Source organism: Polypterus senegalus, chromosome 9 (genome assembly GCF_016835505.1).
Source record: "Polypterus senegalus isolate Bchr_013 chromosome 9, ASM1683550v1, whole genome shotgun sequence".
Taxonomy (NCBI): Eukaryota; Metazoa; Chordata; class Cladistia; order Polypteriformes; family Polypteridae; genus Polypterus; species Polypterus senegalus.
In genome coordinates, this window is record NC_053162.1 from 22,819,466 (window position 1) to 23,107,823 (window position 288,358).

The window sequence follows — 288,358 nt, forward strand, 5'->3', positions numbered from 1 at the left end:
TTCGCAGAAGGCTGAGCTTAAGGGCGATTTATATTGATTTGCATATTCAAAGAGGCATAATTCTGGGAGGAGTTGGGGCGTTACATAAAGCGCGTGCACGAGTGTTAGTTTTCATGCTGATCGGGATTTATGTAGCAGAAGAACATGGAAGTTAGAGTACGCACAGATTCCTGCATCTGGATTTTTCTGTGCGTAAGCACATTTCGGCTTTTGTGCTTACGTTATGTTATAGTGCGAGTTCTACGCACGGCGTTATACATGAGGCCCCAGTTCTCTTAACAAAATCGGAGAACTTTAATGTATTCATTTTGCAATAAGAGCACCTAGCGAGAATGAATCTTATTTTGTTAACCATAAGCAGTGACATTCTGTTAATACGCAAGTCATCAGTGATGTTAAGATGAGACTGATGATCATCAGAACTACATAACAAGGCATCTCCAATTACAGATGTCATTCACAGAATGAAATCAGAGAGCACAGATCTGTTTTTTTTCCTCCTGTTAAACGTACACTCTGCCAGTGACTAGCGATACGTTTCGTTATCAGTCATTGGACTCTTTTTTCTTTTATTTCAGTTATGGTGCAGCTGGAATTCAGGGCATTTACAGCAGCAGTTAACATGTTCCCATTCATCATATTTTTGTTGCTAACACCAAATAGAAGTTCTTTGCGTGCCTGTAATTTAGAGACGAGAACTTCTTTCTCACACTGCTGGACGTGTCATGTGTCTGCACTACTAGACAATGAAGGTCTGCAGCATCCTGACTGCATATGTATGAGGTTGATCAGTATGGTCCTTTTATGGTTGTTAAAGGGCAGGTTTTGAGGCATGCTCACGAACGCACATTTACAAGATGATTTTGATTTGTAAAGTGTAAATTACATAGAAATTTACATACATCGTGTTTTATAAAATCAGAATTTATTTTTCTACCTTACACATTTTCCTGTTTCTTGGCGTACGCACAGCTTCACGCCAGAAATCTAACAAAGTTTTTACAAATGAGGCCCTTGCAGTGGCTAAGTCCAGAGTCCAGATCTTAGTACAATTGAGAATTTGTGGCTGGACTTGGCAAGGACCGTTACTCTCTATCGCCATTTAACCTGACACAGCTTGAGCAGTTTCAGAAAGAAATATGGGGGAAAAAAACAGCAGATCTGGATTATGCAAAACTGATAGACAGAAAGAGACAACCCTGTGTACACAGACTCAAGGCAGTCATTGCTGCCAAAGGTGAATCTACCAAATAGTGGCTTGAACAGGATGAATATTTATGCAGTCAATTATTCTGTTTATACTGTATTTGTAATTAATTTGAATTACATTGCAGAGATCTGTTTAAATTTTAAAATTACAACAACATTTATTTATGTAGCACATTTTCATACAAAAATTTAGCTCAAAGTGCTTTACATAATGAAGAATAGAAAAATAAAAGACACAGTAAGAAAATAAAATAAGTCAACATTAAGTAACATAGAATAAGAGTAAGGTCCGATGGCTAGGGAGGACAGAAAAAACAAAAAAAAACTCCAAACGGCTGGAAAAAAAAATAAAATCTGCAGGGATTCCAAACCATGAGACTGCCCAATTAAACAATCTTTTTCTATTTATTAGTAGCAAAAAGGTCAAATGAATTCCTCTGTGATTCAAAGTTGTGTAACAATAAATTGTGAAAAGGCTGTGAATACATATATGTTTATATGTTGTGAAAGACCAGCCCAACTACAGACAGACACAAGGATACACAGAAGTCCAAACACACACTATTATTTTGTTCACACACAGTGCATAAACCACTAGCACATATCTCCTAGTCTTTTCTTTCCTTCTTCTCTGCAGCCCTCAATCCTCCACTTGCAAGCTCCGTCATCTGCCTCCCGACTCCATCTCTCTGAATGGAGTGAGGTGGCCCCTTTTATAATGCACCCAGATGTGGTCCAGGTGCTCCCTGATTACCTGGTGTGGCGGAAGTGCTGCATGGGCACCCAGAAGCACTTCAGGTGTACCTGGTTCCTGTTCTGGCAGCACTTCCTGGTGTGGTAGAAGTGCTGCAGTCCAGCGCTTAGCCAATGTCCATGTGCCCCCTGGCAGTGGCCACGGTCCCCCTCAGGGTTGCGCTTCCAAGCTCTGTTCCCGTGGCCCCAACACCCACCAGGGCAGCTGCCTTCTCATGTTCCAGGGGAGGTACTGCTCCTCTCCCAGTCCTTCCATCCTCCAGGCAACCCGACTGTTCATGAGCCCCAGCCGTCCACCACAACATATATTCTCGTACTTGTAAAATAATTAGTATTCCAGGTGCTACTTCATTCAGCCCCAGAAATCTAATAGCTGCAGTCTTAACCAGTGTCACATATTCATAAACTTAACACCACCCTAACAGGGTGTTATGAAATGAAATTGTGAAGGCACTGATAAGTGAAGAACAAAGTAATCCGAGTTACAGCAGCTCACAGCTTGGTTTGGTATTGCTGCTTTTTTTTTTGGCAGATGGAGAAAGGACTAATTAAAGAGCTGTATTATCCCTCTGTGAGGCATGCTGAGAGAAAAGATAAATGCGAGAGTAAATGTGGTCTCACCACAAGATACCAGTGCTGCTCGTCAGATGTCAAGTAATGTATTGTAAAAGAGACCTGGCACACAGGTTTGTTTTTGCTGGTCTTACTCTTGACATTGCACAATGAGAAACCTCACACATATTAACAGGATTAGAAACTTGTCACAAAGAAATATGTACAATATGAAAGAGATTTATTATTGGATACACAGTTAAAAATAGTTTAAAACCTTTGCTTTAACGGTTAGTTGTTTTTGAAATATTAAAGGCAATTTGTATGTTGTCCTTTAACACTAAAATTACCAGAGCCTACGAAAAAACTTGTAGATCCGTCCCACCTTAAATCACTTCTCACCTCTCCGTCAGTGTCTTTTGTCCTGTAAATGTGTCGATAAGCAGCAAGCAGCCAGCAGCCTGCTATCACATCCCCCCACCCCACACAGTTTTCTCAGCTCAAGTCTGTTTACCTGCGTGTCAGTTGCTTAGAGTTATATAGAGCGAGAAGTCAAGCAAAATGACACCTTTTATAAATACTATATCGTTATTTGGAACACTTGCATTTCATGTGTGTTCTGTGTCTACAACAATCTTTGTAAACACATCGTTAAAACAGAAATGTTTTTCATGTTTTAGTAATAATTGATAAAATGTAGACATGAAGTGTATAATGTGTGAAGCCTATAGTCCAAATATCAAAGAAACACTTTCACAAAAGGTACAAATACAACAGAACAAATGCGCTTTTATTCAAAAATATAACTGCAGAAAAAGAACCCGCGTTAAGGTGCAACATTGACATGCATTTGCTATGACTGCTTTGGTATCACAATGGTATCAACTGTTGACTGGTAATCAAAACTTCACGGGTTTGATCCCAGATGAGTCCGTTTTGAGAAGTGAGCTGCTCGTATTCTTACTATTTTAGAATACAAACATACATTTGATTCCAGTCTGTAACAACTGTTGTAATTTATGATACTTGTAAAGGTTAGCTCTGTTTTTTTTATTCACTTTTATTCTCTCAGATGCATTCACGATCAAACCCACATTTGACACTGCTATTTTCACATAAAGACGCGCTATAACAGAGGTGAACTCTGAGGTGATCATGACGACGCTTCTACATCGGAGCAAGAATGCACTTTTGCCATCGCTGTACTTTTTATATGTACATGGGAAGCCCTACACTCAACTTGTGATTTTACGCTGTAGGAAGTAAGTAAATAAATAAAGGTAAATAGGTAAATAACATTCGATCTGGCTCTTACATACAAAGTACCGTGACAGCAGCTTCCACCTCCAGCTATTGACTCTTCAGTGCGCAAGTGACTCTACACGGTAGTGTTTAGACCTGGACGGTGAATGTGCCCCAAAAAAAAGTCTAACTGCATTCTCGTACCATTGCTTCCATACTAAAGTTTCTGCAGGCTCTTTTCGTGGCATTACACGTATTGTTTGAGCATGCCCTCTGCACTTTACTTGTGACTTTACACTGTAGGAAGTAAGTAAATAACTCAAGATAAATAACATTCGATCTGGCTCTTATATAAGTAACATATAAATGTTAATGTTTTGGGCACATGCTCCATCCTTACATTCACTGTCCTTTGTATGTAAGAGCCAGATCAAATGTTATTTGTGAATAATATCGTATGCAGAAGTGATACCTTCACTGCTTTCACACATAGACGCAAGCATCCTTAAATTCCATAAGTTTAGTCCACCATAATTGAAGTCATGGGCATCATAGTAGTGCAGTGGTTAGTAATGATGGCTCATGGGTCTCCTTAGATCAGATCCAATGCATCGCCTTTACCTCTGTAGAGTGTGCTGTTCTCCCAATGTTCACCGGAAAGTAAGTTCAATTTTGAAACTTGTTTATTCTTTTTCAACTCTGAGGTTGTCTCTAAACAGACAGCATTTGAAAGATGAGAGCAGTCAACTTTTTCTGGGATGCCAGCCCATTGCAGATCACTCTTAGTCACCATAGATCACTTTAAAGGCTCCAGTTAATGAAATACATTGTCACACATGGGCACATGAGTCTAACAGGCTCTATCAAAGTAGGACAATTGACCACAAGGCAGGAGCGAAAGTAATCATTGACCACTTCTTCTCTCTTCCCTGCCGACCATAGGACAGGTCCTCGGATGGACCATAACGTTACTTCAAGTATGACTCTGGAAGGCACTGGAAATCTTTGCCCATTGGTACCGTGCTTGTAAAGCTTAGCAAACTCCACAACAAAGAAGGAACACTCGAGACTGAGACTGGCAAAGGATCAGAGACATCCTTATTTTTGCTTTTGTTTTTCTTCTCATTTAATTGCCTTTATGAAATGGGGTATCCAATTGGTCACCATCCCTTCACAATATTCTGTTTGAACATATTTTTGGGCTATGGGAGGTAGTTATAGTGCTCATTAAAAACCCCAATGAAAGCAGGGAAATTGTACAAAGTGCACCAACAGTGGATGGGTTATAAATCAAACATTGGTCCTTATAACTTTTAGTGATTAGATTAGATAAAATAAACTTTATTAATCCCATGGGAAATTCCAGATGGATACATTTGATATATACTTATGGGACAAATAATACAGCAAATGAATCGATAAATAATATGTGGGACCAACGGGCATCCATGCCGGGATGGGTTCTGCTCCCTTACCTGGCCAGGAGGCCATGGACAAAGAAGGACAACTGGGGAGCAGAGACATTCCCCTGCCGTTGCAGGTTGCGGGCACAAGAAGATGCTGCAGCAACAGCTACACCTGGGGTGACGTCTCTGCAACCCTGGAAGAACACAATGACTGGGCTGGTGGAACGGGGATGCCGGGACAGTGGGTGACTGCCTACTATGTGCCGAGCATTTCTCCATACACCAGGTGGCAGCATTCTGTGTGGAGGGCCCCAGTATGGGCACCCATGGGTCTACCCTGCTGGGTTATGTGGGAGCTACTAGGTGGAGCTGTGGATTACTAACATTGCAAGTACCAGTGGGGTCCTGCCTGACCAGAAATGCTATGCAATAAGGACAATGCAATGAGCACTATAAGTGCTCCCATATCTTGGTTTAAAATCGAGCCCCACGCTCAACTTGGGGTAATTAAGACTCTGTCAGAGTGGGAATTGAATGTGGGCATGCGAGTGGAACAGATACTGCTGTAAGAAGTTATGGTTGCCATTAAACCACTTTGATTGCACTTGTATTGCTGTATGTTTAGTTGTGTCTGGGGTTTCAGGCACTGCAGCTCCACCTAGAGTCCACAATAAATAAAAACAAATAAATGTATATTGTGCAGATATCTTGAAAGGAGCTTAAAAGTACATAGCAGTGGGCAGAAAAGACCCCCAAAGGTGCTTCTAAAAAACACACTGTATTAGAATGAGCCTGTGGCTAAAAGTACTCCAAGAGAGCACCTGCTGGAGGGGATTTTTCATGATGGCAGCCAATTTTGCCACCATCCTTTTTTCTACAGTAGCTTCCAGTGTCCAACGTTCACTACTGTGTAACCACGGGGTTAATTCATCTAACTATTTTTATGCACTTGCCAATTCCACTACTGGGGAGTCAGGGTCTATTTGCGTACTAATGGATTTGAGTCATAAGCACGATCTGGGTGGTATGCCAGCCCATCGCCAGACAAATTTCCTCACTCACCATATGCTGTTTACTGTCGGTAATTATTATAAGCAAGCACATTAGTACAGTGTTAGTAATTAGTCCAGTGGATCGATTTTCTGTTTAAAAATTACTTCATCAAGAACATGGGAGCACAGTTGGAAACTTGCTAAGAGTTGATTTCACACAAACATTAAGGAAGTTTTTCTTCACACAGAGAAACAACATAGACATATGGAATAAGCTACCAAGTAGTGTGATAGACAGTAGGACTTTAGGGACCTTCAAAACTCAGCTTGTTATTTTACAAGATTTATTTGTTGGGCTGAATGGCCTGTTCTTGTCTACATTGTTCTAATGTTTTAAATTTAGGATGTGGTAGAAAGCTAAAGTATCAGAGAAAACTCACATGAACAGAGTTGCTTCAGGCCTTTGGTAATTTAAAGACTAATAAAACCCTTTGTCCTTTTGGTATTTTACCTGAAGTACTGAGGGAAATGAAAGATGTTATTGATGGAGGCGGGACCAAGGAATGCCAGTCTTGTGCCTAGGAGAGACCCGATTTGGCCAGAGGGAGTGGCCCACAGGAGGCAGACGACGAGTGGGGCTGATCGACAGGTAAGCCCACTGCCGTCTGCCTCTCTGTTTCCGCCAGCGGCTCGGCGTAAGCCGGAGTAGTCCCTTCGGAACACCGTCGCATTTATTACAGGTGCTGGGTGATCTTGTGATCCGCTTGGAGCAGCTGAGGGGGAAGGCAGTCGCATCGGGAGAAACGCCGCGTCAGACGGAGAATCGGCGCGACGCTGGAGCCTTCGGGAAACAAGACACCACGGGGAAGGTAGGTTGTACCGTCCCCGTAAAGCATAAAGGGGGATCTGCCGAACACGGCCGCAACTTTATTAAGGAGGACCGACTTCAAGTAAGCGATCCCCCCATAGCGGACGTGGTGGTGCAGACGACCGGCGGGGCGAGGAGAGCGAACACACAGGGACTGGTAGGACAGGGGCTGATGAGTGCCTTGGGTCCTAGCGCCCTGCGCTCAAAGCCCGCGGCAGTCTCCTGTCGCTCTGCAGGGATGCAGACGGGGCTGGATTTGAGCTGTTGCCATACTCAGACCCAGACCGTCAAGGCGTCCAAGAGGAGAAGGAGGAACCGAGGGCTGAATGCCAGTTGCTCCGATAGGAACGGGCGTCTCGCTGGGAGCGAGCATCCGGAGGAAGGCCGGGCATGGAACCTGTGGCGGAGGACTCAAGCAGGCAAGTGGGGGGCTGTCGGAGGGGGGCGAGTGCTTCTGGCCCTCCTTTTTCTCTTTTTACAGGTCCGAAGCCCCGACAAGCGCTGGAGCCGACGTCGTTTGGGACCTGCCCTCCTGGAACGGGCCACCCCGTGCGAGGGCTCCCCACCGGGAGGCCGATGGTGACCCAGCTAGTGGGGATGGCGGGGGCGAGAGCGGCGCCGACCAGAGGGGCGCGTTGGCGTCAAAGTGGGTGCCGAACCGAGATGTCCCAGGGTGCCGTGTTGGACCCTGGGGACATAGTAGGACCCTCTCTGGGGACGTGCTGCCCTTTTGGGGAGTGTCACTCAGACCCACGTGTCTTCGCTAGCGAGGGGGCGTCCGTCCTGGTTATGTTGGGGGCCTCGGGTACAGGGCTTGGAAGCCTAGCCCTGTAGGGACCTGTGGCCTCCGCCAGGCGGCGCCCCGGTGCCGGAATATCCCATGTGGACGCCCAGGAGCACCAGAGGAGGGCTTGTGCCTCCTCCAGACCGCAAGGGGGCGATCGCCCTGGTTGTATTGGGGGCCGCGGGTAGAGGGCTTAGAAGCCCAACCCTGTAGGGGCCCGTGGCCACCGCCAGGCGGCACCCAGGTGCCTGAGGAACCCTGGAACCCAGCACTTCCTCCACACCAGGAAGTGCTGGGGGGAAGAGAACAGGAGACACCCGGATGGCTTCCGGGTGCACAGCCAGCACTTCCGCCACACAGGGGTGTGTCCAAAGGAGAGTGCCGGGAAGCAGCTGGAGCCCATCCGGGTTCCCATTTAAGGGGCCGCCTCCCTCCAGTCATTAGTGGATGTTGGGTGGAAGAGGACAGAGATGGAGAGAGGACGGGAAGCGGCCAAGAGAAAGGCACAGGGATTGTGAGGCCTGGACATTTGGGGGAACGGTGCTGGAGGCACTGGGAAGTGCACTGAGTTAAAATATTGTAAATATTGTAAATAAAAGAGTTTGTGGGTGAACTTACGATGTCCGTCTGCCTGTGTCCAGGTCCCAGTTCACAATATTCAGAAAAAAGTTTTGACTTTATGTATACCGACGCTGACTTTATATATTCAAGTTTTGACTTTATATATTCGGGAATGACTTTATATATTCAAATTTTGACTTTATATATTCTGACGCCGACTTTATATATTCACAAATTCAATTTATTTGCCTGTTTGGCACCCCATAGTATATGTGTGTGTGTATATATGTACACATGTGTATATATACAGTATATATATATATATATATATATATATATATATATATATATATATATAGATATGACAACAACACACATATCAAAGACAAAACAATTACATTAACAATCATGTTATGTTATTTTAAAAATTTTTCCTTTTCTTTTTCATAACTTCTTTAACACACTACTTCTCCACTGCGAAGCGCGGGTATTCTGCTAGTCTTATATATAAACGTCTACGCATGGAAGCACGTCTGTCTGTCTGTCTGTCCGGCCCGGATGGAGTCGGGGTAAGGGCTCCACATCTGAGCAAACAGAAACTCCTTAGCTGCTAATACACTAGCAAGGCCAGCATGTCGGCAAAATGAAACCTCCAAAGAAAGAGTCACTCACTTACACGCTAATACAGGTGCAAGGCGAGCACATCGGTAAAACAGTATCCCTTTTACTTTTCCTTTCGCTGCTAATACACAAGCGAGGCGAGCACATCGGCAAAATGAAACCTCAGAAGAAAGACAAAGTCGCTTTGCCGCTAATGCACAAGCATGTCGGCAAAGAGAGATACCCAGAGAAGTTCCTTTCAATTATCTGACATCGCTACATTTCAATTTTTTTTCTGACAAATTCAATAGTTTATAGGAACCCAGGCTTTTTACAGCATGGGCTTACACAGATAGTCTGAAATAAATTCGACAAATTTTGGTATAAAATTAATCTATCTATATATACTCAGCAAAAAAAGAAACGTCCTCTGACTTTCAACTGTTTTTACTTTCAGTAAACTTAATGTGTAAATATTTGTATGAACACTAAAAGAGTCAACACCATAAGACATAAACTAAAAATGTTTCACAATGTGTCCCTGAATGAAGAGAGGCTCAAAATCAAAAGTACCAGTCAGTATTTGGTGTGGCCACCAGCTGCTTGAAGTACTGCAGTGCATCTCCTCCTCATGGACTGGACCAGATTTGTCAGTTCTTGCTGTGAGATGTTACCCCACTCTTCCACCAAGGCACCTGCAAGTTCCTGGACATTTCTGGGGGGAATGGCCCTAGCCCTCACCCTGCGATCCAACAGGTCCCAGATGTGCTCAATGGGATTGAGATTCGGGCTCTTCCACTGCAAGGATGATCAGCTGTCCTTCCTGTCTCCCTGTGGCGCTGTCTTAGGCATCTCACAGTGCGGACATGGCAATTTATTGCCCTAGCCACATCAGCAGTCCTCATGCCTCCCTGCAGCATGCCTAATGCAGGTTCACGCAGATGAGCAGGGACCCTGGGCATCTTTCTTTGGGTGTTTTTCACAGTCGGTAGACAAGTCTCTTTAGTGTCCTGCGTTTTTAGAACTGTGACCTTAAATGCCTACTTTCTGTAAGCTGTTAAGGTCTTAACGACCATTCCACAGGTGCATGTTAATTAATTGATTATGGTTAATTGAACATGCATGGAAAACATTGTTTAAACTCTTTACAATGAAGATCTGTAAAGTTATTTGGATTTTTAAAACATTATTGTTGAAATACACAGTCCTGCAGGTATATATATAAAAGTCAATGTGTGTGTGTATGTATGTTCCAGCATCACGTCCAAATGGCTGGAGCAATTTTCATGAAACAAATGTTTCTCTGGTTGACTAAAAATACTGTAGGGTGAAATCAGCCTTAACCCACCCCCTTCTGGGTAGAGTGGGGGTGATCTTACGGTCTTGTATGTATGTTATCATTCAGTTGACACTTGGAACAACCACCAGAGGACGAACAAGAGGTGACTGCCAGCATTCTTTATATTTGAGCATCACCGTGCCCCTGTTGCTTTTGAAATTAAATAGAGTTCTACATGTGCAAGTGTGTTTGTCTGTCTGGCCCAGAAGTGAGAGAGTTGGGGTGAGGGCTCCAGGTCTGAAGATACGCAAGCGAGGCCAGCACACCGGCAAAAGGAAACCTTCTAAGAAAAACAGTCACTTAGCTAATAATGAACCAATGATCTGAGCACGTCAGCAACATGAATACTCATAGCAGAGAGATGCCCAGAGTAGTTCTGACGATTTCAGTACTTTGTAGGATCCTGTGCTTTTAACAACATGGGCTTAAACAGTTAGTATATAGTAGGCGACTGCCAGTATTTTTTAAATTTGAGTGCCACCACGCCCCTGTTGCTTTTGAAATTAAATAGAGTTGGCCAGTTCTGAGCATCAACTGGATGAAAACACACATACAAGGCCGCAAGACAAGCAAATTAGTGAGTCTTCATTATTTGTTAATATATTTAGTTGTGTTTTTTTATTTATTATATTTTTTTCAAACAAAAAAAAAACATTTTATTTTCTTCCCGGGCAACGCTGGGTATTTCAGCTAGTATACTAAATAACTGACCAAGGGTTTATGAGAGGAAGATCCTGTCTATTTAAAAGAGCAAGTGTAGATTATAGTTTACTTAGACTTTTAAAAAGGCAGAGATCTGGTCCTTGACTAAATCTGAAAATAGAAGCAGTTGGCATCAGAGGTCATTTAAAAAACTGGATATCATGCTGTTTAATTCGACAGAGACAAAGAGTACAGATCAGAAGAGAACAGGGAGAGATGTTTGGAAGGAGAGCCTTCACAGTCTGTGTTTAGACCATCACTCTTTCTAATTTATATTAATGATTTTGGTTCTGGCATAGTTAATAAAATTGTACATGGCAGCAAATCTTCCGAATCATACCTGCCCACTTTAATTTTCTGATGGTAAGGTTTGTGTTGTCAGAGATAAAACCCACTTTAGTAGATCCTGAGCAGGATTCTTTCATTGGCAAAAAAACTACCCTATAGAGTATCATGGGTTAATTTCATAATTTGTAAAAGAGCTAATTTTTTAAAAGCAAATAACATATGCACACTTGAACTCTTGGCTGAGAATAAAATGGTATAAGAGAACTAAAAACCCTAATTTCATTATATTTGAAAGACAGCCAACTTCTATACCAACAATACTTTGCTAAATAACAGAATTAATATGTCAGGGTAAAGCACAGTGACACATGGTTATATGACAGACTCATTATTCCATCCATACATTTTCCAAATTTAGGTAATCAAAATTCTAGGTGAGATGCAACCAGGGATTAAATGTTCTCTCTATAAAAGGGGTGAATATTTATTTGATCAATTGGTTTTGTGCTATATTATGTTGTATTTGTAACTAATTTATATCTGTGTTTTCTTTCAGGCCACTTTGAGGAGATCTGTTTTCAATTTGAAATTAAAGAGTTTATTTTTTTTATGTTGATCAATGTCAAATGAAATCCAATGTGATTCAATGTAGTATAATAAAAGGAGTGTGAAAACATCCAAAGGGATGAATAGTTTTTTATAGGCACTGTAGTGGCATCATGGTGCTGCAACCTCACAGCCTCAAGAAGCTGAATTTAAAATCACAGTCAATGTCTATGTAGAAGTTCACATTCTCCCTCCACACACATTAAACCTTGTTTGTGTTATCTAAAGCTGATGTCACATTATGCAACTCCTAATTGTTGGGTATTTTTATACTTGCTGACCATATAAATTTACGGTAAATGACTGAAAATCATTGGGAACGTAAAATAATATGACTGCATGCTGTCTTTTCAGCACTGTTGCCCTTGCCCCATTTTCTGACTACTAAAATAAGGCATGCTGCCCGACGGAGCCAGTGTTGTACAAAGGGTTAACAAGTACGGCGTGTTTAGCTGTAATATTTACTTTTTTTTTTTTATTCTATTGTGGCATGTAAAACATGAGCCATAAAACAGACAAGCTTGTCTTTTGTTTGTGAGGTCCAAACAACCATGTTCATTATTCTTCATTGCTGCATTATATGCATTGTAAATCTGGGTGAGTATTCATTGTTTACCAGCTCTCTTGCACACAGAGCCCACACTTACAAGTCAAAGTTGTTTTATTTTGTCTGGAAGAGTCGCAGACTAGTTGAAGTGAGTTACTGGCTATGTCAGACTAGACGATTAGATTAGATTAGATGGAAAAACGCGACCGACTGCCTCCGACTTAAAGTTATGTAAATGAAGGAGGAGGAGATTGGGAGCAGTTGCTGATAGCATGTGGCCACACCCACTCCACGACGAGCCACATGGATTGGGACCCACCTGTTTTTGACAGTGGCTGGACTGCCAATAAGCCATAAGTTTTCCCAGTAAGTTGGAGAATCTGCTTGCAGGGCTGGATGCAGATTAATGTCATACCCAGGATGAAGCAATTGCAAAGGCCCAATGGAGTAGAACAATTTCTGCCATTTACAAGATTTGAACTGGCAACCTTCCGATTCCAATTCCTAGCCTCAGAGCCACCATATGACTAAAAACTGCTGGAAAAATTGCCTAATGTAACATGGCCATAACCTGAAAGTCTTGGCATTGCTCGTTGTCAGCCATCTTGAAAACAGCTGAGCTAAAAAAGAAGATGGTTCAACTTGTCAATCTGTGATTAAAAGCATTTAGAAATACATAAAAAATGAGAAGAGGCCATTTAATCTATCAGTCTCATTTAGTTAATTTTTTTCAGTGTCTCATTTAGAAGTAACATTTTATTTGTTTTTCATTCCTGTGTATTCATTTTTACTTCTGCTTCCCCATGAATGATTTCTCTCTGTTATATAAAAAAATTCTGTGATTGAACAATACTTTTCGGAAGATTTTTTCAAGTCCCGCAAGTTGAGACCTTGATCATGACATTTTTTCAAGTCACACCCTCTTCTCAACCATTTTCAACCATGCACACGGTAATCTCACCTCTCATTTGTGTGAATGCTTTTGTTAGACACTATTCCTGCTCTGTCAGCTCTTAAAAATGTTAACGTTTTCGTCACTTTAAGTTCCCAATTAAAGAAGATGTATTATGTTCAAATCTTATTGAAGAATTTCACCACAAAGGTTTATCAACAGGAAAAATTAGTACACGGGCAATCCTACCACCAAGAAACAATGAAGTCAAATGAATTAATGCCAAAAATGACAATCATTTACACGGCAAATTGGTGAAATGTGTATCAATAGACTGTGCTGAAAACAGTTGGTGGTGATCATGAGGAACATGAAAACATCAATATGTCTTACAATATGCCGAAGAATATCTACAACCATTAAAAACGTCTGGTCTTCCTCCGCACGAATTACTGTAGAAAGAAGGATGTATCCAAGAAAGGTAATGTAGTACATCTTGTTTGGATAACATTACACAACAAAGGAGATCTTGATATGCCATTCATATTAAAACGTTAACAGTTCCCATTAGAATAGCTTTTGCAAAGACAATTAAATCTCAGAGCCAAACATTCGAAAAAGTCGTATTATTTAATAGAGAGAAAGAAATGAAATTTAATCACGGGTAGGTATACGTTGCGTTGTCACGATGAAAGTCCAAACACAGAATCAAAATTCAATGCGATATTGACGAAAATTTAATTAAAAAAATTGTTTTACCTGAACTTTTACAGTAAAAGTGTAAGTTTAAAAAGTATTTACATGTTAATTTCAAAGCCAAACAGAACGAAATTGTATTACACAACGAATAACTCTAACACCACATGAAACATAATTTACTTTCAAATTATTATTTTACTCTTTTTTAATATGGTTAATTACTCGCTAAAATGTAAAATAGTTATATTTTGCATATGTAACAATTCCCGCGAAAATGAAAATCTGTTTAGAATGTACAACCGCATCCCCATACACAAGCAACAGAACCGCAAAGAGGCTAACACGTAGTGCAGCGAGGGGGGTTAGCAAGCGAAGTGTGCAGGGGGCAAAGCCCCCTAATATATCTATAAAATAAATATTTCTTCATAATAAGATCAATAACAAAATTAATGGAACATTTCATTGTTTAGTCATTATCTAACCCGATTAGTGCTGAACAGGATCACTAGGAGAGTGGGAGGTGCACAAGGTAGGAACAAACCCTGGACAGGATGCCAGTTCATCATATGTGAAAACATACACATACACATCCTCAACTACACACTTGGTGCCAATTTAGCATCGCCAATCCATCTCCATGTCTTTGGACTGACGGAGGAAACCCACGCATACACAGGAAGAACATGCAAATTCCATTCAGGGGGGACCCGGGATGCGGACCTTAGTCTCCTTACAGGCACCTGGAGGAAACCCATACAGACTCAGGATGCAAACCCTGGTCTCCTTACTATAAGGCAGCAGCTCTACCTCTGCGCCATCATCATCAAAACAGCAAATGGATAAAAAAAATGTATTCCATTTTAGGTTCTAATTATGTGCTAATTTTCCATCCCAAGATCATGCATGGAGTTAATACTGTAAATTGTTCATACTTTATGCCTCTTTTCCTTTGGATTTCATTACATATGTCAAAGGTTAATTAATCATGGAGTCTAAATTTTTGTGGTATGAATGATTATGGGTGCATGCAGATTTCGCTGTGTCATAGGCCTATTACCCAGTCCAGGGCAGGTTTGATGAGACAGTTCTGAGTTGTGACTTGTAGCAAATTAGTATTAATTAAATTAATTAATCAACTTGTAATAATTATTATTATCACATGTAGTAAAAGACAGTGAGTGATAGTGTGACTTGTTTTTCAGTGATTTTTTAGAACATACGAACATAAGTGAATAGGAAGTTTGACAAACAAGAGGACACCATTCAGCCCATGAAACTCATTTGTTTAGCTAATAGCTAAGCTGACCCGATGTCTAATCCTGATTGTTCCTAAAAGTTGTCAAGGTTTCTGCTTCAACTGCATGTCCTGGCTGCTTGTTCCAGATGTCCAGAACTGTGTGCATAAAGAAGTGCTTCCTGACTTCAGTCCTAAATGAATATCTCATTAATTTCCACTGGTGCTCTTGAGTATGTGGTTTTCTGCTTAGTTGAAAAAGTTCTGTTGAATCTACTTGAGAATTTTGAAGACCTGGATTAAGATTTCAACAAAGTCTGCTTTGCACGAGAATAAACAGGTTTAATTCTTTCAGTTTGCTAGAGTAGGACATGTACTTACGTTCTGGGATACACACCTGGTTTCTGTCATTTTTTCAGCTTCAAGTACTGTTATATCTTTCTTGTAGCATAGTGGCCAGAAATGCACACAGTACTCCAGATGCAGTCTCACTAGTGTGTTAAATAGTCTGAGCAACATTTTAGAGTGGGGGGTGGGCACCATGGGGTAGGTGTTTTATTGGTATATTATAATGTACCTTTCTGTGAGCTGTTGCAATTGTGTAAAAAGTATACCTTGTTAATAAAAATTTGATCACATTTTATTCCATTTTTAATAGCTTCGACACATTACATAGATGATGAAAGCGCTGTGCCAACATAAATCCCTAAATCCTTTACAAAAGTTGCTTCCTGTAGGACAGTGTCTTCCATCTTATATTTATAATTGGGGTTCCTTTTGCCCAAATGTAAAATATTGCGCTTTTCTACATTAAACTACATTTTGCAACTGTTTACCCAGTTCTTTTTAAATTGCTTTAGCTGTCCCCTTTAGTGTCTACAATTTCTGTGAATTTCTTCTGAATCTATGTCATTAGTATAAATCAGAAAAAGTAATGCTATCAGTAAGGGTGCAACAATACATGTATCGATATTGAACCGTTCGATACAGTGCTTTCGGTTCGGTACACATATGTATTGAACGATACAAAATTATATACAGTAATCCCTCCTCAATCGCGGGGGTTGCGTTCCAGAACAGCCCGCGATAGGTGAAAATCCGCGAAGTAGAAACCATATGTTTGTATGATTATTTTTATATATTTTAAGCCCTTAGAAACTCTCCCACACTGTTTATAAATATTCTCCGCACAGTTATACAGTAAACCCTTGTTTATCGTGGTTAATCCGCTCCAGACAGATAAATGAATTTCCACGAAGTAGGATTCTTTATTTATAAATCTAATATTTTCGCAGTTAGAGCATAGAAAACCTGTTTACGACCTTCTAAATACCTTTTTTAACATTATTAGAGCCCTCTAGACATGGAATAACACCCTTTAGTCAAATGTTTAAACTGTGCTCCATGACAAGACAGAGATGACAGTTCTTTCTCACAATTAAAAGAATGCAAACATATCTTCCTCTTCAAAGTGCTGCGTAAGGAGTGGAGAATGTCAGAGAGAGTAAAGTAAACAATGAAAAATCAATAGGGCTGTTGCGCTTTTAAGTATGCAAGCACCGCGATAAAGCAGCGGCAATGAAGGGATCAATGCGAAGGTAGCCTTTCAGCATTTTTACAGGAGCGTCCCTATCTTCTAAGCAAACAGCCTCTGTGCAAAAAGCCCCTCTGCTCACATCTCCTCCGTCAAGCGCAGAGAACGTCAGAGAGAGTGAGAGAGCGCGCAAGATTAAAGCAAACAATCAAAAAATCAATAAGTGAGCTTTTGGACGCACCTCGATAAAGCGGCATTTCTTAGAGGAGCGTCCGTATCCACTAGGCAAAAAGCTTCTGTGCAAACAACACCTCAGCACACACCCTCTCCGTCAGGCGCAGAGAATGTCAGAGAGGGTGAGATAGAGGCAGAGACAAGCAAACAATCGAGCACCGCGCGGAGGCATATCTTATAGCATTGAGGAGTTTTAGTTAATATGTAATACGTGCTCTGATTGGGTAGCTTCTAAGCCATCCGCCAATAGCGTCCCTTGTATGAAATCAACTGGGCAAACAAACTGAGGAAGCATGTACCATTGGGTGTGTTTGTTTTATATTCTACCAAGTATAGAAAATACAGTCAGGGATCCCCAAATAATGCAGAACTGTATGTGGTTGATACCTTAATTTTAGAACATTTCAAATGTTTAAAAATATATTTAGGAAGGAATTTCTGTGCAATACATATTTTTATTTAAGTTGTTTTTGTTGTATATGCAGCTAAGTGCTAGCACACCAGAAGATGAGTGTGAGGGGAGGTCCATCAGAGAGTGGTTCATTTTATGGGGACATGATATGTTCAATATGCTCCTGAGAATATACCCCAGAAGAAGGGTATAGCATAGCTTTTATTTTGGAAAGGGACCTTTCTCTGTAATAAACTCGTTTCCAAACTCTTTTATTTTTTTATTATTTTGTTTTTTCAGCAACATTTAATTTAAAAACTGTATTTTTGAGCTAAAAGAAATATATATAATTTTAATAAATTACAAATTAAAAAAGGCATGAAAATTTTTTTGTATCGAAAAAATATCGAACCGTGACACCAAAGTACCGAACCGAACCGAACCGTAAATTTTGTGTATCGTTGCACCCCTAGCTATCAGGATAGAACCCTGAGAGACTCCACTGATGATGCCACTCCATATGGAACTTTCTCTTCTCTTCTTTTCTGTCGTCTGTTGGATATCCACCTCGAGATTGTGTTTTGCAAGTTACTTCTGCCAAAAGCTTCAAGTTTCAGAATTAATCATTGTTGTGGGACTAAGTTGCTTACAAAAGAGAGAAAGTAATTCACATCTGGGCATCAACATTCAATAACATTGGAGATGACCTTTTAAATGAAAACCTTACCTTTGGGGCGAAATGTTGCAGCGGAAGTAGACAATCAGTGAAGTGAAGCACACATCCAGTCTCGTTTCCAAATGATTGAATCTCATGAAAATGTTTTGCTATTTATTTTTTCTTCCTAAAATTACATAGATATCTGGTGCTTTGCAAAATATGTGTAATCTCAAGACACAGATCAACACCTGATAACTCCATTGGCTTAGAAAAATGGACACGTGATAAATTGTAAGGCTTTTAGTTTCACATTTGCACTCCTGCCCCATGATTTCTATTTTAAAACACAAGGACAGGCTAGGTCCTTTTTAACACTGAAAAAAATGTTTTACTTTAGAGCACAATTAATATACACCATATTAGGAAGAAATAAATTAAAATGCCAAACTTATCCTTTAATCCAGTTTTGAGTTGCTGGACGCTAGGGCCCACACAAGTAGGTGCTGAGTCGGAAGGAGGGACTACAACTGGACAGGACCCACATTAGAATCTCCAGTTACCCTTACACACACACACAGACATAGACACGTTTGGTATTTGGAAGGAAAACTGGAACACCTTAATTAAAAATCATTCAAACATGGGTAGACAGTGCCAACTCCATGATTTTTCTTACACTATAGTATTTTACAATTGTTCTCCCTCTTTCCTAATTTCTCAATGATGTTTACATGATGTGTGTGTCATAACCAGTGTGCTTAAAAACATTACTCAAATAATATGATTCTACAGTATATGGAAACTATTGAAAAAGCTTTAAGCTGAAGAAAAAAAAAAGTTGATTTTCTGCACTATAACAAACTAATGACTAATTTTAGATTTGTATTCAATCAATCTTTTAATCATTTTAAAATCGAGAGAAATTTATCAGAATGAAAAGAACAAGTTCATAACAATGTTGCAACTCGGCCACTTCCTTTGGATTCATATATCATTTTAGATGTATTAGATATTCATAGATATATTACATATGCAACTCTCCATACACATGGTATCAGGGAAAAACACATAAATCTAGAGTTTCATTTTCTCAAAGACATTTTTTAAATGAGCAAGTAGAGGAAAAAGTAGAAATATAAAGTTAATTTATATTTATAATATACATCAGTTTTTAGAAAATGTGATGTTGCTGTATTTATTTCTTTTCTCTTTTCAAAGGTTGTTGACAAGACTATACTGTAGTTTAATTCTGGGCCACATACATGAGTTCTGTTTCCCAAGCAGACTGAAGAGCGGTGCTTTGGACACACGTCCATTCTGAAAACCCTTTCTGTAAGCGTACTGCTTCATTCTCCCTATCTCCAGCCCTTTGGTCATACTCAGATTATCAGATGATTTAAGGCAGGGATTTCCAACTTGAGATGCTCACACACCCAGGGGATGTGAGATGGCATTTTAAGGGGTGCAACAAAGAGGAAGGCTGCATCACGATTTGTCAAAAATAGGTGTGGTATGTTGTTCAACTATATTGGTGTCTTTTGTAAGTTTTATTAGTTAGTGGTCCTGTTCTCTGAAATGAAAAGAATCAAGCATTGCGCACTCAATTGTCACCTGTGAATGAGCTGTAGAAATGCATGTTCTTGTGGGTTCCTTCCAAAGAGCGTAGCATTTGTAAAGACAAATAACTTTTTTTCAGAGAATGAAATTTGGAACTTGAAATGATCCGTAGAGAAGGGTGAGGTCTTGTACTGATTTATGTGCAAGACCTGATCATGAAACATCATTGATTTTGAGATTTGATTAGAATTTTTGCTGGCTATGACAGATGGATGCAACATCCGCTGATTACACTTACCCTTTCTCTCCCGCTGGTGGTCCTAACAGTAGCGTAACAATTTTAACTGTGTGGCACATCTATTTTTGAACTGTAGTGCAATTATTATACTTGGACAAAGCTTGGCTGTGTTTCATTGATTAGCTGCATCACCCATTTCTCCATGGGGGTCTCCATTCCCCTAAACCCCACTATCATCGATCATGTGTCATTTCATTGTGGGCACTTGATGAGAACATCCCGGATCATCAATTGAGTGTCTGAAATTTATGGGGGCCACATTTACAAGATTATTCAGATTTATAAAGATAAAGTGCTCAATATTAAGTACATTTTATGCACTGTGTTAAAAGCTTATTTTGTTGAGTTCAATCTGTTCACCTGTAGTGCTTTATGTGATTTAAAAATTATAAATTTCACTTCTTCATTTCCAAATGTGAAATTACTTGTGTAGGGGGTGCAAATATAAGTAAAACATCTTCTAGGGATGTAGGGCATAGAAAAGATTGGGACCAACAGTTTAAGGCTTTGTTATGCATGCGCACCTGAGGGTCGCCTTGTTGACTCACCTAATGTATGTGGTACCACCCCTTGTCTTCTTTTTCTCTCACAGTCTTGAGGAGCCGCCTCTTGAGGGCAATAAAGCCAAGAAGCCCCGCCTCTTCTAGTCCACTCAGTATATCAGGGAGAAGCTTCCAGAAGGTAACATTTCATTTCAGACTTGACCACAATAGTAAGCACTTCAGAGACACAATTAGAGAAAGTGCAAAGACTCAAGGGAATTGTCCCTAGCAAAGAGCACCTACGACTGTGTGTGTTTCATTATAGCTTTCTTTTTTTTCGTTGTTGGAATTAAACAGGGTTTAGCCTGGTTGGCTCTTCAAGCATTTTGCTTTCGGCCTGCCTCCTCATTTGCCCTGCTACAGCTTCTTTACCCTAAAAGGTTTAAAAAACTAATTAATGTATGGTTTAAAATATCAGTACTGATACACAGTGGGAACGAACCTGTTCCATTTAAGCAAACTGAATTTAACATTTTCAAGGCTGGCTAGACAAAATTGTGCACTAAACTCTATGCAAGATTCTCTTCAGTTTCCATCACTCAGAATTTTTTTGCTTCATTAATTCTTACCTCTACATTGTTGTTTTTCCACCATTACACTATGACCTCAACTAGAAGAACAAGAATTGCAGTAGTTGCACTGCCACACCCCAACCACCAGCTAAAAGCACTCCAAGGATTCAAAGTGTATATCAAGGACGTCATTAGGATTCAGACACCATATCAGAGAAGAAGACTGCAAGGGCAAAGGACGTGTCTGCTAACATGAATGTTTACTGAAAGAACACTGATAATGCCTACAGGGGAAGTAATATAATGGGTTTTTTTTCTTTCTTCATTTAGGTATTTAATTGTTTTCCTTTTCTATTTGCTACCACTTCATATGGCCAAGAATTAATTGTACTTATTTTATTTTGCCTTTTTTTCTGGTTTTCCTCATGCAGTTAGGCTACTTTGCATAAATGCTAACTAGGTAAAATATACAATCAGAAGAAAACTGCTTATTTTATACGCTAGTGAGCCAAAAAGTGGCTTGTATAAAGAAGCAAGAACACACCCCTGACAAACCCCAGAATCAACTGAGAAAAATGCAGAGGTTCTGCCTCCACTCTGCACAGTAATCACAGTACCAGTGGACATGCTGGCCATGATATCCAGCAACTTTGGGGGGATACCACGAAGTCTCAGGCTGTCCCATAAGGTTGCTCGATCAACTGAGTTGAATGCTTTATGAAAATTGACAAAGGCTGAAAAGAAACTCTGTCGATATTCGCATTTATGCATGAGAACCCTCAGTGCCAAGAGGTGGTCGATGGTAGAGCGTAAAACCAAACTGCTTCAGTCAGTGGTAGGCGAGCAAGTGATCACGGATCCTTCTGTGGATGACCCTAGCAAGGACCTTACTTGGCAGAGAGAGCAGTGTTATCTCTCTGTCTTTGCTGCAATCCATGCAATCATCCTTCCCTTTCCAGATAGGAACGACAAGTCTCGTTTTCTAGTCAGTTGAGATGACACCTGTCTCCCAAATTGAAGCAAAGATTGCTTGCAATACAAGGAGAATAGCCTTACCACTAGCCTGGAGAAGTTCACTCTGGATGCCACAGATCTCTGCAGCCTTCCCTACTCTCATCTAGTTCACCACCTGTACTGTACAATCTCAGTGACACTGGGTGGTTCACAGCTAATTGGGGGATCAGCCTCAAGAACTGTGAACCTAGAGATGTCCAACGTTCTAGCCCAAGGATTAGCTTTAAACAGCTGCTCAAGGTAGCCAGCTCAGCGGGACACAATTTCAGGGTCATCTTTAAGGACTGTTCCATCACCTGCCCTAACTGTGACTACAAGGAGCAGATTCAGATGTGCAAAAGTGTGTCACTTTCTCGCAGATTCCTCTAACAAATACCTACTTATTTGCCCCCAGAGCCTTCACAGCTGTCCTCCTCAGTTCCTGATATTGACTGGAGTTGCCATCAAGCTGTGCCCGGTGAAATGAAACACCCCCTTCTGGGAACACCGGCAACACCAACACAACCCTCAGCAAACTTCAGAGTCTTGTCATGGAAGGTCTCCCACATCACATTATGATCAGTAGTCTCACCCAACTCTGCAAGCTCCTCAAACAAATTGCATACAAACCCATTAGAACAGCCTGATCTTGGGATCTAGCCTCATTCTCCTTGTAGGTGGTAACGGACTTGAACTAATCTGAATCTTCAGAGTAGCAACAACATGTTTGTGGTCAGAATTCACAAACTGGGCACTTCTGTGGACCCTGTAGTTCTGTAGGAGTCCACAAATATATGATCAATCTCCTTCACAGCACCAGCAGTCCAACAATGCGTCTCAGGGCGCTGGAACCAGGATCCAGCGATATGCAACGCCTGTCCTTTTGCAAATTTAAGGAACATGGAGCCACTTTCACCACAGTCACCAGACCCATGGGGGCCGAGACAATCCTCATAGCCAGTCCTGTTAGTGCCAGTGGTCACACTGAAGTCACCTATGACCAGATGAGTATCACCTCGCGGTCAACCATCAAGCACCAAGTGAAATTGAGAATAAAATGTCTCCCTCTCTAAGACATCACTCTCTGCAGTTGGAGCATACACTGAGACAACAGACACGGCACCCAGAGAGTGCCTTAACCTGAGCCTCCTAATTCACTCGATGAAAGGAGTGATATCGGAAGGAGCCGATCTGCCACAGTAATAGCTACTCCCTGAGTATGACAGCCATCAGGATGACCAGACCAATAAAAGTTTAATCCACCTACAGAGACCTGGGCCGTCCCAAGTCTGCGCACCTTAGAGACTCCCTCCACTGAAATGCGGAGTTTATGAAGCTCTTCCAACAGCAGAGGAAGATGATCATGTTAAATTTTTTTCTGACGGTTGCAATAGTTTCTAGGAGCCCGGGCTTTTTACAGCACAGGCTTACACAGTTAGTATATATATATACATACATACATACATATATATATATATTGACAGATAGGGGCTCTGTCGTCCCCTTGAACCCTCAGACAGTGCGTAGGACACCAGATAAAAGTCCAATATTTTAATTTATTACGACAATAAAGTACACAAAGCACCCTCCATTCCACAATACTCATATAAATCACCAATACAATAACCAATAATTAATCCTCCACTCTCCCAGACGCGTTGTCACCCTTCCTCCGGTCTGGGATTTCCCAGAGTCCTTTATAGTCCTTGACCCGGAAGTGCTTCTGAACCCTCAGTCCATGTGACTTCCTAGCACTTCCGGGTAGGATCAAAAGTCTTCTTTTTCATCCCGGAAGTATGTCATTTCCTCTGTCGTTGTGTCTAAGACGTACTTCCAGGTTACAGGGAAAATACACATCTCTGAGTCTCCCTGCAGTGTCTCCTGGCGGCCTCGACGTTATCCAGCAGGGTTGTACACTAAAACTACATAGTCCATGATGCCCTGCTAGAATTCAGGGCATCTCCATGTCACAGGGAGGGCTCTCTCTGGTGGTCTGGGGGTATTGGCCGGCCATAGTCCACAATATATAGATATATATATATATACACACACACACACATATATATATATATATATATACAGTGATCCCTCACTATATCGTGCTTCAACTTTTGTGGCTTCGTTTACTTAAAAGCCCAACAGACCTATTGATTTTTGTTTACTTTTCTCTCTCTCTCATTGACATTCTCTGCTCCTGACGGCGCTCCTTTGAAGAGAAGATATGTTTGCATTCCTTTAATTGTGAGAAAGAACTGTCATCTCTGTCTTGTCATGGAGCACAGTTTAAACTTGTGACTAAAGGGTGTTATTTCATGTCTAGAGGGCTTTAACAATATTAAAAAACATATTTAGAAAGTTGTATGATTTTCTATGCTCTAACTGCGAAAATATTTCTAAAGAAAGATTTATAAATAAAGAATCCTACTTCATGGAAATTCATTTATCTGTCTGGAGCCGATTAACCGCGATAAACAAGGGTTTACTGTATAACTGCGGAGAATATTTATAAACAGTGTGGGAGAGTTTCTAAGGGCTTAAAATATATCAAAATAACCATACAAACATATGGTTTCTACTTCGCGGATTTTCACCTTCAACCCCCGCGATCCAGGAGGAATTACTGTATATACAGTGGTGTGCAAAACTATTTGCCCCCTTCCTGATTTCTTATTCTTTTGCATGTTTGTCACACAAAATGTTTCTGATCATCAAACACATTTAACCATTAGTCAAATATAACACAAGTAAACACAAAATGCAGTTTTTTAATGATGGTTTTATTATTTAGGGAGAAAAAAATTCAAACCTACATGGCCCTGTGTGAAAAAGTAATTGCCCCCTGAACCTAATAACTGGTTGGGCCACCCTTAGCAGCAATAACTGCAATCAAGCATTTGCGATAACTTGCAATGAGTCTTTTACAGCGCTCTGGAGGAATTTTGGCCCACTCATCTTTGCAGAATTGTTGTAATTTAGCTTTATTTGAGGGTTTTCTAGCATGAACCGCCTTTTTATGGTCATGCCATAGCATCTCAATTGGATTCAGGTCAGGACTTTGACTAGGCCAGTCCAAAGTCTTAATTTTGTTTTTCTTCAGCCATTCAGAGGTGGATTTGCTGGTGTGTTTTGGGTCATTGTCCTGTTGCAGCACCCAAGATCGCTTCAGCTTGAGTTGACGAACAGATGGCGGACATTCTCCTTCAGGATTTTTGGTAGACAGTAGAATTCATGGTTCCATCTATCACAGCAAGCCTTCCAGGTCCTGAAGCAGCAAAACAACCCCAGACCATCACACTACCACCACCATATTTTATTGTTGGTATGATGTTCTTTTTCTGAAATGCTGTGTTCCTTTTACGCCAGATGTAACAGGACATTTGCCTTCCAAAAAGTTCAACTTTTGTCTCATCAGTCCACAAGGTATTTTCCCAAAAGTCTTGGCAATCATTGAGATGTTTCTTAGCAAAACTGAGACGAGCCCTAATGTTCTTTTTGCTTAACAGTGGTTTGCGTCTTGGAAATTTGCCATGCAGGCCGTTTTTGCCCAGTCTCTTTCTTATGGTGGAGTCGTGAACACTGACCTTAATTGAGGCAAGTAAGGCCTGCAGTTCTTTAGACGTTGTCCTGGGGTCTTTTGTGACCTCTTGGATGAGTCGTCTCTGCGCTCTTGGGGTAATTTTGGTCGGCCGGCCACTCCTGGGAAGGTTCACCACTGTTCCATGTTTTTGCCATTTGTGGATAATGGCTCTCACTGTGGTTCGCTGGAGTCCCAAAGCTTTAGAAATGGCTTTATAACCATTACCAGACTGATAGATCTCAATTACTTCTGTTCTCATTTGTTTCTGAATTTCTTTGGATCTTGGCATGATGTCTAGCTTTTGAGGTGCTTTTGGTCTACTTCTCTGTGTCAGGCAGCTCCTATTTAAGTGATTTCTTGATTGAAACAGGTGTGGCAGTAATCAGGCCAGGGGGTGGCTACGGAAATTGAACTCAGGTGTGATACACCGCAGTTAGGTTATGTTTTAACAAGGGGGCAATTACTTTTTCACACAGGGCCATGTAGGTTTGGATTTTTTCTCCCTAAATAATAAAACCATCATTTAAAACTGCATTTTGTGTTTACTTGTGTTATATTTGACTAATGGTTAAATGTGTTTGATGATCAGAAACATTTTGTGTGACAAACATGCAAAAGAATAAGAAATCAGGAAGGGGGCAAATAGTTTTTCACACCACTGTATATATATATTTACAGGTATGTGGTAGGGGTGGCATGGTGGCGCAGTGGGTAGTGCTGCTGCCTTGCAGTTAGGAGACCCAGGTTTGTTTCCCAAGTCCTCCCTTCGTGGAGTTTGCATGTTCTCCCCCTGTCTGCGTGGGTTTCTACCGGCCACTTTGGTTTCCTCCCAAAGACATGTAGGTTAGGTGCATTGGCGATTCTAAATTGTCTCTAGTGTGTGTGCGCCCTGCATTGGGCTGGTGCCCTGCCTGGGGTTTGTTTCCTGCTTTACACCCGGTTTTGGCTGGGATTTGTTCCGTGACCCTGTAGTTAGGATATAGCGGGTTGGATGATGGATGGTATGTGGTACCACCCTGTGCTAGGAGGGGTCCCTGCTATAAACTGTCTTGTCTTCTTCTTCCCCCACAGTGCATAGAAACTGCCCAATGATGGCAACTGTCTCCACCCCTTCCACCCAACCACTCATAAGGAGGTGCCACTTCTTACCCAAGCTACCAAAGCAAAAGGGCTGCTCACTAACCAGATGGTAGACAAAATAGTCTATTATTGGAGCCATGTTATTCTGGTGGCAGCAGTTTTTGTTTTCAATTTTCATGCCATTGAGCATTTTTTTTTATTAAACTGTTAAGTAAATAGAGACAGCCAGATTGGCTCCCCAAATTTATTCTTGTTTCAGTCTCCCTTTCCCTTGGATGGCCCTGCCTGTGCTAGGTGGAATAGGTTACAGTCATCCTAAGGTCCTGGTCTGGATAAAGCAGGTTAGAAAATGACACTTATGACATAACCCTGTTACATGCCTTGCACCAAGATGTTGCCTAATTGCATCTGATGGAAAAAGTAGCTTCAGAAAATGTATGGCCTTTTGTGTTTGGCTTCCACCATTTGCTTAAGGTCTGGAGCACCTAAACTAGCCTTATGCATAAATATATTTACTGATTTTAATACATCATAGCATTTAAAGTCATACACATAAGCAAATGCGCTGACACTTATTTTGATAAGTATAACATACCTATTATATTCTAAATATGGTTTATCCAGTTTAGGGTTGTGTAGGCTGAGGATTCCCTTGGCAGCATTGACAGCGAAACAGGAAAGAGCCCTGGATAGCATGCCAGTCAATTGCAACATCAATTTATACACACAGTCAAACAGTGCCAATCTGTATTCATCAATGTATCTAACATTCATCTTCAGGAGAGAGCAAGTAAAACTGGAATTTCCAAAGTAAAACCATTGCAGGACCAGGGAGATATTGCAAACCCCAAATGCACAATTGTAGCTCTGCATCTGTGTGCTGCCCTTCTGATAAAATAGTTTTCATTTTTATGGGAGAATATTAAGATATTGATCTTTAGTTAATAGTTTAGTTATTAGGCAATACTTTATAGCAAAATGTAATAAAAAATTATTATTTAGAAGCAAACTCTATCTGTGCTGCTGTATATAACAAAACTGGAGAAGAAAATAATGTACTTAAAAGATTAAGTCTCTGCAACCACCAGGAACCATAATGTTTATTCCAGCCTTATGAAAGTAACACTTAAAATGTCAAGTGCAGCAATGTTGATGCTGTACATACTAAATGTTATAAATCCAAAAATAAAATGTCTATAATGATTTGAAAAGAAAAGCAGGAACTTCAGAAACCTAGCTCAGAACAAATTAATTTCAGATCAAAAGATTTGTCTGGCACACACAGGCAAATGAGCTTTAAACAAATTTACAGTTTGTGGCATTCAATCTTTTATCACAGCTTGTACACAATTCACTTTGAAAAGTGGTCTGGACATACAGTATCATCTTGTCTGTGTTTGATAAGCCCAGATTCAGGCTTACTTTATTAGTCCCTGATGGGAAATGTTATTGCCAGCACAATTAGAAACACCGCAGTCGCAATTCAATAAGCCTTACAAATACAGTATATTAACCAATGTTCATAAATGATTGAAAAGGCTGAATTAATGAAAGGAGGTGGAAAAGAAAAGTGACGTTTCAAAAATATTCCAATCATAACAGTTACACCTAACGCCCAGATCGAGACTTCAGATTCTCAATCCCAAGAATTAAATTTTTTTAATTTTAGTTAGTACATGCAGGTTGACACAGTGGCACAGTAGGTAGAACGATTATCTCATGCATCTAGTGCCCTGTATTGGATATTTGTCACTGAACATTGTCCATGTGTAGTTTGCATCTTTTACCAGTATGTTCTTCCTCCATGTATCCTGATTCCCCCATCCCTAAAAAGACATAATTGAGGCTAACTGATAATTCCAAGGGTGGCATGGTGGCGCAGTGGGTAGCGCTGCTGCCTCGCAGTTAGGAGACTCGGGTTTGCTTCCTGGGTCCTCCCTGCGTGGAGTTTGCATGTTCTCCACGTATCAATCAATCAATCAACATTTATTTATATAGCACATATTCATACAAAAAAAATGTAGCTCAAAGTGCTTTACAAAATGAATAGAGTAATAGAAGACACAATAAAAGATAAACATAAGTCAACATTAATTAACATAGAATAAGAGTAAGGTCCGATGGCCAGGGTGGACAGAAAAACAAAAAAAACTCCAAAAGCTGGAGAAAAAATAAAATCTGTAGGGGTTCCAGACCAAGAGACCGCCCAGTCCCCTCTGGGCATTCTACCTAACATAAATCATCATATTTTCATGGAAGGACCTGATGATGATGGTCACGTAGACTTCTGGCTTTCAGTCCATCATTGTTGGAGCATCATGATGCTTTGAGTAGGTGGTGGTGGCGCAGGCCGCCACCACAAAGAAACCGGAAAAAGAAACAGAAGAGAGAGTAGGGGTCAGTACGGATTTTAGAGCCACCATGAATAGTTATTATGAAGAATTGAACATACAGAGTATCAGGATTATGTTAAAGTGAAGTTATAAAAGGCCATGTTAAAGTAATGTGTTTTCAGCAGTGTTTTAAATTGCTCTACTGTATTTGCCTGGCGAATTCCTATCGGCAGGCTATTCCAGATTTTAGGTGCATAGCAGCAGAAGGCCGCCTCACCACTTCTTTTAAGTTTAGCTTTTGGAATTATAAGGAGACACTCATTTGAAGATCTAAGGTTACGATTTGGAATATAACGTGTCAGGCATTCCGATATATAAGATGGAGCGAGATTATTTAAGGCTTTATAAACCATAAGCAGTATTTTAAAGTCAATCCTGAATGACACAGGCAACCAGTGTAGTGACATCAAAACTGGAGAAATGTGTTCGGATTTTCTTTTCCCAGTTAGGATTCTAGCAGCTGCATTCTGCACTCGTTGCAAATGATTTATGTCTTTTTTGGGTAGTCCTGAGAGGAGTGCGTTACAGTAATCTAGTCTACTGAAAACAAAAGCGTGAATTAATTTCTCAGCATCTTTCAATGATATAAGAGGTCTAACTTTAGCTATGTTTCTTAAATGAAAAATGCTGTCCTAGTGGTCTGATGAATATGCGATTTAAAATTCAGATTACAGTCAACGGTTACCCCTAAATTTTTTACTTCCGTCTTAACTACTAATCCTAGTGCATTAAGTTTATTTCTGATAACCTCGCTGAATCCATTATTGCCAATTACCAAAATTTCAGTTTTCTCTTTATTTAGTTTGAGAAAATTACTATTCATCCATTCAGAAATACCAGTAAGACATTGTGTTAGTGTATCGAAAGAGTCGGAGTCATCAGGTGCTATAGATAAGTACAGCTGTGTGTCATCAGCATAGCTGTGGTAGCTCACGTTGTAACCTGAGATAATCTGACCTAACGGAAGCATATAGATTGAGAATAACAGCGGACCCAGGATAGAGCCTTGTGGAACACCATATCGGATATCATGTGTCTTTGAGATTTGATTACCACAACTCACAAAGAATTTTCTCCCTGCCAGGTAGGATTCAAACCAATTTAAGACACTGCCAGAGAGGCCCACCCATTGACTAAGGCGATTTCTAAGAATATTATGATCAATGGTGTCAAATGCAGCACTCAGATCTAAGAGGATGAGAACAGATAAATGGCCTCTGTCTGCATTTACCCGCAAGTCATTTACTACTTTAACAAGTGCAGTTTCTGTACTGTGATTTGTTCTGAAGCCTGACTGAAAAGTATCAAGAATAGCATGTTTATTTAGGTGGTCATTTAACTGCATAATGACTGCCTTCTCTAAAATTTTACTTAAGAAGGGCAGGTTAGAAATGGGTCTAAAATTTTCAAAGGCAGAGGGGTCAAGATTATGTTTCTTAAGAAGGGGTTTAACTACAGCAGTCTTAAGACAGTCTGGAAAGACCCCCGTATCTAATGACGAATTTACTATGTCCAGAATATTGTCAATTAGAACGCCTGATATTTCTTTGAAAAACCTGGTTGGTATTGGGTCAAGGACGCAGGTGGAGGATTTCAGTTGAGAGATCTGCGTGGGTTTCCTCCCACAGTCCAAAGACATACAGGTTAGGTGCACTGGCGATTCTAAATTGTCCCTAGAGTGCTTTTGGTGTGTGTGTGTGTGTGCCTTGCGGTGGGTTGATGCCCTGCCTAGGGTTTGTTTCCAGCCTTGCACCTTGTGTTGGCTGGGATTGGCTCCAGCAGACCCCCGTGACCCTGTAGTTAGGATCTAGTGGGTTGGATAATGGATGGATGGATGGATGGATGATAATTCCAAATGGTCCCATGTGTGAGTTGGCCCTGTGATGGACTGATCCTTTGTCAAGTGTTGTTTCCTGTCTTACAGCCTATGCTGCTTGGATAAGGCCTGGCCCCCATGCCACCCTGAACTGGATAAAATTGGTTTGAGAATATATTGTTTTATTTAGTAAATGCAAAAGAGGTCCAGAATACATTTTGCTTCACTATCTTACCAACCTTATTTATGTTAAAGTACCTTAACAAAAAAGACCATTTTTGTTTTTCTTATCATAATATACAATATATGGTGGATTCATAAAGCATAAAGTGATCTTAACAATCCCAAGAAAGAAATTACCTACAAATGACAGCATTCTGCAAGACACCAATTGCACCATAATAAAGTCGGACAATGCACCTTACTCAATTTTGGTGAAACTTGATGCAGCCTTCTTCTTTGTCACACCCCATGCAATGCCATCTCGTACCCTCTTGGGTGTGCGGCCATCCCAGGTTACGAACCCGTGCTCTATACTGATGTGGACACTGTGACACTATAGCCTCACTGGGACGCTAATACAATATAGCACAGACAGATACTAGGCCAAGATTCTCAAAAAGCTTTAGGTATGAGCCACAATGAGCAATATGCCAGCAAGTTTGCAATGGGGAAAAAAAATACTTTAACAAGGTTTTTGAACTTACCATCAGGTTATTTGGTTTGTTTTTTTTTTCCTTTCAGATGTTCCTCCATTTGTTTCGGGTGCAATCCTCACACATAATATTCCACATTTACCAACCGATGTTTTAAAGATGGCGCCAAAGCTAAGCACAGTCACAGGTGCCTGGGAAGGTCGAAAGACAGCTATAGGGGAAGTCCATGTTGGATTAGTAGTGTAGGTGTAATGTTTCCATTTGTATCTTATTAGCCTCAATGTTTGGTATAAATACTTTTGTTGTTTTGTTATTTAGTGTTTTATTATGTGTATTTTGTTGTCAGATATTTCGATTTTAACTTGAAGTTTATGATTTCCCCGGCAGGCACGAAATGGTATCTCCCTATGTTTAGTCAAGCTGACCCTGGGAATTGAGAAGTCTTTATAAGTACAGTTGTGGATACAAGAGGGGGCGAGAGATTTGAGATGAAGGGTTGGGTAGAGCGAGGTATGCCAGATTAAGGGCTGCCTGGTGGCTCAGTTGCTGGTTGATGTTAAGGAGTGGGTTTGACTCCTGAGGACCAAAAATGACTCCTGAGATGTTTTTATTTGAGGAGCTGTATTTATGACCTGGGCTGAAACAGAGTCCAGTTTTGTTTTATTTTAAGGTTGCTGATGCTCTTACATGGACTAAAAGTGACTGTATATATATTAGGGTAAGTTTTTTACAATTTCTAATTTTGGTCATAATTAGATTTGTTTTGTCACAGGATTATATATTTTTTGTGCAACCTTTTACATCAGCAACTGTTTTTTCCCCCCTATCGTGGGATAATAAAATTATCTTTTTTTGAACATTGCCTCTCTTGTGCCTTTTTTATTACCCCCTCAGTTCTGGTCGTTCGCAAAATACTAGCCAGCCATCTGCTTTAGTAGACGGCTTGTGACAGACACACACAAGCTGGACTTGCCTTGTTCAAAGGTCAGTGACTTTGAAATGTAAATCTATGGCACAACTGGGCAGATCTGACCACATCTTACTCTCACCTACAAGTATGTTATCAGACAGCAGCTGCTCTCTTTTTATCCCGTCCAGATGTTCTTGTGTGTGTTTGGATGTCTGTGGTTTGTTATGATTATTTGTATTTTTCACAAGCTACTGTAAAGTTTTAATTTCCCCTTAGGGATAAATAAAGTGCTATCCATCTATCCTATGCTGGACCGACCCTAGCTCTCCAAGATGGCACTAAGGTAAAAGACTAAAAAGTGAGCTGATTATATAAAACATATAATAAAATGTATTATTAGTTATTAAATTCCAAGCCACCCAGGTCACAATAATATGCTAGGAAAATGAGTTATGCAAAAAAAAAAAAGTTCCTTAGGGGCATAAGCATGAGCGCAATTAACTGTTTATTCAGCATACATTTGCAGATTTTATGGCAAAAATAATAGTGCATTCCTCCACCCATGACTAAGAAATGGAAATGAATACCTTCAAAATGAGGGTCAAAGACAGGCCAGCTTCTTTAAAGTATGGAGCAACTGCTTAAAACATTGTCCGCCCTTGAGCCAAAAAAAAAGAACAGCAGAAGAGCAAAAAAGCTTGGTTTAGAGAACACACATTATTTTTAAAAGTGGTATTATAACCCTACCATTTAATTAAATGTACACTAATAAAAACCTACTTGTTTGGTTTATTTAGAAATATGTCTTTTTAATAGGACTGTTGTTTTGATTTCTACACTTTTAATCGAATCCTGGAAATCAATTTTCCCAGCAACAGGGCATGTTGTTGAGGGGAAATATATGCAAGGGCTTTAGTTTCTCCAGTTGTAATAGCAGGACTGATATCACACATTACTTGGTATCTTTAAAATCCATAGTTTTCATTCAAGCGTGGAGTGTCCAGTCACCTGTTAAATTTAGATTTTTTGATTCTGCCAGTGGTCTGACAGAATGATAAAAAACCTCAGTTTTTACTAAAGGTTGTAGAAAGCTCACTCACTATGTGTTAATTGCTTTGTGCTACTGAACCATAAAAAGTGCAGTGACAAAATACCTGAACGAACTTCCAATGACATCGAGAAGAACTTGCCCTGGAAAAATCAAGAGCAATTTTTTTTTTTTTTTTATAGCTGTATTCAGATTTGTACTGAGCTGATTAATTACATTTTCTGCCCTACAGTGCAAAGCACCTCAATTTCACTATGCAATATAAATAGGTACTAATTAGTCTGTGGACCCCTCACAAACACTACCGTCTTTTCACAGTACAACATGCTTAATTGAGGGTTTGGCAAGAAATCCGTTACCGCTTTGTCAATGTGTTCTCTTACAGACATCTCACCAAAATCCAGTTGATGGATTTTTGTAAATATCTTATCACAAGATGCAAATTGAATTCAATTGACATTAGTGGCAGTCACAAGTTGCTTCGTCTCTTTTGTTTCCTTTAATTACGGACCTGAACTGCAACAAAGACAAGGCTTATTAACAATAAGGAAACAGTGTATGCAATTATTGTCTATCTTCTTGGCAGCATCATAATCAACAACAGTTAATTAATGTCATTTATTAAAAACTGTTTCAAAGTTTATTGTACTGGGAACTGGAGCAAAGCTGCTACACATTTTAGAAAATTATTGTTTGACCTTGGTAGGTTCACTTTATTTATCTGATTTTGCAAAAAAAGCTTATTAAAAAATTTAAAATTTGTTCTTGTACAGGAAAATGTTTTAGTAACATTGAAATCTACTTAAAATTGTATTTTCGTAATTGAAAGGAAAAAAGTTACTGTTCATTTTCATGTTTTTCACACTTGATGGTACTCTTTACAGCAGGCATTAAAATGTGTTTTGTATTTAGATTATATCTGGTGTGATGGGGCAAGAAAAAATACCAGGCTGGAACGCCAGTGTGATGCAAGGACAGGGGGAGACAACCTGTCAGGACTACATACTCCCCATACATGCTAGATCAGTGGTCTCAAACTCCGGCCCTGGAGGGCCGCAGTGGCTTCAGGTTTTCATTCTAACCCTTTTCTTAAGTAGTGACCTGTTTTTGCTGTTAATTAACTTCTTTTGAATTAATTTTGCTCTTGAATAGTCAGTTCCCTTAATTGTTTAATTAGCTGCCAAACAATAATGAGATATAAAATGAGCCAAAACAGGACCAGCAAACTGTGACAATCATACAATATCTGAAAATAAAAAGGGTCTCAGGAATATTGATCTATTCAGGTCCTCAAAACATTTTAACAGTGCTCTCAGAAAAGAGAAAATCTAACAATTTCGGAAGTTTATGTTATTGCACAATGAGAGCAGCAACAAGCCATAGAATTAAAGAGCGGGTTTAATTAACAACAAGAATTGGCTCCTAATTTAGCAAGTGGTTGGAGTGAAATTGGTTGGAGTTTGAGACCCTGACTTAGTTGGTATTCTCTTGGCTTACTTACTTCACGTTTCATTTCTGTTTGGGTGACATTTAAGGAAAGAGATAAAGCAAATCAGAGGAATGATAATGAAATTCAGGGGAACAAATAAAAGAAAGGGGCAATTAAAATAAAAGGAAAAGGAGTTAATTAGCAGTAAAAAGTGGTCACCAAAAAAGAAAAGAGTTAGAATGAAAACCTGCAGCCACTGTAGCCGTCCAGGACTGGAGTTTAAGACCACTGGGCTAGATGGTAGCATCGCTGGCCTAGGATTTCCACATGGACAACTGCAGGGCATGCTGGGACCTGTAGTCATGTGGGGCAGCCCTGTTGGATAAGAAGCTGCTGAAATTAGTAATCCCTCTACTTTGTGGGGCTTACGTTGCATTACAAAGTGTTTTCTTATTTCATGTAGTACATCTCTTTTATCATAGTTCTTTTTTAGCTCATCTCTCTTCAAACCAGGGGTTTACTGTAAATATCTTTTTTGTGAGAGCATTTTTGTGCAGTGTAGGCCAAAGCCCATCATCGGAGTAGGCAGTCAGGTTGCCTGGACTGAGCCTTATTTTTGGTCTGGTTAGTTGAGTAGGCACTCAGGCTCCAGAAGAGGGAACCTTTTCTGGGTAGCTAGTTTGTCTTCTGACCTGCTTTGCTGTAATATATTGGAGGCCTCAGACAACTTTGGCTATTTTATGTGCTGCAGTCACAGCACTTGCATCCTCTTCATTGTGTTACAGCCAGAGTTTTTTCACCTGGCTTGTATTTATTTTCAGTTTTATTGGGTTGTTTATTTTTTTGTTAAGTTTGCAGTATCATTTATCATGTTTTAATATTTTTTCTGTTATAAACTGTTTCTTTAAGTATACTACCATTTCATGTGCTTTCTGTGAGGCGGGACCACTCTTACGTCACACCTGGTAGGTCTTTCTTCTGTCTAGATATTCTCAGGCAGAAGAGAGGAAAAATGCTTTTCATTAGCTATTCTATGGCTATGAGATTATTTTTGATCAAAGTCATTGGATTCTGCTCTTTGAATTGTGTTTTAGGACTTGTTTGCCTCAGATTTTACTATACCATACCATATTCTAAGGCCGCTTATTTCTGAGCAGGGTCCTGGGGTGCTGGAACATATCCCAGAAACCATAGTACCGTATTTTAGGTGAATCCTATTACTGTTGTGTAATTTTCCTTATTCTTTTATTTTTGGTTAATGAACTAAAGCTTTCTTGTGTTGGGAGAGTTCCTAAAGGCCAAAGTTTTACATTTTCCCTCCCTCGTGAGACATTATTGCAAAGTTTGAGACTTTTCTTTTTGAACTTTAAAAGCAAGTTCCCCACTGACAGGCCTGTTTAGGCTACAATCTGCAGGTATTAATTTGGGGATCTGTTGCCTTGAGTTTATGTTCTTCTGTTTAGGCCAATGAAGCTCTTGGACTGCTTTTATGGGTCTTTTGGAGGCCTCACTCCCTTTTTGCAATATTTGAAATTCCATCTCAGAACACTCATTATTCAAAGTAGATACTATAAAAGTATTATTGTATTTTTTTACTTAATATGGCTCACATAACACTTTATTTATGTACTTTGCTGTATTTTTTCAATTTTTTATCATATATTTACTGTTGTTTTAAGCCCTGTGCTGGACAGTTGTGGCCAAACTTTTCGAGAATGAAGCAACTGTTGGTTTTCACAAAGTTTGCTGCTTCAATGCTTTAAGATCTTTTTGACAGATGTTTCTATGGTATACTGAAGTATAATTACAAGCATTTCATAAGTTTCAAAGAAGAAGAAAAGGTGAGGGCTACCTTCAGTCCTGTGTCATACCAACAGTAAAGCATCCTGAGACCATTCATATGTGAGATTGCTTCTCAGCCAAAGGCTTGGGCTCACGCACAATTTTGCCTAAGAACACAGCCATAAATAAAGAATGGTACCAAAACATCCTCCAAGAGCAACTTCTCCCATCCATCCAAGAACAGTTTGGTGACCAACAATGCCTTTTCCAAAAGTGAGAACTAAGTGTCTCGGGGAACAAAACATTAAAATTTTGGGTCCATGGCCAGGAAACTCCCCAGATCTTAATCCCAGTGAGAACTTGTGATCAATCCTCAAGAGGCAGGTGGACAAACAAAAGCCCACAAATTCTGACAAACTCCAAACATCGATTATGCAAGAATGGGCTGCAATCAGTCAGGATTTGGCCCTTGACAGCACGCCAGGGCGAATTGCAGAGGTCTTAAAAAAAAAAAAAGAAGGGCCAACACTGCAAATATTAACTCTTTGCATAAACTTTATGTAATTTTCAATAAAAGCCTTTGAAACTTATTAAATGGTTATAATTATATTTCAGTATACCATAGAAACATCTGACAAAAAGATCTAAAAACACTGAAGCAGCAAACTTTGTGAAAACCAATACTTGTGTCTTCTCAAAACTTTTGTCTACAACTATAGCTCTTACTCCCGAAGATCTATTGGCTTCTTCCCCAGACTTCATTGATAGACATTCAGATGTACTGTGTTGCAATTTACAACCTCCTTGTTATCATTGATGGGACACTGGAGCTGTCTATATCCATCTCTTATCTCTTACACTTGCATTAGAGTGTATTATTGGCAAAATATTGGACTCTTCCCACTGTTTCTCTTCAGCTGTTTCACAATTTTTATTTTTTTTATTTTCATTTTTTTTTCTCCCTGGATAGAGCTGGATATTTTGAAAATAATTGTGTTTTCCCTCTTTATGTGTGTGTGGTATATTTATTCAGGTTATTGTGATTGTTTATTTGGCTTGGGGCTACAATTTTATTATATGCTCTTTTGGACAGTGTAGTTATTTAAATTTGGTATTTATGGCTATTTATATTTTTGTAGTAATTAGTAATTAAATCAAATCAAATAGTTGATGTATGATATAACATTTTCATTATTGTTTAAACCCAGCCTCCATTTTGGAGCTGATCCCAAGCAAGAATAAATGTAGAGGATTGGCATCAGGAGAGGCATCCGGCCATAAAAATCATGCCAAAATCTCTATTGGAGAAGTCTAGTCAAAAAAAAAAAAAAAATAGTAACTCCATATAAAAATGCGAATGGTTATGGAAGAAGAAGATCATTAGAATTGTTTATATTCACATTTGTAGGAAGCCAGAGCCTCAATGGGCAGATTCATAGTGCCAGTCTAGGGATACTAACTAACCAAACAATCACATCTTTGAAAATGTCGGAGCAGAGAGTTTTAGAAACAAACCCATCTAAACATTCAGACAATGTGCAAACTCCACAAAGACAATGAGCGGATATTTGATTTCAATCTTCAAAATTCAACTTGATGTTGTTCTGGAGAAATCAGGTGGGCAGGATTGTTCTTGTTGAAATGTTTCAAATGTTCCGACATCTGCATACTGTGTAGTTGGTTTATTTTTCAATATTTCTAATTATATTTTGACGTTAAGATACCTTGTATTTACATTCTATAGTTATATTTGCTTTCTCTTTTAAAATGTGCAATTATTACAACAAAAAGATGTACGTACAAGAATGGAAATTATCCATCCATCCATCCATCATCCAACCCGCTATATCCTAACTACAGGGTCACAGGGGGTCTGCTGGAGCCAATCTCAGCCAACACAGGGAGCAAGGCAGGAAACAAACCCTGGGCAGGGCGCCAGCCCACCGCAGTGAAAATGATTTATTTCTTATTATATTATGGGTCAGTTTAGTTACAGTACCTCATTAATTGAAGAAATACAAATTAAAAATACTTGAATAGTAAAAAGAAATTGAGACGTGCACTTCTATTTCTTTTTTTTTTTGTTTACTGTTAATTTGTATGTAACATACACAGCTTGAAACACACGATTATTGTAAACCATCTGCACATTTAGAGCAGCTCATCACACTGGCTTTTAGTTTTCTCTCTGGCTTTGGTAGTTAACCACCCTTTAAATGGGTGCCTATTTGCGATGCTAAGAATTTTATTAATCTTAAAACAGGACAAAAAGAGTTTGGAATGATGGCAAAAGATGTACTCTTAGTTGCAATCAACATGTAGACTAAAGCCTGCTTGATACTTGATGCAGCCTTGTGGAAAAAATTACATCAGATGCAGAGACACAGCACTTAGCTTCACCACGTGCTGCGTACAGAATTTGTCCGGACTATAAATTGATATGCATGTGGTACCAGTATTCAAAATGGTGAATTTCATAGACAGGCTGATGGTAGAATTGAGGCTGAATACAATGCAACAGGTAATAAAAGCACAATAAAGACATGCAGAAATATCTGACGTGCATCTCTTCATCATGTAGATTACACATTTGTTTAAAGAGAACATATACTTGTCCTCTCTCTACTGCTTTTGGTTAATAAAGTTATCTTGGCTAAAGAAGTGTGTGAATCATTGGATGTAAAGTTTCTCTCATCAGATTGTAGAACTAGGGTGTTGTACCATGTTAGCCATCAAGATGTTGAAGCATTTTGAAAAATTATCAAAGAACTTCAGCCAATGCTACACAATGACGAAACGCTAAAAAATTTATTTCCAGAACCTCCCCTCCTGGCATACAGACAACCGCCAAACCTGCAGCAATTAATTGTCCGAAGCTCCCTAAGTGAACCAACACAAGATTTCACCACTCCCTGCCTACAGAAAAGATGTAAAACATGTGCTAACATTTATAATACAGACCATGTAGTTATACCACACTGCTGACTAGAACATTGCATAAAGGGATCATTTCCCTGCAGATCATCTAATTTGGTGTATATAATTCAGTGTATGAAATGCCCTGACACTGCACTCTATGTGGGAGAAACTGGACAAACACTCCGCCAAAAAATGAATTTACTCAGGTTACAAATTAAACATGGCAACACAGATGTTCCTGTAGCGTCTCACTTCAACAGCCGCGGACACTGTGAGAGGGACTTTAAAGTCCCAGTGCTTATGGGTAACTTCAGAACACAGCAAGAGAGAATAGAATGGGAAATTAAACTCATGCTAAAATGTAATACATTACAACATGGTTTGAATAGAGACAAGAGGTTTATGGCCAGATATGAGGATTGTTTGCATCTCTCTGACTGAAATAGACAACCTGCCTACAGACCCATATTGTATTGAAAAACTCATCAGAAACTTCAAAACACTCTGTTGGACAGTTATCTTATCCAAAGATCTTGACTAGACATTGTTCTCCTCTCTTGCTTAATGAATCTTAGCCTGAAGTGGTCTATTAATTTTTTAAGATGTCTCACTTAAAGGTTTCCCAATGTTGTATCTGTCCTGGTGACTATATAAACACAGGGAACTCCAATTTCTGTATTATATCTTGCCTGAAAAAGGGACCTGAGTTGCCTAAAAAGCTTGCATATTATAATCTTTTTAGTTAGTCAATAAAAGGTGTCATTTTGCTTGACTTCTCTTATCATATTGGACATCCAGCACAGACTCTACTATAGAAAACCCAGGAGCGGGCAGACAGCCTGTTGGCTAAGATTTCCAGCACTGAGACTTTGTCTTTAACTTTCTCTTTTACAATATAAATCTCCTCCGCTATCAACTAGCCATAGTTCATCAATGAATTAATGGACAGATATTGTTGGTTTCTCTTTATGTTTAATCAGTCTCTACCTTGTTCTCTCTGTGTTTTAACAAATCTGCATTTATATGTATATCAGTTCTGTGTGTAGTAAGTAGTATAATCTAATCTTGTAATTTAAATTACAGTTGTTCTCAGCACTCTGCGCCTGCACACAGTGAAGAGCACTATACATAAACTAAATTGTATTTGATTGAATTGTACATCTGACACCACACCTTTCTTCTTTTATTCCTCTTAAAGCCAGTAATAACAAGCACAACTCTTCTTCCATTAAACCCCTTATCAAGCGGGGTCATTTTTGCTAAATCGCTTGTAATTCGACCTCTCCAAATTAGAATCATTGCTGTTATTAGACTATCTGGAGTATAAACACGTTTGGTTTCTTTGTAAAGGTAACATTCTCTAGTTTCACTCTTAGTAGTCAGAATCACTGTAGGTGTGACTGATCAAAAGTTATGCACATTAGAACTCACAAAAAAAAACTAATTTTTTTATGAAAATAAAGGAAAATAAAGCTGCAGTAGGTAGGTGGGGACAGAAACACACTATGTACCAACAGAATAACTTGTTGACTACTCACATTTCAAATTTGAAAAGAATACCTGTAAAAATGACATTTTTTACACCAGTTTTTATGTGGGCATGTCCAGGTGCTTTTTAGAGGGACCATTATCCACATTTTGGAACGTATGGAAAAAGTGTAATAACTTTTGAATGCTTCAACCCACATATATCAATGAGGGCTCTACTGAAAGCTTACACCTAAAGGAATCTATATCTACACACAGTGTCACTCTATTAGTTATAAAAATAATAAAAACAATAAAAAATACACATTTCTATGTAAAAATAGTCAATACCAGTCTTATGGGCCAAAAATATATATATATTTTTTACTTTTTTTTTATAAAATGCACACAAACTTTCTTTTACAAACTGTTACAACACAGCTCAGCGTTTTTCCATGTGCCACTTGATGGCAGCAATCACTAGCAAGCAGAAAGCACAAGGGCATGTCACATGTCGCTCTCTGCCATTAGACGTCTCCTGGGCCGATTGATTACTTTCACGCCGCGTACATGCATCTATTATTTAATCAAGCTTGTATTTACGTTTATCGGTACGCTTATTCATATTTTAAATGCGAAAAAACTTGGCGAAATCACAATAAACAACCACGCACCAACTCTGCAGACTGGCACAAATGCCACCTTCGCAGCTCGATCGTTTGTTTACAAGTTAGTATGGCAAGTTACATATCAAAATGCTCGGCTGCTCATTGGCTGTAAGTTTTGAGTGTCAGTCACAGTGTCCAATCAAACTGGTAGATTCTACCAGGGTTTGGAGTTGTACGTCATCGTTCAGCTGTCTGTGACACTCGTTGGCTATCGAGGTGCCAGTCAACCCCAGACCCGTCGTAATTGGCCAACTTAGGTGTCGATCAGAAGCTAACACTTCCGTGTTACATGCGGTAGCATGGTTATCGCCGACAGAAACAAATTACATCTGATATGATCAATAGAAATGAAAAAAAATTACGTAGCTAGTCTCAAGTTATGAAATGTTTTCTGGAGTTTTTGTCCCTTTGAGGATATATCGTGTGTTTTGGACCTAATCGTTTTACTGGATTATATTCGCTGGAGCCTTACGGACAGAATGGGATCAATACTGCTCGGAAATATTGATGTTTGACTTGCAGGGGGTCTTCAAAGGTAGGGAAAGTCAACTCTTAAAAGTATGTACTTCTCTGTAAAAAGGCTTTAGTGTCAGTGCTGTGGTTGTTGTGTGTCAAAATGGTTTATATCATCGGTAAGACGAGACTTTGAAGTTTCATTTGATGGGTAGTATGTCGAGATGCATGACAGATGGGCATGCACACATTACTGTAACGTTTTACCACACGCTGTGTATGAAATGCCCTGACACGGCACTCTATGTGGGAGAAACTGGACAAACACTCCGCCAAAAATGAATTTACTCAGGTTACAAATTAAACAAGGCAACACAGATGTTCCTGTAGCGTCTCACTTCAACAGCCGCGGACACTGTGAGAGGGACTTTAAAGTCCCAGTGCTTATGGGTAACTTCAGAACACAGCAAGAGAGAATAAACTCATGCTAAAATGTAATACATTACAACATGGTTTGAATAGAGACCAAAGTTTTATGGCCAGATATGAGGATTGTTTGCATCTCTCTGACTGAAATAGACAACCTGTCTACAGACCCATATTATATTGAAAACTCATCAGAAACTTCAAAACACACTGTTGGACAGTTATCTTATCCAAAGATCTTGACTAGACATTGTTCTCCTCTCTTGCTTAATGAATCTTAGCCTGAAGTGGTCTATTAATTTTTTAAGATGTCTCACTTAAAGGTTTCCCAATGTTGTATCTGTCCTGGTGACTATATAAACACAGGGAACTCCAATTTCTGTATTATATCTTGCCTGAAGAAGGGACCTGAGTTGCCTAAAAGCTTGCATATTGTAATCTTTTTAGTTAGCCAATAAAAGGTGTCATTTTGCTTGACTTCTCTTATCATATTGGACATCCAGCACAGACTCTACTATAGAAAACCCAGGAGCGGGCAGACAGCCTGTTGGCTAAGATTTCCAGCACTGAGACCTTGTTTTTAACTTTCTCTTTACAATATAAATCTCCTCCGCTATCAACTAGCCATAGTTCATCAATGAATTAATGGACAGATATTGTTGGTTTCTCTTTATGTTTAATCAGTCTCTACCTTGTTCTCTCTGTGTTTTAACAAATCTGCATTTATATATATATATCAGTTCTGTGTGTAGTAAGTAGTATAATCTATTCTTGTATTTTAAATGACAGTTGTTCACAGCACTCTGCCTGCACACAGTCTTCCGTTAACAGTCTCATCAAGTATAGTCATCTTCTTCTGAACAACCACATAAACAATTCTTTCTGTGCTATGAACTGGTTAGGTATGTGACATTGACCAAACATTGACATCTACTAACTACTGAATATTGATGCACAGATCGATCAAGCCTCCACAAGCATACACGCATTTTTGGCATGTGACTGTCCACACATTTCACACCTTGGTTTGTGCACAACTTTAAGATAGTAAGTATGAATAGGGCTTAGCATAGTCCACTGCAGTGTCTAATCTGCAGTAATCCCCTGTAACTCAGTGGAAAGATGGGAAAGACTGAATTCAAAAAGCATCTACAGTATGGTTAGTCCACCTAAAATGGATTAAAAGTTGAGTTTGGGTTCCACTTTTAATGTTCCTTACAAGAATGTTTTTCGTGTTGTGTCTCCTATAATATGTCGATCATACTATCATGCAGATCGTGTTTGTACTATAAAAAATAAAATAGGTTTTTCTTTACAAACATTTTAATGAATTTTGAGTTGGCTGAAAAGATAAGAACGCTGGAAGAAAGTTTTAGGACTCTGCTAGCCTAATTTGATCAGCTTGGTTTGTTTAGTAAATTCCACTGTCTTTCATTTGGTTTCAGTCCAGTCAGTTTAGTCCAGTTTAGTCAGTGTGTGAACAAAATCAGCAGCACATTTTCAGCTATTGTATAATAAGTCAATAGGCGGAGGACTACAAAGTCCAAAAAAAGGTCCTCGGCCCTCGCCAGCAGGTCTGTTGATACTCATAATTAAGCTTTTATTATCAGCAGTTCAGTTGAAGCCTGTCAATAAAATTATACAACAATCAAATATGCCTACTGAAACAAATGTGAAAATCGTCCTCACCCATACATGAATGCTGTGTTCACAATGAATTACGTACACAGATTGGTAGTTAGTTAATGATATGATTGAAGACTAATCATTTGGCATGACTAAAAAATACAGCTGAGCGTAATCAACATAACAATGAGAAATAATATTATGTTTATCAATTATATCTCCCAATGGCAACATATAAAGAGAAAAAACAATTAGTTACAACACTGAATCCAAACAGATGGCATATTTTTAGTGCAGAAAGGAAATGTCTATAGACTTCTGCATATAATGAAACTGGGTTAAGTATGGAGTAAACAATTTAAGAACAGGTCATGACAGTCCAGCAAATATGTCAGTGTCAAATTATGCTGCATTAAATAATGCTGAAATCTGTGCTTAAATATGAAAGTGTAATAATGTTATGATTTCTGGCATTATATCAGAAAGATACTAGCTGTTACGATTTGAGTGACTCTGGATAGCTAAAATGACTCCTGAAAGACCCATAAAACAGGCTAGGGTCCTCTCTAACTTCTACAGAATAATTCTCACCTAAGGCAGCCTAACCCCAATACTCCTCTAGCTGGCTTCAGTCCACACAGGCCTAAAACATATTTTGGTTTCAAAAGTACAAAATATCTTTAATGTCTACAAACATACCCTAGGGAGAGGAACCTTTTAAAACCTCTGGCTAGTAAGGATGAGAAAAAAGCAAAAATATTTAAAAATAAAGATGTGTATTTATATCAATTTACAAAATGGCAAAGAATGCAATCCAATGAACAGAATGCTCAAAAAAGAAGCAATCCTTCCGCTGCCAATAAAAAAAAGCAATGCTCATTAATTGTGACAAGCTGAATTGAAAGGATTAAAGTTTTTCATACAGTGTAATGATGTTAACTGTTTATAGTTTAAACAATTTATAAATAGTTAACTGGTGCATTTACCTTTTCTTTAGATACAGGGTGAGTTCTGAAAGAAGCACTTTCAACAAAGCATCTTCATAACGGTATGCAAAAACGTCAGTAGCAGTATGTCCCTGAACCAACGCTCTATTAGGATGATTACAGCTAGACATATGCCTAATGACACAAGGGCATCATCCTGGCATTCGTCTGCTTTCCTGGAGTAGAGAGCATACGAGTGTACACGAGTGAAGAAAGAACCGTTTATGGAGGACGAGGGAGAGGCAGCAGTGGACAGAAGGCCTCACGCGCATAGGAGGATGTTTGAAACTAATACAGTAATATTCAGTTAAGTTAAGGAGGCCATAGCAAATCTAGCGTCACTAAGTGCAAGACGATTGGAGGGCATCTGAAGCACCACAGGTGACTGAATGTTGGAAACCCTGTGGCGATACAAAATGCAAAACTGTAGAGTATCTGCTGAACAATGAGGATAGCTAAATGTCCTTTTGAACTAGAACTCCATTTAAGAGTGGAGTACAGACAGTCGCTGGGGAGGAGAGGTGGTGAGCTGTGTGCTTTTAAAATTCTTTTTGTAAATATTTGAGTTTTGATTTCTTTGTGACAGAACTTTCTTTGAAGGAAAAAAACTTTGATTTTGCTTATTTTTTCTACAGAGCTCCAGAAGATATAGAGTTTGTAAATAATTGTAAATAATCCTTTATTGCCTCTTTATTGCTTTATCGTTTTGTGTGTAATTGCACACAGTACAATATTGATTTGCATAAAACCGATTTTTGATTATTGTATTTGTGCACTTTGCTGAAATAAAGGACAGTTTATGTTTGCATGGCAAGAAATGCATGTATCTCACCCATTACTGGTTTTATTGGGCTTCATTAACTACTAGATGCCCAGAGTTCAAGAAACAAGGGGATTCACAGTAATACACTCTAGCACATCAAACAATCAATGAACAGCTGATAAATTCTTCCTTATCCGCTCAATTTCAAGGCAAAGAGAGGCAAAGAACTCAGCAGCAGTGAAATCAGGATGGCTCCGACCCCTAGTGTTTCAACTACAGGACACAAAAATAACTGTACATTTGAAGGTATAGAACCCAAATAAAACATGGCAAATAAATACAATAGGAATGATACAGAAACATTAAAAATAATTAGAAAATAACAAAAACAATAATAAAACAGGCAATATATGTAAGCCTGAAACATAAAACTAGCATTGAAATGTAAATAATATTATGATTGCATTTGCAATAAGAGTTGTTTGTATGAAATGAGGATGAAACCATATCAAAATATCTTTGTGTATTTAGAAAAAAAGTTCAAAAATTAGTTGTTTTCTAAAACTTTGCAAAGAAATATATATGAATGATTCAAGTCTTATTTCTTTAATAAAAGTCAGACAATAACAACTATGGGAGCATCACGGGGAAAATAAAATTCAGTTCTGTTTTTTTATTTTCATCACTTGGTGTTCAACTGCTGTGAGTATTTTCAACAAGCAGCTAGAAATTTGGTCTTAAAGGCTTGTATGAGACCATATTGCTTATTCAAACTTTAATTAAATGTACTGAGAGCAAGTTGTGATCCAATAATGGAAAACAACTACACAGTCTGGAATCTTCCTCTTCTTCCTTTTCATCTTTTCCCACTTCTTCGCAGGGTTGATGTGCTTGATCAACCTTCTCCAAACAGATCAGTTCTGGTCCTCGTCACCAGTCAAGCCCTTTTCCTTCAGATCTTCTTTTACTTTATCCATCCACCTCTGCTTTGGCCTCCCTTGCTTTCTCTTACCTGTACTTCCATTCCCATCACTCTTTTGCCCACAAATTAATTTTTTCTCCTCATCACATGTCCATACTTCAAAATACTTTCCCGTGCTGTCTTAGACATCTTTCCCACTTTTGTTGTACCTCTGATTATCTCATTTTTTATTCTGTCCTTTTTTGTAACTCTACACATCCATCTCAACATTCTCATTTCTTACACTATTTTTTTTCTCCAGTGCTCCTTTTAATGCCAATGTCTCATCTCCAAACATCATTGTTGGTTTTACCATTGTCTTAAAAACCTTATCTTTAATCTTTGCATTTATTCTCCGATCACATGATACATGTGATACCTACTTCCAAGTGTTTCATCCACACTTCTTTCTGTGGGTCATCTCTGGATCTAATTTTCCATCTACCACTACTACCACTGATCCTAGATATTTACATGTATTCGCTGTTTTCAGTAGCTCTAATGTCTGAATCCTGATCATCACTAAACCTCACATATTTTGACTTCTTCCTTTTTATCTTCTCCATTCTTCCATCTTCCTGTCCACATCTTCTTTTTTGTTGCTACACAACACAATGTCATCTGCAAAAAGCCTGCAAGAGGGGGTACTGGTTTTTTATTCCAAAAATCAACACATCCATAACTAGATCAAAGAGCTATGGACTTCAAGAAGATCCCTGCTGTAGACTTACTCTAATTGGGATCATGTCTCTTACCCCAAAAATGCTTTGAACCTGTGTCTCTCCCTCATACATATCCTGATCCTCCTTTCTCTTTTATGCAACTCCAGACTTCTTAACGTGGCACTCTAACATAAGCCTTCTCCAAATCAATAAACTCCATATGCAAACATGTCTGTTTTTCTCATTGATTCTCTATGAGGTGTCTCAAATCAAAGACTGCATTAGTTGGTCCTCTCCCTGGCATAAACTGCCCCTCCACTATGGTGGTCTCTTTCCTCTTTAATTGCCTTATCTCTATAGCCCTTTCCAATATTTTATAGTGTGTGACATCAGCTTTATCCGTCTCCCTCCCACAGTCCTGAAAATTACCTTTCCCCTTAAAAATGGGTACAATCACACTGCTCCTCTCTTATTCCTTCCTGTTCATAGATCTTCTACATTAGATCCCACAGCACATCTTCTCCCTCTTCTCCTAAACTCTTCCACAATTCTGCTGGTATTTCATCAAGTCCCATTGCCTTTCCATTCTTCATTCTTTTCCAGGTCTCCTTTACTTCCCCCTTCTTAGTACTATCCTTGGGACTCTATCCCCAAATACTACCCTTGGATTTTCTACATTCAACGGTTTTTCAAAGTACCACTTCCATCAATACTTGATCCCATCATACTCATTTAAGACCGCACCTTTCTCATCTTTTATCTGCTTTAATCAACTAAAATCTTTCCCAGCCGCGTTTCTAGTCTTTGCTATTCTATATATAATTTTCTCCCGCTTCTGTCTCTAATTTTTTATAAACCTCCTACAACTCAATACTACTCAACTTGAATACTGATGTTTTTTTTATTTTTATTATGAAAGAAATCCCTAAATTATTACTACTTACATTAAATGGAATAGAGTTGATAATTTGGATTTCAGATCTGTTCAGGGTTCATGCCTTGCACCTGATACTGTAAGGCCGGGTTTATACTTCACGCGATACATACGCCCCCCGATTTTTTGCTGGTACTGCAACTCGCGCATGCATCACATTCATTTCTGAGGATCTGCTCCGATGACACGTCAAATGAACGCTGGGAACGCGTGGCAACCATGATGCGGGTGCGTACAAGTTCAGAGAGTGAAGTATAAACGAGCCCTTAGATTTTACTTCAGAATATTAGTGAATGAATTAGGATATTTTGAATTGTTAACATTTACAAAATGCACTTCTCCAAAAAATGCCAAAGCAAATGGTTGCATGTGTGTAGGGTTTACAGTGACATTTTCATGGTCAATATCAGTATTCATTCACTCCACTATAATCAAATAAAAAGATAATCATGGAAAATAATACAGAATTCTACATATAAACGAAAAACTAAACCCTTAAATGTAAAAATCAAGCATTAATAAATGAAGAGTTAATCATGGGTCTAAAAATAATTGCCTACATAAATATAGTATAATAGTCAAATAATTGCAGGGTTATCATATGTCTTTTTCTTCATTGTCTACCAATAATTATCTTGTCCCTTTTAGAAATATTTTAAAAGAAAGGCTTTGAAAGTTTTACATTTGTTCAAACACAACAAAACCTTTATTTAGAGAATGATTTTACCTTTTTAATAATGCTTATGAAAACAAACGTTCCTTTTTAGCTAGTCTATGTTTTTTAATAGAATGTAACATTTAAACTTTTGTTTCCAGGTCTCTTTGTACTTAGGACTTCTAACCACTAAAGTCAACTAATGGAATGGATTCAAAAGGGTTCAATTAAATTCCATCTCATCTTAAATATATATTTACATAGTTAGCCTGGGACTTCCACAGAAATGGAGAAAAGCTGCAACAAACTCCACATGTGAGTAGACTCGTGTGTCAGCCAACTTCCTGGAAGTATGAAATTATTTATCATAGGCATTGTGTTGTCTATGTATATAATGTACATTATTAAAGTAAAATTATAATTCTACTGTCCGGACTGCTGGAGAATATTCTGGGTTTCTCTTACACTGCCCTCCATTGGTTTAATTCCTAACTGATAGTTAGGCAAGGGTTTGTTAGTCTTGGCAACAGAAGATCCAGCTCAGTGCCAGTCCCACAAGAGATTCCTCAGGGCTCTGATTTTGGCCCTTTGCTCGTCTGCATCCTTCTTTATCGATATGCTTCCCCTTGGCCACATTATTCGTAGCTATAGACTGGGTTATCATTTTTATGCAGATAATATTCAACTCTCTTTCAATGTTAAAAGTGAAACTTCATCAGAACTTTCTCAGCTCACAGGTTACCTCAGTAAAATTAAAGCCTTGATGGAGCCGATGATCTCATCAGACCTTCTTTTAATGCAAGGAATCTTGGTGTCATTCTGGATTCCACCAACATAAAGCACATTATGAAACTTTCGTACTCGGACCTCTGTAACATATCCCCATGTTTTTTCATTCCTCTCGTTTTCTAAAGCTAAGAAACTTATCTATGCTTTTTTCACATCCAGCATCAATTACAGTGATCCCTCGCTATATCACGCTTCGACTTTCGCGGCTTCACTCCATCGCGTATTTTAAATGTAAGCATATCTAAATATATATCACGGATTTTTCGCTGGTTCGCAGATTTCTGCGGACAATGGGTCTTTTAATTTAAAGCACATGCTTCCTCAGTTTGTTTGCCCAGTTGATTTCATACAAGGGACGCTATTGGCGGAAGGCTTAGAAGCTACCCAATCAGAGCATGTATTACATATTAACTAAAACTCCTCAATGATATACGATGTGCTTCCTGAGCGGATTGTTTGCTTTTCTCGGTCTTTCTCTGACATTCTCTGCGCCTGACGGAGGGGGTGTGAGCAGAGGGGCTGTTTGTACAGAGGCTGTTTGCCTAGAGGATATGGACGCTCCTCTAAGAAATGCCGCTTTATCGCAGTGGCCCAAAAACACGTATTGATTTTTGGATTGTTTGCTTTAATCTCGTGCGCTCTCTCTCTGACGTTCTCTGCTCCTGATGGAGGGGGTGTGAGCAGAGGGGCTGTTTGTTTAGAAGATACGGAGGCTACTCTAAAAAATGCTGAAAGATTACCTTCACATTGCTGCCTTCTTTGCGGCTGCTTTATCTCAGTGCTCATACTTAAAAGCCCAACAGCACGTATTGATTTTTTGATTATTTGTTTTTCTGTCACGCTCTCTCTATCTCTCTGACATTCTCTGCTCCTGATGGCACTCGTTTGAAGAGAAGATATGTTTGCATTCTTTTAATTGTGAGAAAGAACTGTCATCTCTGTCTTGTCATGGAGCACAGTTTAAACTTTTGACTAAAGGGTGTTATTTCATGTCTAGAGGGCTCTAATAATGTTAACAGTGTGGGAGAGTTTATAAGGGCTTAAAATATATAAAAATAACCATACAAACATATGGTTTCTACTTCGTGGATTTTCACCTATCGCGGGGGGTTCTGGAATGCAACCCCCGCAATAGAGGAGGGATTACTGTATTGTAACTCCCTACTGGCAGGTGCCCCTTCAAATCTTATATAACATCTCAAGTTCTGCAAAGTCTTTACACAGATCAGCAACAATGGACACATAACATCAATCCTGCTTCATCTTCACTGGCTCACTTTGTCTTACAGGATTGAATATATATATATATATATATATATATATATATATATATATATATATATATATATATATATATATATATATATATATATATATATATATATATATATATATATATATATATATATATATATATTAATAATTTACAAAGCTTTAAATGGTCTTGCACCAGACTACATCCATGGCCTCCCCCATTACTATGCTTCTGTTAGCCATCTAAGGTCATCTGATTTTGACGTGTTGTACCCCACACTAACCTGCACTCCGTAGGTGACAAGGCCTTCAGCTGTATAGCACCCAGGCTTTGGAATGAGCTCCCTACATTTATTCGATCAGCTGACCCTTTTAAAAATTAACTGAAAACTCATCTGTTCAGGAAGCCTTTTAACTTACCCTAACATTCTCTCACTTCTTTCATTTTAACCCTCTGTCCAGATGCTCAGGATAATTTGTGTGTGTTATATCACAAGTAATGTTATTTGTCTGGGCTTTTCTTCTAGTATTTTATTTAATATTTACTTTGGTTTATGTTCTTTTATACTGTTTAATGCTTTGTATATCCTGTATTTATCCATTCTTAGTTTTCTATGCAGATATTATTTGTAATCAATGTTACATATTCCCTGCTATTCTTTCTGAGACTCTGAGAAGCTTCTTGAGCATGACAACGGCTCTATATAAATAAAATGTATTATTATTATAATTACTTAAATTTGCAGAAGACATAAAGGTAGTTGGATTAATGTGTACCCCAGTGTCAGCAAAATTGCTCTAGCTTGACCTGGGTAGAACTAACATTTCGACAGATTAATTTCAATTCAGGTTTTATGTAAATAAATGCATCATCATGCAAACAACAACATACATACAATTTCCCAATTGGAGATGTGAAGCCAAACAGTTTTAGAAGTAATGTAGTCAGTACATTTGGGATCACCTGTCTGGGGTTTCCATTAATTTTAGTCTAAATGATCCTCTACATGGAACTTCAGAAGGTCACTTCATTGAAGGTGGCTACTAAGAGACCCCTGAGAGCTCTGAAGGAGTTATGGGCTACAGTGGCTGATAATGGAGAGACTGTGCAAACATCAAATGTTGCCCGAATGCTTCACCTATCACAGTTTTATGGAAAGGAGGAAATAAGAAAGTTACTGTTTTAAAAAACACATGAAATATTGGCTAGAGTTGGCAATGGAAGATGGCGGCATGTTTGACTCTGAAGTTAGCTAGAAGAAAATTCTTTGGTGTTCTGAGACCAAATATGTGTTTTTGGCCATCAGATTAAACACCATGTTTGGCATAAGCACACCATGAAAAACTCACCACCCCAACATGAAGCTACTGCTGGCAGGATCATGGTGTGGGGATGCTTTTCTGCAGCACGCTTGTGAGGGTAGAGGGAAAATGAATGCAGTATATTTACTTTGGTAATAAATGTTGTAGCAAAATAAAAGGAAATCCTGGAAGGAAACCTGATGCAGTTTGCAAGAAACCTTTGCCTTGAGAGAACATTTTATTTTCCAGCAAGACAACAACCCCAAGCACAAAGCCAAAGCTATTTGTATCCAATTGAGAATTTGTGGCTGAACTTGACACCTAACAGACCTGCAGAAGTTTTACAAAGAGAACTGGTGAAAGATTGCTACATGTGCAAAACTAAAAGAGAGAGACCTGCTGCACACTGACTGAGGGCTGTCATGGCTGCCAAAGGTACATCTGCTAAATCCAGACTTGAAGGAGATGAACACTTACGTGATCAATTATTTTGTGTTTTATATTTGTAATTAATTTAGAAGATTTTGCAGATATCAGGGCCAATATCAAGCCACATGATGATGTTTTGTAGATTTCTAATACTAATACTAAAGCTTTACAAAAAAAAAATAATAATAATATTCAAAACAGAAGAACATGAAGAAGGAAAACATAATAAGGTAGGATATTGTGCTAAGCTGTACATAACTTGTGACATGTGAGTCACTGTCTTGCACTCCAAAACATGAGGCTGAGTCTCAGTACTTTAGCAAAACCAGCTTTATTTTTCTTGAAACACAAACAGCATGGTTATTTATTGAAGTGGGATCTACCCCTCTCCTATACACAGACGCAGCAAACAGGCAGGGTCAGGGCCAAGTAATCCTGTTCCCTGCATTTATAATGTTCCTTACATCACCCATCGACGACATTCGGTTTGGAGTTGCTTCAACAGCGTTCTGCTGCAGTGCTGGGAGCCTGCAGTTACCCTGGCAATAGACAAGCAATCTTCCACAGATGTGGAACAGACGTGCTTCGGGATGCACTTCGGCTTGTCGTCCCATTGTGGGGGGTCTCAAAAGAGTTCAGAAACCTCACAAACTGTTGTCACTTCACAACATCAGGAACAATACTGCAACAAATACCCAAAATTGAAAGGCCAAGACACACACATCAAATTAGTGTAAAGCCTGATAAATGGGAACATTTATTTAAAAATGAATAATCCACCACCATACTTTTAGAAGAATCACCTTCTCACTGTTATTGCCACAGGATATGCCTCATAAAGTAACAGTTACTAAAAGGGGCCAGTGATTTTATTCTAATCTCCAGATCAGAAGGAAATATATAAAATTATAAAAAAAGAAAAAAACTTTTTAAAAAATCATTTGCACTATTTAAAGCAAACTATACATAAGATGCTCAATCAATCACAGCACATTCTGTATTTAAAAAAAATTGCAAGGTTTCCTCTGTTCTTATAAATCAGGCCTTAAAATGACAATGCATTTCTGATTAGTACATTTGTTTTTGTATTAAGAAGAATTTAAAAAAGTACTTAGGAAGTAATTTGCTTGAAGCCGGTTTTAAAACCCAGCCACAAACTAAGATACAGTTCTGTGTACCTCTTCAGTCTTTTTTGGGCACTACATGAATGAAATTAAACATTGAATTTCATGCTAAACACTTTCATATACTGTGTCTTCTTCCATAATTCAAGTGAAAGTCTGGTTTTGGTGCTTGACTTAGTTTTCAAAGTAAAATTGCTTTCCTTACACTTTATTTAAAGGTCAGCAATGCAGAGTCAAACTATTATATATTTGTGACTAATGACAGACCTTGATATAATTATTACTGCAGATGAGTGTTTCATTGCATAATGCTTGAAAATTTCCATATTATGTGAAACAAAATTATTTGCACTGCAGGTTAAATATTACATGAATGGGCAGTTATTCCATTTTATTGTTATTGTATTTTGAAGTGAAATATATTACAATTATTTTAACGCCTAATGCAGTTAACATTTATGATTATGGATTTGGTACTAAAATGACAAATGTAGGAGGAAAGATACAGCAGATTTAGAAAGTATTCAGGCTCCCAGATATAATCTTAAATGATACATATGACATTTTTATTCATCAATCTACACTCAATAACCCATAATGGCAAACTGAAATGTTTTCAGAAAGGTTTGTTAATTATTTAAAAATAAAAAACTGAATCTCTTACTTGTATAAATAATCAGACCCTTCAGTATTTTGTAGCCACTTTGGCAGCAATTACAGCTATGAGTTTTCTTATGTTAATCGCCACAAGCTTTGCAAACCAGGATTTGGGCAGCTTATCCCATTGTTCTTGGCAGATCCCCTTAAGCTCTGTTTGATTGGATGGGAAGAGGTTGTAAACTGCCATCTTCAGGTCTCTTCACGCATGTTCTATGGAGTTTAAGTCTGGGTCACTCAAGGTCAGTTAGAGGCTTGTCCCAAGACCACTCCAGCATTGTCTTCAGATCAGAATTCTTTTGGGTTTTTTTTGCCTATATGCACATGCTGAGCCCTGTCATCATCAGCCAGCACTGGCAGCACTGCAAAACAACAATAGGGGAGAGCTATAGCTTTGACAGCAGTCGCGGTCCAACCATTGCTGGCTCCTTTCTCATACCCACACATCTCTTGGTGCAGCAGTTCCAGCAATAGCTGTGAAAACAACAAAAGCTTCTTTGACCTAGTCATGTACAAATGATGAACTGTTTGCTGTCTTCCAGCACACAATGTGAGGCATACACAAGCTACTGTTGTGTCAGTTTTAATACCACGAGTTGTCTCACAAATATGACATTTCTTGTGGTTGCTGATTCAGATGACTTGTGCACAGACGTATCAATGTGTACATGCTTTCCATTTTGAAGGACAGATGCATTCACATTACAGTTCTATACACGTCACTTGTGCTTATGAATATGAACTGTCAAGGCAGGCAAATCCGATCTGAACAAAAAAATAGGAATTGAGCAATGAGGCTTGTAATGTAAATATAGCATTAGTCTTCACAGCTTGGCTTTTGTCCTAAAATGGTGCGTGAATTGTGGCCCTTACTGTATATACATAAGTGTGTGCCTTTCTAAACGATGTCCAGTCAATTCAGTTTGCCACAGGTGGACTCCAATCAAGTTCTTGAAACATCTCAAGGAGAATTAAAGCAAACAGGATGCACCCTGAGCACAATTTGGAGTGCCACAGCAAGGGGTCTGAATAGTTACATAAATGAGAGATCAGGTTTTGGTACATTTGCAAACCTTTCTGAAAAAAAGTTTTCACTTTATCATTCTGGATTATTGAGTGTAGATTGAGGAGCAAAAATAGAAATTTTAAATATTGTGGTAAAATAAATAGATGAGACAGATTAAGTGTTAGGGAGACTCCCCGTCATAAGTTTCATTAACTGAAAACAAGGTCAAAATCGGAACAAAAATCAGATAAATTTGACAAGATCTCAATGGAGTCGCTTTTATAGAGGGACAAATACAATTAACAGATGTGACGAAGATTGAAGGAGCCGGGAATGACGATAGAGGGCAAGGGAAAGAACTGAAGTCATTAGGACAGGACAGGAAATGAGGTGATTCCAAGAAGCCGGAAAAGCGCGTTTCTTCATTGTGAGGATGGATGAGGAGATCAGTGTGTTTGTTGAGGTACAGGCTTTTTATTCAGGTGTCTTTCTGTAGAAAAGGAGAGAAGAGCATTAACTCCATGTCTCAGACCCACATCTCTGGTATTTTCGAGCACGATCGAGCCGCTGACTGTCCCCTAATCACGTATGTGTGTGACACCATATAATATTAAATGTACAACACAATTAAGTGTGAAGAAAGTGAAGGGGCCTGAATACCTTCTGGATGCTGTATATCTGCTTCTTCTATGGATTATCCACTTGCTAATACCATTACTGCAGCAAGAACACATTGCAAAATAGATGTTTAATTTGTTTTTATTTAATAAGAGAAAAAAACAGAAGAACAGTAGATATAGATCAACAATCTGAAAAATGCTCAAAGCAACTGGGAAAAGGAATTGTGCTAAGAAAAGATCTGACAGTGAGTTTTTCTCATCACTTCCATGTAATCACTAAGCAAAAATATGTTGAGGCGTAATGAGCTTCTAATTATGGCCAGATGGAAAAGGAGCTCTTTATATTTTATCCCACTTCATTAACACAGCAATGCTAAAAATTTCACCAAAACATAACCCACATCTAGCAGCCCTTTAGGGGTAAAGACTAAGCCATGGAACAAATTAAGTACTGTATGGGTGCTACCATTCTTCCTTCCACCGTGGTATCTTACTCCATAATTGGTTTAGGCTACATGTAGAACAATGGCTAAAATCTACTTTTAAAAAGTTAGGATGTGCACATTAGTTTTCAAGAAGGAGCTGCATTAATTGATATGTTAATTAAAGCTGTCTTTTTGGGGCATATTTAAGTGGAGTGTAATATGAAATAATTGGCAAGTTTCCTTCAGAGTTAATCTACTGCAACATTATTCAGCATTTGAACTTAATTAACAGCCCAAGTTCATCTTTTCTGTCTGAGGGTGTGACGGCCAGTGTCAGAATTAACTGAGTTGGAGCCCATATGCAGAAAAATATCTCTTTCCTCTGTGTCTTATGTAGAAAAGTATTTTTCTGATCTTTTTCTTATTCAGTTAGCTCCCATTGAGTACAGCTTATTATGGGCAACACTTCAGGTCATGGATGTGAATCGCCCCGTCTGGGAATCAGTAAGTGAGGGCTCAAAACCAGGTTGGGGGATAAGGTGTAGTAGACACTAATAATGAACCTCGTCTTGCTTAAACAACAAAAGCTTGTTTGAAAATGACTAGTAAAAGGAGATTATGTTATTCTTTGTAGTTTTCTGGCTTGTGATGATTAAACACACAATGCATACTTTAGTATTGACTTTTATGGTTACATGGTAAACAAGATGAGCTTGACAAACGAAAGGAAAATTAGCTCCTTCAGATATTCTTTTTTTTTGTTGTTGACTCTGTTTTTATATTTCTAAGGAACTTCTTATGAGATTAAAATCAAACACATTTCTTTTTTAGCACCTTTGATGATAAATGATGTGCAGCCTATAAAAGATGAAGCGTCAGTGTGTGACTCTCTGAATTGGTGTTAATGTGGTAGTGCTGAACCTAAATTAGCACAAGAGCAATCAAATTAATGATTCTGCTATGAGGAATGATTAAGTGCATTTAATTGGCAAAAAAATAATCTCAGACATGAAATGAAGTTTAAAAATACTTTATTAGGTGAACTGACTTTATAATCACAAGTCTGCAAGGTTATTAGAACATTAGAACCATCTAAATGATTCCAGGCCATTCAGCTTGAAAAAGCTCACCAGTCATGTCCACTTAATTCTTCCAAAATAACATCATGTCGAGTTTTGAAAGTACCTAAAGTATTACTGTCTACCACACTACTCGGTAGCTTATTCTATGTGTCTATGGTTCTCTGTGTAAACAGAAACTTCTTAATGTTTGTGTGAAATTTACCCTCAACAAGTTTCCAACTGTGTTCCCATGTTCTTGATGAACTCATTTTAAAGTCATAGTCTTGATCAACTGGACTAATTCCCTTCATAATTTTAAACACTTCAATCATGTCTCCTCTAAACTCCTTTTTCTTAAACTGAAAAGGTTGTTATTTTAATCTATAATCATAATTCATCCTCTGTATTCCTGGAATCAACCCTAGTTGCTCTTCTCTGGACTTTTTCTAGTGCTGCTATGTCCTTTTTGTAGAATAGATTACAAAACTACACACACTACTCCAGATGAGGCCTTACCAGTGTGTTATAAAGCTTGAGTAGAACCTCCTTGGACTTGTTCTCTACACATCAGGGCGCTATATAACCTGACATTCTATTAGCCTTTTTATTGACTTCTGAACACTGTCAGGCAGTGACGAGTCTACTGCGACTCCTAAATCCTTCTTAAATTTTAGTTGTTCTGTAAAATGAATATTTGGATTACAGCACACAATACACCAGGTGTAATCTAACCAGTGCAATATAAAGCTTGAGTTGAACCTCCATGGAATTGTACTCAACACCTAAGGGTGATATATAACCTAACCTTCTGTTAACCTTTTAATAGCCTCTGAACACTGACTGGCCGTTGATAGTCCACTGTGACTCCTAAAACCTTCTCATATTCTTGCTTTTCTGAAAAGGGTATGTGCATTTGTTGGAGGTTTTCAAGCTGAATTCTGAGGGACCCCATTGCTGCAAGTTTTTATTCCAACTAGTTTCACAATCAGGCATCATTTCTTACTTTTAGTGAATCTCACTGTTTCAAGTCAAGTGAGGTCATACTGCTTTATTGCCGTATTTTCCGTACACCGTGGCACGAAATAACATCCCCCAAGACTGCAGTGCAAAATACTAGCCCTGTTTACTGGCTTTTCTACATTAACCAGACTGTGCTGCTGCCTCCCATGTTCATGTGTGTGACAAACAATATAAATGCTTTTCACAATTGTCACATATGCTTACTTTATTTAGTTTAATGGTTTAGAGGTTCATTCAATTTAGTGGTTACAAAGAAATAAAAAAAATAAAATGCTGGTTTGATGTCCTGTAAGAATCACATTTCCCAGAATTTAAAACTCATTCACCTTAAATTAAAGATTATTTTATCACTGCTATAGGAAAACATAGAATTTTACATAAAAATGTTTAGTTCAATACTGACTCAGTTGGTTTTATTTACATTTCATGCACGTTACACTTTCTCATCAATGACATTAAATAATTTGTGAATGCATTCAGCTCTTTAACCATAAATGTGATACTCTGTATATTGTACATTTGTATAATTTAAAAATTACATAGACAAAGGACACCTATTTTATGAAAGTGAAGGTCCCAGGGTAGAGGTGTCTAAAAAACACTGTAAGAGAAATATGAAACAGCTAAATGCAGTATATGATGGGAATCTAGACAGCTCATCTCTAGACTGTTTATAAAATTTGTTATCTTACTGAAGACACGCATTTAGCTGATGAAGTATTATTCATCAATCATAACTGTTATTAGTATTATTAAAGCAGATGCAAATTTAGACTTTAATCAACAGGAGTAATTAATCTCACTTGATGTTTTATATGTTGCATTTTATGCTTCTCAGCAAGATATGGATTCAGTTTCTTGCTCAGTCACAGTCATGATGTTTCCATATCACTGTGCCTGCTCTGTATTTTTTTTTCCTACATCCCAAAATGTTCAAAGTAGCTTAACCGTTAGTAAGTGCAGAACATGCTTTAATTTTTTCGTGATACAGTTCATATAACACATACTGTATTTTTGGGATGCATGTATTAATTGAACCACTGTGTGATAATCTGTATAGACAAAGGGAGACCCTCCAAGATCCAAACAGATAGTCACTTTAATTCTAACCTAAGAAATCAGGGCCGTAACGAACAACAACATTTATTTATGTAGCTCAAAGTGCTTTACAAGATGAAGAAAGAAAAAAGAAAAATATAAAAATAAGATTTGGCAATATTAAGTAACAAAGAATACAGTAAGGTCTGATGGCTAGGGAGGACAGAAAAAACAAATGAAAATCTGCAGGGGTTCCAAGTCCACGAGACCACCCAGCCCCCACTGGATTTCTACCTAACATAAATGAACCTGGTGGTGAGTTGGCTTCGGTAGGCCCAAACGTGTTGTGAGGGTCTGCTGAGAACGGCTGGCAGAGTCCCCTGTCAGAAGTAGCTTCAACTCCCACCTTCGGCAGAACTTCAACCACATCCCGAGGGAGGAGGAGGACATTGAGTCCGAATGGGCCATGTTCCGTGCCTCTATTGTTGAGGCAGCTGATCGGAGCTGTGGCCGCAAGGTGGTCGGTGCCTGTCGTGGCGGCAATCCCCAAACCCGTGGTGGACACCGGCGGTGAGGGATGCCGTCAAGCTGAAGAAGGAGTCCTATAGGACTTTTTTGTCCTGTGAGTCTCTGGAGGCAGCTGATAGGTACCGGCAGGCCAAGCGGAACGCGGCTTCGGTTGTTGCTGAGGCAAAAACTCGGGCATGGGAGGAGTTTGGAGAGGCCATGGAGAACGACTTTCGGACGGCTTCGAGGAGATTCTGGTCCACCGTCCGGCGTCTCAGGAGGGGGGAGCAGTGCAGTGTCAACACCGTATATGGTGGGGATGGTGCACTGCTGACCTCGACTCGGGACGTTGTGGGTCGGTGGAGGGAGTATTTCGAAGACCTCCTCAATCCCACTAACATATCTTCCAATGAAGAAGCAGAGCCTGGGGACTCTGAGGTGGGCTCTCCCATCTCTGGGACTGAGGTCACTGAGGTGGTCAAAAAACTCCCAGGGGTGGATGAGATACGCCCGGAGTTCCTCAAGGCTCTGAATGTTGTAGGACTGTCTTGATTGACATGTCTCTGCAACATCGCATGGACATCGGGGACAGTGCCTATGGATTGGCAGACCGGGGTGGTGGTCCCCCTCTTTAAAAAGGGGGACCGGAGGGTGTGTTCCAACTATAGAGGGATCACACTCCTCAGCCACCCTGTAAAAGTCTATTCGGGGGTTCTGGAGAGGAGGGTCCGTCGGATAGTCAAACCTCGGATTCAGGAGGAACAGTGTGGTTTTCGTCCTGGTCGCGGAACAATTGACCAGCTCTACACCCTTAGCAGAATCCTGGAGGATGCATGGGAGTTTTCCCAACCAGTCTCCATGTGTTTTGTGGACTTGGAAAAGGCATTCGACCGTGTCCCTCTGGGAATCCTGTGGGGGGGTGCTCCAGGAGTATGGGGTACCAGACCCCTGATAAGAGCTGTTCAGTCCCTGTACAACCGGTGTCAGAGCTTGGTCCGCATTGCCGGCAGTAAGTCGAGCCCGTTTCCAGTGAGAGTTGGACTCCGCCAGGGCTGCCCTTTGTCACCGATTCTGTTCATAACTTTTATGGACAGAATTTCTAGGCGCAGCCAGTGTGTTGAAGGGGTCCGGTTTGGTGGACTCAGGATTGGGTCACTGCTTTTTGCCGATGATGTTGTCCTGTTAGCTTCATCAGGCCGTGATCTTCAGCTCTCTCTGGAATGGTTCGTAGCTGAGTATGAAGCGGCTGGGATGAGAATCAGCACCTCCAAATCCAAGACCATGGTCCTTGGCCGGAAAAGCGTGGAGTGCCCTCTCAGGGTTGGGGGAGAGATCCTGCCCCAAGTGGAGGAGTTCAAGTATCTCGGGGTCATGTTCACGAGTGAGGGAAGAATGGACCGTGAGATCGAAAAGCGGATCAGAGCGGCATCCGCAGTGATGCGGGCTCTGCATCAGTCTGTCGTGGTGAAAAAAGAGCTGAGCTGTAAAGCAAAACTCTCAATTTACCAGTCAATCTACGTTCCTACCCTCACCTATGGGCATGAGCTATGGGTAGTGACCGAAAGAACAAGATCGCGAATACAAGTGGCTGAAATGAGTTTCCTCCGCAGGGTGTCTGGGCTTTCCCTTAAAGATAGGGTGAGAGGGTCAGTCATCCAGGAGGGGCTCAGAGTAGAGCTGCTACTCCTCCGCATCGAGAAGAGTCAAATGAGGTGGCTTGGGCATCTGATGCATGATCCCTGGCGAGGTGTTCCGGGCACGTCCAACCGGGAGGAGGCCCCGGTGAAGACCCAGGACACGCTGGAGGGACTATGTCTCCCGGCTGGCCTGGGAACGCCTCGGGATTCTCCCAGAAGAGCTGGAAGAAGTGGCCGGGGAGAGGGAAGTCTGGGCCTCTCTGCTTAAGCTGCTGCCCCCGCGACCTGACCCTGGATAAGCGGAAGAGGATGGATGGATGGATGGATAAATTAACTCAATCAGTCCTCATGGTTTTCAGGCTTCATATGGAAGAATTAGACGATGGTGGTCATGTGGACATCTGGCCTTCAATCCATCAATGTAGGGAAAGCACGGTGCTTTAATCAGGTGGTGGTGGCGCAGATAACAACCACAGAAAACGGGAAAGAGAACAGCAAAGAAAGCAGGGGTTAGTATAGATCGTGGAACCACGATAAAAATGATAATCAAATGCATACACAGAATATCAGGGTTACACTAAAATGTAGCTATGAGATAGCCATGTAAAAGTAATTAGTTTTTAGCAGTGCTCCACCGTATTAGCTTTGCGAATTTCTGTAGGTAAGCAATCCAGATTTTAGGTACATAACAGCAGAAGGCTGCCTCACTACATCTTTTAAATTTAGCTCTTGGAAGGTTACAGTAATCTAGTACGCTAAAAATAAAAGTGGGAACTAATTTCTCAGCATCTTGCAATGTTATAAGAGATCTAATTTTTGCTATATTTCTTAAGTGGAAAAATGCTGTCCTGGTAATCTGATTAATATGTGATTTAAAATTTAGACCACAGTAAATAATTACCCCTAAATTCTTTACCTCCATCTTGACTTTTAAGCCTAATGGATCAAGTTTATTTATAGTGAGGGTATTACATTTTTGCCAATCACTAAGATTTTTGTTTTCTCCCTGTTTAGTTTAAGGATATTATTACTCACCCTTTCAGAAACACAAAGAAGACTTTGAGGTCAGTGAACCAAGATAGTCGCGGTCATCAGGCGCTATTGCTAAATGCAGTTGTGTGTCATCAGCATAGCTGTGGTAGCTCACGTTATGCCTTCAGATAATCTTGAGATAAAGCAGAGATACTGCTCTATTGCAGATGCACCTTTCAGATAATTTGTATTTATTACTTAATACATTTTAGTATTATGGTTCAATTTATACTTCGGCATAGTTGTTTTATTTAAGAAGGGAGAAACAAGGGAACTTTACAAAGGTTCCTGTTTCGGAGACTGTTTGGGGTCATTGCATTGTGGAAACAAAGCTATAAATATTAGAATTGTTATGAATACTCTGAAATCACATTTTATTTGTTTATTTATTTATTTTTTGGTCTGGCACTTCCTGTCTCGCTGATTTCAGAAAACTATTATATATAATATACTGCTTGACTTACCTTGATGTCTAGTTATGTAACTAAACATTTAGCTTTCTAGGGTTCTCTGACATTTTTGGCCCTCTAAACCTGAAAATCCCTCATTTTTAGACAATTTTTGGAGAATATTTTGTGCAGGAAATTATACCTTTATGATAAACAGTAAGCCAATAGGGGGTCCTCAGCAAAAATGATTAGAAAGAATTGAAGCTGTGCATGCCACCTAAACCGACCCCAGAGGATCATAATTTAAGTAACTTCTGTTCACAAATGTTCAAACAAAATTAGGAGTTGGTAATAAAGGCATATGGAGTGATGTTTTCTTTTGTGAGGGTTGCAGATCACAAATATGAAAATATTTTTGATATTTTATTCTTAAACGGTGACCTAACTCTTTAAAAGGCTATGGATCTGCTCCGGCAATTGGAAGGTTGCCGGTTTGAATTCCATAAACGCCAGAAGTGACTCTACTTTGTTGGGCCCTTAGCAAGGCCCTTAACCTGCAATTGCTCTGTCCTGGGTATGACGTTAATCTGTATCCAGCCCTACAAGCAGGTCCTCCAACATGCAGGAAAAATTGGGGGTGCTGGTGGCAGGATTAGCGCGCCAGCCACTGTAAAAAAAATAATGCACGGCTGCACTCAGATCTCCGGATGGTTCGCTGTCTGGTGGGTGCGGCAACATGCTGTAATCAGTGCATGCTCCCCACCTATAGCTCTCTAAGAGCTGTGGAGTATAATCTTCAAACCCTGTATGGACCACTATCCATGTGTTATTGTACATATGCCGTGAGAATCCTTTAAAAATTATGATCCATTGATATTTCACAAATCTGTTACCATCTATTCATGGTTATTTACTGTATGGAGCCTTTTCTGAATTTAAATAAATAAGGTTCTTTCTGGAACCTCCATGTGAATGGTTCTTCTGGCCACCAAAAATAGTTCCCCTATGGCATTACCCTGAAGAACCACTCTGGTACCTTTATTTTTAAGAGTGTATAATTCAATCAAGACACTTCAGAAACAGATCCCTCGAGTAGAAAACCCTACAAAACAAATGGTTATTCAGAGAAACTGATTGACTGATGGAAGTACTTCCGGGGCATGTGAAAGTCCATTATAACAGGGAGCGTGTCTTCCTGTAGCTTCCTCTTGCTGCACCCAGTGACCCCAGCAGGGCTGCTCTTCCGAACTACATTTCCTGAAATGCTCTGCACTGATATCCAGGGCCGCTGCCATCTAGCATGCTGGAGGAGTAAAAATCCCCAGTTACATTTCTTTTCAGTGGGCTGTCCGTTCATCCCTTTTTGTCCTTCCTTCTGGGTCTGATCCCTTCTTCCTCCCTGGCCGGCATGCCTATATGCCTGTTAGGAGCCTCCCATCCGGGTAAGGAACCATCCCCTCTTCTGGCCGGGATGCCTCTCCAGCCCATGAGGCATTTACAACTGTTAGTGTTTCGCCTCTTGGCTACAAGTGAGTTTCCTCCTGTAATGTCCTTAAAAACTGTGCCATTTGATTACTAAATTTTGTCCATCTGGGCTTCCCAGTAATCACAATAATTTCTATATCATTCCTAAAATATTATAAAACAAAATACACATACCAGCCATTAAAATCTGTTATGAAAATTACAGTTCTCAGACAAGTATTAAATGGTAATATATAATTACATTACCAAATAAAATTTGATTTTGCAAAATGTTTCCAGACGGGGGTTCGCTTCTCGGGTCCTTCCTGTGTGGAGTTTGCATGTTCTCTCTGTGTCTGCGCGGGTTTCCTCTGGGTACTCCGGTTTCCTCCCACAGTCCAAAGACATGCAGGTTGGGCGCATTGGCGATTCTAAATTGTCCCTAGTGTGTGTGTGTGTGTGGGTGTGTGTGTGTGCCCTGCGGTGGGCTGGTGCCCTGCCTGGTGTTTGTTTCCTGCCTTGCACCCTGTGTTGGCTGGGATAAGTTCCAGCAGACCCCCGTGACACTGTAATTAGGATATAGCGGAAAGGATAATGGATGGATGGAAAATGTTTCTTTCCTTAATTCAAACATTCCAATTAGTTTTCTGGCATGGAGATAAAGATGTGTATTCACAGGTTCCAAACTTTATATCAGAAAAGGGAAAAGGAAATATTATTCAAAAAGTTATTTGTGTGGCAACTTATGTCTAAGGTAAATGCAGTTGTATTTATACTTTTATATATAATTAAGCCGTTTAAGCTTACTGTATTTCTAGAGGTGGTTTGTTCTCCCAAATATCTTTTATGCAAAAATTTCCCAAATTTTAGTGTCTTGGTAAATTATCACAATAACTGTTTTAAAGGCTCAACAGCTTTTAAATTACAGCATGAATTGGCTTTTGAAAAATAAACCTTTGTTCCTTTTAAGATTTTGGCTGCAGCTCATAGTTACTGGCACTGTGCATTCAGGGTTTAAATGGATCCCAAAGCAAATTAGCATTACTAATTGAAAGCCTGCAGAAATGTTTCTTCACAGTAGCACAGAATTATAAACTCTGTTTCCGTACATTAATCATACTTATGTGAATTTTTTTTAATTTACAGGAGACAGAAAATGCGTATAGATTTAGTGTTAAACATATGATACAAATAGCATTTCAAAAAATATGTGGTTATCATGCCAGCCTACTTGGTAATGCAATATGGCAAAATATTTACCTTCACCTGTTTCTTATTTCACATTGTAATGTCTTAACTTGGCTCAATAAAATTCACTCCCAAAAACTGTCTTTATAAAGAAGCAGTTTTTAAAAATACAGATTTAATTTTCTGTTTTTGGAGTAGAAGTCTGCAATCCATACTAACCCCTATTTTTCTCTATCGTTCTTTTTCCAGTTTTCTGGGGTGGCGATCTGAGCCACCACCACCACCTGATCAAAACACCGTGCAGTCTACATTGATGGATGGAAGACCAAAGGTCCACATGACCATCATCATCTAAAGCCTGAAAACCAAGAGGACTGATTGAGATCATTTAAGTTAGGTAGAATGCCAACGGGGGCTTGGTGGTCTTGTGGTCTCGGAACCCTTGCAGATTTTTTTTTCCAGCCTTCTGCATTTTTTTTTTTTTTTTTTTTTTTTGTCCTCCTGGCCATCAGACCTTACTTTATTCTTTGTTACCTAGTATTGCCTAATCTTATTTTTATATTTTTCCTTTGTTCTTTCTTCATCTTGTAAAGCTACTGTACATCATTTGTATGAAAACATGCTATTGAAATAAATGTTCCATTATCCTGAAAAGTCCAGTAATTAAGACCAATTGCTTTAATTAAATTAAAAACAATGTTAAATTCAATAGGAAAAAGTGTATAAACAGTGTGTAAAAGGTCCCACAATTCACACTGCATGTCAGGACAAACCCAAGCCATGAATTCCAAGGACCTCTGTGTAGAATTCAAATTGTGGTTTTGCAGAAGGCAGCTTTGAGTGTTCCCAGGAGCACAGTGGCCTTGATAACTGTGAAATTGAAGAAGTCTGGACTCTTCCTAACATTGGCTCTCTGGCCAAATTGAGCAACTGGAAAGGGACCTTGGTCAGGAAGGTGTCCAAGAGCCTAAGGATCAATCTATCAAAGCTTCAGCTGTCCTCTGGTGGGATGTGAGAGGCTGTTGGAAGGAGAGCTTTTTCAGCAGCACTCCATCAATCAAGCTGTAAGGGTAGAGTTGCTAGATGGAAGCTGCTCTTCAGTAAAAGACATATGACAGTCTGCTTTCGGTTTGCCAAATTGCATTTAAAGGACTCTGTGAGCATAAGAAAAAATATTATCTGGTCTGATATGAGACAAAAATTTAACTCTTTAAGTAGAACTCCAAGCACTCTGTCTGGCAAGAACCAGGCACTGCTCATCAGCTGCCTAATACCATCCCTACGGTGAAGAATGGTGGTGGCAGCATCATGGAGTACTTCTCAGTGGTAGAGACTGGTCAGAACTGAGGGAAGGATGAATGTAGCCAAACATAAAGAGGTCCTTAAAGAAAACCTTCAGCTGAGTGTATGTGACCTTATACTGGAGTGACGGTTCACCTTTCAGCATGACAATGACCCAAAGCATACAAACAAGACAGCGCTGGAGAGACATTCAGGATAAATTTGTGACTGCTGTTGAGTGGCCGTGCCAAAATCCAGACTTAAACCCTATAAAATATCTAGGGATACCTGAAGACGCTCCCCGTCCAGTCTAATTGAGCTTGAGAGGATCTGCCGGGAAGAACTGCCGAATCCAAATGTGTAAAACTTATAGTGGCGTACCCAAGATAACTCAGATCTGTAAGCGCTGCAAAGGGGCTTCTACAGAGTACTGAATTAAGGATGTGAATATTTATATGAATGGTAGATTTTAGTTTCTGTTTTTTTATAAATTGACAAAACTTTCTGAAAATGTGTTTTCACTTTGTCATTATGGGATACTGAATGTAGACTGATGGTCACAAATTGCAAATTTATCAATCCACCTTAATTAATGGATACGTGTCTGTGTGTCTGTCTATGTGTCCACCCTGTTGCTATGTCTTTGTTCTTACAAAAGATGGCACATCACAAACACTTTTATTAATAAAATGAAGTGTACGTGTCATTACAATATAAGTTGCATCACAAACAGTTGTAGTAATGCATTTTATTATTACATGCTTTACAAAATACATTCTTATCGATGGTGCACTGCAAACATTAACCCGGAGGTTGACATTTATTAGTTTCTAACCCATTTTAGACAGGCAGCACAGCTAATTTAAAAAAATTAAATCTACAACACAATGAAGTGTATAGAAAGTGAAGGACTTTGAATATTTTCCGATTTCACTATACATACTGTATATACTTCTTTTTTTTTTTTTTGACAAATTAGGTAAAGTATTTCTGCTATGATCCAATATGTAGTCTTAAAAACAGAAAACATGATGGTTTTGGAAAATGATTTTTCAAGATTTGTGCCTTTTAAAATCAATGTGTATTGGAAGCACACTGTGTGGAAAAAGTGTAATAGTACAGAGACTCAGGTGTGTGTGTGTGTGTGTGTGTGTGTGCGTGTGGAGCCTGTGTGGGGTTGTATGTTTTTTCCAGTTTCTCAGGATATCTCTTAGTCTTGCTGGGCCAGATGTGATTCTCAAATGAGAATATGCATCTGGGGACAACCCGTTAAAAAGTGTGTAATAAACAGTGGCAAAATCCTGGGCTACAAAGGCTGTACCCACAGGGCTTCTCCCTAAAACACCCACCCTCAGTTTCTCCACTCCACGTATTTTAATCCACCACTAGTTTTTCAGGGAGAGAGTAAATGATATTAAACAAAAGACCTGACACTGAGAGAAAATAAAAAGCCAAAATTGCTATTATTCATTCAGGAGCTCAGTAGCACAAGGTAACTGAAGCTCAATAATTAATTGCATGTTGAAATGAGTGCTGCATCAGTAGAGAAAAAAAGACACACCCACACACGTAGACCACCACAGTTACTGGGCTCCACATCTTTGTGAAGTGCTTCTGTCTGCTACGGTATCTTTCTGTCATTCTAACTATTGCATCACTGTATTATAACAATAGCAAATAGATTTTAGATATGCATTGTGGACTATAGATATACAATGTGTTCAAATGCTTCAGCCAATTTGTCATGGTATGTTTTCATTGCAAGTCAGACAGTAATGTTAAGTTTCTTTAGTTATTCGTTTAGACATGCAGTCAGAAGAGTGTGCAGCCTTATCTGTGCATCTACTGGTGTTGTTAGGTAGATCTTTTGATTTGGGTGTTTTGAGTTCTGAAATATGCATTTCCTGTGTTTTTTTTTTTTGTTATTGTGAAAGAAAAATGAACTGTTTGCAAGCTACTAATGGGTTAAAAGCTGACAAAGCTGTTTTGCTGTAACAGCAGGTTATTCATAAAGGCGTCTGTCATAAGACAGGGTGCAGTAAGCTGACTTAGGACAACCTTCTCTTCAGAAACGTGTCTGTTAGACACAGGAAAGAAGACCTTTCCTTATTTAGGGTCCATCTCACATGTACACAAAACAGAAACAAATGGCCAATTGGCATAATAAAATGAAATGCTTAGTTAAATGATATTATGCTTTTTGATACGTAAGGGGAAGGGGGAGGGAGGAAAAAAATATAAAGCTGACCAAAAAGGGGAATCTGCACTCTTCTGCCTTGCAACACATGAATCCATGTACTCACCCAGTGCCTGAATAAAGACTGATTGAACTATTCCTGTCTTCCTCTGGGGTTTCTTCCACATTATCAGCTCTCTTAAAGGAAGTCCTTTTGACGGAGTGTGACACACCATTTAATACAAATGCATATTTTCATGAATATAGCTGCCAATTGTTTCAAGCTTAAATCGACTCTTGCAGTATTGTTGTAACGCTGAACAACAGAGCGCACATACAAAACCTGCAACAAGAAATTGTTCACATTTACTATTAGTCCATTGATGTCTTAGGATGCTAATAAATAATCTGATGCTACAGAAAGGTTTTTCCCTTGCATTGGATTATGTTTATTTTTTAAATTGTGCAATGTTCTCTCTACACACGCAACACACATTCATGAGTCTGATAGTGTTTTTGAAGAGACTTTTTGACTATAGGTGGTTCATCGTAACCAGAAGCTTGTTGTCTGTTGGAGCAGGCTAATGAGAGTACCTCTGATCTTTGCAGTTGAAACTCATCGCCCCCTTCTTTGAGCTCTGCCTTCACGAGGCATTGGATTGGTTTAGAAATGTGACACTCAGTGAGCTGTCTAATTAGTTCCCACCCAGTTTTAAGCAAAACTAACTCATGCTTGTCTCCAGACATATATATTATACATCTGGCTACATATCCAAAAGATGTATGTGCACATTAGGTAAAATCACCCGGTGTTAGAGAATATGTGAGTGCGACAAACCAGTGTCCTTTCTTGGCTGAATCCTTCTCTGTAACAAATTCTGCTTGGGTAGGTTTTGGCTTCTTACAACTCCTTATTGAACTAAGTGATTTAATAAAACAGGACAATGGATAGATAAATGTAACTGAATCTATTCCATCTACTAAAGGTTTTCATTCTGATCATCCAGATTATGTTTGTGAGAGAATTCTAATAAAAAATCACATACAATGTTAAAAAGTACTTCACTTGGTATTAAATGAGTGAAAAGTTCCAAGAATACCTATGCATTCAGTTATTTTGTGTTTTATATTTGTGATTCATTTAGGCCACTTTGCAGAGATCTGTTTTCACTTTGTCATTAAAGAGTCTATTACTGTTAATCATAGTAAAAAAAGGAAAAGTAAATCCATCCATTATCCAACCAACTATATCCTAACACAGAGTCACGGGGGTCTTCTGGAGCCAATCCCGGCCAACATAGGGTGCAAGGCAGGAAACGAACCCCGGGCAGGGCACACACACCTACACACCAAGCACATACTAGGGACAATGTAGGATCGCCAATGCATCTAACCTGCATGTCTTTGTTCTGTGGGAGGAAACTCACGCAGACACGGGGAGAGCATGCAGACTCCACGCAGGGAGGCAACGGCGTTACCCACTGCGCCACCATGCCACCCCACTGTGATTCAGCAAACTAGAAAATGTCCAATACATTTTCCAGTTTATAGGTACAATATGCCTCCTATCTTTAAAAATTGCAAAATCAGTTCACAAATTAATTTGAATTCTTTGTACCACCAGTTAAAGAGTTTCCATCAGTTTATAATGCAGATCAGCATATAATTTTAAGTGCAAAGATAATGTATAATATAAATCAACATGTGATAAATCACAATGAACAAAAACTTTGAACAGCCCATAAAAAGAAGACATGTACTGATAGGTTGTAGGTAGAAATGCCACAATACAATAAAAGCAGAATCAGTGCAAAAGTTATAGATGAGTCAAACTTTAAAAATATACGGTAGGTAGAGGTATATCTGGTTAAAATCCAAAAGAGAAAATGCATGCTTTCAGATCTGATTTGAATGTGGATATTGATGGATTTTAGAGACAGACCAAGCAGGGGGTTTGGAGGAGTTGGAGATCCAAAGTAAAAAAAGCATTCAAGAGTGGTTTAATGAGTCTTCAGAACAGTGAGAAAAATTTCAGATTTCTGGCAGGTGAATATGAGGCAAGTTATAACTGTAGGTTAGGGGTGTTGCATTTGTTAGTTTTATTTATTTATATTATTAAGTTTGTCATACAATGTTCAGTATTACATATTGTTCAAGAAGGTAGTGCAGTCAAGCAGCTGAAAGAGCGTTCGCTATGTGAGGTCAGACTGCTGGCAGTCATGATTACAATATATTGTAACATTTCCCAGAAGGTACTGTATGGTGAACTCAACAACATCAGTGTAGACCAAATAAACACTGGAAGGACCACTAGAGGCATTCACTCAGGGCCTGCTCCATTCCACATAGGCAGCTTGGTACACTTTCTGCCTATTGACCATCATCAAACGAGTCTGTCACTTAGAACAACAATGGGCCCATCAACAAGAAGAGAAGAGAGCAGCAAAACATCTCTAGCAATGCCAGCCTACCATGTCTGGGGGGAAATTCCCCTGCTCATCATGCCACAGGGTCTGCCTTTTCCACCAGCATACACACAAGATGAGAAGTGTCAGAGATGGACAAATTTGATGGTCAATGTTATTGTCGGATCATCAGACTGACAGACTTATTCTGAAGTGTTACTACTTTGTGCTGGAAGTCTACTAAAAAGTTAATGGTAATAATCCTATGAAGAAGTGACAAAATCTTAATACCTCGGTGTAAGACAGTACAGGTCAGGTCTACCAACGATTCACAACTGGCAGAAAGGCATCCTGACTGCTGCTGAAATGTGATTATTTAAAACTCAGAGTGATGTTTAATATATTCCAAGGCTAGATAGAGTGGGTGACAGTTAAAATATGCAGCAACACAGGCTTGATGTAAGAAGTTTAGAATTTATAAATTGAGTTGGAGATGCAGCAAAAACATTTTAGTTTCAGATGTGGGAGGTTAATAGAAATGTATTTTCCAATGTCATTGAGGCAGGCTGTGAGGTTGTTGCACATCCCAGAAAGTCTGGTATACTCATTCAGGGATTTTAAGAGGGTGTTGTAATTTGGATTCCAAAACACAGCAAAATAGATGTGAGGCCTCCTAAAACGAACATAAAGGCAGAGCCACAACCTAACCAGCTTGCCTAAGGAGACTTGCACAAAATCCAGCTAACTTCAGAATTGCTAACTGCAAGCTTCCAGTTTAGCAGCCCTCAGACAAAGCTGGCAAAATAATTTGAAATGTCCAAAACATACAACAAAAGCCCCACAAGATGAAGAATGACCATAAATGCTCAGCTTGTGCACAAAATGGCAACCAAAAAAATCTCTAAATGAAGTGTTTATTAGTAACTAAAATACAAGCAAAATGCCTAAAAGTGCAAAAATAAGCAGAAAAGGAGACAGCCTACAAGGCAAACCTAAGCAAACCAAATTCACAAGCCAGAAGAGAAAACGAGGGAGAGAAACAACATAAATTAAGAAAAAAAGAAAATACAAAGAAACTAGCAAAACTCACAACTTCACAGACTGCAACGTTCTTCTACTGCTGAGCCTTTTCTGCTCTAGTTAAAGACCAAGAGGGAGGGGTCAGGAGTGGTGACGTTAGGGTGGCCCCGTCTACTGGGGCTCCACCCACAAAGCAAAAATGCATATCAGGACATTTCAATGAACAGTACATAATTCAAACCATTGCAGAAAATACATAAAAATAGGAAAAAGAATTCAAAAACAACAAAAAAACTCAAACACGCGTTAATACATTACAGAGGGTGGAAACATTCAGCTGCCAGTTGAACTGAGTTTTTTGCAGGACGATAAATAATAATATTTTTTATTCATAAATACCTTGGTATTATGGGTAGCTTGTCCCAGTCCATTTTAAAGGCTGGGCAACAGTGGGATCACAAAATAAGTAAGACAGACCACAACACTATTGAGCTAACAAGAAGCATTTGTTTAAATAAATTAAAGTTCCTTTTTTGGAAAACTTGTTACTTCCTTTATGTGGCCTTGTCTTTTTATTGAAAATTTTGAGGCACTCCTTTCAGATATTTTTTCCACGGTAATTTCTGTCCATTGGTTTATACTAGTACATTAATCTTCTCCTTAGTTAAGTGCATTACCATTTCCTTTCTATTGTTCATGAATAACAAAGAGTTACATGCCATCCATTGTTTTCCTAGTGCTGGCTCATAATACGTGCCACCAGATCAGTGCATAAAAAGCACAAAAAAAAAATCACCAGCCCATTTCTCCGAGGGGCTAACATGGTTGGTAGAATTAGCAGGCACATCAACAGCTCCTAAACCATAATCTGTGCCTGTACAGTGGAACCTCAGTTCACAACCATAATTCATTTCAAAACTCTAGTCATAAACCGATTTGGCCATGAACTGAAGCAATTTCCACCATAGGATTGCATGTAAATACAATTAATCCGTTCCAGACCGTACGAACTGTATATAAATATATTTTTTTTTATTTTTTAAGCACAAATATAGTTAATTATACCATAGAATGCACAGCATAATAGTAAACTAAATGTAAAAACATTGAATAACACTGAGAAAACCTTGAACAACAGAGAAAACTAACACTGCAAGAGTTCGTGCTATAGTGCTAGGAACCACTCGCTAAAAACACTTTTTTTATGAGTTTTAAGCACAGGGAAAAAAATGAACATTTGAAAAATCCGTAATTTAATAAACCACCAAGAAAAGTAACATTGCCACAATGCACGCTATGAACCGATCACTGTAAACAGAACTGAAAACAAAAACAAGCCTTTTCTACCTTATGCATTCAGCCCTCCCTCTCTCGCTCGCTCTCTCTTTCGTGTGTCTCTCTTTCACGAGCCTGGAGCACCTGTGTGTGTGTGTGTGTGTGTGTGTGTGTGTGTGTGTGTGCCTCTCTCTCGGCCTGCCTGTGTGTGTGCGCGCCTCTCTCTCGCGCGCCTGTGTGTGTGTGTGCCTCTCTCTCACACGCCTGTGTGTGTGTGCCTCTCTCTCGCGCCTGTATGTCTCTCTCTCCCCTGCTTGTGTGTGTGTGTCTCTTTCACGCGTCTGTGTGTGTGTGTGTGTGTCACACTCTCTCTCTCTTGCTCGCTCGCTGCACAGGAAATGCACAGGGAGAGACTGAACAAATACAAACCAAAAGGGAAACTGGCTTGTCCGTATATCGAGTGTGTGTTTGTGAACCAAGGCAAAAGTTTGGCGAACTTTTTGGTCGTAAACCAATTTGTACGTGTACCGAGACTTTGTGAACCGGGTTCCACTGTATTTATCAAGTCTCTGAGAAACACTCCTAAGAATTGTACTAAAAGTCTAAAATACGAATTTGTACAACCTCGGAGTAGGACATGAAAAGTAGTTAAGAAGCATCCTGCACCAAATTCAAGCAAGTAGTAGGAGTTCATATTTCATGAAGGAGTTATATAGTTTCCTTGGAAATTATGATGATATTCTGTAGTTTCCTAATACTAATGCTAAGGCTATACCACAAAGATATTCTAAGAGACATGATTTAGGTTCAAATGAAAGGTTTATGTCATTAAGTATTCTAGTGCTATGCATTAAACCGGGCCACTTCAGAACAATATCAAATCAAAAACAATACTGTAATGAACACCGAATTGAATAGAATGAAACACACACACATCGAATGAGAGATAAGCCTGATTTCTATTTAATGATACATGATCCGCAGCCATACTTCTGTATGCCTCATAAAATAATAGCTATCTGAACTAGCTATGGCTATTCTCGTGCTGTTTCTAAAGAGACATTCACTTTTTCAGTGTTTACAGTTGTCTTCCAGAGTTGCATGCTGTTCCTAACTATCTGTACCTATCTAGGCTGTATTTGTCTAATGCCCCAGGGGTCTCTGCTTGCCTTCTGAAACCTTCCTGGGCTTGTAAAGTGTAATATTTGAAGAGTTTATGGAATGCAAAGCTCAACATACCTGTGTGACATTTCACTGTCAATCACCCATTCAGTTTCACCTATCTTCAGAGTAATAGGCTGGCTACTACTATACTGTTTGTATCCATGCCCACCTGAGTGCTGATACTGTGATTTCATTTGCAATTCATTTATGCATGCTCATCCACACTTGGAGCAATGATCTTTATGTGCATGCCGCCAATCATGCTAACACTCCACGAAACACAGCAATTTGCATGAATGCAACTTGCTTTAACATTACCTCACATGGATGTGGAAATGTATAAATCAGTAACACTAACAGCACTTTAATTTTAGCTGACAGGGCATGGCTTCTTTGTGTAGATGAAGTGATCATGTGATGTACACAATTTGTTATTAATATTATTCTGTGCTCTGTCAAATTGGTTTCCTTTGATGAGTTCATTGTTGCCTAGGATTTTCCAAGCACCTAGGCTTTTCTGGGATGTCTACTTGTAGAAAAAAAAACCTTCTTCCATCATTAAAGAAGCCAGTCATGGAACCCAGATAAGAATGCAGCACATTTCTTTTACTTGCACAGAGTATGCACAAATGTCTCAGTCCATGGATTGAGCAATCATTTAAACAATTCACCTGCTTTAATACCTTTTTCTGATTACATCACCTCATCTGACTCAGAACTTTATTACTTCATCCAATCAATTAAGGCCACCTGTACATTCTGGGTCAAGTTAATTCTCCCATTAATCCGAACTCTGCTTCGTTAAGAGGGGTGTTTTGCAGATTGTCTTATGGATCTTAACACAGCTTCATAAGAGGGGTGAATCGGCTTTCCCATCAGTTTATCCCTGCTTTGTGGAGGGGTGCTTGTTACTCATTTACCTCACTCTAACCTTGGAAAATTACACTGGTCACTTTTCTAAGACAAGGAATAAACTTTATGTGTGTAATAAGGACATGGAAGTGAAGTCATCAATGGTGTCCAGTAATGATATCATCAATAAGGGACCAGAATTCACATCATCAGGACCGGAAGTAATGTTATTGCATGGGGCTTAGGTAAGAAAATTGGATTAATCTTCTGTTGGTCTGTTGGAAAGGGAAGAAAGATGTCAGTGCTCTGTTCTAAGCCTCTATCTCTTGCTATTTCACACCCACTTGGTCACTTTGGTTGCCCACTAAGCACGTGTGTGTGACAATACAGTATCTATACTAATAAAAGGCAAAGCCCTCACTCACTCACTCACTGACTCACTCACTGACTCATCACTAATTCTCCAACTTCCCGTGTAGGTAGAAGGCTGAAATTTGGCAGGCTTATTCCTTACAGCTTACTTACAAAAGTTGGGCAGGTTTCATTTCGAAATTCTATGCATAAGGGTCATAACTGGAAGCTATTTTTCCCCATATAATGTAATGGAGTCTTGAGTTGGAGATGGCCGTGGGGGGCGGAGTTTCGTGTGACATCATCACGCCTCCTACGTAAGTACGTAGAGAACAAGGAAGATTCCAAACAGCGATGAGCACAAAACGCCATTTCACAATTGAGAAGGCAGAAAAACATTATGAAGCAAATGATGCATACAAGCATATTCATAAGTACAGCTACTGCGGAAACAAAGCATGGCGTGAACCGTAAGTTTATATTAAATTAAGTTCATAGACAGGCTGCCACTAGCGTTTGTAATTTAGTGCCTGCCCATATAAGGCCGTCCATCAGCGGCAATCCAATACAAACACTGCGGTAAATGTTCACGGGTGAAGGACTGTGCTTATGCAGAGGAAGATGAGATGGTCAGGGTGGTGTTTGGCACAAACTCATTGAAACTGCGAGAGAAACTTTTAAGTGCCGGGTCTTAGCTGACATTACACGAGATGGCACCAGTACAGCTGGGAACCTTCGATGCAAGAACACCAAGCGGCTCACGTGAACTGGCGCGTGCACAGACAAAAGCAACAGTTCCAAAGAGTGCTGAACAAAACCGAATTACACAATTGAGAAGGCAGCAAAAAAATATGAAGCGTCTTATACATACAATCATATTCATAAGTGCAGCTACTGCGGAAACAAAGCACACGGTGGAAAAAGTGAATGTCCTGCTAAAGGAAGACAGTGTAAAAAAACGTGCATGCAGTTTGTCACATCTCAGATAAAAGGAAGACGAGCTGTTTATTGATGCAGTAAGGAACTAATCGATGAATGAAACCTCTTATCTTTACAACGATTGACAAACACGGAATGTAACTTGAACACATCCTACAAATACGAGCCTGATTGAAAGAAATAATGATAATCAAATCCTTGATGACAGCAACATTCAATAACACTCACAAAACAATTACTGTATATTGACAATCATGTTACGTTATTTTTAAAATGTTCCCTTTTCTTTTTCATAACTTCTACTTCTCCACTGCGATACACGGGTATATATATAAATGTATATATATACCCGATCTACAATACATACTTTAGCATAGACAAGCCACACGCTGTGGCGCAGTTGTAGAGTCTTCGCCTCTAACGCCGACATTCGAGGTTCGATTCCCGAGAGGGGGTGTACTGACTATGTACGCGCGCTACCTGATTCATTTTACCTTCGCATCTCCTTGGTTTGGGACGTATGAAAAAATATTAGGTTAACGCAGAATCATGTTACGTTATTTTTAAAATTTTCCCTTTCTTAGCACAAGCACAGCTGAGAAGCTTCGATGCATGTACTCCATAACGTTAAAAATAACGCATTTAATCACACTTTCAATTCCAAGCAAACGGAACTTTTGTCAATGCATGATTTCCTGGTACATCCATTACACTGATGCACACATCACAGCTACAAAAATGTTAGAGTCGGAATAAAGCGCGTTCCTACGACTGATCATTTCGACTACCCGAGCGAAGCCTTGATAAAAGCATGGTTTTGTGCACACTGAAAAGCAAGCAAAATTAGATGCATTACAGAAAGCGGACTTTGTGGCTCTTACTGGGGATCATTGGACTTCCGTGACCGTTAGTAATTCTAAATACATCTAATTACAAAATGTTCAATGATCACACTGTTTTAGCCTAATGTACAAAATAATTTTGGCTAATGTTACTCAGAGTTTAAAGAGTAAGCTGGTCAAATTACCTTTTATGTTTCTGACTTATTTTTTAAGAAGAAAACTGCACTTTATGTTGAAATTTTGGTTATTATTATTTAAAGACAATACTATTCTGAAAATGTACTTAAAGTACTTAAACTACCACTTTATTTTTAAGTCTGCCCAATTTTAACCAGGGATGATATTTTTGTTTCTGTTTTGAATTCAAATGCAGTTTAAAAGCTTTTTTTCAGAAATTAAAACAGCTTCAGTTTACAATATTCATGTCCATGTCTATTATTTGATTCTGTCGCCCACTAAAACCGTTTTAAATTAAAAAAAAAACATTTGCGATTTGGGGCAAATTTACGTGTCGATTACATACGATTAATCAAGATTAATTCTTACACAGCCTCTAATTAATTGGATTAATTTTTTAATCGAGTCCCACCTAATATATATATGTAGATATATATGTAGATTTGTATATATATGTGTATATACAGTATATATGTAGATATGTATATGTTGTATATACAGTATGTATATATGTGTGTGTGTATATATACAGTATGTGTATATATGTATATGTATATATATATATGTGTGTATGTATATATATATAACTGTATATATGTATGTGTATAGATGTGTGTGTATATATATATATATATATATATATATGCCAGCAACACTCATGACAATGACAAAACAATTACATTGTCAATCATGTTACGTTATTATTAAAATGTTTCCTTTTCTTTTACTTCTCCGCTGCCAATATATATATATATATATTTTGCTATATATATATATATATATATATATATATATATATATAAATAGATAGATATGACAACAACACTCATATCAATGACAAAACAATTACATTAACAATCATCTTACGTTATTTTTAAAATGTTTGCTTTTCTTTTTCATAACTTCTTTAACACACTACTTCTCCGCTGCGAAGCGCGGGTATTCTGCTAGTATATAATAAGTTTTAATAAATTTACTTTCAATAAATTGTAAGATATTATTATATATTAATTATAAACAATCTCTCAATGAACATCTGGCTTTCTGGCAGCTTCTAGGTAGTTAGGATGGCTCACGATCTATTCTAAATCTAGGTGAAGTTAGAAGTAGTTTCTTAAATTAGGAAAGTTGATAAAATGCTGTAATTCCTACTCCTGAGTGTAAGATCAAAGCTGCATCACTCTGATATTTTTGTGTCTGTTTCTTCTCTGAGACACTCGATAAATACAGACACTGGTGATGTACCACCTATAACATTTACCTAGGTAATGTTAACAGTGTCGGAAAGACTGATCAGTTTAGGGTGCTTTCCAAATCGAAAATTAGCAAGCAAAGCTCATCTACATGTTACTAAACGATAAGGAAGAAGACAAAAATTAATGTCACAGGTGGCATTGCACTTTTTCTGTGTACTAAAACAAGTCAAGTCAACTTGGGGAGCATATCAACTCGGGATCCCAGTTGGCAACCCCCCAGGCAGACACGCGATCTAGTCCTACCCCTTGGAAATGACCCTCCATCTGCCGCAGCCAGGTGTTACGTGGGCGACCCCTTGGCCTGGTCCAGCCACTTGGGTCCCCAACAATGAGGATCTTATGAGTCTGATCACTCTCGGGGAAACGCGCCACATGGCCGTAATGCCGTAACTGGCACTCCCTCACAATAATGGTAATGTGCCTCATTCGGGACACAAAGTCAAACCAACGGTACCCAAGGATTTTCCAGAGAGACACAGTACCTAATTAGTGCAGTCTTCATCTCAGGTCACTGGATAGTGTCCACGTCTCGCAACCATATAGCAAGACAGGAAGCACCAGTACTCTAAAGACTTGGACCTTAGTCCTTTTGCATAGATATCGGGAGTGCCACACACCCCTTTCCAGCAGCCTCATGACACCCCATGCTCTCCCAATCCGTCTACTGACTTCACAGGAAGAGTCACCAGAGACATGAATGTCACTGCCAAGGTAAGTAAACCCTCTCAACACGGTCAACACTCTCTCCCCAAACAGACACATTGCTCATGGCTGTGCCCAAGAGGTCATTAAAGGTCTGGATCTTGGTTTTAATCCAGGACATTCGTAAGCCCAGACACTCAGATTCCTCACTCTGTCTCTCAAGCACCCCGATCAGAGCCTCCATTAACTCCGCGAAGATCACAGCATTGTCAGCAAAATCAAGATCTGTGAATCTTTCTTAACCAACAGATGCTTCACAGCCGCTGGACCCCACGACCTTGCCCAACACCCAGTCCATACAAGCATTGAACAGAGTAGGAGCAAGAACACACCCCTGGCAAACCCCAGAATCAACTGGGAAAAACGCAGAGGTCCTGCCTCCACTCTGCACAGCACTCACAGTACCTGTGTACAGACCAGCCATGATATCCAGCAACCTCGAGGGGATACCGCAAACCCTCAGGATGTCCCACAGGGCAGCTTGATCAACTGAGTCAAACACTTTGCAAAAATTGACAAAGGCTGCAAAGAAACTCTGCTGATATTCGCATTTCAGCTGTATTAGAACCCTCAGTGCCAGTATACGGTCGATGGTAGACTTCTTAGGTGTAAAACCAGAATGTTTCAGTCACTGGTAGGTGTGCAAATGATCACCAATCCTACTGAGGATGACCCTAGCAAGAACCTTACCCGGCACAGAAAGCAGTGTTATCCCCCTGTAGTTGCTGCAGTCCAGGGGATCACCCTTCCCTTTCCAGATAGGGATGACAAGTCCCATTTTCCAGTCAGTTGGGATGATGCCAGTCTCCCAAATGGAAGCAAAGATTGCTTGCAGTGCCAAGAGGACAGCCTTACCACCAGCCTGGAGAAGTTCTCCCAGGATACCACAGATCCCTGCAGCCCTTCAACCAGCTGGTTCACCCTCTGTGCAATCTCAGTGAGATTGGGTGCTTCACAGCTAATTGGAGGATCAGCCTCAAGAACTGTGGACCCAGAGATATCCAACACCCTAGCTGGAGGATCAGCTTTGAACAACTGCTCAAAGTAGCCAGACTAGCAGGTCACAACTGCAGTGTCATCCGTAAGGCCCGTTCCATCAGCTGCCCTGACTGCCACTCTCCAAAGAACTGATTCAGATGTGCGTAATGTTTTGATTTCTCTCTAAGCAGGACGTGGGTCGCTAGACCACAGATGGTGTGTCATTTGCTCAGAAGATTCCTCTAACAAACTCCTCTTTATCTGCCCTCAGTGCCCTCACAGCCGTCCTTCTCAGTTCCTGGTACAGACCAGAGTTGCCATTGAGCCATGCGCTGCGACTCCTCTCAATGATATCCAGGTTACCCTGTGAGATGAAACACCTCCTTCTGGGAACACCGGTAACACCAACACAACCCTCAGCAACCTTAAGGGTCTTGTCGCGGATGATCTCCCACATCACATTAGGATCAGCAGTTGTACCCAAATCTGCAAGTTCCTCACACAAACTGCGTGCAAACTCATTAGGAACAGCCTGTTCTTGGAGTCTGGCCAAGTCCAGGCTCATTTTCCTAGTAGGTGGTAACCTACTGGACCGAAGCTGGATCCTAAGAGTAGTAACAACAAGTCTGTGGTCAGAATTCACAAACTGGGCACTTCTGTAGACCGTGCAGTTTTGCAACGGCCTCCAGCGTCTGCCAATGAGGATGTGATCGATCTCCTTCATTGTGCCAATATTAGAGTACCAAGTCCAACGATGTGGTTCAGGGTACTGGAACCAGGATCTAGCGATTCCCCTGACCTTTTGCAAAGTCAAAGAACATGAAGCCACTTTCACCACGTTCACCAGACCCATGGGGACCGAGACAATCCTCATAGCCAGCCCAGTTAGTGCCAGTGGTTGCATTGAAGTCACCCATGACCAGAGGAGTGTCACCTCGTGAGCACCCATCAACCACCGAGTGAAGTTGCGAATAAAATGTCTCCCTCACCGAGACATCACTTACCGTGGTTGGAGCATACACTGAGACAACAGACATGGCACCCAGGGAGAGCCATAATCTGGGTCCCATAATATGCTCGTTGAAAGAAGTGACATTGGACACCATCGGAAGAAGCCAATCCGCTACAGCAACATCTACTCTCTGAGTATGACAGCCATCAGACTGACCAGAACAATAAAAGGTCTGGTACTAATAAAAGGTGTACTAAAACACTTGACAAAAACTGATCTGTAAGATGAAAATCTTAAAAATCTTCAAATAGTCCCTGTTGGTAATAGAGCTAAATACATAGCAACAACATGTATAGTAAAACAAAAAAAAAAGAATTGTCATTTGCAACACCAAAATAGGTACTTTGTATTATGCTTATATTTGAAATATTGAAAAGAGACTATTCAAACATAATACACACTCCAAAAACTTTCACAAATAATCCTTTTGGAAGAGCTTTTGCCTCTTTCAGGTGGGCTAACTGCCCAAGATTACTGTATTTCACACCATGCATCTTTTGTTTTTATGATTTTTTTTTTAAATTACTGAAAGTTATTAGCAGCATAAGAGTGACAATTTGGCTTCTTCAAAACAGGGATCACTTCTATTTCAAACTTGAATGCAGCAGAAGCAGAGCCAGACAAGAAAGAAAGACTAATTGTATGATTCCTAAGTTAAGCAACACTAAGTGACAAGGAGAGTGGGACAGTAGGGCAGTATAGAATTCATAAAACAGGTGATTGGTTTGTAATGAGAGACTGGAGAGATCAAATAGACAAGTAGGTGAAAAATGGTGGGGGACAAGTAGGAAGGAATAAATACAGGTGTCAATTTGAGATGAGACAAGGCTTTGGAAAGACTGGAACATATTGACATTAAACATCTTACCTTACAATCATGGCAATTTAAAAATGATGAAAAAATCTACCACTTTCAAGGGTGAAGGATCTGGTCAATAGTCTTGAATGAGATACTTGTCACTTATTGATCTGCTGAGAAAAGTACTCTTCTCCAGCTGTTGTAAGTGCATGTCAGAAGTGTTAGACGTGGGAAGACCAGAATCTTTCATTGGGCAGACATCCCAGTTTTAGACAAGCAGTTCTGCACTCTTATTAGATCTTTAGCGTGCAGTTTGCATGAAACAGGGTCCACTTACCCACACACCCAAATCCGAGCCAGTTTAGAGTCACCAGCTAACCTGACTTGCAGGAAAACTGATTTCCTGCAAGAAAACATGGGGAGAAGTGACTCATACCCCACATGAACAACAACATGACACATGATTTGAACCATAGATGTTGGACCCACGCAAAAGTGTTGCTCACCATTGCACCACCACACCCTTATAATATGTTCTCATTAAATATAATGTATAAGTATACATTGGTAAATGTTTACAATCATTTGTTCTGTTTTATGTCATGAGTGTTTTCCAGAAGTGACTTGTTTAAAAGGATTTTACTCAATCCATGTTTTTGGGACATGGTGAGGATGGAACTTGGATAGAACGGTGTGTTGGTGGGCGTGAAATGGACAGAGTGGTGCATGTTTCCATTTGACAGGCCCTCAAGTAGAGACGCATTCCTGCGGCCCATCATGCTTCACCCCGGTGTTTTTCAGGTGCGGCCCTTGGGTTTACAGTTAACAGTGTGCATGTCAAATGTGACGTGGTGAAAGGAGTTGGCAACATGTGCACGCATGTGGCATGACACACATAGATAACATCTGTGTTAGGTCCGTGACCAGGGAGAAGGATAGTTTGTTAAACTCAGACCAGATGATGTTTGACCTACAATAAAAGGCAGTCTGTTCACCAGCCTAGCCAGTTCAGTTCAGACCATGTGAAGGTCAGGTTCATTGCTTTCAGTACATTCAGGACTAAAGTGGCTACAGGGTGATTTATAGGCTGATGAACAGTTATTCTTGTTATTTATGTATATATCAATTTTTGATAGAGAGAAAAAGCATGCAAATAAGAGAAGGATTTTTATTTTTTAAAACTTTAAGCATAAAGGATACATTTGGTATTTTTCAAGTTGAAGTTATTTCTTCGCAAACATGGTATATATGCATTTGCCATGCAAAATGGTGATGTAAAGTTAAGTGCTTTCTATAAATTAAAAAATATATATCTTGCCTGCACTGGCACTTTACAATAAAGGGTAAGAGGCACAGAGTAAAAGCTTACCAAATCTGTCCATTTTTCAAGTCAAGCTGTTGAATATTGATTTGTGCCTTCTGTGTTTCCAATGCATGTTTGTGACAACAAAAGAGATCTGGAAATAATCATTTCATCTCATATTCCTGGAACTTTTTCTCTCAAATTAAGGTCACGTCTTCTGTTTGTTTGTGCAAATTCTCGCGTAATTACGGAAGTAGATCAAAACAAAGCCAATCACAAGGTACAAAACATTTACTGTGATTTGGTCTATTGGTAGGAGACCACACCCCCCCTTGAAAGACTGTTGCACATTAAGACTAAGAGCTGCACTCTAGCACATTGGTTTGTCTTCCTGTTCAAAAATGACATGTATTAACTATTTTACTATGTGCATGTATTCAAAAAACATGGAACAAAACTCAACAACTGTTATAGCTTGAAAAAATGGATGTATTTGGTTAAGTTTGTAAGCTTTTCTTCCAACCCTCATAGGCTTTAATATAAATTGCTTTTAAATTTATAAAATGTGAATAACTTTATAACACCATTTTGCATGGAAAATGCATATATAGCATGTTTGTGATGAAATATACTTGACTTGAAAAATACCTTTAATAGCCCATTAGCACAAACTTTGAGGTAGTAAATGGTTTAACTATTAACCAAGGTTAGTCTCGCTGAAGACAGGTGTATAATATATATGCATGGAGACAACCATGAGTGAATTTTGCATTAAACTGGGTAGGGACAATTAGATGGCTCACTGAGTATCACATTTCTAATCCAATCCAGCACTTCAATAAGGCAACACTCAAAGTAGGGAAGTAGGGATGGTGATTTTGACTTGCAAAGGTCTGAGGTGCTACTTTTTTTCTTTTTAATTGTAGACTCTTTTTAAAAATGTATTGATTTTATTAAAGTCAAATAGCATTCCATACACATAACTCAAGTTTCACAGAAAAAAAAAAGGTTCGGAACAAATCAACCCCCGCCCCTGAGAAAGAGGGCTAGGTCAGCAGTGTAAAACATTATGCTAGTAAAGATGAGTGAAAAGATAAATGAATAAAGATAAATGGAGTAAAAGATGGGAGAGAACCTGCTTCCTCAAATTAAATGCTTATTTTAAAATGTTATTGATTAGATCCTGCCAGGTTTGAAAATGTTTTGTACAGATCCTCTAAATGCGAATTTGATTTTTTCCAGTTTCAAATAGTATATAACATCAGTTACCCACTGACTTAGAGTAGGTGAGTTAGGATTATTCCAATTGAGAAAGATAAGTTGATGTGCCAATAGTGTAGTAAAGGCAATTACAGTTTGTTTGTCCTTTTCCACTTTAAGCCCATCTGGAAGTACCCGAAAAACAGCTGTTAGTGGATTAGGAGGAATTGTGACACCTGAGGTACTCCTTAACCAGGTAGGCGCTATATAAATAAAATGTATTATCATTATTATTACGATAGACAGCAAGCTTTTGCTTATGATGAACTGTCTAAAATCTCCTGAAAAAACCCTATTAGGCATATAAATGTGTGTTGTGTGTGCAGAGAGCACATTGCGTGTTTATAAATATGCATAAACTGTTTAAAAATAAACATAACCTGATGCAGGGGGAAAACCTTTCTGTAGCACATTGAATACATTGGTATTCAACGGCATCAATAGACGAATGGTAAACGTGAACAGCACATTGTCGCAGGTTCTGTGTGTACTCTCTGTCAATGTAAGTTTGAAAGAATTGACAGCTATATTCATAAAAATATGAATTGCAAAATATGCATCAGTGTGTCACACTCCATCAAAAGGACTTCCTTTAAGAGAGCTGATCTTGAAGAGCCACAGGAGATGCAGATTTCAGTACTCAAAACACCCAAATCAACAAATCTGCTTAACAACACCAGCAGATGCACAGATGAGGCTGCACAACATCCAACTTCTGACTGTACGTCCAAACAAATAACTACAGAAATTTAATATTACTGTCTAATTGGCAATGCAAACATGCCCTGACAAAATAGCTGCAGTGCCTTAACGCATTGTATTTCCATTGATCACAATGCTTATCTAAACTCAGTGTGCTGCTGTTATGTTACATAGTGAAGCAATTGTTAAAATGACAGACACTTATCGTAGCAGACAGAGACACTTCTCAGATGTGTGCAGCACAGTAGCTGTGGTGGTCTATGTGTGTGTCTGCCTGTCTGTTTCCACTGTTGCAGCACACATTCCAACATGCAAATTAATTGTTACACTTCAGTTACTTTTTGCTGCTCACCTTACATAATGGATAAATGCAATTTTAGCTTTTCATTTTCTCTCAGCATCAAGTCTTTTGTTCAGTTTATTTTGCTTTCTTCCTGACACCTTGATGGTGCTTTAACATGCATGGACTGGAGGTATTAGGGGCAGGGGATTTAGGAGGAATCCCTGTGGGTTTAGCCATTGCAGCACAGGATTTTGCCGCTATTCACTACACACTTTTAATGGGTATTCTTCAAATGTGTATTCACATTTGAGAATCACATCTGCTCCTGTGAGACTAAACTACAGAAAATTAGGAGTCCAGTTAAAAGGCGAAATTCATTGGATGACAACTTGCAGCCACCCGACTAGATTTGAAAACCACTGCTTAAATGTCTTTATGCAGATAATAAAATATTTAGAAATGCAACTACTAATTCCAATTTTGGCAACAATTCCATGATACTTATGAAGTACAGTTCACTCATTTGTATTAAGTGGGTTAAAAAATTATTGCAATCAAAATAATTAACTTTCATTACAGTTGCTGTAAAGTGCATTATGAATAAAGTTTAAGACGGAACACTATTCTATCTATCCATCCATTATCCAACCCGCTGTATCCTAACACAAAGGTCATGGGGGTCTGCTGGAGCCAATCCTAGCCAACGCAGAGGGCGAGGCAGGAAACAAACCCTGGGCAGGGCGTGCACACACTGGGGACTATTATTTTGTTAAACTAGTTGAAAGTGTGGCTTTTTGAGAATGTAACCAAATTTGGCGGACAGTAATATAAAAAATGCATATAAAACATACTTATGTACACTCCTTTTAGTGTTGTCACAGCCTTGTGGTAATTTACAACACTTTGTGCCGTGGGATATAGTCATGCTTTAATGTAAAACCGCGCCCTGAGTCTCTGTGGTCGTTAAAGATCCTTGGGCAGCAATCCCTGAGAAGGGTTTACCCCAATGTCCTGGTTAAAATTGCCCACCACGACCTATCTGTCTCACCCCTGCTCTACCTAATAGCTCATGTGTGGTGAGTGTACTGGCGCAATAATGACTGCTATCACATCATCCGGATGGGTGCTACACATTGGGGGTGGTTGAAGTGGTTCTGTCCATGTTAAGAGCTTTCAATATAAAGATAAGCGCTAAACAAATTTAATATATTACTAGCAAAATACCCGAGGTTCGCAGCGGAGAAGTAGTGTGTTAAAGAAGTAATAAAAAAGAAAAGGAAACATTTTAAAAATAATGTAACATGATTGTCAATGTAATTGTTTTGTCACTGTTATGAGTTTGGCTGTCATATATTATATATATATATTATATATACACACACTCTCGCGCGAACATACACATATACATATACATATACATATATATATATATATATATATATATATATATAGTAGCAGATAGAGGCGTGGTCCACCTCTAACACCCTCAGGTACCACTCTGAACACCAGGTGAAAGTATAATAACTTTATTTTTATTAATATACAGTGCACCAAGCACCCTCCACTCCACACTCATAAATCACCAATAAACTACAAAATACTCTTTCCTCTTCGCCCTCCTACCTCCCAGCTCAGCTCACTGTCTGGGCCTTCCCACAATCCTTTTATACACCCTGACCCGGAGGTGTTCCTGTCCAATCAGTCCACGGTTCTTTATTCCTTCCGGGTCAGGGCAAACAGTCCTTTTCTTCACCCCCGGAGCACGTCGTTTCTTCCCGTCACATGACTATGACGTACTCCCGGGTTATAGGGCACATGTGAGCCTATGAGCCCCCCTACAGTGACGCCTGGTGGCCCCCAAGGTATCCAGCAGGGCTGTGTATAAACACCACAAAGTCCATGATGCCCTGCTGGAACTCGGGGCATGATCATGCTGTCGGGAGGGCTCCTCCTGGCGGCCTGGGGGTGAGGACCGGAGTAACATGCCGGCAATCCACCACACTACATATATACACACATACATATACACACACATATATATATATATATATATATACCTTTTGGGGTGCGAGCAGCTGTTGCTGGGGGTGCCAGAATCCATCAAGGAAGAAAAATGAAAAACATTATTTGTACAAAATCTTTTAAAAATGTATCTATCCATTCCTAAATAATTAAATGGGCAGGCTATTTCATATCAGTGCAATACGCTGATTGTTAAAACGGATGACTTCTGGTCTTACGTGCAGTTAGTGCTGCGTGGGTATTATGAACTATCAAATCTGTTCAAGTTCTATTTAAGTTTTAAATATAAGTAATTTTTATTTAGTCGACAGAAATATGTTTGGTAGGAATGTAAGTTAAATTTAGTCATCATTGCATAATTTTTTCTTCACCATAGAAATTTAAACATTAAATTCAACTTACATTCCTACCAAAGATATTTCTGTCGACTAAATCGAACCTACTTCTATCCAAATAGAACTTGAAAAGATATATTTTTTCAAATCTGATCGCGCATTTTAGATCAACTTGATGCGCACTACATCGAGCCTGCGAGCTACTGAGCTCTCGCCTGCCTTTATTTAGGGAATGGAAGGAGGATTACACTGAGTATGGCTTTACCAAAACAATTGTTGATGGCGAATAAAGTATCCATTATTCATAAAGCTTCAATTGGTGATCTGTTTTTCTGCGGTAACCTCATATTTTTTCATACTTCTTCTCAAACCAAGGGGGTGCGAGGGTAAAATGAATCGGGAAGCACTGATATATACCTGTATATATATTGAATATATTGAAATACTTTTACTGTCAAATAATGCAAACAGTACGCGGCACGTGTTTCGCCCTAATTCTGGGCTCATCGGGCGTACACACTCACTGCACCCCCTCTCAGGAAACGAACCTTGGACGTCAGCGCTAGAGGCGAAGCCTCTCGTGTTGCGCCATGGCGTGTGGTTCATTTACCGACACCAACTCAAAATCTGATTGGTTGAAGCAACAGGTTAATCGACCTTTATTCTATGTTAGAGTGCCTGCACAACGGATTGTGAAAGTCTCTCTGCCTGGCAACAAATGATGGCTGAAATGTGATTGGTTAAATGCTTTAATACGAAACTCCGCCTCCCACGGCTATCGAGCTGCGGTCTATTACAGTATATGGATGAAAATACGTTCCAGTTATGACCATTACGCATAGAATTTCGAAATGAAACCTGCCCAACTTTTGTAAGTAAGCTGCATGGAATGAGCCTGCCAAATTTCAGCCTTCTACCTACATGGGAAGTTGTAGAATTAGTGATGAGTGAGTCAGTGTGTGAGTGAGTGAGTGAGTCAGTCAGTGAGGGCTTTGCCTTTTATTAGTATAGATTATTATTATATGCTTTTTAAAAATCCATGTAGCTTTTTATTTTTTTGTAATTTTCTGGTATTTAAATAAAGGACAATTAATAGAGATTCAGAAAAAAAAAATAGGAATACTAAGACACATTTCAGATAACAGAAAGTTTTATAAATATATTTAGTTTTATGTAATGTAACACGCTTGGAAACTTGAACTGCACTCATGGTAATGTAACTTAATTCTAATGCTTTTAAGAAGATAATTAAAAAATGTAATTAACTTATGTGGATTGAAACAATATTCGAAATTAACCATTTTTTTTTGTTTTAATTATTATTTTGGAAACACAAATGGACTTCTGTTATAGTTTTCATTTATTTGTAAGATATAAATGGATTTGTTTATAATTTTAAACAACATGCATATATGGCAGCTTTATCAACTTTAATTGCTAAGTTCAGTAAAGGACATGTTCTGCAAGCATTTACATTCGGTCCTGTAAGCACTAAATTAAGCATAGCTATGGAATTCCCATAGAGGAACAAGATTTTTTTATGCAATAAAATGTCTTTAAGATGTCACTGTGCTTGATTCTGCATCACTACATACTATTTAAGACTATCTGAAGAATTTACTCCTATTCTTTAATAATGACAGCCTAGTAGCAGAAAACTTTTGAGGATGCTAAGTCGAAGGTCACATTATCTAAGTTCTTTTAAAACAATAATGAATCGTGCCTAGATTTTTATTACAGCATTTATGAAACTTTTTGCATCAACAGCACAACTGTTGGAATCACTCCAATTTGTGCCTAGAAAATGCTTTTGAGTAAAAGCCTTAATATAATGGTCTGTCAGTCAGTCAGTCATTTTCCAACCCATTATATCCTAACACAGGGTCACGGGGGTCTGCAGGAGCCAATCCCAGCCAACACAGGGCACAAGGCTGGAAACAAACCCTGGGCTGGGCACCAGCCCACTGCAGGGCACACACACCCACACACCAAGCACACACTAGGGACAATTTAGGATTACCAATGCATTTAACCTGCATGTCTTTGGACTGTGGGAGGAAACCGGAGCACCCGAAGGAAACCCATGCAGACACGAGGAGAACATGCAAACTCCATGCAGAGAGGACCCGGGAAGCAAACCCAGGTCTCTGTACTGTGAGACAGCAGTGCTACTACTGTGCCACCATGCCACCCATAATGGTCTGTACTTTGCTTCAATTTGAAACTCTATGTACATTGTTGGTTCTGGTGTACTTTGTTTTATACCACTCTGAGTTCTCGTTGAGCTTCTTGAAATGTTCAGTAGTTTTTACGAAAGGGCTATCTATATTGTTGAAGTGCTTATGGTACTATTTCCCCACCTTTTTCCTCCAAATTTTTATATTGTGGGTGTTGGTGAGTTTATATTTCTTCTTTCTAGTCACCTTGCTAAATATATCTGTTTTATTTATTTATTCATTCATTTATTTTTTTGTGTAAAAAAATATTTGTTATCTTTATTCTCATCCGCATGATGTATATCAGAAAATACATTTAAGCTCCTTTGCTTGATGTCCTTATTGTAAGTTTTAGATGCAATTGCTATTTACACTCCTAATGTCACTGATATATTAGTTCATTTTACTCCTAACATTAACATTAGGGCTGAATGCTGTACATGAAGACAGTGTCTTCATAGTCAGTAATTATGTTGTTAGATTTAAGTTTAGAATTTGACACCACTGACAATTCAATTTTATTACATAGGCTGGAAAATTAAATTGGGCTCAGAGACGTCATCCTTGCCTGGTTTAGTTCCTATTTATCAAATTGATTTCAGCACATACAGAAAAGTACTGACAGTGCTCTGTCATTATATTCAGACATTAAATATGGTCTCGCGTTACATAATTGACATGACTGTTATCCAGTCACTTGCTGTTTATGTACGCATGGAAGCCAACTATTCTACAATAATTTAACAAAAAACTATTTGTTTTACATGTTTTGAGAAGGCGATTTGATAAAAAAAATATGTGGATCATGTGACACACAATTAACGTGAGACTTCTCTTTCTTTTTTCCATGGACGTTTTTCACATCATTGCTGTTGTACAGCGTTGGTCACTACCGACTTCTATTATTTCATAAAGTTGTTTCTTTCCATTCTAAAACTGGAGATTAAATATTTTCTTGGCCATCACTACAAAGTATATGGGGTAAGTAACAAATAAAAAGTATAATGTTTAGGTGGAGCATTCCTTTAATAAATTGGCAGTTATCAAAAGCCTACATTTGATTTAGAGAAGACTAGGCACACAAGACAGGAACCATCCCTGGGCAGGCTTCAGTTTACACACACACCGCAACTCATACCCAAATCTGACCAATTTAGATTCATCATTTACCCTAATCTGCAGGTGTGTGGAAATGAAGACGAAAATTCACATTGTGAAAACATGAAACTTCACATTGAGAGTTCAGTGACACAGAATTTGAACATTGGACACTGGATCTATGAGCTAATCATCATTCCTTCACTACCTTAACCTTATTAAGATTAAGCATGGCAACAACTATGTAGAAGAAAGGATAACGTTAGAACAAAATGGAGCTTACATGTTACTGACACTTCACAAAGAACAGAACCACAGACATATGGAACAGATTATCAAATAGTGTCGTAGATGGTATAATTTTAGAGACTTTCCAAGGTCAACTTGATGTTATTTTATAAGAATTAAGTGGATAGGACTGTTATGCTGAATGGCCTGTTCTCGTTGAAATTTTTCAAATGTAAAATTCCTCAACAAAAATGTAAAGAAGTCTGACAGAACATTTCACAAAAAAGACTGAAGGTTTTCTTATTCAGTCCTTCAGGTTGACTATTCGTAATCACTGTTTTTGAGAATTGCAGTTGCTATGCAGAGTTGGTGTGCAGATCTCACTACGGGTGGAGTAGGGTGCTTAATAATGTGTATTAATGTGTTTTATTAATGCGTCTGCTTTTTTATGCACCCTTCTTTGTACTTTTAATTTATCACAATTTTTCCTTAAGTGATTTCTAAAAGGTGTTTACTGAAATCTTATTTGTTATGGTATACATTATATCGCATTCCCAAGCTTCCACTTGTCCTCCTTCTTCATCTCCAGCTTATATATAAATCTTGTATAAATCTTACATTTCCACACAAGTGTTCCATTTCAGTATCATCTCCTTCGTTTCCCCTTTTCATTATCAGTTCAAGAGCTTCCATGAACATCCCTTGAATATCTGCCTCTAGTCACCAGCTTCAGCACTATCATAAATAACAACTGACTCAGCTCTCAGGTGAAGGCCAGCCCTCACTATAAAGTTCATCTTTCTTCACGTGTCATTCCTAGCACTGTTAATGTGTCCTCGGGCACTGACATTACTGCAGACAGTAAGCATTCACTGTGGCATCGATTTACCTCTACTCACATTTCTATAGGACTGCCTAGGAGAGAAGTTCTGAGATGCATGTTGGCCTAAGGAAAAGAGAAATAGGCACACACTGTGTAATTTCCTGTGTAATTAACCGTAATTGAATGGACATCCATTTACTCAGTTGGGCAAAGAACCCTCCGTTTACTAGGATTCGACACCATATGCAAATACAAATCCATTTGGAGCAACCCTAACAAATGTGGGTCCTTTGGCTGAGATAAAAAAAAAATCAACTCTAGTCAGCTTACACACAGAATGTAAAATGGATAAAAACAGAAGATGGACATAAAATGGGCAGGTGTTGACGGTGAATGTTAGGTTTTACCCAGGGTTCCTTCCCTGGCGTGTGTTTGTATTTCTTTTCTTCATCTTTCCAATTCATTTTTCCATATGGGTTGTAGCTGTGTTTACCCAAAATTACCAAAGTTCTGCAGTTTTAGTTTGTTTAATGGGATTCTGGCAATAGCTTGACATGTTGAAATGATTCCGCAGACAAAATATCTTTGTTTTTAAAAGCTTTAGTAAAAATTCAAAGTAAAACATTTCACACAAAAATAGAGAAATAAATGATTTAGCAAAGAAAAGAAAAGTTCTGCTTAATCTCTTATATATATATCTCTTCTGGTTCGTCCTGCTTCCACTACAAAACTGGTCCCACCACACGCAGCCGACACGGCATTTCTCAATTCCTTTTCATCCTCTTTCAAACCCTTCCCTATGCTGCCTGCGGCCTCCCATAAACCCCCACACTGCTTTTCTCAATTCCTATTCCTCCTTCAGACTACCATGTTCCTTCCTTTTCAAAACCGGTCCCACCCACACGCAGCCAACACGGCATTTCTCAATTCCTATTCGTCCTCTTCCAAACCCTTCCCCACGCTGCCTGTGACTTCCCATACACCTTGCTATTTTTGTTATACTGTGACGGTTGTTTCCTAAGCCTTTGTTATAAAATGAACGACAGTATCTTCTCTGTCGGTGGGTTTTTGTACAATATCATCTCTATTCCGGGATCCGGCAACTGCCTGATCCTATCCGTGGGTTATTTCTTGACACAAATGGTTCACAAAGGCAATGCATCGTTTTCCGTTTCTATTCTTACACTGCCGTATGCTACACCGGGCGTCGGCTATCTAGTGCTTATATGTGTGAAGGATAGTCGGGTCACATGCCCGGCAGGGATTCCCCTGCTGCTTATGTTCCGGGGGAGCCACCATGGGCAGTCCAGTACCTCCTTCAGGACGCTTGGTGGCAGCCTGCCTGGCTGACGGTGATTCCCACAGGGCTCCATGGGAGATGGAGTCCTCCACAGCCTGGTTGGGGGTTCAGATGGCCTCTAGGGGGAGCTGCATGGACTCAGCAGCCTGGCTGGACGAATCTTCAGCCCCACCCGGAGGTGCAATTAGGACCAGGTGGTCAAGCACCTGGAACACTTCCGGGTGGGTTATAAAAAGGGCCAGCCACCACCACTCAAGGAGTCAGGGTTGGGAGGAGGAGGACTACGCTTGTGGAAGAGTGGTGGTTAAAGGAAAGGTTGTTGCTGTGTGGTGGAATAGTGCTTGGGACTGTGTATTGCCTGTGGATCACGGGGAAGACGTGCGCCCACAGGTGAAGAAAAATAAAAGTTTGTGTATTGTTAGACGTGCCTCTGTATCTTTCTGTGTCGGGTCAGGCACCTATATAGCACCTTTCGTTACACTTGCTTCATTCTTTAAATTTGCTCATGCAGTTGAACCATTTCTAAACAGTCAGAAATCTATATGCCTATCCCATTTACAAACTGTAAGTGGGTCTTTCAATCCATTAGCAGTGGGACAAATTCTAAACACACATACTGCTTAATTAACACACTTTGTTGCAGATATACAGCTAATAAAGTTTTATCTCATATTAACTTACATTGACTATACCATAATCTGAAGCTATAAAATAAAATTGTATTCTATTCTACTTAAATAAACACTAATATAAGTTTAACTTAAAGCTTTAACTTTCTAAGTTTGGTTCTTACAGGGGTCATCTATCTATCTATCTATCTATCTATCTATCTATCTATCTATCTATCTATCTATCTATCTATCTATCTATCTATCTATCTATCTATCTATCTATCTTATTTAGGCATTATGTTTAATATATTATTGCTTTTATATCTAGAATTATTTATGTACTGTTTCTTTAAATTTTCTGAGACCTGGAGTCAGGACCATAACATTAAAAGGGTGTTAGTCTTCCAAAAGGCTTCATCAAACAGGCCAAAACTCCTTTGCATGCCTGGAAAAAGTCTCACCCCAAGCAGGCTTAACCCTAGCTCCACTGGCCTACCTCAGCCTATGCACCCTTAAATTTCCCAAAAGTCTGAAAGGTGTTTTTCAAAGAACAGAAACCATAAACATCTTTTGGTTGACCTCAAGGAATTCTTAATAAAAAAAGCAATATTTATTCGAAATAGCAAAATTAACAAAATGTTCAAAAAAGAAGCAATGGGGGTTGGCAAAAGGCAATCCTGAGTGAACAAATCCAAATATATAATCAAGAAAGAGAAATCCCAAAAACAGAGCAGAAGAAGATCAAAAGCCAGAAAATCAAATACAAAAACACAACTCTTACTTAAGGCCATGTCACAGTAGCTGAGTTTTGCAGCAATTTTTAGTCTTAGGCTTAATTTATATGTATAAGTGAGTAGGTGGCAGGATCTGTTAACGCTTTGAACAGCATCAGCCCCATCAGGCAGCACGATATTGACTGTGTTTCCACCAGGGGGCACACCAGCTCCCCAAACCTGACACTGACAGACACCAGGCTCAAGTGTTTGCTGCACAACACAGTACAAATGTACAATAAACAGCATAACAATTTCCTTTCTTCTTTCTCTCTCTCTCTTTCTCTCTGTTTTCCACTTTTACTCCTCCTTCAATAAGCTCCTTTCCTTTTCCTCCCAACTTTGGCTCCTGGAGTAGAGTACACTGGTTCCTTTTATGTGATTCCCAGAAATACTTCCAGTGTCCCAAAGGCTTGGCCCAGGAGCACTTCAGGGTAAGCCTGGAGCCCCATGAAGTAGGCCTCCCCAGTACCTGTAACGACACCTGGTGGCACCCAGGGAATCCATCAGGGCTGTGCCAACCTCCAACTCCCATGCAGCCCTATGGGAATCCGAGCCACCGTTGCAACTCAGGGGGGCTGTCATCTAGCACTCCGGGGGAGATAATGGCCGGTGCATGTTCTCTCTCCAGGTCCTTCCAGTCTGAAGGCAACCTGGCCAGGCAAGAACGCAGGACGTCCACCACAATGGTTAGAAAAAGGGGCAAGTAAGACAGTGTTGAAAGAGTGGCATGCAGTCACTACAAGTGACATACCCAGAATGTACAGCAGCAGTAAGCAAATCACACCCAGTGACCAGGAATCACGCAATGTGACATTGACTTTAGACATTGTTGGCCTAAAAAGCCATAGGAAGGCTCAGGATATCAAGGTGGCCCCACCTTTGAGAGACATAGGAGAACATTCAGTACACACATACAAAGCATAAAATTTGAAAATAAAGGAATTAAAGAAAGGTCAAAGAACATTTTTACATGAAAGAAAACAAAGAACAGAAGTAAAGAGACATGGAAGCTTAATAAACTGCCATAAAATTATTAAATATAAGTAAAAATAAATGTAATCCAAGGCAATGACCCTGGTTGAACCATAGCAAAATGTCAAAATTCCTTGTTTTTATGGGTGGAACGTCAAGAGGATGTGCATCTCTGCTACAAGACTACTCAAGGTCTTTAAAAGCAGGCTGGGATGTGAGTCCCGTGTGTTTCTTGAAAAAGTGAGTATTTCTGTGTTTCATTTATCATTTTTCTGTATTTTTGACTTCTTTTATGCTACCTTTTGATTATTCTTATTGGACTGTGTTTTGGGAATCGACTTTTTGCAACTCCTTTCAATTGTTCTGAGCTTTTTGTACATAGATATTTTTCTTTATACAAGTTTTTGTTGCCTTCTATTAATAAGTCAGAGTTTTAAACAGCTTTATGCTCGTTTATTATTATTGACTCACATTGATACTTTTTTGCTATTTTCTTTTAACTGAAAACCCCGTCCACATTTTTCTATGACTGCCTGGATGGATTTGTGGTTAGACTCTTCTGGGTTGCCCAACAAAGTCTTCTGCTTTGCTTTTTCGGGCCGTTTTGGCAGACTCAGCTTCTGACTTGTTCAGAACTTCAGATCCTAACAATAAAGACGGACAGTGTGGTGAAAAGTTTGGTTATCTTTTTTTTTATTTATAAATGTATCCACATGGCCTAAAAATAAGCCAAGTCAAGTGTAATTTGTAACAGTTACTGTTAGCTGTTTTGGTCTCTATTCATTTTTTTTTCTTTTATACTGTATTAGATAATAAACTAACATAATTTATTATGCACTTAAATTGTATTTGTATAAAATATTTACTTCTGGGTGGGAATAAATAGTCTATGACCATTTTTAAATACAGGATTAGAATAATCACTTAAGATGGTTACTAACCTTGAGTACCAGGATTAGACAATGATACACTCTTTGATTCTTGGGTTGATAATAAAAACAGACAGCTGCAGTGAATGTTTCAATTTTACTCTTGGCATTCCCATCAGCAGACACATTATGCAGACATATAAACACTGCAGTAATCCTTTTCTTATATGTTGTAAATAATCATTTCAAACTCATGCATTTTTGTTGTCCCTTTTTCATATGAAATGAGAAAATCTGGAATGCATTCCAAGTTTGAGCTGAGGAAAAGCTATTCAGACTGCAAATGATTTGATTCTCAAAAATATACCTACTAAGAATATGCAATTAATTAGTTTATCATACATTTGTCTAAGAGCAGCTCAGTGGCTGGGGCAGCTGCCTTCCAACTCCAGAGTACAGTACTTGTTTCAAATTCATTCTCCAGCATTGTCTGCATGGAATGAGAACTTTCTCTTTATGTCCAAGCAGATCTCAATTGTCTGTGAGTGTGTGGGTGTGTGTGTGTATGTATGAGTAAGTGTGAGCCCTATGCCCACAGCCAATGGGCACCTCTCCCCAATTGGGCACCTTGTCGTCAGGAACCGAGACCTCCAGTGACGTAATGAGACACTCAGTCTATTGTTTGTTCAGCCAAATGCAAATTAGTAGACTGTTTTTATTTAATTGTATTTCCATAAATAAATAATCTAATAAATAGTGCATTTAAATACTTCACAGTAAAACAGCCCACTCTTAGTGTGACAGAACAGGAATATGTAACTGTAATTTCTAAAATGAAGCCTACTACTTGTGCCTTAGATCCAGTTTCAATAAAACTAGTATAAAGCTCAGTGGATGTTCTGGCAGCACCAGTTCTTAGAATTATCAACAGCTCATTACTGAATGGTGCTTTATCTCTAAGCTGCTGGACACTTGGAAAAGAGCTCTCATTCCAGCAAGAAATCTTTCTCTCTTCATTTTTTGATTAAGGATATAAAATATATAACTAAGGAACTAGAACTTTTGGAAATTGCTATCTGATGGTGAACGAAGACTGCATGAACCCACCCAGGGTTTATAACACTTTGGCCTGCTTATATTTGCTGCTACTGGTTATTATGCAGATAAATATAATTTTGATGTAAAAGCTTAAACTCAGTGTCTCTGTCTGAATGGCTATTAGCATTGCAGAGAAGCTAGATTGATAATTGCTTTTCTAGCTGCAGTCCCTTAAGAGCACAAAGTAAACTTTTATCTTTTTTTGGTGGTAAACTCGGTTAAAGTAAAGGATGGGAAGTAAAGACAGCAGCACTCAGCCAGCAGCCTGCTATTATTTTGAATACGTGGGATACAATAAGAACGGCCAGAGAAGGTAAGAGGTTAAAGGTATGTAGTTGGTTTTGACATTTCTTGCTATCTCCAAATAAGAAAAGAATCTAAGACAATAGTTGGTGCAACGAGTGTTAGGTGCATGTCATAGGTGATCTGATCAAGGCCGTCTTAACAGCATTATAGGCCCCCGGGCAAAGCAACTCTTTGCATTGAGACAGCTGATAGACAAGCATTGAGAAACTCAGAAAGGCTTGCATATGGTGGTTATTGATGTGGAGAAGACCTCTAAAAGAGGACGTCAGGAGGTACATGAGAAAGAAAAGAGGACCAGAGAAGTATGTGAGGATTGTCCAGGATATGTATGAGGGAGTGAGGACTTGGGTTAAAACCAGTGTTGGGGTAACAGACAAGATCCTAGTTAGAGTAGGGATCTTCTTCAAGTCCTGACCTCTTTGATCTGGTTATGGATGTGTAATGGTTGATAAAATTAAAAATATATTAATTAACTAACTAACTAATTAATTAATTAATTAATTAACATAGCAAAGATTAATCAACACAAACGTTTGAACAATATAACATGAAAAATACAAAAATGTCAACATATTAATGATACTCAATTGGTAAACCATACAGACGTAGATGCACAGTATGAAATTACTATGAATTATTTATTATTAATCAAGAGTTCAACACAAACATTTGCAAAATTTCTTTGCAGAAAATTGACTTGAAGTGATGTTAGCATATATGCTTTTACATTATGTAGTGTGTGAGATCTGTACACATACGTGCACTTGAGGTTCCTGAGGTGACCGTGATACTAAATCAGAGGCGAATGCAAATGTTCACTTTTAATACAATAACAAATATTTATAGCTTAGTATAGTATAGTATTTATTTATTGACAGCAAGTCAAAAAAATACATAGATTAGCATGGGGTCCCCCGGCAACTGTCCAGCGTGCACATGCATTAAGACAGCCCTGGATCCGATGACATGACAAAACAGCCACATTTAATTAAAAAATAAATTTACAGAATTTGCAAAACAAACACGTTTATTCAGTTAAGGTGTATTGAAAAACTGATTCTGAAAACCATCAATAAAAAGTAGAACTCTCAATATCTATCCTAAATTAAAAGCCTAACAACAATGTTAGCAATAACAGGTCATTAACCCCAATGGATGGGTGTGCTAGATGTGTTATAAGTCTAAATACAAATACAGCTTCCTTCTGCTTTCACTTTGCATTTGGTTTCCTGTTCTTTCTAAAAATACTCAAATTGAAAGGTTCAAGCTTGATTATATAGTAGTACAGTACAATAAATTGATTTATTCAGAGAACAGCATGAGCAAGAAATAGCTCAAACCGAGGCTCTCTGCAGATGTCTACTTGAGAACCCAACTGAGCTCGTTGTTGGCAGAAGCAGCCTAACTTCCATAAAACACTGAGACATTTGTGGAAAAGAGAACACTGTTACAGATTTAATCTGACACCATAATAGTTTTCAAAGCTGACTTGAAGTTGCTGACCTATTTATTATCTCTTATATTGAGAAGAAGTCAAGCTTCCCATTTCCCCTTATTTTTTATTCATAGACTATTAAGGAAAAAAATATTGTGCAGATCCCTGAAACAAACAAATCATGGCAGCAATTGCTGACCTAGCATCACAGGATACAATTCTGAGCAAACTTTTTGCTAGTATAACTGAGCAGCAAGATGCCTCCTTATTCTTCTGTCCCCACACATTCATCTGTATAATTTAAAAAATATAAAAACATACGTCCACAAAATGAAAGAAAAATGTCCCAGCCCAAATAGAGAAGAGATCATGATACAAAGAAAATTCACAACAGTTGAGTTTAATGAAAAGACAAGAGAAGAGGAAACTGTTGGACTGGCCTTTCAATAATTTCAAGTGAGTTGTCAAGCAGAGTGACACCTTTTATTGACTAAAAAGATTACAGTATGCCAGCTTTCTAGGCAACTCAGGCCCCTTCTTCAGGCAAGATGTAATGTGAAAGACATAAAAGGTGTCATTTTGCTTGACTTCTCACTACATTCATAATGGTTAACAAGGTACAACACCCTAATAATTTCAAGGTAAAATAACACTTAATGCTGCTAAACCAGGGGGTCTCTACAGTCAGTTCTGGTAGGGCCATAGTGGAAACAGTTTTTTTGTTCCAAACTGATTACTTAACTGTTTTAGGGCTGAATATTTTTCCCAAAAAACTCAGTTTTCTGAATGCACACAAAGCAATGGTTTCACACATATGTCTACATAAAACGTCTGCTGCATTGTGCGGTGACTGCTGTAAGCATCTATTTGGCATCTTTGGCAACAGCATCCGTGTGGTGGTGGCTCAATGGCCAGTAGGAATGCATAGCGGGCTGGCTGCCCGGCTGTCTTCATGCTGCAAGTGGATGGCACTGGCATTCGTAGTGCGGTGCATTTTGTTTTGTACCTCTTGTCATCATAAGTGGTGGTCCTCCCAGGTGAACGTTGCTGTAAGAGCATCAGCTACAGCACCACAACCAGCTGGGGACCAATCAGTTCATGCTGGTACCTCACTTTCATTTTCAATCTCCATCTCCAGACCACTTGCATCAAAATTAGAGTCTGATAAGTCTGAGTTTGATTCAAAGATAAGATGTAAAACTTTGTCCACAAAGTATTTTGCTTTCCGCATTCACTTTAGTCTCTCGCCAGATGTCAGTGCTCTTCGGTACTCATTCACATACAGGGAATAGAAGTCAGATGAGTGAAGCTAACTTTTCTTTTAGCAAAGACAGTCGAACTAAAATGTAACAGCAAGTTTTGTCACATTGTACAGCTGATTACCATCCTCTACCCCTGAATTTCAATAAAAGTCGACATCCGCTCTGAAACAGCTAATTAAAAACCCATCCTTGCCCATATAAGATCTCAATTTAATTGCATACCTTGTTAGTATTTTCATTCTGTCATGCCAGCTCTTTCCTATATGGATGTTTTCCTTTAAGCATTAAGCTTTAAGCATTAGGTGCTCCATCAGCAATAAATGACTTCTCATGAAGCATATGGGTTGGAACAAGACCTACCAGTTACTGTGGTCCTTCAGGTCTGACTTTAGATAGATAGACTTTGCAGACCTCTGTGCTAAATAGTACCAGGTTTGAAACATGGCGGCTGGGCTGGCACATTAAATAACACTGCCTGAGGCAAGACATATCTGACCTTGTTAATAATATGAAAAAATAATGATCGTATTATTTTTAGTAGTATTTTTAGACACGTTTTAATCCACATATAAGACATATTGCAAACTACACGATACAATAACCCCACAATGCACTGCATTCTTAGAAAAATGTACAAAAAAATTAATATATACATAAAAATGAAAAAGATTAGCTTAATTTCATGTCCCAGGTCCTCCTTGCCTGGAGTTTGCATGTTCTCTCTGTGTCTGTGTGGATTACCTCCGGGTACTCCAGTTTCCTCCCACTGTCCAGGAGAAGAAATTAGATGTGGAAGAAATGAGAATGTGGGGATGGATGTGTGGAGTTACGAAAAAGGACAGAATAAGAAATGAGACAATCAGAGGTACAAGAAAATTTGGAGAGATATCTAAGAAAGTACACGAAAGTAGTACTAAGTTATATGGACACGTGATGAGGAGAACAATGAAAAACAGTGATGGGAATGGAAGTGCAGGGGAAGAAAAAGCAAGGGAGGCCAAAGAGGAAGTGGATGAGTAAAATGAAAGAAGATTTTAAGGAAAAGGGTCTTACTGGCGAATGAATCGTCTCTGAGCCTTTCTTATTTGCAATGGTGATGGACAGGTTAACAGACGAGATTAGACAGGAGTCCCTGTGGACTATGATGTTTGCTGATGACATTGTGATCTGTAGCGATAGTAGGGAGCAGGTTGAGGAGACCCTGGAGAGGTGGAGATATGCTCTAGAGAGGAGAGGAATGAAGGTCAGTAGGAACAAGACAGAATACATGTGTGAAAATAAGAGGGAGGTCAGTGGAATGGTGAGGATGCGAGGAGTAGAGTTGGTGAAGGTGGATGAGTTTATATACTTGGGATCAACAGTAGAGAGTAATGGGGATTGTGGAAGAGAGGTGAAAAAGAAAGTACAGGCAGGGTGGAATGGGTGGAGAAAAGTGTCAGGAGTAATTTGTGATTTGTAAGCAAAAAGTGAAAGGGAAGGTCTATAGGATGGTAGTGAGACAAGCTATGTTATATGGGTTGGAGACGGTGGCACTGACCAGAAAACAGGAGACAGAGCTGGAGGTGGCAGAGTTAAAGATGCTAAGATTTGCATTGGGTGTGACGAGGATGGATAGGATTAGAAATGAAGACATTAAAGGGTCAGCTCAAGTTGGACGATTGGAAGACAATGTCAGAGAGGCGAGATTGCGATGGTTTGGACATGTGCAGAAGAGAGATGCTGGATATATTGGGAGAAGGATATTAAGGATAGAGCTTCCAGGGAAGAGAAAAAGAGAAAGGCCTAAGAGAAGGTTTATGGATGTGGTGAGAGAGGACATGCAGGTGATGGGTGTAACAGAACAAGATGATGAGAACAGAAAAATATGGAACAAGATGATCTGCTGTGGCAACCCCGAACGGGAGCAGCCGAAAGAAGAAGAATTGTTATAATTACTTCATAATGTTAATAAAATACCCTTACATGAAAATAACACTATTATTATAGTGCCATCTGAGGCAATCACCTCACTGCCTCACCCTACATGCCGATCCTGTTTCATGGCTAATACAATAAGTTTACAGCATCTAAACACCTTTACCTCCACCTCTGAATCTCTGGAATACTCTCAAAAAACGGATCTTTTTTAACTATATTAATGTTCTTAAAATGGGACAAGTGTATGAATGGACATGCCCTTTATGCACAGTTGTTACTTTTATTTAAACAAGTATTATGCATGCAAAACCTTCTATAATCACATTGTGCTTATTTCTATTGACTCTAAGATTCTTAGTTATTTGGCCGATGCCTTTATCCAAAGCAACTTATAACATTTCAGATACAATTGGTTACATGTCTTTTCTTTTTCCAATTGGAGCACAGGTAAGTGAAGTGCCTTGTTCCAGGTCACACAGTATCGGCGGTTTGAAGTCCAAAGCCTTAGCCACTGCGCCACAATGCCTGCCTAGTTATAAACAGTTAAATAACAATGTCTCATAACAAGTATGATTTAACCCAGAAAATCTCCTGAAAGCAAATTGTCAGAAAGATTCTGTTGGACGTTAGCAAAGTAGATTTGAGGGGCAAAAAGACAAAGCTGCAGTGAGATCAGCGGTCACACTCAGGTTTGCAGGAATTGCTACACTTTTTCATAAGACTGATGGCTGCCAAACTCATCTGCGTCTGACATGGCCATCTGTGCAGCTGCAGTTTGGACAGCCTTTAGAAAGCAGCAGAAGAGGTAATAATGGTGATAACATTGCAGAGGGCATTTCTTGTGTTTCACCTTGAAATACTAGAAGCTTTTTTCTTGTAATATAATGATCAGCTTTCAGTTTCTCAAACTCTAAATACAACTCAGTTGTCAATTTTCAGGGCTGTTAGTTGAAAAATCCTAAACAAGGCATTAAACTATGTACAGTATCTGTACTGTTATGCAAAAAAAATTTGGATGTAGTGCTATCTAGCCCAAGGAATAGCCCTGCTCTGCAACATTTTTATTTTTGCTGCCCTCAAATATTTTACATGTTCCTTATAGATTTGAGGGTGCTGAATCCAAATCAGTTTTTGTTGAGATAAAGGTTTAAAATAAAAAAAACACTATTTTAGAGGTAAAACATAATATAATTTAAGAATTAATTATGTAAACTTGAAAAAATTATAAAGCACACATGTTTGAAATGTAATTACTATACATTCACTTAGTAGTGTTTTACTTTTATAATTCTCTGAAGGTGTTTCACAGCAGAATGACCGACAATATTTCTTTCTTTTTTTTTTGTTAATACTTTATTAATTTTATTGCAATCCATACAGAGCAATCAAGTTTTTACAAAAAGAAAAATTAAGTTAAAAACAGATCGATCCCCACCCCTGAGAGAGAGAGCAAGCCAGACGGCGTGAAATTTAAGGCTTGTAAACATACCTAAATTAATAAATTCTCTGTGCTTTATGAGCTTATTTTAGAATATTACTGATTAGATCCTGCCATGTTTTGAAAAAAGTCTGTACGGATCCTCTAACTGAGTATTTGATTTTTTCCAATTTCAAATAGTATAACACATCGGTATCCCACTGACTTAAAAGAGGAGAGTTTGGGTTCTTCCAGTTTATCAGAATAAGTCTGCATGCCAAAAGTGTAGTGAATGCAATCACAGTTTGTTTGTCCTTCTCCACTTTAAGCCCCTCTGGAAGAACCCCAAACACAGCTGTTAATGGGTTAGGAGGGATTGTGAGTCCAAGGCTGTCTGAGAGGTAATTAAAAATGTTTGTCCAGAATAATGTTAATTTGGTGCAGACCCAGAACATGTGAACCAGTGAGGCTGGGACTTGATTGCAGCGTTCGCAGGTTGGATCATGCCCTGGAAACATTTTGGAGAGTTTTAGTCGAGACAGATGTACTCGATATATAATTTTGAGTTGTATAATTGTATGCTTTGCGGATATGGAGCCCGAGTGAATTCTCTGCATTGCTACTTTCCACTTCTTTTCTGATATATTGATTGAGAAATCTTTTTCCCAGTGTCCTCTTGGATCTTTAAAAGGGAGGGATTGTAAAATGATTTTATATATTGTAGAGATGGTGTCTAAGCCCTTGAGATTGAGCGATATTTTTTTCAGCATGGATGAAGGTGCAAGATGAGGAAAATCTGGAATGTTTTGTTTAACAAAGTTTCTGATTTGAAGATAGTGAAAGAAATGTGTAGCTGGAATGTTAAATTTGGAATGTAATTGTTCATAGGATGCAAAGACGTTGTCTATATAAAGATCCCTAAGCAAGTTAATTCCAAATTTTTTCCAGGTATTAAAAACTGCATATGTTTGTGAAGGTTGAAAGAGGTGGTTCTCTTGCAGAGGTGCCACAGATAGAAGCTTCTCCGTCTTAAAATGCTTTCTACATTGGTTCCAGATTCTAAGTGAGTGGAGCACATTTGGGTTATTGGTGTATTGCAGATAACGTGTGTTTATTGGAGCACAGAGCAAGGAATACAAAGAAGTACTGCAGGATTTTACTTCTATTGCGGGCCAAGCTTGTATATGTTCTTCTATTTGTGTCCAGGTTCTTATCGTCTGTATATTTGCTGCCCAGTAATAAAACTGGAAGTTAGAGAGAGCCATGACGCCTTCTGCCTTTTGTCTTTGTAGGGTCGCTCTTTTGATACGTGGATATTTTGAATTCCAAAGTTGAATCTAATTGCCTAAAGAATGATTTATTAATGTATATTGGAATGTTTTGAAATAAAAAGGTGCTTAGGAAGACTATTCATCTTAACAGTGTTAATTCTTCCAGCTAGTGTGAGATGGACAATATTTATTTCTAATAGCACATTTCATACAATCGTCGAGGCTCAAAGCACTTTCACAAACAAGTAGTTAGAAGCAAAGAAAAATAAATTAAATTTAGAAGCGAATAATAATGAATAAATTGTATATGTTACGGGCCTCACTAGCGGGCCACAGCAACAGAAATGACGAAAGTAGCAAATCCCGAAGTGTACGCGAACTTTGCCTCCACCAGAGAATGAGCTACATCAGCCAGGCCTGGAACTGAACTCCACTGGCCCTCAATGGTGACGTAATCCAGGTCTTTGGTCCTGTGAAATAGGTAAAGTGAAGCAGCAATGAGAGCACACCGCTGTCAGTTTGTTATCCAAGTTGCATCTCTTTATTCACAATTCACAAGTCATTATAACCCTGCATATATATATTTGACAATTTTACATTCACATTCTCAGGTGTGTTCCCAATAAAGTACCTCTTCATTCCACCAAGAAAAAATACATATACATACACATGTATATACAGTAAGCAATCCCTAGCCACTAGGGTAATATAGAAAAAGATTACAGAATTACTGTGTCTAAATCAAGTTATGTGCTGTATTAAATTATATGCAGAGGCACAACTAATCTCTTCATTATATAACTCTTTTTTTTAAATAACATTTCTAAAGGTATCAAACATCAGCATTAAGCAAAAATCTTCAATGCTACTCTTATCATATTTCAAACACTTTCATAACTGCCCGTTTCATATTTATACATGCATAACAACATAATAACCATTCATCACAACATTTCAGCCATTCTATAACTTATTTACACCTAATACAGTTTACAAAATATACAAGAGTACCAAGTGTTTAGGAGCCGAGCAACTATTTAAAAAGCCACACTTGTCTGGTTAATGATTTACAGCATCACCGGCTATCTACTATGAGGGGCCAAATAGGCCATATATCATATATTTCTGTGTGTAATCTATTGGTTTACGTGTGAACACTATTGGTTTATGAATATTTACCATCGGTTTGCATGTATACTTAATTGGTTTGTGTGCGTACAATACTGGTTTCTTTCATATGAACTATATTGGTTCGTGTCCGTATATTATCGGTTTGTGCGTGAACTATATCCATATGTACGTGCATACCACTGGTTTGCATATGACCTATATTGATGTGCGCGTGTATATCACTGGTTCCAGTATGATTTGTTACTGGTTTGTGAGTGAACTGTATTGGGTTACACTTGCATGTTATCGGTTTGTGTATGAACTATATTGGCTTGTGTTCTGTGTCGGTCTAACAATGGATTTGCGTATGCACTATATTGGTTTCATGCACGTGTTATACTGGTTTCATGTGGGTAACCTGTTGATTTTGCACTTGAACTCTATTGGTTGTATGTGTGCACTATGTTTTGCGTAAGAAACATATTGGATATGTGTGCGCACCCTATCGCAACTCTGTGTATGAACTATATCAACTCTGTGTATGAACTATATTGGTTGTTTATGTGATCTTCAGCGGAAATGGGCGGGGCAACAAACAGGAACTCAAGGGCCGGTAGAGTCATGGAGTGTAAAGACAAGTGGCTAGGAGATGCATCTGCGTTTATACGTCACTATATATTTTTTTCTGCACAATACCTTTGCGAAAGGACTTGGTGGTAATTATTACTATTTAACAGAGTCTACCCTTGAGTCTGTAATGAACACAAGGCTAAAGTTAGGTACGTATTGGGCCGTCTTCTTATTTGCTTCCATGATCATGTTTGCTCGCCCCCAGCCACAGTACTTTTTCACAGAACTTTTAAAACCAGTTATTCATTCTGAAGGCAAAATATTCTACTGTACATTTACTAATGCCTTTATCCAACATACAACATTTAGATACTACTGGTTACATTCGCCCAGTGCCCCCCGCGCCCCACAGACAGGTAAAGTGACTTGTTTATGGTCACATAGTGTCATTATCGGCACTTGAACCCACAAACTCAGTTTAAAAGTGCAGTCTTAAACACTACGCCACAATGCTTGCACATCTACAACGTGTATATTAATTGGCATAATATAAACTTGTCCAGGACAGATTCCATTGTTAAAGTTGAGTTTAACATTTTCAACCCGTTCAAGTTTTGGTTGAAAATCTGGAATATTTATTTTTCAAATAATGGATCAGTTTGCAGATTAATGTACACACTGTAGAATATTTTGCCTTGCTGTTAATATAGAAGAAGAAGCTGGTTTGTGAATAAGTAGCTGACTGCAAGCTTATACTGGATGTAGCTAGAAGTGAATTAAAAGGCAGCTGAATGTGCACCTAACTTAAAATAATTACCACCAAACCTTTCACAAATATACTGTGATGTGCAAAAGTATTCAATCCCCTTGAAAGTTGTCATAATTTTATGTAAGACAAAATAATTGTACACATATTTATTCATTTTTTCTTATGCTGTAACAAAACATTTCCAAAGTCAAAATAAACTATTTTATGTAGACATTTAATTGAAGAAGAAAATCTCCAAAGTTAGTGTTTACATAAGTGTTTAAACCTCTGTGCTTTGGAAGCTCCAGGTTTACACCAATGACAAATTAATTACAAAGGTGGCAGACATTTGACAGTCATATTAAACATAATGAGGTGCTACTTTCTCTCTGGATATAAAAAGCCCCCTTTGTATGAGCCGTAGTCTTTGGTGGACAGTCATTGAAAAAATGAAGACAGAGGAGCATTCTGCTGATGTGAGAAACAAAGTTATTGAAATGCACAAGGTAGCAGGAAATAATTATAAAAATATCAAGAGTTTGAATGTCCCATTGCGCACTGCTGGATCCATCATCAGAAAGTGGAAGGTTCATCACAGCACCCAGACTCTTACTAAAGCAGGCCATCCCTCAAGACTGAACATCAGAGTTAGACATCAACTGGAGAGAGGAAACTAGAAATCCAACCGTCACTCTCAGATGTTTGCAATGCTTTTTGGCTGAAACTGGAGTGAAGGTGCAGGGGTCCACAATTTCAAGAGCTCTCCATTAAACAGGCCTCTACAGGAGGGTGGCAAGGAAGAAGCCATTCCTTAAGATGGTCCACATAAAAGCACATATGGCGTTTTCCCAGTTAAATGTGGGGAGAAGGGTTTATGGTCAAATGAAACCAAAGCAGAACTTTTTCTCTTTTTTCTCAAAGAGGTACAGAATGTGTTGTGTAAAACAAACACTGCCCATGCCACAAGAAACACCAGACCTACAGTGGAATATGGTGGTGGCAACATCTTGCTATGGGGATGTTTTTCATGTGCTGGGACTGAGAATCTTGTCAGAGTTGAAGGGACAATAGATGGGCCCAAATACCACACAATATTGCAGGAGAACTTGTTCCAGTCTGCTATGAATTTAAAGCTCGGGAGAAGATTCATCTTTCAAGATGACAATGACCCTAAGCATTAGACCAAAGTGACACTGGGATGGCTCAAAAACAGACAGGTGAATGTTTCGGAATGGCCAAGTCAAAGCCCTGATCTTAACCCTGTTGAGAATCTGGGGAACTGTTTGAAAACTGCTGTTCAGAGATACCATCCCACCAACATAGAGGGTACCTAGAAATCATGCCAAGAAGAATAGGGAAGAATCACACCTGAGCAATGTGCAGAACTGGGGCGTATTTACATACCCCAAAACAATGAAGGCTGTTACTGCAGCAAAGAGGTTCTTGACAAAGTATGAATGTGTTGGGCTTGAATACTTAGGCAAACAATCACTTTGGAGTTTTTCTTTAGTTAAGTTATTTGGAGTTTGATAACGTTTTGTTACAGCACAAGAGTTCACATTAAAAATACCAAATGGATAAATATGTGGACAAATCTTTTGTCATGCAGAAAATTAGGATGACTTTTAAAGGGATTGAATACTTTTGCACGTCACTGTATGTTTGTGAAAGGGCTTGGTGGTAATTCTTTTTACCAGTATTTTCCCTTAATTCTGAAATGATCACAGGGCTGAAGTTAGGTACGCATTCGGCTGGCATTTTATTCACTCCCAGCTACTCCCAGTATAAGCTTGCAGTCAGCTACTTATTCACACAGCTTTTGCAAAGCAGCTTCTTATTCTATTATAACAGCTAGGCAAAATATTCTACAGTGTGTAAATTAATTGGCATCATTACAGACTGATCCATTATTTGAAAAAATAAATATTCCACATTTTGGTCCTGCACGGGTCAAAATTGTTAAACTCTAATTTAACAAATGAATCTGTCCTGGACAAGTTTATATATGCCAATGTCACAAAACTATGAAAATTAAGGTGGCCCAACGTCATTTAACACTTTACAGTGCCCATTAAATATCACAGTAAATCCCATTTATCTGATATTGAAGTGGGAATACATTGTCAGTTTCACCCTGATACTCACACTGGGCAGAGCAAAACTCTGCTGCATCTTAAAAAAACGCATCTGTCTTTTCACAAAACTGTGAAAGGTAAGGTGGCCTAATATGATGTAACTGACCCATGCAGGTCCTAAATGTTAAATGTTTAGCTTTTCAAAGAATTGACACGTTTAGTAAATTAATATACACGTTATAGATATGCAAGCATTGTGGTTAGGGCTTTGCACTTTCAACCCTTTGTTTGTGGGTTCATGTCCTGAGACTGACATTGTGTGACCCCGAGCAAGTCACTTCACCTGTATGTGCGGCGCGGTGCGGAGTCGCTGGGCATAATAAATCTAACTAGTATTAACTAAATGTTATGTTGCATAAAGATGTCAATCGTAAATATTGAATATTTTGCCTTTAGAATAAATAACAGTTTCGCAAATACTGTGTGAACAAGTACAGCTGCGGGTTGCAAGCAAGCATGTAGATGGGACCAAATAAGAAGACGGCCGAATACATACCTAACTTCACCCTTACGTTCATTACAGACTCAAGAGTAGATTCTGTTAAATAGTAATAATTACCACCAAGTCCATTCACAAACGAATGGTGCAGAAAAAAATATATAGTGCCATTTAAACAGAGATGCATCTTCTGGAAACATCTCTTTACATTCCATGACTCTACCGGCCCTTGAGTTCCTGTTTCTTGCCTCGCCCATTTCCGCTGAAGATCACATAAACAACCAATATAGTTCACACGCAGAACCGATATAGTTCATACACAGAGTTGCGATAGGGTGCGCACACAGATCCAATATGTTTCATACGCAAAACCGACATAGTGCACACATACAACTAACAGATTTCAAGTGCAAAATCGACAGGTTACCCACATGAAACCAGTATAAGACGTGCATGAAACCAATATAGTGCATACGCAAATCCATTGTTAGACCGTCACAGAACGCAAGCCGTAAAACGTACTGGAACTAGTGATATACACATGTAAATCAATATAGTTCACTATGCAAACCAGTAATATGCACGTACAAACGGATATAGTTCACGCACAAACCGATAATAAAAGGACACGAACCAATATAGTTCAAATGAATGAAACGAGTATTGTACACAGGCAAACCAATTAAGTATGCACGCAAACCGACAGTAAATATTCATAAACCAATAGTGTTCACACGTAAACCAATAGATTACAAACAGAAATATATGATTTATGGCCTGTTTGGCCCCTCATAATCTACAGTGCAGCAACGCAGTCTCTGCAAACAAGCAGCTTGCCTCCTTCATTTAGTGAGTTTTGACTTCTCGCCTCTGTAGCAATACATATCAGCATACTACTGTCATGTTCTGAGTATATATACAAAAGGTAAATAAATAATGCAAACTTATATAAGAAAGATATTCAATTAAGTGAAATTGAGCCCTTAAAATATTGAATTGCTTTTTTTTTTATTTCTAAATGACAGTCTGATGATAAGGTCAGATGGAGAGAAAAAATAAAATGAAAAAAAAACTCCATTTAAGCTGGAGAAAAAAAAAACAAAATCTGCAGGTGTCCCAAGGCCAAAAGACCACTCAGCCCTCTCTGGGCATTCTGAATAACAAAAATGTTGTTAAGTAGTTATTTATTAGTTCTTTTCAGGCTTCATCTTAGAGGAGTCAACATAGTAGTTCTTGTGACAAATTGGGGTATCCGCCTTCCTTCAGAAATCACTGGTGGCTGCACAGAACTTCAATCAGGTAGAACACCACTGCAGAAGAAAAGGAAAAGAAAACAGAGAAATGTAAAATTTAATACTGATTGCAGAATCACAGAAGAGAATGATAATTCTAGGCGTATCTAGGGTATTAAAAGTAAAACTAAACTGAAGCTACAAAAAAGGAAATTAAAAAACAAGTGGGATTTTTGGGGTTTCTTGTATCTCTATTGGTAAAGTATTCTGGAGTTTTAGTGCAATATGTCACCTCCCCGATTCTTTAAAACTTTGCTCTTAGAATTAAAAGAAGACTTCTATTAAAATACCTAAGGTTAGGACTTCGAATGTTGGAGGATAGGTGCTCCAGAATATAGGAAGGAGTAAGACTATTTATCACAAGTTATTTACTATTTTAACCAGAACAGTTTCTCTAGCATGATTTGCTCTAAAACCTGACTGAAACTTATGAAGAATACAGTGTTTGTTTAAATAGTCATTAAAGTGCTGAAAAATTACTTTTTCTAGAATTTAACTTAAATAAGGCAAGTTAGAAATAAGCCTAAAGTTGTCAAGCCCAAATGAGTCAAGATTATTTTTCTTGAGCAGGGGTTTAACAACTGCAGTCTGGGAAGAACCCTGTCTCTAATGACGAGTTAACTATATCAAGTACAGTATCAATGAGTATGTCTTAGACTTCTTTAAAATAAAAAAAAAAACTACCTTACCTGTTTGTTTAAAAAAACACTTAAATAACAACTTTCTTGCTTCTGGACAATAACTAACTTTCTAAATATACATTCCTGGCAGAGTAGAAAATTTGCAGAAATTGTCAGGTTGTTTCCTCATTATGAACGAGGAAGATAACCATTTTTCATGTCTAAACATATTTCAAATAAAATTCTGTGCTTAAAAAATATTTTTGTCATAAAACAAATGTAACATAATTGTAGAAAATTAACATTTGGTGTTTTTTACTAAATCTGATATTTCGTGGAAATGTTTGTCGTCCAAGAAATTCCAGAAACAGAAATGGATTCGGCTTACAGATTTTTTTGTACAGGCTGACTTTTGTGCAGACCAGTGTATTTCAAGACTAAAAGCCATTGATAAAATAATAGGTTTCCGTACTGTGAGAAGGGTTCTAATGGCCATTACAGAGCCAGAGACGATCTTACCAAGGACCCTAAGTATGAACAACTCAGTGTCATCATCTCAGTACTCTACTGCATACCAGTGTGGACTGACAGTGGCTACTAGAGGGCATTAAACTCTGCCAAGGCAGCCCTCAGGACTATCCTTTAAGAGGCACCCTGCGAAGAAGATTGTGTGCAAGAAATCAGTAAACTCCAACTCACGCTAAAGGACCATCTCTCTAAAATGACTTGATGAAGGCTACATTAACTTAGCTTAGCCATACCTGATTTGTGCAACTCATGCACCTGTTTGTGAGACTTCTTTGATGTTAATGTTCAGATGCAAAGTAAAGACTTGCTTTTTCTCTTATTAAATCAAAAACCAAATAATCCCCAGTCTTTTTCAATATGTAATAATATGTATATTATGCTCTTCAAAATCTTCCCGTTCCCTTTTTTAATTTATTGCTCTATATCATGTTTTCTTTAAATGTTTTTGGTTATCCACTTTGTCTCAGAAGAAAGAACACTTCCCACACTTCTGGCCTATTTACTTCCTGCCAGTCAAGCTCTTGCAAAAATTTAATCATTCTGACTCCAATCTTACAGACCCTCCAGCCGGAATGGCTTTTTAACCCTCAACTTGACATAAGGCTAAAGAGCCATCCTGTTGTTCCCACCACTATAACCACAATAACAAAATTTTGCACAGAACATTTCCATACAAAATATGTAGTTTAAAGTGATTTACAACATATTAATGAAAGAAAAAAATTAAAGTAAAAGAAAATAAATGCATTTTAAATAAATAGATATATGCCTGATAAAATAAATTATAATTGCAAAAACAGATAGGAATAAATCAATACATGCTCACATAATAACAGATAAACAAGAAACAGATAAAGTAGACTCCTTAATTATGGATTAAAGTGCTAAATTTATTTTTTAAGTCAAATGATTATAACGATAAATGCAATGTATGGTCAAATGGAAAGGGAGGACAGAAAAATAAAAACTCCAAATGGCAAGATGCTGGACAAAGAAACCATTATGAATTCCAAGACATTAAAAGCAACTGCATTAAAAGTATCAAATATTTGGTATAGCATGTTATAACTTTTAAGCTTAGAAAAATTACCAAGTAAAAGTGACTACATAAGTTACACTAAGAAAAAGATCATCCCAAACAGTTCACAACAGGAATGTGATTCCTCAAGATTTATTAAAAGTCAAAAAATGAGATGGCATGGTCAGTCCACATTTTTGATATTACTTATTACAGTTTTTTTTTTCATTTTTGAACTTTTTGAATGTTTCTTTCAACTGGTTTATTATGTTATTGCTATTATGGCAATGCCATTTTTTTATGTTGTTTTGTATCTTCTCCACCTTTTTGTAACCTTCTTTGCTTGGCCATGTTTTACTGTTGCTATGGCTATTGCTGTCCATGTGAAATGGAGATCATGTGACTATACTGTACTGCCTAGTCAGGATGGCATCAGATTTTTAAATTAGAAATGGAATCAGGAGACAAATCCTGATCAATTTAACAGGCAAGAGCTGATATTGAAAAGACAAAGACATAATAAGTAAATGTCAGAACATTAAACATAATTCGCAGTTCAAAAAACGTTGTAAGCAAGTTGATACTGTACCTGTAATCAGAATATAAATTTAATATGTCACTGTGCTCCGTGCAAATATTTTAAATCAGCTTTTCTTTTCTTCTCACATGTAGAGCTAACACAAAGCCAGATTTAGCACACAGGGGCTCATCATTTAGAACTGCTAGGCAAGCATTAGAAGACAATATTAGGACAACTACGAAATAGGCATTGTACTATTTATGTGTGCCAGAGTCAGCATGACATTGGATCTTTTACTTGTTTGGAATGGTGTGATTTATCAAAGTGGGGGCCTGCACATGGAGAAAGAATATAAAGCCTTGGAACATTGCCCGGCACACCTTTGAAGCCAATGGACGGATAGGAGATACCGTCATCTGATCCTGAAAATCCTTCCAGCGCAGTGACAAAAATGGCACACTCTATACATCGGGCTCCCACTACCCGAAAGGTCTTGTCATGGCTTCCTCATCTGTTATGCCACGTAAACTGTCATTATAGAAAGCTAATTTATTTCTTGTATGTGATTTCTTACCGCCGTATCACTAAGGGAGGGGTATCGGCTTTTAATATCATATCTATATAATTTTGGGTTATGTAACATGCTGCAATTACAAAAGAACTTATTCCAACAAGGGAGCTAGTGCCCCCTGCTGGATACAATACCAAGAATATATCATGTAGTCAGAGCTAAAAAGAAGGACAAATGTCATGGTCAAATGGCAAAACTAGTGATGGATGATTCACAAATGATTTGTTCTTTTTGAATGGCTCTTTTCAATTCAATTTAGTAATTCTCAACAGGGGTGCCAATATGCATGTGAGATGCCATCTGCTTCTTTTGTTTAGATGTTTAAAGTGCATGTCTGATTCATTATTGTTTCTAATTAGAACCAAGTCATCATTGGTGAACGAGAACACTGTCATCGATTATTCTCTTTGTGATCATACAAGTATAATGTAGTAACAACACATTTATATTACAATGTATTCATTTTGTTTTGTACAAATTATTTAAATTGTCTTAAACATAATATATAAACATAACATTATACTAATACATTTATGTCCTTTTGTATATTCAACAGACCAGTCACACACAATTAAATTTTTTTTTAAAAGTATTCTAATTTCTAACAAGTATTTATTTATTTTCAATTTTACTTTAGTGTGCAAGTTTTACAGCTCATTGTATTCACAGAGCATATATCATTCACTGATTAGTTGCAACTGAGTCATTACCCGAGAACGAGTCAAACTATTCTCATTCATTTCGTTTGTGAAGGATTTCATAACCTGAGAATGAGCTACACAATTGTCATTCATTGGATTCGTAAACTGAATCATTACTGAATCATCATTTAAAATGCATTAATATACAAAATAATGTATGAATTATTACATTTCATATTTTTGAGGGGACCTCCAAGGCTTCTGTACTGGCCTCTAATCTTTTAAATGTATCAATTGAATCAAAAGAATTGATTCACCTAATTGGGTAGTTTGAAAGAATCAAATCAGTAAAGTGAATCGAAATGCCCATCCCTAGTCAAAACCAAAGATCTAACAATAAGTATCAGAAATAATGATGCGCTTGTATGATGCTGACATTTCTACCTTTCACCCAGTGATGTTACACACTGCACACTTCTGGTTGAACTCACCTAGAAAAGACACAGCAACTAACTGTCAACTGAAAAGTCAAAAGGTTGCAGTGACACATAAAAAAAAAACAAAATGGCATTGTGAGAGAATGTATTTCATGTTTAACAAACGAGTTTAAATAAAAAAATTAACTTACCCCCCTGAACTGATTGGCCTCTAAAACACCAAAAATGATGTTTCAAATACTTTTAAAGAACAGCAAATATCTGCAAAAAATGAAAAAACAAAAACTGGATCATGACATTAACTATCATCATGTTCCATCTATATTTGATGGCAGTATGCATGTTTTGTTATTTGAGTGTTAGATCAGTTCTAAACAAAACAAAGTGCGATGAATTTTAGAATGGGTTGGGGACAGGAAATAAAAGGTAGTGTCAGAACTTTGCAACTTTTATTTTTGACTTCAGTATTGGTTTTAAGTTTTGGTGTCCTGTTTTGACGTAACTTTTGACCAACATGGTTGTGTTTACTTCTTGACTATGATTCCGTCTCACCCCTCTGTAATGCTCCATCTCTTGCTTATATTTTTTACTCCAATACTATCATGAGCCCCAGCTGTCTCCAGGGTGACTCCAGATTGTGTACGTTGAGAGGTCTGAAAATTAGGAAGAATTAGACACCTTTGAATAAAAGAAATACAATTTAGACAACCTACCTATTAACTAAATGAAAAAATGTATGTTAGCAAAACAGAACTGTGGCAGGGGACCTCATTAAATTTGTTATAAAAACAGTAAAAGCACGATAAACAACTCTAAGGTTTTCTTTTTGAACATGCGGTAGGAATATAAATAAGGAGGTGAATTTAAGGTGGGTTGGTCTACAGTTTAACTCTGTCAAAATGTATTCTTATAAATGGCCATAAAATAATAGAATGGCACAGGAGAGGAACTGAATAAGCTGGACGTTAAGAGCTTAATTGATTTATGGTTTATGTCCATCTAAAAGAAGGTGTAATCTGTTAATCTGTGGCTCCCATAGGATTTTCTCTAAAACCAAATTAACAAGAAGACTTGTACTTTCCCAGTGGCATTTCTGTGTTAAGAGCTAGTGGGGCACAGGACCACCAGATGTTGTGCAAAATAAGTAATAGGCTTCCCTAAGTGATTTAACTTGTTATTAAAATTTAATAACAACCCTTAACTTTGTCTTCTTAAGCAATTTTTAAAATTCCATTATATGCTTAATGTAATTTCTTATCAAGAACAAGTATTGCTTTTTGTATTATGTGAAATTGCCTTTGTGTTGGATGCTGCAGGCCTGTTTCTGGATAAAGGGGCTAACACCATTGGGTTTGTGGTTTTCTAGCTGTTCCCTGTTGTGTTTGTGCATTCATACACACTTTGAGCCTTATTCTTAGCCGTAAAAGATTTTTCTCTGTTTAATCATATTTGAAATTTCAGTTTGTGTTCTTCCCATTCAAGGCTATGCAGTGTAGTCCAGTGAAGGGGGAGAAAAGGTCCTATCAGGAATGCATCGAAAGCAAGTAATAAATACTTACAAATACAATATACAGTATATTGTATGTAATCATGTGTGTATATACAGGGTGAGTCAAAATTATGTTAACACTAATGGTACTGCTATGTATATACAGTGGTGTGAAAAACTATTTGCCCCCTTCCTGATTTCTTATTCTTTTGCATGTTTGTCACACAAAATGTTTCTGATCATCAAACACATTTAACCATTAGTCAAATATAACACAAGTAAACACAAAATGCAGCTTTTAAATGGTAGTTTTTATTATTTAGGGAGAAAAAAAAATCCAAACCTACATGGCCCTGTGTGAAAAAGTAATTGCCCCCTGAACCTAATAACTAGTTGGGCCACCCTTAGCAGCAATAACTGCAATCAAGCATTTGCAATAACTTGCAATGAGTCTTTTACAGCGCTCTGGAGGAATTTTGTCCCACTCGTCTTTGCAGAATTGTTGTAATTCAGCTTTATTTGAGGGTTTTCTAGCATGAACCGCCTTTTTAAGGTCATGCCATAGCATCTCAGTTGGATTCAGGTCAGGACTTTGACTAGGCCACTCCAAAGTCTTCATTTTGTTTTTCTTCAGCCATTCAGAGGTGGATTTGCTGGTGTGTTTTGGGTCATTGTCCTGTTGCAGCACCCAAGATCGCTTCAGCTTGAGTTGACGAACAGATGGCCGGACATTCTCCTTCAGGATTTTTGGTAGACAGTAGAATTCATGGTTCCATCTATCACAGCAAGCCTTCCAGGTCCTGAAGCAGCAAAACAACCCCAGACCATCACACTACCACCACCATATTTTATTGTTGGTATGATGTTCTTTTTCTGAAATGCTGTGTTCCTTTTACGCCAGATGTAACGGGACATTTGCCTTCCAAAAAGTTCAACTTTTGTCTCATCAGTCCACAAGGTATTTTCCCAAAAGTCTTGGCAATCATTGAGATGTTTCTTAGCAAAATTGAGACGAGCCCTAATGTTCATTTTGCTTAACAGTGGTTTGCGTTTTGGAAATCTGCCATGCAGTTCTTTAGACGTTGTCCTGGGGTCTTTTGTGACCTCTCGGATGAGTCGTCTCTGCGCTCTTGGGGTAATTTTGGTCGGCCGGCCACTCCTGGGAAGGTTCACCACTGTTCCATGTTTTTGCCATTTGTGGATAATGGCTCTCACTGTGGTTCGCTGGAGTCCCAAAGCTTTAGAAATGGCTTTATAACCTTTACCAGACTGATAGATCTCAATTACTCATTTGTTCCTGAATTTCTTTGGATCTTGACATGATGTCTAGCTTTTGAGGTGCTTTTGGTCTACTGCTCTGTGTCAGGCAGCTCCTATTTAAGTGATTTCTTGATTGAAACAGGTGTGGCAGTAATCAGGCCTGGGGGTGGCTACGGAAATTGAACTCAGGTGTGATACACCACAGTTAGGTTATTTTTAACAAGGGGCAATTACTTTTCACACAGGGCTATGTAGGTTTGGATTTTTTCTCCTAAATAATAAAACCATCATTTAAAAACTGCATTTTGTGTTTACTTGTGTTATATTTGACTAATGGTTAAATGTGTTTGATGATCAGAAACATTTTGTGTGACAAACATGCAAAAGAATAAGAAATCAGGAAGGGGGCAAATAGTTTTTCACACCACTGTACTTATATACAATTTTTGTGGAAAATTTATGTGCCACATATGGTACATGTGTTGAACATGATGGCAAACAGTTTGAGACATTCCTGAAAATTATCATGCACATAAGTATGTTTTGTGAATAAATTGTTTCTACCATTCAAATATTAACATAATTTTGACTCACCCTATATTTATATATATATATTTTATGTATGCATATATATATATATATATATATATATATATATATATAGCGGTGGATGGCCATGGCCCTTGCCCAGCCAGGGCGCCCAAAGTGTGAAAGGACCTGAGGAAAGAGGATTGCCGGGACAATTTCTTGCCCGCGCCGGTAGAGGGCAGCCCCCTTGGTTTTCAGTGGGGCATGGAGGCTCAACCCTGTTGGAACCCGTGGCCACTGCCAGGAGGAGCATGGACCTTTCCAGGACCTTATTTGGTCATGCTTCCACCACACCCGAAAGTGTGGCCAGAAGAAGCTCGTTAGGCACCTTGTGTCCATCCAGGTGCCTTATAAAAAGGAGCCGCCTCACTCCATACAGTAAGTGGCCAGATTCGGGAGGAGAGGACAAAGTCTGAAGAGGAGTGGAGGGAGAAAGACAGGTGGCAGAAGTGACTGAATGGTGTTAGTGGTGTTGAGTTGTACTTACTGGTAAAAACTGTAGTACTAGGGTGTTGTACCTTGTTAGCCATTATAAATGTAGAGAAAAGCCAAGCAAAATGACACCTTTTATTGGCTAACTAAAAAGATTACAATATGCAAGCTTTCGAGGCAACTCAGGCCCCTTCTTCAGGCAAGATGTATGGCAAAACTTGTCTCCTGTCTGTCTATGTCTGGGTTAGGGTGACGGTACACCCCCTAGTGGCTCACAATATATAATATGAGGGGGTACCCAAAAATTACTGGAATCTGCATCTGGCATGCAATCTAGACTTAGTTGAGAATTTCACCACTAGGTATAGCATACTTACAGATTTCTGTGACAGTCTGCCAAGTAGCGTTGCTCTGTATTGTTCGTACGCCATCCTGTGTCTGTTTTTCTTGGTGTTTATTAAAACGTGTTCTGTGATTTTTGTGATGAGCGATCATAAAGAACAGCAAGTCTGCATTAAATTTTCTTTTCTCTTAGGATAAACAGCTGCTGAAACTGTAGTGATGCTTGAAACTGATTTAATGGGAGGAAGCCTTAAGTAAACCACGAGTGGTTTTTGCATTTCAAACAAGGGGAAATGTCACCAGATCTTGCTCCGTGCGACTTTTTCTTGTTCCCACATATGAAAAAAGAACCTAAAGGAAAGCATTTTTATACCGTGGAAGAAGTCAAAGAAAAATCGCTGCAGGTCTTGGGCAATGTTCCTCTTCAGCAATTCCAAAAATGTTTCCACCTGTGGGAAAACTGTTGGGACAAGTGCATTCATTCACATGGCGAGTACTTTGAAGGAGACTAAAGTTTCAGTAAGTAAAAATGATTAAAACTATTTTTTTTTCAATTCCGTTTATTTTTGGGTACAATGTGTGTATGTGTATATATATATATATATATATATATATATATATATATATATATATATATATATATATATATATATATATATATATAAATATATGTATTTTATATTTTTGACAATAACCTTGAATGTGACAAGGACTGAGGCAAAAATTTCTGGGAAAAAGACCGATAATTCAGTTAAATGTAAGGCTAAGGATTAGCAAAGGGTTCATTAACTAGAAGAGCAAAAATATTGAAACACTGTTGTCTGATGCTGATGTTACGTGATGACAACACACTACTGCAACAGTAAATTGAAAATAAAAACATTTAACGGTAAATAAAATAAAATACTTAATTGCTGAATAAACAAAATAACACATTACAGAAGAATCATGACCTTCTATGTGCATTCACTAATATTTATTTGTGTAGTGCCCGACACAGTCGTCCAGTAAGGGTTGTACTTCCTGCACATCCTTCTGTTATTGTGCAGACCACCCACCTCTCTACATTTGGAATTTAGAACATTATGCTGATTCCCAGCATCAGGATGGTCCTGTATAACCGAATGTGGAGATGTACATGGATGTGCATTGCAGAAAACTGGCTTCCCTTCTTGGGTTTATTTCTGATTTACTCCAAAAGCCACTCAGATGGGTTCTCTGTAATCCTGTAATAGAGCAGATTGGTGAAGGTTCTCCTTCCACATTTAAATGTTTAAGTTAAAGTAAAATTTCATAAATTTGCTTAGTGTAGGTTTAAGGAATTCAAGCTTGCCTTATAATGGACTGTATTACACCCATGGTTTCTTCTTTTCCCCTTTGCTTCACATAAAGTAAATCAACCCCCACAACCTATAATGAAAATGTAGGTTCAGAAAATGCATGAATGAATTTCAGTCATCAAAATGAATTACACAAAAAATTTTAAGAAATTTAATAGTCACTTTAATTATAGTTTCTTTGCTATCAAACAAACTACATGATGAATAACAAAAAAAATGTGGACATCTGTTGAAAAGAACTATTATGGTTGATTACAGTCAAGTACGTAAAGCATTTTACTTGCCAGTTGTGAAGTGTGTAAATATCAATTTGAAGTGCAATGGGAAATGTTCTTTGGAGATGATTTAAGCAATATTGACAGACACTACTTCTGTGTGTGTCCGCAGCTCAGGCACAGCTGTTTGTGAGGACTACCTCTTGATATTAATCTACCAAAGTCAGAGCAAGAGCATATCCTCTATGAGAGTCTAAAGTTACTTAAGTGCATTTTGTTTTTCTCTGAAGGCACAGAACACTTTGTTTTCTGTAGTTTATTAGAAATCTGACAGCAGTGCTGATAACTTCTTGCTTGTAAGAAGGACAAAGTACTGCAGGGAAGCAAGGCTATCAAAATCTCCTTAGAGTTCTCATCATTTGTTCAGAATAACAGTGGGAGGTTGGAGGATGTTTTCTAGGATAGAGGCAGCAATTAAAAATTAAAAGTAGAAATTTAAATATTTTGTGCACACTACTTTTTCAATATTACTGAGTAAAATGTCATATTTTATACTTTTATATTTATACCTCATTTCCTCATTCTTCTGTATTTTTGGAGCTTATCGATTTAATTTATTGGCATCCAAAACATTACTAATAAGTACTCTTTGGTCAAATGTGAATCAATAAAATTATCGATGACTCATGGAAAGGCCTAGGGAGTTAAACTACCATTTCCTGAATTTTAGAAAATGCATGCACTTCACCAAACCCCAGTTTTGTGGTGTTAGAACCATGTAGAAGCATGTAGAAGGTTTAAAAACTTAGGATACAATACATCTTGTTTTTCTCTTTGTTCATAATGGACCAGGATGTGCTCTGTCCAAAACATTGTTGGATTGTAGTCTCACCAAAGGAAGGCAATAAGTTTCAGAACCATCTCCTTTCATTACACCCATTGAAACCTATAAATGCACACTCGTCTAGAATTCCACCCAAAATATATTACTAATTAGCCTACAATGAGTCAATCAGCAAAAGTAATTCACATAAATGTATTCATGAGTTGAATACCCCTAGACCATCCCTTCAAAATCTGCACATTCCTTAAGAAACACGAAAACTGTCCAAAGATAACTGTAATAATCAATAAAACCACGAGAAACCCAGAGATAAAAAAAGAGAAAACCAAGAATCAAAGCACAAGGCGATATTCAGAAATAAAGCCAATGTAAGATGTTATTTTCGTGATGTTGAAGCGCGACTAAAGTGATCACATGTCTCGTTACTATAGCATTGCGAAAAACAAAATCCAATAGAGGAATACAATTCCTTCAAATGTAGTCTAAAAAGGAAAATACACTTGATAAACAGAACCTTTCTGTCAGAAAACTACCGTTGAAATGGCTTTACACAGATGATCAGCATTGCCTGGTTTTCTCCAAATGTAACACTTAGAATTATGGCCAAACATTACAATTTTGTATTCAGCAGACCACAGAATCTTTTCGTTAATGGTCTGATGGTCCTTTAGGTGCCTTATGCAAACACAAAGCAGGCTTTCATATGTTTTTCCTCGCCACTCTGGCATTAAGCCCGAATGGATGGAGTGTTGCAGTGGCGGTTGTCCTTCTGGAAGTTTCTTCCATTTCCACATAGGTTTTCTGGAGCTCAGACTGGGTGACCATTGGGTTCTGGGTCATTTCTCTTATCATGACCTTTCTGCCTCAATTGCTTAATTTGGCTGGGCAGCCAGCATGTACAAAGAGTAGTGGTTATTCCAAACATTAATAATGTGCAATAATAATGGAGGCCACTGTGCTTTTGGGAACTTTCAATGCTGCAGAAATGGTTTTCAGCCTTCATATTTTGGGTGGAGTTCTAGACGAGTGTGCCTCGACACAGTCCTGTCTCTAAGCTCTAAATGCAATTCCTTTGACCTCATGGCTTGGTATTTTGCTGGGATTTACATTGGCAACAGCAGGACCATCTATAGACAGCTGTGTGCCATTACTAATCATGTGGTCAATTCAGTTGATTGGACAGGGGGACGCCAAACAAGGTGTAGAAATATCTTGATGATGATCAATAGAATGGGATATACTGGAGACACATGTTTAGGTGTCAAAGCAAAAGGTATAAATACTTGTGCGAATGAAATAGTTCAGTTTTGTAATCTTAAATAAATTAGCAAAAATGTCTAAACTCCTGTTTTTACTTGTAAATGATTTTAGCACAAGGGTGTAATATAACAAAATGTGGAAAGCGTGAACGGGTCTAAATACTTCCTGAAGGATCCTACATACATCGATAGATAGATTGCCAAATTTCCATTTGATACCTCACTTAACATGTCTGTGTGTATTAAAACTGCAGCCTCTCTTAATTCAGGAGGAATATCAGTTGATTTTTCCTTCCCCTCACAGAAAAAAAGATCACTCTTATATTCCTATTCACTAAGCAGATGGCATATTTAAATGCACCAGTTGACTTCCTAGGCATAATCTAAATGCTTTTGAAGAGATTAATTCTTCGAAGCTGAAAGTCTTATTCATTTTCAGCGCCTATTTATTTGGAAAGCTCCTTTTAAAAAGGCAACAGACTTACTTTTTAAAATTTAAATAATAATAATTATAATTGTGTAAATTGTTACATGTGATACGCACTGTTTGTGATATTTTTGTGACCAATATCTTGACTTTAAAGCTCTTTCATTCTTCATTCAGTTTCTTTCAATTTACATTTTAAGAAGAGAAAGATTCAGCTTGCTATCATATTCTACATTTGCTCTTCATTAGGGAATGAGATGAACATATCCTATCTGCTTAATTTCAGACTGCCACAGTTAGTTTCTAAATACAAAAAAATAAACAAATAAGTGAGTAAAACTTTTATTACTAAGTACTGAAAATATTTCTTTTGAAAACGTTCAAAATAACATTTTTACACAAGGGGAAAATAGCTATACCAGGACACAAAGTCAGCTCTGCAAAATTAATCAAAAGGTAAAATCCGCAAAAATATATTTCAATAAAAGAATTAGTTTAGCATATTAATTTATTTTTCAGAAATTACCTTCAAACAAAATCTAAGATGTTAGAAACCCTGCACCTTTTACAGTCAACTATGTACGCACTGCAATGTTAGCATTCACTTCTCATAAAGAAATACAGCCAAATGCCATCAAAATCATGCCAGCCATGTTTGTAGTAAACATTTACAAAATATTTTCATAATATGCATATAATACTCAAATTAAGCTCTCTCATTTTACAGAGAGCAGAATGAAAGATTGACCAGACACCAGCATGATAAGGTATATCTGGAGCTACGCCTCATAAATCAATACTATTAAGTCTTTAAATATGTGAAATGTCAGTCAGTCATTCTCTAACTCGCTATATACTAACATAGGGTCACGGGGGTCTGCTGGAACCAATCCCAGCCAACACAGGGCGCAAGGCAGGAACAAATCCCAGACAAGGTGCCAGCCCACCGCAGGGCACACACAGACACACACACACCAAGCACACACTAGGGACAATTTAGGATCGCCAATGCACCTCACCTGCATGTCTTTGGACTGTGGGAGGAAACTGGAAAAGCTGGAGGAAACCCACACAGACACGGGGAGAACATGCAAACACCATGCAAGGAAGACCCGGGAAGCGAAACCAGGTCTCCTTACCTTGAGGCAGCATACAGTATGTGAAATGTTTTAATCCATATTAGTTATTAACAATTAATCAGACAAACATGGCAATTTTTATTGTTTAAGTTTTGTTTTGAATTATTTTCTAAAAACTGTACGCCCTCCCATTCTGAAACGAATTCCATATTAAGGAACGTGTCCCTTTCCTGGCTCACTGAGGAAACACCATTACGTTGGGTTCCATAATTGCAGTTCCTTAGATTAAGAAGGCTCTGAACTCTTATCAGTTTCAGGCAATCTCCAGATCCCGATTGCCTGCCTCCTGATCTTTTTTGTTGTTTTAGAAAGCAGTTAGCACCGCCAGTACTGCTGATGCTGAATTCTGTCTTCTTCTTCAACATCCGACATGATTGATTCTCTTTTAAAAACAAGACAAATCACCTTGAAATTGTTATAACTACTGCTTCATGTCTTTGCTGAAATCAGATGCTTAAGCTGCTAGTGAAGTTGCGTAAACATTTCTGCAACTGGTCATTCAGAAATTATTAGTGACAAGGAAGCATGTAACATCCATCATCCCACCCAGCAGTTTTTCTTGATGGGATAAAGGCTTTTGGCATCACAAAATGTAATTTTCTCTGATTGGATTTAAACTAAGGACATATGGGTCAGGGTGATGATAACATAATCAAGATGCTATACTCTTACCCTGTAGTGGTAATCATCACAAAATCAAATATCTCTGAAGCTTTTTGGGCTTGCAAGGTGCCAGGCAAGACTATACCTGTTCCTCTTACTAAAGGCTGGATTAAGAACCCCATGGGTCCCTGGCAACTGATGACCTGAGCTCCTTAATAGAGAGCTAATCATACTTTAAACCATGTAGTGTGCGGACATGTAGCCATTTAATGCAGTGAGGTAATTCCCACTGTAAATGGTGCACAGAGACTCTACCAGTTCATCGACCACTGGTGAGGTGAGTTCCCCCCTTGTTAATTATTGCACAGGGTGACTCTACCACTGGACCAGTTCTTTTGAACTTGACCTTCCTGAGGCGTTGGCGATGGTGAAAAGGGCTCTTTACTGTCACGGGCTCTTGGGCGCGCATCCACGACACACTGATGCTTGATTTCCTGTTGCACTTACTTTTCAGACTCTCACTTAAGCCATTATTTTAATTTAGACTCATTCTGCGCTATTACTGCTCAAGGCTCCTATTATTTTTTTTCTGTAAGCAAATAACTGATTGGCCTTTCTTAATAATACCACTTACTGATCTTCCTCATGTTGTTAATTTCACTCTTCTGAGACTCTATCTGGTTATCTGGTAAAAAGGGAGTAAAGTTTCCTAAAAATACCCATAAAACTGGCCAAGACTTTTACTAACCTGCCTAGACATGGCCTTACCCTGGGCAGCCTGCCTCCAACCTGCCCTGGTCTAAAATGGGACCCTGGCTTTTTAGGTTTTAAAAGATACTTTAAAACGTACAAAATCTACAAAGATTGGCCCACAAGGGACAGGATGAACATCTACTCTAGCTTGACAAAAAAGTCCAACAAGGATTACTTTTTAATTGCAAAAAATGTATTTAAATTATAAAAAGACAAGCAAAATGAAGCAAAAAGAGTTTGCCTAAAACAGCAAACCAGAGCAAACAAGTCCTAATACAAAATCGGAGAAATGAAAACCAGAAAGAGAAGTAAAACCTGTAAATCAAAAGAAAACAATACTTTCAGTACTAAAGCCCAACAGTTTAGTTCAGTAGTGAACAAAGTCAGTCCTGGAGGGCGACAGTGGCAGCATTAGTACTTTAACTCTGTCATATCATTTCATTCTCATATCCTAGATTTTTTTTTCCTTTCTACTGATGTCAACCGGATGATTTGAAGCCTAAAGCAGATAAGTAATTTTCAGTTCATTTTTTTCTGTTCATTTTCCTTCTGAGTATTTAATTAAACCAAATAGTGCATGATAAATACACACAGGTGTAAATGGAAACAAGCTAAATGGAAAACTGCTGGTTTCTTTTGTCATCTGCATCTTATTACTAATAAGGAGCTATTAAAAACGAGAGTATAGCTGTTTAAGATTAAATGAGCAATAAGGGTTCCAAATCAACAACTAAAATGAAGCAGAAAAGTGTTACTCGAGCAATAAGTGCTTCTTATTTAGCAATTGGGATGGAACAATGTGGCCATCCAGGACTGATTTTTCCCACCCTGGTTTAGTTGATAGTTTTCCATGTTTAATTAATTTTAAGCTAATCCTTTAAATTTTTAAAATTTTTCAAAAATATTTTTTTATAATTTTGCTTATTGTCTTGAGTGTGTACTGTATTGTGGGAGTATTAAAATATGAACCCTGTATTGTAATGCATATTGTGTATCATCTAATGACTAGTAATCACACATACTATGGGAGGAGGGGGGTGGCAGAAATGAGCCTTGCCTCAGTGGTATTATTTAACACCAGTAACTGCGCAGAATACACTTGATTTGAGCATTCCTAGTTTTCAGACACTTTCTCTGTACGTTTAGCATTCATTTGCTCAGAGGTTGATGGCTTCCTGAGCACCTCTTCTTTTCTCCACACCTAGTGGCCCGCTTCTTCTCTTCTTTCGCCGGCATCTTTTCGCGTTAAAACTTATTAAGTCAGTGTTTGTGTTGTAATTACTTAGTATGTTTACTTTAACTTTTCACTTAAGCTGGCACTTAAGTTTTCAATCTGAATCAAGAATTATTTAAGATATGAAGAAGTAGGTGATAGGGAATGAAGATGGCACCCGTACACATGTGCCGCACGGCCACCCTACAGGCCACTGCCGAGAGTTGATTCTACAGTAAAATAAAAATAAAAAGAGGAATAACCTTGGAGGTCAATCATCACCCCAAAAGCGAATAATAGACATCACATAGTATATGTGTATGAAAGTTCAGGTCAATAGTTCAAATGGTTTGGGAGACAAATGAACAGCCACGGTAACGTATTATATATAAAGATGCCAGCCCTGGGTGTGAGTGTGCTCTGGTGTCTTATTCACTCTACTTGCATTGTGCTGACTGTTTCTGGAAAACACAACAGCTCACCATAACCCTGTAAATGAAATGCCGGTTTCAAACAATGGATGGACGTTGACAAGTTTATATTAGTAACTAGCTGAATTACTATGACTCTAGAAAAATAAACAGCATTTGATTTAATTTATTGATCTAATAAATACAGATTCTGCTGTATAATGCATACCGATATTAGTTTTAACTGAAAAAATAAAAATTATATTGAAATAGTAAATATACTGCAATTGATATGAAAGTCATCTGAGGTAAGTTAACGTCAGATGTCTACCAAGTACTCTGGCAAATTTGATCCATGGAACCAATGTTGGATACGGAAGCATATGCATAATTACATAGAGGGTTATAGTTAAAGCCAAAGTTGAATTTATCTCACCACTCTTGCAGTGGATTTCTGGCATTCACTACTCAAGCAGGCAGTAAATGTACTGCATGCCTCACGTGGTTAGATTCTAAATGCTCTTGGTGAGGGATTCCACATCTCATATTTCCCTGTGTTTCTGTTGATCAGTCTCCAGTTGCTGGGAGAGTACTTATAGACTCCCTATCTCCTTTGCCCAAGTGTGCTTCTCCCAATCACTTTCCAGGTGTTGTGAGGGTCCCTAGTAGCTTTTTGGTCTTCTTATCTGTACATGACATTCCCTATTTTCACCTTGTCACTGTTATGGTTCCTTTTGGCGTTCTTCTTCTCTTTTTTTTTGAGCATTCCTCTGGCTTTATGCAGCTAAATGGGTGTTTCTCAGTTCTCAATGATATCAGCAGATCTTGGATTTGAATCAGTTCTATTTCTAGAAGGCATACAATTTGAAAATGAATAAAAAGGGAAACTGAAATGATAAAAAGCACTTTATTCCTTGGAACATTAATGCCTAGATCTTCAACAAATATGGTTAGTTGTCAAAGTTCCGCAAGTTTGCTCCATGTGTACACTGCTTTTTAACAGGATCAACCTTTAATATATCCCTAAATTTTCACAACAATCTGTTTGTATGCATCCTTGATTTAGGACTCAAAATGTAAGAAAATAATATAGTGCATAGCAAGATGCCTCAAAAAAAGGGTGGACGAAAGTAACCTCGACTCTAATCAAGACCAAGACGTATATGCCTACCAAATTTCTAAAGTAATGCTCGGACATACAGACAGATATTAATTTTATTTACTATATGTAGATTGTACCATAACAGATAGCTGTTTTAAAGTTCATTTTACAACTGAGCAGAACACAGTCATATATTTCATTGTTGACAATTAAAATTGGTTTTGAATGTTAGAGGATATTTGTAAAGTTTTATATTGTTAGATTCTTTAAATGAAAATTGTTTTGCATTATTAGATGTTTGGATGATTTTATAATGTGAGTTTCTTTAAATGAATTATAATACAAATTCCCAGAATGCATCTTTTGCCATCTGTCATCTCTTCCTCAGTTTTACATTCAGGGTTCTCATCTTCATTTGACAGAAGATGGAAAACCCTTTGGCAACATGCTATTGTATTTTTCTTGGAGAAGCACAGAGCAGTGAATCTATCACATTCTGGTAGTATGATAAAAATGCCTCAATTAAACTATAACATTTGTGTGCCTCCTAATAGGTTCCTCTTAACAATCTATTTTCATTAACTTCATCTCAAAGGGCCACTGAAGGAAGCGGTGACCTATAGAAGGAGGTGAATTGGCAATTACCATTCTTGTAGGTGTAATTTTTCATTGCCCAAAAGAACCTTAAGATAAAAAAGAAATGAAAAAACAATGACGTTGTGTTTTAAAAAATACAAAATAAAAATATGCTTTAAAGAGATCTTTAATTGTCAAAAACCTTTCATGATGGTATAATTTACACAAACTTTGCCACTGTGCCAATCATTATCCATGAGCAGCATATTTAATTTGCTTGCCCTGCACCGATTTCATGATAGAAAATAGAACATTTGAATGAATGATGTCTAATACCTAGACTGTCACAGTGAATGACAAGAATCCCATTTTCAAGAACTCTCTTGTAATTACTTTTAGGCTGCTTTGCACACAGCCCACATCAGTTTGATGGAATTCTTTTCTGGCAGTGACATGCAGTGCTTTATCAGAAACACATGCTTGAAAGCTGGGGATGTTAAATGCGTACTACTAAATAATTACATTTGTCAGGTCAGGAGGCTGGTTTCATTTTAGTCACAGCTACCACTGACTTCAGAAGCCTATGTGAACTGTTGTCCCAGTGGTTTATCTCTTACTCTAAAGACATCCTCTGTCTTAACCAGACCACTTTTTCTTGTCACTTTCAAAAGGATCACAAATAATAAAATGTGATTTTTCGCTGGCATGGTGGTGATCCAAAAAAAAAACATCTGGCTACTTTAGGGGCTAGGCAGATGTTTAGTTGACAGTGCCAGAAAGGTAAAGAATTCCAGATACTCAGATTGTTTTCAGTTTTTAAAGGTATACTCCACCTGGAAATAATATATTTTTTTTATTATACCTGTATGTTTCTTACCCCAGGTGGTTTGTAGTGTTGGCCAAGAAGAGTTTTCATTTCATGTTTTCATGCAGAACTGAGATAAAAAAAAAAATAGTTTATGATATAATGCAAGCCAATGGTGACCAATGCTGTACAACAGCAAATGATGTTAAAGGAAAAGAAAAAAAAATTATATTACTCAAGTCACATAATCTTTGTCAGTTGGCCAGTTGTGTACTCAAAACATGCAAAACACAACATTTTTGTGCTAAAACATTGTTAAACAGATAACTTACGGAAAAGTCAGAGCATATTATAAACATGAAACACAAGTCACACAGGACTGAGTTGTTCAATTAAAGGTCCACTTCTCTCCCTCATTCATTGGTCAAGAGTCTTGTCTCCAATTCAAAAACTCAGTCCTATGCGACTTGTGTTTACCTAATTAAGATATGCACTGATTTTTCTGGAAGTATCTATTTTACAAAATATTGCACAACATGCAGTTGTTTTGGACATTTTTGAAGGATTCAGCTGGCTAGCTGATATGTGGATTATACAATGCAAGTAATAAGTTTTTTCATTTTTATTTTTTTCATGTACATTTTTTCGCATTGATACCCATTGTGAAGCAATAGCCACCATCTGCTTCTATTATATCAGAAAGTTTTTAGCTCTGCTATGCATTAAAACATGGAAGTAAATTTTTTCTTCACCATCCCATTCCCTACAAAGTACATGGGGTAACTAACATATAAAAAATAATTTTTGGGTGGAGTTTTCCTTTAACTCTCATTAAACGACATATTCTACATTAGAATAACTATTAAGCAAAGATGGCATTATATTTGTAGCAAAGTGTACTGTTTTATTATGAGCTAAAACAGGGGTTCATAACCAGTATACATTTTGCCTAGTGAACAGGGTAAATTTACTTAAAAAAACTGAAGTCGCGAAGATCTCAGATTAGTTTGCAAAGATGACATGAGACTGTTTCTTTCAACAACTGTGGGTAGAATATCCAAAATCGGAGATGAAAAGCGAGAACAAGCATCTCACTGATTGATGTGTTCTCATTGACTCGGTGTGTTTCGTTCTGGTCTAGTAGTATTTGCGTTTCATTAGTTCTTTTTAAGTAAATTTAATAGCATTAGTATATGCTATTGTTATTGTTATTTGAACTGAAAAATGTTAAAATGTCCGTTTTGCCAATTGCTTTATTATGGTAGATGTATAAACTAATATTACTGAACACAACAGAGTGGGGGTAAATTTATTTTTGAAAAGCTGCCACAGGGTGAAAAAGGTTGGGAAGCCCTGAGCTAAGACATTATCCTTATGGTTCTATTCCCAAGTCTTTGTTTAACCTGACAAAGCGATGTGGAAAACTAAATGCAGTGCAATGTTTAAAATGTTGCAAGTGCTGTGATTCATAAAAGTATTTAAAAATGTTGCATATGCCAAAGAAACAAACTATAATTTGTTTGCATAGTCTTTCACTTACATTTTAAATGGATTTATTTTGACTAATATGTAGAAAGTTTCATTTTCAGTGTATACAGCACCTTATTAAGTACAATTCCATCGCCAAGCGCTTTATATAATACTAACTGTGGTACTTGCAAAGACAGGTAATAGAATGGTTTATAAATATTTGGTATCTCTTATCCTATGTGTACTTTCAGCGCCTTCCCTCTGTATTTGCATGTGTATGAATGTCTCTTCACTGGTTCTCCATTCTTGAGTGTGTTCCTGTAAAGCGTCATTCTTAAACACTGTCTTTACTTTCAAGGCATCTTTCTTGCCTCCTGTCTGGTTCTATACTTTCCATCTTTTGGAGACTACTGTCTCAGCTTGCACCTTTACTCCTTGGTGTGCATCTCACACTCCCATTTCCTTTTTCGTTGCATCACCAACTCCAAACTGACTAATCAGATTGCTCTGAGGGTCTGACACACAGACCTTAGTGTTTTATTGTATAGTAGATTACACTCACTGGGCAAAATTTTTAAAACACCTGCACAACTGCTTATCTATGCAATTATCTAATCAGGCAATCATGTGGTAGCTGTACAATGTATAAAGTCATGCTTGTACAGGTCAGGAGCTTTAGTTAATATTCACATCAAACACCAGATTGGGAGGTATATGTGGCCTCAGTGATTTCGACCGTGGCATGATTGCTGGTGCCAGATGGGTTGGTTTCCATATTTCTGTAATCTGCTGATCTTCTGGGATTTTCACACACAACAGTCTATAAAACAGAATAGCATCTTAGATTCCACAACACTTCTAATCGAATCGAATCGAACAAGGTGAGTTGGCTGAGGATCACATCAATTTCCACTCCTGTCAGACAAGAACAGAAAGCTAAAGCTACAGTGGCACAGGCTCACCAGAACTGGGATGCTGAAGAGTGGAAGAACATAGTTTAGTTTGATGAATCTTGATATATGCTGAGGTACAGAGACGGTAAGATCAAAATTAGATACTTGCATCAGCAGTTCGGGTTAGTGGTGATGGTGTTGTAATGGTGAGGGGAATGTTTTCTTTGCACACATTGAGTGTATTAATACTAATCATTTATCGTTTGAATGCCACGGCCTATTTGAGTACTGTTGCTGACCATGTGCATCCTTTCATGGCCACAATTTACCCATCTTCTAATGGCTACTTCCAGAATGATGATGCATCATGTCACAAAGCAAAAGAAAGCTCATACTGACGTCATTAACATTGACAATGAGTTCAGTGTTCATCAGTGGCCTTCCCTATCACTGGATTTGAATCTAGTAGAACACATTTGGGATGTGGTAGAATGGGAAATTTGCAACATGAATGTGCAGCTGACAAGTCTGCAGAACTTGCATGATACTCTCATGTCAACATGGACCAGAATCTCAGAGGAATGTTGCCAAAAATTTGTGGAAGTCATGTCATGAAGAAATGAGGATGATTTGAGATCAAAAATGAGGCTCTACTCTGTATTAGTATAATATTCCTATTATTTTGTTGCGTATAATTCAATCCATTAATTTACTGAACCTGTATCATCTAATTTTATGGTTATGGGAACAAGGAGATTATCCTGGCAGCAATATGTGCACAACAAGAACCATGAATGAATGGTTATCAGTCCATTGCAGGTCACAAGATCACACTCACTCAGACAAGTGCAGTTTAAGATGCTTGTAATGAGAGATGAAAAGTGGCAACACAGGAGAAAATTCTACACAGACTGAGGGAGAAAGCGAAAGCTCTACAAATAAACAGAACTGGCCAGGGCTCAAACTTGCTTTCCTTAAGCTGTAAATCAGTCATTTCAGCTTACTAACTACTGCACCATAGTGTCTCTCCATAAGAAATAAGAAAAAATATAAAATTCTGGTCACTGATTTTAATTAAGTTAGCCAGAGCCTCATTGATATCAGTCGTACTCCACAATGTACATGACCATGACAAAGATTTACCACTGGTTTCTTGATTAACAGTGACCAACCAATTCCAATATCCAGTTCTAACATTAGGAGAGACGCCGATAAGAGAAGAGGAGAAGAAAGACATACAAATAGCCAAACACAGAGATTACTGACAATTATTAAACACCAATTTGGATTGAATAGCCTCAGGAGCAGTTCTAACAAGAGAACCTTATGCTAATGATGTTAATGTTAATGGTTCATCAGTCTTGAGTTGAAAACTGAGAGTAAAGAGGCTCTTTATTAAAGGTAGACAGATAACTGCAGAGTATGGAAGCTGTACAACTAAAAAACTTTATCTCTTACACAAGGGTAATTTATTTGGGGAAATTTAAGGCAGACCTGTATCCTGTATTTACAACTTTATGCATTCAAAGAAGAAATTTAAGATCATTTGTAAACTTATCGCCATCTCTGTTACTGTGATAAATTAAGTAGTTGTATTTTTATTTGAAAAGAAGCATATTCAGTCTACAAGCCCCCTAAGAAATTCTAGTAATCAAGTTAAAGGAATACACCCAAAAGTGGCATTTTTTAATTTGTTAATTTTGACATGTTATTTGTAGCAATGGCTGAGAAAAAAAGAACAGAGATGATAATGCTTCTGATAGATGGAGACCCACGCTGGACAACACCAAACGATATCAAAAGTTGTCCATGGAAAAAATATGTTGCATAATCCATGTAAAGTCATCCAGTCGTATGCTCACACCATAGTAATCGCAAGGTCTTCAACTCTATGATAATCACAAGTAACACACTGTATGTCATTTTTGGATGGAATATTCCTTTCACTGCTAATGTATTTATCCTTCAGCTGGTAAAAAAAGTAAAGCTCAAAAAAAGATACACTAATATTAATAATGATGATTTTCCCTCATGATAAACCTATGACAAAAGAAAACATCAGGTGATTCCCAAAATAAGCAAAGGAGAAGAATCATTTTATTTATGATGCAATTATCTTTGTTTCTTCCTTCTTTGGCAGTTCTCCTACTTCTACTACTATTGTATACTGTTTTAAAAGTATGTTGTCTTGATTTAATTATTACTTTGGGAAAGTTCAAGATTATTAATTTAACATACTGTATGATTCATCCCCATTAACATTAAGATACCCTACTATCTCTTGCAAGATCACTTGTTATTTTACTACCACACCCAATACTACAACATTAAACAGATCTAAACTACAAATAATCTGATATACAAATAACAACACCACCAAAACAAAGCAGATAAGGTAACTATTCCAGATAAGAAAGACACATTTTTAAGAAAATTAGTAATACCCACTAGTTATGGCATTGGATAATGTCAATGTGTATTAGGTTGATTAAAACATGTACCTTAAAATTTCACTGTACTCTGTACATGTGATAATATTGATATTAGGAATTGAGAATGCTCCCAAAATTTAATGAGTTTTCTCCTTCCAGCATTATAATTTCTTGGCATTTAGTACAAATGTCTTTAAACAGAGCCTGCAGGCCTTCTTTTTTCACCATTAGTCATAGCAAAATTTCATGCACGATACTAGGCAATCAGTTTCTGTCATATGGAGTTACCCACTAATGAAGGAAATTCCACAGCAATTAAGTTGTTAGATTTAAGTGCAGTGTTTGACACCACTGACCATTCTATTTTACTACAGAGGCTGAAAAATGACGTTGTGCTCACAGGCACTGTGCTTGCCTAGTTTAGTTCTTATTTATCAAACTGTTAACAATACATATATAAATATCCTGACAGTTATGTTTCTATTTTACAATTTCAGTCTCCTCCATTTTCATCTGGCCATAGTACATCAGTTAATTGATATATATATTGTTGATTTCCATTTATGTTTAGTCAGTTCTCTACCTTGCTTTCTGTGTGTCATAACAAACATGCATTTATATGTGTAAAACATCTGCATTGAGTAATTAGTACAATCTATACTTGTATTTTAACTAATAATATTGTAGCGACCTCCACGTCAGTTTCGAAAAGAAGAAAAAACAGAAGGATGAAGTAAGGATCACAGAACAGTTTACTGGAACAGTAAAAAAAAAAACGCAGGGTTGGAACAGCAAAAGTGAACGTCTTTGAACTTGAACTCTTTGCAATTTCCTATAGTTCTTTCATTGTTCTGGCCCTGATAGATGCCGTTAAAGAAAAAAGCCAGAGAGAAACAAAAAAAACACTGACTTTGTAATGCAATCAGCAGCTTCCTTCTCCAACCCTTTCTACTTGAAGCCCAACCCTGCTCCTGCCCCCTCCATTCCTGGCTCCACCCTCCTTTCCACGTTCATAACCCCGCTGTCAGTCCTCTGCGCTGTGCCTCACCCTCCCTCAATCGGACACAACAGTCACTCCCAAGGGCCTTCAACCTGGCTGGGACGTTACAATATCTTCACAGCATTCGGCACCTGCACTCAGTGAAGAGGGCTTTACAAAAAATAGGTTGTATTGTACATCAGTGTATACCGTGTTTCCCAGAAAATAAGACCGGGTCTTATATTATTTTTGGCTCCAGAAGATGCACTAGGACTTATTTTCAGGGGATATCTTATATTTATTAATGTACAACAATATTCTTCTAGAATATCATCATAACTCTCCACATTCAAACCCTGAATTCCAGCCTGAATTTCTTGCTACTCCAGCCACTTTTAGGATCCTCCGGGATCGATATGCTTACTACGATGTTTGATGAATGGTTCGATGTGGTGAAACATTTGTGATGCTTTTATATTCAAGCGTTGCATACTCACCAAAGTAATGATACAATACATTTTAAAAGTTGTGTCACATACCATCTTCTGTGCCATCTTTTTTTTTTGTACTTTGTACCATCAGAATGTATGGCGGCATATTTGAGCCATGGAGAAAAAAAATAAGGACATAATGAAAATGTCTATTTTGTGATTAAAGTCAAAATGTCCACTTTAACTTCATTTTATCATTAAAGTAGACTACGTAAATGCCATCTTAAATCGCTACTCGCTTCTGGTTTTTCCTCCTGACCTGACTGAAGCGGCAAGCAGCAATAGATCACCACACAGAACACATTAAATTTATGATATTCCAGCTCCCTGCACATTTAGAATTCTTAGATTTATACTTGATATCACTTTCATGATGAAATGCATTAAAATATGTATATTACATTTTACAGATAAATAGTTAACTTTGTTTAAATAATGAATACTGTTAATAGTTACACATATGACGTTGGCAAAGTGGTAGCACTGCTGTCTTGCAGGGAGTCACATCCCTTGTGATCCTTGCATGGTGTTTGCTTGTTTTCCTGGTTGGTTTCCACACTGTGCTCAGTTTTCCATCCAAAGGCATGAAGGTTTAGGGATTTGATGAAGCTACAATGACGCTAATGTATGTGTGTGCTTGTGTTCGATGAGCTGATGCCCCGTCCAGGGATTTTGTTTCTGTCTTATGCCGATGCTACTAGAATGGGTGCATCCCCTAATTGATTGATGTAATCATTAAACATTCTTTTAAGAGATATTGTAGCAATGTGTCCTCGGAATTTAATGGATGCGTGAAGTATAAACCTGGCCTTAGGCTCCTTACTTTTCAGCTGATGATCTTGACTAGGGCTTATTTTTAGGGTAGGGCTTATATTACAGAGCAGCCTGAAAATCATACTAGGACATTTTTTCGGAGTAGGTCTTATTTTCGGGGAAACACGGTATCTGCAAATGGAAAAAGTAAAAATGACTTCTAAAATAAAAAAAGAAGGTTAGAAACATCACATTTTAGCTTTGTAGCTTTTATCAGACACAAACCTAATGAAGGTCACCTAACCAAAATATTCTGTTTTTTTTCAGTGTAGGAACAACCTTTACTTTTCCTTTTATTTTATGTCCTAAGTGCCTTTAAGATAACCTCCTTCAGAATAGATAGATAGATAGATAGATAGATAGATAGATAGATAGATAGATAGATAGATAGATAGATAGATAGATACTTTATTAATCCCAAGGGGAAATGTACATAGTCCAGCAGCAGCATATTGATAAAGAACAATATTAAATTAAGGAGAGTGGGTTGGCACCCTGCCCAGGATTGGTTCCTGCCTTGTGCCCTGTGTTGGCTGGGATTGGCTCCAGCAGACCCCCGTGACCCTGTATTCGGATTCAGCGGGTTAGAAAATGGATGGATGGATAAATTAAGGAGTGATAACAATAAAAGGATAACAGACAGACAATAATTTAGTATAATATTAATGTTTACCCGCCCGGTTGGAATTGAAGAGTTGCATATTATGGTTGGGAATGAACAATCTCCTCAGTCTGTCAGTGGAGCAGGACGGTGACAGCAGTCTGTCGCTGAAGCTGCTCCTCTGTCTGGAGATGATCCTGTTTAGTGGATGCAGTGGATTTTCCTTTATTGACAGGAGCCTGCCCAGTGCCCATCGCTCTGCCACGGATGTCAAACTGTCCAGCTCCGTACCAACAATAGAGCCTGCCTTCCTCGCCAGTTTGTCCAGGCATGAGGCGTCTCTCTTCTTTATGCTGCCACCCCAGCACACGACTGCATGGAAGAGGGCACTCGCCACAACCGTCTGATAGAACATCTGCAGCATTTTATTGCAGATGTTGAAAGACGCCAGCCTTCTAAAACAGTATAGTCGGCTCTGTCCTTTCTTACACAGAGCATCAGTATTGGCAGTCCAGTCCAATTTATCATCCAGCTGTACTCCCAGGTATTTATATGTCTGCACCCTCTGCACAGTCACCTCTGATTATCACGGGGTCCATGAGGGGCCTAGGCCTCCTAAAATCCACCACCAGCTCCTTGGTTTTGCTGGTGTTTAGTTATAGGTCATTTGAGTCGCACCATTTAACAAAGTCTTTGATTAGTTTCCTATATTCCTCCTCCTGCCCACTCTTGATGCAGCCCACGATCGCAGTGTCGTCTACAAACTTTTGCACGTGGCAGAGTTGTATTGGAAGTCCGATGTATATAGGCTGAACAGGACCGGAGAAAGTACAGTCCCCTGCGGCACTCCTGTGTTGCTGACCACCATGCCACACCTGCAGTTCCCGAGATGCACATACTGAGGCATACTGTCTTTAAGAATGTGGGATTGTTGCATACATTTCATAATGGGTTAATTAGACAGTGATGCTTTCCTGATTTTATTTATTGTTATGCTTTAATTTCTGTTTTTTTTTTTTGCATAAATACCAGAAAACTGTATTGGCTATTCACAACCCTTCTTTATTTAAGAACTTCAGTATATTTTTGGATACCATGTTGTTTGTAACTAAATATTTTATTTTGTTTGCTGTCGTATTGGTTGTCTTTAGTAATTTGATTTCAGCTGTTATTATGAAACCAGAATCCCATTTTTGGAGCGGATGATGTATTTTGGTAGCTCATTATTGCAGACTACAGGGCATCATTCTTAGCAATATTTAGATCGGGTTTCATTTTGAAAAAAATTGTTCTCAGTAAGGATTTGGAGCTTGATGGTAGTTTTACAAATGAAAAAAAGGTAGTCCACATCATAATAATCAATTTAGAGATTACTTGAGCAACATATGAAAGATGCAAACAGCATACAAATGTTTAATATAGGATCTTTCGGAAATCATGTAAAGATGCTTTATAAATGCAATTCTATGACATTATGTATGATGCCCCTGACCCACTGCCATGGTATTCTTCTTTTATCTGGGGTATCCATAGTCAAAACTGAGGACAGACCAGCATGATTGAAACAGACAATACAATTCAAATAAAAATACAGTTTATTTTTTGTATAGCCCAAAATCACACAGGAAGTGCCGCAATGGGCTTTAACAGGCCCTGCCTCTTGACAGCCCCAAGCCTTGACCCTCTGAGAAGACAAGGAAAAACTCCCAAACAAAACCCTGACCTTGTAGGGAAAAATGGAAGAAACCTTGGGAAAGGCAGTTCAAAGAGAGACCCCTTTCCAGGTAGGTTGGGCGTGCAGTGGGTGTCAAAAGAAGTGGTCAATACAATACTAATAGCTAAGCTGTCCCAATATCTGGTCCAGATTCTTCTTAAAGATTGTCAAGGTTTCTTTTTCCTCTCCATGTCTCTGTAGTTTGTTTCAGAGTCCCACAACTCTGCGCGGAGAGGTCAGCATGTATTTCTTGTAATATTTGATGAATTGCTGCCTAACTGTTGATGCCACACTTCCATAATTCTGTGCAAAGGGCTAATGGGCAGTAGTTTTAGATCACCTTTGAATCATATTTAACTGTCTTTAATAAAGACTAGAGAGCACAAGCTTCTGGTACTGTGGCCTCAAGTGTGGTGGCGGGGGTTGAAGTATCCCACCTTCCCACATCTATGGAACCAAAATCCAGTCAACAGCTGGGTTTTACCTTGAACCCTTCTGCCAGGATAGTTTGCGTAGTTCTTTGTCCCTGCTGAGAAAAAAATTGGTCTCATAAAATGAAGGTGTAGCTGGAGCATTGACTATTTTAGTCACAACATTTTAATATCCATCCATCCATTCATTTTCCAACTCGCTGAATCCGAACACAGGGTCACGGGGGTCTGCTGGAGCCAATCCCAGCCAACACAGGGCACAAGGCAGGAACCAATCCCGGGCAGGGTGCCAACCCACCACAGACATTTTAATATTTAGTGATATACAGTAGCCAGATGACTAAACAACATAAAATGGCATTGTCTCTTACTTTAAAAATAAGTCTCAGCTAAGAATTAACAGAACACTAACATAGATATTCAATGTATTACTTATTTCAATGTCTGTGTTTTAGAGCAACTAGCTTTTCTGATGGCTCAAAGAGCAGAGCTAAAATGCATTTGTAAAATGGTTACATTAATATGTTAGTGACAAATAGAACATTTTCCATTTAAATATTAATTATTCAAATGATTTATGAGTATCTCCTGCATACAGAACCTTTATTCTTTGCAATATGCATTAATAAAAACTCCAGCTGCATAATTTGATTTATACTTGCATGTCCAGTCTATTGCCACATTTCATCCATTAATTTCCAGGAAGTACTTAATACTACTCAGAGGTTTTGAGGCATCACTGATGTACTTAACATGCTAAGGTTTTTTTTCAAACTAAAACTTAGTTAACAGCAACTTTGAGGTTTTTACAACTATATTATCCACGGCCTATTCAGGGTGTAATTCACCTTGGGAATCTTTCTAGTCATTTGCTTTCCAAAAAAAACCATTAGAACTGTTCAGAATGGTTCCTAAGATTTATAGTGTAATTTAAGTGTCCGCTTTTAGTAATGTGGTGTATATATACTGTAGACCTTCTGTTATTCCATCCATACACTGTTATTGCAGCATACAGTGGCACAAAAAACGCTCTGCGAGATCACAGTGCAACAAATACAGTACATAAACACAGGACTAGTGCAAGACAGATAAAATAATTATACCATAAATAGAGAAATAAATAAATAAGGGGTTAGTGAAACAGACAGTAATAAAGAGTCAGTAATAATAATAATAATCTCTCTCTATATATATAATCCAACGTCTGTATGTCTGTCTGCTTTTCACGAGAAAACAATTTAACAGATTTAAATCAGGTTTTTTTTTCTATAATTTGCTTGAACAGTAGATTTTTCGACTTCTCTTATTGTATTAAGAAGATTAGGTTTAACCCACTACAAGTTAAAGGTAGTGAGAATGTTCGTAAGGCTAGCCCTGTCTGACAAAAGAATAGCCCTTAGATGAAAGGTAGACAGCTAGAAAAAAAACTGTTAGAAAGATAGGCATTAAGGGCATGTAGTTTTCTGACTGTTATGTATGTAAATATATTGAACAAGATAACATATAGAAACCTTAAGAAATGTAAACTAGATACTGAATCCTCGAGCAGAGTACCAAAAGTTTTCCTTTTTTCCACTTGTTTTGCATGTATTAAAATCTCTTCCTTATTTTTGTGTGAACTATTTACTTTGAATTTCACAGACATCTTTAAAACAAGGACACTTGGACTGTGGAGTTTTGTACGGCGAGTCATACTGGTATTGGAATGCCTTTCTGGTAGCTGCGTTTTAACTATTTTGAACTGTTTGGAAATCCTTGACAATCACAGCTACCTTATAGTGATGACACAGTAAATTTATTGCTTAGATTTATAATAATTTCTATTTTTTTCTCCATAAACACAGATCCAGCTCAATCATTAACTTTCCTGTTCATATGACCATTACAGACCTGGGGCCTCATGTATAACGCCGTGCGTAGAACTCGCACTATAACATGGCGTAAGCACAAAAGCCGAAATGTGCTTACGCACAGAAAAATCCAGATGCAGGAATCTGTGCGTACTCCAACTTCCACGTTCTTCCGCTACATAAATCCCGATCAGCGTGAAAACTAACGCTCGTGCACGCGCATTATGTAACGCCCCAAATCCTCCCAGAATTACGCCTATTTGAATATGCAAATCAATATAAATCGCCCTTAAGCGCAGCCTTCTGTGAAAAGACAATGGGAAAAGCACGGGGGGAAACATAAGAATTTCAGCGAATACCAAGTGGAGGCAAAGGAAAAACATACTATTTGTTCAAATAAGCCGTGGTATAATCAACAAAAGGAAGTTGATCGAGTGATATAGCGTGTTGGAGAAACATGAAAGCTCACATCCACAAAATGCACAGTGCCGGAAATAAAAAGAAGTCACATATCAAAGTCGCCGTGGAAAGCGGAGTTGTAAGCCCACTGTCTGAGTGTCATATGAAAGCTTATTAAGGTACAGAGAAAAAAGCCACACGGTGGGGAAAAAGCACGAAATGTCCACTTCAATCTCGACATTTCCACTTTAATCACATAGTTTATTTTGTCATTAAAGTAGAACATCATAAAATTCATCTTAAAATTGTTTAATTAACCAGTTTCTAAAATCATATCGTAATTAAAGAAGCACGTTAAATGCTTTGTTTTGTATTTGATTTTCTATGTGCTCTATGTGTGTGAATCACTACTTGCTTCTTAAACCGGCTCTCTTCCTCCAACTGGACACAGAATCCATTACATTCGTGATATTACAGCTCTCTGAATAACTAAAATACTGAGATGTATACGTGATGTCATTTTCATGATGATAGGAGTTAAAGCACGTTATTAAACATGTTTCACTTCGATGAAATAATTTATTGCAGCAGTACTCAGGGGCGGCTCTAAGCTTGTGGTGGCACTGGGCAGAGGAAGAATCGGTGGCTGGCTCCTTCGCCCGCCAATGTCAGTAAAGTATCTTATGCACGGTGGATGGCCACGTATGTTGCAGACACTAGCCGCCTCGTGCTCATGACACAAGCATTTAACTTTTGCGAAATTTGCGCTGCTTTTAGCTGTGTTGTTATTTTATCTTTCTGTTTTATATTCAATATATATTGGCGTAGCCGTCACTGCAGTCAGTGCTTTTCTTTCCCCAAGTAACCGATCGCCATACAATCAGCTCTGTAATAGACGTTAAGCCATCTGTAAGCTTAGCGCCGATTCTTCAAAACGTTTAAAGAACATTGAAATATCTTCGTAGTACATGTTTAATTATTCTATCCTTAAAGACACTCCCAGTGAAGAATATAGATTATTTAAATGAAGTTAAAGTTTTATCTGTATAATTTAACAAACATATTTTGCTGCATTTCACCTTAAAAATGATATCGTCATCATATGTAAATACGCGCTTTATAAAGTGGCTCAGGTTGTGCGATATTATAACTATAGTGCAAGTTTACAGTGGGGTGATTGTACTTATAAGTACAAACAGTTCTACAAGGAGCACTTGATTAGCTGCATTTAAAGTTCTTGGGATTAAACTGTTTCTGAACCGCGAGGTCCGTACAGGAAAGGCTTTGAAACGTTTTGCCGTGGCAGAGACAGCGTATGCTTAATGCCGTATACCGATAATTCTCTTTCCGATCAGCTGCTGCTGTGATTCACACTCAGATACAGTGATATAAATACTCCGAGTGGTGCAGTGAGAGAAATATGGAAAAAGATGATCCGCTGTGGCAACTCCTAACGGGAGGAGCTGAAAGAAGAAGAAGAAGAAGAAGAAGTGAGAGTAACAATGCTAAAGCAGTTATGGCATTTGGAATACTATGGCTGTTCCCTGGACCATTATATTGTTACGAGTTAATTACAATCAGATGCATTACACTAATAAACAATATGCGGTTAGTTTCTGTGTATTTATAAAGCCGCATCATGAAAATAATGAGTAATCACACAAGAACAGTACCATTGCTTTGACGCTGGGTGCCGCCAGTTTGCAAAACCGAGCAGAGAACTTGCGTATGACAAGGCATGAGGTACCGTGGAAAAGTGCGTGGCTTTACGCCAAGTGTAGGTTTTATACATCGCGATTTGAACGTCGAAAAGTTCTTACGCAATATTTCTGTGCGTACGCACCGTTTATACATGAGGCCCCTGATCATCTCAAAGATAAGTTAGCTTACAGAAAAGAGATTTACTGCTGTAACCAGAACAACAATGTCACACTTAATGACAACAAAGCCATGATGCTAGTCATAGGCTTAAAACAGCAGGAGTGTTATCTGCATTGGAAGGAGTGCTGTGAAGAGGGTGGGCGGCTTTAAGTGTTTTGCAGTGACCATCACTGATAAACTGAAGTCACTACAAAACATTTTGGCTTTCGTTAAGAAGGTTCATCAACACCTGTACTTGCTTAGATGTTTGAAAGAAATACAGATTTCTCCATTTATTCTCACTAACTTCTACAGGTGCACAGTGCCATTTATCTTTATTGACTGCATGACATCCTGGTAAGGTACCTGTTCAACTCAAGTTAGTAAAGTGCTACAAAAGGTGATGAAGGGAGCACCTCATACCTCGGTGACTACTGGCCTGTGGCACTGACCTCTGTCATTAAGCAACTCTTTGAACGAGGAGTCATGGGTCACATTAAAGCTAACCTCCCACCTATACTGGACCCCTTTCAGTTTGTGTATTGTGCCAATCATTCCACAGATAACACAATCACACTTGTCCTACACATCATACTATCCCACCTGGATAAAAAGAACAGTTATACCAGGATTTTGTTTGTTAACCTTTAATACAGCAATGCCACAGCAGCTAATAGTGAAACTTTCTATGCTCAGATTGAACACCTCACTTTGTAACTGGATCTTAGACGTATTGTCAGAAAGACAACAGACAGTAAGTGTTGCCACTAAGACACTGTGTACCATCAAACTGACAATGGGGGCCCCTCAGGGCTGCATGCTCAGTCAGTTGTTCTTTACACTGCAAACACATGACTGTACTGCCAAATCCAGCCCAAATCATCTCATTAAATTTGCTGATGAAACAACAGTAGTAGGACTCATCAGTAATGAAGATGAAACATCTTACTGAACATAGTTGGAACAGTTGGTGACCTGGTGTGGGGACAACAATCTGTCCCTTAATGTCAACAAGACAAAAGAACTGGTTGTGGACTTCAGAACAAATTCTGAACATCACCCACTGAATATCAGTGGCTCTCCTGTGGAGAAGGCCAGCAGTACAAAATTCTTGGATACTACATTACTGAGGCTCTCTCATGGACTCTCAATACCACACATCAAGACAAGAAAGCTCAGCAGAGGTTACACTTCCTTGGAGGAAGTGACAATCCCTCCTTTCAACCTCACCATCTTCTACTGGGGCACTAGTTTCCCTTCTGTTCTTTTTCCGGTTTTCTATGGTGGCGACTGCGCCACCACCACCTAATCAAACCACCATGATGTCCTTACATTGATGGATTAAAGGTCAGAAGTCCACATGACCATCATCATCAAATTCTTCCATGAGAACCCTGAATACAATCAGGACTGATTGAGGTCATTTATGTTAATTAGAATGCCTAGAGGGGGCTGGGTGGTCTTGGCCATCAGACCTTACTTTTATTCTATGTTAATTAGTGTTCCCTAATTTTAATTATTCATTCTCTCTTTTTTCTCTTTCTTCATCATGTATAGCGCGTTGAGCTACATTGTTTGTATGAAAATGTGCTATATAAATAAATGTTGTTGTTGTTGTCCTGCTGATGAGCTGCATCACATCTTGGTTTGGAAACTGCAGTGTGTCTGACAGGAAGACTGTGCAACATGTGGTGAGGATGGCTGAGAGGCTTATTGGGGTCTCTCTCGACTCCATTGAGGATATTTTTAAGAAAAGATACAAGAAGAAAGCTCCCTGCATTGTGAGAGGTTCCTCACACCCCTCTCATGAATCTGCTGCCACTTGGTAAGAGAGATCGTTCTATAAAATCAAGAACAGCCAGAATGTGCAATAGCTTCATTCCACAGGCAATAAGACTGCTAATCTCTCTACAACATGCACATAACAAGCCAGTTTTTATACACATAACTATTCATTTTTAGCTGTAGTATTTGGTTGACTATTTAACATAGGTATTGGTTTGGACTTTGTGAATTTAGCACTGTCTTGGTTCACTTTTGTGTGGTTTTTCCATTTTGCCCATTTTTTGGTCTTGAGTAAAGGAATCTCGTCCCAATGTATTTTAGATATGCCTGGAGTAACAGGTAAACTTGAACCTGATCTTGAACCTGAAAATATTATTGACTAACAGATCCCTTTTTCAGGATATAGATAACATTCTAGTGCCCTTCAATGGCAAACAGTATTATTAAAAGACCTTGGCCATCCTACATAGTTACTTTTCTCACTCTTCCCTTCTGACAAGCAGTACTGAACCATTGGCCCTCGCACCAGTAGATTTAGGTACAGCTTCTGTACGCAGTTAATAAGATTATTAAACAGCCAATCATACTAACAAATGTTGTAAATGTTACTGTCATAATAATAAATATAATAACAATTAACACATACAATACTTGCACTTGGGCGGCACAGTGGTAGTGCTGCTGCCTTACAGTTAAGAGACCCGGGTTTGCTTCCCGGGTCCTCCCTGCGTGGAATTTGCCTGTTCTCCCCTTGCCTGCGTGGGTTTTCTCCGGGTACTCTGGTTTCCTCCCAAAGACATGCAGGTTAGGTGCATTGGCGATTCTAAATTGTCCTGCATGTGTGTGCATACCCTGCGGTGGGCTGGCGCCCTGCCCAGGGTTTGTTTCCTGCCTTGTGCCCCGTGTTGGCTGGGATTGGCTCCAGCACACCCTGTAGTTAGGATATAGCGGGTTGGATAATGGATGGATATACTTGTACTTACACAGTATGAATTCATATCCTTTACTTTTAAATTGTTAAATTTGCCACTTTTGCCAATCCATCTACACCTAATAATCCATAATGACAAAGTGAAAACATGTTTTCAGAAAGGTTTGCAAATTTATTAAAAAATCAAAAACTATCATTCATATAAGTATTCAGAGCCTTAATTTAGTACTTTTTAAAAGCCCATTTGGCAGCAATTACAGCTTCGAGGCACCTTAGTTAAGTCTCGACAAACTTTGCATACCAGCATTTGGGTAGTTTATCCCATCTTCTCTGGCTCTGTTAGGCTGGATGGAAAGCGTCTACATACTGCCATCTTCAGGTCTCTCCACAGATGCTGTATGAGGTTTAAGTCTGGGCTTTGGGTGGACCACTCAAAAGACATTCAGAGACTTGTCCAAGAGCTACTCCAGCATTGTCTTGGTAGTATGCTGCATGATCCTTATTGGCCCCAGGCTCAGGTTAAATGTACTCTTGAGCAGGTATACTTCAGGGACTTCCCTGTGTTTGGCTACATTCATCCTTCCCTCAGTTCTCACCAGTCTAACTGTTGGCCAGAACCAAAGGTTTCCTAGCAGAACATTGCCCAGAATATCACACTGCTCCGACAGCTTGCCTTCTTCCCATAGTGTATCCTGCTGCCATCTTTTCCCTAGGTAAACAACACACATACACACGCACACACATCCAGATGCCACATGATCTGAACAAAAACGTGATTCATCAGACCACACCACCTTCTACCATTGATCTATGGTCTGTTTCAGGATGTCATGTGCCCATTATAGGCGCTTTCAGTAGTGGACAGGGGTCAGCATGGGCATTCTGACTGCTCTGAGGCTCTGCAGCCCCATACACAGCAAGTTCATTGTTCTGACACCTTTCTCTCATGGCCAGCATTGAGTTTTTCAGATTTTTGTGTTGCAGTAGCTGCTCTGTGGGATTGGCTTGCCCTACCTTCCCATGCATATCAATGAGCATTTGGCACTCATGACCCTGTAGACAGTTTACTGGTTGTCATTCCTTGGACCACTTTTAGTACGTAGAAAAAAAACGGATTCAGGAAACACCCCACAAGACCTGCTGGTTTTGGAGATGCTCTGAACCAGTCATCTAGCCATCACAATTTGGCCCTTGCTAAAGTCACTCAGATTCTTGTGCTTGTCCCTTTTTCCTGCTGCCAACACATAACCTTCAAGATCTGACTGTTCTCTTGTTGCCTAAATAATGTTCCACTCTTTGACAGGTGTAATTGTTACAAGTTAAGTAATGTTGTTCACTTCACCTGTCAGTGGTTTAAATGTTCAGTGTGTATATATTGTGAGCAACTTGGAGTAACCACAGAGCCCCAAACCCAAGACACAACTTCACAGAAACCATTTTCTTTAAAATAAAGCTGATCAATTTGTACAAATACCTTCTATTATATAGGCTTTCTAGCTTGGTATTGCTCCAGGATCTAACACAGCCAGAACAACCGTGTATTTCTTTTGGCATTTTGGGCAAGGAAGAGTTTTTGGAGTGGCATATGGCTGGCCTGTGCATATCAACCATCTATCTATCTATCTATCTATCTATCTATCTATCTATCTATCTATCTATCTATCTATCTATCTATCTATCTATCTATCTATCTATCTATCTATCTATCTATCTATCTATACACAGTATACAGGTATATATATATATATATATATATAGACCCTGTGATCATCAGAGGTGACTGTGTGCAGACCTATAAATATCTGGGAGTGCAACTACAGTACTCCCTCCTCGATCGCGGGGGTTGCGTTCCAGAACGCCGTCCAAATGAGCGCTGTCAGGAGCAGAGAATGTCAGAGAGATAGAGAGAGCGTGACAGAAAAACAAACAATCAAAAAATCAATACGTGCTGTTGGGCTTTTAAGTATGAGCACCGCGATAAAGCAGCCGCAAAGAAGGGAGCAACGTGAAGGTAGTCTTTCAGCATTTTTTAGAGTAGCCTCCGTATCTTCTAAACAAACAGCCTCTGTGCAAACAGCCCTCTGCTCACACCCCCTCCGTCAGGAGCAGAGAGCGCACGAGATTAAAGCAAACAATCAAAAAATCAATACGTGCTTTTGGGCCACCACGATAAAGCGGCATTTCTTAGAGGAGCGTCCATATCTTCTAGGCAAACAGCACCTCTGCTTACACCACCTCCGTCAGGCGCAGAGAATGTCAGAGAAAAACCGAGAAAAGCAAACAATCCGCTCGGGAAAGCACATTGTATATCATTGAGGAGTTTTAGTTAATATGTAATACATGCTCTGATTGGGTAGCTTCTAAGCCATCCGCCAATAGCGTCCCTTGTATGAAATCAACTGGGAAAACAAACTGAGGAAGCATGTACTTTAAATTAAAAGACCCATTGTCTGCAGAAATCCGCGAACCAGCGAAAAATCCGTGATATATATTTAGATATGCTTACATTTAAAATCCGCGATGGAGTGAAGCCGCGAAAGTCGAAGCGCGATATAGCGAGGGATCACTGTAGATGAAAAATTGGACTGGACTGCCAATACTGATGCTTTGTGTAAGAAAGGTCAGAGCCGACTATACTTTCTTAGAAGGTTGGCGTCCTTCAATATCTGCAATAAGATGCTGCAGATGTTCTACCAGACGGTTGTGGCGAGTGCCCTCTTCTACGCTGTGATGTGCTGGGGAGGCAGCATAAAGATGAAAGATGCCTCACGCCTGGACAAACTTGTTAAGAAGGCAGGCTCTATTGTAGGAGTAAAGTTGGACAGTTTAACATCTGTAATGCGACGGGCATTAAGCAAACTCCTGTCAATCATGAAGAATCCACTGCATCCAATGAACAGTGTCATCTCCAGGCAGAGGAGTAGCTTCAGTGACAGACTTTTGTCACCGTCCTGCTCCACTGACAGACTGAGGAGATCGTTCCTCCCCCACACTATGCGACTCTTCAATTCCACCCTTGGGATTAATAAAGTATCTATCTATCTATCTATCTATCTATCTATCTATCTATCTATCTATCTATCTATCTATCTATCTATCTATCTATCTATCTATCTATCTATCTATCTATCTATCTATCTATCTATATATATATATATATATATATATATATATATATATAGTGATAGATGACTGGGGTCCTTGCCCGTTTGCGACCCCCTTCTGAGGAGTAGACATATCAACAGCAATACCTCCCCCGAGACACAAGAAGGCAGCCCACCGACAGGGGTCTGAAGCACTTCTGCCACACCAAGAAATGCTGCTAGAAGAGGAGCTGGGTTCCCATGCAGCACCTGGAGCAATTCCAGGTGCAGTATAAAAGAGGCTCCTCCATTCGAAGAGCCGGAGTTGGGAGGTGGAGGACAGAGCTTGTGAGGAGAGGAGTGGAGGTTGCAGAAGAGAAGGAGAAAGTGAAGAATACAGAAGAAAAGGACTGAGCATAATTGAGGGTTGGTGCACTGTGTGCTGTGTGTGCAGAAGAAAATAATAAATTGAGTGTGCTGTCGGACAAGGTTGGTCTGTGTGTCTGTCTGTGATCCAGGCTTCATTTACTATATATATAGTATATATATATTGTCACACACGTGCTCATGGGAGGCAGCTAAAGGGCACAACAGAAGACTAGGGGGTGGCAGAGTGCATTAATTCTTTCTTTTATCTCCCAGAAGACCAAATGACTCCCAAGAGGTTGCAGCCCAGTGACCTCATTTACAGTTCCAGTCCCAAAATCCCTCCTCTTCCTGCCCTTCAACTATATATCTGCCATGTTTACTGACCTTTTTTCATTTGCAGCCATTTCTCAAGTACAGTATATGGGAGGCTGCCCCAAACCACTTTTTGTGTCAAGGCTTGATTATTTACCACTATATATATGGTATATATGGACATATAGAGATAGATAGATAGATAAATAGATAGATAGACAGAACTTTGACTTTCTACAGAAGCCTTTAAATAAATATGTAAATTGATAGGTAAATAAATATATAAACAGACATACTAAGGTCTAACCACACACCAGAATGACTGAAAAAGAAGAAAATGAAAAACAAAGAAAGACATCTCACTTGGCAGTTCTAGCCCCAGTGAGGCACTATACAGGTGTATTGCCGTGGGTATGAAGGGGCCCCCATAGGGTTTCTTGACACTTTTCTGCTGAATAATTTGTTGTCTGAAAGTCCTTAGCCGCATAGAGAGGATGTGCAGCATACTTAATAATAATGGCAATCTGTTTTGTTTTAATTCTCTCCTTTGCTATGACCTCCAGGGGTCCAGAGTGTGTCCTATAACTGAGCCTGTTCTTTTAATTAGCTGGTTGATTCAGTGGGCTTCTCTTGAAGTAGTGTTACTAACAAAGCACATCACAGCATAGAAAATCCCACTGGCCATCACAGAGCTGGAGAAGATGTGAAGAATGTCACTACCCCCTTTAAAAGAGCACAGTCTCCTAGTGATTTTTTTTTTTTATTTTGTTACTCTTTATGTACATTTTTTGTGTGTCTTTTGTTGGTATTGTTTTACTGTCAGTAAAGTATTCTGAATAGTCATGAAAGTCAGATTTCACGGAAATATGTGCATGGCATTACATTTGAACCTGAACATAGCATATGCAAAAAAATCTCAATTTGCCTTGCTATTAATAAGGTGTCATCCATATGCATTACATTTCTTTAAAAAATCACACTGTCTTTGCCTTCAGTGGCCTCACTAGACTTTTTTGTACCCTGTACTGTTACGACAAGGTAATATCACAAAATGAAACCAATTTCATACACACAAGTCTTCATTTAGTAATTAGCAGCACTGAATTTACACTCCAATGCAACCATGTTTAGACAGTATACATTTTTGAATTGGTGTCTGCAAACAACTCAGCAAAAATGCCACTTTATAAAAAAAATCAAATATCAAAACACAAGTTAGCATTGGCATAATACAAAATGAAGGGCTTAAACGGTACTTCTTTGTTCCTTCTCTCCGAGGGAATAGCAGGTCAAAGTGGTCCATAATAGCCGTCACTTTCATTATTGAAAACCAGCCTCCCAATCCTTCTTGGCATTTACATTCCCTCTTGACTTAGCACTTCAGCAATTATCCCTTCATGAGTGTCTGTGCACCTGTGCATCACACAGTCGCTAGAGCCTGTGAAAGTTATGGCTTCACAGGGGAGGCTTGCCATCCTGATGCTCACTCGTTTACTCAAGTAAATGCTGCTGCTGCATTTAGCCCTTGCCTCCTTACAGCAGAGACAGATGCAGCCTGATAAATTGGCAGCAGCACCAACAGCATTCTCACAGAATTACTGGCAATATTGCAAAATCTAGTAAATTTAATTTCCTCTGCTCTTTGTAGTTAAAACTTAGTGTCACCATCCAGTCACTTTTATGGTTGTCCCCCTTTTACTTTTTAAGCACATACTTTATGTCTTTATGAGTATCACTTGGAGACTACTGTATTTACTGATTTAACATTTCAATTGAAAAATTAATGTTGGTAATATAAACAAGTATCTTGACTTTGCTCACTGTCAGCTATTACTTTGTAATTTTATTTTATAAACAATATGATTTTCCTCTCAAAATATTTTCTTTGAAATCTTTTCCATTCAAATATTTCATTGATGTTCCAAATGTTAAATTCTGTTGTGAAAAGGCGCTATATGGGCGCCGACCCGAAACAGATTGACACCATGGGGCACACATAAAATAAATAAACTTTTTATTTTCTTCACCTGTGGGGCACATCCTCCCTGTGTCCCACAGGCACAACACAGTCCCAAAAGACACACCAAACAAAACACCACCACAAAAACACTCTTCCTTTCCTCCACTCCTCTTTGGCAGCTTCGTCTCCCTCCTCCCAACTCTGGCTCCTTGAGTGTTGGCTGCAGGCTCCTCTAATAGCCCACCTGGAAGTGCTTCAGGTGGTAATTAGCCTAATTAGGCTGCACTTTGGGGTGTGCTGCATCACAGCCCAGACGGGCTCATTAAGTTGTTCAGCTCCCCCTGGTGGTGGCCACAGAGCCCAAAAGGCATGAGCTCCGGTGTTTCACGATTGTGGCCCCAATACCACCATGGGGGGCTGCCAACAAGTGTTCCAGGGAACATAATGAGCCTCCCATGGCAGCATCCCTGGATTCAGTCCCAATGGGACGTTCCGGCCAGGCATGTTCTTCTAAGCCTGCACTCTGCATGGTGCCATGCTTCTTGGATGCTCATTCAATTGGAAACTTTTAGTCATGTTGCTAGTCAGAATTAACAGTTTCTTTACATTTTTGACAGATTTACTGTTGATAATAAAACTGTTGGTTTCTAATAAATAAATTCATGCATTTATTTCTAGTAGGATTGACTAAGCAATGCGGTATTCACTGGATGTTCAAAGTGTTCTTTATACAGCCTCCAGTTAATCCAAAATGCGGCTGCAAGAATTATTACAAGAACAAGAAAATATGAACACATAACTCCAGTTCTTAAATCCTTACACTGGCTCCCGGTTAAGTTTAAAGCAGATTTCAAAATCCTCCTTTTAACATATGAAGCATTAAATGGCCAAGGTCCGGCTTACTTGTCTGAACTTCTCATGACTTACAAACCAGAGTGCACATTAAGATCTCAAGATGCCGGTCTGCTTATGATTCCAAAGATTAATAAAATAACAGTGGGAGGTCGAGCTTTTAGTTACAGGGCCCCTAAACTGTGGAATGGTCTTCCTGCTTCTATAAGAGATGCCCCTTCGGTCTCAGCCTTTAAATCCCGGCTGAAGACTCACTACTTCTGTTTAGCATATCCTGACTAGAGCTGCTGATTAACTGTACAGACTGCATCTCTGTTGTTAGTCATTAGCACTAAAACATAAGTAACATGATAGTAATAATTGAATTCTAACTCTCACCTATTCTGTTTCTGTTCTCGGTACTCAAATGTGGCAATTGGTGCCACAGTCCACCTCCCAAGTTGTTTGCCTGCCTATGGTAAAGTCATCCCTGATGGAGGATCGCAGGAATCATGAGAAAGAGGGGTCCTTTCATCAGATTGGCTGGCCCAGCACTGTTTTAGCCGTGGAATGGCCAAATGGGGGAGGCAGCTTGATGGATGAGGTCTCCCGGACTCTAAAAATATCCAAATCTTATTATGTGATATCATCTACTGTTCTGCTACGTACTTCTAAAATTTTTATTTTTATACTGTATTGAGGATTTGTTCTGTTCTGTGTGTTGTATTGTATTGACCCCCTTCTTTTGACACCCACTGCATGCCCAACCTACCTGGAAAGGGGTCTCTCTTTAAACTGCCTTTCCCAAGGTTTCTTCCATTTTTCCCTACAAGGGTTTTTGGGAGTTTTTCCTTCTCTTCTCTGAGAGTCAAGGCTGGGGGGCTGTCAAGAGGCAGGGCCTGTTAAAGCCCATTGCGCCACTTCCTGTGTGATTTTGGGCTATACAAAAATAAACTGTATTGTATTGTATTGTGATACATTTCTTTACATTTTTTACAAATTTTTATAGAGTTCATTATTTATCATATATAGAGGGGAGCCAAAAAGAAATACCACATTTCAAATGTTTATTCTACATAAACGCTACAAGATAAAATAAATGTCATTAAAATACAAGAAAGGGTATGCAAAATCGATTTTTTTCACTGTTTTTTAAAAATGATATCTTCACGGTGGTGGCCATCATTAGTGATACTCTCTTTGAGACGCTTTCTGAATGCTTGCATGACTCATTTGGCCATTTCAAGGGGAATAGCAGCAGTTTTGTGGCAAATAGCATCCTTGAGGGCTTCCAGGTTTTGAGGTCGGTGTATGTATGTGTGCGACTTGAGATAGCCCCACAAGCAGTGTTGTGCATGAACTAGTTCAAAAGAGCGTGTTCATTGAAGAAGATCATTTGTCTAAGAACAGTGAACTTAATGTAACGTATTTGCAAGTGAAGAACTTGAACGTGAGCTAGTTCAGTTTTATGTGACATTCTGGATCTGGTTTAGTTCCTGATTAAACGTTTTGCCTTAACCTGTAATGTAGGGGTGGAGCCGAATCTGAATACGGTATTCAGATAACCAGAAATAGTGGATTTTTTCGAATATTTATTTTGTAAAAATATTTTGCCATTTTTTGTATTCAGAACAATAATGTATAATCAAATAGGCACTGTATGTGTCTGCCTACTTGTGCTTAAGCTGCACCCCCCCTGACACGAGCACGCGGTGAAGCTCTGCTTTCGCTTTTAGGAAAACGTTGTACTTCGCGAGGCCACTTGATATTTTTCCCCATTGGAGAATGCAGTATGTGATGCGAATTTTGACCAGCAGTGTAATAAGTTAGTTCACCTACAAGCTGGATCCAAAGTCACCATTTGTGTCACACGATTGGAAATAGAGCGGTAATTTATATGTATAATTGCATCTATTTAATTTCTTTTTTGGAGGATATTAGTATATATGGTTACACATGTTTGTTGCTGCTCCATCCTGTTGAAACCAGTCATCCACCACATCCATTTCTTCCAATTGGGGCCACAAAAAGTTTCATGTAACGTTCTGAAGTGACAGTGGCACTTCAACAGCACACCAAATTATAACACGCTCACTGTTCAGGGGTCTCTGATGAAGTTCACAAGGGTTGGTTTCAGCCCAGTAGTGAAAATTTTGCTTACTTATGCAAACATTCAAATGGAAATGTGCCTCATTGCTGCACATGATGATGACATCATGATGAACGGTTTGCAGAATGTTCGCACACAACTCTGTACAGCTCTCCCAGTCTCTCTCAGTGAGTTCCAGCACTACCATCATTTTGTATGTGTGGAAATTAAGGCAAAATCCTCCTCAAAAGGCAGAAGTATGTTAATGCTCTGAACTTCTAGGAGACTTCGAAATTGATACCTTTACAACTTGAATGTTTTCAGGCATTCATACAGTCTGAGGACAGCCTGGAGATTTTCTGTTCAATGTTGTACCCGCCTGTTTAAATTTAGCCACCCACTGAAGAATTGTTTTCAGATTTGGGACTTCACCGTTAGAAGGAATGCTGAAGTGCATTCAGAAGGCGCGTTGCATAGTGATGATGGATTTGTTGTTTTTGAAGAATGCTCGAAAGCAAAAGCAGGGTGTGCACCAGACCAAGGCATCTTGCCAACTGAAAACTACAAGGAATTGCCTATCAAAGGACCCCCACCAAAACCCATTCGGCTGCCTCTACCTCGTGCAATGACCTTGAGAAATGTGGTACTTCATTTTGGCTGTAAATGGTACAGCAATCAATATGTTAAAGAAAACAGTGAAGCTGAGACTGTCCAGCCTCTACTTCAGAAATGTCTTCTCCAGAAATGTCTTCTCCTGACCTTACTGTGTTAGATGCTTCAACCTACAGGTCTGCATGGCAGAGGCAGTTGAAGAAAAAATCAAGTCCATTCGAGGCAGAGCCTGGCCTCCTGATGTGCCGAATGGCAAACTGGCTTCTCTTGGATTATCTTAAGCTTTAAGTTTATATTGGGTTTCAGGGATTCACAGACACCTATGGCCATAAGGGAGGGATTGAGGAGGTTTGCTGCAGGAGTTTTCCACCATAGGTAGTAAGAAAGGCTGGGAGGTGTAAGGAGTGATTTGTTTTTCATACATAGTGGAGACGTAGTAGTGACCTCATCAGTTAGTCAGATTAAATAACATATTTTAGAAAACCCCTATTAGTATAGGTTATTTTGTTTTCCTTTACCCGTTGCTGAAATAATTTTTAAACATCCCATGTGTGCTCCATTTTGATATAATAAAAATACCCTTTTTGTACTTATTTTTGGGATTGGGTGTTACTCACAAATGCACTGTGGAGGCCACAGTATACTGTACATATTTCTTAACATATAAAAATAAGTTAGAAAAAGAGGGGAGCATGGTAAAAGTGCAAAGTTAGCAGACAAGGCAAAAAGGACTGCAGCCCCGCTGTGCTCTCCTAAACATATCTTGAACCCATGTTTGCCTGTTAGGGTTATTCTTCCATTTGCCCAGTAGACACTACTATACCAACCACTCCAACTCACATGATTTTTGCTCCTCTTTCTTTCTTTCTTTCTTTCTTTCTTTCTTTCTTTCTTTCTTTCTTTCTTTCTTTCTTTAGTTCTCCATGCTTCTCTCACAGAATGAGCCGCTGCCCACCTATCACCTCCGAGGATTATAGTTCCTTTGTAACTGGGCCTATAGGTCCTGTTCCAGAATCCCTTCTAGCCCAGGGTGAACAAAGTTAGTCAAGCTAGTAATTTCCTTAGTCACTGAACCCCTAGGCCTTGTATGAATCTTAAAGGGACTGGAATCCATAGCAGTCATCTAGTTGCCTGCATTTGTGGAACAGCAAGGTTCCACACAGATACATATGGGTCCTTTGAGCCCATTGTGTCCAGAGGGAATGTAATATGTTTACTCTCAGGCCACTTTTTCCATTTGTCTATGCTTGTGTTCCTATATATCAGATATCCATATACCCTTACTAGCAAATAACATACACAGTCTTATGCCACTGCTGCTGACAAGGCAACTTTAGGGCCCTTGCCAGTTCATTATGCTTTTTATTTGTGAAGACCTTTCATAGCCTTGCACCTTTTCTGCAGCACTCCCATTGCCTGTGGTTTCTTCTTTACCCTTTCTTCCCTATGTAACAACAACATTTTTATTTCCATAGCACATTTTCATACAAGGGATGTAGCTTAAAGTGGTTTACACAATATACAAGATGGGTTACAAGAGAAAAAGCAGCAAGTCAGAAATAGTTGTCTCTATATCTATACTAATAAAAGGCAACACCCTCACTGACTGACTGACTGACTCACTCATCACTAATTCTCTAACTTCCCGTGTAGGTAGAAGGCTGATATTTGGCAGGCTCATTCCTAACAGCTTACTTACAAAAGTTAAGCAGGTTTCATTTTGAAATTCTATGTGTAACGGTCATAACTGAATCCTACTTACATACATATATACGGCCATAGCTTGCAGCTCGGTCGCCGTGTGAGGCGGAGTTGCGTCCTCCATCACCACGCCTCCCACGTAGTTGGCTCCCTGCCTATATTGCGTTCCCCATACCCACACCTCCCACGTAATTGAGTGCTTGCCCATATAAGGTCATCTGTCAGCAGCAATCCAAGCTGTGAGAAAACAGTAAAAAGGAGGTGTGTCAGACGTCATGCTACATTTTCTGATGCAACTAGATGAAAACAACTTTGTGAAGCTGCTGCCAAATACTCGCAGAAAAATCCACAAGTTAATAGACACGCTACCGCTAAATACTCGCGGGCAATTCCACAAGTTCTTAGACATGCTGCCGCTAAATATTCGCAGGCAAATCAAAAAGTTAATACCAGGAATGCCTGTTAAACATCTTAGCTTCACGAGTAGCGGTTTGGGTGGTGAGATGTCTATCGAGGTGATCACTGTAATATTTATATGTCATTGAAATGTATTATAAGGCATGGTTTAGGCAACCAGGCACTGCTCATCACTTGTCCAATACAGTCCCCACAGTGAAGCATGGCGGTGGTAGCATCATGCTGTGGGGGTGTTTTTCAGCTGCAGAGACAGGACGACTGGTTGCAATTAAGGGGAAAGATGAATGCAGCCAAGTACAGGGATATCCTGGACAAAAACCTTCTCCAGAGTGCTAAGGACCTCAGACTGGGCCGAAGGTTTACCTTCCAACAAGACAATGACCCTAAGCACACAGCTAAAATAACGAAGGAGTGGCTTCACAGCAACTCTGTGACTGTTCTTGAATGGCCCAGCCAGAGCCCTGACTTAAACCCAATTGAGCATCTCTGGAGAGACCTAAAAATGGTTGTCCACCAACGTTTACTATCCAACCTGACAGAACTGGAGAGGATCTGCAAGGAGGAATGGCAGAGGATCCCCAAATCCAGGTGTGAAAAACTTGTTGCATCTTTCCCAAGAAGACTCATGGCTGTATTAGCTCAAAAGGGTGCTTCTACTAAATACTGAGCAAAGGGTCTGAATACTTAGGACCATGTGATATTTCAGTTTTTCTTTTTTAATAAATCTGCAACAATTTCAAAAATTCTTTTTTTTGTCTGTCAATATGGGGTGCTGTGTGTATATTAATGAGGAAAAAAATGAATTTAAATGATTTTAGCAAATGGCTGCAATATAACAAAGAGTGAAAAATTGAAGGGGGTCTGAATACTTTCCGTACCCACTGTATAATAAATAATTTATAAAGAATCAATATGCACTTACATAATGCAGATATACAAGTAGTAGAATCCAAATTTGAAGATAAGTTTTTTGAGTCCATTAAGATATGCATGGCACTATGGTCAGTTGACCATGGATGACTGAAAAAAAAATAACAAAAAGACCACCCAGGCCCACTGGCCGAGGCAAAACATGTAAAGTACCACACATACAGTACATACAACACTAGAACATTAAAGAAATTGAGACAAGAACAGGCTTTTCAGCCCTGCAAAACCCCTCAATCCTATCCATGTTATTCCTCCAAAATAACATCAAAATAAAAACAAAACAACAAGTCAAGCTTTCAATGTCCATAATGTTCTGCTTTCTGAAACAATACTTGGTAACCTTATTTCAAGAATCTGTTTCCCTGTCTGAGGAACAATTTCATAATATTTGTGCAAAATAACCCCACTTGCAAGATTCCAGCTGTGTCCCCATGTTCTTGTGAACTCATTTTAAAGTAACAGTCTCGACCCAGTATACAACTTCTTTTCATCACTTTTAAAACTTGCAACATGTCACCTAATAATTTTCATTTGCTTAAACTGAATTTTTCCTCTTAACTCCTACCGTGTAGACCTGAAATCATCCTAGTTGTTCTTCTTTGGCCTTTTTCTAGCATTGCTATCTCTTTTATAGCCTTGAAATCAAAACTGTACACAGTACTTCAGATGAGGCCTCACCAGAGTGTTATAAAGTTTAGGTATCACCTCCTTTGACGTACTCTGCACGTCATGCTGTATTACCTAACATTCTGTTAGCCTTCATAATATGAAGTGACTGATGCAAAACAAATCCTAAATAAGTTGGTGTGCCAACTGGGCCAACCCCATTTAATACTGAAAACATCAAATAAATCAAACAGATGCACAAATGCTTTATCACCCCTAACTTCGCCCTAAAATGGCGTTCAAAAAACAGAAGGATCAGGCTTTGGGGGAGCACTAGTCTCTCAGGCACTCTGGTCCAAAATGCAGTGCCACCTTCTGGGGATGTCTGTTCTTATACTGTCTGAATCAAAAGGGTTGAGGCTTCTCTGACTCAGATGCCCTCACTTGGCATTTTCTTGGTACAGTGAGAGGAAAAAGAAGACAACACCATTAACGACAGTGCCCCTTCTTGATCATGTAATTACATAAAATATTGTATCTTACACAATACAATGTACAAAACATCCCTATCACTGTTTCAGCTGCCCACTAGTTCCATCCTAATCAAACAGCAACATGTTTGTTTATCCCTTTAAATTCAGCCTTATTTATATCCATTTCCTACTACTTTGATATAACTGGCTATAACTTCTTCATCCTTCACTCCATATTCATGTTCTACCCCTCAAAATAAAGGTGAGACATTGGTTTTTCAGAATTTTAACATCTTAGAAATATAGTTCTTTTGTACACACGTGTACCAGCAGAATAAATTGCAAAATTCAGTAATATATTGACCAAAGCATACACTTTGACTGTTAGTCTAATTTGTATAAATGTTGGAATAAACTTCCAAGCACTTAGAAAGTATCAGAGAATTTTTCGGCAACACCCAGAAAAATTTGTTATGAAATATCTACAAGTAATATATCTAGTTTTACTGTTTTGAAGCAGTCCAAAAAAACAAGATTTTTTTCTGTGCTTTTGCAGTTTTTCAAGTAAGGTTTATAACATACAGTACAATACAATACAAAACAATTTATATTTTTATATAGCCCAAAATCACACAAGAAGTGCCACAATGGGCTTTAACAGACCCTTGCCTTGACTCTCCAAGAAGACAAGGAAAAACTCCCCAAAAAAACCTTGTAGGGAAAAAATGGAAGAAACCTTGGGAAAGGCAGTTCAAAGAGAGACCCCTTTCCAGGTAGGTTGGGCATGCAGTGGGTGTCAAAAAGAAGGGGGTCAGTACAATACAATACACAGAACAGAACAAATCCTCAATACAGTATAAAATAAAAATTTTAGAAGTATGTAGTAGAATTTAACAATAGATGATATCCCATAATATGATTTGGATATTTTTAGAGTCCTGGAGACCTCATCCATCAAGCTGCCTCCCCCATTTGGCCATTCTATGGCTGAAACAGTACTGGGCCAGCCAATCCGATGAAAGGACCCCTCTTTCCCACGATTCTTGCAATCCTCCATCAGGAAAGACTTTACCTTAGGCAGGCAAAACAACTTGGCAAGTGGGCCGTGGCATCAATTGCGACATTTGAGTACTAAGAAGAGAAACAGATTAGGTAAGGGTTAGTATCCAGTTATAACTATCATGTTACTTATATTTTAATGCTAATGACCAACAACAGAGATGCAGTCTGTACAGTTAATCAGCAGCTCAAGTCAGGATATGCTAAACTGAGGTAGTGAGTCTTCAGCCGGGATTTAAAAGCTGAGACCGAAGGGGCATCTCTTATAGTTGCAGGCAGACCATTCCACAATTTAGGGGCCCTGTAACTAAAAGCTCGACCTCCTGCTGTTATTTTATTAATCCTTGGAATTATAAGCAGACCGGCATCTTGAGATCTTAATGTGCACTCTGGTTTGTAAGTCATGAGAAGTTCAGACAAGTAAGCCGGACCTTGGCCATTTAATGCTTTATATGTTAAAAGGAAGATTTTGAAATCTGCCCTAAACTTAACCGGGAGTCAGTGTAAGGATTTAAGAACTGGAGTTATGTGTTCGTATTTTCTTTTTCTTGTAATAATTCTTGCAGTCGCATTTTGGATTAACTGGAGGCTGTATAAAGAACACTTTGAACATCCAGTGAACACCGCATTGCAGTAGTAAATCCTACTACAAATAAATGCATGAATTAATTTCTCAGTATCCTGTTTATTTAAAATTAATTTCCTAACATTTTTAAGATGGAAGAAACATGATTTGGACAACTTTGTAATATTCACTTTAAATGACATGCTAGAGTCAAAGAGAACTCCGAGACTGCGGGCTGATTCAGTGAAATTAATGGGGATTCCAACTGAGTTAAATGATGACAGAATATTGTCGTGATCAGCGTCATTCCCTCCAATAATTAACATCTCTGTTTTATCTGTGTTTAAAGACAAGTAGTTCTTATCCATCCACTCCTTTAATTCACTAACACAACTAATTAAAGACAACATCAGAGAAACTTCATTTGATCTAAATTAAAGGTATAACTGGGTGTCATCTGCATACGAATGAAAATTAACATTATGTTTCCTAATGAGAGATCCCAGTGGAAGCATGTAAAGTGAAAACAGTAAAGGTCCCAATACTGAGCCCTGCAGGACACCATATTGAACTTCTGTGTGTAATGATGGAGTACTGTCAGCACATTTCTGTACATATTGGAATCGATTTGATAAATAAGAACTAAACCAAGTGAGCACAGTGCCTGTAAGCCCAACATCATTTTCTAGCCTGTGAAGTAAAATAGAATGGTCAATGGTGTCAAATGCTGCACTTAAGTCCAACAATATAATGCATATCTATTATTGAAGACCAGTGGCACAGTAGCAGATCCTACTGGCAGAGTATATATAATTGGTAAAGAAATTACACTGTGTATTGACATACACAAGCGCATGGGAAGGAGTCTAAGGACCCGACGAGCACCGTAACAAGTCGTACCAGGGGGCAACGGCAGCGTACTAACCTCTCTTTCTTTATTTCTTCAGAAAGAACAAAGCACCGCCGCCATAAAACCGCCTGGACGACTAATGGATCTGCTGCGCTTCCGGGTTCCTTTCTACCTTCTGGTCCCCCTTTGATGACGTCAGCCGCCCGTCCACCATGACGCCTTTCCAAGCATCCCACTGTTTAATTTCCGGTCCGACCCTATAAGTTGTCCATCTACCCATCCTCTTCTGTCTCTGATTTTTTTGTTGAAATTACTGTCCATGGTTTTGTTTTTGGTACAGTATATGGGGCTAAAACCCCAAACCTTTATAAGTCTGTGCTTATTTTACAGTATTCAAATAACACACCAATAGTAGCAAGATTCAAAAACACATTTAGGAAAAAAAAATCATTGCAACATGCTATCATGGTATGCAATATCGCATTTTAATGGCAAAACATTGTAGTTTTATTATAGCAATGAGGAAATTGATGATTTTATGCAATTTAAAAAAAAATTGCATTATTGTTTGGTCCCACCCACAAGTCCAATACAATGAGGCCAAGTTTAAAGGGTTAAAACATAAACGCATCACCAAAGGGCCATGACAACAGCTTTGAGTTGCCAGAATGCATCTTTATCTGCAGATCTGCTGATTAATTTTCTTCTTCATTGTATATGGAGTGAAAATATACTTTGTGTATAGGATTTGACATACAGCACATCTGGGTAGTATATTTACCTAGATCACCGGCTAAGAAATATGTGATAGTTGACAACCACTTTGTTATTGTGGTATTTCTTAATGCACTGAAATTTTCATATTATTAAAATAATTATTATAGCATATGCCCATAAATATTTTTATCAGAGTTATTTTGAAATGTATTGTGTTTTAGAGTTAAAGTGCCAAAGAATAAATCTGATCAACTGTAGATATTACCTATAATAAGCAGCAGTAAATCAGTTCAAAAAGATCCACTTCTAAATAATGGAGGCCAAAAGCAATAATGCACTATAATAAAACTGAAGTCCTGAGGATAACAGCATTTCCTATACATCTGACAAAGTGATCCTGCAAAAAGTGAGAATGACTTATTTAGGATATACTGTTTATAAAATGTATTATAAAAATGTCACCTAGGGTCAGAAGACCAGATTGCATGTATGTATGAACAAGTACTCTATGTGTGTGTGGGTTACAGTATGCTGACAAGAAAGCTTTCCTTTGTTTCCCTTGGAGATGAAGTTGTGAGACACATCCTCAGGGAAAAAGGTTATGTGTTCTTTGCAGGTTATCCTAAATTGAATGACTTTTTAAAATGGCTTTATAATGGAACTGAATTTTTTGCTGTTTTCAGAGCCTGAATTTGAAAGGAGGCACTTACAATACAATTTTAGGCTGTGACATTTAATCTGAGAATAAGCCATCTAAAAAGCAACTTCAGCATTGAAATCATGCAATGGTGGGGCTCATTAACTCTAGGTGGCTATTGTTGCTATCCTGGAATTTCATTTGAATAACTCAGTACTGAATTGACTTAAAGCTAGAATGTATGCAGTGAAAGAACAGATGGCACAAAACAAGAACTTTTACATTTTTTTTTTCTTTTTATTTTCTAAGATTACTGAATGTTTTCAAAAGCAGCATTTGGTTCTGGGTTTTGCTCACCTACTTCCCGAGTATTCATTTTATTTTTGACTTGCATCTTTAAAGGAGTGTGTACCACTTACACAGGAAGTTCTCTGTATAATGTGAAAGCTGAACTTCTTGAATCTTTTTATATTAAATCTAAAATTAAAAAGAATAGGACTTTTATTATGTACATAGCTAATAATAATAATACATTTTATTTATGTAGCATCTTTCCCATGTTCAAGACACTAGATAGATAGATAGATTGATGTGAAAGGCACTATATGATAGATAGATAGATAGATAGATAGATAGATAGATAGATAGATAGATAGATAGATAGATAGATATGAAAGGCACTATATAACACAGATAGATAGATAGATAGATAGATAGATAGATAGATAGATAGATAGATAGATAGATAGATAGATAGATAGATAGATAGTATGGTGGATTGCCAGCATTTTACTCCGGCCCTCACCCCCTGACCGCTAGGAGGAGCTCTCCCGAGAGCATATACGGGCCCCGAATTCCAGCAGGGCCTCATGGACTATGTAGTTTTTATACACAGCCCTGCTGGATACCTTGGGGGCCACTGGGAGTCACTGTCACTTGTTAGGGGTCTACAGAGGAGTTCACATGACAAAGTGCAACCTTAATGGAATGTGATAGGATGGATCTTGATCAGCCAATATCAACCTTAAATTGGGACACAACTAAAAAAAATATCAGGATTTGCTCATTGGTACATCATGTTACAAAATGCATTTATAAGTACATATTGACATGTTTATTTTAAAAATAGGTCGATTAAATAAATGAGATACACGCAGGTAAGTAAAATGTTTATTCATGATTTTGTCAACATCAAACAATCAACAAAACATTAAAAAGAATTTCAATAAAAAAAACTTTGGATTGTTTTTAATTAAATAAGAACTAAAATATTCACTTCTTTAATCAAATAGTAGCTAAGAAAAATAAGTATGTTCAAAATTTTAGAACTTGAAATTATATATTTTGTGTCTTTAGACAAATAAGCATATCTTTATTCTTTGTGAGATATAGCTGGAATTCTTTACAGATAATTTACCATAATTTACATTTTCTATAACTAATCTATTTCTCTTATCGCCTCTTGTACTATTACAGTGTGAGAATACATGCTCTGCTGAAGCATCTGAAGCTACATATTGGAATACTTTGATAAAGGCTTGTTCTGGCTATAAAGCTGATGACATTTTTCATACACTGATATTCCGAGTTTTCTTTTTTGATTTATTAACCTTCAAGACAATATTGTCTTTTCACTTGACCTTTGGAGGTCAGAGTGCAGGGTCAGCCATTGTTCATCTCCCCGGAGCAATTTTCAGGTTAAGAGCCTGGCTCAAGGCCCAACAGAGTAGGACCCCGTCTAATTTGGCAGTAACAGGATTTGAACCTTTCAGATACCAGCGCAGATCCTTAGCCACATGGACACCACTCTGCCTTTTTTGCTGAAATCCATAATGTTCAAGTCCTTTACACTTAACAGTATTCTTCATAATGTTTCTCAATGTTCATCGAGAGATAATTTAGTCAATTCTTCATGAAGTTCATTAAAACTAAACATTGTTGCCTGATTGATATGAAATCTATGTGAGTTCATTTGCTGGCCCAGTGTCTGACCAGTTTCCCCTACATACAGTCCAGTGTTGGGGCAGCTTATGCACATGATTAGGTAGACCACATTAGTAGATTTGCATGTGAATGAACCCTTTATTTTATGCTCCTGCTGGCAATGTGGTATAACTACCTGATCTGTCGTGTAGATATGTGCACAGGTGCCACACCTGTTCTGTAGGCAGGGAGAGGTGCCACTTGCTGCCAAGCCACACATAGAGTTTCGGACAATCAGTTGTTTGAGGTTTGGTGGTTGTCTGTATGCAAGGAGGGGAGGTTCTGGGAATATATCCTTCAGTTTATTGTCTTTCTGTTCTATGTGTTGAAGCTCTTTCATAATTTTGCAAAGTGTTTCCAGATGTGGATAATAAGTAACTAGTGGGACCCGTTTCTTGGCTTCTGCACCTTTATACTCCAGAAGGTTTTCTCTGGGTATAGCCGTAGCTCTCCTGATTTGTAGGTCTGTTGATTTGGGAGTGTATCCTTGTTTGATGAAGTCTGTCCTGAGTTTCTGCAGTTGTGTGTCCCAATCCATTGGGTCTAAGCAAATACGACTGCAACGTATTGCCTGGCTGTAGATGATGGAGTTCCATGTATGCTTTGGGTGGAAACTGTCATTTCTTAGATATGTCCATCTGTCTGTTGGTTTGTGAAAAATAGAGGTCATAAGGGTACCGTCCTCTGAGGTGGGCTGGGATTGTTTCCTGCCTTGTGCACTGCGTTGGCTGGGATTGGCTCCAGCAGACCCAGTGACCCTGTAGTTAGGATATAGCGGGTTGAATAATGGATGGATGGATGGTCTGGCAAATAATACCTTGTGATGTATTGCATCAGGCGATATTCTAAAATATACACCATTTCTTAAGCAACTAATATGCTGTTTAAAAGAACTTGATCCCAGCACATTGTGTGCAATAGCCACTAGTTTCATTCTTCTGATAGACGTTTTCACAGCAACCTTTGACTCTGACAATAAAATAGATGATAAATTTGCATGGTAGGCATGAGAACTGTAGAGGATTGTATATTTTACAGATTGATACATTTGGACAATTTCAGCAACCAGTATCTTTTCTTCTTTTAAGTTAAAATATCTTTGTTCAAAGATTGTTGTAACGTCTGATTTTTTTTTTTTTGTTTAAGTTCCACTCACGACATTGAAGCTCTGATCTGACACAATGTTTTTTACATCATTAAATCTGCTATGAGCGATACTATTTTTTACATAAATTGCAATAACATTTTCAACATGAGGAGTCATCTTTCACAATTAAAAATTTAATCACAAATATATATTTTGTAACAGCAGTGTGTGTCATGTGAGATACAGTACATATTTGTTTGGATACATTGGCTACTGAGGATCTTTTACCTGAAAGGAACAGATATCAGATGTATAAATGGAGAAAATACTGTATACAAAGTATACAAGTTGACATAACTTCTTCCAAGCTAAATTTGAACCAGTAAAGTAATCAATAATTGAAGTCTTATGGAGTGTTTGTTATTTTGAGAATTTACGATGTGCAAAGAGGGAGTTGCATAGGGAAGGACGGAATTAATTATCATATTCTACAATTATTAGGAGATGTGGCTTAAAAAAAAATTTGCTGGAAAAAATATTTTTATTGGAGATTTATTTTAGTAGCATGGTGTATCTGTTAGGGTGGGCCCATGATCTGGAAATTAAGATAGCTATGCTTCTGTAAAAAGAATTCCAGCTATATGTCTTATAGAATAAAGATATGCTTATTTGTATAAAGACACAAAAAATATCATTTCAGGTTGTAAAATTTTTAAACATACTTATTTTTCTTAGCTACTATTTGTTTAAAGAAGTGAATAGTTTAGTTCTTATTTAATTAAAAAGAATTGAAAATTATTTTTATTGAAATTCTTTTTAATGTTATGTTGATTGTTTGATGTTGACCAAATCATGAAAAAAACAAATTACTTATGTATGTGCATCGCATTTATTTAATCTACCTATTTTTAAAATAAACATGCCAATATGTACCTATAAATGAATAATAAACAAGTAGGGACAGGTACATAAAGTAGTCAGTCAGTCATTCTCCAACCCGCTATATCCTAACAAAGGGTCACAGGGGTCTGCTGGAACCAATCCCAGCCAACACAGGGAACAAGGCAGGAACAAACCCTGGGCAGGGCACCAGCCCATCACAGGGCACACACACCCACACACCAAGCACATACTAGTTACAATTCAGGATCGCCAATGCACCTCACCTGCATGTCTTTGGACTGTGGAGAGGAAACCGGAGCACCCGGAGGAGTGAACATGCAAACTCCACACAGGGAGGACCCGGGAAGCGAACCCAGGTCTCCTTACTGCGAGGCAGCAGCGCTACCACTGGCCACTGTGCCACCCAGGTTGATAAAGTATTATAGGATATTTTGTAACATGATATACCAAAGACCAAATCCTGATATTTTTTTTTAGTTGTATCCCAATTTAAGGTTGATATTGGCTGATCAAAAGTTGGTCATCTTTGTACCCACACTTCGTCTGTTCCTTGACCCCTCAGGATCCATCCTATCACATTGTGTTAAGGTTACACTTTGTCACGCAAACTCCTCTGTAGACACCTAACAAGAAAGTATAGTTATCTATCTATCTATCTATCTATCTATCTATCTATCTATCTATCTATCTATCTATCTATCTATCTATCTATCTAATTTAAAACTTTGTACTTATGTTTAGGAAGGAGTCCAGTCTTCATCTCAGGTCCACAGGATAGCATCCATTTTTCGCAACCATATAGCAAAACAGGAGGCACAAGTACAATAAAAACCTTGGACTTTGTCCTTTGGCAAAGATATCAGGAGCACCACACAACCCTTTCCAGTGACCTCATGACCCCCCATACTCTCCCAATCTGTTTACTGACTTCATAGGAAGAGTCACCACAGTCATGAATGTCACTGCTGAGGTAAGTAAACCTGTTGACAAGGTTTACACACTGCTGATGGCTGTGCCCAAGAGGTCATTAAAGGCCTTTGTGTCAAATTGAGCAGTTGCTTACAGAGTGCCAAATGAGGCACATTACCTTCATTGTAAGGGAGCATCAGCTACGGCACTACAGTCATGTGGCGTGATTCCCCGAGGGTGATGCATCTTGCAGGATCCTCATTGCTGAGGACCCAAGCGGCTGGACTAGGCCAAGGGGACACCCATATAACACCTGGCTGCGGCAGATAGATAGATAGACAGATATCTATGAATAGTTTAGCCATTTGCTGCTAATTTTTCACATTTGTAATTCTTAATCACATATACAGAACCCACTTTGTCACAAACAAAATCCAAGTGACTCAGCAATACATACTTTTAAATTTTTACCCACACATGGTTGTGTCACTTCCATTAGAATACATGGGCTCAGAAAATACATTTGTGTGTTGGGTGGAATGGTGGCTGTAAACTGCCCTGACTATGTGCATGAGTGTAATGAGCTGGTGAGCTAGAGTCCCACCTATGGCTACTGTGCTGCTGTGATATATTCGGGCTGCCCACAGACAGTAAATGAAAAAGGGTCCAGAAAATGGATTATTTAGTGGATAGATGGAATGCTTTAAACATTTATTTTGATAGTGGAACACAATATTCTTGTTTTGCATGCAAAAATGAATGCATTACTAGACAAGGTAGAAGTTTTGCTATCAAGGGGAAGAATGCACACTTTAAGAAATGGTGTTCTTACCATGTAACAGTTGTAATTATCACATTATTAACATGAGTCTTATGAAACATAAATTAAGTGCTAAACTTGTAATTAACACATATAGTATGTGATTATTAAACATACCTGTTTTAGCCAGTTACACGTTTCAACTGATTACACTAATTGAGCCATTAAAAACTGATGATAGATCAGAACATCAGTCGAAGGTTAATTTCAATAAATAAAATTGTGTGATCACCAAGTTTTGCATTTTTTAGATTCAGTAGAGTTCTATATTTTCAGGCATTTCTTTAAATACCTTTGTATAAACAGAAGTACAAAACTTAGATAAGGTAGTGATTTTTAATGTAAACAGAACAGAATAATAAACTATGGAGTCTTGTTACCGTGGGGCGTATTATTATGTTCTTCTTGCTAAATCTGACATAGAGAAAAGGTCATTTTGCATGTTTTATTTTAGAAGTGACAGCTCAAAGCATCCCTGACTTTGCAGGTTAAGTGAATACTCTAAAGAAATAACTGCTCTTTGCTATTTGTGATGTGAACTCTTTTTTTACAAATATATATTTCTTAAGTATACTACAAACACATTTATAGTAGCTACATGACTAAAGTTAACACAATTTTTCAGATACAAAAAAACTTCATTGACCCAGTCTATGTAAAAGTGATAGAGGTGATGTGTCCAAATGTAATGCTGAAAGTTAACAGATCCAGCTTTTACGTTTTAGCATCCCATGATGCTGACTGTTATACATTTAACTTGATATGATTGTTTAATGAATGTAACATAACACAACAACTCTCTTAATCCAGTTATACAGATCTGAAGCCTATGCTGCCAGGATCAGGCACAAGGTAGAATCTGTCCCTAAAATGCCAGTCCATCATAGAGTCTTCTTACACACACCCCAGTAAAGGCCCAGTTTATAACTGTCAATCAACATGTCACTCATGTCTTTGGGGATATGACAGAAAAACCAAAATACCTGGAGGAAGTCTCACAGAGGCGCTGTAACATCAGGCCAGCCCTAAACATAGTTTTTTTTCAGGTTGGGGAGCATACACTGGTACAACATGTAGCCTTACCCACCATGTGACAAAACAGCTCAGGGTCCTGCTTGGCAACCCCCTAGGTAGACACGTGGTCCAACACCCCCAATAAATGACCATCTATCTGCTGCAGCCAGGTGTACATGGGCGTCCCCTTGGCCTGGTCCAACCGCTCATGTACTCAGCAATGAGGATCCTGCAAGCTGCATCACCCTCAGGGAATCGTGCCATATGACCGTAGTGCCGTAGCTGATGCTCCTTTGCAATGCAGGTAATGTGCCTCATTTGGGACTCTGTGAGCAACTGCTCGTTTGACACAAAGGCCTTTAATGACCTCTTGGGCACAGCCATCGGCAGTGTGTCGACCTTGACAGCTGGTTTACTTACCTCAGCAGTGACATTCATGACTCTGGTGACTCTTCCTATGAAGTCGGTAAACAGATCGGGAGAGTATGGGGGGATCATGAGGTCGCTGGAAAGGGGTGTGTGGTGCTCCCGATATCTTTGCCATTGACAAAGTCCAAGGTTTTTAGTGTCCTGCTGCTTCCTGTTTAGCTATATGGTTGCAAAAAAATGGATGCTATCCTGTGACCTGAGACGAAGACTGTACTCCTTCTTAAACATAAGTAGGAAGTTTTAAATCAGATAGATAGACAGACAGATAGACAGACAGATAGATAGATAGATAGATAGATAGATAGATAGATAGATAGATAGATAGATAGATAGATAGATAGATAGATAGATAGATAGATAGATAGATAGATAGATAGATAGATAGATAGATAGATAGATAGATAGATAGATAGATAGATAGATAGTGTCACACACGTGTGCATGGGAGGTAGTCTAAGGGCTTAACTGGGAGTAAAATGCAGAGCCAGGGGTTGATGAATGGTACTAATGCCTTTTTTCCCTCTTCCACAGACCACCAGAAGGAAAAACCAGTTAAGACTCCGTCCACTTCCGCTTCTTCATCACACCCTCCTAAAGACCTCATTTCTGCCTGAGATCCCACCCCTTCCTGTCCTACACCTAAAAAAAACCCAAGTATTCATTCTATCTATCTATCTAGTCAGTCAGGCTTGACTCTGTCTTTTGTTTCTACTCATTTTGTTCCTGAAATTTGCTTCCCATAACTGAGCCAGCCCTTATAATGAACTTGCTGAATTTGGTGGGACTCTCTTGAAGAGATGTTGCCCGCTCAGAACACCACGGCACACAGCATAGAAAATTACAATTGTAGCTGCCTATTTTTCTTGTTTTCCAAAATGCTGCAGCTACTGGACAGATTCAAGTATTGAGTATGGTTTAAAAATCTGAATGATATTCAAAGCAAAAACAGTTCCCACAAAACTGAAAAGAATAACTGATACTACACACAAATGATGATGTTTCAATTTGAACTTTAAATCTTTGATATGCTTCTATATAGGCTTCTATATTGGCACAACATATATCAGTACATACTTGAGCATACGGCCAGAAAACTGTATGCCTTTATACCTTTCCATTTGCAAGGAAACAATCTAATCAAAATAGTAGTCTATGTTTCTGTCTGTCTAATGATATATCATTCTACTGATTCACTGATTATTTTCTTGTTAAATCAGAAATATAGCAGTATTTTTTATGTTCCATTAATATGAATATATAGAATGTAACAGAATTTTTCATTAGTGATGTGGCTATATAAAACTAACATTCTGTTCTATCTAAGAAAATACTTAAGTGAATTTAACATTAGTATTAACTTACTAGCACTTACTATGACGATGAATAAATATATGAAAAAAATTGGTGATGTTTCATACTATCTCAGCATTATGTTACTACGTATCATAAGGACTGATGTGAGATTTCAGATTCAAATCTTCTTCTTTTGGCTGCTCCTGTAAGGGGTTGTCACAGCAGATAATCTTCTTCTATATCTTCCTGTCCTCTGTATATTGCTCTGTTACACCCACCATCTGCATATCCTCTCTCAGCACATCCATAAACTTCCTCTTAGGCCTTCCTCTTTTCCTCTTGCCTGGCAGCTCTATTGTTAACATCATTTTCCCAATATACTCAGCATCTCTCCTCTGCACATGTCCAAACCAACGCAATCTCGCCTCTCTGACTTTGTCACCCAACCGTCCAGCCTGAGCTGACCCCCTAATGTCCTCATTTCTAATCCTGTCCATCCTCATCACACCCAATACAAATCTTAACAAATATGCTTAAAAATATCTGGAAAATGTTATCTTCATTATGTAGGGTCAATCTTTGTTTCAGTAAGAATATAAAATGTAAAATCATTCAATACATGAACATTCCTAGGGAAGCAAACCCAAAATAGATTGATAGTATGAAGTAAAAATACACTAGGGTCCAAGTTGCAATGAATGAAAGCAGAAAAAATAAAACGATGTGAGGTTTCAAAAAAGACCCCTAAACCAAACTAGTACCTTTGTTAGCCTGCCCAGAAATAGCCTTTATTACAAGCGGCCTAAGCCCAAACTCTACTGGCAGGCCCTAAAAAATGGAGAATAGGCTTTTAAAGTTCAAATTACTTTATACATTCCAAAATATAGCAAAATGCCTATCAAGGGAAAAGAAACCTGTGACAACATTTGGCTTATAAATCTTTCTATAGAAAAGGAATGTATTTGAAAATAATGAAAAGGAGCAAAAATGGTCAAAAAAACAAGAAAAAGGCAAAACACAACACACAAATCCTATCCATTTTCCATTAATAATAAACCCAAGACAGAAACCAAATATCCAAAATCCAGTAAATCAATACTTACAAAAATTAATCCGTGTTTCTTACCCGCTTATCCAGCTCAAGGTCACAGATCAGCTGTGATAATCATTGGGTACAAGGCAAGAGGGCATCAGGTCATCAGAGGACGAATACATATACACAACCCTTAGACGCACTCACTAATGCCAAGTTAACAACACCAAATCATCTAACGTGTATGTCTTTGGACTGATGGAGGAGCAAACAGAGAAAAAAACACACAAACACAGAAAGAACATGGCAGGTGACTGCAAAGCAACAGCATTTTCACTGTGCCCACCTACATTTAAAAATGGCCACTTAAAATGACGATGAATGAACCACTGAAGGATCCGCTCCTCAGCCTCGCAATGTACAGAACAGGCAGGTGCGTGTTCTTTCAGCTGTGACATCACAATGCCGCAAACCACATGGGACATAGAAGAACAAGTAATAAGTAGCTATTATCTGTACTAAAATAATAATAGAACAGTTGTTACAAAAATATATAAATATAATAAACACATGATAAATGATACTTTAAAATAAACAAAGAAAATACAGACAAGGAAAATAAACATTAGAGCAATCTAGATGAGAAAGGGCCATTCAGCCCAACAAAGCTTGCCAGTCCAATCCACTTAATTCCTCCAAAATAACATCAAGTTGTGTTTTGAAGATCCCTGCAAGTCCTACTGTCTACTACACTACTTGTTAACTTATTCCATGTGTCTGTGGTTCTCTGTGTGAAGAAAAACATCCAAATATTTGTGCAAAATTTTCCCCTAACATGTTTCTAACTGTGCCCCCATTTTCTTGTTGAACCCATTTTAAAGTCACAGTCCTGATTCACTGGACTAATTCCTTTCATAATTTTAAACACTTCAGTCATGTCTCCTCTTAATTTCCTGTTGCTTAAACTGAAAAGGCTCTATTAATTTTACCTCATAACTCCCCCTATAGCCCTGTAATCAGCCTTAATATACTGTAGCTAAAGAAGAGAAGACACTATGATTAAAACAAGACAAATGTGATTCAAAGATTCAAATTAGGTATACAAATTGTGGGGAAAGAGAAAAGCAAATTAAAGCGCAACAGAGTGAAGGTGAGCTTCCAAAGAAAGGGGTCAAGAGTTTAGGAGCCACAAAACTAACTGAGCTCAGTTACATAATAAATGTATAACAAAACTGAGTACAGTTACATAACCCATCTTTAGAACAGTAAGAAATGAAGGTGAGGCTGATGATAGTTTTTATTACTGATCTTTGGAGAGGTGCATTTCCAGGAGAACTGGAATACTGTGGCTATTCTAATTTCTCAATAGTGGTAAAGGGAATCGAGAAACTAAGAATCATTGCTATGTTAACTTTTAAAAACTATTAATAATGACTATATCATATTTGTAGTTCATCTAAATAATATTTTTGTGTCATGTGGTTAAGCAATAAATTCAGCCTGTTTTGGTTTCTTTTGGTTTCACAGCTGAGTTTCACAAAATAATGCTAAAAAAGTCCTGAGAAGATAAAGACAGCAGGACACATGTTAGAAATAATAATACATTAATAATAATAATAATACATTTTATTTATATACCAGCTTTCCCTTAAAAGGGCAAAGAGACATAAAAACACAGGCAGGCATAGATTATAATATGGTCAGTTTTTTGCTTAATATTTGCATTTCAGTTCATGTTACATGCATACATGTTACTTTGTGCATGAAGTAAAATGAGTATAAAGCAAAAATTGTTATCCAAGGTAACCGCTTGCATTTTTGAAAATGTTTTCAATTAAATATTCTGTTCTGTCATAAACTGTCACCTTTGTTGAGGGCTGCATCCTGTGTTGTTACCAATTACCGCTGAGGCTCTGGCTCACTGTGACATACAGTATTGATGGAAAAATGAGCCTCAGTTACCTGACATTTCATTTTTTAGGCGTTGATGAAAAATTAAAAACTATTATCAGTTAAGAGTTTGCCACTCTGTACATGTATTATCCCAGACTTCAATTTATACCTCTGTATTGATAAGCTGCACTAAGGAAAAAATATAGAATTTGTTAGCATATTGACATAAAAGTGCTTTAGAGGATTTACTGGGGACACAGAGAAGGAGTCTCTAAACAGGAAGTCTCATGGCTGTGTCTGTTTTCTCCCCAGGAAAGTAACACGTTTGAAAGACTAATATGGTGTTTGTGTACTCAGAGTTGTCACTTGTCACTTTCTCATTTTGTTGTGTTCACATACACTTCAGATTTTGGGAAATAAAAGGTCACTGGTGATTTGCTACTTGGTCTACACAAACAGTAATTAAAGATAATCCCCAGATTTATTTTTCCAAAAAAATCAAAAGCAAAGTAAATACAACAAATATAACTTGGCCACAAAAGTGTCATTTCTGGCTAACTTGGTTAATATTATTATAAGTTATAAGAAGTGCTGATGTAATGTAAATGTAGATATGCAGTAATGCTTTCAACACCTAGTAGCAATTTCTTTGAACTGCTGAACTGAACTGACAAGAAGTTTGCAGTTCATTGTTGATGAGAGTGATCACCCATTCAGGCCAAAAAAAGATCATTAAAACATTTGAAAACGTTTTGATGAGAACAGGCCATTCAGCCCAACAAAGCTTGCCAGTCCTATCCACCTCATTCTTTCAGAGCAACACCAAGTCGAGTTATGAATGTCCCTAGAGGCCTAATGTCCACCACACAACTTGGTAAGTTATCCCATGTGTCTGTTGTTCTCTGTGTCAAGAAAAACTTCCTAATACTGTGTCCCTGTGTTCTCATTGAACTTATTTTAATGTAACAATCTTGATCCACTGTACTAATTCCTTTCATAATTTTAAACACTTCAATCATGTCATCTGTTATTCTCCTTTTGCTTACCCTGAAAAAGTTCAGCTCATTTAAACTTTCTCATAATTCAACCCCTGTAGCCCTGGAATCAGCCTAGTTGCTCTTCTCTGGACTTTTCCTAGTGCTGCTATGTTCTTTTTGTAAGGCCAAAACTGCACACAGCACTGCAGGTGAAACCTCACCAGTGTGTTGTAAAGCTTTTGGATAACCTTCTTAGACTTGTACATTACACTTCAGGGCACCATATAACCTGACACCCTGTCAGCCTTCTTAATGGCTTTTGAACACTGTCTGGCAGTTGATAGGGTTGAGTCCACTGTGACTCCTAAGTCCTTCTCAAAGGGGGTACTTTCAAGTTACAGACCCCCTATTGTGTATTCAAATCTAATATATTTTCTTCCTACATATAATACTTTACATTTACACATTAAATTGAATCCCCCACTAATTTTCCTAATCCTGTATGCTTTACATGGTTACGATTTTGGACTTCAAACCCTGTGGTTCTTTGTTCAAATCCCACTACTGACACTGTGTGACTATGAGCAAGGCGCTTCACATGGCTGTGCTCCAACTGGAAAAACAAGAAATGTACCCAGTTGTATCTCAGATGTTCCAAGGCATCAGCTAAATAATAAGTAATAAGAAGAAGATGGACACATTACCAGGAAGCATACATCCCCCCAGCTAGATACAGGATGAAATGAAGTTCAGTGCCTCTGTTGACCAGTTGTGATGATACACAAATGAGATTATCCTGTGTCTGAGGTGATCCTGCTTCTGTCTCCCAAAACATTTAATTCAGAGTGAGTGACAAAATAAAATATTGAGTAATTAATTAACTCTTACCTAGCAACAACTGTTGATGTTGCAGATGATTCAGGGGTGTGTTCTTGCTCCTACTCTAATACTTGTATGGACTGGGTGTTGTGCAAGCGGCTGTGGAGCATCTGTTGGTGAAGAAATATTCACGGATATTGACTTTGCAGATGATGCTATGATTTTCGCGGAGTCAATGGAGGTTCTGATCAGGGCGCTCAAAAGACTGAGGGAGGAGTCCAAATGTCTGGGCTTGTGAGTGTCCTGGATAAAAACCAAGGTCCAGGCCTTTAATGACCTCTTGGGCTTAGCCATCAGCAGTGTGTCTGTTTGCGGAGAGTGTGTTGACCTTGTCGAGAGGTTTACTTACCTTGGTAGTGACATTCATGTCTCTGGTGACTTTTCCTGTGAAGTCAGTAGACAGATTGGGAGAGCATGGGGGGTCATGAGGTCGTTGGAAAGGGGTGCGTGCTACTCCTGATATCTATGCAAAAGGATGAAGACCCGAGTCTTTAGAGTCCTGGTGCTTCCTGTCTTAATATATGGTTGTCTTACTATACTATCCAGTGACCTGAGACAAAGAATGGACTCCTTCAGTACTGTGTCTCTCCAGAAAATCCTTGGGTACTGTTGGTTTGACTTTGTATCGAATGAGCGGTTGCTCATGGAGTCCCAAATGAGGCACATTACCTGCATTGTGAGGGAGTGTCAGTTACGTAATTAAGGCCACGTGGTGCGTTTCCTCAAGGGTGATCAAGGCTCATAGGATCCTTATTGTTGGGGACCCAAGTGGCTGGACCAGGCCAAGGGGTCGCCCACGTAACACCTGACTGTGGCAGATAGAGGGTAATTTCTGGAGGGTAGGACTTGACTGCGTATCTGCCTGGGGGGATGCCAACCGGGATCCCGAGCTGTTCTGACGGGTAGTGGGTGCGGCAACATACTGTACCAGTGCATGCTCCCCAACTTGACTTGACTTACCTAGCAAAAATAGCTGGCACCCAAGGTATATTATAGAATGAATTCAGGAAAGAAAGCAAAGGTTTCTGCATTTTTAAAACGGTGACCCAGTTGTTATTGCTGGCTGTCCCATCCATCGTCCACACTGCCTCTCTATTAATGCCTCTGCTCTCTTGAGTCAAGAATTTGTTCTTTGGGTCTAATTGGACTCCAAATTTGCGATAACTCCTTGCTGGGTTGTAAACTGTGACCTTTGCAATTTCTTACTCATTCACTTAGTTCAAGGTGGACCTTTTGTAGTGCTTAAATTCTGAAGAAAAGAGATAACTCTTTGGTCCTCCTTAATGATGAGCTGTACTTCAAATCTCCATTGAGCCTCAATTATCATGCCCCTGCAAAAGCGCACAATACTCCTTTTTATATTACAGTCAATAGAAGCAGCATGTTGTTGCCCATGTATCTAGTGTTAAGCACTGGTCATGTTTCACTTGCTCTGGCCCAGCAGCACACAGAAGAAAAGAAGAAAAAAACCCACTGGGAGACCCAAGGTCAAAATGTTGGGTTACAAATTAATTTATCTTGTCCATATGGTCCTAGAGAGCAACTCTACAAAATTTTTTCAAAGGCTGTAGGATTGTACAAGAAATGTACAGGCAGACATTTTACTTTATATACAGATTACATTAGATTACATTTTATTTGTCCCCAAAAGGAAATAAAAATTTTACAGAAGCTTCCATAAATAATTGATTAATTACTATAAAATAATTTTTAAAAAGCACACATAAAAATTCTGGCTTGGATAACAGAGAGCCACTGCTGTCAATAACAGGCTTGCAGGTGGCAGCAACATGAGGTCAGACCTGCTCAGACTGTGCTGCAAATTTTAATTTAAAATCATTCATATTTGGATAGAGGGGGTCCAGCTTATAGTGTCCAGAAATGGAAAATACCCTTATAGGCACTTGACCCCTTGTTTGAAGTTACCAGCATTCAGAAAGATTCATCATTAAAATGTTTGTACTGAATGATTCATTTCTGTTACTGAGTTAGCCAGGATGATGAATTCAGATCGCATTACAATTTGTTGATCACACATTTAAGTTTTAATTGTACTGGGCTCAGTTTTTCACCATTACACATTGACAAAAATCTCCAGCCCCACTTTAGCCCCTCCAATGAAACCTGTCCAGCATTAGATTACTTTAGATTAGATTAGATATACTCTATTAATCCAATGGGGAAATTCCAAAATAATTAATAATTAATTAATAATTCATTAAAATAGCATCTGAAATAAGATGTATAAGCCAGTTCTCCACACTACTCAAAATATCACAGCACCTGAAATGCCCTAAGTTGCTATGACATTTAGCAGTTCAAACAACTTATATGAAAGCAATCAAACTTTTCTCATTATATAAAGTTGGTCCAGGTCTGAATGCACCTTACTTATATCCTTGCTCCAGATCTTCACCTCTTCTGTCTCCAGACAAGCTTGTATTGTAATCTCTTAGCCAATAAAAGGTGTCATTTTGCTTGACTTCTCACTCCCTTCTATGTATATTTGCCTTTTTCATTTTCGAATGAACAACTTTTCTGAAAGGGCATAACGGGGCTTTTTAGTGGTGGTGATCACAGTGCAAGCATGTGAATACAAGGGAATGTTTTATAGATCCTTCTTTACTGTTCTCTGAGTCTCTTATATTCTCAGATTTTATATAAGTAGGCAGCCATCAGATCTGTTACGCTCACTGCGTGACATTTCTCAAGTCCCCAGCTTGTCAGAGGCAGGTCAGTTCACAGGTCTACGTTGACAGCGGCATCTCTTTAAAAATTCATTCACGAATGTATGGTAACAAGCCAGAGGCCAAATCGTAACATTGCTAATTAATAACTTTAATTAATTACAACAAAAAAATGATTAATTATTAATATAAAAGGAAAAAGGGTGCTACGGTAATGGCTTGTGCCTGGTGTGGCACCAAGAAGATAGTAAAATAGGACACAAAGCTAAAGTGTTGTGGACTGAGTTTGCAAAATAAAGAAGATACACAATAATTGCAGATTTGTTTTTTTAGACTAGAGTTTTGAATAAGAACTGAAACAAGATGGCTGATTTCCAGGTTATAATACCAAATGGGATGGGAATGATCCAGGCGGATGAACATGAAAGTGACGTCAGAGATGGAGCAACTGTAACTGTTCCATTCTGCAGAGGAAGGAGAAGAGAAGGCATTAGTACACAGTGCCAGCACCTGGTCAGGCAGATAATTACCATCACCAAAGCCCTTAAACTGTTTCCCATGCGGACGTATGTGACTATATATATATATAGAGAGAGAGAGAGAGAGAGAGAGAAAGAGAGAGAGAGATAAATAGATAGATAGATAGATAGATAGATAGATAGATAGATAGATAGATAGATAGATAGATAGATAGATAGATAGATAGATAGATAGATAGATAGATAGATAGATAGATAGATAGATAGATAGATAGATATATTGCAGCTTGCAGGGGGCACAGATGCAGGACACAAGTTCAGCACACACTTGTTTTTATTTTCCTTGTAGGAAACGCCTTCCCCGTTTCCCATCTGCACAGCGCAGTTCAGACGCACAGTTCACAGCACAAAAAGCACACTTTCCTTCAGTCTCTTTTCTTGTCTTTCTCTATCTGCCTCTGCTCCTCCCGGCAAGCTTTGTCCTCTTCCACCTGGCTCTGGCTCCCCGAATGGAGTGAGGCAGATCCTTTTATAGGGCACCCAGAAGTGCTCCAGGTGTCCCATGATCTTCTTTTGGCAACAAAGGGCTCAGCAGCAGCTACAGCACCCCATGGCGGCGTCCACGGAACCCAACAGGGCTGCACCAAACTCCAACTCCCATGTAAACCTTTGGGAGTCCTAGACACCTGTACAACCCAGTGGTGCTGCCATCTACCACTCCTGGGGAAGTAATGCCCTGAATATGCTCTCTTCCTCAGTCCTTCCACTATAGATGAGGGCCCTGGCCGTCTGCCACTATATATTTGTGTATGTGTATAAAATATAATTTGAAACCTTGTATTTATAGTTTGAGGTTTGGTGTGATAAAGTTATTAAACAGTAGAATGCCAGGCAGTAATATGTATATTGTACTGATACTGATATTAGTTTTTTTGTCATAAATAAATCAACTGCATTTTCCTTCCTTTCTTTCTTCTTTTATTTCTCACTGTATACTGTGGTGCCCTCACTTTCTTTCATCTTTTTCCCTATGCACTCACAGAATAACTTCTGAATTTACTAGCATTCCCAGGAGAGTAGCTATATCTAGCACTGTGGCTCCTTCCCAGTTTCCATGTATAGTATTTAAATTTTACTGTTTTTTATGTTATGCGACTTTATAATGCTGTTGACATAATTTACATTTTTACATTGACCCCTTAACATCACAGTTTTGTCATCTGTAACCTTTTCACAGTACCCCAGTTGAGACAAAAAAATCACTTCTCTGTATAAACATCACTATGATAAGTGATTTAAACATGAACGCTTTGGGAAATGTAATTAAAAAAAAACATTTTGGATGTTCCCAAGTAGCACTGTCAAAGTAAGGAGCAGCATCTGGCAAATATGTGAAAGAATGGCTTCATTAAAAAAGCTATAGATTTATTCTTTAGTGATTTTCAATCCAATTACGCTGTTTCTTGTCATATTAATGTCATTGTGACAGTTTTTTCTTAATAACTAATTACCATATGGTTAATCGTCAATGGGTAACCACTTTAATCCTCACTCAGTGCCTTAAAAATAAAATTATCAATCTCTGAATCAGCACGTACCTCTTGGGTTTTGCTTTCAGCAAGAGAACAATCAAATACAATGTAATTAGTTTTTCAGTAATAAAACTATCAGATAGTAAGTGTTGTGCTGAATTTCTTTTATTGGTTCTTGTTGAAAGTTAGCCGTTTGATGAATGGGTTGGGATTCATACCTTGTTTTTTTTATATAAAAACCTTGAGAACATAACTTTAATACTGGTTTTCTTTTCTAATACAGAGGAAACTAACTTTAAAGAAATAACTCATTAGTTTTTATGGCACTTGTTATAGTAAACAATCCCAAAGAGCAATCTGAGCATCGAAAGTTAAAGTGACTTGTTCAAAGTTAAAGAGTGGTTTACCTTTCTACTGCCCATTGTGTTGTGCACGAGGCCACAAGATTTAAACAGTGGGCACTTAGCATCTTTCTGTGGTGAATGACATGGCAACACAGTGGATAGTACAAATGCCTTGCAAGTGGATGTGCAGATGGTGCACTGCTACATATACTTGGAAGTCCACATCAACGACAGGCTGGACTGATCTCATAATCCAGAGGAACTATAAGAAAGGACAGAGAAGACTCTTTTTCTCTTAGGAGACTCCATTTCTTCTTTATAGGTGGGGTCATCCATTATATCCTCCACAACTCTGTGATGGCTGTTGTGATTTTCTGCTCTGTGGTGTGCTGCCCTGGTGCCATCACTTCAAGAGAGGAGGCCATCTAAGCTATGGGACGCACTCTCAATCTGCTGGAGGTAGCTGCAGAGAAAAGAATGATGAAAAAACCAATGATCAATGCACTAAAAAGACAAATTTCCCCTTTGGGATATGTACAGATCTATCTATACAGGGGCACATTTCCAGATTTGGTTGATGCTTGTGTAAAGTTTGTATATTTTCCCCATGTTCATGCAGTGTTTACATTGATAATCTAGTTTCCTGCCATCACCTTTTAGGTTGAATGGAACATTCAAACTGGTATGTCCTCTGGTGAGCTGCCTTCCCATTTACAAGCTGTTTCTACCTTGCACTACATTTTTCCATTCTAGAGTCAGGGTACAGAGGTCTCTCTTATCATATTTGTACATCTGGACTCTGCAGTTCTTCCCCATTCTCCTTTACAAAACTGCTCAAGCTCTATCAGGGTGCATGAGGATTTTGAGTGAACAGCCTTTTTCACGTCCAGCAACAGACTGGAATGAGATCTGTGCCCCTTATTTATCAAGAGCCACAAAATTATTCCTAGGAATTGCAGTAAAAGTCTGACTAAGATAATAATTTGTCCTTCCTCAACGGCAGAACTTCAGAAGAAGTTATGAAGCATCTTACACACTCCCAGAAAGAATTTAAAATTTCACATATTAGAATGAATTACATCACCTGATGATTACATTTTGTAGTTTTATTACCACTGACACTAAAGCTTCACCACAATGATAATAATATAAATAATAATAATAATTAATGTAGTAGGTTGTGAAAAAGAGGAAGAAAGAAAACATAATAAGGAGGGATATAAGAGTTGGGGCGACATAGTGTCACAGTTCAAGCACGGCTGCTTCGCTTTAAGGAGACCAGGGCTCAAATGCATGTTCTCTCTGTGTCTAAATGAGTTCCCTCCAAGTGCTTTGGTTTCTTCCCACAGGCCAAAGACATGCAGGTTAAGTAGATTGGTGATGCTAGATTAGCCTGTGTGTATGAATGTGTGTGTGTGTGTCACCTGCAATGAAGCAACTTATAGGATGCCCGTTCACACAGAGTACAGGTTAAGAAACAGAAAACTGCCATGGAAATTAATTTTAGTCAAAATTCACAATCAAAAAAGTAGTAAAGAAAAGGAGTCTCTAAAGAATCAAATGTTTCATATGCCTATGCACAAGAAGAAGTGGCCTTAGGGGTGTGCGGGGCCTAGGGCTGACCAACCCGACGTGGGGCTGGTTACGTCAAACACTGTCACCAGTATGTGTGGACTGTATAAACTTGCATGCAAATTTAATAAAAATAATGTTAACATACACAGTATTTTCTCATTACAGTATTTAGCTAACTTTTTGCAAGATAACACGCAGACTTTATCAAAATATAATGATATAATCTATTAAAAATTGCGGTGTCATGAAATTAGCAGATCCTCTTCTAGAAAGTACCCTGTACTCTGACATGTACGGAATTTGACCTTGAAGAGGGATTTAAAAAGGATCTCAAATATATATATATATATATATATATATATATATATATATATATATATATATATATATATATATATATATATATATATATATATATATATATATATATATATATATATATATATATATACTGGAGAATATAGCTTAACAAATCCACTTGAACAGGACACGCGGACCACAAAAACGGGGCCCCTATAGGTGGGGGGCCTGGAGTGGTCACCCCACTTGCCACCCCCAAACACCGCTCTTGTGCACAAGGCATGAGCGACGAGGCAAGCCGGAAAGAAGAGAAGAAGGAGACACACTGAGTCCAGTGCAGTATATGCTTCTTATGTAGTATTTTACATTTCAATCAATCAACATTTATTTATATAGCACATTTTCATACAAAAAATGTAGCTCAAAGTGTTTTACAAAATGAATAGAAAAATAGAAGACACAATAAAAAATAAACATAAGTCAACATTAATTAACATAGAATAAGGTCCGATGGCCAGGGTGGACAGAAAAAACAAAAAACAAAAAAAACTCCAAATGCTGTAGAAAAAAAAAAAATCTGTAGGGATTCCAGACCACGAGACCACCCAGTCCCCTCTGGGCAATCTACCTAACATAAATCAAACAGTCCTCTTTGTATTTAGGGTTTTCATGGAAGGACCTGATGATGATGGTCACGTAGACTTCTGGCTTTCAGTCCATCAATGTTGGTGCATCATGATGCTTTGAGTAGTTGGTGGTGGCGCAGACTGGAAAAAGAAACAGAAGAGAGAGTAGGGGTCAGTATGGATTTTGGAGCCACTGTGAATACAGTATTTTGCGCACCATAAGGCGCACTGGATTTAAAGGTGCACTCTCAATTGCGGGGCTTATTTCTGTACTTAAGCCATACATAAGGCGCACCGTATTATTCGGCGCATGCAAAAACAACGTAACAGAAGCAAAACAATGAGTTTAGTTAAACTTTATTCTACTACGTATTTAAAAATACACTCACATTGTTTTTTGATCAGTCTGTTGTCACAAATCCATCGAAGTCCTCACCTTCTGTATCTGAATTGAACAGATGGGCAAGTTCGCCATCAAACATGCCGGGTTCCCTCTCGTCATTGTCAGAGTCAGTCTCGTTGCCGGGTGGCTGTTCAGCAATGATTCCAGCTTTCGCGTAAGCTTGGACAACAGTCGAAGCAGACACCTTAGCCCAGGCATCCACAATCCATTCACATATGGTGGCATAACTCACCCGGCACTGCCTCCCAGTCTTAGTAAAGGTGTGTTCGCCATCTCTCATCCATCGCTCCCATGATGCTCGCAACTTCACTTTGAACGCCCTGTTTACACCGATGTCCAGTGGTTGGAGTTCCTTTGTTAATCCTCCCGGAATGATGGCAATCTCCGTATTAATTTGCTTCACTTGTTTTTTCACAGTAGCGGTGATATGAGCACGCATGGAGTCGCAGATCAACAAAGACGGTGATGCATGGAAAAACTCGCCCAGTCTCTTCACATACACCTCTCTCAGCCACTCTCTTATTTTCTCCTCGTCCATCCAGCCCTTTGGATTGGCCTTAACGATGACTCCGGCTGGAAACTTTTCTTTTGGCAGCGTCTTCCTCTTAAAAATGACCATAGGTGGTAGTTTCTGTCCATTACCGTGGCAACCAAGAACAACAGTGAAAGCCAACTTCTCATGCCCCGTGGTGCGTATGGATACCGTGCTGGTTCCCTTTTTCTCCACAGTATGGTTCACGGGGATGTCAAAAGTGAGAGGGACCTCGTCCATGTTGGTGATGTGGTTGGGCTGGATATTTTTGTCGGTAATCTTGTTGCTGCAGTAGGTGCGGAAGATGGTCAGCTTTTCTTTGTAATCCGCTGGCAGTTGCTGCGCCACGGTAGTTCGTGCGCGGATGGCGAGATGGCGCTTTTTCATAAAACGAAAGCACCAAGACGGACCTCCTTGAAAGTGTTTGAGCTTCATGTCTTGTGCTATCGTTATTGCCTTCAGTCAAATGGTGACTGTAGAAACACTTCTCCCTGCTGCTCTTTGTTCAAGAATCCATTGTTCAAGTTGGTCTTCCAACTCTGGCCACCTCTCCTTGTTCCCGCGGAAACTCTGTTTTGTCTTTTTAACTTGGCGCAATTCATTCTCCTGCTTCCTCCACTTCTGAACCATAGATTCATTGATTTTGAATTCTCTCGCTGCTGCTCTATTCCCATTTACAACCGCGTAACTGATAGCCTGTAGTTTGAATTGTGCATCGTAAGCATGTCTCTTCTCTGATGCCATTTTCAGGGTCCTTAGCCAAACAAATGTTGTTTCACAGCGCACCAGTAGAACAATATACCTATCTGCCATAGGCGTAGCGGAGGTAAGCGTACGTCTGTACGTGGCTTTACATAATGTTCTGCAATTGGTTTATCGCTGCCAGCGTACGTACCGGTAGTGTACGTATTACTACGTCCCTATGTCGGCAGGAAATGGTCTGACAGTCAATCAAGTGGAGCGCTTACTAAAATGCACAACAACATTTTTACAGATTTTGGAACTCAGTGCACACATAAGCACACATACCGAATTTAAAGGCGCACCGTGGAATTTTGAGAAAATTAAAGGCTTTTAAGTGCGCCTTATAGTGCGCAAAATACGGTAGTTATTATGAAGAATTGAACATATAGAGTATCAGGATTAAGTTAAAGTGAAGTTATGAGAAGGCCATGTTAAAGTAATGTGTTTTCAGCAGTGTTTTAAAGTGCTCTACTGTATTTGCCTGGCGAATTCCTATTGGCAGGCTATTCCAGATTATAGGTGCATAACAGCAGAAGGCCACCTCACCACTTCTTTTAAGTTTAGCTTTTGGAATTCTAAGGAGACACTCATTTGAAGATCTAAGGTTATGATTTGGAATATAATGTGTCAGGCATTCCGATATATAAGATGGAGCGAGATTATTTAAGGCTTTATAAACCATAAGCAGTATTTTAAAGTCAATTAAGTTAAGTACAGTCAGTTGGCACACTGGCATCGAGTCCCGGTCTTCTTACCTTGTGTCTGTTGCTGCTGCAATAGTTTCTAGGCCCCATGACCCTGAATTGGAATTGGCAGATTTCATGGAGTCCAGATGGGATAGGAGATGTGCCCTGGTACATGCAGGCTACAACTGAAATGGTAACATTATGGTTTAAAGTTCAGTATTTTGGTTGCTAAGCCACATAACCTGAACCTCACTCCTTGTATATTTTGTTTTGAATTATTTAGACATGAATTGAGTAAAGTAATCATTTAAATAATATCTCAAAACCACATTTAAGCTTACAGCTTGTTTCTCTGCTTTCCTCATTCAGTGATATTTTCCTCCTACCAAGTGTTCTTTTAATTAAAATACATCAGAGAAAAAAATTGCATGAAGCAGTCTGTTTTTAATAGAATTTTTATAAATCATTTATCAACAATGACAGTTGAATTAAAATCTTCTAAATATTATTTATCATAAAAACTTTTGTTATCTCATTATTACTTTTATCTGTTTTAGATAAGATGGTGGTGGCACTACAGTGAGCATTGCTCCAGAGACCTGCGCTCAGTTCCTAACTTGCAATTGTAAACCAGCCGAGTGCGACTGAGTGTGTGTGTGACCTACATCCAGGGTTGGTTCCCACTTTGCACCCAACATGGCTGGGATGGGATCCAACTCCTGGGTAACTTGGATGGGCTGGATGGGCTGAAGGTTTACGTAATAATGTGTACGACTGTAGTTAGCACAGCTACCTTTTAGTGCCTTGATTCTCAACTTGGACATCATCTGTGTGACATATTCAGTTTTTTCTTATGTCCAATTTGATTTTATATTCAATTTAATTTGGATTTGTTTGACACTGATCAAAAGAAATGGACTCTAAAATGTCAAACTGAAAGCAGACCTCTGCAGAGTGATCAAACTTATTACAAATATAAAACACAAAGCAATTGATTTCAAGTATTAAATACAGCAGGTGCACCTTTGGCAACCATGGCAACCCTGAGTCTGTGTGCACAGGTCTTTATTAACTTTGTACATTTGGACATGCTCATTTTCCCAATTCTTCAACTTTGTGAACAGCCTTTTCACGTCCAAACACAAATTCTCCATTGGAGTGAGATCTGGACTCTGACATGGCTACTCCAGGACATTAACTTTGTTGTTTATAAGTCATTCCTGTGTAAATTTCTCTTGCGGTCATTGTCTTACTGAAAAGCAAATCTTCTCCTAAGGTGCAGGGAGTTCAGTTCTTATTGCAGTTCTTGCAGACTGCCTCAGGTTTCCCTCCAGGATTTTTCTGTATCTTGCTGCATCTATTTTACCCTCTGCCCTTCACAAGCCTTCCAGGGCCTGTTGCAGTGAAGCCTCCCATAAGATAATTTTAACACCACCATGATTCATGGGGATGGTGTGTTTTTTGTTTACACATTTAGGCCCAGAACCTTCTTCTAGCTGACCTCAGAGTCTTCCAACTGCTATCTGGGACAAGGGCTTCAGTCTGCACAGTCTCATTTGTGACTTCCCTCATTTATATTCTTTTTGCACAATCACTGTGTTTTTTTTTTTGGATGGCCTGCTCTAGGCAGATTTACAGCCATGTCATACTCGTTCTCTTTCTTATATAATTGATTTAACTGGACTCCTAGGGATATTCTCCATCTCCTGATTTGTGCTTTTCAACCACTTTTTCACACTGTTTCTTGGAATCTTCCTTTGCCTTCATTGTTTAAGGCCACATATCATCAGACTCCATATGAAATGTTGGGGTGCCAACTGAGCCACCACCTTTGCACAAAACAATAAGATGTGTCAAAAACAACAGGCTCAAAAAAAACGGCTCTGAAAAGTGCTCAGGCTTCAGGGTCGGAGCTCTTTTGGGCGGGTGACTTATTTTAGAAATCTTGACAGTCGTTTTCACCTAGATCATCCAAAATAAAATCAGGTTGAGATGTGAAGGTATCTAAAGTCCTTCTCCCTACCGCATTACTTGGTTGTTTATTCCATGTGTCTGTTTTTTAGATAGATAGATAGATAGATAGATAGATAGATAGATAGATAGATAGATAGATAGATAGATAGATAGATAGATAGATAGATAGATAGATAGATAGATAGATAGATATAAAGGTGTGGAAGTAACCTCCAAGGAAGACAGGAATAGTTCAATCAATCAGCTTTGTTTTATTCAGTCACAGATGAGTACATGGATTCATGCGGTGCAAGGCAGAAGAGCGCAGTTCCCCTTTTTTGATAGCCTTTTAATATTTTTCCTTTCTCCCTCCCCTTCCACTTACGTATCAATTAGCATAATATCATTTATCTAAGCATTTCATCTTATATTATGCAAGTCAGCAAACTGTTTTTGTTTTGTGTACATTGTAGATGGGACTCTAAAGAAGGAAAGGTCATCTTTCCTGTATCTAACAGACAAGTTCCTAAAGAAGAAGTTGTCCTTGGTCAGCTTACTGCATCCTGTCAGAAGCCTGTATAAATAAACTGCCATTATAGTAAAACAGCTTTGTCATCTTTTAACCCTTAGTAACTTCCATCCATCCATTATCCAACCAGCTATATCCCAACCACAGGGTCACCGGAGCCAATCCCAGCAAACACAGGGCAGGAAACAAACACCAGGCAGGGTGCCAGCCCACACACACACCAAGGACAATTTAGAATCGGCAATGCACCAAACCTGCATGTCTTTAGACTGTGGGAGGAAACCCACACAAACACAGGGAGAACATGCAAACTCCACGCAGGGAGGACCCGGGAAATGAACCCGGGTCTCCTAACTGCAAGGCAGCAGCGCTACCCACTGCACCACTGTGCCGTCCTTCTCTTAGTATCTTGCAGTTAATTGTCCTTTCACAAAGGTCACTATATAATAGATAGATAGATAGATAGATAGATAGATAGATAGATAGATAGATAGATAGATAGATAGATAGATAGATAGATAGATATCTGCCTTAAGAACTCAAGGACTTACTCCATCTCACAGCTTTTCCAGTGTGTAGCTTCCTCAGTTGTCTCCTTACTTGGTCTTCATTTATGAACAGTCCACATTGATGGACAGAGATGGACTTGTCAATGGCCATTACAGTTAACACAGTAGGAGTTGTTGAAATATTAGGGAAGGTATGGGGATGAATGATCATTGGAAGAAGGTAGTGTGGGAGGGACAATCTATTAAAAAATTGGCTCAGGGCATTATCTTCTCCAACATCCCCATCAGTTGCCCTCAGTGAGCATCTTCTTGGAGCTGTGGGTGAAACAAGAAACAAAAGAGTTAACAGTCGTGCCATCTGATGTGTCAGGGTGGTATTGCTTACTTCTGATGCGCCCAGAAGGAGACCCTCGGATACACAGGCGTGACGTGACACACTATACTGAATCAACACAAGCTGGACCCTCCAGAGATAGAAGTATGTATACTACAATCAAACTTGCGTATTGACATGAGATCTCCATTTACTTAATTATTTTACTTCTAAAAACAATTGGCTGTATCAGTGATGATTTAGATGTGTCATGGGGGTGAAATACATATGAAATCAAGTATTTGTGTTTAATATATGTAATTGATATAGATTATCATCCAGAGATCTGGTTTCACTTGAGCATTAAATTGTCTTTTTAGGTTACTTAGTGTAAAAAGAGCCAAATTAAATCCACTGGTATTCAATTTAGTTTAGAAATAAAATTTGAAAAAGTCCTAAAAGGTTAATACTTTTTTATAGTAACTGTAAATATGTCCATGTTTGGTTGATTCGCTGCTCTATATGGTTATTTGTGATGGCCTCCTGTCTGGACTAATTTTCTGACTTGTTTCTTACTTTTTTAAATTTGTTTTTCCTAACTGCAATGCTACAGAAAATGGTTGATCTATATAAAATTAGCAGTCTATTTATTAATAGTAAAATGACATTTTTATCAAATAGCTTTGAGAATGAAATCGGAAAGGTTCTTAAAATAATGGTGTAAAAATAATTCCTGGCCTGAGTAATTTGTACAGAATATCCATCACGTATCCCCATCATTTCTGGTATAAGGTTATTTCCAGCACTTAAAAAAGAGATCCTGCTTCTTTTTTTAGACATGCAACCCACATTCATTTCTTGCTGGCATAGACATATTCCTGTAAATGTGTTACATCTGTGCCCCTTTCATCACTAGACGGAGCATCTGAAGCCTTGGCAAATAAAATAACATCACTTTGTTTCAGTGCAGACAGAACGGCTGCAGACTCAAAGTAAATAAAATGATCTGCTAGGTAGATTGTCAATAAGGCAGTGACAAATGTTTTTAGAAGCACATCCAGTGACAGGACTCACTACTGCAGGTGCTAGCCAAACCCGGTCTCGTTATTTTCAATTATAAGGGGGTTTCTAATGAAAAAATCCATTTTCTCTCCAACTCTGAGCAACACGGCCTTGGCTGCAAGCACCCATGGTACTGACATTCTGCTCAATCAGGCAGAAGTAGATTTTTTCATCTGCCAGTGAGTTTGGTCAACTCACAGGACTGGCTTTTTGTCAATCAATGTTGCAATTAAGAAAATGTGCTGATCGTGAAATGCAAATAAAATTGGCAGTGGTTAATATTCTTAATATGTTGTTATAGGAAGATGTACCCAAGGCATTTCTCCAAACCAAAACAGTGAGAAGGCATACCAGCATCTTAAAATAAAATGACTTATTTAAAACATAAAAAATACTAAAGGAGGGAAGGACTAAAGGACAACACATTGTGAAAGAGAAGTAAAGTAAAAAAAAAATGTCTCCTGCTCCAAACGGCCTAATTACTGAGGTTAATGTCTGTTAAGGTCTGTCAGGCTTGCCTTCTTTTCCACCATGCAAATTACTGAAATATTTTCCTTCCTTTTATCGCCCATCTCTTTGTCTTCCCACCTTTGTGAGGTTTTTCCTGTTTACCTTTTTTACAGGTGATTATATGCTGCTGCGGTGGGCTGGCACCCTGCCCGGGGTTTGTTTCCTGCCTTGCACCCTGTGTTGGCTGGGATTGGCTCCAGCAGGCCCCTGTGACCCTGTAGTTAGGATATAGCAGGTTGGATAATGGATGGATTATATGCTGAACAGACCTATTGGTTGGTAGACCCAAAGAGCTCCACTTTCGATGTCACCCAGGACTGGGGTCGGTGGTGTGTTCTTGCTCTGAGAATGGATGGAAGAAGGCATATTTATTTATTAGTTAGCATTAGGAAAAAAACATATCTCTCTATTATATAAAAAAAAAACTTGGGACGAGATGAGACCTGTTCAGAGAGACAAGATGTGACCTTCTCAGAAAGACAAAAGACACTTTCACGTCCCGAAAGACTAGACTTTGTGCTAAGAGATTTAACCTGGCCCGGGGCTAGAAAAAGACAAAGTGTAGATGACAAAGAAGAACATCGTAAAGAATTCAAAAACGTTGGTGCAATACACATGCAGAGCAGGTTAGAGATAATGGAAGTAGGAAAATGCAAAAGTTCAAAAGTCAGGAAAAAATTATAATAAAGATCGCATTAATGCAAACAAACAAAATATTACTTGGTGAAATAACGGAACAGCGAAAAGAGATCGAATAGTATTTGACGATGTCTGGGGGAGAAGAGAGACAAGGCAGTGAGACAAAAGGACAGCTGCTGTACAAGCTTTTAAACTTTTGAAGGGCCTGCCCGAGATGCAGATCACATGGCACGGCAGCAGCAGCAAGCCAGCAGCTGATCGAACAAAGAGGAGGTAAAAAAAAAAAAACTATTTGTTTCCCATTGTATCACCGTTTGAGGGGTTTCAGAAGAACAACCGCTTCTCCTTGGGGTGTGTTCAGCCACCATCTAACCATCTTCAAAAACGGCATGTATAGCAGGTTGTTTTGGGCGAACACAGTGAGTAGGGGGCAGAGCCCCCACTATATATATATATATATATATATATATATATATATACACCCTCGTGGGCTGGCAATGGATGATAATGATACCCTGCAGTGGGCTGATAATGGATGGATGATTATATATATATATATATATATATATATATATATATATATATATATAGTGAAATAATGAGCCTTGATACAAAACAAAGGGTTGGAGCAGCCACCTGTGTACTTGACCTTGGCTGCAAAATAAGGCAAAGTATTCAGCACAACAATATACAGAAAGGAGTCCAAAATACAACTGATCAACAGAGGAAGGGAGTAGGATTTTATAGAGAGGTTTGCGGAAGTGATGTCGTCCTTGGGGCCAGGACAGAAAGTGATGTTGTCCATTGGGTAGGGGGACAGGATGAGACATCCTCAGAGCTGAGGCAGAAGTGACGTTTTCATTTTCAGGTAGGATTTCCTGTGTCTGTTCTGCAGGGACAAAATAAGAGGGTTCAATGCACCCTGCCACCCATTGGCTGGGCATGGAATTCCCTTCTTTTGGTTCGTGGCATGAGTTGTGTCTTTTGTCTGTGTTAGAATCTGAAATAAGAAATTATAATTGAAAGCTCATTAATACCCAGTTCTGTTTTTTTCCCAAAAACACAAAATTAAACATATGCACTAAATTATACATTTATTTTTTTGAAATTCACTCCATAATCTCAGATGACCAGGACGTATAGCGTCTTGATTGGTTATTTTATTTGCTGATTTCAGCATAAGTTCTTGAAAATTTTCTTTATTCATTTCTTGGGTTGCCAAAGGCCATTCTGACAGTAGCTGCAATTTGTGCCTCCACTTACGGTCACCATCAGGGTTGAGAGCTACTGTGGCTAAATACATCCTCCTTTCCTCATACCTGTCACCCCAGGCAACAAGACAGAGTACTTGAGCATTTACACTTTTATTCATGCATTATAGATTAACATGATCTAACTTAAGTATCCTAATATGTCTAAAACAGTTGCCAAGTAAAACAAGTGTGACAGTAACAAATTACCAATACAACCTGGATGGTTAGCAGCTCTTCTTGACATGCCTACACTTCCAAGTAGCTCTTAGTAGTAAGCTGATTGGTTTACAGAAGAAATGATGGATTGAGAGACATTAAGCTTTTCTATAACTCCCTGATGCATTTGTTGGACCAGTAGGACGTTGTAGCATATGGTCTGACACCCCTGACATGTTCAGATTTTTTTCCCTTTAACTAATCCGGACAAGGCACAACTTATGCCCTTGAGCTTTCTCCCATCAGTGGTTCACTCACTGCTCTTTAGAGTGTTCACACCTGAGTGAATCATTTCTGTTGCTTAGTTAAAAAATAGCTATCAACAGGTTTTTGCAGTTTTCCAATTTGGCAACATGGACGAATTCAGACTACATTTCAGCATCTTGATTATATTTGCCCTTTACATGTGCTTGCTTTTTTTAGCATATCTTACTCACATATGTTTCATGACCTCTTTCCACTCCCTCTGATTGTATCAGAGGTAACCCATCCAGCATTAAATAATATCTGAAATAGGAATTCTAAGCCTGTTCTCCGTAATACCCAAAATGCCACAGTACCTAAACTTGCTGTAACTTGACATTGAGACGTGATAGTTCTTTAAACTTAAAAAGCAATCAATGCTGTCCAGTTCTGAATTCTGTTTCAAAACATATCACTCGAAAGATGTACTAAATGTGAAGTAGTGGACACTAGAAGTACTTTTCAACTGTATTTATGTTGACATTTTGGTATTTACATGTTTCAGTTACATGTAGTAACAATTTGTATTGTTGATCCAGCATTTTTGACTCATTTTTCTGAGGATAATCATAACGCTAAGGACATTATGAACTAATGGACAAGCTATCATGTCAGAGTCTAGAAGTTGTGATTAGTTTGGTTTTTGTTCTGATGCTGATGTCCAATTTTTACTTTTTAAGAATTTGATTATAAATTTATCTTGCTTAAAATAAAAGTAACAAAATAATACCAATTTTATGAGGGATTTTTGTAAGTAGAATTCTACAAGTAGATTTTGTTTTGATCTCGTTGATTTTTGTTACCATATTATTATTATTATTATTATTATTATATTTGTGCAATGCCATCTTCACTGTTATTGATGATTTATTTGTGCTTTCAGTAAAATATGGGAGTGATCGCACATTCACACAGTTTGGTGTCCCTTTCTCGATTTTCCCTATCAACCTTTAATGGCAGTTAGCTTTCTCCTATTTAGGTCTACTGTTAAGATTTTGATTTGGTTTTCTTCTCCTGGTTTTTGACTTGTCGTGTACCTTTGGATTTGTTTGTCTTCATTACCATCTTGTTTCTAATGTAGGTGATAAATTTCTTTGTCTGTCAATCATCTCCTGGTCATTACTTATTCTCACAATACGTTAAGGACACACTAAAATAATAAGAAATAATAGGAAATGGTAAATGATAACCAAGATGATGGTCTAAATCCAGAGGAAAGAAGGGACACAATGTTAGTCAAATGTCAACGTAAGAGCAAAGTCAAAACCAAAATAAGAATCCTACTGCAATAACCTACCTGAGAGTGAAACTGGCTACCACAAAGAAAAATTGTGAAGTTTTTTTTAATCCAGTGGACGGTGAAGAAAAACAAATTTGCAGTCCTATTATATGTCATATCCTGTGCCCTACAGCCATCATGTGATTAAAGAAAATAAGACTTTAACTAAAGATACATTTCTAAATGCTTAATCTATTTAAGAATAGGAGGTAACCTCTGGTGATTCAAAACCTCAAATAAATCCAAAACACATATATGATAATGTATGATTTGACATAATAATGCCCTGGTGCTGGATGTTCCCATAACAGCCATGAATGAAAAGGGTTGTTCTTATTTTTCTGACTTACTAAATCATCCTACTCTTTGCTGTATCTTATTTTTATCCCATTTTGATTATATGTCCTCATCTTCCCTCTGTTTTTCTGACTAACTAGATCATCTTGCTTTTTGCTATATCTTATTTTTTATCCTATTTTGATTATATATCCTCATCTTCTGCCTATCAGTCTCATTATTAGAATCTTTTCTATAATAATGCCGCTAGTTATTCTCACTCTTTCATGCCTCTACTTTCAAATGGGGACTTACATCGATTACAGCAGACAAGGAAAAGACCTCTGGCAAGCAGGAAGAAGTGTTCTGAGTGATGCCATAATGACTAATAACGTAATTCTCTTCTTAAGTTACACTTTCTCAATACTATAATTTTCAAAATATGGTAAAAGTTGTGCACAATACCTATCATAAACCTATTCGGTACCTACAGGTCATTATTCTGTTATCTTTATCCTCCTTCTTAGAGTATAGCCACACTTTTAATGATGTTGCAGCTCAGATTGTTCATTTCAAGTTGCCATTTTTGCAATGTCTCCTCTAGGTCTCCTTGAGTGATCAAATTTATGATTTCTAATTTATGTCCAGTGTAGAACTGCTTTGGAGAGTACATCTGGAAGCAATCAACAAATGTGAAGATGCCATCTTCCTCTCGCTTTTTTATGCTTTATGGTAAAGTGGTGTTGCATCTGACCATCTGTGAAATAATTTTACACACTTTTGTGGAATAGGATGATGCCAAAATGTTTACAAAGGCTTCAGTTCTAATAGGAGTGTGATCTGTGTAAAAGCATTTTAAAATCTCATCCCCACGTCTCTTACTTGACGAGGATACAAATTGTCCTAACTGTATATTTTAAAAAATATTTACTTTAAGGGGCTGTCATTTTCAAGGCTGAGAAACAAACATAATAACTTAGGATTTTTCTTAGCAGAATCATAAGGCACCCACGATTTTTGCAGTGCTGTAATCCTAAATATCTAACAGATTGCTCATATAGTCTGTCCTTCTAAGAAAATTGAAGTTTTGATAGATAAGAGCAGTCGTGTTTCCAATTAAACTGCTCCTGCCTGCTATAAATCCCTATCATATCCTTTTTCTCCTTAAACCCTCTTTATCATCTTCACATCAGGCCATTGCTGACACAAAACGGTTTGTGAGGGAGGAGTCAATAGATGTTATTGTACAAAGAATTTATTAATCTTTGTGAGTAGGATAACTCCTAATCAATTAAAATATAAATAATATAAAAAGGTTTATGTTGATGTACTGAATCACTGTAAGGATGACCCATAACCCATAACCTCAAACTTATTAATTAATTTTCAACTTATGAATATATGTATAAATAGATAAGTGTGCTAATCTGTATTTAAATGCGCAATTCTTTCTATTTTATATTTGTAAATTGGAATAGTCTTTATTAATTTGTGATTGTCCCTACCTACCCTGTTACACCTTCCAGAATGATGAAGCACCCTGTATGTCATTGAAATGTATTACTTTTCTGAACTCGGTTACTATAGTATGGAATTATTGAAAGGAACAAAATTTTCCCTTAGCAGCAATAGACAGGAAACAAGCTGAAATGGGATGTCTCTCTTTTACAGCACACGCTGCTTTGCAGCAAGGGGATTGTGGGTTCGCTTTGAGGGTCTTCCCTGTGTGGACAGCACTTTGAGTATAGAGAAAAGTGCTATATAAATGTAAAGAATTATTATTATTAATATTATTATTACTTACACATCCACACTTAATAATACTGGGCTCATTTCGATTAATTAGTGAACTTAACAAACATGTGCATCTTTGGAATATGGATTTATGCTGATTATCCAGAAATGACTTTCCTAGAGAATATGAAAGCTCTACAAGCTTCTGCTTTTAACATCTTGCTCATTATTAAGAGTAACAAGAAAAAAAATAACCTTAAGATAAAACTAAAAACTACGGGGATGAAATGAAACTGAAGTCTGTATACTTGCCAAAATCAGAACCAAATACAGGAACACCTTCACTGATATGTCAGTCAGTCATTGTCCAACCCGCTATATCCTAACACAGGGTTGTGACTGCACACAGGGGTCTGATGGAGCCAATCCCAGTCAGCAAGGCAGGTCAAATCCAAGGTAGTGCACCAGACGCCCGCAGGGCACACACAAGGAACAATTTAGGACTGCCAATGCACCTAACCTGCATGTCTTTGGACTGTGGGAGGAAACCGGAGCACCCAGAGGAAACCCAAACAGACATGGGGAGAACAGGCAAACTCCACGCAGGGAGGACCCGCAAAGTGAACCCAGGTCTCCTAACTGCAAGGCAGCAGCGCTACCATTGCGCCACCGTGCCGCCCTTTACTGATCTGCCTCTCTATAATCTTGTTCATTAGAACATTACAATCATCTAGATGAGAAAAGGCCCAACAAAGCTCGCCAGTCATTACTTAATTCTTCCAATTCCTTCATTAACCCATAATTAGTGTTGGATTGGTGCTTAAATGTTGACTATGGTATCAATATCAGCTTCTGGACCTCAACACTGGTATCAAGTCGGTACTGAAGTACCCCATGAAGTTGTGGCCACATCGAAGCAATAAGCATTAAGGGGAGTCCCATATGAACTACAAATTACACCACACTTGACAATGCATCTCTCGTCATAACAGCCTCCCATGTGCCACATTAAAGCCATATATCCCTATGAAGTCACTATTGCTTTGAAGCAATAAGAGGGAGTGGATCCTGTGAAGTCACAAGCACATCAAAGCAAGAAGGAGAGTGGGGGGGCTCCTCATGGAGCCCCAACTGCACCACATTTCACAATGTATCGCTCTTCATAGCAGCATCACAATGTTTTGTGCCATGGGGGGACCACAGTGAAGTTGTCATTGCTTTATAGGAATAAGAGGGAGGGAACCCTTGTGAAATCCAGAGTGTGTGGAAGAAATAAGGGGGTGGAGAGGAAGCCCATGAACTTCCAACTGCGCCACAGTTCACACCACCGCATTACTCTTCATAGCCACCACCCAGATGCAACGCTTCATTCCATCACACCGAAGCACAGCTTCACGTGCTACTGTTTCTTTTTTGACATAAATTCAACATTTTTTAGTATATAATGTAACATTTATTTGCTTTTGTGCATTGCTTACTTGATAAAATTGTTGTGTCAACATACACCCTTAAATCCTTTTTAGAGGTTGCTTCCTGTAGGACAGTATCTCCAATCGTGTAAATATAACTGATGTTAATTTTGCCCTTGTGTAGCACTTTTCTACATTAAGCTGCATTTTTCAAGTGTTCTGAAACTTGTCTGGGTCTTGCTGATTTCCATTTGCTGCCTCCAATTTTAGTGTCATCTGCGAATTCCATAAGTTTACTAACTTGAATCAATGTCATTAATATAAATCCGAAATAGTAGTGGTCTAAGGACAGACCCCTAAGGGACTCCACCAATGACCTCGCTTCATGTGGAGCCTTCGCCTCTTATCTATACTCTTTGTCTCCTGCCAGTTAACCAACTAGAGATCCACTTTTGTGGGATTGTATAAAATGCTTTTTGCAAGTCTAGGCAAATTATGTCTTATGTTTTCTTTTTGTTAACTATTATGGTTGCTTCTTCAAAACAAAAAAATTATAATCTAAAAGATTGGTTTTGAGAAGATGTTTTATCTCCACACTTTCATTTTGTACTTCCTGACTTGCAACACTTGCTGTTATGCCAAGTTGGTTTGAAAATATAAATTTCTCTTGCTGAATTTTGTTCAAAAGCTGTTTTAGAACCTATTGTCAATCAGTGACTGCTTTTATCAACCAAAACTGTTGGAACAAAATATGACCCTTCATAACCCTTCTGATTTAATATATGGATTCAGAAAATGAATGAAAATGAATGAATAAGTAATTTGTATAAACAAAGGAAGTCCATTTAGTTCATAAAGCATAATGTGTTACTTTTTTATTCTTACACAGGAACAAAACAATAAAGGATCCTTCAGAAATATTATTTTTATGCCTCGGCCCACTTTTGTGACCTTGAAGTTGATTATTTCACTTAATATTAAGGCGAACCGGCTTACCAAAGTCATATCAAAAGTAATATTCTGAATAACTTAAACAAAAAAATGCTTATGGAGTGAAGTTCTAGAATAAGTTAAAAGCCAAGAGTGATTTAAATATCATTATCCATACAAAAAACATTATACACTACTTAATAAAAAGAGCTGTGGTTATATTTCAGACTGCCGTGAGCAGTGCGAAGTAATCAGGCATTCCGAGGTGATGTTCCTTCTGCTCAAATCAGATATCAATAACCAAATAGACTTTGCTTGCTGATAGGTAATCAAATGAGAAAAATTAAGTTTTCATGCACAAGATTACTTCTAGCTTACTGCTATTATTCTTGCCATAAACCCCAGTCTCCTCTAAATTTTATTTGAAATGGAATTAGAAGCTAGCTGTACATAAAGATGAATACTGAGTTTTTCATTTGTTTCAAAGGAATTACCCAAGTGCAACCAATTGCTTTATACATTATATCTAAATCATTTTTCCATAATGATATTATATAGAAGTTATAAGGCAGAAGGGTCATGCCTGACAAATCTGACTTAAAGGGGCATTTTCATAAAGTGTGCTGACTCTTTTATTAATGCAGAGAGAAATAAAGGAGTAAACATAACAAAGAGACAGCTCAATTGGCATGATGAGCTTTGGTGCCCTGCATGGGCTCTTACTGCCATCCAATGATTCAAGTTACCTGCCCAGTTGTTAAATAACTATTTCCCTGACAATTCTTTCTGTGTAAGCTTGACATACTCTTTTGTTCTCTTTCCTTTCCTTAGCTTTTCTTTTTGTTCTCCTATTTTTCGCCCACTCTGACATTCCAGATAGGTGCAGCAGTGTTTACCATCATCACAGAATTAAACACCAGATTTTTATATAGTAAAGGTTTATTCCTTTTCTGTATTTACCAAAATATAGTGTGATAGGTTGCATCGCACGACATTTGGAGATAGCATAATAACTGACTATAGTCGTTAATCTTTGTATAGTTTAGGTATAAAAAGTGCACTTACCTGCATGGTAGTTAAAGAGGCTCCAGGAAGACTGTCTGTGGTGGAGCTTATGAGGAATATGGGTATAAACATTTCTGACAGTCTGATGTGAGTAAGAAGGTCAGTCACTCGCTTTAAGCCTTGAGCGTCGGCACTCCAACATTCTGGAGTTACATCATACCATACCAAGTGAGGGATGTCCATTTGGCAGCATGAGTCATGGCAGTGTAACCCAGCTGATGCTGGAGGCACATGAGCCAGGTAGAGAGTTTGGGAAGCCTGGAGAAAGAGTATAAGAGGAAGCAACTTCAGGAAGCTGCCTGAATTTGAAGGCGTGTGTGTGTGTGCGTGTGTTTGCGTGTGTGTGTGTGTGTGCCAGCAGTCACGCACCCATGCATGAACAAGATGCCTGATAAATAGAAATGCTTCCACCTAGATCGAGGCTGCAGTGGTGGAAGGTCACAAGTGGTGTCACTGACTAGATTATGTCGAACGGGCATTTATGTTTGGCCAGATACTGTAGATTGGCCTGGTGTATAAAACAGAGCTACTTACAAACATGGGTCATATTTTGACCATCTGATGTTAGAGAGAAGGTAACAGAACCAATAGCAGAACTAATTCTATATTGAATCTTATCAAGCATTCTTATATATAGCAAGTTATTTTTTTCAAAGATTTTCCTCTGTTTTTGTCCTTGTGCCATTTTCATTCAGCCATGTGAGAAGAGTTGTCTGATTATCTGTTTTGTTATTAATTTCATCACCTTCAATTATGCTTATTGTTGTATACATATTAATTCTGTGTCATTGCAGAGGGCTGTATTTAATTTGAAATGCATGCCACTTGGATTTTTTATGTCTTGCTGGCACTATAATAAAACTTTGCTTTCTTTTAAATACTTTCTTTGGTTGTGTGTCTCCACAACTGATACATTCGGTTATGTTTCAGGCTCATAGAGTTGGTGTATATGCAGAGTTGCCAGTGCACAGAGCATCACATATAGTAACCCATTCTGGTTTAAACACTATTCTATTACATGGCACACAAAACATATTTAGTGGGACATTAGGTCTAATAACATATCAGTGGCCCGAAAGAGGTCATACTTAATTCTGACAAGCTTATATCTGCTATCAATTCATCCTCCTTCTGACTTACAGAGTGTAAATGGGTTAACAAGAGCTGCTTTAGACTGAAGTGTCGAATATATAATTTATCCATCCATTGTTAACCTGTCTTATCATGTTTAGAGTCATGGGAATACTGGGTGCAAGGCAGCAACCAGCAATAGTCTATCACCAGGCACACCTACCAAGGACTAACGTAAATACTGCCAGTTACACTAACCTAGAATGCACATCTTTCAGATAAAATAGAGGAAACATAGACTACCTAGTGAAAGAAACCCACGTACAAGTTGGGGCCTGGAATTGTTCAAAAGCATGGGCACAGGGTGTAGTTATCGAATGCTGGATTGCTGCTACTGTACGTATTGTATGCCTACAGTCTGGTTAATCAGTTTGTCTAGTAACATTGTGTTGAGTTGATCAAGTGTGTATTTCTGGAATTTATTCTTCAATCGTGCATATGACTTGGACAATTTTGGATAATGATGATTGTGTTTTTCAACACAGTTTCTGTGGCTTGTTTTTGTTCCCGAAATTAAAATTGAGACTGAAAGGAAAAAGATCTGCTTCCATAGTAGAATTTCTGGAAAAAACACAGGAGACTTCGGACATGGTAACAAAATAAGAGTACATGAATTTTTTTCAGAAGTAGAAAAACATTTTGATTTTAGTGTTGTCAAGTTTAAACATCCTTAGTGTTAGATCTGAGTGTTACTCAGGCTGTATAAACAGTGCTAAAATCATTAGTCCTGAATGTCTCTGTACACACATGTCTTCCATAAGCGTTAGAGCTGAGAATTACTCGGGCTGTAAAAGTGCTAACATCTGAAGCACCGAGCATTGCTCAGGCAGAGTTATAGTTGTGTTTTGCATAAGCATTGCGTCCGAGCGTCACCCATGCAGATGTGTCTTCCCCCTCACCTGTAAGAGTGATCAATTACCTTCTGAGATTAGTAACCTGCTCAGTAATAATGGCATCCTGTAGGAAGCGTTTTTCAGGCCCCAGGTGTTGCTAGTGATACAAGCAGTGACATTGGGTTTGCTGAGGTGCCTCTCATCACCAGTGATGATGAAGAGAGTCTGTCTACAGGCGGTGAAAGTGAAATGGACAGCAAGCCCAAATGTGATTCTGATTGATCTGAAAGTGATGCTCGTGTTTGGGTTTCTGTTGACCTTGCTTCAAATAAAGCAGCACCACCTCATTTTGATTTTGTGCGGCAGTCAGGAATAAAAGTGAGCATTAACAGCCCAGATTCACTTACTTCTCTGATGTTATTTTTGGATGATGACGTGCTCAATAGAATTGTGATGCAGATGAACTGTTATGCTGAACAGTGTCGAGTAAATGATCTTACACTTTAAGCAGTTTTCCCATTCAAAAAGATGGGAATGGGTATCTGCTGATGATATGTGGGCCTTTTTAGGCTTATTGACACTGCAAGGACTTGTAGGAAAACCTGAGTAGCAATGGTACTGGACAAAGGAAAAAAATTTTGATGACACCTTTCTTTGGGGAGATCATGTCCGAATGTAGGTTTTCACTGATTATGAAATACCTGTACTTTACCAACAATAAAGACTTTGGTGAGAATACCCTTCCAGCACCCAAACTGAAGAAAATTTGGGAGATATAGTAGGCCATTGTAGCAAAATTTCAGAATATTTAAATTTCAGACCATGATGTTAGCATCAATGAAAGCCTCATGGCTTATAAGAGCAGGCTATCATAGATACAATACATTACCTCAAAAAGATTTTATATAAAGTTTTTCATGTTTTGCAAATCTAACACAGGATACATCTGGAATTTGGTTCTGTAATTTTGACAAGAAATACAATCAGTATGGCGTTGCTACATCATTTGCTAGATGCTTTGTTTAATCAAGGTTACTGTGTAACCATGGACACGTTTTATACTTTGCCAGAACTATTTCTCATCTTATTGCAAAGAAAGACTGACACGTGTAAAACAGTGCGGCCCAAACACTGTGGCAAGCCTGAGGACTTTGGGCAAGCTAAACTACAGCGAGGGGCACTAGTAACTTGACAAAAATGGTAAATTGCTTGTGATGAGAAGGAAAGTCAAGAAACATGTTTGTCTTGTCTTTTTAATACTGTGCATAATACAGCAGCAGTCACTGTCCAAGCTAAAGACAACAAAGAGGTCATTAAGTCTTGTGTTGTCATTGAATACAATAGTACAATGGGTGGTGTAGATCGTGGTGATCAAGAATTGACTTTCTATCTCATTATGCGAAAGCAACAGAAGAAGTATTATGAGAAGATATTTCGTCATCTGGTTTAGCAGTGTGTTTGGAATTCATTCATGTTATTCAAATAATAATCTGACAGGACTGTCTCTCATGCAAACTTAACATGCCAGTTAGTCGAACAAATCATCTGCCATCGACACTACCATCAAAGTGACACATTGAGGATCAATCCAGAGTGTCTTATTGGTCAACATTTCATTGAATGTACACCACAAACACAAAAGAAGCAGAATCCAACTCGTACATGTGCAGTGTGTTGTTCAAAAGGTGATCAGTCTGGAAAGAAAATCCACAAGGGATCACGTTATTTTTGTCCTGACTATGATGTTGGATTGTGTATTTCACTGTGCTTCCAGATATACTACACAAAAGAAACATTTTGACAGTATCCATCCATCCATCCATTTTCTAACCCGCTGAATCCAAACACAGGGTCACGGGGGTCTGCTGGAGCCAATCCCAGCCAACACAGGGCACAAGGCAGGAACCAATCCTGGGCAGGGAGCCAACCCACCGCAGGACACACACAAACACACACCAAGCACACACTAGGGCCAATTTAGAATCGCCAATCCACCTAACCTGCATGTCTTTGGACTGTGGGAGGAAACTGGAGCGCCCGGAGGAAAACCCACGCAGACACGGGGAGAACATGCAAACCCCACACAGGGAGGACCCGGGAAGCGAACCCGGGTCTCCTAACTGCAAGGCAGCAGCGCTACCACTGCGCCACTGTGCCGCCCTTTGACAGTATATACATTATTATTATTATTTATTCTTTATTTCATATTATGATTATTATTACTACTGATTATTATACTTTTGAGATTAAAAATGTCATTTTTCAAACCAAAAAATGCGATACTTTTTACATGTTTTTTGGAGAAAAAATGTACCACTAAGGAGGCTGAATATTTATGCTATCAATGATTTAGTGTTTTATAACTGTATTAATTTATAGGACCACTTTGCAGAGACCGGTTTTCACTTTGATATTAAAGAGTCTTTACCTGTTGATCACAGTTAAAAAAGCCAAATTAAATCCATTGTGTTTTAACATTGTATAGCAATAAAATGTGAAAACATCCAAGGGGATGAATTTTGTAGATAATGTACACCCTATACATCACATGACAAACTGGCATAGGTGCTATTTAAAATATAGGGTTTAAGTCTTACGAACAAGAAAGATAAGGTTACCATCTCACTTTGTTATGTGTTTACTTTTGTGTGGCATGGACACCCTGCTACAAAACTAAAACAGAACTTTACTGTAGAAGTTTTTGACTTTAGGCAGCAAATGCAAATGTTTCAGAGGCAGCAAGGACAGTATGTGAGCAATGGCATATAAAAAGAAGTCTGCCTCATTATTTATGTATACCCAAAATAAAAGACAGATGAACTTTTCACCTGCCTGGAAGCTGTTTTTTGTTGCTTAGGGGAACTTTTCTCTTTCCCTAACATAAAATAAAAATTAATAGAGAGAAAATGTATGGCAAAATATGTCTGCATTTTTTTTGGGGTCAATTTTGTTGAATTGAATTAAATACAGAAATTGAATACTACATCACATTTTTAAAATACAATAAACATAGGGGAAGCCTCGCTCCACTTTTCATAAATACTTTTAAAATCTGTCTAAATCCAATTTACTGTCATGGGGGATTTAAGCCTATAATAGCAATATTAGACACCAGGCAGGGACCTACCAAGATCAAGATTCTAGTCCATCACAAGGCACAGCCACACACACACACACACACACACTCACATTTACTCAGACTGTGCCAGTCTAGAGTAACTAATTGTTTTAACACACTTTATTCAGATGGGAATACGCACAAGGGTATTGTAAAAAGTCTACACCAATAATAACTTGCTGGGATTTGAAACTAAAACACCAGAACTCAGAGTCAGCAGCACTAACCAGTGAGTCACCATGCCACCCACTTTTAATAAAAATATTTTTAATTATAAAATAATATATACAAACACTTGTACAGCACAAAAAAATGTTACTGAACATGACAAAGAATTACAGTCAAAAAGCAGTTTACTTCTTTTTTACACAGTATAAACATATATTTGATTACTTTTCAAGGCCCACACTGATGCAGCTCCCTCTTTCTTGTATATGAAGTGATGAGAATTTTAGGACATGAGTCAATAGAACAAACTGCTTCAACACCCACGTCACTATATACTGAAATGATATTCAACTGCTAATGAGGACTGTTTTCTGACAGCGATTACCAATGCCAGTGGCACACAGCTTTTACTGAAACCATTGACTTTACAGGCTGTGCACTTTTCAGGTCCACTATCTAATTTGGATTTTGCTTTTATACCAGATTTTGATGTACGGTAGCATTTTCTCATTCCCGCAGATAAGGTTTACTGAACATCTGCCACTGCTAAATCCTACAGATCTTTACCCTTTTGATAAGAAATTCAATAAGAGATTGACAGAGATACAACTCTGAAAGAAAAATAAAATGCTTTCTTAAAGTGGACATACCTAATTTAGCCTCCAGTCCAGGAAGTATAGGTGCAAAATAAATGTCATATGACAGGGAGTATGGCACTAAAATGGAAGTAAACAGCTGTCATAAAAGCATGTGACACATCTAAACACAGAAAACATAACAAACAAAATCAACATCAGGCAGTCTTTAAAGAAGAACACTTATGTTCTAGTTGGTGGTGATACATGATCAGCCAAAATAAAACACCAAATAAGACATCCTTCCATTTTTGAACCTGAGCAGTACAGTGTCACAGCATCTAGTATTACTGCCTCATATTTCAGGAACCATAGATTCAAATCCCAGTCTACATGGGTTTTTTTTTTTTGAGAAGTTAGTTTTTCCTTCCTTTGTCCTAAGATGAATATATGAAGATAAATGGTGTTTTTTTTTAATTGTTTTCTTTGGTATCCCTGCAGTTTTAGAGTATCTAAATGCTGTGTCTCAGCAAGTAAACCACTATACTATAATATTATATATTATTTTATAATGTATGATTTACAATAAATACATTTTTCAAATTACAGTGAGGGCGGCACGGTGGCGCAGTGGTAGCGCTGCTGCCTCGCAGTTAGGAGACCCGGGTTCGCTTCCCGGGTCCTCCCTGCGTGGAGTTTGCATGTTCTCCCCGTGTCTGCGTGAGTTTCCTCCCACAATCCAAAGACATGCAGGTTAGGTGGATTGGCGATTCTAAATTGGCCCTAGTGTGTGCTTGGTGTGTTTGTGTGTGTCCTGCGGTGGGTTGGCACCCTGCCCAGGATTGGTTCCTGTGTTGGCTGGGAATTGGCTCCGGCAGACCCCCGTGACCCTGTATTCGGATTCAGCGGGTTAGGAAATGGATGGAAATTACAGTGAGATCAAAAATCTTGTGTGCTTTGAACTGTATTCTTTGAAAGCTTATGCAATAGGGGTCCCAAAAATTCCCCCGATGACATGGGAGTAGCATGCAGTTCTAGGTATCACATGCGACTAACTGTGTGCGATTATCTTTCTCTAAGCTGCCATAGCAGATTTTCTAGAGACTATGATGAATGAACTATTCAACACTGACGGACTTGTTAATAAAGAGTTTGTTCTAATTGGACAGACTATTAATTAATGACATTACATAGGACATGCTGAAGTATTTACAGAAAAGCATCAGGAGAAAACATGCAGAGAACTGGATTTTGTGGTGGATTTTCTACAGTGACAACTCACATGCACATAGCAAATTGTCAGTGATATATATATATATATATACAGTATTTTGCGCACCATAAGGCGCACTGGATTAAAAGGCACACTCTCAATTGCGGGGCTTATTTCTGTACTTAAGCCATACATAAGGCACACCATATTATTCGGCGCATGCAAAAACAAGGTAACAGAAGCAAAACAATGAGTTTAGTTAAACTTTATTCTACTACGTATTTAAAAATACACTCACATTGTTTTTTGATCAGTCTGTTGTCACAAATCCATCGAAGTCCTCACCTTCTGTATCTGAATTGAATCAAACATGCCGGGTTCCCTCTCGTCATTGTCGGAGTCAGTCTCGTTGCCGGGTGGCTGTTCAGCAATGATTCCAGCTTTCGCGTAAGCTTGGACAACAGTCGAAGCAGACACCTTAGCCCAGGCATCCACAATCCATTCACATATGGTGGCGTAACTCACCCGGCACTGCCTCCCAGTCTTAGTAAAGGTGTGTTCGCCGTCTCTCATCCATCGCTCCCATGACGCTCGCAACTTCACTTTGAACGCCCTGTTTACACTGATGTCCAGTGGTTGGAGTTATTTTGTTAATCCTCCCGGAATGATGGCAAGCTCCGTATTCATTTGCTTCACTTGTTTTTTCACAGTAGCAGTGATATGGGCACACATGGAGTCGCAGATCAACAAAGACGGTGATGCATGGAAAAACTCGCCCAGTCTCTTCACATACACCTCTCTCAGCCACTCTCTCATTTTCTCCTCGTCCATCCAGCCCTTTGGATTGGCCTTAACGATGACTCCGGCTGGAAACTTTTCTTTTGGCAGCGTCTTCCTCTTAAAAATGACCATAGGTGGTAGTTTCTGTCCATTACCGTGGCAACCAAGAACAACAGTGAAAGCCAACTTCTCATGCCCTGTGGTGCGTATGGATACCGTGCTGGTCCCCTTTTTCTCCACAGTATGGTTCACGGGGATGTCAAAAGTGAGAGGGACCTCGTCCATGTTGGTGATGTGGTTGGGCTGGATATTTTTGTCGGTAATCTTGTTGCTGCAGTAGGTGCGGAAGATGGTCAGCTTTTCTTTGTAATCTGCTGGCAGTTGCTGCGCCACGGTAGTTTGCGTGCGGATGGCGAGATGGCGCCTTTTCATAAAATGAAAGCACCAAGACGGACCTCCTTAAAAGTGTTCGAGCTTCATGTCTTGTGCTATTGTTATTGCCTTCAGTCGAATGGTGACTGTAGAGATGCTTCTCCCGGCTGCTCTTTGTTCAAGAATCCATTGTTCAAGTTGGTCTTCCAACTCTGGCCCTCGCCTTGTTCCCGCGGAAACTCTGTTTTGTCTTTTTAACTTGGCGCAATTCATTCTCCTGCTTCCTCCACTTCTGAACCATAGATTCATTGATTTTGAATTCTCTCGCTGCTGCTCTATTCCCATTTACAACCACGTAACTGATAGCCTGTAGTTTGAATTGTGCATCGTAAGCATGTCTCTTCTCTGAGGCCATTTTCAGGGTCCTTAGCCAAACAAATGTTGTTTCACAGCGCATCAGTAGAACAATATACCTACCTGCTGTAGGCGTGGCGGAGGTAAGCGTACGTCTGTACGTGGCTTTACGTAATGTTCTGCAATTGGTTTATCGCTGCCAGCGTACGTACCGGTAGTGTACGTATTACTATGTCCCTATGTCGGCAGGAAATGGTCCGAAAGTCAATCAAGCAGAGCGCTTACTAAAATGCACAACAACATTTTTACAGATTTTGGAACTCAGTGCACACATAAGGCGCACCGAATTTAAAGGCGCACCGTGGATTTTTGAGAAAATTAAAGGCAGGTCCACCACTGGCGCCCTGTGCTTTTCACAGATGAGAGCAGGTTCACCCTGAGCACATGTGACAGAAGTGAAAGGGTCTGGAGAAGCCGTGGAGAACGTTATGCTTCCTGTAACATCGTTCAGACTGACCCGTTTGGTGGGGGGTCAGTGATGGTCTGGGGAGGCATATCCATGGAGGGACACACAGACCTCTACCAGCTAGACAACGGCACCTTGACTGCCATTAGGTATCGGGATGAAATCCTTGGACCCATTGTCAGACCCTATGCTGGTGCAGTGGGTCCTGGGTTCCTCCTGGTGCACAACAATTCCCAGCCTCATGTGGCGAGAGTATGCAGGCAGTTCCTGGAGGATCAAGAAATTCACACCATTGACTGGCCCCCACGCTCACTCGCTTGAGCTAAATCCAATAGAACACCTCTGGTACATTATGTTTTCGATCCATCTGATGCCGCCAGGTTGCACCTCAGACTGTCCAGGAGCTCAGAGATGCACTGGTCCAGATCTGCAAGGAGATCCACCAGGACACCTTCTCATTAGGAGCATGCACCCCCAACGTTGTCAGACATGCATACAAGCATGTGGGGGCCATACAAACTACTGAGTACGATTCTGAGTTGGAGCAAAGAAATTTCAGCCAAATGGACTAGCCTGCCGCATCATTTTTTCAATTTGATTTTCAGGGTGTCTTTGAATTCAGCTGTCTGTAGGTTGATCATTTTCATTTCCATCAAACGATGTGGCATCCTTTCATTCCTTACACATTACAGAGTTCACATCAGTAGAGATATCCAGCAAGATTTTTTTTCCCATTGAGATCTGATGTTTTTTGAAAGGGTTCCTTTAACTTTTTGAGCAGTTAACATGACAGGTGACAGAAACAAAGCAAGGCCAGGGCAGTGACCGGTTTTAAATGTTCCCCGCCTCAACCATTTGGCAGCAGATGTGTTACGTGATGAGCCTGCAAACTTGCAGTGAACTGGCAGCAGGCAACCATCCCTGCCTGTTTTAACGTAATTCTATCACAAATCGCTGTTAAGGTGTTTGTTGGGTATGTGCCAGGGTCATATATATAAATATATATATAAATAGCAGACTGTCATGGATTTCTTTTTAAATAATCACAAAAGTCACTCAGCAATGGTTCTAAATAACCCTCCTTTACTACATCAGATCTGCAGCAGTAAAGCTCGTGAACAAGAGGGCTATTCAATCTAGACAAAGGAATTCCTAAACTGATATAGGAATAGATAACAAATATACTGTATATCACAACAGCCAGAGGGCAGTTAATTATTTTAATTAAGGAATGGAATGTACTGGCCTTCGCAAAATGAAGAGAGTTTAAACTGAAAAAACTATATATACATTTATGAAAAACAGTATGAAATATATAGAGTATGACCTGTTGACAAAATAATGTTGGAGTGCCAGCCGAGTGGCCCTATTTAATAACTGAAAGCAAACAAAATCCTTGTACAGTAGAGTCTCGCTTATCCAACCTTCGCTTATCCAACATTCTGTATTATCCGACGTCCCACCGCAAAAAAAAAAATAAACGCATCAATCGGCAACAAGAACTGCAAGTTGCGTGCATGAGCATAGTATATTTTTAGTTGCTAGGTTCAATTTTTCAGTAAAATTTTTCTGTTGTTTTGTTGTACAGTGTGTCTCTCTCGCGCGTGTGTGCATTCGCCTTTGTCTCTCTAGCACACGTGTGTGTGTGTGTGTGCCTGTGTGTGTCTCTCTCACGCACGTGTGTGTACGCCTGTGTCTTTCTCTCGTGTGTGTGTGTCTCTCTCGCGTACGTGTGTGTGTCTGTGCGTGCGTGTGTCTGTCTGTGTTTCTCTCTCTCTCACTCGCTCTCTCTCTCTTGCTGCACAGGGAATGCACAGGGAGAGACTGAACACGTGCGGAAATCATCGGCGCGCACAAACTGAAAGGGAAACTGGCTCATTCGTATACCTAGTGTGTGGTCGTGAACGGATGTAAAATTATAACATAGTTTGACGTTTAATTGGCTTTTTCTTAACACCTCCCATTATCCGACATTTTCGCTTATCCAATGTTCTGCTGGCCCGTTTATGTCGAATAAGCGAGACTCTACTGTACTTTCAATTTAGCCTCAATGCTTACATAATAAAATTCTATTAGACATCTGAGATCTTTAAGTCTCTTTGTTGATGATCCCAAATGTTCATTACACAAATTCCAGTATATTTTATTCAGCTTTGAGCCACTATCACTTTGCTCTTTTATCTGTATATCTGTTCAGAATGTACTCAGTTTCAGTAGACTACAATCATATTCTAGAAACATCTCAGGTATAATTAAATCAAACAGGACGCACCTGACCACAATGTTACCATGTTGAGTTTTTCATGGATGCCTCCATTAGTTGTTTTTGTCTCTGTGGTTACATCCCAGTGGTGCTTGTGTGTGGCATTACTTAACACTAGAATTACCAGAGCCTACGAAAAAACTCGTAGGTCCGTCCCACCTTAAATCGCTTCTTAAAACATATGTTGGTGTACAAGTATAACAAAACAAGTGCACTTTTATTCTAGACTATAAGTGAAGAAAAAATAAAGCAAGTTACAGTAGGCGGTTGATACGACAGCTTGCGTGGTGCAATGCTAAGGACTGCTGATTTCCGATCCGTGCTATATAAAATCATCACATTCAAATATTAACAATTCCCACACACCCTTCCTACATTCATGACATGTGTACTTGTTGCAGTGTACACATCTCTCTGTGCTATGGTTCCTATTATACTGAATGAGCACCTGACATTGTACTTTCTTCCCTATATAAATAACATTTGATTATAGCGCGTCTCCAAATAAATCACATTTGAGCTATAGCGCGTCTTTATGTGAAAACAGCTGTCAGATGGGGGATCGTGAACGCGACTGAGAGAATGGAACTGAATTTAAAAAAAAAGCTAACCTTTACAATTATCATGCATTTACACTGGCTCTTACAGACTGACTGAAATCAAATGTATGTTTTTATTCTAAAATAGTTCAGTACATGCAAATATTATTTGAAAACGAACAGCGTCAGATCGGGTTTGAATACACGCTGACGCTGTTACAGAAGGAATCAGCTTATTCAGTGCAGCAGTTTCAACGCACAGTACATGCAATATTATCTGAAAATGAACAGCGTCAGATCGGGCGCATATTCAAACCCGATCTGATGCTGTTCGTTTTCAAATAATATTGCATTAGTGCGATGATGTTTTACATATATTGCCTCTTTCATTCATCTTGCGGTTTGTAATCAGTGACCGCGTGTTTTTTTCCCTGATCTTGCCAGTTCGCACATATTGCTGTATGGTGGTGTTTCTTTTGTACTCCAGGACATGCAGAGGACAGAATAGTACAGAGCAGTAAGTTTAGCGCTATATGTAATCAGACAGACAGACAGGCAGAGAAGGCACTAGATATATAAATAAACAGGAAAGGCACAGTATAATAGATATATAAAAAACAGCTAAGGGGATAGATATATAGATAGGTAGGAAGGAAAGGCACTATATGCTAGGCAGACAGGGAAGCTCCTATATAATAATAAAATTACTGTTATTACTATATAGAGAGACAGGGAGTTCAGGCAGGCAGAATGGCGAAGGTTAAAAATAAATACATTTTTTCCCCAGCGGGGAGAGTCTGCTGCACTCTAAGTGACAAAATCTTACCAGTACGCCACGGAAACTGTTATAAAAGTCTTGAACCTTTTATGAAAGTGTTTATTTGCTCTTTGGCTGTCAGGCTTCACATATTTTATAGTTTATGTCTACATTTTCTAACATTTATTACTAAAATATGAAAAAGTTTCTGTTTTAACATTGTGTTTACACAGATCACTGTATAACTGGAACACACATGAAATGCATGTGTTCCAAATAACAATCTTATTATTTCCACTCTAAAATTCCACTTCACTCCCAGATAATCGAGGCATGAGCTCGGAGAAGTTCGTGCACGTTCTGAGTCGGTGGGGGGATGGAATAGCCAGCTGCTTGCAGTTTGTTTTTATCGGCACATTTACAGGACAAAGGAGGCTGGCGGAGAGGTGAGAACGGTTTTAAGAAGTGATTTAAGGTGGGACGGATCTACGAGGTTTTTTGTAGGCTCTTGTAATTCTAGTGTTAAGCGACAGGATAACAGGTCCTCCACCTGTTCCGTTGCTATCTATGATTGTAGATAACCTAAGACTTTGCTCACATTTATTTTTTTAATCGGTTTTCTGGTTAAAGCCCCTTGAATCTATTATTTTTCGACTGATTTCTAACTAACATTTTGTGGTTAGACAAAAGTTCTTTTGAATTCTCGATTACAATCTTCATTTTGGTTAACAACAACGTCTCTTCAGTCAGTCCTGCTTCAGTTTTAAATGAGCTTCCTCTTAATTTCCACTGATTCCCTCGAGAAGATGATTCACTGCTAAGAAGAAAAAATTCTGCTAGGCCTACTTTATCAATGCCTTTACAAATTTTGAAGACCTGGGTTAGGTCCCCATGCAATCTCTTATGCTCGAGACTGAACAGGCTTAGTCTGACACAGTTTGACATGTCCTTAAGTCCTGGGATGCTCTTGGTTGCTCTTGTCTGCATATCTTCAAGTGCTGCTATTTCTTTCTTGTAGTGCGGTGACCAAAACTGCACATAACACTCCAGATTTGGTCTTACTTGTGCATTATATAGTCTAAGTATAATGTCTTTTGATTTATATTCATGACAATAACGATCTATCTATCTATCTATCTATCTATCTATCTATCTATCTATCTATCTATCTATCTATCTATCTATCTATATTCAACAGTTTTTACAATAAAATGTAACATTTTATTGGCCTTTTTAATAACTTCTACACCTTACGTTTCAGAGGTTTTCATCTCTACAGCTTCTAGGTTCAGAATTAATCTTTGGAAAAAGCTCTGGACTGAAGTATTTGACAAACAGGCATTAAATGTATAATGTGATTGAAAGATTTAGAACACCTATTCAGTTTTAGGAACTGTTAAAATCACCATATGTGATATTTCAAGCCATTTCATTGCTTAAAACAAAAATTAGTAAAACAACTTTCTAAAGGAAGTAGCTAAGTTAAATGAAAAAAGTTACAAGTAAAACTGAGTTAAATAAGGATGGCAATCAGCACCATAAAACTGCATCTCCATTTGAAAGCAAGCAATTGGATTAAGTTATGGCTTGCAGAAAAACACAATCTTGGCAATTTCAAATCTGCATCTTTGAAGATCTAAATAAAATAACACATTGGCTATGTGTCAAGCTTGCTTTAAGGAAATATTTCCAATCTAAAAGCATTATAAATTATTCAGAAACCAGAACATTATGTTTTGCCATTGTGGAAATTACATAATTTCAGGTTAATGTATTTAAATGATCATCAACATATTTAAAAATTAATAAAATGGCTAGAAACAATCTGATGTAGCTTTAAACTCACATAATGGAGAAACATGGGAAAAAAGCAAACTAAACACAGATTACTGAAATCCAAATGCACCGCATCATTTGGCCCATTATAATGCACACTTGATGAGATAATGTATGCCTAACTGTATACCTCACTTCAGGAAAAAATTGGGTTTAACTTCAAGAACCTTTTATGCAATTATATGCAATACCCTTATATGCAATTACCACTTAACGTACTGATTTTTTAATGTGCATGTGTGTGTGTTTGTGTTTTTTGATTAATATAAAACATCTTTATCAATTTTAAGATAGGCTTATTTTACATTTCATGGAATGGTGGTCATGGAGTGTTGGAGGGACTTCCATATCCATGGATTCTTAAAGTAAGGTTTACTGAAATCTTTGTACTCTTGTTATAGTTATTTTTGGCAAATGGTCAATAGGTAGAGACAGAGAAAGAGTTATCAAAAATTGACTTCCATGATGGTGCTCATAAAGCCAAAAGATCAAACAATTAATTTAAAGACTGGAGTCAAGCATGGAAGAAAGTGTTTGCCAATGAGCTATAAGTGACCAGGGGCTCTCAGTTTGTTTAAAATGACTAGATATGATGATTCAGCACAGCACTTGCCTTGAGTGGGGTTGGAGATGTCTTCTTTGTCTGGATGACATTGATAATAACCACTTAGTGATATTTCCACCAATACCAAATATCATCAGTTGTGTACCCCACCCTCACAGGGTGTTTCTGCCTTCGGTGTTTGTGTACCCCAGCCTGTTGCCACAAGACACCCTAAGCCGAAAGAAGACCCACCACATACTGATCAGACCTGGGTGTGTGTTGAATGGTTACTATGTGGTTATTTGGCAGCCTATACTGTCTACTTTCGCTTGAGCCACAAACAGTGACTGCTTTCAGCAAACAGTGGTGAGTTCCTTGATTGCCTTCCACTGAGCCTGCCCTCTGATGCTCACTTCCTTCAGTAGCCTTGTAGTGGAACTGGCTACAAAGCCCCTGCAGCCCCCCTCTACTGTATGCACCTTCACCTTCCAGCCTCACTCCTCAGCTTTAGCTGCAAGTTTGGCATTCCGCAGCTTTTTTCTTTCATATGCCTCATCAATGGCATCCTCCCAGTGGATGAAGACACATCAGCAGGAGTTAGACCAAAGGACTGTCTGGGCACAGATTGGTGGCTGTGATTTGAGATGGGAAGGTGAGACTCTGATTTAGGTTGATATGCATTTTCCAGTCCCTGGTTGTACTCAGCAGGCATGAGTCAGAAAGTAAGCTCTTGGTCCACTGTTTCTCCCCTTCCCAGGTGAAGGATATTAGTTACAGGAAGGTAGTCTGGACATTTAGGGAGATGGTGTTGGTTGACACTCTCTTGTCCTCTACTGCCGAGGTCAAGCACCTCAGTATTTGGTTATGACGTCATGTGTGTCTTCCTTGTGTTAAGATATCTTATAACCCACCAGGACTGCACATTGGATGACATGCTGCATCCTCTCCACACCAAAAATGTAGGTGTGTTGGGGAGGGCAGACCATCATATCTGGCTCTAATGATTAAACATAGCCTGTTTGTATCCATGTTCCACAGCTTGCCCCATGTGATTCTACATCGCTCTATGCCATCCCACCTCATCCAGCAGCCTTGTTGGGCTTGGAAGACTGCTCTGGCACATCTGGTTGCTTCCTCCTGGCAGTGCACCACCTCCACGACCAGATGCTGGTGTTCATTTGGTGTAGCCTTTTGCCATATGGGTGTTGTTGGTGCCAAACCAAGTCCCCTCTTCCATATTGGACTTGCCTCACAATGTCCCGGTGTCTGAGGACAGCCTTTGCCTTTGTCACTGCTGAAGCTGTACCCCATTTCCTCACTGTCGCTAGGATTGGCACAGCATTTCTTCCATAAGGCTTGATAAAGACAGAGAGAGGGCTCAGTTCATATACAGGTTGATGCTGCTGAGGCACCTTGGTATTTCAAGCCACTTCCTTACTTGTGCATGCTCCATTCTCACCAGCCATTTGATATGGAATAGTGAGACCTCATAGATAGTAACTGGCCACATGAGATGGGGAAGCAAACCAATTTGGAAGCACTACAGCTTCAACTTTCCAGGGAGAGCAATGATGTTCATTTTCTTAAGCCCACTAATAGTGTTTCCTACCTGAGTTGTTCCACCTGTTCGAGGTCTTTGAAGTCTGTGGTGTACCAATGTCCTAGGCTTTTGATGGGTTTCTCCAGGATCATTGGCTTGTTGTTTATACAGAACCTCTTGTTGGTAAGCTGGCTGTTGACATGCAGCAGGATTTGCTGGGTTTTATCTCCATTTGTGCCCATTTGATGTTTTCTTGGTGTTTTTCCAGGAGGCGTTTGGTGCATGGTTTTGTTGTTGTGATTGTTATCATGTCAACCATTTACGCCCTAACTGGAACAAGACATAGCCCATTTTTTAGATGTTCCCCTCCAACCATCCACCGTGATGCTCAAATAATAAGCTCCATCGCCAATGTGAAGACCAGAGGAGAGATGGTGCAACCCGCCATTATTCCAGTCTCAGTCTGCTGCCAGGCTGTGGTAAAGTCCTGTGTTGTGATACAGAACTGAGGGTTCTGGAAATAGGCTTTGACCAGCTTTGTTATGCCCTCTGGGACATAATAGAACTTGAATATTGCCCACAGAATGTCATGTGGAACTGACCCAAAGGCACTGGCAAGTTCTAGAAACACTACATACAGATCCTTCTTTTCATTTTTGGCTGTCTGTACCTGGTGTATATTGATGTTAGTGTGTTTCAAACATCCTGAGAAGCCACCTATCCCTGCCTTCTGCACTAAGGTGTCAATGAAGATGTTATTCTTCAAGAAAGGTGAGTTTTTGGGTCTCAACACTGAAGAAGGTTTTTCCTTAAAAATTCAGGAGACTAATCTGGCAGAACTGATTGATGGTTGATGAGTTTTTCTCCTTGGGAATCAGGACACCCCCTATCATTCGTCATGCCTTTGATATAACTCACTTCTTCCATTCAGGCTTCATTAGTTTCCATAGGTACTTCAGGACGCCGGAGAAATTCTTATAAAGCTTACATTGAACACTGTTGGGCCCAGGGGCTGATGCTGATCTAGCCTGCTTTACAGTGCTCTCAACATCACTCCATATAGGGGGCCTTGTCTCCATCTGGTGCTCTGGTAGTTGGCATATCGTCTAGAATGGAGACTGGTGCATGCTTCTGATTGTCAGAATAGATCTTCCTCAGGTGCTCCTCAAGTTCCCATGAAGGTACTGTAAGGGTCCCGGTTTTCCCCTTGACAAAGAGGCTTTTGAGGAATTTTTTAGGATCTAGAATGCAGTCTTGGTTCACTCTTTCTTCTTATGTTGCTTCCTCAAGTTCTCAGCTCTTTGCAGCATTGCAAGGCGCTGCTTGATTTTGCAATTTTCAAGCTCAACCTAAGAAAAGTGAAAGGTAGGAATTAGATAGAATTCCAGTTCAGTGTCAAGCACATGTGTTACTGTCATGGAGACCATATAGGTTAATAATGCTTTTCTTTTATTAATGTATAACAATGTGATATTTTAAAATGCAGTGAAGCTCTCTGTGCAAGTCCTTCCTTCTGGGACATTTATGACTTACTAGATCACAGATAACATCTTTTGTTAAGTGCTGTGCACAGACCATCTTTGACAGGGAGAAGGAGAGTTGACCAGGGAGGGCTAGATGGAGGGACGTTTTAAATTCTGTTGGCCTCCCTTCAGGAAGAGACAATTCAATTTATAACTCTGAAAGAGAGGCAACTTCAAGAAGGCAGTTTATGATTTAATTGCCTGTATATCCTTTCGTTTTTGCTCGTCTGAATCTATACTTGTGAATCCTGTGAGACTGGAGAAAATGCAGGAGGCTAGGACATGAACAGACCAAATCTGGACTTGAATGAAGGCTGAGTCTGACTGACCCACAGATCTGTCAAAGATGATAGGATGGATTTAAATTAAAGGCTGAAAGAAAGGCAAAGTGTCTCTTTCATTCTGCATCCTGAAGAGAGGACATTTAATCTACCCTGTACAGACGTCATGCTGAATACAGGGCCATGCTGGACCATGTTGGACAAGGGGCTAATCAATAAGACAGACAGCCACATGGTAATCTATTGGATCTCAGCATAAACCAGGTCATTTTATCGTTATTTTGCCAACATTTGTACTCTGTTTCCTTATATTTTGGGCTTATTATCTAAAACTAGTGAAATACACAGATCAAGCAATCCTAAAATAAAACACAAATTAGAAAACAAGGTAAAGGTAAGCAGCGGTTGATGCTTCTTATATTTCTAAATAGTTAACTTCTATCAGTTCCTTTAGAAGTGATAATGAGCTTTATTACTTCTGGCGGATCTTCAAAACCAAGTGGAACTTTTCTATCTTGGCAGCACATTCTTTTGTTTTCAATATAAAAAATACAGCTTTATATTGACCACATCATTGATGTAACTTTACTCAGTAGTGGTCTTTAAAGATGTTAAAGCAATGTTTTCATATCGTTGGATGTTTCAACTGTGAACGTGGCCCGGACACAGACAGGCAGACATGTTCTTTTTCCACCACCACACGTTTATTTAAAATATTTACAAAGTCTTATGTGCACACAAACCCCCCAAAGTCCTGGCCACACAACACCTTTCTTCTTCGAGCCGCCTCTACTCTGTCTTCTCTTGCCTTGTCCTGCCTCCACCTGACTCCAGCCTCGAATGAAGGGAGGTGGCCCCTTTTATTAGCACCCGGATGTGCTCCAGGTGAATTCCGGCCATCACCCACCGACACGCCCCTGTGTGGCGGAAGTTCCGGCTATACTCCTGGAAGCTCTCTGGGTGTCCCTTCTTCTCTTCCCCCAGAACTTCCTGGTGTGGCGGAAGTGCTGAGGTCCAGGGCTCCAAAGGCATCGGGGCTCCCCCTGGCGGTGAGCACGGGCAGCTACAGGGTTGGGCTTCCAAGCCCTCTACCAGTGGCCCCTAAAGCAACTAGGGTGGTAGCCCCCACGTGATCTAGGGCGGACATAGACCCTCTTCCGGTCCTTCAGGGCGTCCCGGCCGGGTTGTCGCCCCTGGCATCCCTGACACAACTAATAGACAATCTTCTTGATTGTCCCCCTACATTTCTGTCTCTGGGTTGTTTTTTCATTATTTGTCTTGCATCCCTATGAGCCAACATGTTTGTCTGCTGCTCAATTGGTCTTTATTCAGAATTACCTCTTGCTTGTCAATGTGGTCTATTTTCTTGTCTTCTTATTGGGGGAGGGCATGTGAGCCTACAAAAAGTTAGATAAAAACAACAGTAAGCTGTCTGTGAAATTATCGGCATGCATTTCTCCATCTTTGCTATCATTCTTGTATTCGGTATCTCACACTTGACGTTCAGCAGATGTTGCTGCTCTTCATTTCCTTTCCATTATGTTGCTTGCTTCTGTGCTCATTTTGCCATTATAAACCGATAACCACTGGTCACGGTGCTGAGGTTGCCACTGCCTGAAGTTTTTTCAATTTCCAGAAAATGTGAGGATATGAGTTTTTGATTAGGAAAAAAGATTATGGGTCTAGCCCTAGTAGTTTGTGATAAATTATGTAAACAGATGGACAAACCTTGGCATTTTATATATATAGATGCATTAATACATGTATAACTTTCTCACCTGCCTATTCTGGTATTTTGTCTAATTGCCCGGTGTTACAGATGTAAGAGGAAGGCAGCCGTTAATTCTGATTGAGTGTTAAGAGACTGGGATTTAAGGTATTCTGTTATAATCTATACTAATAAAGAGTATTAAGGGCAATAGGGTTAACCAAGTATGATATCATGGCAAAACAAGATCTGATCAAGATATACTAGTTCTGCCAAAGGAAAAAATTCTTTAACCATAGAGAAAACAAAACAGTATAAGGCAAATATAATTTGAATTGCATCGAAATACAGTATCCTTGATTTTGAGTAGTCTCTATTTTATTTAGACAGCAGGCACTGTAGCATTTGCTATGCTGGTGAAATTACTTTTAAATATGGAGGATTCATAGGCCTTACATTGAATCATGCAATATCAAAAGACGCATGTCTCACTTAAGACACTTCTGACTGTTCCAAAGTGAATTTATTTCAGTAGACCACATCGCATGGGACTTTACTGATGCTTTGTAAGGGTCATTAAAACCATAATAAACCTCTGTTAAGGTCTTGTTACATAAGAGTAAATGAGTAATTGATATATTTTTGCATTACCTGAACTAAACTGTTTCCATGATATCTTATTCTGCACTGTTAATACACCATCTTTCTTGCTGAACTGGAAGAATCTTAACCTGTACATTTGCAACACAATGAGAAAATATTTTTTTTAAATGAAAACAAAAGAAAAACCTCTATTTATGAGGAACAGTCCAGATCTTGTTTAGAATTTGGAAGGCTTTTATTAATGTGGTCCTCAACTAATTGAGCATGTTAAACAACTCGTAACCTCTGTTTCTTAGTCTAAATGGGAAAGAAGTATCTGGTATGATTTGAAGAAGACTGGATCCTGTATTTCCTACTTACCTGTAATTTATTTCATTGTAATGAAATAACATAAATTCTATAACTTTGAAAACACACACAGACACGCACACATCACAGAAGAAGGGCAATAGCGTAAAGAGGTTTGAATAAACAGGTTAAATAGCATCAGGGGGCAGTGAGTGGTAGTAAGCGTTGACATAACCTATGCATTTTTTTAGCATTTTAGAGTGTAATAGGCAACATTGGTTAGCTGGTATCCCGGCTAAGAGGCCCTTTTAATGGAAGGATGTGGGTGGACAGACATCTCAACTGGGTTGGTTAGTTGTACTTTACCTGGTTGGGAGGTAGTTATAGTGGATGGATACGGCTATGTGCTTCCCTAGTACACTGGGTAGCGACATCCCTCTTGTGTGCATCCTGTTCGGACACTCGTAGGGCTGCATGGGAGTTTTAGTTTTGGTGGGAAGTTCTGTTGGGGTCCTCGGGTGCCACTAGAAAGAGTTGCTGGGGGGCAAACCCTCTTATTATGGGGAGGTTTTGCCTGACCCGGAAGTGCTTCTTTGATGCAGTGTGATAGCATTAAGTACTCACACGGTATAAAGGAATCTGTCCTGCTTCACCTGGGGAGTCAGAGTCGGGAGAGTGACCAGACGAAGCTCATCAAGGAAGCGTGGAGAAGGAGAGAGTCAAATTGCCAAAGCTGTGGAGTGCATTAAGGCATTTGTGGCAATAAATCTCATTATTGGAATCAGAGACTCTGTCTGTGCTGTTGTGCCTGGGGTTTGGGTAGGGGTTCATGTCAAAAGTAACTATTTGTAACTGCTTCTATGAATTATGTTGATAAAATGAGCATTATGTTAATTATGCATATTATTAAGACTAAGATCATTTGCTATAATTTGCTTGTTTACAAATATATTTCATATTAAGAAAATTGCTCAAGCCATTTTATTACTGCAGCTAGAGATATATTTGCATTTCCTCTGACATGTCCAGATGTCACCTTTATACTTGTTAATGTTAATTCCTGTACTGACATTAAAAGTTATGACAGAGATCAGGATGAACTTTGTGGCCTGCTGGAGAAACTTCTTATTATCTGAAACCGCTGTTTTTGCCTAATTGCCAGTTTGAAAAATCAATTACCTCATGGGGTACATTTTAGTTTGTGTTGTTTTTATTATAACCACACAAAAGCCTACTGAGTATTTACCTTAAATAAAATGTATTCAACTCTTTTTGGGATATCTGCTCCATTGCCCTTTCATTGTTATACAGTATATTAGGCTTCTTTTTATATTCAGCAGCTTGCTTGTCCATCATAGTTCTTTTGGAAATATTTATCCCATTCACTGCATGTTTAATTGTTCTCAAACTGTTGTTCATCTGACACTCTATTCTACTAAATCTGGAGCAAAATGTAATCAACTCAAGGAAAAGGGAAAATAATACCCTGAAGCAATATCTCTTTTTTATTACTTATTTTTTCATGAATGGCAACCATCTTATAATATACAGATTAAGGCAGAACCATTTATATGCTAAATATTTTGGATGTTTTCTCAAGGGTTTTTTCCAACAAGATTTTAGGTAATTATAGTACAGAAAAAGAAGTAAGGAGTACATCGAATAAGCTGATTTGTGTTTCGTTTAAATAAAATGAAATTATATATTTGAATACATTCTTATTTAGGATGGTGCTGAAAGCGGCGATGTGTAGCATTTTGGTCAGAGATGTAAGAACTTCAATGTACTCTTTACATGTGATAATACAACTAGGAGAGTGAGATTAGTGGAGCATGGATGTTGAAATGGCCTTGTATGGCTGCTTCAAAAGGACATACTGGGAACCGTACCACATACAATTCAGAAGAGGTCATCCACCTGAAGCTAAGCATGCTCAGGCATGGCCAGTACTTGGATGGGAGATCATCTAGGAAATGCTTGGGTTGATGCTAGAAGAAGTGTTGTTGAGGCCAACAGGGAGCACTTACCTTGTGTTCTGTGTGTGGATCCCAATGCCCCAGTGCAGTGATGAGGACACTATGCTGTAAAAATGGCACCTTCCCTCGGATCAGACATAAAATTGAAGTTCTGACTCTCTGAGATAATAAAATACCTCAGGGCATCCTTCATAAACAGTAGCTTGTATCCAGATTTCCAAGCTAAAATGTCCACCACGGCCTGGTCATTCTGGCCCCTAATCATACTCGTGTCTCTACTTGGCTCTCTTTCTCATCACTTCACCACCTATTAGCTCATGTGTGGTGAGTGTACTGGTGCAAAAATGGCTGCTGTCTCATCATCCGGGCAGATGCTATGCATTAGTGGTGGTTGAAGTGGCTCCCCACTCACTATGTAAAGCACTTTCAGTAGTGACAATCACTATAAAAAATGGAAATAATTGTGATTATTCTTATACAAAATGTAACATAGCATGTCACTCTCAAAAGTACTTATTCCAAATCAGGGTTGTAAGGGGCTCTGTGAAGTTTATGGATCTCATACATCAACAATTATTTTGCTAAAAATAAACAGAGTTGATATTTAGAACACTCCATGCAGGATTTTAATTAAAGCTGTCTTTCATTATCTCTTCTTTCTTAATCTATAAGCATATCATAAAAGTTAACATTGTCTCAGAGTAATTCCTAAACAAATTCAGTCTGAAGTATAGTATGTTATCCTGTTTGTGATGTGTAAGATGATATGTCCATCTTATTATCTTATTTTAGTTCCTCTGCTAGTGCACTGTTCAGTTACTCTGTGCTTCTGTACACCTGCAGTTGTCATGATGATGAGTGTGATTTACAACTTTTCCTCTTTCTGATTGTGAAAAGCTGTGGTCCTAATGGATAAGCCATCCCTACATCTTGGATTTACAATGTGCTTTACACACAACTATAATTAACTTGACTTCAGATCTATCATTTGACCTTTCTGGGTCTGTCTTGTTTTTTCTGAAGCTGGCTTGTCTCTTCAATGAATCATGATATATGATTTGGTTCAATTAGTCTTTACTTATTGAAATCATACAACTCAATAATATGGGCATTTTTTATGCCATGCATTATTAATAAATACATTAGTTGTACTTCACCATAAATAATGCAATATACTGTATGTATCAATAAATGACCCTTAAGTCAAAAGTAATGAAAATGAAAATATGGAAATACTTATCAGTGCTTTGAAAACATTTTTTTTCTAGATTTATCAACAAATCTAAAGATTTTTTTTTTAAATAGTTGCTATTTTTTCAGCTGTCTTTAGTAATCTCATTGTATTGTTTCATGTCATAGCCATTTACTCTGTACCAAAGTATATAGTATTTTCATAATGTTTGCATTTTTATCTAAATGTAATGTTTATTTATACAGTAAAGAAATAATCCAATACTATTAATTATTTTAAATTTTATAAAGAAATTTTTTGCTTTCTCATGGAAGGTGTTAGGGCTGCCCCTCTCATAATACCTAGTGGTGAATAAACCCCCATATACAGTATTTAGAATTCCTAATTTGAACGTTTTTTTATTCATGGCTAGGCTACATGATACTTTAATAAGCTTTACATTTTTATATTAACGATTAAATCGTAACCTTAGATCTTCAAATGAGTGTCTCCTTATAATTCCAAAAGCTAAACTTAAAAGAAGTGGTGAGGCGGCCTTCTGCTGTTATGCACCTAATATCTGCAATAGCCTGCCAATAGGAATTCGCCAGGCAAATACAGTAGAGCACTTTAAAACACTGCTGAAAACACATTACTTTAACATGGCCTTCTCATAACTTCACTTTAACTTAATACTGATACTCTGTATGTTCAATTCTTCATAATAATTATTCACAGTGGCTCCAAAATCCATACTGACCCCAACTCTCTCTTCTGTTTCTTTTTCCTACTCAAAGCATCATGATGCACCAACATTGATGGACTGAAAGCCAGAAGTCTACGTGACCATCATCATCAGGTCCTTCCATGAAAACCCTAAATACAAAGAGGACTGTTTGATTTATGTTAGGTAGATTGCCCAGAGGGGACTGGGCGGTCTCGTGGTCTGGAACCCCTACAGATTTCATTTTTTTTCTCCAGCTTTTGGAGTTTTTTTTTTGTTTTTTCTGTCCACCTTGGCCATCGGACCTTACTCTTATTCTATGTTAATTAATGTTGACTTATGTTTATTTTTTATTGTGTCTTCTATTTTTCTATTCATTTTGTAAAGCACTTTGAGCTACATTTTTTTGTATGAATATGTGCTATATAAATAAATGTTGATTGATTGATTGATTGATTGATTGATTATTTTATATTGAATTACACCGTATTATTAATATTATTACTTTTTAAAAACACTTTCTTATACAGTAGACATCCAAAATTTTAAGCAGTGTATCCTCTGGGATTAGGGGGCACTGAAGCTAAAGCTTCAATTAGTTTCAAAGTAGATCGACCCCTGCCCAAAACAGATATTTTTTCCCACGCCCAGCTTCTTTGTTACATAGATCCACACTTACGTCTTCCACCACAACTCTTGTTCTCCTATCATCTGGCCTAGAAGGAGATCCAGCAGGCAGACACAATGCACTTGCAACTGGGGCTACGGATCCGTACTGCACAGAGAATTGACTGCTGCTGTGCTTCACTGTCCATATTAGACGATATCTCCTCTTCTTACATTTAAAGCCCAAACAATAGGAAACAGGAAATACTAAATGCAAGCAAAAGGTGCGGGCGATAAACATTTATTCATTATTATAGTCTTTAACATTCCTAAATATTCTTAATGTGCCAAAACCAGAAGAAAAAGTAAATGGATGTGACAAAGTACCAATACAAGCCTGTATATTTTTAGGAGCTCTCATAGGTGCTGCTGGCTGCCACATCCAACATGTGCAACGCTCGGTCTCTTAAGATTACATTTTTGTGTCTTCTTGATGGCTGAATCCTTCCTTCTTTTCACTCTTCCTGGTTCTCCATCTTCAAGCAGCTGACTTTTAAAAGCTTGTCAGGGCCAAGTTGAGCACCCCTAATCCTGTCTCTGTCTAATGTCATTTTGACAGACCACAGCAGTAAATGTGCTTGAGTTGCATGTGCACAAAAATATTGAATGGTTTGAGGGCTTCACTTTTACGCATGTGAAATGTCCAGAAAAATGACCAGTTTACCATTTAAGGCTCTGACTTTTCATCTTAGCAGACGGCCCTTTTGCTCTGGTTTCATTTTTGCTGGTTTTAACTTCTAATGCCATCTCTCTGCTAGACATTTCTTGTGCTATACGGTTAATTACTCTTACAGAGGTCTCAAGTTCAATAAATAAATAAAAATAGTTCTGTGCTGTGCTTATCCATAAAATGCTTTTAACAAACAAATTAAAGAATGAAAATAAAGTAAAATATATTTTAATATTGTAGATTACTTCTGCTACATAATAAATTCATGTTATCTAACAACTATTGATTGTCATATATTTATCCAACCATAAATCTTTCCTTGCCAGTTTTATGCTCATTTGCCCAGCAACATAAACTGAATTTGTGAAAGTCAATGGAAGCAAGACCTTTAATAAAATGAATAATTAATTATCAACACTCACATTGACCTGTTTATGACATAAGACTAAATTACCTTTTAGGCTGGCAAACATCCCTACCATGTCACAATTGTAGGAAATGTGTATGGTGTGAGAAGAACTGATTGATTGATGTTACTCAAACAGTAAATTAATTATTAGTGTTGTCTTTGGCAATGGCAGTAATTAATAAAAAAAAAAAACGAGTAGGATGCCCACCCAGGTATGCAAAATTGTTGTAGTGTTTGTGTGTGCCCACCCAACAATCTCTGTTTCACCTTCCAGCTGAGACAAAATATGAGGAGATCTATACAATTTATGAATGAGGTTCATAAATGAGTGAAAGTCTACATTACATAACTTTCACTTTCTCTGTTGTGGTCCAGACGTGGTGATGGACTATTTTTCAACAAATAACCCAAACACACTTTCTGCAATAAACCAAATAATACAATTTGTTTATATCATAAGGATTATAGAAGACTGATATATGCAAGTAGTTACCGTAGATCCTGGAATACAGGCCGACCCGGTATATTAGCCGAACCCCTTCTCTATCTACTAAATTACATGTATTTGCCGATGACCGGTATTTAAGCCGACCCCCTTCTCCAAGCAAAATTTTCAAAATTTCCTTAAAAGTGTCTCTTCGGGTATATTTATAATGTTTATCAGCGAGAATTTGAGACTGCCGGCATTTTTGATATATGAGCATAATTTACCAAAACACCAATAATTTTTCTAATGTACTAACTAAAAAGTTATAAAAAGTGCCTAGCCTACTTCAATTAAGCTAGGAGCATGGCGGCGCGCATGGTCGCAGCAGCTCAGGGCTCTCCTTTTCAGTGCACTTTTTTGTTGTTTTTGTACTTTTTTTTTTTTGTCCTTGTTTGTGCACGATCGATTTGGCGAACATCTGCTACACCATTCAGAACCTTATAGACATCATTGTCCAGAGCCAGACATCTGTTTCAAGTGTTTTTCATCACACGCACAATATCCCTGACAACATAGCGAGACCAGCGGGCTCTCCGTGGATTGTTGTCGGGTCTAGGAGACGACACAGACGGAGGAGGGAAAGAAAGCAGAAGCGGGGCCGCAGATCCGGCGTTATGCTAAAGCTAAAAAATGAACCATACAAGCCCTATACAGAACTTTTTTCTGCACTGAAGGAGCTGATTTAATCTCATTGTAGATGCGTATAGTGACAATAGAAGGCATTCTATTCTAGAAACAATTTCATACTGTACTCACCATTTAATTTGACATCTTTGGGTTGCAGGAAGGGAGGAGATATTTACACACAATGTCCATCTTCGTTTCGATTGCGATCGCTTTCTTTTACCTTCTCTTCCTTTCTTAGTAATTATGTGTCTTGCTTGCATGGTCTTAATGAATTATATATATATAGGTAAATCACTGCAATGACGGAAATTACATCCACAAACACATGTATCTGGGCTCCGACTGACGCTACTAACGCTCTCGGTTGTTTGTTTACAATCGGCAAGCGGATACACGTGACCGCTTCCGTTTCGTAACGCAAGATGTTGATCGTAAATCAAAACAAAAAAATTCATTTTAAACTTCCCGATAATTTATTATAAATTTTATTAATAAAATCAACAACTAAAACACTTTTTTGAATAAATTCTTTATTTAATTTAAAGTACCGGCATGCAAAGTTACTTCTTCATCTGAAAGATGGCTCTGTGGTTTCGTCATTATTTACTTCCGTATTCATCGACAAAACCGGCATTGGCTGGAAATCTTGAATCTGAAACGATACTCGTTGTATAAACCGACCCCCAAACTACAAGCCAAAAATCTAGGATGAAATTCTCGGCTTATATAACGGGATCTACGGTATATAGCTATATATGTATTTAGATATACTGTATATAAAGAAAAATAACTAACAATATAAAACAAAATTACAAATGCTTAGTTGAATTTTTTCTCTCCTATAGAAAAAGCACATAACTTATGAATTCTAATCTTTCAATTCATGCGGTCTAGCAGGATAAGATCTTTAGCTAATAATAAGGTTTCTATTTCCTGCACCATGAAGGTGGCATGAATTTTCTCACAGCTAGTCTGCTCTGGTTTACCTGTGCCATACTCAGTTTATGTGTGTGAGATGCTGGTATGAACTTCCTTCTAGGCATAAAGAGAGAAGCCTATAATAGCTAAAAAGTTATTATGTTTTAGTTACAGTGATACCAATACTATAATACCTTAGCTGGTTTTACCAAAACTGCTAAGTTAATCAAAGTAGGAGTACTTATGGTTTGGTGTAGGGGATGCTTTGTTCCTTCAGAATCAGCTTTCTCTGGCATGTGAAAGGAAATTAAGCATGGTTTTCTTTCTTTGCTTGGGATTTTTTCTCTTTCTCTGCCTTGGTCGCATCTTCTGCTTGCAGGTGTGTTTTGTCTTGGTAGAGTAATATATTACTCTACTTTCCCCTTTTGTATTATTAAAATATAGCCTTTGTCAGAATGCCTAAAATCTCATAGACTTACCACTATTTCTAAGGTATTATAGTATATAACTTCTCCTCACCTTCTCTTCTACATTTATAATCTCAGGCATTTAAGTGTAGTAAAAGACAATCAGAAGTTAAGTTATAATTTAAACAATGTATTATTGATAATATTCATCAATAATAACAATATGCAAAGTACATTTGAATATTGGCCACCAAAGAACCTGATTAATGTTGATGTGTAGTTTCAGGCGGCACACAGACTTGTTAGTCACTTAAAATGTCTCTAGTCAAGTCCTCATTTTTGGTCAGTTTTCTTCAGAACAGGCTGCATGCCTGTCTCAATATGGCTGCCGAGCTGTGCTCTTCATTGTGTTGTCCTTTTCAGTTCATGGTGTGTGAGATGGTCTTCAACAGGTAGTAAGAAAGAGAGTGAGGGGTAAAGCAAGCAAATGTATAGATTTTCTGTCCAACCCCTAAAGCCAATAGGGTGTCATGGTACTTAAAGGCTTCTGATGCAAGCCAATTCCAAACAGCCATACTTCAGGCCAATGGAAGGACAGAATACCTTCACACCTGCTCCCAAAACCATTTGTTAAGGTAAAGATTGCCAGCTCGGTAATTGGCCTCCATGCGGGGCTTGACTGAGAGAGTCCTAGAAACATTGGCCAAACTGGTTCAAGGCCCTTCCCCCAACCCTGTCATAAAATTACAAAGAGACTCATTCCAAAAAGGAGGGAAGGGGTTCTTAACCATCTAAACATTGCTGTTCTTATCAATGATAGGCATTAGTGTTATAAGTTACAAATAAAGACATACAAAATATTTATCAACTTATATGGAAAATTTCACACCACAACAAGGTGATTTTGTGGTTTTCTCTTCGAGATTTTTACACACAGTGTCCTATTTTGGCTACCAAAAAGTTTAAATCTATTAGGCAGGTGGTGATCAGTCAACTCCTATATTTAGCTGAATGTGTGGCTTTTATGTAGTTCTCTCTCTTGCTCATGCACATGTCATCAGGGCCGGAAGTGACGTTATTGGCAGCCCCAGAACTGGAAGTGACATCATTGGTGGCGCCGGAAACTGGGCAGGAATGGTCTGTAAGGGATTAAGAGAGACAATTAGTGCACCTCACTGCCCCCTGGTCAGGCATGGAATTAGTATTATTCAGGACCATTAGTTGTCTCCTAATTGCACATGTGTGACAATGGATACTTCCTAACATTTTGTTACTATATGAAATGCTGTTAAGCCATAAATTTGGCAGCTGTGTTGTAAGATTACAGATACTTAACTTTAAAAGCAACTAATGTTCATTGCTATGTAATAAAATATTTTATAATATATTTTATAATATAATTAATAAAAACCAGTATGTAAATTTAGATTTTCTTGTGTGTTATAAAAAGTATTTATTTTAATAAATACCTATTTGTTTTACTAGTTATTAGAACATTAGACAAATTTAAACAAAAACACATTGTTAAACCCAACAAAGCTTGCCAGTCCTATGCACTTAATTCCTACAAAATGTTGATTTTTGAAGGTTCCTAAGATTCTGTTCTCTACACTTCCTAATATCTGTGCAAAATCCATCCATCCATCTATTATCCAACCCGCTATATTCTAATTACAGGGTCACGGGGGGTCTGCTGGAACCAATCCCAACCAACACAGGCTGCAAGGCAGGAAACAAACCCCTGGCAGGGTACCAGCCCACTGCAGGGTGTGCACACACACACACACCAAGGACAATTTAGAATCGCCAATGCACCTAACCTGCGTGTCTTTGGCCTGTGGTAGCAAACCGGAATATGCGGAGGAAACCCACGCAGAGACGGGGAGAACATTCAAACTCCACACAGGGAGGACCCGGGAAGGGAACCCGGGTCTCCAAACTGCGAGACAGCAGCACTACCCAATGTGCCACCGTGCCGCCCTCTGTGCAAAATATACCCTTAAAAAGTTTCCAACTGTGTCCCCATGTTCTTGTTGAACTCATTTTAAAGCAACTAGGACTAATTCCCTTCATAATTGTAAACACTTCAACCATGTCTCCTCTTAATCTTCTTTTGCTTAAACTGGAAAGGCTCAGCTCTTTTAAGGTTTCCTCATAAATTGTTTCCTGTAGCCCTGGAATCAGCCTAGTTGCTCTTCTCTGGACTTTTTCTACTACTGCTATGTTCTTTTATTAGCCTGGAGGCTAAAATTGCTCACAGCACACCAAATGAGATCTCACCACTGCATTATAAAGCTTCAGCCATAACCTTCTTGGACATATACTCCAAATATCAGGACGCTATATAACTTAATATTCTGTTAGCCTCCTTAATGGCTGCTGAACATTACTATGTCAATTCTACTATAACACCTAAATCCTCCTCATAACGTGTACATGTATACATTGTGTATACAAATCTAATGTTTTTACTTCTTATGTGTAATACTTTACATTTACTGAAATTTAATTTCATTTCTGTATGCTGTCCAGGTTATTCTGTAATGACTCAATGGATTCTAGATTGTCTGCCAATCCAACTAAATGGGATCATCTGCAAACTCAACCAGCTTGTTAATATTCCTTTCCAAATCATTTTCATATATTAAAATTAGTATCAGCCCTTACACTAACCCTTGTGAAACACCACTCACAACATTAGGTAATTCTGATAGAATTCCTTGCTCCATAACTCTCTTCTTTGTGTGCTTAAGCTAATTGATCACACATCTATACACTACACCCTGAGCTCCCACTTCTTGTAGTTTGATGCACAACCTCTCATGAGGAATCTTATCAAATGCTTTCTGACAGTCTAGATAAATAATATCATATGTGCTACTCTGATAATAACCTTTTATTGCTTTCTCATAGAATTCCAGCATGTTAGTAAAATATGACCTCCATTATCTAGGCACATGCTGACTGTTCAGTAAAACTTATTTCCATGTGTTGCTCAATCTTTTCTTTAATAATTCCTTCCATTAACTTACCTGTGATGCACTTTAAGCTTACTAGCCTATAGTTGCTTGGATGTGTCTTTTTATATAATGGGATAATAGTTGCCATTTTCCAGTCCAACTGAATTTCACTATTGCACAGGGTCTTCGTAAAAATGCATTAAGAGTTAACATATGTACTCACTTATTTTCTTAAGAACTCGGGGATACATACTGTATTATCTGATCCTGGTGATTTGTTTTATTTTAGCCGGTTAAATCTAAGTGCACGTTTCCCTCTATAAATTCAAAAACACTCAATACCCCTTAGTAGTCCCTTTTACCCCTGGGAGGTTATCCACTTCCTCACATCTGTTTAAAGCAACTGCTGTTTCACTGTCTGTATATTTTAGTTCACCTTTACTGTTTTGGATACACTTCACTTCCCTCTTGACTGTTCTTTTACTAGTAAATGCATTGCACACATACTGGTCAAGCATTAAATTTAAAATGTATGCCAGGCACAGATTAGTAGGCTGCACCTGCAAATCTCAGCATAATCAGTTTAAAATGCCATCTGGTGAATTCTGAGAAAAACTGAGATTTTTTTAATGTGATGTTTTTGGGTTTATTAGGGAACTGTGCATGACGTGTAAGTCCATTATTATTTTTTCCGCTCCATCTCATTCAGGCGTTCCAAGCTGTCACTTTCAAACTCTCCAATGAATTCAATCAAATGGCAAGCTATTAAAACTCTTGGTCAGTTTTCAGTTTTCTCCGTTCCCATGGCAGATTTCCTTTGTATTTAACGGGATTGGCTGAATGGGAGACACTTGAACCTTTGCAGATGACAGATCTCAGGTAAAAGCCCCAAGCATGAAAAGCATGAAAATCGTGTCATGTTGAACAAGTGTATACTGGGAAAGCTGAATGCAAAGGTACTGCCTGGTAAAATATGGACACTTGTCAGGAGCCTTTTTTTTTCTCTCTGGTTTGTCAAATCTGACATGGACTCTTTCATTGAGCTTTGTCTCTTAGCTGCTGGACACTTGGAAAATAGCACTCTTTCTCCATCAGGATATCTTTTTCTTTTCATTTTTGATTAGATCTCTATGATTTGTAAATTATAGAGCACCTGGAGCATCTTGCTGATGTGAAGGTTTAATTGAGGTTTTATCATTTTTGTATCACTTATATTTGCAGTTATTGGTTTTGATAAAAAATATATATCGTATATACTCACATTTAAGTTCTCCCACGGATAAGTCAGGATTTGATTTTACTGAATTTACTTGAATTTTTCGTATTTTATAATGTTGGTGGTATAAGTTGAAAATGGAAAACTCACACTAGTAAACAGTGTATGAGCGGTTAAGGGAATTTTTCCAAATGAGACGCTTAATTAAGCATAATTTTTAATCTGAAAGTTGTTTACAGAAGACATTAAATTAGCATTAACTTTTTGAATTTTTGCTGATTTTCTAGACTTAAATATTACAATATGTTTTGATTATGTATGCTTTGGTGTTATATATTACAAACAGTAATATTAATATTGCAATACAGAAATGAACAATTAAAATGCCTCTTCTGATTGTGAAATTACATCTCAGATAATAATGTAATACATAGTGATACAAACAAGAATGAAAGCACATCTGCAAAATCTAAATGGTGCACAGATTGCAATCTCAGATTCTTTTTTTACTGAATTTATTAAATGCATATAACACTCCATACGATCAAGTCAAAAATAACAAAACTAAATTCAAATAAATTCTCGCTTAAAAGTTTTGAACAGATCCTCTAAGAGAGAATTTGATTTTGATTTTTTCCAATTTTAAATAGTAAATAACTTCAGTTGCCCACTGAATAGAGGTGGTTTAGGATTCTTCCAGTTGAGCAAGAAAAGTCTATGTACGTAATTCTTAAAGATATCTAGCAAACTACACAGAAATAGAAGAGAAGCAAATAAAGTTAATGTCACATTGCGTGACTTCTAGTTATGGGGTTTGTCAGATTTACCAACCACAGTTGCTGATGTTCTACTTTGTCAGTTTAAATGACTGAAAATAGCTTCCCATGTCACATTTACCGACTGAATGCCAACCTTCTAGCACACTCTTGCTTGTCCCTTTTTCTGACAGCCAATAGCGTTTTGACTGACAAAGCTGGTGTTGTGCGAAGGGTTAACAGCTATGGCAAGTTCAGCCGTGTCTCTGCACTTTTATTTTCTTTTTTTGCTTTCTGTTATGGTGTATGAAACACACAATATGAGACTGATCAGTCCATGTTCTGTTTGTTAGGTCTAAAATACCTATAATAATAATAATAATAATAATAATAATAATAATAATAATAATAATAATACATTTTAGTTATATAACACCTTTTCCATGCTCAAGGCACTTCACAGAGTCTCAGAAAGAATAGCAGGTTATATATAGCATTGGATACAAATATTTTCTGCATAGAACACTAAAACAGATACAAATACAGGATATTCACAGCATTAAATAGAATAAAAGACAATAAAGCAGAGTAAAATACTAAATTCAATACTAGAAGAAAAGCCTGAACAAATAACATCCTTTGTGATATAACACATACACAAAAATTATCCTGAGCACTTGGACAGAGAGGTAAATTGAAAGAATGGGCAAACTGTTAGGTTAAGTTAAAAGCCATCCTGAACAGATGAGTTTTAAGTTGTTTTTTAAAAGAATGTATTAAGTCAGCTGATCTTATTAATTTCGGGAGGTCATTCCAAAATCTGGGCGCTATACAGCTAAAGGCCCTGTCATCCATAGAGTGCCAGTTAATGTGAAATACAAGAAGATTGGCAGAATCAGAGGACCTATAATAATGGAGGAGGTCCCGGACGTGGTCCAGTGCAAGACTATTTAAAGCTTTGTATATTAATAGAATTTTATATTCAATCTTTCGAGGCAACTCAGATCCTTTATTCCTCAAAAGCTTACATATTATAATCTTTTAGTTAGCCAATAAAAGGTGTAATTTTGCTTGCTTTCTCATTTCATCCATAATGACTAACATGGTTCAACACCGTGCTACAATATTCAATCTGGTATTTCACAGAGAGCCATTTCAGCTCCTATGTTCCTAAATTCTTCGTCACTGCATTATATGTATTGTAATTCTGGATGAGCTTTCATTGGTTGTCAGCTCTCATGTACATAAATGGCCACCTGTATGGCTAAAGACAAAATCATACCTGGCCATGTCATATTAGATAAAATAAAACTCAGAGTAGTTATAGTGAGTTGCTTGGCAAGTCACTTTACGTGACTGGCTTCACCAGAGCAGGATGCCAACTGCCAACTCTCTAGACTTATATAAATGAAGGCTATGACTGAAAATCGCTGGAAAAGTCACACAGTGTGGCATAGCCTTAAGGTAATTGACAACCAGACAGAATATTAATAGGAAAACTCAATAAAGATTGCAGCCAACACTGATATAAATAGAATCAAAAGCTAAATATGCAACTATGGACACTAAGAGAGAAGAAGTTATTCAATCAACGTTCTTTATACTATCAGCTGTTGAAAATAATTAAGGATTTTGAAATGTATAGCTCAAATGGTAGAGGTGGAGATAACAAAGATTGATTCGAAACAAAAAAAAATAATAAAAGATTTAATGGATATAATGCTCAGTGGCCATATTCCCTAAACATATCCAACTGTTACACTGCATCATGCTTAGTAATTAGATTTTATTTTTCACATAAACTGAAATTATCTTTGTCATTTTTTTTTTTAGAAAATATTGGTGTTGTTTATTATAGTCAGGAATTAGGAAGGTGATGTATTATTGCGCGGCTTATGTGGGTTTTTCCATAACATGAAATAGCTTGAGGGATTTTTCTTTCTCATTTTTGTGTACATACTATCATTAACCAGAGGAAATTTGGGCTACTTTGTGCCAAATGGCATTCTGCTTTACATAAATTTCTTCTTATTATTTCATTATTTTCTTTCCAATTTTTTTAATATTTGTTTGACCATCTTCTTAAAATGTGTATTAAAAATGAGTTCCCAATTCTCAAAGAATGAATTTTTCTTGGGCATCTTCTCTGTACAAACGTTTAAAGGTTGCATTAAAATGATAGTCCAAAGGTTATTTTTCAATAATTTTGGACTTAAAAATTTAATTTCATGTAAAGGAAAAAATGTTATTGGTGTCATATTGAAGGCTTTCACTTATTTCACATTCAGTTTTTCAGTTCATGCAGGTACTTCCCTGTTATCTAAAAACTCCACACTTTGTGCATTCTGGTCATTCAAAAGCAGGAGTAGAGTAACTTTGTAGTGAATGGGAATGATGAGTGTTTAATTTTATTGAGCAATAATTTTGAATTGGGATGTATATGTGGGTCTTCATATCTATCGCATGACAAAGTCTTAAAATTTAACTGATTAATCCTGCAGAATTACCTATTGAATCCACAGTGGAACAGATGATTCAAGAGAAACTACTTCAGAAAGGACTATCACACTAGAATTGTCACGTATGTGCACCTGTGGTTCATCTGAGGTATGGTCTTCCACCCTGGATCAAGAAGGGTTGCTTCCACTGACTTTATGTTCTGTTTTTCCTCCTTCCACAATGCTGAGAAGATGCCCAGTGAGGGCAGTTGACTCCGCCCCTTCTCGTTTCCCTGCTACATATCCTGCAGCTTCCGGAAAGAGGCGTCACTCAATACAAGAGCCTACTGCAGGACGGAGTGCCTTCCCGCTGTTACATTCCTAGGCTTGCCAGCCAAGAGAAAAGGTTCCACACAAGGACCCTGCTTTTTGTTTTTTTTGTGCCATTAAGTGTGTATTTTTTTGAACTCTTGCTTACTATACAGGGGTGGTCGGCTTCCCAATATTTTCTATTTTGTGGACCTGCAGTTCTTTCCAATGACCACACCATACACTAACTTCTGTAACTGCACTAGGAGTGATGGAGGTTGGAGGAGTTTTTTGATATAAGCACAGTAACCGTAAATAGTTATAGAGAGAAACCAACACTTGAGAGTGTATTAAACCAGAAATGGCTGCTGTGTTGTTTTATTCTTGAATGTCTGTCATATAATAAGAGCACAACCTTTGGCTGATGCTGCTGTAATTAACAGTCACAGGAATGGGTACCAGAGCTCACCACACTGTTAGTTTGAAAGTGCTTTATTTTTCTATTCTCCATTTTGTAAAGCACTTTGAGCTACATTTTTTTGTATGTGCTATATAAATAAATGTTGTTGTTGTTGACAGTACATCCATCTAAGGAGCTATTGGTTGGATGGATCCATGGATCAGTTAGTAGTGCTGCTGTGTCCAACAGGAGGTACTTGCTACCTAGGAATTTGGTATTTTTTAGAAATGCAGGACATATTTGAACCTGTATATGCTGTATACTGTATACCCCTTCAATACACTGCAAAATGCATACACAAAAACTAGACAAAAAAAAAAAACTTTAAATGGGTGTTGTTTTGCTTTTATTCAGCAAAACAATCTGCCAATATGGGAAGAAAAATTAACTTGACAAGATTTCTTAAAGTAAGCTAAATATTCTTCTTTCAGTTGCTCCCATTAGGGATTTCTAGAGCCGTATCTTCCTGTCCTATGCATCTTGTTCTGCTACACCCACAACCTGCATGTCCTCTCCTACCACGTCCGTAAAGCTCCTCTTACGCCTTCCTTAACATCCTTCTCCCAATATACCCATCACCTCTCCTCTGCACATGTCCAAACCACTGTAATCTCACCTCTCTGACTTTGTCTCCCAACCGTCCAACCTGAGGTTACCCTCTAATGTATTCATTTGTAATCCTGTCCATCTTTGTAACACCAAAGCAAACCTTAACATCGTTAACTCTGCCACCTCCAGCTCTGTCTCCTGTTTTTTGGTCAGTGCCAACATCTCTAACCTATATGACATAGCTGGTATCACTACTATCCTGTAGACCTTCCCTTTCAGTCTTGCTGGTACCTGTCTGTCACAAATCACTCCTGACACTCTTCACCACCCACCCACCCTGCCTGTACTCTCTTCATCACCTTTCTTCCACAATCCCCATTACTCTGTACTGTTGATCCCAAGTATTTAAACTCATCCACCTTCGTCAGCTCTACTCCTTGTATCGTCACCATTCCTCTGACCTCCCTCTCATTCACACACATGTATTCTGTCTTGCTCCTACTGACCTTCATTCCTCTCTTTTCTAGAGCATATTCCATCTCCCCAGGGTCTCCTTGACCTGCTCCCTACTCTTGCTACAGATCACAATGTCATCAGCAAACCTGTCCATCACCATCACAAATAAGAAAGGGCTCAGAGCTGATCCCTGATGTAATTCTACCTGTACCTTGAATGCATCTGTCACTCCAACCGCAAACCTCACCACTGTCACACTTCCCTTGTGCATATCCTGTACCACTCTTACATACTTCTTTCCCGACTTCCTCATACAACAGCACAACTCCTCTTTAGACACTCTGTCATGTGCTTTCTTTAAGTCCACAAAGACACAATACAACTCCTTCTGTCCTTCTCTATACATCTCCATCAACACCCTCAGGGCAAACATTGTGTCTGTTGTGCTCTATCCCGGCATCACCTCCCTTCTTATCCTAGCTTCCACTACTCTTTCCCATAACTTCTTACTTTTGCTCATCAATTTTATCCCTCTGTACATACTACAGCTCTGCATATCCCCTTATTCTTAAAAATCAGTACCAGTACCCTTCTCCACTCCTTAGACATCCTCTCACTTTCCAAGATTGTATTAAACAATCTGATTAAAATCTCCACTGCCATCTCTGCTAAACACCTTCATACTTCCACAGGTATGTCATCTGAACCAACTGCCTCCCCATTCTTCATCCTCTTCAAAGCTATCCTTACTTCCTCCTTGCTAATCCATTTCACTTCCTGATTCACTATCTCCACATAATCCAACTTTATCTATCTCTCATTTTCTTCATTTGTCATCCTCTCAAAGTACTCTTTCCATCTGCTCAACACACTTTCCTCGCTTGTGAGTATGTTTCCATCTTTATCCTTTATCACCTTAACCTGTTGCACATCTTTCCTAGCTTGGTCCCTCTGTCTAGCCAATTGGTACAGGTCCTTTTATCCTTTTACTTAGTGTCCAGCCTCTCATATAACTCATCATATGTCTTTTCTCTTGCCTTCGCCACCTCCCTCTTCACCTTATGCCTTATCTCCTTTTATTCTTGTCTTTCTGCATCTCTCTAACTATCCCAAGTCTTCTTTGCAAAACTCTTCCTCTGCATACTCTGCTGTACTTCCCCATTCCACCACCAGGATTGTTTGTCCTCCTTCCTCTGTCCAGATGTCACACCAAGCACTCTTCTAGCTGTCTCCTTTACCACTTCTGGTGTAGTTGCCCTGCTATCTGGTAACTCTGCACTGCCACCAAGTGCCTGTCTTACCTCCTCAACCTTACAGTCTTCATTTTTCAACTTCCTCCATTTGATCTTTGGCTCTGTCCTCACTCTCCTCTTCTTCTTAATATCCAACATCATCCTACAGACCACGATCCTATGCTGCCTAACTATGCTTTCCCCTGCCATCACATTGCAGTCTCCAATCTTCTTTGAACTGAACCTCCAGCACAGGATATAATCAACCTGTGTGCATCTTCCTCCACCCTTGTATGTCACACTGTGTGCCTCTCTCTTCTTAAAATACATATTCACTGCAGCTATGTCCATCTTTTTTGCAAAATTCACTACCATGTGACCTTCTGCATTCCTCTCCTTGGCACCATACCTACCCATCATCTCCTCTGTTCCCTTCACCAACATGTCTATTGAAATCCACTCATATCACCACCCCTCTCCCTTAGGTACAATCTCCACGACTTCATTTAACTCACTCCAGAAATCTTCATTTTAATCCATCGAACACCCAACTTGTGGGGCATAGGCACTAACAACATTCATGATCATACCTTCAATTTCCAGCTTCACAATCATTACTCTCTACGGCACTCTTTTCACCTACAAAACACTCTTGACATGCTGTTCCTTCAGGATAACCCCTACCTCATTTCTCCTTTCCGTCTACACCATGGTAGAACAATTTGAAACCGCCTCCAATATACCTTATTACCCTTCCATCTGACCTATTGTACGCACAATATATCAACCTTCCTTCTCTCCGTTACATCAGCTAATTCACTCCCTTTACGAGTCTTACAGCAAACATTCAAAGTTCCTTCCCTCAATTCCACTCTCCTTACTTTCCTCTTCTTCCCCTGCCCCTGGACATGCCTTCTCCCTCTTCTTCTTTGACCAACATTAGTCCAATTTCCTCCAGCACCCTGTTGGCTAAAATTATTGTCGGTGGCCATTTTCTGGCAAAAATTTGCACTGGATGCTTTTCCTGATGTAATCCTCCCCATTTATCTGGGCTTGGGTCTGGCACGAAGAAACACACTTGTTTGTGCAACCTTTGTGGCTGGGTTTCTTAAAGTAAGCTAAATAATTGTAAATATAAATTTTTTGATAATTCAGTAATTCTTACAATAAGGAAAACACGACTTAATGTCATAATATAAATACCTTAACACTGGTTTAGATTTCTTTTTTTTGCAGTGTAACCATGGCGGAATTAATCAAACAAGAGAAATATAGTTTAAAACATTTTATATATATATATATATATATATATATATATATATATATATATATATATATATATATATATATACAGTATATATATATATATATATATATATATATATGTATATATATATATATATATGTATATATATATATATATATATATATATCTTGCTTTATACATCTACCAATTTACATTGTAGTATAATTTATACATACAATACAGAAGTCTTTGGAGCAGTACAATCATCGTCTAGTTTTTCAGTGGGGAATGCTGATGACTGTAGTTCTAATGGAGTGCCTGGAGCCATTGCTCTTGCAGACGCTATCTAGCTTTTAGCCAGTCCCTTTGACTATTATAAATACCCACACATTTTGCATATTCAATAAGATATTTATGAAAATTGCCAGGTGGGTAACTACCATCTGAGCTTCTCGAATATGCTTTATATGGACTGTGCTCTTCTAAAACTCAAATACAACACATTCTTTTGACTATCTAATCAGTGCACCTGCCCTAATCACTTAAGCCTGCCTGAAAGAACTGTCTTTACTTCAGCTGCATGTATGCTAACATAATTAGGATTTCAATTCCGGTTACACTAGGGAACACTTAGCTTACCATGTGGCGTCTGTACGCTGAGTGAATTCATGTGCCAAGTCCAGTTATCCACATTCTTATATTAGCCATTTTCACAATTCCACATTTTTTCTTGCCGGAGGAGTCATCATGGGGTAAACTCACTTCTGATTAACCTAAACAATGGCAGAATCTTTCAGATTCTAAATATAAACATCCCCACCTGAGTTCAACAGCTTTCCCATGGATGGAAACTAGTATAGAAAACACATACATAGAATCAAAAGAGATAAAGGAATACATTTTTATATGCCATTCCAGCACCTACATTTGTAGCTGGCACTTTAAATCTAATGAATACATAATGTTTATGATGGATTCTGCGCCTAACTGGAACAACTTTAGTGTTGTACTGACATGGGAATTGGCTTTTGGAAAGAGAAATGTTTGTCTTGGACTTGACATGTGATAGTCCATGCTGACAGAACACAGTGGGTGCCTTCTCAATGGAACATGACAATGCATTGGCTCCTTCTCCCGGTCAGTATGTACAACTTAACCTAACTGTTATTAAATTATTTTATAAGTTTAAATAGCTGTAAATCTGTGTGTTTCATGTCAGGATCTTAATCACTTAAAAACATGAAAACAATGTGACGATAACTGGTCATTAGGAAAATCCATATCAAATGCAGTTATCTTATAAGATTACAACTAAGTAACCTTGTTTATTCTACAGTATATTGCAATATACCAAATCTGTCAAAATGGAGTGAGCTAATGTAAAATAAAAAAAGGTTACCTGAAGCTATCAACATACAAGCATAAGGAAGTTAGCAGTAAGTATTAAAGAATCCCTCCACTGAAATTGTACCATCTTTGTCCAGTTTTGATAATTTTGTTATGCAGTGATTTTCAATTATACTTCTTACACTGCAATCATCAATTATTAGGAGTGTAAAAAGAGAAGGGGAATATACATCAGCCATTGCTTTACTCTTTAAATGCTGTACTCTTTTCAGGCATGCAGGGTGTAAATCCAACTGGATTACCAATTGGGTAGTGACATCACACATGCATGTGCACACCGTAAATTATCCATGTTATTCATTCAAATGAGCCTGAAAGTTCAGAACATGCTTGGTGCAAATCGGGCAGGTGGCAAAGATCTGGTAGTGGCATCCCCATCTAATATTACAGCTTCTACATCTCTGTGATGTCACACAGTCCTCACAAAGCATTATGGGGGCACAGAAAAAAATATTTCACCTATGTCAGCCATATATTGATTGGAGAACAATGTCACCAACAAGCCCTGTAAATTCTATGTGAAAAAGAAACATACATAAGAAACATGAGAAATCTGACAAATGAGTAAAGACCATTCAGTCCATCAAGCCTATTTGTTTAGCTAATAGCTAAGTTTTGCCAACATGTCATCCACAATAAGAAACATTAAAAAAGTATTTTGGTAAATTTCACTAATCATCACTAATCGTCTGTAATTATGACTCCAAAAATGTAAAGCTGCTGTTCCTCTCTGCTGCATGGCGTCTAATGTAAATGGAAGTGTGTTTTGCTTCCTGCAGTAATTGACCACTTCCTTGGATAAACTGACATTAGACAATGAGAAAGACATAAATATACATATGGCATTAACTTCTTAGATACAGTCAGTACTGTGACATGTAGGTGGTGCACTTGCACTAAAAAACAATTTAAGGGAATTTCTGACTCACATTTTCATGATGAACACAAATTTCTTGGTAGCCTTACAGTTCATTGAAAAAGTGCTGTATCTCTCCTGAAAAGTGATGAAATGAAAAGCAATTTTATACCTGCATGTCAACAAATAAAGCAAAGCAAGTGTGAAAAGAGCTCAAGTAATGCTTATTCCACAAAGATATTCTAAAATGGCCTGGAAACATTTGATGGTACCCTAGAAAAGAGTCTAAATAATTAGAATAGAGTGATTTTTCAAACTAGCAGTTTTCTTTCTAATTCGTGTAGCCTACACACATCTCCAATTGTGTGATTAGACATTCCGCCCATTTAAATTGAGAAAAGTAGTCACTCTGCTGTTTGGGATCATTGTGTGTTGCACATTGAACATGGGTCAGATAAAGCAAGTTGTCAGTTGTCTGAGGAGACCAGAAAGAAAATTATAGACAAGCATGTTAAAGCCAAGCTAGAAGACCAGTTCAAGCAGCTTGATGTTCCTGTGACCATAGTTGCAAATATTTTTAAGATGTTTAAGGTCCATAAGACTGTAATCAACCTCTCTGGATAAGGCCACAAGAGGAAAACTGACCCCAGAAAGAATGGAGATAAACAGTATCAACTCAGAGAGGGACAGGCAAGTTCGTTGTACCACGTGAACGTCACTGACAGAATAAACTTGAATAATAAAAATAAGAGCTAACTTTTACAAGCAGCCAAAATTTAAACTGGGTGTTACAGGCTCAAATGAAATGTATGTTTTTATTATTTTGAGCATGTGTTCAGCATTTCTTGCCTCACATTACGTGTCATCCTACACTTACACAGATCTTTGTTGACACGGAACACACATGAAATGTATGTATTCCAAATATTACCCTATACATCTCCAGGCACCTCACACCACAATAAAGAGACTTGAGTTGGGAGAACTTTAGCTCCATCGTGGGGGTTGTGGGATGAGATAGCAGGCTGCTTGCTGCTTGTGCTGATGAGGGGAGGTGTGAAAGAATTTAAGGTGGCCCAGGATTACGAGTTTTTTCATAGGCTTCAGGGATTCTAGTGTTAAATCTGTGCAGGGAACAATGAAATCACAGGACTATCAGGACATTCTGGAGTGAAATGTACTGCCCAGTGTCATAAAGCTCTATCTCAGTTGTGGGTCAAAGATCTTACAACAGGATAACAAGCCAAAACACACCGCTAAAAGCACCCAAGAGTGGCTAAGAATTCTGAAGTTGCCTACTATGAGCTCTTATTTGAATTCATTCAATCATCTATGGAATTGAAACATGCAGCCTGGAGAAGACACCCTTTAAACCTAACACAGCTGGAGCAGTCTACCTGTTGAGAGGTGCAGAAGTCTCTTTGAGGGCTCCAGGTATTTCTTTCTTGCAGTGATTGCCTCTAAAGGTTGTGCAATAAAACATCCATCCATCCATTTTCCAATCCAACCACAGGGTCACGGGGGTCTGCTGGAGCCAATCCCAGACAACACAGGAAGCAAGGCAGGAACCAATCCTGGGCAGGGCGCCAACCCACCGCAGGACACACACCCACACACCAAGCACACACTAGGGACAAGTTAGAATCGCCAATCCACCTAACCTGCATGTCTTTGGACTGTGGGAGGAAACCGGAGTACCCGGTGGAAAACCATGCAGACACGGGGAGAACATGCAAACTCCACACAGGGAGGACTCGGGAAGCGAACCCAGGTCTCCTTACTGCGAAGCAGCAGCGCTAGCACTGCACCACTGTGCCGCCCGCAATAAAACATTCAGTTCATATTCAAAGGTTCCATTATCTTTGGTAATGCCATTTTCGTTTGTGTTATTATTTGAAATATTATTTTAAATCAAAACTATAAAGCAAAGTCAGATTTTTGTAATAAACAGAATAAACAATGATGGGCGCTGATTACTTTTGTCAGTTTCAAGTTATTTCAGAGACAATTGCAGGATCATCTTCTTTCATCATGGAGGGTTAGGGTTAGCAAGGGTTAGGGTAACAACAAATTTTTCCACATCTATGCTGTGTTGTGTATACTTTTCAGGTTGTTATTTTATTTAAAATTTAAAATATTTATCTTGGTTGTGAGATTATAGCAAGACCCAAAGCCTTATAAATTAAAAATACAATTGGCAGAATAACAAAACTTAAATGCAGCTTAGGATTTATTTTTGGATGGCAGTAGCTTCTCACAATTTATAATAAATAAGTATCCAAGTATTCCCAGATGTACCTTGTCAGCCATTTTATTTAGTTTTGTTCTTTTAATTTGTTTTTAATTTGGGAAGTAATTATAAATTGACATCTTAAACGTTCTTATAGTAATTAATTATTTCATCTCATGGGATATGTGTGTATTCTTTAATAATATAAAAAATGTTAAGTGCTCACATACAAAAAAAAAAAAAAAAATAGGGCAACTTCTGTGCTGTATACAGGCAGACTTGATAAATGCTAAATTGTATAGAAGCAGATGGAGAAGCAGATGTTAGGTTCATGTGAAAAGTCCATACACTTTTAAAGGAATTACAGCCATGGTTCTTACAATTTCACAATATAGTCTTCTGTGTAGAAATCTAAACCATTTTAAATTGGTACTTACTGCAAATAAACTTGAAAAATGTTCATTTCCCAATCCCTTATGAAGAATAACATCTATTGAAATTTTAGAGATGACAAATATTGATATAAATATCAGCACCATTGAAATTCAAGACTGCTTTCAATTCCTCAATCTTCTTAAGATTTTGCTTTTTTATTGTTATGGAAGGATGCTCCACACTACTTCAAGGAGCACTAAAAACCACGTCAAGTGGCAAAAAACTTTTGTATATTTTCTTTATCAGAAAAGTTATTTTCTCTTTTATTCTAATTTTGACAATTTTTGTTTAATTAATAAATGCAGTGCATGTGTAAATGGCAACACATTCCTAAACATTCATTTATTAAGAACAATTTATTGCAACTTTATACCAGTAAATGTAACAGTAAGGAATATCTTCTGCTAAATTTAAATAGAGCACCACACTAATCCAGAACAATGAGCCCCAAATTCAAGCTCTTTCAAAAAAAATGACAGGTTATGTCCAAAACACACAGGAGGGAATAATCAATGGCAGAATGCTAATTAAATAAAATAGAAACCAAAAAAAAAAAAAACATATTTGTGTTACTTGCCATTATTAGGCATTAGACTTTCTGGTGTCCAGTAATTTGCTAGAGTGGCCCACCATCGAAGTACTTACCAATAGTAATGATCAAACCCAGTAGAATTCAATTCTGCAAAAACACAGAAATTCTTCAGAAACTTTTGCAAAATTTAGAGGATGCATCAAAGTCAATGGAGAAGGTGTAACTGAACTGGATTGTAATAGGGCAATGATCTTTTAAGTATTCCTGAGAGCTAGGAAAGTATCTGCCAGATAGAATGGGACGGTCAAATAACAGGAGACAGAGCTGGAGGTGGAAGAGTTAAAGATGCTAAGATTTGCATTGGGTGTCATTAGGATGAACAGGATTAGAAATGAGGACATTAGAGGGTCAGCTGAGGTTGGATAGTTTGGAGACAAAGTCAGAGAGGCGAGAATGCGTTGGTTTGGACATGTGCAGAGGAGAGATGCTGGGTATATTGGGAAGAGGGTGCTAAAGATAGAGCTGCCAGACAAGAGGAAAAGAGGAAGGCCTAAGAGAAGGTTTAGGGATGTGCTGAGAGAGGACATGCAGGTGAAGGGTGTAACAGAACAAGATGCAGAGGGCAGGAAGATATGGAAAATAATGATTTGCTGTGGCAACCGCTAATGAGAGTAGCTGAAAGAAGAAGTTACTGAGGACAATAATGTCAAGTGAGCTGTGAGGTAGAAGAGCTAGCCACTGTGCCTCCCACATAGTCCTCAAACAACAATAGACGCAGACGGAATGATATCCACAAACAAAATACAATAAATGGCTGCAAACTAGCAAAAAGTAAATATCCAGATTCTTTAAGTTAATCTTTGTGGTGTATTTACCTATGTTTGCTTAGTTTTGAACTTGAATATAATGTAGCTTTAACATAGATAATGAATAGACCTTAGATTGAATGTAGGCAGCTAGAAAGACGCTTGAACTGTCAGTCAGGCAGATATTAAGGGCATGTAGTTTTCTGACCATTATGTACTGTAGTGGGGAGAATGTCGAGGCTGGGCAAATTCCAAATGCTTGGAACCCTGTTGAGTTCCAACAAAAAAGAAAAGGTTAACCATAACACAGGCTCGAAGATGCTCTCTCGTTGGGGCAATTACCTTTTTAAAGTGGCCATTACAACAAGGCACACTCTTTCTTTCTTTCTTTTTCCCTAAGAAGCACTAAGTGTCTTCCTTTAATGCGGAGTGGACTGGAAGGGGCAGGGGTTTGTTGCCCTCAAGGGATGGTTTCTCGTGATTGTGAGGGAAAAAAGGAGACAAGACTGTTAGCGACAGTGCCCCCTCTCATCCTGGTGTGGTACCACATACCTTAGGTGAGCCCAGAAGGGATCTTTTGGTGAACATGCGTGACAGTACTTAGGTATGGTGAATGAGATAACAGGTAAAAAAAACCTTAAGAAATGTAACCTAGATACTTACCATAGAAAAGAAGGTTCCCTTTTTTGCGTGTATTATTCACCTTTATCCTTAATTTCTTGTGTGAACTGTTTGATTTAAATTTCACTAAAAATCTTAAAAATTAGGTCACTTGGATGGTTGTGTTTTTTTTTTTTTAACAGTGAGTCATACTAGTGCTTGAAAGCCTTTCTGGTACCAGCATTTGAACCATTTGGAAGCCCTCGACAAACACAGTTACATCATCAATAAATGTATGCATACTGGCGCACCCACACAGTCTGTGATACAGGAGATCAGTGTTAAACACTCTATGGTAGTGCTTGATTTGGCTTCCTTGTTTGATCTTTGGAATACCTACAGTTAATGTACAGTATCTTTACCACTGCATTTGAACCTCCAAGGGGTAAAATGCATCATGACGAAGAAGTTGAATCCAACACTACAGAGAGTACTGGTAATGATTTTGTCCAACTTCAAGCAATGCTCGGGGGACACCCCATCCAACACTGGCTGCTTCAGCTCTGTCATATTACTCTAGCCTCTCAAAGCATTGTGGTGCACCAGGGAAAAGAAGTTCATCTAAACCGGCTGCATGGTGAATTTTCCAGGAAAAAATTCTACGAACTAGGTCACTGGAAAACCCAGCAAATTCGCTGTAAAAAATGTTTTGGTGAATTTTGCCAATCACCACTGGTGAGGAGTAACAAATGATGCATGATATAAATGAATGCTGATGCTTGATATTTTATCCAAGCCCATATTAATATTAGCTCATAACTGCTTTTAGCCTAAGTTCATTTATTTTTACCTATTGCCTTAGCATAGGAGTTTTCAAACTCAGTCCTGGGAACCCACTGTGGCTGCAGGTTTTTGTTCCAATGAGATTCTTAATCAGTGACAACAACTGATAACACTGATCTCATTTAATTAGTTGATATTTTTTCCTCTTCTCTTATTCTACATCCAGAAAAGCATGACAGCATGATTTTACCTTTATAAGACATTTAGAAATATTTCTATTTTTGCTATAGATTTAAATGCTTAACTCTCTTTTGTTGATTTCATTATATTTTGTCCTTTTTTCCGTGCAGTTTGCTCCCTTCATTGTATCTTAATAATGACAATTAAAAACTAGCAAAGCAGACACCCAGGCAAACAACACTGAATCGTGAAAGGCTGCAACTACTTTAGCATCAGACCCACTAATTAGTAAATAATAGATTAATTAAATAATTAGAAAAGTAGAATAGAAATCAAGATGAAAATATTGTTAAAAAATACATTATTCCCTTATAATTGCTTAGTACATTTTAATACTTTTTGTTTTTTTACCAAATGTAGTTTTCTAATTTGTATATTGTTCCCAAAATACAGAATATGGGAAATAACAGTTCACTTAATTAGCTCAGGAGTACGATTAAAAACAGAAGCTGGTTGGAAGAATAGTGCAGGTGTCAGACGTTTGTGTTTATTTATAAATTAGCCTTACCATTAGTTTTTAAGATTATTTTGTTCTTTCTGAGAAATGACACTTTATAAGAGATACATGTGAACACATAAAAACACCCTGTTAAATGCAATGAGCACAAGTCACCTCAAGGCTTGAGCAGGGCCTTTGCAGGGTGTAGGATATTTGTGTGTGTGTTTCTAACAATTGACAATTACTTTAGACTGATCAGCCCTTTGTTTGCCTTTCATATAGGTAATAATATAATGGCCTCCACATTCACTATGATTGTAAGTCACAGAAACCCCTTTGTGTAATTATATTAAATATTTTTATTGATCATATAGCGGGTTGGATAATGGATGGATGGATGGATTGATCATATGCGGCTTTAGTCCTGATGTAATTTATTTTTTTGTTACTACTTTAAGCAAGGCTTATCCTCTATAGAGGCCATTGCTCCTGGACAGGTTAGGCTTACGCTGTCAGAACAAAAGAAATTCTTCACTGCTTCATATGTATTCCTTTGCTTTATCCATCCATCCATTTTCTCTACCCATTGCATGTAAACGTTTATTATTTAATATTAACAAAACAAACTGCAGAACGACACAATGTTTGATCATTTTATGAATCTGACTTTTTTCTTTGTGGTTCCAGCCTTCAAATTCTCTACAAGTCTGCATGGGCTTTCTTCAATTACATCAGTTTTCTCTTAATGGCGCACAGTCTAAACTAATTGGCCATGCAAAATTAGCTCCCTGGGGGTCTAAATTACTCCGTGATGATCTTGCATTCTGTGCAAGTTTAGTCCTCAGTTGTGCCCGAGTAGTTGCGTCCCTGGATAGTTGTTAAACAAAGTGGGGTTGTTGCTCTGCAAAATAAGAGTTGTTTCAACTAGTATTTTAAAAAGTAGTTTAAGCAATAAAACTTGACCCAATTCGTCTTGTAATCACAAAAAAGACTTGGCATTTATTATATTACCCATGACACCATTTGTACATGGACTTATATAATGGTAGGACATTCGTTACCAAGACACTTGATCCTGTGTAGATTTTGAATGTCTCTATGGTGCGTTCATAATTTTCATCAGGTTCACTGGTTTCTTCCCACTAGTGAATCTATAAATAGCTTATATTGGTAGGATAGTGAAGGTGTGTATGAAAAATTAATGACATCCAGATTTGGTTTCTGCCTTACGTTTATTTACTGCTTGGGCAGGCCCCAGTTTCCCCCAGCACTATCATGTAAAAACCATGTACATAAAATGGATAGATGGATATTATATTCCATTCTAAGTAAAAATGGTTGCACACTGAGATGGGGATGGACTTTGAATAATTGTACTGTGGATTTCCTATATCTTGTTCTTGTATTGATAAGAATAGGACAGACTGGCATTACACATTTTGCTATGCTTTGTCACTCATTACTTTTTCTAAAAGCAAAATGCCAGACACTCTTAACTCCACCAAGATTGTTACTTTTGTTCCATAGGGCCCCTTTGGAATGAAGCCTCTACACCTTATCTGATAAAATGCTCAATCACCAAGTGACATTAAACATTTGGCTTGAACAAAAAGCCACAACTCAATGACCGACAACCTTAAAAGACAAAACCCAAAAAGGACGGGCTTATGTACACATAAGAAACAAATGGCAAGGCCTCTGCTCCTTACTTTAAAAACCATTACACATTCAAGATCTGGGCTCTCTCTCTCTGATCAGCCTGGAGGTACCCCATTTAATCCAAATTGTATTCTAGTGCTGAATGGAAGGGAAAAAGACTTGTCTGAATTGGAGTTGTACAGGGGTTGCACAAGTACAAGTAAGTTCTCATTTCCACGTGCCCAAAGGATGACATGGAGACCTTTTTGCTAATTTTTAAGCAGACAATTCCGGACTGGCCCTGGGCACAAACCAAAAGGCAAGTACAAGCCTTCCTGGGTCTGGCCGGGTACTGTTAAAGGTTTGTACCCCAGTTATCTGAGATGGCTGTGACTTTGACTAACCTTACTCGAAAGAGCACTTTGACCATGGTGGCATAGAGTCCCTTAGAGGAGACAGCATTTTGTGATGAGAAGATGGCCTTATTATCAGATCCCATTCTTATTAGTCCTAACTTTTCTCTACATTTCTTCTTCCAGATTGATGCATCAGAGAACTGCCTGGTTGCCATATTGAGCCATATATGTGGGGGTTGAGCAAGCGGCCTTGGCCATCAAGTTGGCTGTTTCATGGCTCCACTGTGACACTAGTGGGCACTGGTATTAACTCAGAGAAGCCACACAATGAGGATGCCTAGCCCCGCCCAAAATACTCTGAGTAGGCTCCACACCTGCTAGGACAGATACCATAAGAGCGGGCCGTTCCCTTTAGGTGGTGTCACATTTTGACCTAGGTATCAACATTGACAGAGATCCCATTATTTTACTTATTTTGTCAAGGTTGAATGAAGCCCTGCATTTTGTGCTCCAAGAACTCTTTGTTCATTTTCTGTTTGCCAATTTAAAGGGGTGATCCAGTTGGTGCCCCAACATTTGTTTGGCACACTCTGATCTGTTTCCCTTAGTCACAACATAAGGAATACATCATTCAGACATTCACAGGTGTAGATTAGAAAAAGTAACCCTGGGTGATGACCTCAAGAAAATCTTTCTGGAGTCAGGAGTTAGCAAGCCTTTTTTGGAGATGTAAAGCAAGACTAAAAAATTATGAGTTTGCCCTTTACAAGAAGCATCTGCTGATGTGAAGCACGCCTCATAGAAAATAAATCTTAGAAGATCTATGATAAAGAATTATAAATTTGCATAAAGCTGGAAAGAGTTTATATAAACATCATTCCACAATTAAACAAATTGAATATAAAAGGAGATTATTTATTACTCTGGTTGTTCTCCCTAGAAGTGGTACCCAGCTAGACGGCTTGAAAGGCACAATGCAAGATGGCCCAAGAGGTAAATAAAAAGAACCTGAAAATAATATCTCAATGCTTTCAAATCATTGGATAACATTGAACAGGAATGGGCTTTTTGGTAGGACACCAAGAAGGAAGCCACTGGTCTCCAATAAAGCATCACTACTCCTCTGAAGTTTGCCAAAGGCCATCTCGCAACTCCACAAATGCCACTGGGAAAATGTGTTGTGGCCTGATGAAGCTAAAGTTGAGTTTTCAAGAAGAATATGCAGCAGTATGTATCTCTATATTGTAAAATAAAATCTTGCAACGAGATGAGACTATTGCCAAGAAATTTTTTCTAGTCCTGCCCTCCTCTCAACGATTTACGGTTAACAGCCCACACCTACAGTCCTCTCACCTCTCATCTGTGTGAATGCTTTTGTCAGACACAGTTCCTGCGCTCTCAGCTCTTATAAATTTTTACGTTTTCCTCACTTTAAGTTCCCAATTAAAGAAGACTTATTATGTCCAAATCTTATTGAAGAATTACATCCCAAAGGGTTATCAACAGAAAAAATTAGTGCACGGGCAATCCTAGCACACAGAAACGATGAAATCAACCGAATTTACGTGAAAATTGTTGATTGGTTACATGGCAAATTGGTTAAATACATATCAATAGACTATGCTGAAACAGCTGGACGCAGCAGATGAAAACATCAACTTACAATATCCAGTAGAATATCTACAACAGTTAACACTGTCCGGTCTTCCACCGGCCGAATTACTGTTAAAAGAAGGATGTATTGTAATGTTATGAGTGATGGGCTATGCAATAGGACAAGATTAGTTGTATTCAAAATTGGTCGAACAATTCTGACATGTAAAATTTTAACAAGTGACAAGAATTGTAATGTAGTACATCTTCCACAGATAACATTAGACACCAAAGGAGATCTTGATATGCCATTCATATTAAAATGTGTACAGTTTCCCATTAGAATAGCTTTTGCTATGACAATTAACAAATCACAGGGACAAACATTCGAAAAGTCGATTTATTTATTAGAGAGAAAGAAACAATATTCACTCATGGGCAGTTATACATTGTGTTGTCACGATGTAAGACCAACCACAGAATCAAAATTCAAAGTAATATTGATGAAAAGTTAATTCAAAATTTAGTTTTTACTGTAGTTTTACAGTAAAAGTGTAAGTTTAAAAAATATTTGCATGTTCATTTCAAAGCCAAACAGAATGAAAACGTATAATGCAACGAATACCTCTAACGCAACATGAAACATAATTTCTTTCAGTTTATTATGTTTTACTATTTTTCACTATGGTTAATTAATCACTGTAATATAAAATACTTAGGTCTAATGCATATGTAACAATTCCCATGAAAACAACAATTTGCTTAAATTGTACATCCGCTTCCCCATATGCGAGCAGCAGAGCCGCAAAGTGGCTAGCGCATAGTGCCCACACGGGGGTAAGCAAGCGAAGAGAGCAGGGGGCAGAGCCCCCGAGTGATATAAAAGGGAACCACATACAAACATAAAAACTTCATCTCACTGATGAAGTAAAGTGGAGGGAGCATCCTGATTTGGGATTCCTTTACTGACTTGGGGCCTAGACAACTTGTCATCATTGAAAATGAATTCCGAACTTCTAAAAGTTGGGTGATGGAGCAGGTCAATGATCTATCCCTCCATTATCCAACCTGCTATATCCTAACTACAGGGTCACGGGAGTCTGCTGGAGCCAATCCCAGCCAACACAGGGTGCAAGGCAGGAAAGAAGCCCTAGGCAGGACGCCAGCCCACTGCAGAGGTCAATGATCCTAAAGATCAAAGTACACTGAAGGATAATGACCCTAAATATTAAAGTAAATCTAATATTGAGTGGATTCAGAAAAAGAAAATTCACCTTTTGAAGTGGCCCCATCAGAGTTCAGCTCTTAATCCAATAGAAATGTAATGGAAAGACCTCAAGAGAACTTTTAACACCAGACATTCTAAGAATATGGCTAAGCAGAAGCGATTCTGTAATGAGGAATGGTCCTGAGTGTTGTGCAAGTCTGATCTGCACCTACCAGAAGCTCTTGTTTGAGGTTATTGCTGTCAAAGTAGATTCAATCAGTTGTTAAATCCTATTGTTAACTTACTTTTTTCTACAGCACACTTTGAATGTTGGATGATTGTTTAATAAAGTCATGCAAGACTGGTACTTGTTTGTGTATTATTAGTGTAAGCTTACTGTGTTTATCTGTACTTGTAACTTAGATGAAGATGAGGTCACATTTTATGACCAAGTAATGTAGAAAACCAGGTAATTCTAAAAAGCTTACATACTTTTTATTGCCACTGTACCATCTATGTTCAGTTTGCACTTTCTTTCCATGTTGGCATGAGATTCCTCCAGGGATTCTGCTTTAATTATCTAGGACAGTATGGTCAGTTGTGCCTGATTGTGTCCTATAGTGGACTGACATTTCATACCTGGATGGTTTTGGATATTAACACAATACTGAATGGAAAACCTCCAGCATCCCATGAATGATAAAATAATTGTACTTCATTTCTTTACTTGGTAAACAGTTTCAGCATCATTTTTGTAATTTATTCTGTATACAATTATCATTTAAGTAAAAGAAGAAAAATGAAAACAAATCAGTCTTCCCTAATGCAAAATGTTTAGGTTTAAGCCCAAAAGTGTTATTCAGAAATCATGAAGCCCTGATGTAGCCTCTTTGGCATTACATTTTTTTCCCTAAAAAACATTTAAAAAGCATTGCATGTTTTGGCTTGAATAATGACATTTTCATTAAATCTCATCATTTTACTGTAAAATGTGCAAAACATTTAAAGTACAAAGTCAGAAGTGTAGAAAATATAATAATGACACAGATAATAATAATAATAATAATAATAATAATAATAATAATAATATGCACCCCACACTGCACATGTGCAGACGGCACGAGTGTCACTTTTGGTTTCAATGTCCAATTCAGTTTCACTGCCTAAAAACAGATTCACTTCGGCATCACTGCTGATGAGAGCGTTTCTTATGAGACGCCATTATGAGGCCATGAGAGATGCGTCTACACAGTTGCTAATGTAACGCCCAGGACTGACACTTACACAAGACACACCTATACTGTTGCCCTGGTAACGCTCAGTAGTAACACTGTTTGCACTTTTATTGCTCGAGTAAACCTCGAGTCTTATGCAAGGCGTGTTTATACTGTTTCCCGAGTGACACTTGGCACTAACGCTTTTAGCTCTGTTTTTACAGCCAGGGTGACGCTCCAGTCTAATGCTATGGAGTTTAAAAGTTACGGTCAAGCAACATCTTGGAGATTAGCAGTTTCACATGAGTCAGCTCAGTCTTCTGTGCCTGTTTGACCAGAGTATTCAAAAGCAGCCAGCTGGCTTGCCTTTGAACTTTCAAATTATTTACAAAGACCTCAGGAGAAATTGTGCACCAGCTTCTAAGATATCAGCCAAAGCCGTGTGACCAGTAGGACTGAGTACTAGGTAGTGGCAGAGTGGCTGGACAAATAACAGGACAATGGGCATGTTAAGAGTCATTGGAGAAACAGCTTGAGAAAAGTAAGGCCCATTAACCACCACAGCCAAAATCTTCAGGTTGACCTAGCAAATGAATGTATTTGGTTGTTTCCATGTCTGAATCAAGAATGCTAACCAAATGTTCTGTTTTAAAGGATTTGCAAATCTGTGGACTTAATGATAACACATATATTGATTTACAGAGAGTCTATATGCAGGTCTCCAGACAAAATATTCCACAACATACTGTTCTGGTGTCAAAGTCATTTATAGGCATAGTCTTCGTATATAAGGATCATAATTCAAAAACAAAAATTTGAATGTCACTTTGATTCCAGGAAAACAGAGAAAAAAATATCATTGCTGCCAGTGCCAGTAGAAGAATTAATACTCCTGTATTTACATTGCAGCTGTTTCCAGAGACACACAGATCCTTATGCCCATGGTTTGAGCAATTTACCAAGACATTCTGGTGTCAGTGCTTTAATTATCATAAATCCTGTCCATGCTCCTTACAGGCTGGATAATGATATACAGATCCTAATACTGATAGGAAGCAGTAAAAACGTAGCTTCCTGTTTTTTAACTTAGCAGATGAACGATGTGTTGCAGTCCAAAGGGAGCATATTTTATATGAAGAGCAAGTTGAAGTAGTTATAAACATTTGGAAAACAACTTAATAGTAATACAAAAAAATATATATGTGAGATATATATATCATTTTTCAGTAGCAAAGTGGCTGCCAAAAACACAAATAGCATACTCACAGTACCATAAGTGCGCCTGATGCACAATAATGGACAGATGTTTGCTGAAAGCCCTTCCAACAATGCGTGGTTTGTAGCACGTTGTGACTCAATACTTTTATAGAAGTGTATAAATGTTTTTTTACCTCTTTTCACATAACCAATTATTTGCCTCTCCTCTTTTTCAATAACTAGCCAACTAGGATGCAAAGAGAAAAATAAAATGTTGTGGAGTTGAAAAATAAGAGCTAGTAGAAACAAACCCTTAAAGGAAGTTGTTAGTTTTTCCACTTATTTCTTCACAGTCATAGTATGTGTTAATTTGCTACATAAAAAAAGGTTTCTAAAATGAAGTATTTTTTTTTTTATAAATTTTAAAAAATACCTACCCTGGCCTTGCATTTTAAAATGAAGGCGAATGACGCTGGGCTGTAAACATGATAACAGAAACCTTAAAACTTGCCAAATGTGCCCACTTTGATGCAGCAGAAGTTTCAGTTTTAAAAAAAATCTGCCTTCTACATTTCTGAGGTTTTGCTTGTGACAACAAAACTAAAACCAGAAGTAACAAATTTTATTGAAGATTCTTGGTAAGATTTTGTTAAAGGTGAGGATATGTTTCCTATTTGCTTATCTGCTCACAGTGGCTGACATGGGTTGAGTTTTGAGATATTTTCCTGGCGCACCCCAAATCTCTTGATTTCCAAAGCTTCAGGCTGCATATTATCCTACTTTTGTTTCTGCACTTCTCTTTCTTCAGCTATTACGTTCTGTCAATATCTGTAACAAATAATGCCCTGCATGAAGCTCTGCCAAGTATGTGACATTTTGTAGCATGAGAGCAACCAGTGTGCCCTCACGATTCATTACAGAGTGACTTGGACAGTGTATGGGCTTGAGATTTGTGGCAGATGAAATTTAATGTCAGTAAATGTATTACATGGAGGAAGTAAAAAATGTTAGGTTTGAATACATAATGGGAGTCTGAAAGTACACCTTATGAGTAGGATTTAGGAGTCATAGTGGACTCGACACTATCAACTGCCAGAGAGTGTTCAGACGCCATTAAGAAGACAAACAGAATGTCAGGTTGTAGCTGCGTTTTCCCAAAATTACCAAAGTTCTGCAGCTTCAACTCAAAAAAATGGGATTCAACAAAAGCCTGACGCGTAGAAATGATTCCACAGACAAAATATCTTGGTTTTTGAGAGTTTAGTTAAGTTTTGAAGTAAAACAATTCACACAAAAAGAAAAAATTAAAATAACAAAAAAGAAAAAGTTAAAGTTAAGAAAAGTTCAATTCTAAGCTTAATCTTGTTACATCACAAATCGTTACTTCTCACTTATCATTTCTGAACCATTTCAAAACGGTCAGAAAACTGTATGCTTATCCCATTCCTAAGCTTTAAAATGGATCTTTCAAGTCCCTCTTTAATGAGACCTGTTCTAAACAAACTGAGCTTATTATCACACTGTTATTCAGCTATAGTAAGAAGGTTCTATCTCTTGTTAACTATAGGGGGAAAAGACTATACCATAAGCTATGACTATGAAAGACATTAATATTCTATTTAAATTAAGCAAACATCAATATGAGTTTAACTCAAAACTTTAACTTTCTAAGATTGGCTCTTACACAGGTTATATAGCCCCTTGATGTATGGAGTACAAGTTCAAGGAGGTTAGACTTAAGTGCAGCATTTGACACCATTGATCATTTTATTTTACTGCAACAGGCTAGTAAATGATGTTGGGCTTACAGGCACTGTGCTCGCTTGGTTTAGTTCTTATTTATCAAATCGATTCCAATATGTACAGAAATGTGCAGACAGTACTCCATCATTATACACAGAAGTTCAATATGGTGTCCCGTAGGGCTCAGTACTGGGACCTTTACTATTCTCAATTTACATGCTTCCACTGGGATCTCTCATTAGGAAACATAATGTTAATTTTTGTTCATATGCAGATGACACCCAGTTATACCTTTCATTTAGATGAAATGAAGTTTCTCCGATGTTGTCTTTAATTAGTTGTGTTAGTGAATTAAAGGAGTGGATGGATGAGAACTACTTGCCTTTAAACACAGATAAAACAGAGAGATGTTAATTGTTGGAGGGAATGATGCTAATCATAACAATATTCTGTCATCATTTAACTCAGTTGGGATCACCATTAATTTTACTGAATCAGCCCGCAATCTAGGAGTTATCTTTGACTCTAGCATGTTATTTAAAGCATATTACAAAGTTGTCCAAATCATGTTTCTTCCATCTTAAAAATGTTGGGAAATTAAGGCGCTTTCTAAATAAACAGGATTCTGAGAAATTAATTCATGCATGTATTTCTAGTAGGATTGACTACTGCAATGCAGTGTTCACTGGATGTTCAAACTGTTCTTTATACAGCCTCCAGTTAATCTAATATGCTGCTGCAATAATTAGTACAAGAAGAAGAAAATACAAACACATAACTCCAGTTCTTAAATCCTTACACTGGCTCCCGATTAAGTTTAGGGCAGATTTCAAAATCCTCCTTTTAACATATAAAGCATTAATTGGCCAAGGTCCGGTTTACGTGTCTGAGCTTATCATTACTTACAAACCAGAGCACACATTAAGATCTCAAGATGCCGGTCTGCTTATGATTCCAAGAATTAATAAAATGACAGTGGGAGGTCAAGCTTTTAGTTACAGGGCCCCTAAACTGTGGAATGGTCTGCCTGCTACTATAAGGGATGCCTTTTTGGTCTCAGCTTTTAAATCCCGGCTGAAGACTCACTACTTCAGTTTAGCATACCCTGACTAGAGCTGCTGATTAACTGTACAGACTGCATCTCTGTTGTTAGTCATTAGCACTAAAACATAAGTAACATAATAGTTATAATTTGATACTAACCCTCACCTATTCTGTTTCTCTTTTTGGTACACAAATGTGGCACTTGGTGCCACGGCCCACCTGCCAAGTTGTTTTGCCTGCCTAAGGTAAAGTCATCCTTGATGGAGGATCGCAGGAATCGTGAGAAAGAGGGGTCCTTTCATCAGATTAGCGCTATTTCAGCTGTAGAATGGCCAAATGGGGGAGGTAGCTTGATGAATGAGGTCTCCAGGACTCTAAAGAAATCCACATCATATTATGTGATATTATCTACTGTTAAATTCTACCCCGTACTTCCAAATTTTTTATTTTTATACTGTATTAAGGATTTGTTCTGTTATGTGCATTGTATTGTATTGACCCCCTTCTTATTGACACCCACTGCACGCCCAACCTACCTGGAAAGGGGTCTCTCTTTCAACTGCCTTTCCCAAGGTTTGTGCCATTTTTTCCCTACAAGGTTTTTTTTTGGGAGTTTTTTCTTGTCTTCTTAGAGAGTCAAGGCTGGGAGGCTGTCAAGAGGTAGAGCCTGTTAAAGCCCATTGTGATTTTGGGCTATACAAAATTGTATTATATTGTATTGTTCTGCTCAAGTCTTTATAACACACTTGTGAGGCCTCATCTGTGTGCAGTTTGGGTCTCCAGGATACAAAAAGGACATAGCAGTGCTGGAAAAGGTCCAGAGAAGAGCATCTAGGCTGATTCCAGGACTAAAGGGGGTGAGTTCTTAAGAAAGATTAAAAGAGCTGAGCCTTCTCAGGTTATTCAAAAGAAGATTAATGGGAGAGGTGATTGGTTTGTTTAAAATTATGATGTAAATTAGACCAGCGGATCGAAATTGTTATTTTAAAATGAGTTTGTCAAGAACACGGGGGCACAGTTGAAAGCTTGTTACGGACAAATTTTATACAAACATTAGGAAGTTTTTCTTTACACAGGGAACACAGATACTGTACGTGGAATAAGTGACCAAGTAGTGTGGTAGACAGGAGGACTTCAGGGACTTTCAAAACTCAACTTGATGTTATTTTGGAAGAATTAAGTAGATAGGATTGGCAAATTTTATCGGGTTGAATGGCCTGTTCTCGTTTAGATTGTTCTTATGTTCCAAAAAAAAAGTGGTCTAATTTGAGCACTTATCTCCCATGATTCATAATGTCTGCCAGCATCGGTGGGCCATATGTACTCAAATCATATTATTTTCTTAAAATAATATGAAATCAAATAATATTTTTTATAGGCAATACTGGCATGCATATTGAATCACATACAAATACTGTGGTTTATCAACAGATGCATGTTGAAATCATGTGATATTTTTCTTTCCTAAATGCTGTCTACTTTTTGCCTGTTACATTCTGTGTTGTTATTATACATAACCTGCAGAGCAAGATTCACACCGAGTGGCAGAGTGGTGTGTGTTGATGAAGAGTGCAACACTTTATAAACATAACAATAAATCTGAACTGAACCAACTACAGAGAATCTCGTGAGTGTGTGTGTGTGAATCCCAAGATTGGGTGCAGCTAGTTTTTAAGTAGGCATTTAAACATCCCTTGACTGGATTAAAGTCACCTGCAGTTACAAAATCAAGGTCTTCTCATAGATGATTTATTCTGTCCATCCCAGATGTCATTCTGTGAATTATAGGTCTCTGTTTTCACTTGAATCCAATTCATGCATTCTAACCTGAAAGAGTCTGGAGAGGAGCTTCTGGAAAGATGTCAGTTCAACTCTGATGTACACTTTTGTTATTCGTTGAAGTCAAGCTACAAGCTAGAGTTCAGTCACTTAGTTTAGTTTGGATTGTAGGAGTTGACCGGCATAGCTGGAGGTCTGCTAAATCTGCTACCTTAATAGGCCTGGTGTGCCACTAAAGCCTAGAATACACTACATTCCTGTCCAGCTTGACAAGTCTTGCAGGCACCGGCCATTTTCCTGAAATCTGTCAGTTGAAAAGATTACCACAATACAGTACAATTACCAATACAGCAAAAGAAATGTTTACTGGATATTCCTAATTATTCTATTTTATTTCAGTACATTACAATCAAATACATACGTACTGTATCTAGTAGTAAATTACATGTGTGAAACATTGATTGCAACTATTAAAACTTGCTTTGTTTAGTTCTAGAATCACAAAAAACTCAGTTTTAACTTTTTTACATTCATACCCGAGAACCTTAAAGTACAGTGCGTATCTAAATGGACAGTCAGAAGCAGCAGACCAGGTGGAGTCCAGTAAATGCCTGACAACATATAAAAACAATTTTACACCGCCTGTTTGGATTCAGGGTCAAGCCGAAGACTTTTTGTGCACCTCTCATATATCTTAAGCCACTTATATCCTAAGATAGATTACTGTTGGTTCCATTTGGGATTGGATTTTGTGACAGCTCTATTAAGATGGTGCAGAATTTACTTTTTAGTGTCAACACATAGGTTTATTTCTTAACAAGAGTGCAGTAAAACCAGTTAAGTCCCACAGATGAAAAAGCACTGTATCAAAACTGAAAACAAACCATTCAAGCAACAATAAATTCACTCCTTGCATCAGACATTTCTGCAGACTGGTGTCTCTTGGATTGAAGGAGATGAGTTACATAGTCAAAGTCAGGAATAGATACGGTGAATTGTCTACCATGCCGTCAGAAATAATCACATTTCACAGAGCGCATACCTTGGCAAAGCAATTTGAACACAGGGAAGCGTCACCATTAAAGCAGTGCAGGTGAACTTAATATGTCTACAGTGTGTAGATTATAATAAAAAGCCTTCACTTTTATTTCAGCTTGATCACAGAGCCTGAGTAAAACTTAAATTAGAATATAAATATATTTCCATTCCATGAATTTTAAATGTCAATATTTTTTCTATCTTTGAAAAAGAGTAAAGAGAAAATACTTTCATTGCAGCGTGCAAAATGAATTTATGTCAATATGGCAAGAAGAAGATTAACTTATTTACAATTCTCATTTGCATAACAAGAATTTATAGATTATATTGACAACCCTGTTTCTTACTTTATCTCTTCTGAATTATGTTTAATGGGCAATTTTTTTTTTTTTTTTACAACTTACGCGTGGGTTCTGAATTTTAAAAAACTTTCTAAGGTTTTAGGCAAATCACCGATGCTGAATCAAATTGCATCTAATTACATTTAAAAAACTGTAAATGACAAAGAATGTTTCACTCTTTAAAACTATATGGAACATTCACATAGTTTAAAAATGCAAGACAGAAAGTTCAGTGTATAAAAATAAATATAAAAAAAGCTTTCATAATTTACTACTGTATACTCAGAAGGAATATGGCTGTTTATGCAGGAGCAGAGAAAATTACCCCATTTCACATCAATTAAAGCCACAAACTATTCTTAAACTCAAACTATTGTTTACAAGTAACTAGCTGCTTAACTATAAAAGAAACATTAAGAATTTATTTCAAGTATTAGCTGCTTCTTGTAGCAGTTAGTCACAGTTCATTCATGGATCTGTCCGGTGTAGATGTGTACGTGGTTTTGGTCTACACACAAACCCTTCTGACTGCACCTTTGGCATCTGGCATTGTCTTAATGACTTGACCCATTACCCAAGAGTTAAGAGGTGCAGCATCATCTACTATGAAAACAATGTCTCCTGGTTCAAAATTTCTTCTTGTTGTAAGCTATTTTTGATGTTCTTGAAGTACTGACAAATATTCTTTAGGCCAGTGGTTCCCAAACTTGGTCCTGGGGACCCACTGTGGCTACAGGTTTTTGTTCCCACCAACCTCTGTTTTTTCATTGGACTCTTAGCCTTACTAAGTGAGTCATGATTTCCCAGTTTCTATGTTTTGGAGTCAATGTAGAAATTACAAACTATGTAATAACTAAGTAATAACTAATAAGCAGTTATAAGGAGAATACATACTGTAGTAGTCGTTAATAGTATTTTCAACATAATTTTCATTCTGCTTTTCCAGGTGTTCTGGTAATTTAGTTGATATTTGCTAATTAGCGGGTCTGACTCTGAAGTCGTTGCAGCTTTCATCATCTCGGGTGTCTGCTGTGCTGGTTGTTAATTGTCACTATTAGTATTAAATGAAGGGAAGAGCAAACTCCACAGGAAAAGGGAACAATAATAGAAAAATAACAAAAGAGAGTTAACAATTTATAGCCATAGAAAAAAATAGAAATATTTGTGAATGTCTTATAAATGTAAAAAACCATACTGTTGTGTTTTTCTGAATGCAAAATAAAAGAAAGGTAAAAAAGACCAGCTAATAAATGAGATCAGTTGTTATTGATTATTATCACCGATTGTGAATCTGGTTGGAACAAAAACCTGTAGCCACAGTGAGTCCCCAGGATCGAGTTTGGGAACCACTGCTTTAGACCATCTTTATCTTAACATATCAGCCATGTATTGAATATGCTTCAAATGTCTCCAAGTTCACTGGTCATTTCTAGAAAGGAGTCCAGGAGGCAGTGTCATGAGCAGCAGGAAGTCATTAGGTGTCAGAGCTTCTAAATCATTTCGGTCATTTGCTGCCTTTGTGAGGAGGCTGTTGTTGGTGACTGATTCAACCTCATACATTACTGTTTGCATCATCAAGTGTTTGTTGGTTGAGTATTGAGTTTAGAAACTTTCTTATGCTTCTAATTTGTTCTTCCAATATGGATAACCTTGATGAGAGGCTGATGGTGGATTGAAAATCCATTTGATTTCTTTATTCAACAAGGCATTGCTTATTTTTTCTTGGTGAAGGTTTTTAACTGATTCTCGTAGCCCTTTTTCTGCTCCAATAAACTTTGTTCCGTTATCCGAGCCCATGATTTTAACCTTTCATCTTCTGCAAATGAATCGAAACATGGCATTGATACAAGAATCAGTGTCCAAGCTGTGTGCAATCTCTATGCGTACAGCTCTGATTGTTAGACAAGTGATGATTATTCCATATCTCTTAACTAGACTTCATCTTCTTTTAACTTGAAAGGTCCAAAATAATCAACACAAACATTGGTGAAAGATGGTTGGTCAGGTAACAAATGATCTTCAGTCAGACATTTTATGTTCTCCTGCTTTCATAAACTGAACTGACAACACATAGAATACCACGCCTTGCAGCGGGCTTCTCTTGTAACTTTATATGAAATTTTTTAACTGTTAATTTCTGTGCAACACTGGACACCCAGGGTACATTTTGTTAAGAGAAAGCAATGGCTCAAGTCTCAGTCCTTTTGTTCAAGAGCTCTGTCTTTTCAGGAATAGACAATTGACCTCTCTGCTATTTCTCATGAATTTGGTCAGGTGGATTCCCCCTCTGAAGCACAGGGCTTGGAGATTTTTTGCCGGGTTTATTGCTAGTTCTTCTGTTGTAACTGACTTTAAGCAGTCATCTACATAGAAATTGTGGAGCACAGCGTTAGCTGCTTCCTCAGGAACTGTTTCTCTTGCATCTTCGGCTGTTCTACACAAGGCATAAGAAGCACAACTGGGTGAAGAAGTAGCACTAAAAAGATGTACAATATTGAATTCACAGGCAATTTGCCTTTTTTGGCACTCATCAGCAGAAAAAGATTCTTTAATGTTAACGTGAAAACAGATGTCTGCGGAGTGGGCTTAATTAATTACAAATATAAAACACCACATAATGGATCACATAAGTATTCACCGCCTTTAATATGACACACCTAAACAGTATCACACATGCGCGATTAGGGGGCTGCCAGAAGGACCAATGGAGTGTGAAAACTGGATGGGGATATAAGACAGCGTACTATTGCTTCTCTCCTTTTTTCATCAGGAAGACCGAAGACCACACGAATCTGATACGTGAAGTCTCTGCTAAAACGCGAGCACGCACTAGGAAGAGCTTCCGCATTCAAGCTATCCCGACATGACAATTTCAACCCAGTTGCCCTCTGATGACATCATCTCCGTTTCATCCTGTTAACGTCATCTCACCTTTACACCAGTTTCTGGTCCATTCGCCATAAAACCAGCCGCCTTTTCAGTATCAATGGTGAATGTATATGCTCACTCTACAAGTGCTATACAAAAAGCAAATATTTTGGTTCACCTACAGTATATGGGGACGGTTCCCCAACCCTTAATATGTCTCTCTGGTCTCTTTTTCAAAGTCACTGGTGCAGCCAATTGTTTTTAGAATTTACATAGCTAGTTAAATGAAGATCATATGTCTATAGTCAAGGGTTTTCAAATGACTGTAGTATAAATGCACCTTATCTGGAGTCCAAATTTACTTAGATTACCTTCAAGACAACACAAAAGCAAAGAAGATCAAAGGCATTATCTGGAGCTTTTACTTGGTAGAATATTGCTTTAATGTATGCCATTAATGCCACTGGTTCCTCTCTAAATCTTGTAAGGACTCCAATAAATGTGTTAGTTGGGTCAGAACCTTTCAATAGTTGTTCATTAACATGAGAATCCCTGAAGCTTGTGAAAAAAGTCAAATCCCAAGCCACCTTAAATTCCTTCGCATATCAGCCAAGCAAACGCATTTTTGTCATACCCTGATCTTGAATCAAAATGCACTTGTTTTGTTATATTTGTACCTTTTGTGAAAGTGTTTATTTGATATCTGGACTTCAGTCTTCACACATTATATATTTCATGTCAACATTTTGTCAATTATTACTAAAACATGAAAATAGTTTCTGTTTTAGTTATGTGTTCAACTTTTTCTGCCTCGTATTTCCCACCATCCTACATTTACACAGATTGTACATGAAATGTATGTATTCCAAATGATGATATATTATTTACCCTCTACAATTCAAGGCACCTCACATCCAGATAAACAGACTTCAGCTTTGAAAATCTTCTCATTGCTGCCTGTGCTGCATGACATGTTTACAAAACAAAGGCGCTGATGAAAGAGGTGCGAAGGAATTTAAGTTTGCCCGGCATTATGACTTTTTTTCGTAAACTTCAGGGATTCCGATGTTAAGATAAGTCCTTTAGTAGGAGGCTGTACGATCAAAAACCACTCGAATCTTATTTTATTTTGGATTATGCACACCATGATCTGGAATGTACCACACCCTGACTTCATTACAATTCAGGCTTTGTTTGGGTAACTTGACAGCTTTACCCTTCTCAATAATGTCTCTTATGAAAGCTTTATAGTCTTTGTGAAACCTGTATTTTTGTTTAGTTTTGTTTTTGAGTCCAATAGCACACTGTTCTGGAAGCTCTATTTGATATTTTAATTGTTTCATCTTTTACAGGCAGTTGTGGCAACCTACCAGTCTTGCAGATTCTGAGACAATGCTCGTGAACTTGATGTTCTCCTGTGACATTTCTTCTTTCTCTTCACAACTGTGCTCTGGAAAATCTGAATTTTACTATTGATGAAACATTTATTCTACTTCTGTTATTAACACACGATTGACTGAATGTTTAGTAAGCTTACCACTGTGTTTTGCATGGTCATCTATTTTCTTGTATGGTTCACAGATCATCCCACCAAGTACAGTCGTCACAGCATGAGGTCCATCTCCTCTGCCACAGCTCGAAGACTTTGGGGTTGTTCATACCTATTAATAGATCAACTTCAGAATCTATAAATGGTAGACATACTTCTTCCAGATATGTCCACTTTTTAATGTCTTCTGGGTGTGGAATATTTTCTCTGTCCACTGGAATGGAGACCTGCATATACCTGTACACTTTCTGTATATCAATATATGTGTTATCATTGGGTCAGAATCAGATTTATTGGCCAAGTATGCATGCATACAAGGACCACAGATTTGAACATCTGTTAAAACAGAACATTTGGTTAGCATTCTTGAATCAGTAACATAATTACTATTGTTTTGAGGAATACTTGATTTCTTCTTCCTTGATGATTTAACTGTCTTTAAAGATTTTCAGTAGTATTAGGGTGTTGTACCATGTTAGCCATTATTAATGTAGAGAAAAGTCAATGAAAATGACACCTTTTATTGGCTAACTAAAAAGATTACAATATGCAAGCTTTCGAGGCAACTCAGGTCCCTTCTTCAGGCAAGATCTCTACTACCAGGGTCTATAAAGGCATATGTTTGTAAATACCTTTCGCTCTTCTTAAGTTTTACCTTAACAGAGACCATATATAGCACATATTCTTCTCTGACCCCAGTAATTGCACATATTTCCTTCTCTGTTTCTTCATTGCTAGATGCAGCTTTAATGAATGTACGTAGCTCCATTCTCTTTTTTGATATGCAGGATGTCTGGATGCTGAAGAGAGCATATCTGACATTTCATTTTTTCTTTACAGTTTACACCAAGATTCCCCTGTTTGAGACAAAGAAAGCATAAACCTTAAGATTTTAAGAAGTCGATTCTATCATTAGGGGCCATTTCCCTGAGTTTGCTACATTCAGCAAGAGTGTGCATGTCATTGCAAAATACACAAGGAGTTTAAGTGCATCAACAGCTGTCAGAGTCTTTTTGACCATGATGTGTTGAGTCCCCTTTTCAGTAGCGCCGGTAATACCAGTAGCAAAAGCGTTTCCTCTCAGAAAACTTTCCATTTTCCGACTTTTCTTTTTCCTCTGCATATGTGCAACTCTGTGGAGCAGCTCCATGTGCAGGATGTGAGCCATCTTTAGCATGTCTCTGCAAAAAAATCTATTAAATCATAAAATCTTACAGCTACTCCGTCGTCCTCAGTTCTGCAGGCCATTGATCTCCACTCACACCTCAGATACTAGGGAAGCTTGGAAATGACAGTGTGCAAGTTTTAGTTTTAGTGTGCCCCAGAGGACTATGGAATTGTCTGCCAACAATGCTGGACCCATTATTGTAACCAAACATGTGACATGTGCTGTGAAGCACCACTGTGCCTCTGACACAAATAACCTCCCCTTCCAACCCTCAAACAACAAAAGCCACAAATAAAACACAACAAATGGCCACAAGCTAAGAATAAGTTAAAAAAAAAAGCAAAAAGCAGCTCCAAATAACTAAAGATGACATCTGAATTGGAGAGCACAATACTCTGAGTCCTTTATCTGACTCTGCATCTCCCACAGTGCTTTTGTGCTGGTATTCAGTGCTGACACTTGTTTGAGCTTTCGGAGTAACAGCAGTTAATATATAAGTAATGGTGTGTATTGATACAGCACATTTGAGCTCCCATCTGCAAAGACATTGTAATGTAAGTATTGTGCAAAACACTTCACATGAATGAAAAAAAATCTGACACTATAGATAGTACCCACAGTTATTTTGCTCAAGGGATGTCCCATCTGACACTGAATGTTACAGTTCTGTAATGTCATACTGGCCTCACAAACCATTATGGGGCATTAGCAAACAAATGTTTACCTAAGCTGGCCAGACAGTGAATTTTAAGTAAACAAGGTCATTGGCAAATCCTGCAATTTTGCTGTGAAAAACACTTAATCAAATTTCGCCAATCAACACCAATGACTAGGAATGGAAGTATGAGCTTAGAATTAAGTATATTTAGCTCACTCTCTTGCTCTCTGTTCTCATTCCAACCCCAACTATGTCTTGCAATAAATCAAATAATTGAAAGTCCTAGTGATAGAACATAAAAACATATTGACAAATAAGAGGAGTCCATTTAGTCCATCAAGCTCATTTGTTTACAAACAGCTAAGCTGTCCCAATATGTCATCCAGATTCTTGTTATGTTTGTCAAGTTTTCTGCTTCAATTACATGTCTTGGTAGTTTGTTGCAGACTCCCACAACTCTTTGTATAAAGAAATACTTCCTGGCTTCAGTCTTAAATGCACTTCTCCTTAATTTTCACTGATGTCCTCAAGTATGTGATTCACCCTGGCAGATCTACTTTATCAATACCTTTGAGAATTTTGAAAACCTTTAGGTCCCCATGCCAAGACTAAACAGGTTTTATTCTCTGAGTCTGTCACAGTAGGGCTTGTCCTTAAGTCCCATGATGCACTTTGTTGGTCTCCTCTGCACAGCTTCATGTGTTGTTATGTCTTTTTTGTATTGTGGTGTCCAGAACTGCACAGAACACACCAGATGTTGTCTTTCAAGTACATTATATAGTTTGAACATAATGTCCCTTGACTGAAATTTAACAATTTTTATGATATAACAAAATACGTGTTCTAACATATCATAAAGCATGGCATACCTGAAGCACCCAGATTACCCCTGATAGTGGTGAGCTGAAAACATCTGAGTTGAGATATCAGTAGTTATTAATTATTGTAAAGACTCCAATTGAAACAGAAATTGAAATCTAGTATTCCTGTATAAGTAGTAGTTATAATAATAAACAGAATATAATCCATCTATCAATTATCCAACCCACTATATCCTAACTAGAGTCACGGGGGTCTGCTGGAGCCAATCCCAGCCAACACAGGGCGCAAGGCAGGAAACAAACCCTGGGCAGGGCACCAGCCCACCGCAGGGCACACACACAAACACACACACCAAGCACACACTAGGGACAATTTAGAATTGCCAATGCACCCAACCTGCATGTCTTTGGACTGTGGGAGGAAACCAGAGGAAACTCATGCAGACACAGAGAGAATATGCAAACTCCACACAGGGAGGACCTGGGAGGCGAACCCGGGTTTCCTAACTGTGAGGCATCAGCACTACCCACTTTGCCACCATGCCGCCCAACAGAATATAATATAATATAATAAGATCTAATATAAGAAACAGAAATTGAAATCTAGTATTCCTGTATACAGTAAGTAGTAGTTATAATAATAGTAATTCTTTACATTTATATAGCCCTTTTCTAACTACTCAAGTGCATTACATTGAGAGTGGGGAGTCTCTTCAACCACCACTAATGTGCAACAACCACCTGGATGATGCGACATCAGACATGGAATGAGTAGGCCATGGAGGGTAATTTAGGCTGTTCATCTGTAGTAGTATTCTACAAGAACTTCTAAAACAAAAAGTGGGCATACACATGGAGGGCATCTACTCACTTCACATAGAGAATCCCTGGGTTGGGGTTCAAACCCAGCACTCATGAGCTGTGAGGCACCCCTTGTTACTCAATTCATCACTCATTTTCATTCTGATCTACCCCGACTAGTTCTTTATTTTACTTATTAATTACAACAAAAAAATAAACACATTGAGATCTCTTTTCGTATGTATTTCTGTCATGTTTTATTTAATATTCAGATGTAGTATTCAAATGTATAAATTAGGTCAGCAGAATCAAAAGTGGATTTTAAAATTATTTAAATGAAACACAAAGCCTGATATAGTATTGCTGAGCACTAACATTATTTCTATTTTTATATGCAAAATGCATCGTATTGTTTGCTATATTAAATGACAAAGAATCAAAAGGCTGTCATTAAGGATCCATTTGTTTATTAAATCAGAACTGGTCACATTGCCAGGTCCTAACTTTCAAATTAATGAATAGCAGTCCAAAGCTTTTCCACTCATCTGAAAGAATAATTCTGAAAGAAGAAATAGTACTTTAATATGATTGCAACTGAAATACACTAAAGTGTGTTGACATGTACAGTAACCATATTCTCTTCTAAATTTATGCATATTCCTTTAGGCTTTTATTATACCATAAATTGTTAACATTTCCCTTTATTATGTGTTTTAGGTGTTTTCATTTCTTCGGCTATGAATGAAATGTTTTATCCATAAAATGTAACTTGTATAAACTAATGCCATCAGGAATGACTTTGGCTTTGACTACCTGATCCTGAATGGGAATAACCATTATGGAAAATTAAGGAATGAGTAATTGTGACTATCTTTTTGTAAATGGCGGTATGGGCACAGTAATAATAGCCACAGTGAGAGGTACATACTGTAGATAATATTCCGGGAGCCGATCCCCCATTCTGACCTCTAAAGTAGTCGCCCTGGCATTGAAGGCTACAATTTATGACTGCTGTGTTGTGAGTTGAACGCTCTTTGGGAGTGATACATGAAGTAATGCTGGAAAGATCAGACGTAAGAATGAAAAGATGGATTTGTGCAGTGCTATCAAGTGAGAGAGAGGTGAATATTGAGTGAAGAGAAGAGCTTGGTGTTGACGTAATTTGGCGTAATAATGAGGAGAAACAGACTAAAGTATTTTGGGCATGTAGAGTAAAAGACTGAGTATGATACAGTAGAGGAGGATGATAAGATCAAGAGGGAGGAGAATGACAATAACGTTTTGTCATGATTGTTTTCCTCATTTAATTTTACTCAGGCCTTCTTGCAGTGTTTGAGATAATCTACACATCCTAATGGGCTTCTGACACCTAAGAAATTCTGTGTTGACACTCATTTTGTGATTCGGATTCCCTAAGAAATCATTGTGCCACAACACTGTTGTGTTTTTCTCATGTACACCACACCATTGGCAACAACACTGATGCCTGCCATGACAACGTATCCCAGAATTCCCTGCGGATGTCCTTTTTACAGTATTACTTCTTTGACAAAATAGTATAAATGTCGCCACATGCATTATGCTGCATCTGAGACCGAATAAACTTATTTTCATTTCTGTGGTGCATTTCTGGATAAAGAAAAATTTTTGAGCTTTTGACTTCGATTTTTGTTTCACCCTCTTATCCTAATGAAATATTGTTAAAAACAAATCAAGGGACGTTATGCTTGGACTATATAATGAACTATTGAGATGGCAGCTAAAGTACTGTGTGCAGTTCTGATCACCATACCTCAAAAAAGACATAGCAGCACTTGAAGTTGTGCAGAGGTGACCAACCAAGTGCATCCCAGGATTTAGGGACATAACATACTCTGACAGACTCAGAAAATGAAACCTGTTTAATCTCGAGATGAGGATACTGTATGAGAACCTAATCCATGAGAACCTGTATCCAACTAAATGGTGGATAGTTTAATCAAGATCACCAGTGGAAATTAAAGGAAAGCGTATTTATGTCTTTGAACGCCTCTGTCCTCCAAAATGACAGGCGTGCACGCATTGATATGTTTGGCAGGAATCAACTGCATTACCAACAACAAAAAAAGTCATAACTGAGAGACGATTCATGGTAGTAAAACCATCAAAATGGACACGCTAGTAGCTAGTGTATGCATTGCATTTTACTCTGGAGTACAGCAGTTTGTCAGCTGAACATGATTATATTGAGAAAGCGCAAAAAAGCCAGACAGCTAGCTTTTTCTATTTTCAAAGCTTTTGCTGGTACTGCTGCACCAAAAGATGTGTGGGAACAAGAAAGAAGCCAGCAGTGGTGGGAATGTGGCTGTTGTCTGAGCTATAGCTCTCCTACATTGTTGTTTTGCCACGTTGCCGGTGCTGGTTGATGACGACAGCGCTCAGCCCATGTGTATAGACAAAAAAAAAATACAAGAATTCCAATTTGGCCATTCACATTCATGTCGCATGGCCACGAAATAAATTCATATCCAATGTAGGACCACATATGAAAGTGACTCAAACTATATTTGAAAAGATTGAATTTATGTGTCCACGCAGCTTTGAAAAAAATTGAATTGCATCACATTAACTCAAAAAAGTTGGATTTGAGTCATGTGAACATAGCCTTACTGTCTGTCTAAGACAGAACAAGTTTGAGGTTGTAAACCTGGAAAAAGACCAATATACCATTAATTAGACCTGTATTTTCATTATTGTATAAATTTTACGTGACCTATCCTTTTATATCAATCAATTCATTTTATGAAACTAGCTTTGCTATTCTAGTGTCACAAAGAGACAGAAACCAACCCTGCGTAGTATTCTAGTCATTGGCAGAGCACACTCAAGCTACTCATACAGAGTTAATTTGACATGCATTATCTTTAGCAGAACAGTGGACTACTTTGTGCAAACTTCTTACTGCCATTTTCCAGGCCTGTAACTCATCTATTACAACATGAACCATGAATCAACAGTGCTGAATGCTGAGCCACCATTTTATTAGGGTAAAGTTAAAATAACAGTCATAAATTGTTATACATACTAATTTTTTGGTTGCCCACCACATGGAAAACCATGATGTTAAACCTATTTAGTAAAATGTATTATTACAATGATGCCTTGAGTAATTATTATGTGGTGGTGCAGTGGGTGACCCTCGAAGATTCACTTCTGGTGGCTTTTTGCAGTGGAGTAAATCCCATGGTGTGTTTGAATCTTTATTTTCAAACTTCTAATGATTTAAATTTACAACACACAATGCCTTTATGTTCTGGTGACCTGATAATGAGAAATCAACCAAGATGACACCTTTTATTGACTAACTGAACCAATTACAAGGCAGCTGAGGCCTGAAGAAGTGGTCTGAGTTGCCTCGAAAGCTTGCATATTGTAATCAGCTCAGTTAGCAGATTAGCAGTTAAAAGATGTCATCTTACTTGACTTCTCATTGCACCCATAATGACTAACAGAGTACAACACCATACTACTGGAGACCTGATAAGAACATTTGAGAGATAAACATTATAACAATTCATCTGTACACAATTCACTGTGATTAACATAGCCACCTCACCAAAGGTTCACAAATCAGGGTTTAATCCTTGGCCCTCCTTGTGTAGAATCTTCCAGTTCTCCTTGTGTTTTTGGTGCGGGTTGGGCTATGTCCACACAACTACATTTTCATTTAAAAAGGCATAAATTATTCTCTGTTTTCGCCTTTCATCCACACTACCAACACTACAAAATGGAGACTTTTGAAAATTCTCTCCAGAGCTGTATATTTCTGAAAATACCGGCTAAATGTTTCAGTTTGGATGGATAAAAATGCACACTGTAATTGTCTTCTGATTGGTTTGTACTTATCATGTGACCCTTTCCTGGTTGGATTCTGCTCGTGACATTTTCTCAGCTGCTTATACTGGTGCATTACTCTCCATAATAATTCCACCTGCTCATCAGTCCGAATAAAACAATATTTTTGGTTGTTTGTGTTCGCCATTGCAGCTCCCCATGTGTAATAAGCTGCAAGTAAACGTCACCTCTTTATCTTGTTGCTTCCATAGGGTACATTATATGTGTTTTCAGTCATTTTAGTGTCAGTGAAGATACTTTTGTAAAAAATGTGAAAATGGGAATGTGGATGGTGATCTTTGTAACTGAAAACGTAGTTGGATAGATGAAGTCTTACTCCATGTACTAAGGCACACTCTCCACATTCTAGATCTTGGGGTGTGCTATAAAATTTTTGGGTCTGATATCTGGACTAGGCCTTTTTAATTTAATATTGTTTTGTGGAAAAAGGATTGCTTTTTGCTGTTACTTTACCTGAAATAAGTTTAAATCAAAAACTTAAATGTAGACATTAGTATGGAAGTCTAACATAAAATGATTTCTTGGGAATTAATAGACATATAACTAATAAATATTACTAAACTTTCTACTTCAGATTTTGATTTGTTTATTGCTATTTTTTCTGGAAATCCATTTTTGGTGTTCTCCACTATTTGCTGTAGCTGTAGAACTGAATTATCCAACAGTTAACCATCTGCACATTTTTAACTTCTTTTCAAATTACATCATTAATAGCACTGTCACTCATAACCAATGTTGATGATGTAAAGTGCTAGGGCTTATTTTCAAAAAGTCATTTTTAAAGTTTCCACCTTTTAAAGAAACTTATGAATCTAGGAAATCAGTGGTTACCATTCTCATGCATGGGCGCCTGTGAATCATCGTCATGGTTCAGATATGATATTCAATAATCCGCAAGGTCAAGGGGGGACACCAGTGCTAACAATTCTGTCTCTTTTCTCCTCCATAGCTCTGATAAGCCACCCACGGAGGGCTTGGGTGGGACCCATGCCCACCACTCAACTTAACCATGCCTCTTCCTGTCGGGACACACATGACAAAGCTCCCTGACCCAAACCTGTTCGAGAGAACTGATAGTTTAGAGAAGTCAATGAGGATAAAAAGTGAGATATTATACCTAACTTCTCTTGTGCCAACCGCTTGATCATTACATACTGACAGTAAACGGGGTAATCTGGCTGGCACGCCAACTTTCCTTCGATTCTCCTCTCCCTTATTTGCACCACTCACCATTTTATGAATGCACTACAGGCCTGCTATTACCACATTTCCTGAGACCAACTAATGGAAACACATATTAAAAAATCTAGCAAAGGCTTGAATTGATTAGAAAATCATTACATAATCTTTGACTGTAAGGAAAGAGACTTTCAGCCTAAATTAATTTTATTCATGTACATGTTTTACTTTAAAATCTATGCCATATTCACTTATTCTTGCTATAAAGGTTGCTTTTGCTTCACAGACATTGCTGTGAATGAGGTATGGCTGGCAGATGCTATATATAAAGTACTTATACATTCATCTGTTTACCTGTATATAATCCTTGGAGGTTTTCACATTTTATTGTTAAACAACATTGAATCTCTGTGGATTTAATTTGGCATTTTTCAAAATAATCAACAGAAAAAGCCTCTTTAATGTTAAAGTGAAGACAGATCTCTGCCAATTGGTCTGAATTATTTACAAATCTAAAATAAAAATTATTGATTGCATAGGTATTCTCCACCTTCAAGTCAGTATTTAGTAAATGAACCTTTGACTACCATGACAGCCTTCAGTCTGTGTGCGCAGGTCTCTCTTTCTCTATTAGGTTTATACATTTTGACATGGCCATTTTTCCCCATTGTAAAACTGCTCACGCTCTGTCAGGTGGTAGGGGACTGTGAGTGAACAGCCTTTTTTAATTTCAGCCTCTAATTCTCAGTTGGATTGAGATCTGAACTCTGACTCGACCAATCCAGGACATTAACATTGTTATTTTTAAGTCATTCCTGTATAGCTCTGGCTTCATGTTTGGGGTCTATGTCTAACTAGAAAATGTGGTACTAATTTCTTACAGACTCTATCAGGTTTTTTTCCAGTATTTCCCTGTATTTATTTTACCGTCTACCCTTACAAGCCCTCCAGGGCCAGCTGAATCCCAATAGTATGATGCTTCCATCACCATATTTTATGGTGGGGATGGTGTGTTTTTGATAATGTGCCATTTTGGGCCTACATCTATACTAATAGCCCTCACTGACTCACTCATCACTAATTCTCCAACTTCCTGTGTGGGTGGAAGGCTGAAATTTGGCAGGCTCATTCCTTACAGCTTACTTACAAAAGTTTGGCAGGTTTCATTTCGAAATTCTAGGCGTAATGGTCATAACTGGAACCTATTTTTCTCCATATACTGTAATGGAGTTCAGCTCGATGGCCGTGGGGGCGGAGTTTCGTGTGACATCATCCCACGTAATCACGTGAACTGACTGTGAGCGCAGTACGTAGAAAACAAGGAAGAGCTCCAAAAAGCACTGAAGAAAACATGCATTATACAATTGAGAAGGCAGCGAAACAATAAGAAGCGAGCGAGTGACACATACAAGCATATTCATAAGTACAGCTACTGCGGAAACAAAGCATGGTGTAAACCTAAAGTTTAAATTAATTTCATAGACAGGCTGCCGCTGGCGTTTGTCATGCCCACGACTAATGCGAGATACAGGTTTAATGAGAGTATGCAGGGTATTAACGAGAGTTTTGATCACGCTGTCTCTAGAGTTTTTCCACACTCTGAATCCTCCAGGCACTACTTGCAAAAGGTTACATTGACAATCATGTTACGTTATTTTTAAAATGTTTCCTTTTCTTACCACAAGCACAGCTGAGAAGCTTCGATGCATGTGCTCCATAACGCATTAAAATATATCGCATTTAATCACACTTTGCATTCCAAGCAAATTGTTTCCTTTTCTTTTTCATTACTTCTTTAACACACTACTTCTCCGCTGCGAAGCGTGGGTATTTTGCTAGTTAAACATAAATTTAATTTGATGGCAAGAACCTTCTTCCAGTTAACTTCAGAGTTTCCCATATGCCTTCTGGACTCTACTCTAGCCAAGGTATCATGTGTGTGGCTTTCTCTATTCCTGTAACTCCCTCAGAGTTGTCATAGGTATCTTGGTGGCCTTTCTCACTATTCTATTTGGATGATCACTCAGCCTAGTCCTCGAGGACTTACAGCTGTGCCATACTCTTTAAATTTCGTAATAACGGATTTAACTACAGACCAACAGATATTCAATGACTTGAACATTTTATTTTATATTCATTGACTGTCAAGAAAGAGATTCTGCTTTTGGCCACAAGTCAGGGTCAGTTTGCTCAAGAGCTCTATTCAGCAGGTCGCTCTTGCCAAAATGACACCTCCTTCCTAGAAGCTGGGGATTTTATGAACGGTGAACCGGAATAGGTGAAGTCAGTTACCCTCTTGGGTTGGTTTCTTGGCACTGAAGGAAAAGAATGAGTTGAAAGTGTTAGCAATGGTGCCCCTCTCGTCCCAGCAGGTTATTACATACCTCGACAGAGCCCATAAAGAGATCCTCTGACGCACACTCATAACACCAGTATTCAATATTTAAATACATTAATGTTAAGTTACAACATTTCCGAGAACAGTAGCTTCCAGATAGTGAACATACAACTTCAGAATTTTAGTACACTGTATTAACTCTCCTTCTGTTCAATAAAGTGTACCAAGACATAAAGTATTTAGGTTAGGAATATGAAAGAAAAAGCAACAGCTCTGAGGAGCTACAGTACCTGTGAGAGGGAGACATTAAGCAGTCTGTTCTCTACTGAAGCCCAGTTACTTTCTGACATGTAAATGGATACCTCACTTACATATTTTATGGTAATGTGCTGTTGGTAGATTCTGTCTCAAATTTTCATCTCATTTACTGGCATGGCACTAAGAAAGGTCCATCTTTTATCAAGCTCTTAATCCAGTTCTTGGTTTTAGTAAGTCAGAGCAAATCTCAGCAACATATAACACAAGACAGGAATCAACCACGGACAGATGACAGTTACAATAAAAATGATATGATGGACCTATTAAATTCTTTTCGTCTTACCTATGCTTTGTACCAGACCTTGTATAATAGATATATAGGCAATTATGTTGGTGCTGCTTCTTGCTCCAGAAGCCAACTCCAGGAATGCATTAATGATTTTACTAGTTTCCATTCATTGCTCAGGTTTACAGTGGATGTTTTCACCAAAACTCTACCATTTTTAGACATGAGTTTTTCTATCAGCTTTTCAGGACTTAAAACCTCTATTACAAGCCAGCAGACCTGCACAGTTACTATTTCTACAGGTCTTTCCAACCCTGGCATACTAAAAACACTCTACCTGTTCCACAATTTAGTATACTCCACTCTTTCTGCAGTGTTGTAATGGAGTACATAAATGAGGAGTTTCTTCACTGACAGAGGATACCATTATCATATTGTGGACAGACCCCTCAATTAAGCCAGGAGTAGACCTCATAACATCTACTCCTGTCATGAAACTGGCATCCTGCTGGTCCTTCCATTCCACCATAACAAAATCTCTCTCCAATCAAACAAAATTTTCCACTTTGGCAGACTTAACCTTCCACAGAATCTCCTTTCTTTTCTAACCCTTGATCTCCTTCCATTGACCACCTAACCTACTCAATCTTTTTGTCTGCATCTCACTTCACAGAGGAGAGACACATGCCTCACCAGACACTTTGAGCTGTGTGGATGACCAGCCCTGGCACAGACAGCCAGACACCGATGGTTCAAACATCACACACATTTTATTTACACTATGTACAATAAGTATAGTCCTGCACACAACAAATGGGGAGAGTGTCTTTCCACCAATCATCCTTACGTCCGGACCTTTCAAAGGTCCAGTTTTCACCGCCTCAACTCCTCTTCCACCCGACTCCGGCTAATGACTGGAGAAATGCAGCCCCTTTTATCTCCACACGGACGTGCGCCAGGTGCCTCCTGATGAGCTCCCTGGGACACTTCCTGGTGTGGTGGAAGTGACGCATGAGCACCTGGAAGCACTCTGAGTGTCCCTGGTAATACTTCAGCCAGCACTTCTGGGTGTGGCGGAGGTGCTGATGCCCAGGGCTCCTCAGTCGTCTGGGCACCCCCTGGCAGTGGCCACAGGCCCCTATAGGGTTGAGCTTCCATGCTCGATTCACGTGGCCCCCACACAAACCAGGGTGGCTGCCCTCTTGTGGTCCAAGGGAGGCGTAGTCCCTCTCCCAATCCTTCTAGATGTCCCGGCTGGGGACTTCTTCTGTAAGAAGTGTTCAACCATCTACACTGGAGAAACAGGGAGGCGGCTAGTAGGCGATTTCAGGGATCATGTCTGAGCCATAAAAATCAAAGGCCTTACCAACAGAAGAACAATTCACACCCATTAGTCACAGCTACATTGATCTCTTTGTTTGTGTTCTTTCACAGGGCTTAAAAGACACTTTTCTAAAGAAGATGCTAAACTCATTCTCATCTCGGGACTGCACATTTTTACGAAACTTAATAACTGACTAACTTTTTAATCTCTTCCTACATTTTCCCTAATGGCAACTTTTTCTCACCTACACTCAGCTTTTCTCCTTTCAATGTCCATGGCTTTGTTCTCCTACTATATAAGTGACCTGCTCTTTCCTTTTCTGTTGCACACCTGATGAAGGTTATACTGTGTGGAAATGTATATACTCTATATACTTATACTGTATGGCACATTTATCACTGTTTTGTCTACCTGTACCTTATCTTCTGTTTTACAGTAACAAATTTTGCTTTAAATAATATTGTTTTAGAAGAATTTAAATATTTGGTTGATACCTATGTACTAACATAATTAAATCCACACAAGAACTGCTTCTTCATCGGTAAGTCAATCAAATGTCCTCAAGGCTTTTTTAATTACACAAAGAAGAGGACACATTATCAATAATGCCTGCTATTTTAGAATTAAGTATCACTTTTCAATGACTGGTTTACTTCTTATTAATTCTGCGAATTGCTAGTGTAAGGCTGCATGGCAGTTTAAAGTTTTATAACTCAAACTATACATTAATGCTGTCATAATGCATGTTCAGGTTTACAATTATGGCTTGATTCTTATTAATTATTTTTCATAACACCATTTTGTTTATATGGGTGGTGTCATTGTGCAATGTTTAAACATAGGTGACGTTGTGTTATTTATAGCCACAATGCCTGTAGCTGACCATGTGAACGTAATATATGATATCATCATGCCGTCATTATTCAAGATGGTGTTGCATATTGGAAATCTGGATAAATACTAAAAATTTTATTTACTATTTATTTTTGTTATTTATATTTTATTTTATTAAAATCATAAAAGCATTCCATACATGCAAGTCAAATCTGGTTTGAAATAAATCGACCCCCACCAATAATACTAAAAAATTAAAGTTAGGAAAAGGACTTTATAAAGGGTGAGGGAAGCCTTCAAAAGACCATAAAGCAGGCTAGGACCTTTATTGACCTGCTCAGAAGAGCCTCACCCTAAATCAGCCAGTCCTTAACTATTACCTGCTGGATTTGACCTACACAGCCCCAAAAATGAAAGCTGGTGTTAAAAGTTTAAAATACAGAGAACGTCTTAAACTCTAACTAAAAAAAGCATCACAGAGGAGAGAAACCATCAAACTATGACTAGTACGGTGAGACAAGTCCCACAAAAAACCTTTACAAATGAAGATTTATTAACAAAATTTAGAAAAACAAAGCAAATCTTTGAAAGAGCAAAATAAAAAGGATTTGCATAAAAGGCAATCTGAGACCAACAACTTCCAATAAACAATGCAGAAGCAAAATTAAGAAACAAGCTAGAAAACGCAAAAAACAGTTCAAATTAACAAAAAATCAATGCATTAACTCCTTAACCAAACCTAACTCAATGCACCACTGCCCACTCCTTCGCTCTAAGAGGGTGGACCCAGCAAGTATGATGTCATGATGGCCCCGCCTCCTGGTCTCAAACCAACTTTAGATAGATAGATAGATAGATAGATAGATAGATAAAGCAACTTTAATGATATAGTACATTAAATCATAGACAAACATAACTGAAATTACTTGAAAAAAACAACAAAAGCAACAATACAACATAAAAAACATCTAAGCCAAGGAATTAATCCTGACTTAGATATAACAATTACAATATTTATCTCTTATTTCTGTCTTTAACACTTGATTCCCTCAAGTAAATGTTGTTATTGTCTGCCATTTCTTTGCTGACTCTTGCATTGCTCCAAACAATTTCCTTCATTCTTTCATCTGTCATTTTTCTTCCCTTTCTTTATTATCTGCCCTAGCTGCTAGCAAATTTTCATCGAAGCATAACTGCTGCTAGTTAACAGAAAAAGTATCATTGAATAATATTCTTAAAGTTAAATCTGTTTTGTATCTCAGGTTCTAACTGGGGTGGCATAGTAGCACAGGATAGCGTATTCTGACTCCTAGCTGCTGACTCCCAGGAGCTCCTAGCTCCTTCTTTGTGGAGTTTGGTGGACTACTTCAGAATTTTAAATTAAACTGGACTGTGCTCTCCAATGCACTTACATTTTGTGTAGCAGTCAATGCTGCAGGGACAGGCTACAATCTGCTAATTAATATCCAGGTTTAAAAAACTGAAAAATTACTAAACAGAGCAAGATGCAGAGGATAGGAAGTTATGGAAAAAGATGATCCACTGTGGCAACTCCTAACGGGAACTGCCAAAAGAAGTAGCTGAAGAAAACACTAAAAAATTACTATTTCTTACTGAATATTTACAGATTTAATATTACATTTTAAAATAATCTTTTAAAGAATGTCAGTCCGCCTTCAGTTATAAAATAAATCTTTCAATCATTCATGGTCATTTCAACTGATGTAATATTTTAAACCGCAATTAGGTTTTGCATGGGGAAGTCACCTTATGTCATGAATTTGGATGTTAACTCTCACCAGTTGTCCTCTGTAGATTCTGCACTTAGGAGAGCTTAAAATAAATAAATAAATAAATAAATAAATAAATAAATAATGTTTGTGTGAAGGTCTAACATACCCACAAATTTAGGTTTGCTTTAACTAAACTTGTATTCATTGCATGTTAGCTAATGTTAACTGCACTCCACAAGTGTTAAAATGTAGGTATCCTTGTAAAATAAACCATGAAACATTAAACTTGAATAAGAAGTCTTCTAACTGCAACATTGTCTTGTTTAACACTACTGTATATTCCTAGACTTGCAACTTACCCTGATCAAGCATGTGCGATCAAGGATCCTATTTCAGGCTCGATCGAGGTGAAAAGATGCCCTGTGAAGGCATTCAGACCCAACTGTGATGTCCTGAATAAGTCCTGTCCCTTCTGTTTTGGTTGGTATAAAAGACAGCAGTACTCTGAAGCCGGTGTCTATTTGTGACCCTAAGTAATACAAGACGGAGATTGAGCGCAAGACTAAGGAGTACAGAAACCTCTATAGTGGCTGAATACTTGCCAGTATTCTTTGTGTTGTGGCCTTTTGCACATTTTTGTGTTTCTTTGTAACTTTAAAACAGGGACTAACAACAATTTGGTAGTGCAGAACTGGTTCCCTATCGCCAGTCGCAAACTTCACCACTTCAGTTGTTAGTTAATAAATTATTTACCAATTCTATTATTTTGAGTGTGCATATGAGCTGTTTTATAGGCCATGCTAAACAGTTTTAGTAAACAGGCTGCTGAGCTGACCACTTCTGCACTTATACTTTCTTTTATTATTTCTTTTAGTTTTATTTTAATGCAATAGTTTGTTCTACTTCATTGCATTTTCAAGGTGCAACAGTCAAGAAGTGCTCTCCCATTACTGCCATGTCACAGAGGTTCAGCTCAGTGTGTGACATCACTGATTCTAAGTATAAAATGGCGGTGGCCAACACTGTAAAGTATCCGTTGGAGGATAAAAAAAGCATTTGCAATCGTAGCATCAGTTAGCTTGAAGAATTCAAAGAGCAGTATCAGATTTTGTTTTACTTTTGACCTTAGTTTTGTTGGATTATCTCTTTTCCCCTTAAAAGGCTTTTGTCATGAATTTGGAAGTTTTTTGATTAATATTTATTTCCTTCAATAAAAGTCAGGGTATTCTTTTGTAGCCTTGATATTTAGAAGGATTTTTTTTATATTAGCATAACAGGATAGCAAATTAACATAAACAGCCATAAAAAGTAATTAAAAGCTTCTAAAACATTAGATTAAGCATAAATTAGAACGTTGAGCAAATATGATAGGTCGAGCAAATAGTTAACGAAAAATCAGTTATATTGCATTATTTTTTAAGCTTACAGCAAAATATCTAGTCTAGGAAAGAACAGAAATTGACACATCGAAACCAGCTTCAGACAAGATAAGAGTTTGAGAACACCTGTGATTCAAGGCTAGGAAGCGATAACACAGAGAAGATGACTCTGAAAGGTGCGTATCGAAAACCAGCTGGGTTGATGAATCAGCAGAAAGGCAACAAAAGGCTTTTGCTGTAAGCAATGTCACGCTGACATAATGCATGAAGAAAAAATCTTAGTAAATTCAGGCATTAGCAAAAATATTAGAAGAATATATTAGAAATTAACTTTAGTGTAGACAAATCAAGCATGCCAAGCAATGATTAAATGAAAGCACATACTATACTTCTTTTTAATTAAAGCTTAAGCTTCAGGTCACTATTATAAAAAAAGTTTGGAAGGTTTAAGAAAGGAAATGATGAGAGGAAACCCATATATGGAATTGAAGCCTTGGCCAGTTAGAGAAAATGGGAACAGCATAGAAAAATAAGAATACCACGAGGGGGCCAGTGATGGAAAAGTAAGGAGATAATAAGGGTTCCCATGGAAACTCAAGGTTCGGCCGGACAGGAGTAGAAGGGAGTCAGAGATGGGCAAGAGAGCTCATTCGAACGAGGTCAGAAAAGATGTCTTCTATCTCGAGTCCTAATAGCCTTTATTTATTTTCTGATGATGAATTTTTCGCCACGACAGGTATCCTGGAGTTTATTTCTTGACTATCATTTTGCTAGAGTTTTGTTTGTTATTTGACTGTGACAGGATGTAACGACAAGTTCCTAGGGGACTGTAACAGAAAGTTGCACCAGTGAGACGTTAATTTAATTAACAGTATATAGCAGGCATGTTACCTTTAGTAATTATCCAAAATTCTAAATGACATAAATAAAAAAATAAAAAGATATTAATGAAAACCTTTTGTTTTTTTCTATCAAATCTTTTGGGTTTAGAAATAAAATCTTTTTGCTCTCCTGATTTTGTTTCTTGCCTACTTCTTGACCATGTTTCTGACTCTTTTGAGGTTGCTGTTCTCATATTTATTTTATCTTATATGTAAACGTCTACATGTGGAAGTGTCTGTCTGTCCGGCCCGAAAGTGCGAGGCAGACCGAAAGTGTGAGGCTACAGAATGAAGTTCAAAGAGCCGGCAAGTGAGTCCAGAGTTAACAAGTTGGAAGAAGAAAGAAGTGCGAGGCTACAGCATGAAACTGAAAGAAAGCAACTCCGTCGCCAAAGTAAAACCTTCAATGAAAGACAAACTCGCTTAGCCTCAAATACACAAGCGAGGCGAGCACATCTGCAAAACGAAACCACCGACTCTGAATTAAAATTTTTTTTTGACGATTTCAATAATTTTAATTGCTTGTTATCAAATTATTCATCTTCAATTCACTACTTTTATTCTGATTATTTACTGTCAGAACATAAGTAGACTATCCACATCAAGGGTGACGTCAATATTAGGCCTGGTATGAGTGTAGGCCCACTCACTTTCCCCACTGGCCCACCCTATAGCTTAGCTTTTCCTTTTTTTTTCCTTAAATGAAAATTAGCCGTTACTCTATACATTCCTTTTAATACACATTTCCCTTAATTAAAATATCAGTTGATTATAAACTTTCACAGCAAAATCACCATGTTAACATTATAAAAATTCATTTAGCAAGTATTTGGAAAGCACATAGCTGAATAGGGACTATACAACGTACTGTATGTCTGCATAGCAAGGTTTAGAAAATGAGATTTACTTAAGATGTCACCAATCACAGCTACACAAAACTTACGATGTTTCAAGAGAGTATTAACTTACTGAAGTTATTTTAGCACTACTGTTTCACTCCACTGAATCGATTTGTATGATTCGCTGAAAAGAGTCATGCAAAAAGGAATCATTCATGAGTCGTGCATTACTTTACTATTGAGCTAGTTCTTGTTGGAAGGAAACGTGAATGTTTCTCAACAAACAGCT